The 223,350-nt window shown below is 39.0% G+C and overlaps 2 protein-coding genes across 2 annotated transcripts; one reads left to right on the top strand and one right to left on the bottom strand.

The window, feature by feature from the left end:
• Nucleotides 1-1,436: 1,436 nt before the first annotated feature.
• Nucleotides 1,437-188,832, bottom strand: sntg1 (syntrophin, gamma 1). The gene is made up of 18 exons (XM_055151904.1): nt 188,669-188,832; nt 186,974-187,217; nt 95,397-95,531; nt 84,029-84,085; nt 83,779-83,836; nt 83,644-83,687; nt 80,896-80,937; nt 79,539-79,641; nt 73,126-73,208; nt 68,705-68,835; nt 66,316-66,445; nt 41,115-41,153; nt 40,499-40,615; nt 32,258-32,329; nt 26,412-26,564; nt 22,940-23,032; nt 4,308-4,418; nt 1,437-1,619 (listed from the first exon to the last, which is right to left on the bottom strand). The coding sequence occupies exons 1-18, from the start codon at nt 188,830-188,832 to the stop codon at nt 1,437-1,439; spliced, it is 1,959 nt and encodes a 652-aa protein (XP_055007879.1).
• A 21,897-nt stretch (nt 188,833-210,729) lies between these two features.
• snai2 (snail family zinc finger 2) lies at nt 210,730-213,865 on the top strand. Its single transcript, XM_020922477.2, has 3 exons — nt 210,730-210,951; nt 211,053-211,556; nt 212,249-213,865. The coding sequence occupies exons 1-3, from the start codon at nt 210,873-210,875 to the stop codon at nt 212,428-212,430; spliced, it is 765 nt and encodes a 254-aa protein (XP_020778136.1). The 5' UTR covers nt 210,730-210,872; the 3' UTR covers nt 212,431-213,865.
• Nucleotides 213,866-223,350: the final 9,485 nt, after the last annotated feature.

The raw sequence follows: 223,350 nt of genomic DNA on the forward strand, positions 1-223,350 counted from the left end.
TTGACCCCAGCAATGTAGCTTTTGGATTTTAATGTACATGTTTTTCATTTTTATTAACATTGTACAAAATATTATGTAACACTTGAAAGAAAAATGTTTAAATAAATGCGCCTTATTATAGGGAAGTGAGTGGAGACTAGCCAGGCTGGCACCACCTAGTGCCTCCGCTCAATTTAATTTCTCTCCAGTGACTAGGTCAGGAATCAGAATACACTAGACAGTTCGCAAAAACCCTGGAAATGCGAGTTCAGGCATCAGCCAGTCAGCGAAGAGCAATACATTCTGTGTTGGCAACGATTCCCGAGAACAAGGGTTTAAAGCCGGAACAAACAGAATGTTTGGTGAATTTCATCAAGGGGGAAGATGTTATTGCCCTTCTTTCTATGGGATTTAGGAAAATCTTAGTTAGTCCCATTAGTGGCACATCACATGTGTCAAGATCAAATAGTAGCGACTGGTTAAATTAAAAAAGTACCTGCCTGCTGTAAAGCGAATGAATCCTAATGCTGCAAGGACAGACAGTTTCTACAAAGTGAAACCGACTCATGAATCTGGCTAGGTGGAGACAAGGGGTAGGTGAAAATTTTTTGAGCTTTTAAGCCACAGATGCAGAACAATACAAGATTATTATGTCAATCAGAATACAACTTTGAGTAATGTAAAGGTCCTGCATTACACAAAATCGATTCTTGTGATCTTAAAAATGTTATAATGTTGTTACCTCTTCAAAAACATACCCAGAGTTGTGTTTTTTTCATTCACATATATTTGAGTAACCCTTTATTATTATTCTGTCTGCATCTCCAAAGCTCAAAATGCTCTGTTCCACCTTGTGATGTCATGAAGCAGGTATGTTTGTGACGTGGAAACAACATTTTAACCTAGATCAGAAAATAGCTCAATATAAGCCCTGTAACGATGAGAGGAAACCCATTATAACGTGGTTAAAATCTCATAAAAGCTGATTTAGCATAATATGTCCCCTTTCAAATTGTACAAGTAAAATCTCACTCTGGGCCCATTCATTTTCTTTTATAGGTATCATTTGACTGCATTGAGTAGTTTACCTTGAGTACCTGAAATAATTAAACCATCTCGTAAGCATCCACACATATCCTCTGCGGTAATTCAAGTGATAAACAGCATGTGGAAAAAATAGTTTGTGAAGGTCTACATAGAAAAGCTGACAGAGGAGAGGAGAAACTGCATTGACTTGTGGTGAATGTATCAAGATAAAGTTATATTTGACTTAAAAACATGTGCACATTTGTGTCCATAGTTTCTTTTATAAGATCTAGAAGTCTTTTGCAAAAGTCTTTACAGTTTTAAAAGCGAGCTCCCATGTGTAGTCCTTCAAAGTCGTATCTCCCACGATCCTGACTTCACAGAGCCTGACTTGTTTGACTTGGTTAGAGGTCCGTACAGAGTAGCTCCTGTCAAGTGACGTATTTCAGTTTGGGAGGTTGGGAGTTGCAGGAAATCCCGGACAGCGAGGCTATCCCGGTGGCGGTGGCGTTGGCCTGGCTCTCCACGAACATGGGGTCCAGACAGGCGACTTTGGCAGCGAAGAAAGCGTGGATGCAGTGGAGCACGGCGAATAGGTTTGAGAACTCCAGCTCCTGAGAGGGGTAAGATAAAAAGTTAAAGGAGCACTGAGTAACTTTTCTGGTGGAGTGTCTGTCAAATGCGTTTCTCCATGGAGATGTTATTGCTTTGTCTGGGATGTTTCACAGTATGGCATTAAACCTTTCTATCTATGGGCGACGGTAGCTCAGTTGGTAGAGCGATTAGAATCCTGCTCTCAACATCAACATAATTGGTTGATGACTAGGGGTGTGCAAAAATATCGATATATTGTATCGTTTAATGTGACGATACAGTATCAATATCGTGGGCTGCTGTATCGATATATCACCAAGAGGATTTTTAGGTGTGTTTTACTAAATTATTTTGTTACAGTGCTACAGTTTTGTTGCTTGTGGAGTGAAAGGAAACTCATTTATGCGACACATTTGACATTTCTACTGTTTTGATGATTAAAATGTTTGTGTTTCATATGAACTTTGGACAAGAAGTGATTTAACAAAGACTTTTAGTATCACAGCCATGATTTAGCCTTTATTTTTTATTGAACCGTATCGAATTGATTTGAAATATATCGTATCGAATCGAAAGTGCACTGTATCGAGATATGTATCGTATCATGGCCTGTGTATCGAGATATGTATCGTATCGGCAACTTCTTAATGATACCCAGCCCTATTGATGACCCACAGGTTAAAGGTGTGATTCTAGCTCCCATCTCCTATAGATGAATGCCGTTGTGTCCTCGGGCAAGACACTTAACCCACGTTACCCCCATTGTCTGCGTACACTGGTATATGTTTGCTCTCTGGTCTTCCCAAAAAGTGTATTTCAGGTTTGCAATTATTACAAAATTCAGCAGCACGTGTCCTGACGAGGACCAGAGGGCGGGACCACATTACACCGGTTTTAAAATCACTGCATTGGCTCCCTGTGAGTTTCAGGATCGATTTTAAAGTTCTTTTACTGGTCTTTAAATGTCTTAATGGTCTTGGGCCCTCTTATCTTTCAGAACTGCTTGTACCCTATGAACCCTCGCGGTCCCTGCGCTCCTCCGGCAGCAGGCTCCTGCTCATTCCCAAAGTCAGGACACACACTCACGGAGAGAGGCGTCTTTTCAGTATTATGGCCCCCGTCTATGGAACTGCCTGCCGGAGGAGCTCAGGGCTGCAGAGAACGTTCATGTTTTTAAGAGCAGGCTCAAGACCCACCTTTTTAGCTTAGCTTTTGATTAAATTCTTATACTTTTACCTGTTTCTATTGTACACATTTTAGTATATTTATTTATTTTAGGCATATTTTTTAGGATTTCCAGTGTTTCCTCTGTAGGAGCCTCTGCATCGGGAGCGGAGGTCGGCTGTGGCTGCCGGGTTCTGTCCCGTGGGCTCCTGGTGGAGGGTTGGTGCTTGGGCTTCATCTCTCCCCTGGACTCCTGTGGTGGTTCCTGGTGGTGGTGGACGACTCTCTGCTCCCTGATGTAGACGGCTCCTCTGATGATGTTTTCTCAACTGGTTCGCCTGTATTCAGCCTCACATTTTACTATAGGGGATTTTATGTATTTTACTATCTTAGGGCGTGTGTGTGTGTGTGTGTGTGTGTGTGTGTGTGTGTGTGTGTGTGTGTGTGTGCGAGTGGGTGTGCGTGTCTGGGTTGTTTGGTTGTGTGGAGTTGGGCAGGTGTGGGGTTGGATAAGTGGGTGGGTGGATGGAAATGCGGGATTGTTTTTAATCACTGTAAAGCACTTTGTGTTACGTTTTTGTATGAAAAGCGCTTTATAAATAAAGTTTGATTGATTGATTGATTGAATTCTGAACTGTGTGTGGTTCTTTGGTGGAAAAGCTCTCTATAAAGATGTGACTATTTACTATCTTCATCGAGACCAAACCGGACCAAGTTACAGGTCAGATCTGTGGAAAGGCAACCCTGCTCATAGTCAGAATTAGGTATTTTTGAGCTATAAATAATAAAAAAATAACTGTAGGAACTGAAGGAAGTCTGGGAGTCCCTGCTTAGACCGCCGCCCCCGCGACCCGGCCCCGGATAAGCAGAAGAAAAAGGATGGATGGAGGTAGAGCTGTTGATCATATCATACTGTGGAACATTCCAGAGCAGAGCAATGACGTATCCATAGACACAAACAAGCAGGTGACGGATCCCCAACCCAAAGGTTTTATAGCACATTTAAAGGAAAGCTCAGAACCTCCAGAATTCACTCACTGAGCTATTCAGATTATAAAGAGAGTCATTTGGGGTTTATTTCCAACTGGTTTTAGGAACTGGCAACTCAAATGATAGAAAAGTGATCATCCTGGTATTTGACTGCATAATCCTCACGGGAACCAAAACATATTATTACATACATGTCCAATCAGGAATTCATCGGCATTGCAGTTGTTATCAGTCAGTTGGACGCTAGAGGAGAGGTGAGCTGGGTTAAAAGTCTTGCCCAAGGACACAACAAGACATCTGTGGGAGCTTGGAATGCACCTCCGACCTGTAGGCCAGTGAATCTGACCGCTCAATCAATAAAGTTTATGTTGAGAGCAGGATTCATACCGTCAACAAACGCTCTACCAACTGATCTTCTGTCACCCCTGCCTTTTGATTTGAACATGTCTCTGCGGACAGAGGTCATGTTTACAAAGTTTAAAATCGAACTCTTACATACTGTCTCTTTCAATCAATGGGAATGTAGATCTTGTTTTTTGTTGAGGTGGGTTTACCTTTGCTTCGATCGATTTGGAGTCCTGGTTTTGGAACAGAAACTTGATCTTGCTTTTGCCATCGTCCGATGAGCCTTTGAGCTGAGAGAACTTGTATCTCCAGAGTACTGCCTGAAATTATAAAAAGATCATTATTAGCTTTTCATACATACAGTCATCGTGCAAGACTTTACTACAGAGAACCAAGACTGCAGAGAGACTGACACACAGACACATACAGTAGCAGCCAGCCTCACTAAACCAGAACTAAACCAAAAGTAAACCAGGACTAAACCAGGTGTAAACAAGGACTAAACCAGAACTAAACCAGGACGAAACCAGGATTAAACCAAGACTAAAGCAGGGCAGCCAGCATCAGGACTAAACCAAGACTAAACTAGAACTAAACCAGGAGTAAACAAGGACTAAACCAGAACGAAACCAGGATTTAACCAGGACTAAACCAGGACTTAACCAGGACTAAACTAGAATTAAACCAGGACTAAACCAGAACTAAACCAGGGCAAAACCAGGATTAAAGCAAGACTAAAGCAGGGCAGCCAGCATCAGGACTAAACCAGGACTAAACCAGAACTAAACCAGGAATAAAAGCAAAACAGGGCAGCCAGCATCAGGACTTAACCAGGACTAAACTAGAACTAAACCAGGAGTAAACAAAGACTAAACCAGAACTAAACCAGGAGGAAACCAGGATAAAAGCAAGACTAAAGCAGGGCAGCCAGCATCAGGACTAAACCAGGACTAAACCAGGACTAAACCAGGACTAAAAGCAAAGCAGGGCAGCCAGCATCAGGACTTAACCAGGACTAAACTGGAACTAAACCAGGAGTAAACAGACTAAACCAGAACTAAACCAGGACGAAACCAGGATAAAAGCAAGACTAAAGCAGGGCAGCCAGCATCAGGACTAAACCAGGACTAAACCAGGACTAAACCAGGACTAAACCAGGACTAGACCAGGACTAGACCAGGCCTAGACCAGGACTAAACAAGAACTAAACCAGGATTAAAGCAAGACTAAAGCAGGCAGCCAGCATCAGGACTAAACCAGGACTAAACCAGGACTAGACCAGGACAGACTAAACAAGAACTAAACCAGGATTAAAGCAAGACTAAAGCAGGGCAGCCAGCATCAGGACTAAACCAGGACTAAACCAGGACTAGACCAGGACTAAACAAGAACTAAACCAGGATTAAAGCAAGACTAAAGCAGGGCAGCCAGCATCAGGACTAAACCAGGACTAGACCAGGACTAAACCAGGATTAGACCAGGACTAAACCAAAACTACACCAGGACTACACCAGGACTAAACTAAAACTAAACCAGGCCTAAAGCAGGACTAAAGCAGGACTAAAGCAGGACTAAAGCAGGACTAAAGCAGGGCAGCCAGCATCAGGACTAAACTACACCGCCCGCTTCCATAGCAGCTTCTTCCACACCACAGTCAGGCTGATTGCCAAAGTGAAGTATTGATTATTACTGATAGTGTTTTTTTTTTTTTTTTTACTACTAGCCACCTCATGATTTCGTACAATATATAGTACCATGTGCGCTATACAGTATTATGATCAATATACTTATACAATATACACTGGATCTATGTTTAAATCAGTGTACTAGTTTACTATGAAAAAATATTGAAACAAATCAGCAGACGTATGCATAAGGAGACGTACAGAAATCTATGAAAAGAATGTGACAACTCAATTTCAGATTCAATACTTTCTCTCGCCTTCAAATTGCTCAATATTACACATTTCTTTATTAAAAACAAGTTGAAGTAGAGCTAACAAAGTCATCATTTTCTGAAGATACTCCCAAGGCTATCATGTCCAATATTGTTCCATCTTGCCATTAGAAAAATAAAAGTAAGCTGTACTTAAATAGCACAGAAAATACATGGCATCAGCACAGACTCTTGTAAAAGTTTATTTTGGCTGATTCGTCCTCGTGTGACAGCGGTGAATAATTCATGTTCGGGGTCCGTGTGGGTTTACTGAGAAATGGGGCACGTCAGCAGATCAAGCTCATTGTGGTCGCAAGCAAAAATACCACACGTTAAAGGGTCACTGTGTAACTTTTCTGGTGGAGGGTCCGTCACCAGCTTCTTTCTATGGACATATTGCCTGGAATGTTCCACAGTATGGCATTATGCTTACTCATTTAACACTTATTTATCTTAGGTGACACCACGGGGCCAAGTTTCATCTCAGATCTGTGGAGAGGCAAGCCCACTCATACAAAGAATCAGAGAAGGGATCAAGTTGTTGTTTTGCAAGTCTCAAGTAAGTCTCAAGTCTTTGACCTCAAGTCCAAGTCAAGTCCCAAATCAAACACATGCATGTCCCAGTCGGGTCTCGAATCACTGGCCCATAAGTCCAAGTCAAGTCTAAGTCGTCTGCTTTGAGCTTCAAGTAATTTCAAGTCTTTAGATTTTTGCAATTTATTTGAATTTTAAGCCAAATTGTACTTAAAAAGTCATGGTATATTTATATAAGAGTTGTAGAAATGCTAATTTTTCCTTTTTAAATGTCTTGTCAAGATCTTACTGTGAATTATTACAGTCAGAATAGAAAGAATTAAGATTAAAAGTGCTTAATAACAGCTGACTGAGTTGAGCACTGAAATGGAAGGATCATGTGCGGTTCTTATTGTTTCACTGTATTGTACTGTATATACTGTGTTGTACTGTATTGTTCTGAATATTACTGTAGTACATTTAAGGATACCACATCACAGTACTTCAGTTAAATCCAAAGTAACAAACATAAAAGTGGGAGGGACATGTTTCGGTTTGTTCCTGTAAAATTCAGCACCACATTTATTAACTGTAAGGAAAAAAGTATTTTCTTAAAACATATTTTTTTTAAGAAAAGCATCAAGTCTTCTCAAGTCACAGGCCCCAAGTCCGAGTCAAGTCCCAAGTCACTGACCTTCAAGTCCAAGTTGAGTCCCAAGTCTTAGTCCATTTTATCAAGTCAATTACCAAGTCCTAAAAATAGAGACTCAAGTCTGACTCGAATCCAAGTCACGACTTGCAAGTCCCCACCTCTGGTAAGAATGCAATGTTCTTGGTCAGTACAACACATGCAAATGTAAGATGGGCACGTTTAATGCCTGCATTTTACTTTATTCACTATTGGGAAATTTAGTAAAAGAACACTATGAACCCTGATGTATTAAAACTGTGGTGATTTAATTGGTGTTCAAAATGCGTACCCATATTAAAGTCTAAAAATGTGATGGATAATTTTGAGGATTAATATGATTGAATATGACAAAAATCTCAACAGTCAAAATGTATGAAAAATGTTCAGTTAAAATTTTCAGGAAGATATGTAAATTTAATTTTTGTATTTATTTATTTTTTTGCCATATTTTTGCCAATAAAATATTTATATTGATTAAAACGAAAAAATTAAAAAAATTAATTAAAATAAATCACAATGACTAAAACTTAAATAAATGAACAGTCGCCAACCGTTTTTCAGTTACACACTCTCACTTTAAATACCAAACACATAAATCTTAAATCTTGTTTGCCTGTGTTTGCTAGTGTGTCCATTGTGTCACCATGGTAACTTCTGACCATTCGGCCATAGACATCCATTCAGAACACCCTCAGCATGATGTCACTGCACAGTATCAGTAGATTTCTTGTCAGCGGCTGGGGGATATGCACAAAACCCACAGTCATACAGACTGTCTCACACAAAGAAACAGCAGACAACTATGGCAGCTGTTGTACACAAGGCTCCGACACACACCCGGTCTGTTTAGTATGACAGAAATGCAATCATGTTTTCTTACGCTTAATTACTAAGCTATGGTCTTTTGCATAACAATATAGTGTGACTGTAAAGTGGTGGATTTGAATATCCTGAAGGGACAACACTGGAATGATATAATAAGCATGGCCTCTTTATTTAATTTGATTTTCAGAGCTTTGTTCAATTATTTTTTTTAACAACTTATTTATATTGACTCGTCTTACTTTTTCACACACAACTTAAAAGTCCTGTACCTAATTTTTATACCATGTTTTGTGCAAAATGTGTCTTGCCCCAGTACAGATATATTGTATAAGTGGCTCTTGAGGTCAAAATATGTCTACTGCGTACTGTCTGCATCTAATTAGAAAGTATTTTATTTGATAATCAGGAGGTGTGTGTTGGCATGCTAGTTGTTACGCTTACTGTCGCTGCGAGAGTTGTGAAAAGAGCACATAAACTCATCACAATGAATAGTTAGGATGTTTGGAATGCATAAGGTAAGTGAGGAATAACTCTGGACCACTGCAAAACAAAATAAACTAGTTTTATTTTCACATTTTTAAAGGGACAGTCCGGAATTTTGGACATAGGACCTGTTTCCTAGTTAGCCAGAGTGTTGGAGATGTGTGGAAACACTTTTTCACCTGTTTCAACTAGAGCCCGACCGATATATCGGTTGGCCGATATTATCGGCTGATATGGGCAACTTTAGGCATATCGGCTATCGGCTGATATGCTTGCTGATAGGGGCCGATATTTCACGTGGGCATGTTATACCTCGTTATAAAGCTTAGACTCTCTACATTCTGTTCATTTAATCCAATTTACAGACAGACAAATGTCCTAATATGTGGCTCCACATCAGTATTTATCTACGGAGTCATTTGTCTGTGTGTGTCCGTACTGACCCTGAACACACCACAGAGTGGCGTCACTCACGTGTGTTTGTTTACACCTGCAGACACAGATCCAAACACTGAGATTATATTCTTTTTACGGACAATCGGTTTGAGTCTGGATTAAAAGGACATTTATTAGTGCAGATTTGTGATGTGAGGAGGAGCCTGTATGAACGGTGAGTGTTGGAAATATGTCGACTCTGAAGCTAGTTTTTTGTCATTTGTTATGGGTTAGCTGCTGTAGCTCCCGCACATAAACAGACTGTTTTCTATTGGTCTGTTCTAAAGTGACTATATTTGGCCGTATATACTGGACCTGCACTGATATGTAAATGAGCTGTGAACAGACGTGTGAATTATGACATTTGCGCATATAATTAATTACCGCGGCGCGCACGTATTTACGGCTAAAGGCTAATAGCGCTACTTTCTTTACTAGTTATGGGTCCGTCGCGAACGAAATGACTCTTAGAACCGGCTCTTTTAAAGGGAACGACGGGAGCCTGATCCTTATTGGGAGCCGTGTTTTCTCTTTCTCTCACTTTTTTTTCTCTTCACGCCGCGTGCAGATTCGTGGTTCTGACAGCGGCAGCGGCTCAAAACGAAACTTTGAGAAATTTGCGTGTACATAGGATTAAAAAAAATAAAAATAAACGAGCATATTTGACTGTAGTTTAGCATAAAATAAATAAGTCCCGGTTTAGTCCTTTTTCAGTCCTGGTTTAGACCTGGTTCAGTCCTGATTCAGTCCTGCTTTAGACGTGCTTTAGTCCTGCTTGCAACAAAACAATCTGACTTGGGAGCCAAAAGAACCAGCAGCTTTTAGTGAGCCGAGCCAAAAGAGCCGGTTCTCTAAAAAGAACTGGAATACCCATCACTATTGTCTAGAATGTGATGCAAAAATGCCATTAAGCCAACCTACTGTCTGTAAATATGATGTAAAGAGGCAGAATAACAATAAATGTTGCCTAAATAAACTCAATTTAAAATCCACCAGAGCCAAACCTAAGTTTTTTTAAACAATTCAACATTTACAGTGAATTTTTACATCACTAAATATATCGGCGATTATATCGGCTATCGGCAGCTTCAACTTCCATTATATCGGGTTCATATCGGCCAGAGCAAAATCCATATCGGTCGGGCTCTAGTTTCAACATGGCCGACAGAGCAGTGGGGCTGGTGTGAGCAAAAGTGGAAATCTCAGTCTGTATATTATAATGCACTAAATCTGCCCAACTTCTTGCATTTTTCTGTGTACTCTGTGGATCTGTTTGGCATCTGAACTCATCAAGTTTTCCATACTTCCTTTGTTGCTCAACTAACAACATGGATTCGAAGTTGGGCCAGCCTGTAATCAACAAAACCCTGTCACTCTACAGCAATTTAAAAACAACATGCTGTCCCACTTTGACTCCAAACTCGACAAAATTCTGCAAAATTGCATGAACACAATGCAAGTGTCGCTCAAGACAGTGGGAGCCAGAGTTGATAATCTTGAGGACAGGGTTAGCTCTAATCATGATAAGTCTGGAATAGCGGGTGAAAACCTTAGAGAAACAGAACTATAATATAATGTTTGAAATAAAACTAACCTTGTATCGCATGAATCGTCGCATGTTGAGGGACTATTTTCTCAGCAGCAGCGGAATTTTACTTTGCCAGTAAGATAGGTGCTAGGTGATGTCAGTCCGCGGCTGCCAGGCTTTCTATCAGGAAGTAAAACTCACTCATTGGTTTTACTAAAATTATTCTATCAACACAGACATTCATATCGACAGTCTGGCATTAAAATTGTTTTGCTTCTGGTGTTTTGTGGAGTGGGTAAGACTGGTTTTAGTGGCAGGCTAACTATGGCCATTGACGTGCACTAGCCTAGCACCAGCGACCTCTGCAAATACAAGGACTGGATGGAATATTTAAAAAAGTGTCTCCACACGTGTCAAACACTCTGGCTCACTAGGAAATGAGGTCCTCTGTCCAAAATTCCGTATTGTCCCAGCAAAAATCTGATGCACCTTTTTAAAATCATCATTCAAGATCCAAGATGGTCCAGTCCAGTCTCTTTCTGTGTGTGTATGTGAAGTATTTAAAGGTCCACTGTGTAACTATTCTGGTGGAGGGTCCATCACCTGCTCGTTTCTATTGAGATGTTATTGGTATTAATGATATTATTATTTGACTGGACGTTCCACACTTAAGGAGACAAGCAGGTGACGCCAGCAGGCCAATGTACAGGTCAGATCTGTGGAGAGGTGACAATGCACATTTTTTCCTCTAAAAAAATATCTAAGTTTATTACCATACCGCGGAACATGGATAGATACAGATACAGGTGGCAAACCCCTTTACCATGAATGTTAAATAGTGGTTGCCCAATCAAACTGCGTCAAAAACCGCAATCCGACCAACCCAGGAACCAATTGGGGATTAGGATTAAAGATGATTAATGGAATACTTTACCTACCTACTTTACACAGCGCCGATAATTTTCTGATTTATTTTGTCGCCCTAAATCGAACCATAAAATGATCGACTCGTAACACTAGCTGAAGCAGTAATAAGTTTAGCTAGTTTAAAGCAGCCATAAGCCCTGTCAGCCTGAACTCCTTTCCACCCCTCACTCGGAGCTGTGGGAATGCGCGCAGATATGTTTTTCCTAAATCCCTTAAATCCTCCAGTTTTTCTCTTACAACACTGTATTTCCACGGATATACAGAAACAACTCCTCCGACCCGCTGACCTTTCTGTCTTCAACTCATTCTAATCTCCACCAATTATGTGCTTCCACAGACAGTTACCACGGCAACCACATATTCACTATCAACCTCCATATCGTCACGTTGTGTTGATGGTTGAAGTGTATTCTCTGACAAGTTGATGAGAAGATAATGCAAAGTCTGTGGTGTAATAAAGAATGGGGTTGTCAAAAATATCGAAAATCAAAACAAATCAATACTAAAACCAGTGCTGGGAAGTAAATAAATACATGTACTGAAAATATATAATCTGTGCCTGTTTTCTGGTATAGTGACTTTTTCAAGGAATACATGTTTGTGGTTCTTAATTTTGGCTTTGAACTGCACAGTATTACTGATAAAAAATTGAAAACACAGCTCTTACAGTACGCACATATGTGATTTTTCGTCTCCAGTTAGACATAAATTAATGCATAACAAATAATGCAACAAAAATCAAGCTGTATATTGCAGCTTGGTATAAAAGTAGTCCAAGTATTCAGAATAAAGTACTCTGACTGGACCGTGTATCAGAATATGTTACAAAATACATTTTAATGCAGGTATTGAGTAGGCATGTAACAATAACCAAAATATTGTGATATCGTATCATCAAAGTTCTCACAATAATATCGGGGACCATCACAATATATCGAATTACAAGTGTCTTTGCTTAAATTAAGACTTATGGTGCAGCAATCGCTAAAAAAAGACAGAGAACTACATAGACCATGATCCTTTGCTCCATTTCAGTGCAGACTACAAGAAAAAATAACAGTTCTAAGCCCTTTTAAGTCTTAGGTCTTGTCAAGGCATTTTAAGAGGAAAAAGTAAATTAACAGTTTTGTTCGCCTCCCCAAAATATCGCAATAAATATCGTACCGTGAGATGTATATCGTGAAAATACTGTACAGAGAGATTTGGATACTGTTACATCCCTAATCATGAGCCTCCCCACCACATCGTGAGCTTTTCCACGATATCGCAATAAATATCATACCATGAGGTTCATACCGTGACAATATCGTATCGTGAGACTTGGACATTAGATGTTACACCCCTAGTATTTAGTATTCTGTAAGCACACTGGTGAAAACTAGTATAGAAACTAGATATTCATTTGAGGTATCTCTCAGGTATTGATTCTAAAGTCACATTCACAGGAGAAATGAACCTTTCTTGACTATCTTTAGAATCATGAGATGTATCAAACAAAACTACACAGACTAGTATACGCCTCCATGGACCACTATAGCAGTGTTTCCCAAACTTTTTTTCTGGGGACCCATATTTTAAAAGTCACAAACTTTCGCAACCCAAGTCAACAGACATTATTCGTAAATCACAAAATAAAGGTGGATTTGAACATTAATGAACATTAATGAGGATATTTTACTGTTGACTGAGTGATCGTGTCTCTCTGAACAATTAGTATTACTCAAGTTTTAAGGCAGGCGTTGCAGAATTGCAACAGCTAAATGCCAATTACCTACTTACTCCACATCCATATTTTATGAGCCTTTTTTACTCAGGAGCCTTTTCTCCCATCCATGCTGATAAACATGGACGATGCAGATTGTGCAAGAACGGCTACATGCAAACGGCCTGCCAGAAGTCCAAAGTACTTTTGTGCATTACAAAGGATAAAAATTGTTTCTTGGAGTACCACACGAAAAAGTGACGTTTTGTTTTCATTGTTATGAAAAGTGATATACAAATAAAGTTAGTGTTCCTATCATTTTCAGTCTTGCAGTGTTAATTTACCACACTGGGTCAATGTTGCAAATCTGCAACATCCCAGAACGCATTGGATGTGAAGATCTCTGTCAAAAAAAAAGGTCAGGATTGTATATTATTACCCTATATGATAATTTTCCCCAAATATCAGATTTTTCCTGTTACTAAAACTTAATTTGAGCCTGAGAGGGTTAAACAATGAGAAACAGTATTTGAAGCAGCAATAAAAGGATCCATAAGTCGCCTATTTGAACATTAAATGTAGCCCATTTCTTTTTCTTTTCAGCATTCAATTCAAAACATGTCTTAACATTTCAACATTTCTAATGAGATAGTTCTGCCTGTCTGCGTTTTTGTAGTGTGTTCCAGTCTGGGTGCAGGAGGAGAACACAACACACAGATCAGGCGCAGCATTCAGTCTGTTTCTGTGCTTTATCTTCATTTTTGTGAGCACAGAAAATCTCAATTCACGCATATATGTCGTAGTGAAAGGAATAAACATAGAAACACTGGCCCTACTGAGGACAGGAGAGTCACTCGCTCTCTCATGTGTCAGAACTGTATACTGCAGACCTACATGCAGATCGTGGAACTACTGAGAAATAACACAGATGTAAGACCGCTTCATAATATTAAAAAAAGTTCTATGATTTGATGTTGAAACTGACATGTCTAAAAAAAGAGTGTTTTTATTATTATCATAGTGTCGGAAACAGTATTGCAAGTGTCATGCCAAAACTAATAATGAATAAGCTGTATTCATTCAGTATCGCACATTTGTAAGTAGTAACTATCAAGTGGTGTCAAAATATATTGCATAAAAGTTTCAAATTATCTCTCTAAAGCATCTCGTGAATGACGTTTTCATTTTGTGGTGTCAAAGTAAATTACATTCTGCGTGAACTTTCAGTGAGAATTGTGTTGACAAGCAATATAGCTGTCAATATAAAGACCTACCTTGTACCTTGTCATTACCAAAGTTATAGGTTTGCTAAGAAAATAGTAAATTAAAAATATGAAGATTTTTGAGAGAGTTGCCTGTATCATTTTAATAGAAGTCAATGTCTGTAAACCTGTCTGGAAAAATATCATTTTAACTGACAGAATACATTTACATTTTTCCAATAATACCATGCTGAAAAAGGATTAAACTCGTCGATTAAAGCTTCTATATTACACAAAATGCATCTATTCCTTTGTGTCAAAATCAAGTTTGATATTTCAGTATCGTGGCATCACTACAAAGAATAAAATTTTGATTCCTAATTCCCTTTAACTTTAGAAATCTTACCTCCCCAGTCTCCAAATGACAACTCTATCCTCAATCTTGTATTTGCTCGTCTTCCAGACAAATCACAACATGCTTTTCCCATGTTTGCCAAACGCGGCTTTAATTATGTAGTAATCCGGCTTGGGGTATTGTGAATGATTGCAGTTTACATATGGCTTGTGTACTTCCCTGAGTAAACAATACGCTGGCAACATTTGAGATGGTGCTCCTCGGGGGACATTGTTACACTAGAAAAATCCCAAATCCAGCCAAAAATCTCCCAAACAATATGGCAGAATCTGGGTCTGTCTTATCTGTGCCAGTGGACTAGTGAATTTCAGAGTGGGTAAAAGTACTGCAATTCTATATAAAGAAAATATTTAGCAGTGGCAAAGAGAGGAGTGGAGGAGCTGCGGGGCTGAGATCAGTGTCAACAGACTGAGAGCTGCAGAGTTACACAGCTGAAGCCAAGAGCTGGTCTGAGCTGTTAGAAATACAGCTTAAAGTTGTTTGGCTTTTAAAGGGATCATTTCTATGAAGTGGGTATTTTTGAGTTATCTTCCTAATAGAAGCAGCACGTTTCAATTTTGGAGACCTTACTGTAGAGTTTACTGCTAGTATGTCCTGAATCCTGACTATGAAGCAGGCAATATCAAGGAGAGTCTTGCACAGAGACACAACAACAGCAACAATGGCACAGAATGGCAGCCTTGCGTAAATGAGGCTACAGTTTTTTCGAAGCCTTTTTAAGTGCTGTTATTAACGTTATTATTCATTCACATCATTAGTGGTTAATATAAGCTGGGTGAAATGTCTTGCCTTAGGATACAATGACAGAATTGGTGTGAGGAGGATTTAAATGGCCCATATTACACTATTTTCAGATGTACTATTTTTTACTCTTTGTTATTATATTATATTGTGATGTGTGAGCAACTGTGTCCAAATAATTTCCCTTGTGGATCAATACGATTTGTCGAAGGAAGTGTCTAAGATCTATGTTATAATGTTGTTTCCTTGTCAAAAACATACCTGGAGTTTTGTTTTGTTTCATTCACACATGTTTAACACACAAACTCTGTATATTTAGGCTGAGTTCTTCTCTGAAACTGAAAACATTCCATGCCATGTGGTAATACAGGACCTACTCCATTGTGTTTTTTAACTAGACACACCTCTAGAATCATTTGGCTAATTTCAGCCCTGCAATTGCCCATCTGACCAAAAGGTTGTGTAGTAGAGACCGTTTTTCTTGCAATCTTCGTCTCATCTCGGCCTTGACCGCGTTTGGACTCGGTCTTGAAGAAGCTTGAACTCGGTCTTGTCTCGGTCTTGAAGAAGCTTGGACTCGGTCTTGTCTCGGTCTTGAAGAAGCTTGAACTCGGTCTTGTCTCGGTCTTGAAATGAACAACTCCTTTGATGTTTTCCAGTCAGGTTTTAGAGCCCACCACAGCACTGAGACTGCTCTTATCAAGGTGACAAATGACATCCGCCTGAACACTGATGCAGGCAAAGTCTCAGTCTTGATCCTGTTAGATCTGAGTGCTGCTTTTGACACTGTCGATCATGGGATCCTCTTACAGAGACTAGAGGACTGGTGGGCATTTCTGGTACTGTACTAAACTGGTTCAAGTCCTATCTAGAAGACAGGAAGTATTTTGTTGAAATTGGAAACTGTGTCTCAGATGACATGGCCCTGACCTGGGGTGCCTCAGGGGTCAATCCTGGGCCCCCTGTTGTTCAATCTCTACATGCTGCCATTAGGCCAGTTAATAAGCAGCAATAACGTGTCGTACCACAATTATGCAGACGACACTCAGATCTACGTCTCTCTGGCAGCAGGAGACTATGGACCAGTGGAGTCACTTGGTCACTGCATCCAACAGATCAGTGTGTGGATGCAAAACAACTTTCTCCAGCTAAACTCTGACAAGACTGAAGTCATAGTGTTTGGTCCACAGAAACAAAGGGACAGTGTCAGCAGTCACCTCCAGTCTCTCTCTCTAAAACCTTCAAATCAGGCAAGAAATCTAGGGGTAATAATGGACTCAGACTTGAACTTTAACAGTCACATAAAATCAATAACATCTGCAGCCTTTTACCATCTAAAAAACATAGCAAAATCAAAGGTTTACTGTCTAAATCAGACTTGGAGAAACTTATCCATGCGTTTGTCTCCAGTAGTTAGACTACTGTAATGTCTGCTCACTGGTCTCTCCAAACGAGCTGTGAGACGCTGCAGAACATCCAGAACGCTGCAGCTCGGGTCCTTACTCGAACTAGGAAGTACGAGCACATAAGTCCTGTGCTCAGGTCTCTGCACTGGCTTCCTGTGCCTCAGAGAACAGACTTTAAAGCAGCTCTGCTTGTGTACAAGTCTCTCCATGGCCGAGCACCAAAGTCATCTGTGACATGTTAGTGTCATATGAACATCTCGCACTCTGAGGAGCTCAGGGACCGGCCTCCTGCTGGTGCCCAGAGTCAGACTAAACAAGGGGAGTCAGCGTTTCAGGTTCATGCAGCTAAAACCTGGAACAGTCTTCCTGAACATGTGAGACAGACTCTTCTGTGACGCTGTTTAAATCCAGACTCAAAACATTTCTGTTTAACTGTGCATATAACTGAAAGGTTTTCATTCCGCACTCTTCTCTCTTTTTTAATTTTAATCTCATGATTATTTATGTTTTGATTTGTTTTTATTATGATTTTAATGTATTTCTTATTCTGTAAAGCACTTTGAATTACTTTGTGTACGAATTGTGCTATACAAATAAACTTGCCTTGCCTTGCCTTGCCTTGAAGAAGCTTGAACTCGGTCTTGTCTCGGTCTTGAAGGCGCTCAGACTTGGTCTTGTCTCGGTCTTGAAAGTCTTGTCTCGGTCTTGAAGGAGCTTGGACTCGGTCTTGTCTCGGTCTTGAAAGCGTCTTCGGACTCGGTCTTGTCTCGGTCTTGAAGGCGCTCGAACTCGGTCTTGTCTCGGTCTTGAAAGCGCTCGGACTCGCTCTTGTCTCGGTCTTGAAGGCGCTCAGACTCGGTCTTGTCTCGGTCTTGAAAGCGCTTGGACTCGGTCTTGTCTCGGTCTTGAAAACCCTCGGACTCTGTCTTGTCTCAGTCTTGAAGGTGCTTGGACTCAGTCTTGTCATGGTCTCAAGGTCACTTGATGAGTGATAAAGTGGAGATAGTTTTTTAAAAATGACATAAATGTGCCAAAATAACAGTAAAATACAAATAAATTTAGAAAATGACAAAGGTGGTCTCGATCTGGTCTCGGTCTTGTCTCGGTCTTGAATTTTAAAAGTCTTGGTCTTGTCTCGGTCTTGACCCTCTGAGGTCTTGGCCTTGTCCTGGTCGTGGAACCCTGTAGTCTTGGACAGGTCTTGGTCTTGACTACAACACTACCAAAAGGTAAAAAGTAGTTATTTACTTGAAAACTACCACTTCTTGATATCACAAGGTGGAACAGAGCATTTTGTGAATGAAGCAAAATACAACTCCATGTATGTTTTTGAGGAGGTAACAGCATTATAACATGGCTGAAAGTTCACAAGAGTCAGTTCTGCTTAATATAGAACTTCTAAACTTCTGATCTTCAGGTTGTGGCCCCAAGACTTATACAAGACTAATGCATTGTTATCAAGCCAAACTACTTTGTCACTGCTAATACTTAAAGAGGGAGGATACTTTTAAGGATGAAGGCAACGTTATCCCAGTAAAATGCACACAAAAAAATAAAAAATAGATTACCTTATACACTGAGAAGTAAGTGTGTTTTATTTATAGATCTGTCTTGCACTTAACTCAGAGTAGCTTGGGTCTGAACCAAAATTATTTTTAAACAGCTCATATAAAGTTGAACATCCTCCATCGGCCTAATGATACAGACTATTATTTTACATACTTTAGCCTTTATAATCACATTTTACTAGCCCCATTTACGGCCGGTTTGATCTCTGTGACCTTCTGTGCTTTCCAAATCCAGAGTGTACTTAAAACTTTGCAAGGAATAAATTATCTAAGTGCAAGTATCTTACAAAATACTGCTCCCTTTGAAATAAAATGGCTGTTTGAAGTAGAGCTCCTCTCGGCAGTTATAGATTATAGATGTAAGCTCTTGTGTTTTTGCAATTGGATGATAAGAGGCATTATAGTAGTGGGCCATTACATCTTTGGGATATTTCTCTTTCTGTTATGTTTTTCTATCTAAACTTTGTCATTTTTAGTTTGACATTTTTGCTGGGGTGAGTGTGAGTGTTTGGAGCTAGCTACATAAACAAGATTTTCATCCAGCTGGTGAAAAACTTAGTTGGAAAAGGAAAAAAAAAAAGCAGATTTAGTATTGAGATTAGAGATGATTAAAGATGTTTTTTAAAGGTCTTATATTTCGCTGAACTGACTCTTGTGAGCTTTAAGCAATGTCCTCATGTTGTTATCTTATCAAAAACATGTTTGACTAATCCTTTAGTGTTCATCTGTCTACATCTCCAAAGCTCAAAATTCAGATGTACTTTGCCTACAGGTCGGCTGTAGTTTGGCTATAGTTCACCTGTAGTTTACCTGTGGTTCAGCTGTAATTTGACTGTAGTTCGGCTATAGTTTGGCTATAGTTTGCCTGTGGTCCAGCTGTAGTTCACCTGTAGTTCAGCTGTAATTTGCCTGTACGTTGACTGTAATTTGGCTGTAGTTTAGCTCTAGTTTGCCAGTAATTTGTCTGTAGTGCAGCTGTAGTTTGCCTGTGGTTCAGTGGTAGTTTGCCTGTAGTTCACCTGTAGTTCAGCTGTAATTTGCCCATAGGTCCACTGTAATTTGCCTGTAGTTTGGCTCTAGTTTGCCTGTAGTTCACCTGTAGTTTGCCTGTAGTTCAGCTGTAATTTGCCTGTAGGTCGACTGTAATTTGGCTGTAGTTTGGCTCTAGTTTGCCTGTACTTCAGTTGTAGTTTGCCTGTAGTTCAGCTGTAATTTGCCTGTAGGTCGACTGTAATTTGGTTGTAGTTTGGCTCTAGATTGGCTGTAGGTCGGTTGCAGGTTTGGCTCTAGTTTGTCTGTACTTCAGTTGTAGTTTGCCTGTAGTTCAGCTGTAATTTGCCTGTAGATTAGCTGTAATTTGCCTGTAGGTCAGCTGTAGTTCGGCTGTAGTTCAGCTGTAGTTTGCCTGTAGTTCAGCCGTACTTTCCCTGTAGGTCGGCTATAGTTTGGCTGTAGTTCACCTGAAATTTGCCTGAAGGTCAGCTGTAGTTTGACTCTAGTTTGCCTGTAGTTCAGATGTAGTTTGCCTGTAGGTTGGCTGTAGTTTAGCTCTAGTTTGCATGTAGGTCGGCTCTAGTTTGTCTGTAGTTTGCCTGTAGGTCGGCTGTAGTTTGCCTGTAGTTTGGCTCTAGTTTGCCTGTAGTTCAGATGTAGTTTGCCTGTAGGTCGGCTGTAGTTTGGCTGTAGTTTGGCTCTAGTTTGCCTGTAGTTCAGATGTAGTTTGCCTGTAGGTCGGCTGTAGTTTGGCTGTAGTTTGGCTCTAGTTTGCCTGTAGTTCAGATGTAGTTTGCCTGTAGGTCCGCTGTAGTTTGACTGCAGTTTGCATGTTTGCCTTTACCTTTTGTTTAGTAAAGATTGGCAATAACAGGTCTGAAATCACCCAAATAATTCTAGTGAAGATCTGTTTTAAGTTTTCTGTTTGAGAGAAGAAATCTAAATAAATATGTATGATTTGTGTGTTTAACATGTGTAAAAGAAACAAAACACATTCCAAGTATGTTTTTTGACGAGGAAACAACATTATAATAACAGAAAACAGCATAATATGGACCCTATAAATGTAGTCTACTTATGCATGAAGTCAATTACCAATTTATCCTATGCATTTCTTATGGCTGTCATCACATAGAAAATAGAATGCAAAACAAGTCCTGGGGCTGTTTCTACATTATATATAGTTCTGTCATTACATAAATACAAGATTAATCACAATCAAATAGAAGTTTTGATTTGACTGGACACAATTCGCAAAGGCTGCAGTTTTTGAAGTACCATAATTTCAGAAACGCTCCGGTTCTGAAGTAATTTTCCATTAATTTTCTCATAGGCTTTTCGAAAATGAAGAGTTCAGGCAAAAAGCACATTTAAAACTCAAGATTCTGCCAAATGCTTTAAAGGTGCATTATGTAACTTTGTGGTTTCTGTCACCTGCTTGTTTATATGTTCTATGTTGAATGTTTCTCAGTATGACATTAAACAGCTCTACCTTATATTTATTAAATTACAGGTTGTTTTAAAACTCAAAAATACAAGAAAAATAGGCATTGCGACTGTGTGTGGGCATGCCTCTCCGCAGATCTGACTTGTAACTTGGTCTGGTTTGGTTTCCATGAAGGTAGAAAAGTTTCCATACAGTGAAACATTCCAGACAAAACCATAACATCTCCATGAAGAAAAGTATTTGATGGATCCTTCACCATAAAAGTTACACAAAGTACTTGGTAGTTTATAAAGTTTCAGAAAAAGATTTAATAATACATCAAATTATAGGTCTTGTGGTCATTAGTTACCTGGTAGCGTATTAGCCTTGAGCAAGATTTCAAATTTTTAATATTAACTTTTTTCTGAAAGTCTAAAATTTATGAGAAATTTACTTCAGAAACCAGAATTAAATTTTTTATTAAAACAAAAACAAATCTCTATTTTGAGGGAGCTACTCTAGGATCTTTGGTTCTAAGCAGCTGGATTACATAGACAAAGCTAACCTGAAGTGAGAAACCAACACTGACAACCGTACAACTATTGTCTTTACTATTGTTCAAAGGGTTCATTAGCTGTATTCAAAGCACAGAAAGCATTAGAAGCAATATTGGGGAGTAATCTGAATGCCATCCAGTAATGCAAAAAGCCCTGTGCACTACTCTTGTTTCTTATATCAATTTAGGCTTGTGCTTTGATGTTTAAAAGCATCAAGAATTTTAAAAGAACAATGACGTAGGAAAAACAAGTCAGCTACTCCCCATAAACTAAAATACTCCATACATAAATCTGTCTCTATCGCCAATTCTCTTGTTTAAATGCCCTATATTGCGCAGTTTTACGATGTATGTTATAATGTTGTAGCCGGGCAGGCGCCACCTAGTGCCTCCACTCTATTTGATGTCTCTCCAGTGACTAGGTCAGCAATCTGAATACACTAGATGGGTTTTAAGAATCCTGGAAGTTGGAGACCGTGCACCAACCAATCAGCGAAGAGCTGTGAAGCCATGATGTCAAACTCAAGCACCTGTCTGGGTCCTTTTTGTGGTACAGCACAACAGCGACTCAACACAGAAAAGCGGTTGAGATGGATGTAGACGAAGACATACATTCTGTGATCGAGATCGAGGATTTAAAGCCTGAACAAAAAGAATGTTTGGTGAATTTTATCAAGGGAAAAGACGTTATTGCCCTTCTTTGTACGGAATTTGGCCCATTATATATGTCACGACCAAACAGCACCGATTGATTAAATAAAAAAAAGTACCCGCCTTCCATCAAGTGAAAAAATCTTAAGGTCAGGGCGAGGTCAGACGGCTGATCAATCAGTCTAATAATGTTGTTTCCTCATCACAAACATATCTGGAGTTGTTTTGTTTCATTCACGCATGTTTAACACATAAACTCTGCATGTTTAGGCTGAGTTCTTCTTTCAAACGGAAAACACTGTTCCATCTTGTGATGTCATGTGGTAATACAGGAAGTGCTCCACTGTGTTTTTAAACTTCACACCTTCACTCGAATCATTTGGATCATTTCAGCTCTGGCATTGCCAATCTCCACTGAACTAAATGTAAAATGTCATTGTTAACTTGAAAACAACATCTTCATTACATCACAAGGTGGAACAAAGCATTCTGAGTTTTGGAGATATTGACAAACTAATAATAAAGGGTCACTCAAACGCATGTGAATGAAACAAGACACAACTCCAGGTACGTTCTCCCATCTAAGTACTAACCAGGCCCGGTCTTGCTTAGCTTCTGCAATCTGACGAAATTGGCATTGACAAACAGCATTTCAACCAGAAAACAGACTCATTTCGTGTGTATAAATTCAAATTATTCATGAAAACAGATCCTCACCGCGCCACAACAATACATTCAACAATATCTAGGTATTTTATCATGTCCTGGAGAAAATTTGATGTTTTTTGCTTCCATTGTCCCGGTATTAACATGACCCAAAGTGCTCCCCTTCTCTTCACTCACCTTGGAGGCAGCGTCGAAGCACACAAAGCCCATGCTGAAGTCTATTGTGAGCCCCATCAGGTGACTCTCCATGATGCACGCGTATGTCTTACACTGGACAACACAAAGACGAAGAGACGAAGATGTTATCACAAAGTACACAGTGTTATATGGTAGTTTTGTCATAACAGAGTTTGAAGTGCCATATATAGCTACAGAAAAACATCAAGATAAAGGATCATGTTGAAAGTACTTTATACTGTTGACATGATAACTCTAAAACAGGAAAGTGGGACTAAACCAGGACTTAAAGGAACTGGTAGTTTGGAATTTTGGACATAGGACCTCATTCCCTAATGAGCCAGAGTGTTGGAGACGTGTGGAGACACTTTTTAAAATATTCCATCCAGTCCTTGTATTTGCAGAGGTCGCTGGTGCTAGGCTAGTGCATGTCAATGACCATAGTTAGCCTCACACTAAAAACAGTTGCAAATCTATTATTGCACCAGAATATTGATGTGAATACCTGTGTTGATAGAATCATTTTAGGAGTAAAACCATCCTTGCAGTTGAAGGATTTATGTCTGAGCAGCAGCAGTGGGTTGTACTTCCTGATAGAAAGCTTGGCAGCAGTGGACTGATATTTTACCGGAAAAGTAAAATTCCGCTGCAGCTGAGAAAATAGTCCCTCAACATGTGACGACTCATTCAATGTAACGTTAGTTTTATTTTAAACATTATTCTAACAACACAGACATTTACATCGAGAGTCTGGTGTAATAATAGATTTGCTTCGAGTGTTTTGTGGAGTGGGTAAAACTGTTTTTAGTGTCAGGCTAACTATGGCCATTGACATGCACTAGCCTAGCACCAGTGACCTCTGCAAATACAAGGACTGGATGAAATATTTTATTGAAGTCCTATGTCCAAAATTCTGGACCCAAAACTAAACCTGAACTAGACCAGGACTGAACAAGGACCAAAAAAGTCTCAAACCAAGTCCACATCAAGTTTTATTTTGAAATTCTGTAAAAATCTGTAAAAATGTATGTGTCTTGTGTTTTACTTCCTGTTGTATTGATTGTTTGCCATGCCCTAATGTGTCTCACCTTTTTTTTTTTTTTTAGTTCCATTTTGAATTTTGGATTTTCGTGTTTGGTTTTACTTCTGGTCTTGTTAAAGTTCTCAGGAAAAATGTTTCAGTCCTGCATTTTGGAGTAAAATGTGGGATCAATTCACACTTTTTTTTTTTTACATTCCGTATGTGTTCATGCAGAGTTGATGCCTTCAGTGAGAATCCACAATATAAATAGTAAATACAGACTTTACAACATTATATTTAGAAATTAAATTAATTTTGTCATCTTATTATATAAAAACTTTGTGTGCTTTCTTCTAACAAGATTTAGACGATTAGACGAAATGCAACAAATTTTAGTTTTTTACAATTTGTCTTAAAAGAAGAAAACACAACATTTATATTACAAACTTTTTACTTTTGAGAGTGAAAGTTCAAACTCACAGTAGACTTTCTGAACTGTCTCGTGCTGAAACGTGATTCTCTGGTCCTCACTCAGAATTGTACAACCACACTGAACCCCTCCCTGATAACGCCAGCTAACTGCGCTGTGTGTTTACATCTTTGACTGTGCCAACGCTGTAGAAAATAAGCCCAGCAGCATGAAATACCTCTTAAACAGTGCGCCTGATATGAGTCTCGCTGTGAAACGTGCTCCTCCGTGTGTTTATGGATTTAACAACATCGAGGACTACAGGAGATGAGACTGCAAAACTTCTGCCACTGTCAATAGTTTTTACTGTTACCATTTCATTGTTTTCCTCTGATGAGTAACACCAGCGCGCATGACAGAGCTCGTATACTAAAGTTATGTGTGTACAATAGATAGAAATGGATGTAGGTAATGTGCTCGCTGTTCCAGATAGGAAGTGTTCATGGGGGCGCTTCCAGCTCCATCAACTCTACATTGAAAAACTGTCACCTCTCTGTAGCTGCTGCAGTGAGCCTCGTTATTTTGGTCCTAAAATGTTCGTATTAAAGGGACAGTCCGGAATTTTTGACATAGGACCTCATTTCCTAGTGAGTCAGAGTGTTGGAGACGTGTGAAGATACTTCTTTAAATATTTCATCCAGTCCTTGTATTTGCACAGGTCGCTGGTGCTAGGATAGTGTATGTCAATGGCCATAGTTATCCTGACACTAAAAATCTATTATTACACCAGACTATCGATGTAAATGTCTGTGTCAATAGAATAATGTGTTTGAAATAAAACTAACCTTGCATCGCAGGAATTGTCGCATGTTGAGGGAATTTTACTTTGCCGGTAAGATAGGTGCTAGGTGATGTCACTCCGGTAGCCAGGCAGGCGCAACTTAGTGCCTCCTCTCAATTTCATTTCTCTCCAGTGACTAGTTCAGGAATCAGAATACGCTAGACAGTTTGCAAGAACCCAAGAAGTTGTAGACCGCACACCGGCCAATCAGCGAAGAGCTGTGAAGCCATGACGTCAAACTCAAGCGCCTGTCTGGGTCCCTTTTGTGGAACAGCACAACAGTAAATAAAGCGGTCGAGATGGATGTAGACGAAGTCAGACATTCTGTGTTGGTAGTGATTCACGAGATCGAGGATTTAAAGCCAGAACAAAGAGAATGTTTGGTGAATTTTATCAAAGGGAAAGACGTTATTGCCCTTCCTCCTACGGGATTTGGCGCATTGCATATGTCACAACCAAATAGCAGCGATTGGTTAAATAAAAAAAGTACCCGCCTACTGTCGAGACCAGTTTCCATGAAGTGAAACTGACTGATGGCTCAGGCTATCAGTCCTCCGCTGCCAAGTTTTCTATCAAGAAGTACAACTCACTGCTGCTGCTCAGACATAAATCCTTCAAATGCAAGGTTGGTTTTACTTGTAAAATTATTTTATCAACACAGACATTCACATCAACAGTCTGGCGTTATGATTGTTTTGCTTTGGGTGCTTGACTGTTTTTAGTGGCAGGCTAACTATGGCCATTAACATGCACTAGCCTAGCACGAGTGACCTCTGCAAATACAAGGACTGGATGGAATATTTTAAAAAGTGTCTCCACACGTCTCCAACACTCTGGCTCACTAGGAAATAAGTTCTTATGTCCAATATTCCGGGCTGTCACTTAACCCACCCTGCATGATCCTGGTGTTCTTATTTTGCTGCTTTATACGTAAATAAATTCCTTCTCCTTTTATGGAACTGGCTCCAAATTCGCCCTTCAGCCTCGTGAGCTTCATTTGATTGGAGCCAAATGCTATACGTGATGTCACACTTGCTTAGTCCACTTCACATGAGAAACTGTGCTGTGCTTTGGCCAACCTGCACTTTAAGAACTTTCTGTGCTTGGACACGATTCGATAGGTCTGCTCACACTAGCCCGTTGTAATTATAATTATCATGACAGGGCTTCTGTACGGGCTGGCAAGAACATAAAGAGTCACCTGTATCCTCTCCACCTCCAGGAAAGTGGCCATCTGGAAGGCCTTCTCCCAGGTGAGCAGCTCACACTCAAGCTCCACGCTGAAGAACAAGTCCTCCCCCGTCTCCGTCTGCACGCTGAAGCAGTGACGCCTCTTATCCACCAGGTCGTTATCCTGAGAGACGAGAGGGAGGGAACGACGGAGAGGTGAGAAGAGGAGAGAGAGGAGGGGAGCGAGGGAGGAGAAAGAGGGGGGATGGTTAAGGAGCGAGAGAGGGAGGGGTGAGAGGCAGAGACAGAGTGGGAGTGGAGAGAGAAGGGAGAGGGAAGAAGAGGGAGAGAGAAGGGGGAGAGAAAAAGAGAGCAAGAAGGAGGGGAGAGAGAAGGGACAGAAAGAGTGAGGGGAGAGTGAGAGAGGACATAAAGAGAGAGAGAAAGGGGAGATTAGAAAGGAAAGAAGGGGAGAGAGTGACAGGACAGAAAGAGAAAGCGAGAGAGGGGGATGATAGAGAGGAAAGGGGGGAGAGATGACAAAGAGAGAGAGATGGGAGAGAGAAAGAGGGGACAGAAAGAGAGAGGGGAGATAGAAAGGAAAGAGGGGGAGAGAGCGACAGGGGACAGAAAGAGAGAGAGGGATGATAGAGAGGAAAGAGGGGGAGAGAGGGAGAGATGACACAAAGAGAGAGAAGGGGGAGATAGAAAGGAAAGAGGCGGAGAGAGTGACGGGACAGAAAGAGAAAGCGAGAGAGAGGGATGATAGAGAGGAAAGAGGGGGAGAGATGACAGAAAGAGAGAGAGAGGGGAGAGCGAAAGAGGGGACAGAACGAGAGGGGAGATAGAAAGGAAAGATGGGGAGAGAGTGGCAGGGGACAGAAAGAGAAAGAGAGAGGGATGATAAAGAGGAGAGAGGGAAAGATGACAAAAAGAGAGAGAGAGGGGCGAGAAAAAGAGGGGACAGGAAGGAGAGAGAGGGGAGAGGAAGGAGAGAGGGGAGAGGGACAGAAAGAGAGAGGGGGGAGATGGGAGAGGAAAGGAAAAAGAGGGGGAGAGAGTGGCAGGGGACAGAAAGAGAAAGAGATAACAGAGAGGAAAGGGGGGGAGAGGGAGAGATGAGAAAAAAGAGAGAGAGGGGAGAGAGAAAGAGTGGACAGAAAGAGAGAGGAGAGGAAGGAGAGAAAGGGGGGAGAGGGGACAGAGAGAGAGAGAGAAAGGGGACATAGAAAGGAAAGAGGGGGAGAGAGCGACAGGGGACAGAAAGAGAGAGGGGAGAGAGAAACGGGACAGAAAGAAAGAACAGAAAGAGGAGAGAGAGGGGAGAAAGGGTGTAATTATAGGAAATAGAGAGAGTAGTTTGCAGATGTTGTGAGTAGACGTATAGGCGGTGGAGGAGAGTGGTCTGGAGAGCACTCACGGGATAATGCAGCAGAGTTCTGAAAGCGAGGCTGGATCTGTGATTGTTGAAAATGATTATGGAGTCGTGTGCGTTGTTAGAGTTATAAGAATGAGAGGTCATCATTCTCCATTTTGCTACAGAGACCAATGCACTATTCTATTACTACTCTGTCCTACCTAAAACTGTCACATAAAGTTGGAAAACTTTGTGGGATAGAAACACTTACGGGGAGTAGAACTGAATTTTAAAGCCTCACTGCGTAACTTTTAAGCAAAACAAAAACTCAATGTGAGATGTTTTTATGTTTTTATTGCACTGAAAAACTTCACAAACCTAACTTGTAAGTAATTAACCTGCTCCAAAATATTTTTTTTTTTACTAGGAGTGAGATGAGACACAAGATTGGGTTCAGGAGAATGAGATGAGATTTTGACATAATGAATAAATTATGCTTTCTTGTTCACAATTTTGGCCTCAGATTTTTTTCTTTCTGTATTGTAGCTCTGCTTTTTAGAACTTAAAAACTTTAATATTGTTGTCACTGTAGCTCTGCCTTTTTGGACTTAAAAACTTTAATATTTTAGTCATTGTAGCTCTGTTTTTTAGAACTTCTCCTGAGGTGTGGCAATTTTGTCTCCTGAAATCTTGTCCCATCCTTTTTGTGTACAGAAAAAAAAAAAATTGTCTGAGTAATATTTATTAACTGTAAATACTGAGTAAACTTAGGCTACGTTCAGACTGCAGGGCTTAACGCTCAATTCCAATTTTTTTCTGAAATCTGATGTTTTTGCGAGGTCGTTCACATTTCCAATTAAATGTGACTTGTATGTGACTCCAGTGTGAACATTAAACGGCCCAAAAGTGTCCCGCATGTGCACTGGAGACACGATGACGTCAACCGCAGCGAGCGTGCTCTGTGTTTACGGAAGTTGTCCAAACATGGATGCAGCATTGAGCACCTGGAGATTTTAAAAGTTCCTCTCGTTTTGTGGTGTTTCGTGGGGCAGTGGCAGCAACGTCCGTTGAAAGGAACGTGTGGATGTGGAGACGGAGCCAAGAGTGGTGAGTGGTGATGTGCTTCGCTTCAGTGACACACAGTTCATTAACAATTTTCGCCTACTTCAGTGTAGAATAGTGACGTTTGTGGCTTGTTGATAACGTGTAGGTGGGATGAATGCGCTTTGGCCGTTCACACTGAAGTCGCATGTCAAAAGATCTAATATGTATCGGTTTTAGGAGCACATATCGAAGTGGCCTGGGTCGCATTTGAAAAAATTGGATCTGTGTCGTTCAGACTGTCATTAAAAGATCAGATACAGGTCACATAGAAGCCAAAAAATCGGATTTGGGTCATTTCAGTCTGCAGTCTGAACGTAGCCTAAGTGTCCTACATTTAAAGGTGCACTATATAACTTTGAGGGTCCATCACCTGCTTGTTTCTATGGATATGTCACTGCTCTGACTAGAATGTTCCACAGTATGACATTAAACAACCTTACATTAATTTTACAAGTGGATTTTATAGCTCAAAAATACCTAGAAAAACAGGCATTCTGACTGTTAGCGGATTGCCTCTCCACAGATCTGACCTGTAACTTGGTCTAGTTTGGTCTCCATGATGATAGAAAGGTTTTATTCCATACTGTGAAACATTCCAGACAAAGCAATAATATCTCCAAGACGAAAAGCATTTGACAGACCAGAAAAAATGCACCTTGAACAACAAAAACCTGAAAATGCTCTTTTTAATTCATCTAATTTTCCTTACTGCAACAACACTGCAATGGTGTTTTGCAGCAGAGCAGAGCAGTTCACCATCTTTTTGTGTCTGCGTTTTGATTTCATAAAGGAAGTTTTCTCGAAGTTTTCAAGGACAACCCAAACAGACTTTTCCATAATTTAGTTGTGGTGTGGATGAAGACAGAGTGGAGGCCAGCTTATGCACTGCTCCTGTCTCCTCTTGGGAACCGCCAGTAACAAGGAGCAAGTGGAATAAATGTGTTTTGACTTTTGCAATTGATTTCCACCCAATTAGAACTTAAAACAGAGCAAAAACAAAACCACAAGTTAACTATTACGTGTCTTTAAATGCTCGGCTTTAACCCCTCTACATTAAGAATTCTCCGATACAGATTTTAAGATAAATAAATGGACTCCAGCGTAGCCTCAGGTCCTTAATTATTTGACTAGAATCTGACCTAAAAAACTCTTACCTAGAAGTCTGTCCTGAGGCTGCAATTAAATCCGCTCATGAAATGCAACTGATGCATAATTCACAATGTCCAACACTAGACTGGGTTATTTGAGTTGAAACTTGAAATTTCCCATCATCAGACAGCCTTGTTTTTCCTCATTTAAATGTCCTATATTAAGCAAATTTTACTTTTAAGCTTTAAGCCATGTTATAATGCTGTTACTTGATCAAAAACGTACCTGGAGTTGAGTTTGTTTCACACAGCTCTGAGTAATCCTTTTTTTACTCTCTGTTCCACCTTGTGATGTTATGAAGCAGTAGTTTTCAAGTTAACAGCTACCTTTTTACTTTTTGTTCAGTAAAGATTTGCAATTCCAAATTATTCTAGTGAAGGTGTATGGACTTTAAAAAAACAGTGGAGCTCTGTTTGCATCATAAATATGCAGAATTTGTGAGATAAACATGTGTGAATGAAACAAAACACAACTCCAGGTCTGTTTTTGATGAGGAAACAACATTATAACATACCCTATAATACCAAATGAACGCTGAGTCTAATGTGTTTAAAAAAAAAAAAATTATCAAGGAAGAAGATGTGACCACTGACGCTGCAAGTTTTTCTTTTCTCTTGTTTTGTTTTGCTTTGTTTTTACATCTTTGACCACACTGTTGATCGCCATAGCCCTGTTGCAATGAAAAAATAAAATTACGACTTAAAATTTAAACATTCTGTGGTAAAATATGCAGAGGAAAACTCGGGAGAAGCAGCCGTGAGACGTTTTTCTGTCGACCCAAAGAAAGTGAAAGATTGGCGAAAAAATAAATCTGACATTCAGTGTAGGTCTGAGGAGAACGGCGAAGGGGTAGGTTGAGGTAGGAAGAAGGATAGTGAGGGGGTTGAGCTAAACATGTGGGAATGGGTTACTAGAAAACGAGCACACCACGAGAGAGTGTCCCGCAAAATGATCAGGGACATGGCGAAACAAATGTACGCCACGGTGAGTGATAGCAAAGATGAGGAGAGATAAACAACAACAGCAACATCTTCACTTGCAGAAGACGTACAACTATTGCCCAGAAGGACGCAAGAGAATAGATGCATCAAGAATTTCGGACTTCCGGTCATTGGGCAGTGCATACTGGGAAGGATTTTCCAAAAAAGTGAGCATCAAACTGTCATGTTTGTTTTCCCAGTGGGATGCGTCTATTGACAAAGCCAGTCTTTTCTAGTCTTTTGAACCATATCGCTTTTGTTTCTGGTTCTGATATTGTCATACAAAATGTTTGCTCCAAACTCAGGATGATTTAGGTAGTCAAAGGTTACCTTTTTTGTCCTTCCTGTAGATCAATACTGCCCATCACCTTCGCCTTTCACTATTTTTCAATTCCATTGGGAAGGGAAACAGTTTGAACGGAGGTTTGCAGTCACACAGATCTGATTCCCTTTTGCATTTGTGGAGTTTGCAAACAAATCACTCGAGCCGTTTTCTGGTGTTAGGACATCCAACAACCACACAATTACGATGTCCGAATCCCAAAACTAAAATATGACAATATCAGAACCAGAAACAAAAGTGATATGGTTCAAAAGACTAGAAAAGACTGGCTTTGTCAATAGACTGCATCCCACTGGGAAAACAAACATGGTTGTTTGATGCTCACTTTTTCGGAAAATCCTTCCCAGTATGCACTGCGCAATGACCGGAAGTCTGAAATTCTTGATGCATCTATTCACCGAGAAGCTGGTGAAGTTTGAAACTTTTTCATCCCGAATCATAGACAGGGTAGCAAAGTAGTCGCCAGGCCATAGGATAACAGCGATGCCTCCTCTGAAGCATGCCGTAAAAACTGTAAATTATAGTCATACTGGCTTAAAGAATTTGAGTACCATATCTTCCCAGTGTTGCTGAGGAAGATTTTTGTGACAAAGGAATTAATCAGCTGCTCCAAACTGCCGCCTGGTCTCAAATAAATGCCTGGTCTGTTAAGTGATTGAAACAAATAAACACCCAGGCTATTATTTGGTATTTTACGATAGATCAGAATATAACGTAATATGGCCCCTTTAATAATGTTGCCTACTATTGTTAAAACATTTCCTATGTTTAAAAAAAATCCGACTGGCTGACACCACTTCCTAGCAGTTTTGTCTTTTCAATTGAGTGCCATTCGTGGTAATTTATAGCTTCGCAAATAATGAAAAAAGGACAAGAAATCAATCTGTTTTGACCCTGACCCTTCAGATAAATTGCGTTTGACCCGCGTAAAGCCCAGCCCTCACCTTTAGTATCTTGCACATAATTTCGTAGACGGTGAAGCTCTTCTCCGCTCTGGTCCAGTCCCACGTCGTCACCTGGAAGAGGCACAATTTTTATTTCATTTTTTATGGCGTGACACTGGGCAAAACTCATTATTCTTCTATTTTTATGTTTAGGGTCAGTATGCTCTCTTAAAGCGACCATGTTGTGCTATTTTTGGATCTGTGTTATAATGTTTCTTCTTCAAAAATAACCTGGAGTTGTGTTTTGTTCCATTCACATGTTTAACACACAAAGCCTGCATATTTAGGCTGAGTTCAGGAAGTGCTCCATTGTGTTTTTGAACTCCCTACACCTTCACAAGAATCATTTGGATAATTTCAGCCCTGGAACTGCTACTCTCCTCAAAACAAAGGGTAAACAGTCGCTGCTGAATTGAACACTATGACTTTATAACATCACAGGGGGGAACAGAACATTTTCAGCTTTGGAGATGTAAACAAACTAGAAATGCAAATGTGTGAATGAAACAAAACACAACTCTGGCTTTGTTTCAGAGGAGGTAACAGCATTATAACAAGACTTAAATCTCACAGGAGTCAGTTTTGCCTAATATCGGACCTTTAACAAATAAGCTTTCAACTAGAACAAAAAGGTCAGTCCAAACACATGAAGATGTTTGACTATTTCACTGAATCAACTTTCATGTATAGGAAATGACATTTGACTTTGACATTTTTTTCCACGCTCTTGCACAATTTTGAAGGATTGTACAGATTTCTTTTAAAAGATCAAATCCTGAACTGAATCAATGGGCGCGTAAAATAGCTTCGGCTGTCACTGAAAATCCACTCTCTAAAAGTTCTGTACCTAATATGGATAAAGAAAGTTGGAAATGCCTCTATTTATATTGCTGATATACATAAATAGTGAAAACATGTGCAATTTGGGGCATTTTTACACACAAAATGCCTAATTTTAACTACAAAACGTTTAAAAGTTAAAACAATTTCTCACCATACTATTAACCCAGTAATCAGTAATTTACATAACACATTTCAATTTGAAATGCACAAATGAATACAAAAGACAGTAAATCATCAACAGAACAATGAATAAAATAAAATAAATAAATAAATAAAAGACACAGAGGACCACACAACTATCGCGGTGTTAAAAGCCAGAGAATAAAAGTGGGTCTTTAGACGAGACTTAAAACACTCCACTGTGAGGGCTGTTGGGACGTGGGGGGACAGAGTGTTCCAGAGTTTGGGGCTGGCCACAGAGAAGGTCCCGTCCCCTCTGGTTTTAAGTCTGGACTTAGACACCATGAGCTGGAACTGGCCCTCGGACCTCAGAGCGAGCACGGGGGAGTAAATCTGGATGAGATCTGAGGCCTGCTGTGAGGTCAGTCCATTCAAAGCTTTAAAAACAAATAATGAAATCTTAAAATCAATTCTAAATCGAACAGGAAGCCATTGAAAAGATGAGAGGATTGGTATGATGTGCTCTTGTTTTTTTGGTTCCTGTTAAAAATCGTGGCGTGGAGTTCTGGACTAACTGCAGATGGGAAAGTGCGTTTTGAGAGATGCCTGTGTAAAGTGCATCGCAGTAGTAAAAGCATGCACAACCTGTTCAAAAAGATTAAAAGATAAACAAGGTTTGACTTTGGATAAAAGCCATAAATGATAAAACCTTGATTTTAAGATGCCGTTTATCTGCTCATCGAATTTAAAATCACTGTCTAGGGTGACGCCAAGGCTGGTGACTGTGGGACGGACGTGATCTATTAAGGATCTCAAGTCAACGAGGGAGCTACCAGATCCAAACAATGTCACATAAATTTAAGTTTTTTCCCCATTCATCTTAACTCTTTCAGACTGACGGTATCATATGATACCTGGGTATATGTTTTAAATAACCGCGCATAACTTTCCAACCATAACAAAACAGAAACCTGAAAAAGTCCCTTGAAAAGTTGCAGCTTTCCAAGCATATTTCTGGCATTATCGTACGTCATACACATGCTGTGTGAAAACAAGTGTCCAATAAGAACTTTGTTTTCCACCAAACGCATGTGCTCCATCCATTTTGATTGGTCCAAAGTTTGCCAAAGAGTGTAGTTAGTTAAAATGGTTGACTACTCTGAGTGTCTGTGTTCGTAACAATTGAAAAATCCTCTTTAAGTGCAGTTATTTCTCAAATAAATGGCAAATTATGCATGTTTGTCAGCGTGTAATTTTGCATCCCTTGCTATTTTTATTTAAAAGGGATATTTCACTCAAAATGTACAAATCCAAATAAACACCATGGAAATGTAGATAGTGATGTGGCTCTGTGCCCTGGACCTGACATGAGCCATTTCCATGACTGGCACCAGGAAAGTCATGGGGCCTCTGCACTTTAGTTTTTTGTTTTGAGGATAATAAGGATATTTTTTAGTTTACTTACAGACTTGATATTTTGCAAGTTTGTAGCTAAGGCCCTAAATTAAACATTTTTCATGTCCAAAAAGTTGTTTATACGTGTTTGCTGTGTGTTTTGTATGAAAGAGTGTGAATTTTATTTTATTTATTTCTTTTTTCATTTGTATTTCTGGTCCTATAACTTTTATTACAGCCACATGACACAACTACAGCATGCAGTTTGTGAAATAAAAGTTTGTGTTGAAAAAAGGGGGAGTTTTAATAGCAAAATTAATCCAGGAGAGGACAAATGTACTAAAATTGCCCTTAGGTCTTGAAGGATTCAATTCTGACACTGAATTACTCACAATACTGTAACAGAACAGTGCTCTCTAAAAGTCCTATTGATGTAGATCCGTGCTATGCTCTGCGATTGTGGCACATTTGAATTGAGTTTGCACATATTGATGAATGCAGCTAAAGTCCCTCCGGTATTAGCAGACGCGCCATGACATATTCCGTTAGCCTGTCGTAGCATTAGCATTTTCCATTTGTAGCAGCGGAGCGAGGCCACTGGAGCTATCCATCCATCTTTTCTCATCTCCACTGGCCCGGACAGCTTATCCCTCTTGTCATAATCACTTAAGTGGCTGGCAAAATGTAAACACTTTTAATGATCTACATCAATCTGAGACGAGATCGATGCGCCGCAAATGATTATGAGTGAGCTGCTTCCTACTTTCTCCCCTCGAGCGGAAAAGGAGAGAAGAAGAAAAATGGGTGACGGAGAGGGGATGTGCCGGTGGGCTGCTGTAAAGTCTGGGCTGTTGTTGAGCGCGTCAAGGTGGTTCACTATCTCCACTTGTATTCGTGGATGTAAACTAGCTGTTCTTTAGCATTAGCCGATCGAGCGGTTACCATGGTGGCACAACGCAAACGCCAGAAAGAAAAAACAGAGAAAAAACACAAAACTGATTTAAACAACACACTTTCAGGAACCTGTGATGAATATAAACGCTCATGGTTCTGTTTAGGAGCTTGTGACTGTGATTTCATTTGGGAGAAACTTCAAATCAGCTCTTTGTGGTCCGAGGAAATAAGGCTATGTCTGAATGACGTCTGAACAGAAGAGGCAAAAATGGAGTCGCGTCTTCACTTTTTATACCATGTTTCGACAAGCGTTTTCAGGAGGAAATCTGCGAGCATACGGTGACGCAAATGTGTGTGGAATTCGATTGGGTACGGTGTCAGGCGGCTCGGTGGTGACGCTAGGTGGTGATGTTTGTGACGTAAACGTGTACGCGACGTGAGCAGTTTGGCGTCTTGAGCAGTGTAGACGGTAGGGGTGTGCAAAAATATTGAAATATCGATATATCGTATCGTTTAATGTAATGATACAGTATCGCTATCGTGGGCTGCTGTATCGATATATCGCATATTGAGTATTATTTGTGTATTTTACTAAATTATTTTGTTACAGCGCGACAGTTTTGTTGTTTGTTTAATGGAAGGAAACTCATTCACACAGCAAAAAAGTTAGTTAAAATGAAAATTAAGAACATTTGACTTTATCTGAGTCGACTCTACCAATGGAATAAGTGTTTTTCTAAATTCAAGCGACATTCAATTTCATTTCTTAGTTTAAGGGTTGCTGTTTTTCTTTTTTTAAGTGTAGCAAGTTGTATTTTCATATTTTAAGAACAAAAAAATCGTATTCCGCTGATAGATAATTTAACTTGTCAAGTGGAATTTACTCAAATCATGATAAAACTTTCTTAATTCAAGTCATCTTAACTTGGCTAGAATTAATTTTTGGCAGTGCATGTGACACATTTGACATTTTTACAGTTTTGAGGATTAAAATGTTTTTGTTTCATATTCACTTTGTACAAGAAGTGGTTTAACAAAAACTTTTAGTAACACAGACATGATTTAGCCTTTATTTTTATTGAACGGTATCGAATCAATTTTAAATATATCATATCGAATCATAAGTTCCCTGTATCGAAATATGTATCGTATCGTGACCTATGTATCGAGGTATGTATCGTATCGGCATCTTCCCAGCCCTAGTAGACGGAAACGCTACAGAGGAGCGTATTCAACTTTTAAACGATACGATACAACGATAAAATATTTTTTCGTTTTTACCCGTGTAAACAGGCCCTAAAGCTCAAATTTTCAGACAGAGCAGGGCCTACAATTAGCATCATACTCCCAGGGAATATTGATGACGTTAGCTGCAAAGTTTGGATTACAATATTGGAGTTATCGAGAAGGAGGACACTGGGTTTGGGGCGAAAAAAATGACAATGTTTGTACTTTGTAACTGCGATTTCTTTTGGTGTTTGAATTGAATATTACAAATGTGTGATATTATGTGTAAGGATGTGCAGTTAATAGAATTTTGATCGTGATTTCGTTTTGTGAGTCAAACGATCTCCAAACTCATATAATCGAGTAGAAACAAACTTTTATTTTGGGATATTTTTAATATAGAGATTGTAGAACAGCTGGATATATAGTTTATTTTGGATACTTTTATGTTTTTCTATTTCATGTTCAAAGTATATCTAAGGTACATATTTTTAGCCTATATTTATTTTCCAGTCTGAAAGTTTTATGTAAGTTATCAATAAGAAAGTGTTTTTTGTTTTTTTTTAGCTGAATAAATGCATTGTTTAACTAAAAAATAATTGTTCGAATAATCATGATTTCAATATTGATTGATTTTTTCCATAATCGAGCAGCACGGTCAGGGGTCTGGAGTCCTCATCAGGGGAATTTTTGACAATTTACAATATTTCATTGCATATTAGAGGTCTACTAAGCCATAGCTCAATAATATAAACCAGTGTAGCCTATTATTAGCCTGTTATTTTCCTGACAGTGTCTATGTCCCCTGTCCCCTGCTTTGATAAAGCCCACTTTTCACAGGCAGTGATTCAGAGCAGGACGAACACAGACTTTAGCCTTTATCAGGACGTCTGAACACATTTTTTCCTGCATTCATCCTGTATTTATCATGAGGTACCGCTGCTGAAGGCCAGACTATTCCTGTATACCATGACCACAGCGCGGTTACGTGCGTCTGAGTTTGCGACGCTACAAACTTTTTCATCTAGGATTTATGAACGTATCTCTGCTAATATGAGGCCACTTTGTTGAGTGTTGATTTTGAGATGAGAAGAACTGCGTCATGATCTGCGTCAACCTCTCTACAGCAGCTAATGTGCCTTCGTAATAATACGCTTAATAAATGTAGGTGCATTTCCTGATCAAAGGAGCGGTCTGAGCCCTCGCTGACGGGAAGGCAGAGTTTAGACGCACGGTGCTGGAGAAGTGATTGTATCCAAGGAAGTAAGTAATAAGATCTTATTGTATGAGATTGTATCTGATCAGATGAGTAAAGATTGTTGCCAAAACTGAGATGAGTGTCCCAGCTGTCAACCAAGAGAGTCAAAATCCTGGACATTTTGGCATAATTTAAAAATTCCTCCTGGATGTTTTTGGTCCCAAAAGGAGGAGATGTCTGGTCACCCTATGCAAAGTATCAATAATGAAAGAAATTGAGCTATTTAAGTTTTGGAGTACAATGTTTTTTTTTATATTTCCATCACTCAATTTCCTGCTATCAAAATACTGTTACTTTCATTTCTTTAAATAAACCCTTCTAATCTGACTTGTCTGACTTTATCTCCCAAAGAGACTATCTGACATCAGCTGTCCCTCTGTTGTTATTACCTTCGAAGCTCTGCCAGCTCCTCCATCTTCTCTTCTTACTTTGTGCTCTTGCCTCCAAACTAAGAGGTCCTATATTATGTGCTGTTTGGAAAAGCGAACACATTCTAGTATTTTTATGAATGATTATGTGCATGTTTTAATAATAGGGTTTCACATTTTAGCACGTCAAGGAGAATTGCCAAAAAGACTGAATAATGAACTGACAAACTAAATCAAGCATGTATTTTTGGAACATGTTTGCACAGATTTAAACTACAGGGACAGCAGTTTTTAGGCAGAATAGGATTCAGGATAGTGTGTCATTTGTGGAGGAAATTACAGTTCTTCAAAAATGGTGTCCTTTGTGAGTTGCTAATTGCGTCCTTTCAAATTGATTTTCTTTTCCAATAGTAAAATGAAAGAAAATGGCATTATTTATTAATTTTTTTTGACACATTGCCCACCACTTCTCCCACGATACTTTGTAGCTGAACTCATCGACATTCCCTGAGGAGTTGAAGCTAAAAGGAGGCACTGCTCTGTCTGAAGCTCTGTTATTCAGCTTACATTTTAATCTATGCTTTGTTTAAAGACTGTGATCATAAAGAACTGAAGTACAACATGTGAGATGATTTGTGCTGTTATGAACAAGTCCTTCTCAAAGAAAATTGAAGCAACAGTTTTTAGTAACCGTATTTTTCAGACTATAGGTTGCACCTTTTTTCATGGTTTGGATGGTCCTGCAATTTATACTCCGGTGCTACTTATAGATTAAAATTTTCATACTGACAGAGGGCGCTCTAGTCTTGTGTGTCAGTATCTGCTACTACTATTACTCCTGTATTACTCTCACTTTGCTCTATTGCGCATGTCTCTTGCAGAAAGAGCAGCTGTCCTGTCTGGTATCATGTCAGTCGATCGCACTATAACTTCTGTACCACTGAAAATTTTAATTTTAAACAAAAACATAAAGACAACGAAACCATCCTGTGTGGATTCAGAAAGGCTGAAATAATTCTAACTGGAACTGATGCTGAATCTGACGACAGTTGCACAGAAGAGGAAGCGGTGCTCTGTTTACCTCTGGAGGTCGCAGAGTTGCTCAGAAGTGACACTGAGGATGAAGAATTGAATGGATTTAGTGATTTGGAGTGAGATGGAGACTTGGTAAACGTGTTCTGTTCTATTTTTTATGCTGTAGTTATCTGAAGAACTGTTCATGTTCCGTTAACAGCCTGCGCATGTCTCCTGCAGAAAAAGCCACTGTCCTGCTGCAAGTAGTGAAGTATTCAGGCGAAAACAGTAATCGAGCAGCAGGAAAAAAGGTTGGAGTGAGCAAGAAACTTGTGAGGGACTGGCGGAAAGCGTGGATGGAGAACACAGCTTCACGGCAACTGGGAGGGTCCGCTATGCAACTTTCCTGGAAGTGACTGGATGAATCGACAAAGCCTGAACTTCAGTGACAACCGAAATTATCCTGTCGGGATTCAGAAATGCCAGAATAATTCTAACTGATGCTGAGTCTGACAACAGCTACACAGAAGAGGAAGTGGTGCTCCGTTTACCTCTGGAGGTGGTGGAGTTGCTCAGAAATGACACAGAAAGTGAAGAATTCTGTGGATTTAATGATTTGGAGTGAGATGGAGAGTTTGGTAAACTTGTAATGTTCTGTTGTTTATGCTCTAGTTTATCTGTTCATATGTTACATTAACATACCAGACGCCTATTCAGCCTGTTGTTCTCTATTCTGTTATTACTATAACTTGCCTTTTGAGATGAAATGTCTGTTCCTGGTCTCTGATTTTATAAAATAAGTGTCCCCCAAAAAGTGAAACTTATAGTCGGTGTGACTTATATATGTTTTTTCTTCTTCATTATGCATTTTTTGGCTGATGTGACTTATACTCTGGAGCGACTTATAGTCTGAAAAATATGGTCGTCACTCACCTTTTTGTGTAAAATCAAACACCTAAACAGGACCATGAATGCTTGTATTGATCACAGGCTCCTGAAAATGTGTTGTTTCAATCCATTTAGTATTTTTTCTTGAGCTTACAAACTATCTTAAAACATATCAGACTGCAAAACATCAATTTATCCAATTTCATTCATAAAATAACGTTTGAATGAACTTACCGGAGGCGCCGTGAACTTGAATAGTGAAGATCCCCTCAGAGCAAGGAATTTCGGTGAATACATTCGATCTTGCACGGAGTCCTGTTCCTTCTCATCCACCCAGCCCATATAGATGATCTGCCAACACATAAACCAATGTCAGTGAAAATTCATCAAAAGTTAGACCAGCACAATAGAATAAAGATCCTACATTACTACTGCAATTCTCAGAAAACATTGCATTACAACTCTTCATCACAGTTTCTTGGTTTAGAAGCTCATTGAGGGAATAAGGGAGTGAAAGATTGGGGACATATTTCTCATTCGCTTAAATTTCCGTGGATAAATTGTCATGTTAACTTACTTCTGTGTTCTCGGGCAAATGAAAGGGCCACAAAAGAGAAGTGATGTTTAGCCTGACATAACTTATTACGCTAACGTTCCTCGCTGGATGGAGTGAAGTGATGCAAACAGCAGACTTGTGTTGCAATAGTCGGTAATAGGGGTCCTTTTTCTGACAAACTGCCGGAGCGTGTTATATTCAGCTGAGATGAGGATGAGAAAGTCGTGTTTGGAATAAAAAAAAAACAAAAAAACTTAAATGTAAGTAACAGTGGGGGTGCGCTGAGGCTCCTACCTGCTGGTTGACTGGAAAGTTTCGGTTTATCTTCTTCACCTGTGGAACAAAATAAAAACATTAAAATCATGATGGAGCAACTTTTAATTATTTTATGATTATTAAGAATTATTGACTGCTTAAAGGGTCCATATTATGCTTTTTTCTGGTTTATGTTATAATATTTCCATGTTTCCTCATCAAAAACACACCTGGAGTTGTGTTTTATTTCATTCATCCATGTTTAACACACAAACCCTGCACAGGCCTATTTAGGATGAATTCTTCTTTCAAACTGAAAAGCACTCGAATCATACAAGAATCATTTGGATGATTTCACCCCTGGATTTACCAATCTCTACTGAATTTAAGGTAAAAGGCAGTGTTGTAGTGGGGATTTTTTACGTGACATAATATTTGATGTTTTTTTTAACTCAAAATGATGCAGAATCAGGTTAGTAACATTAACGTTGTTCATAATCACATGAACCAGGACTGAACCAGGAGGACTAAACCAGGACTGAACCAGGAATAAACCAGGTCTAAACCAGGTCTAAACCAGAAGTGAACCAGGAATAAATCAGGACTAAACCAGGACTGAACCAGGAATAAACCAGGACTAAACCAGGACTGAACCAGGAGGACTAAACCAGGACTGAACCAGGAATAAACCAGGTCTAAACCAGGTCTAAACCAGAAGTGAACCAGGAATAAATCAGGACTAAACCAGGTCTAAACCAATTCTAAACCAGATCTAAACTAGGACTAAACCAGGACTAATCTTGAACTTGAGAGCAACAGAGAGAACCCCGAACCCGCGGAGCAGAATGTCCACAAAACATGATCGGGCAATGCGCTTAGCCCCATGGGGCGCGAAGCTCTGCGCCGATCCTTCCGCTTGCGGTCACCCGACAGTCTACATGGGTGCACCTCCGGGATTGTCCAGACCTGGCTTAGACCTGGTTTAGTTCTGTTTTAGTCCTGGTTCAGTCCTGGTCCCTCATGTGGCAGGTCACTATAGGACAGTACAGGAGATATCATGAACCTATGCAATTTGTTTTCACCATAACCAGTAGCTCCGGTTTGACATTTAAATTGTAAGCTATTTTATATAGATTTTTATTTTGTTTTATATATATCTCACGATGGGAAAAGTGGGTGAACGGTGTACCCCCACGTACCACACCCACTACACCTCTGGTAAAAGGTAAGGCTGTTAACTTGACAACTACTGTTTCATGACATCACAAGGTGGAACAGAGCATTTTGAGCTTTGAAGATGTAGACAGACTAAAAATAAATGTGTGAATGAAACAAAACACAACTCCAGGTATGTTTTTGATGTCATAACAACATTATAACATGGCTTAAAGGTCACAAGAGTCAACTTTGTGTAACATATGACCTTTAAGAGCTCATAGAAGTAGATTTGGCATAATATGTCCCTTTCAAATTAGAACAATACAAGATTACCTAATGGCATTGGAATAATTTAGACAGAAACAATAGTTTATGTAGCATCAGAAAAGAGCCAGTGAGTTCTAATGCAGTGGATTTGTGTTCAGGCCGACTGTTCTATACTTTTTCTAATTTATACAGAGAACTAATCTGGCCTCGGAGGATTGGAGCTGGACTTTGAAAAGATGGAATCAATGGGCTCAAATTAAACTGCCTCAGAACATACACAATTATTCCAAGAGCAATCGGCTACAATAGAAAAACTTCCTCTTCCAAACATGAAAAATCCATTTGCGATAATTGGTCAGAATTGGTCATTGTCCCTAAAGACATTGTTTTCAGTCTGAGTGATACCAGAGCCATTTCACGGTGTGTTCATTTAGGTACAAAAGATTTAGCTCATTATCGCCTAAACGAGGAGAAGCGGGGGAAGTGTCTCGGGAGGGGGAAGTCTTGGCATCTCCACTTGGACTGCTGCCTCTCCACCAGGTCTTGGAGAAGTGACAAAAGATTAAAGGTCCTGTATTACATAAAGTGGATTCGTGTGAGCTTTGTGAAAAACATACACATTTAACACACAAACCCTGCATATATAGTTTTGTTTTTTTAAACTCCATACACTTTCTCTAGAATCATTTGGATTTTTTCAGCCCTGGAATTGCCAATCTCTACTGAACTAAAAGTAAAAGGCAGCTGTTAACTTGAAAACTACTGCTTCATGACATCACAAGGTAGAACAGTGCATTTTTAGCTTTGGAAATGTAGACAAAGTAATCACAAAGGGTTACTCAAACCAGTGGTGGAGTTAGGAATTTGGGGGCCCTGGGTGAACTTGAGTTTGGGGTCTTCATTATAATGCACTGCTTTTTTTTTTATTTGTTTGTTTGTTAATATATTTATTGTCTGTTTTTCTCCATTGTTCTTGAGACATGCACATCTCTATTTGAATTATGGTGGATTGGAATCTTGTCTTATTAGTTAGGTCGCCTACTAGATAACCAGAACTGAAAGTAGTTTTATTGTTTGCTGGTACAATTACATTTTTGTTTACATCTATTACATATGATTAGTTTTTTGTTTTTTGTTTAGTTTTCTTTATTTAAAAGGGACAATGCACATTCACAAACATATACTTGTGAACACGTCAGAATTAGCCCGAAGACTACTTTTCATCTGTACTCCCTGACAGGTCAGAGAGACAGAGACATAAGAACATCAGACGCGTCACACAATAGACCACATTCAAACAACGGCCTGACATCCAAGACTTTAATCTTGTGATTTTCTACTCACTTTCTATTAAAATATTGGTAATTTGGTCTCCAGTGTCTCTGTACGTGGCCCCTCCCACTAGAGCAGCACAAATGAAGAGTCTCTTTCCAAACGCTCTTAAAGGACGACTACTACTACCCTTCAACAAAATGTCTGAGAAAAGTGGAGCCTGCAGGATTTTACAACTGACTTATTCCTGTTTACATACAAGTCAGGTTAAAACTTTGTGTTGAGAGAGGTTGTTCATAATATTATAATATTTTGTAAAAGAAAGAGTTCATCAATTTAAAAAGACTGTAATAGATTTGTGTTTCTCTGCACAGATAGAACTTATTGTTATTTTTGGGGTTTATATGACATGAGACGATCGAAATAGGTTGGTACGGCCCCAGAACAAAATGATGACACAATAGACAGACATAGAAGAAGAAACAGCACAATGAGACACAATCATGACCTACAACACTGACATTTACATAGGAGCATAAAATAAATGGTTACCAATTTGGTTTCTCTTAAGCCATCATTTCAGATAGTTTTAAATGTACTGAATGTGGTGGAGTCTCTTATTGTACTGGGATAATAATAATTGTGCTATGATTATGTTCAAATCAGGATCAAGATGACGAGTTCATTCTAACATGAAAGCGAAATCAGATACAATTTTGATAGTGTTTCTTGTTCAAAAGTAAACTACTCTCATTTATTATCATATTGAGAGAAAATCAAATTGCTCTGAGGTCTCGGCAATTAGTACAGGGTAGTCAGGGGGTCTTAAAAGTCTTAAAAAGGTCTTACATTTCATGTTCCTAAATTAAGGCCTTAAAAAGTCTTAAATTATGTTGTCCAAGTCTTATTTTTTTCACAAAGGTCTTAAATTTCATTAGCCTATTTTTTTGTGTACTCAGTTGGGCTGCAGTGCAATGTTAAATGGAGGGACAGAAAAAAAACAACAACGTCAAATCACTGTAACGTGAATGAACGTCTAATTTGGAGTATGCGCAAACAATACTTAATTTGTCTTGTTAGAATGTTATAAATGATTTTTTGGCCATTTTACAAGCAATGCATCCTACTATAAATGAGTTCTGAATGAGATTTTATTAAAGTTTTTTTTTTTTTTTTTTATTTAAAGCAATGAGTAATGATCATTATTAGAATTGGATCTGGTGTTTTTCGCCTGCATAATGGGTGCAATGTTGGTCTTAATTTTCATTTAAAGGATTTATGGAGGATTTTTTTTCAGTTTCAGATTGTCAATGAAAGGTTAAAATACCATTAGAGAGACGCAGCTTTGTAATTATGATGACCAAAAAAAAAAAAAGAATGAAAATCTATCAACTGTGAACGTAGTGAGGCCAGATAAACACCATCCAATAGAAAACGAGGCTGCCTCTTTTTCTATTGGCTGTTAGGTTGTCAATCAAACTCCCTACGTTTCTAGTGTAACTGACTCGTCGGCGCGCAGGGATTACGTGGTTTACGCAGCGGTTCTTAGAGGCTTTTTCAAATTGTCACTTCCTCACATTTCGCACAAAGTTTGTCGCGACGGCCGACGAGAATCCACGACCGGTTCGCCGCAAAAGAAAGTCCGTTTTTGAGGTCGCTGAAAGACGAAGAGAAGGGGAAAAGGAGCGAAGATAAACTGAGGTGATTCTTGGAGATTCCTTCCAGCGATGGCGCGACCGAAGCAGACAAAGGGACTAAAAACTGACGCGTCGGTCGATAAATTATTTGTAGACAGGTCACTTCAACGGTAATTCTGAACGCGCACTGGCTGGAAACAAGCGTGATTTCTAAAGTAAAGAGGCGGGAGGAGATGTTTCTAATGAGGGAGCTGTGGAGGAGGAAGGTGGTGTCACGCAGGCACGAGGACTGTCGCTGTATTTCTCTTCCCTTAAAAAAATCCTCTATACAACCTTTAAGTGGTCTTAAAAAGGTCTTAAATTTGGGGTAGTCAAACCTGGAGATACCCTGTAGTAGCACTAAGGGCAGTTGGTTGGGGGCCGTGTCAGGTTCAGGGGCTCTAGGTGGCGTCTACTGTTGCCTAATGGTAGCGCCGCCTCTGACTCAAACATGTCAATTTTGCGTAAGATAAAATCTTTAATGTTAAGATATAAAATGTGTGTTTTTGCTGCTGTTGGCCTATTCTTACAGTTGTGCTTGACAGGAGAAGTAAGTGGGGGTTTTGGGTCTTGAGTAACTAGCTGGATGATTAGCCTATTGTGCAGAGTGGTAATGGAGCGCCCTGGGGAAACTGGAGGGAGCCGCTAACCGCCAACTAGAAGATATTTCAAAATGCAAGCCTTTTGTGTGCTAAAACTAATTGGAGTCAAGTACATAACTCATCTATTGAGAGCAGCACTGACCCATAGCCTACCATTTTAAGTTTGGTTACAAATCTGTCTCTAGAAACCTAATATTCTCAGTACAATCCATTCCGAAACAAACTTAAATAGATGAAATGGCTACAGCGGGTACACTATGATAAAGTATTAATTCTAGCGTGCTCTAGTTATCCTGTGAAATGGAACTGTTGAGGGACCCTTCATTTAATCAGTGCATGCAAATTAACCAATGAGATGGATAGTCATTTCCAGCAGGTCCCCGAGCTGTTCCTAAAAAATCTATTTAAACAAATGCATTGTCTCCGCGCGTATTGAGCTAACTAGTGAGCGCGCAGTGGAGCTTTAAATGAAAATGTTCTGGCCACGATCAGGTATCCGTCCTCCCTCATTTAGACTAGACCTGTAATATACTACAACAAGACCTTGACAAAATGAAGACCCAAGCTTAAAGGTACTATATATGCAAAACTGACTCTTGTGAGCTTTAAAGGTACATTGTGTCTGTCAAATGCTTTCTCCATGAAGATGTTATTGCTTTGTATGGAATGTTTCACAGTATGGTATTGTAATAGGCCACACAGAAAGGCAAAGACAAGGTATAAAAAGAAGTTTGAATTGAATAAAGTAAAAAAAAAAAAAAAGAATTTAATGAAGGCTCAGATTAGGTAAATCATTAACAAAAAGATGGTTCCAACTGGGATAACTTAAACAAAACTAACCAAACTAGACAAAGAATAGGGCTGTTTAGAGGGCCCATCTCATGCAAAATCAACTTTTCAGAGCTTTCTACCTTCTAAGAGCGATATGTGGGCCTTGTATATGTAGCCGAAGTGGTTTTTCGATTGATTCTGCGTTTTTTTAACAAGTTACAGCGTATTTCTGCCACCCTCCCACATGACGACAAACTAAAGCCTGCTACAACGATGACGCGGCCAGATACACCTATGGCGCGTTTGACGTAGCAAAAGGCGCTTCACATCCGCCTCCCTCCACCGCTCCCTCACCTCCGCCTTCACCCTGCATTGGCTGACAATTCCAAAAGGGACAGCATAATCTAATTGTTATTTATTTACTAGCGTTTATTAATACTTTACCAATCAGTAATGTCCGATTCCGGGTCCAACACATAAGGCTGAACGCACTGTATCGCCATGATGAATAAAAGTTTATTCCTACCGCTATCAGGGTGCACGTCTGTCTCCCCCTCCCTCCTGAGATGGGCGGAGGAAGGGCGGCTCACTCAGAGCCTATGTCACGTTTGGAGGGCGGAGCCTGTGCTTTCTCAGGACGGGCAGGGGGATGAGCAATAGTCGGCCTTTCATAGTTCCTGGTCTGTGACTGTCTCCAAGAAATCAGTAAGATTTCATAACTATTGTGTAATGGATGTTCCAAAACCCAAATTGTGCTTGTATATGTGCAGAAGATACAATGTGAAAAGAGTTATTTTGCATGAGATGGGCCCTTTAAATACATGAGGGCCGACTCAAACTGAACACAAGAGCGGGGAATTACACAAAATAATTAACTAAAACTACTAACTTAATCAAAGTAACAAGAAGGCAAATAAGTATAATACAGAAAATAATAAGTGATCATAAAGTGACCTTAAACAAACTAGACAAAACTTAACCTAACCCTAACTAACTAAATTGTTCGATGTGGATGGTCTCTGTTAAGGGGCCTCTGTCTGGCCAGAACAAGACTTGTATTAACTAAAACGTGTGCACCCAAATTAGAATATAAGTCTAAATAAAGAAATTAAATTAAACTATGTGTGCTGCAATTAACTTAATGAAAATGAAATGAAATAATACTAACACTGTGGAGTGGTGGGAGAGGTATCCACCACAGGCATTAAACCTTTCTATCACCATGGAGACCAAACTAGGTCAAGTTACAGGTCAGATCTGTGGAGAGGCAACCCTGCTCCCATTCAAAATGCATGGTTTTCTAGGTATTTTTGAGCCACCTGTAATTGAATAAATGGTAAGGTAAAGCTGTTTAATGTCATACTGTGGAACATTCCAGGCGAAGCAATGGAATATCCATAAAAACAAGCAGGCGACAGACCCCCAACCAAGCTGTTATAATGCTGTTATCTCATCAGAAACATGCCTGGAGTTGTGTTCTGGTTCGTTCACATGTTTGAGTAATCCTGGTTTATTAGTCTGTCTGCATCTCCAAAGCTCAAAATTCACTTAAACATGAGTGAATGAAACAAAACACGACTCCAGCGTAATACGGGCCCTTTAAAATCCGTGTGTGGGTTTAGAGGGTGAGGAGCAGCAGAGGAAATGTCATGATGTTATGTTATGGAGAAGGGAGAGATTGTGTGGGCTGATGTCTGTGGCTATAGTCACATATTCAATACAACCCACACACAAATGACAAAATATAAGACTACAGATATTATGCAGCAGCTTCCAAAATATGTGAAAATACTAGTAATTCTGGAAGTTAAGTTTGAGTTTTCGTCTCATTCGAAGTGTGGTAGAGAGTAGGTGTATTAGACATATAATAGTTTGCTTTGGCTACAATTCTGCATATTGACAAGTAGTTTTTTTTTTGGACTATAAATCACACTTTTTCATGGTTTGGGTGATTCTGTGACTTAACTCCGGTGTGACTTATATATTAAAGTTTTCACACTGACAGCCTTGAGAGGGGCACTTTAGGCTTGTGTGTCAGTATCTGCTGCTCCTGTTACTCCTGTACCATTGTCACTTCGCCCTCCACTTAGCATGTCTCCTGCAGAAAAAGCCGCTGTTCTGTATTCAATGGTAATCAAGCAGCAGAAAGAACGTCTGGAGTGAGCGACAAACTTGTGAGAGACTGGCAGAAGGCGGGGATGGAGAACACAGCTTCACGGCAACCGGGAGGGTCCGCCATGCAACTTTCCTGGAAGTCACTGGATGTACCGACAAAGCCTGGACTTCAGTGACAACCGAAATTATCCTGTCGGGATTCAGAAATGCCACAATAATTCTAACTGGAACTGATGCTGAGTCTGATGACAGCTACACAGAAAAGAAAGTGGTGCTCTGTTTACCTCATGGATCTATGGTTTATCTCCGGAGGTCGCGAAGTTGCTCAGAAATAACATTGAGGATGAAGAATTCAATGGATTTAGTGATTTGGAGTGAGACGGAGAGTTTGGTAAACTTGTAATATTATGTTGTTTATGCTGTAGTTATCTGTTCATATGTTACATTAACATACCAGACGCCTATTCAGCCAGTTGTTCTCTGTTCTATTGTTATTACTATAACTTGCCTTTTGAGATGAAATGTCGGTTCCTGGTCTCTGATTTTATCAAATAAATTTCCCCCAAAAAGTGTGACTTATAGTGTGGTGCGACTTATATATGTTTTCTTCTTCATTACACATTTTTTGGCTTGTGTGACTTATACTCCGGAGCCAGTTATAGTCCGACATATATGGTTATTTTTTTTTCTTTTGCATTATGTTGTCTTTTAATATGCACTGTCCCTTCAATAAATAAATACAAATACAAAGATACAGGTAAAACAATAGGAACTAATCAGCAAATCTCCAAACATAATATTGCATTCTCCTCTAGTTGAGTCTAGTTCTTCAATGTGTTTCAGTCCAGGGACCCCCAAACTAATGAAGAGCTGGAGCCGCTACTATATATATGGCATACAGTTTAGTTTAGTTTAGTTTAGTTTTCTATTAAATTGAGCCTAGTGTTGTGTAGGCCTATAAACAGTTACTCTGTTATTGTATATTCAGTACTAGGGGGAGTATTCCATCAAAGTCACTTAACAAGTCCAGGCTTATCCTGAAATCCTGAGCTGAAACTAGTTCCATCTCAACTTGTTCCTTGACAGAAATAAGCCTCTGACCAAAGCTAACTCAGGCCTGAAGTTTAAGATGTGCTTTGTGCTCGCTGTGACTCTGAGAAGGCCAGAGCAACAGAGCGACGACATCAAAGAAAAATGGGCTCAAAGTGTGACTTTTTTAATGATCTGACTAAACGAGAGAGGAGCCACAGTGCGCACAGACAAGAGTTTGATTTGGGCCACAGAACTTTCCCAGTCATTCTGATCTGAGGAGCGAGAGGAAAAGACAAAACTCCCACTCCTCTCGCAGTCGCTCTGCGGGTAGAGAGAAAGTTATCTGCGGAGTATGGACTCTGGAGCCTGGTTAATACGGGCCGGGGAATGAAGTTGCCTGAGTCCTTCCCATTGCGCGGTAGTACGTGTGGAGCTTAAGTTCCGTGGTGCGTAAAAGTAAAGCTGTATTGAAACTCTTCACATGTAGCCTAGAAGAAATGATAAAATCCGGTCTGACGTGTTTGCAGTGTGACAGGAAGCGGGAGACGAAGGACTGATGATGATCAACCAAAGATTTCGTGAATCAGCAATAACTATTTTTGTTTCATCGACTGTATTATCTTCAAACCACGAAAGCTTGCGCGCTGTTAGCATTCTAGTTGTTGTAACATTGCTGTGACAAAAAAAAAACCTCTGCTCTGGCCTCTGCAAGTTCCTTCAAACACAGAATAGCCAACCACTGATCTAAACCTGACAAAAACAATTATTATAACTCATAAACTCACGCGTAATACTTGACCCCACGTTATCAAAACTTCCCTTAACCGAGAGCTAGTTACTGCATTCCGCTCGTATCTTTCTCTATTCTGCTTAGTTTCCTGTTTTGATTAATGCGCTCAATATATTTAACATTTCCAACACATTTTCACAGTCCTAATTTCCAGCTTATTTGCATATAAATGGATAATTTCTATGAATACAATTAGAGAAAATATTGACTATGCCGATAGCCTTTTTCTGTTTAAATACCCACAGTTTTCAGCTAATACTGCCTTTATTTTATGTGCTTTGAACACCATATTTAAAGGGCTCTTCTGTGACTGAGAGGAGTGGGTGTTTTTCTGTTAGACAGGTGCGTCAACAACAAATTCAAGCGAAAAACAAAATCAATATCAGTTTAAGTGGACACTAAATTTAGAGCTCACTGACAATAACAGCAATAACAGTCATTTTGGACCAGTTAAAGGACTCATAACGGGCAGAAGCAGGCAAATGGTAGCGGTGACAATACAGCAATCATTTTTCAGACATTGTGAGGGTCAAAATATACGTTTGATCATCGGGTGAATTGTTGTTTGGATTGGTGGCACTTAGAGTAATATGTGATTTATATCTGGACTATCATTTAAATTAGGGTTGTTGAAAGTTTAAAAAATCTGATATTAATCGATAAAAAACTGAATAGAAACTAGATACTTCTCTGAGCAGGTATTGATACAAAAAAGTCACATTGACAGGACAGAAATGAATGTTTCCTGAATAGTTTTGGAGTGATTTTGAGCTCTGTCAGAACAAGTATAAGAGCACATAGACTAGTATACACCCAAGGACCACTATGGAACCTACCTGGACCACTGAAGGATTTCACAAATATAAAGCCACATGGTAATATAAGAGTGAGTATTACCAATGAACACTGAAAACCACATTCTACTGTCTAAGATCACAGTATCGGAATGGTATCGAGGGTTGAGTGTTATCACGATACTATAATTTAAAACTTGATTTGGATACTAAGGAATACATCATCTACAAACAGCAGAGATGAGATCCTGTGGTCCCCAATCCGGCCCCTCTCCGGCCCCTGACTGCACCTAGAAACTCTGTCCATAAATACTAAGCCCTGGCAGAGTCCAACATGCACTGGGAACAGGTCTGACTTACTTCTGGCAATGCGAACACAGCTCCTGCTCCGGTCATATAGGGACTGGACAGCCGTTAGCAAACAGCCTCGAACCTCATACTCCTGTAGCACCCCCCACAGGACACCATTAGGGACACAGTCAAATGCCTTCTCCTGATCCACAAAGCATATGTGGACTAGTTGGGCAAACTTCCATAAACTCTCGAGCACCCAATGGAGAGTGTAGAGCTGGTCCATTGTTCTACGACCAGGATGAAAACCACACTGCTCCTCCTGGATCCGAGGTTCGACTATCGGCCGGATTCTCCTCTCCAGTACCCTGGCATAGACCTTACCGGGGAAGTTGAGGAGTGTGATTCCCCTGTAGTTGGAACACACCCTCCGGTCCCCCTTCTTATACAGAGACACCACCACCCCGGTTTGCCAGTCCCGAGGTACTGTCCCCGACCGCCACGCGATGTTGCAAAGACTTATCAGCCAAGAAGCCTTGCCAAACACCTCAGTGACTTCAGCCAGGGTGATAGACTTAAAAAGTTCATATTAATCCACTCTACATGATCCTTTTTTTCCCCGCTATTTGTAAAAAAAAAAATCCTATTCATAATATAAACCCTGGCTCCAGATTCACTCCTGTAACTGTGGGCATTGCGACGTCACACTTGCTTCGTCCACTTCTTTATACAGTCTATGGTTCTAGCTCACGACTCCATCTAGTGGTTCAAATTAGGTCTGTTACATCTTGGTCAAATGTAAAGACACAAGGTGAATAGCGCTCATGACTTCCACTAGTGGTTATAGGCAGTGTAACAAGTTTTGCACAATTGTTATCATCCTGAATGTTTCTTTATCAGATCATCAAATGTCCATACTGTCTGGGGATGGAATAAGTTATAGGTGAGCATGGGAGGGCATCGTGGGGTGTCTGCCATTTACTTTTCCCAAAGGCGATGTTATTGCCTTGCCAAGAATGTTCCTCAGTATGGCATTAAATCTATCTAGCTTCCATTTACACAATTACAGGTGTATTTATCTGACACAACAACTTGAAAACCATTCCTTCTGTGAGTGGGATATGACGTGTAACTCGGCCTGGTGGCATCCCCTGCTTGTCTCCATATATATAGGTAATTTAATGCAACACTGTGGAACATTCCAGATAGAGCAATACCATCTTTTTGTAGCAGCATATGAAGTGCACCTGTAATGGGAGTGGATTAGTTGACTTGTGCAGTTAAATCCACGTTTAGCCTGTGCTATATTAAACTGGTCATATTCAGGACTTGCAGCCTCATGCCCCAAAATATCTGGGACACGCTCCAGCCCAGTGACCCATAAAGGATATTAGCATGAGATTAATATTTTTAGCATTACTGCGTATTACATAGCAGAAATATGACTGTTCATAGAATTACTATATTAACTCCCAACACTACGGCACATGGGATTTTTAAATATACAGATTTTTTTTTTTTTGATGAATATGAAATGATACATTTTGCAATATTGATACTATGCAGCTGATGTCATCAACATTCCCTGGGAGGCTTTGTGAGTCTTTGGCCCCGTCCGCACTAGTACGTATTCGAGTCATTTTCGTTGCGGGTGCAGTGTTCGTCCACACTAATCCGATAGATAATGGTTCCAGAGACAAAACGATCTGGTGCGGCGAAGTAATTCACCACCAAAATGCTAAGAGGCTAGAATATATGTCCATTCATATATGCGGCCTATGTGTACGACCTGCAGACGTATAATCTCTGAAAAGTTTAATATGAACCATCTCCAACGCAATAGAAGCACAGAACAAACTCACCATCAGCAGAACACCCCTCTGTCACAGAAAGAACACTCATATTCCACTGAGTCGTGTCCTTTAGTCCGACAGAAGCTGAACCGCATCATTTTTTGAGCGCTCGGTTTATGCATTATCGATCCCCGGGTCGACTGGGCCTTTCTGTGTGGAGTTTACATGTTTCTCCCTGTGTCTGGATGGGTTTCCTCCGGGCACTTCGGTTTCCCCCATCAACCCAAAACATGCAACATAGGTCTGCAGTAAGAACAGTTGATAGCTAAGGTCAGTTAAATACAATCAGTCAATGAACGTGCCCAGGGACTACAGGTGGAAATTCGCACTGGTGCTACAACCTGGTACAATACATCTCTCCTTTTAAGGTTAATGTAATAATTGTGCGCTGTCCCTGCCTCAAATAAATAAATACATAAATAAATTAATGCAAATTTGCCATGTGGCTTTAAGTTTTGTTTCTCTAAAATGTAAACAAATATGCTCAAAGCTGTGTGGATAGAGAAGGCTTGCGGACACAGAAACGACGTGTCTGGACGCAGATCGTTTCCGATACAGTGATACGGTGACACGCGGATTTGTTTCAGTGTAAATGTAGTCTTTAATTCAGCGTTATTTCAGCATAATCTGACCAAAAAGAACTGACTTAATTGGAACTACAACATGTGAGCTGATTTGTGCTATTAAACAATTCCCTCTCACATATTATTACAGTAACAAGCCAGATTTTCACTTAGTCAAAACTCTTTTAATCAAACCCCTAAATGCTTTGTTTAAAACCATTTTGTATTTTTTCTGGAGGTTTTTTTTTTTTGCGCTAATGTGTGCATTGTGTCACTATGGTAATTGCTGAACACTCCGCCAAGAGATCCATGTAGAACACCCCCAGCTTGAAGGCACTACAAAGTATCAATACTATCTAACTTGGATTAAGGAAAACGCAATACACTACGTGACAACTGGATAGGATTTTGAACACATTTTTGATTTTGTTACGAAAAAATCCATCTTGTTTTCTTGGGAGTAGAACAGCCAATAAATCAGGTCATGGAAATTATATCAACAAATCCTCCACTAAAAGCCTTCAGACTATTATTATTAGTACAACGCTGGAAAATTTTGCTGCTTGTTGGAGCTGCTGAAGTGGAAATATCTGGCTCAAAGTGTGAAAAACTCATTATGAGAAAAAATGGCGTCTGAAACTGGGGTTACAAGCAGAAATCTATAAACATGGAACAAATATATAGTCTGGCATTATCTCACAACAAACAAAACTGAAATGGGTACATCATATAACTAAAGCACTAAATTATATTGGAGAGCTGAAGGGAAAACCAAACCTAAACAAAGGAATATGATTCACAGCTGACTCATTCCTCACCTAATTTGTTTATAGATATGATCGCTAGGAGACAGACTGAGTCCTGCCTACATAATGTGCCCACAGTATCATACACATAGGTTTAGGGACAGCTAGAGCTTCAACTATATCAGCCCACTTTTGTGAAGAAACTTGTTAAATATATTCCAATAGAATATATTTATATAGCAGGTTCAAATCTCGCTCCACTTGGAACACTCACATTTCCAATTATGTGAATGGTACATTGTGTAACTTTTTCAAACCGTGTATCAAATAAAGCCTAAAATAAGAAAATGAAAAAACAACAATTTCCTTCATTATTTGTTTCCAAAACCAAAATGAAAAAATGGTTAACAATTTGTTCTTTCAGTTTTAGAATTTGTGTTTAATTGAATAAATTGAATCACACTCTCGGGTGATCAGGACTGAGACCAGAATCAGACCGGGACCAGACCGGGACTGAACTAGGACTGGTCCCAGGACTAAAACAGGACTATACCAGGACAACACCAGGACTAAACCTGGACTGAATCAGGAATGAACCAGAACTAAACCAGGTCTAAATCAGGACTAAACCGGTTTCAGTCCTAGTCTCAGTCCCAGTCTGGTCCCAGTCTGGTCCTGATAGTCTATGCGGGCGCATCTCCGGACCCGTCCCGACACTCAGTCATGGCTTGGTCCTGGTTCTATCCGGCATCACAGTTTAAGTCATGGAAACGGGAAACGGCCCCGTTATTCGTTTTTTTTCCATTATTCATTTAAACACAAAATCGAAATTTCGAATAGAATCGAATTGTTTTCCGTTTTTTCATTTTGGTTTTGGAGACAAACAATGAAAAAAATTATGTTTTTTTCATTTTCTTATTTTTGGTTTTATTTTGACAAATGAATGAACGAATGATACATGGATTCCTGTAAAATGCGTTTCGCTGGGGAGATGTTATTACTTTGTCTGGAATGTTTTACAGTATGGTACTGAACCTTTCTATCTTCATGGAGACCAAATCAGACCAAGTCACAGGTCAGATCTGTGAAGAGGCAACCCCACTCACAGTCATAATGCCTGCTTTTCTAGGTATTTTTCAGCTATAAAACCACCTATATCTAAATGAATGTAAAGAACAGCTTTTTAATACTATTCCAGGCAGAGCAAAGACATATCAAGAGAAACAAGCAGGTGACGAACCCCCAACCAATAAGTTACATATTGCACCTGTTGTGGAAAAAAAATTATATATCTCTCGATGATGAATAATTAATCCATTTGCGAAGCCAGATGAGGTTTTGGAACACAGGCCAAGGTTTATTCTTGTTACAGCAGATATGGACAGGGCCTAGGCCTGTCCTGGCCACAGACCAACAGCCTCTCCTCCCCAGCAGTATTTCCCTACTGTATTTGACCCGAATGTTACAAAGCACCAAGTTTATATAGCCTGAGATGACCAGAGGACACACTGAGAAGATGACGACTCCTACTGAGGTGTCGCCAGATGTGCTTGATCTCATTTGCATCCAAATTCACAGGCATTTGTCACTTCCTGACAAGATCAGCAAGCAAAAGGGAACACAAGTGTTTACATTGAAGAGTCTTTCTAACACTGTTTTTAACTACCAATCCAAATGAGTTTTAGTTACAAGACCAAATGTGTTTCTAAAAGATAAACTAATCACTATTTTAATTTATCGATTTTCCTCTGGGGGTCTTGAGGGAAATCTTTCCACAGTATAAATGTCCATCACACAGGATGAGAAAACTGCTGTTCAACTGCCGTGGCCCCTCCAAGCATAAACAGTAGGAATTTTTAAAAGGGATGAATAAGCACAAAAATACTCAAAACTAATACGATTCCACAGCTTCCCCAAAGACCTGTTTATATTAGTCCAGATCTACAGCAGCAGAGGCCTGTGAGCTCTTTGACCCAGCACCCACTTCTGACCTGAAGCCCTCCCCTCACACTGAGCACCAGAGTGTTCCAGACGTGACAGCCCAGACTGCTACAGCTACAGCTACACCAGTGTCTGTGAATTGTGATTGTGAAATGGAGCTCCTTTCCATTTATTTATGTCAATTTAGCTGAATGTAGCTGAAGTGAACTAGAGACTTGATTCCATGCACGTACTCACTGTGTGCGCGTGGGTGTTTTCCACAAAGTTAATTGTACTTTTCTCTGTAAATCTGTGCAAAACCAACATTTTAGCTCATTGTTTCTTAGAGGTAAAAAATAAATATGGAGAACTCTTAATGACATGGAATCACTCACACGCAGCTCCAACTGTGCATATCAAAAGCATGTGAAGATATTGCTACTGTGCAGTCGATGTCATCAACATTCCTTGGGGTGTGAAGCTGTCAATTTCTGTGGTTCTCTGTTCCATCTTACAATTTTGGAAGCACCAACAATGTTTCTGTATACATTTAGAAAAACTACAAAAAAGGATTTTTAATCTGGGGCTACGTTTATATGATGACGGTCTGAACAGAAGATGCAAAAGTGGCGTCGCGTCTTCACTTTTTATTCCGCGTTTTGACGAGCATTTTTGGGGATGCATGCTAGGCATCTAGGTGGTGACGCTAGGTGGTGATGTATGTGACGTAAACGCGTACGCAACGTGAGCAGATCTGACCAGAGTTTTGCATCTTGAGCAGTGTAGACGGAAACGCCAACTTTTCAACTATGGAGGGTATTTTCCGATTTTTGTGTTTTTAAGCCCCAAGAACACCGTCACCGTCTAAATGAAAGGCACCTCCGATTAAACATTTTGTTGTTTTTAACCACATGCGTTTTCATGTAAACAGGCCCTGAGTAGAAAATATATTTTTTGAGATGTGTCTTTGCCTTTTGAAGAAAAACTGATGAGGCAAGCAAATAAGAAGCCCTTTTAAGACAAACTCAAACATAAAAGGTCAGACATTTTACCATGTGTTTTGCACTTTATACTACACTATGATTTTAGATGTATTTATTTATTTTTATTATTAAAATCATGTCTCAGGAAATCACAGTATTCACAGTTAACAGAGCCAAGCCAAAAACAACGCATGTGCTTCTCTGAATAAACGTAAACCATACAGAAGTTTGAGAGTGTGAAGTTTGCCAAATGTCAATAGTCCATTTAAAGTAAGTGTGGTGTACTGTGTTGTACTGGTGTAGTTTCTGATAAAACAAGGTCTTTTACTCAAGGTCTGCCTGCACAAGAAAAAACTCAGCTAGAACGAACACGCTCCCTCTTTTCAATTCAAAAATCCAATATGCGCACCTTATTAGGAGTTCATTTTTGCTAGCTCATTAATCCTCCTTTTTTTGGTTCTTTTTAAATCTGACTTGGAAACGCCTTGGGAACGCATGAGTGCAAACCACCCAGTGAATCGGAGCATCTAATTGTTTGTTGCTGTTTATTGTTGAGGTGGGAGCCAGGACTGTACAGTATAATCAATTAGCCAATGTGGCACTTCATTTGTCCCTTAAGGATTTGGAGGAGCAGTAAACGGAGAGGTAAATAAAACACTAAGTACTCATTAAAACACGTTTATGTAGGTTGCAACTGAGCTATACGGGGTGAGACTGTCTGATACAGTATAAGTAGTGTAGCTATTACACCTATGGACCATGTTAGAATTTGCACATTTTAACTCGCATACTGATCTAAAACACCTTAAAAAAAAGTTGAAAAAAAGTATTGATCACAGGTTCCTGAAAATGTTTTGTTTAAATCAGTTTTGTATTTTTTCTTGAGTTTTCTTTAAGCTTTTTGGCAATGTTTGTTAGTGTGTGCATTGTATCACCATATTAACTGTCATTATATATATATACATATACTTCCAGAGTGATGTCATTGGAAAGTATCAGTAGTAAATATTTCCAAAAACTGAAACTGGAGAAATCAGAATTGATAAACCATAAAACAACTACACTACATTTACCAAGCAGCAGGGAAATGTTCTTATTTTGGGATGGTCTTATCCCTCATTCGGTTTCATCTGGACAGTTTTTAAAATAAAGAGGCAATTTTCAATTTCAAATCAAGAATGACTTCTAGATGGGAGCTGAAACATTTTTATTTCAAAAACAGGGTCCAGTTCATATTCTGAATAATCTGGCATGATTTATTTCAAGCAGACTCTACTCCATCTTATTTATACATATAGTTTCCTCTGCTTAGACCTGAGGTAATGGTGCATTATGGGTAATGGCCAGTTAGTCACAGAGTTGACATCTGGTGACACAGACTGACAATAATTTGCTCCCACATTCTATATATATATATATATATATATATATATATATATATATATATATATATATATATATATATATATATATATATATATATATATATATATATATATATATATACATATAGCACAAGCCACAATTCTCTTTATTTCAAGCTTAATATTTTCCTCATTGCTTAAAAGGGCCATATTACTGTTTTCTCATCTATGTTATAATGTTGTTTCCTCATCAAAAACAGACCTGGAGTTGTGTTTTGTTTCATTCACACGTTTAACACACAAACACAATGCAGCTCTCAAACAGAAAATACTTTGTACCACCTTATGATGTCATGTGGTGATCCAGGAAGTGCTCGACTGTGATGTTAGACTCCACATACCTTCACGAGAATCATTTGGAACATTTCACAACTGGAATTGCCAATCTCTACCAAAAAAAATTTTGCTTTTCAATTCATGACATCACAAAGTGGAAAAGAGCCTTTTCAGCTTTGGAGAAGTAGACATCCTTATAAAGCAGCATTACTCAAACATATGCGAATGAAACAAAACACAACTCCAGTTATGTTTGTGATGGGGTAACTTTATAATCATACCGTATTTTTTGGACTATAAGGTGCATTTTGAAATCCTTTAGTTTTCTCAAAAATCGACAATGTGCCTTATAATCCGGTGTGCCTTATGTATTAATTCTGGTTGTGCTTACTCACCTCGAACCAATTTTATGTGGTATACGGCGCTCAGAAATCTGCCAAAATGTTGTAGTACGACTTTGGTAAAGTCGGAGCATTACAGCTACTGTAGTCAAGAGCCTTGCGGAGTAAAGCTCAATTTACGGTCCTTAATCTGACAGAAGATGAGCGCATCAGTGCACAAGGAACGAGCAGTTTTTTTCAGCACTTATAGTTTATGCAAATTAGCCATGTGGTTTTAAATTTCATTTCTATAAACACATTATTACTCAAGGTATATTCGAGTCCTCCTCATAGGAAATAGAAAAACAAACTTAAATTGTCCACCCAGAAAGACAGGGAAGCAACACCGGCTGAATTACATCTGCCAATGGATTGTGAACGCCTGGGCTAAGGGATCAGTCTCAAGTGTCGTCCGTTTGTTTCGCTTAATGCGCCTTATAACCCGCTGCGCCTTATGTATGAAAATAGACAAGAGAATTCAACATTATTGATATTGCGCTTTTATAATCTGGCGCGCCTTATAGTCCAAAAAATACGTCAATTTAAAGCTCACAATAGTCAGTTTAGCATAATATAGGACTTTTAACATGCTGTTGTAATAATTTTCCCCTTCTCTGATGTAGGATTACTGGACTATGACTTGACACATGCTGTAGTTACAATAAACGCAATAACTCCCAGATTTACGATACTTATAAAACCTGCCATAAAATACTGCTCTCATCCCCCACATGAAAACACCCTTAAACCTATGGCTACTAATAATGACAATTTATGGGCTCGCATTTCACCGTCTCCCCGTCCTCCAAAAGGCATGAATAACCCCTGTTAGCATACACTTTACCTAGCGCTAAATGTCACTGACAGAAAAGTGCTCTGAATTGCAGGAGATATTGGCGTTAGCTTTAGCTCCACTCCAATTAAACACCATTCTATTGTTCCCCAGACACTTTCATGCAGAAAGCCTGCCTCAATGCACACAACGTAATTACGAAACCCGCTCTGACCCCTCCTCTTCACTATGCAGGTCATGTGCGCGTATACTGCTCAACAGTCAAGATCTGTTAGTCCCCGGGGAGTTCTAATGTGGTGGAATTATCCTAAACATGGGAAAAATTCAACTACACATAAATTGTCACCGATGTCAAGTACAATATGGTGGGTACATTTGACGACGTTAATTGCTGAACATTCTTCCGTCGGCATGCATGCATAGGGTGACTACATTTTCAATATTCTAAACTGGGACACACCGCGGTTGGGACTGTTGGTATAAATAAAATTGTGAAAAGAGGACCACATTATTTTTTGCTTTATTGTCATTAGCAAACATGGTTTTGTGTATTTTGGTTGAACAAATGAAAATGTATGCTCCTCTTTTTGTTGGCGAGAATCTGATTACCGTATTTTTTGGACTATAAGGTGCACTTAAAATGCTTTAATTTTCTCAAAAATCAACAGTGTGCCTCATAATCTGGTATAATTCTGGTTGTGCTTACTGACCTCAGACCGATTTTATGTTGTACATGGCGCTCTGTCAAAATATTTTAGTATGACTTTGGTAAACTATGAAATAGAGATCTGTGCGGGACAGAATTTTCAGTCAGGCTCCCACCCGCACCCGCAAAGAATGTGGAAAGAAATTGTCTAAATTCGCGTGAGATTAGACCACATCCTCAAGTTTAGGCTGCTTAAAATGTTTCTATTCATGCCAAATAAAATATCCAGCACAAATGATGCATGATAGACATACATTAGTCATTTGTATATTTTACTTTACATTCATATTTAGTTTGCGGGACTGTAGTTTATCATCCCACATTCAAGCTCCCGCCCGTGCCCGCAATTAGCTTTCAAAATGTGTCCCATGCTGCACTGTTTTGCGTCGGGTCTCGCGGGAGCCGGGCTCTACTATGAAGCTGCACCGTTTGATGGATTGTCAGAGCATTACGGCTACTGTAGTCAGGAGCCTCGCGGAGTAAAGCACATTCACCAAGACAGGGAGGCAATACCAGGTGTGTTACGCCACGATCTGCCAATGGTTTATTTCGCATAATGTGCATTATAATCCAGTGCACCTTATGTATGAAAATAAATGAGAGAAATCAACATTACTGATATTGCGCCTTATAATCTGGTATGCCTTATAGTTTGAAAAATATAGTAGTGAAAGACTGTATGTGTCCTATTTTAGTCCTGGTTTAGTCCTGATGTTGTCCTGGTTTAGATCAAATTGGTCAAAAAATAGGGACATCTGGAACATTTCTTGTATAAATTTGCTGGGACAGGGGACACAGGGCTCAAAACTGTGACTGTCCCGGGTAAATAAGGACATCTGGTCACCCTGTGCATGCATAAACTCCCAGCATTACTGCAAAGATTGGCTCTGCAGTAGCGGCATGTACATATTTATAATCCGCATGATGGCACAACCTAAATTCTGTCCTGGTTTAGTCCTGGTTTAGTCCTAGACTATTAGGCTGTCGGACTAATGGGCTGACCCCGATTTATCACGGGCACAGGCCTGTAATAAAATGGGTGGAATGTCAACGGGTCCGAATGAGTGTGGATTTAATTTAGATATAATCAGTGTTGGGGAGTAACAGATTACATGTACCGGAGTTACATAATCAGAGTACAGATTATGAGTAACTGTATTCAGTTACAGTTACTGTTTCAATGTGTGGTAATTGGATTACAGTTACTTGGTTGAAATAAATGGATTACACAACGGTATTTTCCTGTTTTTACATTTTGGGCTATTCCCTTTTCTTTTCTTTTTTGTTTGTTTGTTTGTTTGGTAATTCCACTCATTTCCAGACATTAAACCAGGTCTAAACCAGGTGTAAATTAGGTCTAAACCAGGACTAAACCAGGATTAAACCAGGACTAAAACCAGGTCTAAACCACATCTAAACCAGGTCTAAACCAGGTCTAAACCAGGACTAAAACCAGGTCTAAACCACATCTAAACCAGGTCTAAACCAGGTCTAAACCAGGACTAACACCAGGTCTAAAAGCAGGTCTAAACACATCTAATCCAGGTCTAAACCAGATCTAAATCAGGACTAAACTAGGACTAAACCAGGTCGAAACCAGGTCTAAAACTGTACTAAACTAGGACTAAACCAGGTCTAAACCAGGTCTAAAACAGGATTTAACAGGACTAAACCAGGCTGCGCAGACCGTGTCTCCTTCTATCAATAATATTTTTAATATGGTTAAGTAAAGTCTGGGCTTTTCAGTTTCTTTTAGCAGACAAAACATCTTAAGTGAAGATATTCTGGTCTTTGCTTCTCTACAGCAAATCAAGTAATCCAAAGTATTCAGATTACGTTACTCACTTTAAGTAATTTAATAGATTACGTTACAAACTACATTTTGGGGTATGTAATCTGTAATCAGTAAGGGAATACATTTTAAAAGTCACCTTCCCAACACTGGATATAATCATGGATTAACAGGCGGGTGTGGTGCTGTAATGGACTCGTGCAGGATGCTGTATGACATCACAATGGGGAGTTATAATGTGGCAGAATTATCCTAAACAGGAGAAAAATCTAACTATGAGTTCTAGCTAAATTGTCATCGATGTCAAATACAATATGCTGGCTACATCTGATGCTGCTTGTTAGCCATATTCACGACTGACTTCCCTGCTGACTATAGCAAACCAAGCGGAAACCCACTTCAGCATCACTCAAAGTATGGAGGTAGAAAATATGCGCCCCATAATAGCCCTGTTACTGTTGTTTTGTTTTTCGCCGCCCGGTATCATTACTATATAATTTATTATGATGAATAGTAGCTACAATACAATGCAATGGCTGGCAGTGGTACAGAATAACCTTAGGCTTAGAGATGTGAGTGTGTGTGGGGTGTGAGAAGTCATTAGCGTGTCTCTCTAACGCTGTGAAAATAGCAGAGAGGCTGTTATACCAGGCACAAATTGAAAAATGGAGGTATTAAGGCTCAAACCGGTGTCTCATTGGTTTATATGATGGCAGTAAAAGTACAGACATACAGGACAGCGGGGCTAATGTGTCCCTGTAGGAATGTGAATCTAAAGGTATAAAGTTAATGGCAGGATAATTCCAGACTGCTGCTGACATAGGCTAAAAGCAAAGGACATGTTACAAGATAATTGTATGCAGTTGCTATCTGGAGTTAGAGAGTTCATGTTTTTAAAGAGACTGAAAGCTGGTTCAGAAGGTTGTGAAATTATCTGCAAACTGAAGGAAAAATACTAAATTGATTCAAACAGCACATTTCCAGAATCCTGAGATCAATACAAGCATTCATAGTCCTTTAGGAGTCTGATTTTCAACAAAAAAGGTGAGAGTGAAAAAAATAGTATAGTGACTAGTGTTTGACTAATGTAAACTGAAAGGGACATGCGGCACAAATCAGCCTATTGTAATTCCAGCTAATCAGCTCTTGGTCAAATTGTGTTAAAACAAAGATCAGATTAAAGTGTAATTTGAGTAACCGAGCTTCAGAGCAGAGCCTCCAGTTAACTTCACCCCTAATAGTCTTTATCTGACAATCCAAAATAGTCTTCTCTGAGCGCTCAAAAATGCTCTGCTCATATTTTGCCTGTTTAGTTGTGTCACAGATAATCTATCTCCTCCTATTTTAACACCATAAACCATCACCAGACTCTTCTGTGATCAAAGTGTGTTCACAACAATCAGATTTGTTTAGTTTTTGTTCATTCCCGTTGCTGACAGTAGAGGGAGCTCCAATGCTTAAATACCTCACTGGAAACAGGTGAGGTAGATACACAGACAGGTAAATATACACTGATAATCTATATAGCTATAGTAGTATATTTTAAGTTAGAAAATGGAAAATACTTATCCCGAGGTGACCAAAAGTATGTCTAAAAGAGTATGCCACGAGAATGCATAATATGTTTTTTTTAAGTGTTGCAAGCCAGACTCATTCACTTTATCAAGGAGTTGGGTGCTTTTCTTATTTTGATATCTTGAGCAGAGAAGAACATCTGTCAAAAATATTTACCCTAGATTTTAATGAAATGTATTTAATTTTATTGTGCAAGTAGAATTTCAAAGGTTATATTATTAACCTACATGCAAATTCATGGAGATGGGTAACCTCTTCTCAAAAGCTGTGTCTAAAATGGGACTTGCTTCATGCACTTGTTTGATGGTGAAGTTCTCACTAATGAGTGCCCCATGTTGTCTGAGGTTCAAAGACAGTCTGATCTGACTACTCTCCGGAACACATCTTGAATCACACAAACAAAAAGTGTGAGACAATTACTGTATGTTCAGTGTAAACAAGATCTTTGTTTCATTAGTGGCACATGTGTGAGCAGCTCAGGTATGGGTCATGATGCTGCAGTACTCTGGGGATATTCGTACAGTGTGCTCTCACAGACTCTGTTTGAGAGCAAGATAAAAACTAAATGTGTAAGTATTAAGACAATCCAATAGACATTATCACCATTAGGTTTAACTGAGTGGCAGCAATAGCAAAAAAGAGAGAAAAGTGCATATGAAGGTTTTTAGCACAAACCCCAAATGAGTTCTTAACAAAAATATATGGAAGATGGAAAAACAGTCTCTCTTATGTTTAGAGGCCATTTCTTAAAAATGCAAATCCAGATTCATTTTGGCTGCTTAATTAAGAGTGAGAAGTCTCTTTGTATCTTCCTAAAGTGGGAGTTGTGAACATTTTCTAAGAAAATATTCATGAATGAGGCTTCATGTTACCAACCAAGGGTCCATGGACAATGCACTTAATCTACTGAATGCCACATGTGAATAGAGCCTTGATGTGAATTGCTTTGAGTGCCTATAGAAAATCACAACATCAATACCGCCATTTGCAATTGCAACAAATAAATAAATAAAATCAATACATGAGATGTGAAATAAATGGAAATGTGACACTCACGTGGCTTGTGCTTGGAGAGTGTCACTGCCTGATTTGGATCCATACACTGTTTTTCAAACTGCGCATACCCAGATGCTTTGGCACAAGTTGCTATAGTAACCATACTTTGGACAAACCAAATTATTCAGATGAATTTTATAAAATTTACTCTTGGAGAATATAATGTTGTATTGATTAATACTTGCTCAAGGTCTGTGAAAATTAGCTGACAGACTGTCAGACTTCACAAGCTTAGAAATATGAAGGTTGGAGATGTGACACTCACATTGTGCTTGGTGAGGTTGGAGATGTGACACTCACATTGTGCTTGGTGAGGTTGGAGATGTGACACTCACATTGTGCTTGGTGAGGTTGGAGATGTGACACTCACATTGTGCTTGGTGAGGTTGGAGATGTGACACTCACATTGTGCTTGGTGAGGTTGGAGATGTTGCTGGCGATGGCCTGGAGCCAGTCCAAGCAGTCGTCTGTGGTTTGGAACTGAATGACTCCGGAGCACACCCCGTCCACGGCTATGACCTGGAAGGCATTTTTCCTAAGAAAAAGAAGCCAAAGATAGAAACTACATTTAGCCACAAGAGCTTATGAATGTTTTCATTGTAACAAATCGCTCCCAGAGGAGGCCGGTAACAATCGCTTGCTGTGTCATCTTTTCTACCACTGTTTTACGGTTTTGTGTAAGGTCAAACTACATTTCCATATAAAAGATGAGCGTTGTATTTTCAAAGTTTCAAAACTTACTTTCCTTTGAGACTCAGCTATTTTTAGAAGTTTAAAAAGACAAGCAAAGAAGCCTCTTTTGTGTGACCCAAACAAAGAAGTGTTTAATTAAACGTACCCATGGTTCAAACTCCCAACATTTTAAGATGCTATTCTCCGACACCATTGTGTTCTTCTTCAGAATTAAACCGTGTCTTTTTTTCTGCTCATCCACTTTAAGAAAATTAATGCAAAATCAGACTGCACTTTGACACAATGAATAATAAAAAAATAAGCAATACGCAATGTAACACCAACTTGCAACTATCCACAAATCTATTTTCAAGAAATTAGTGGCAATTTGGATAAAGATTGTAAATGTAAATAAAAACTGAAAAGACCTTGCTAGGTAACTTCTATAGTCCAACTATTTAAAATGTGTTGTTTTAAATATTTCCTATTCCTCCTTCTGACACAGTTTTAATAAAATTTTAATTATTCATCAGAAATGCCTTTAAGGTGAAAGAAATAATTTGCGGCACATATATTGAAAAAATCCAGTGAGGAAAAAAATAAGATTTAATTAAAAAGACACTGTTTACACTGTTCTTATGAGCCAAAGGTGCTAATAACAAACTCACAAATGCTCTTATCTAAAGTGACATTATAGTCCTCACTTCCATTATCCAGTCTGAGCATCCTAATTATTCACAATGAGTGTATAAGCAGATTTAACAACTGTCAGAGGCCACAGCGAAGTTTTGTGTCACGGTAATGATAACAACTAGCATGCTAACAGTACACTTCTTGATTCTTGGACGATAAAAACGCTTTTGTAATTAGATGAGGACAATACACAGCGGTTTTATTTTGACCTCAAGATCTGCTTTTACAATATAACGCTACGCTCAGACTGCAGCCTGAAGTGACCCAAATCCAGTTTTTTCACTCCAAACCTCTATCCGATCTTTTTAATGACAGTCTGAACGACATAGATCCGATTTTTTCAAATGCGACCCAGGCCACTTGGATATGTGCTCCTAAAACTGATACATATCCAATCTTTTGACATGTGACTTCAGTCTGAACCACCAGGTCGCATTCATTCCACCTACAAGTCAGGCTCGGAGTCTAGTCAACGGAGGGAAAGCGTTGTTAATATTTGGGGAAATCGATGTATTCAGGCCAAATTGGAGAGGTCTTATCAGAACGGGGCGGTTTTTGAAATGATTGCCAAAGAAATGTCCGAATGCTGCTACAGGTGGTTCTGGCTCCAATGTCAACAAGAAATAAAGAGCCTGTGAGCCAAATACAAGGAAGATAAAGACTCAAACAAACGAAGCAACCGTGGACTTGTAACGTGTTCATTTTACGAAGAGCTGGACCATATTTTGGGAGACAAGCCCAGCATTTAGGTGACTTCTGTAAACACTGAGCGCCCTCGCTGCGTGTGACATCGTCGTGTCATCCAATGCGCATGCGGGACACTTTTTGGGTGTTTAAAGTTCACACTGGAGATCATATACAAGTCACATTTAATTGGAAATGTGAACGACCTCGCCAAAAAACACCAAACTGAGCATTAAGCCCTGCAGTCTGAACGTAGCCGAACTGTAATGGGACAAGACAAATATTGCTCAGATATATGGAGAAAAAAATCAGGTACAGCCACTTTCGTAAACTGTCCACCTATAAACGCTGCAGTTGTTCTATCCATTTTAAACTGGAACTAAACACACATTTTCATACCATTGTCTATAGTTCCTTTTGTGCAGACTAGGTAGATTTGCAGCTTTCTGGTCAAAAATGTATAAAAATTTGTTTTTTGCTGCCTCCAGTGGCAGTGATTTCCAGTAGTTGGTGACATCATGCAGCACTGCCCTGATTACAGTCAGAGTTTGAAGTCTGTATACCTGTGAGACCAATCACAGTGCCCCTTATACCTCCAGACCCCGCCCCTCCTCCTCTCTCACTTGTACTTTTAGTCCTCCAGGCACTGCCCAGTTTAGCCGCTCTATTTGAAACTTGGGCATGCTTGAGTTTAGGTGTTTTGTCCCACTTTAAGTATGCATTTTACCCAGAATGCATTGCTCACCTGCAGACGTCTGAGCCCGGCATGTACTGGGATAAGCGTGAGTGGAGCAGGGGGATGAGGCGCAGGTCTACCCATCTCTTCTCCCAGCGCAGGCCTGGGGAGGTGGGCCACGACGAGCAAGACAGAGTGTCCTGTAGCAGACAACAGGAGATCTTAACCTGGACGATTTCACATGTCACATTTTCTACTCACCCAGGGGAGAGGTCCGAGCCTGTGGTGTAGGTGCTTCATTCATCTACATGCAGTGAAGGGTTGAAGGATGGCTTGAACTTTTTGAGCTCATTTTTAAATTCTAGCTGTAGTTTATCAAGGCATGCCATAATATTTAAGGGGAGACACTACAGGCAATACTCATCTTTTTAATTTAGTTTTTGGTCAGTTTGGTTGGTACTACCGTATTTTCCGCACTTAAAAGCCTTTAATTTCATCAAAAAACCACTGTGCGCTTTATAATCCAGAGCGCCTTATATATGAATTTATTGGGGTGTCTTAGTACGACTTTAGTAAACTACAAAGCCGCACCACTTCAGCATTATGGCTACCGTAGTCAGGAGCATCGTGGAGTAATACATACTGTGATTCCTTTTAATATCAAAATGCACCTGTCAAGAGACACAGTTACGACCCCGACTTTAAACTCAAGGCTATTATAAAATTGAACTTTTTTTTTTTTTAGTTTTATTTATTTAAAAGGGACAATGCATATTCATGAACATATACTTGTAAATACGCCAGAATTAGCACAAAGGCTACTTTTCATCTGTAGTCCCTGGCAGGTCAGAGAGATAGAGACATAAAACATAAAACAGAACATAAAACGCGTCACAATAGACAAACACACAAGCATGACATACAACACTGACATTTACATAGGACCATAACATTAGTGGTTACAGATCTGGTTTCTTTTAAGCTCTTCTCTTCTCTTAAGCAACTGCGAGTTGCGTGGGAGCAGTGGATGTAAGAAGGTGAACACACATTCACCAAGACAGGGAGACAGCGCAGAGCGACTTACGCCACGATCTGCCAACGGATCGTGGACGCCCGAGCTAAGGATCAGTATCAACTGTGGTCCGAACTTTCACCAAGACCGGGTAACAGTAACAACACTGACTCGGATAATGATGAGGGATGAGGATTTTTTTTTTGCATGTTACAACTGAACAAAGTTGACGTGTTAAATAAAGTTTGACTGACTTATCTAACTGTTGTGTTTCGTTTAATGCGCCTTATAGTCCGGTGCGGTTTATATGTGAAAAAAGTTTGAAAATAGACCATTCAGTGACAGAATGCCTTATAGTGCGTAAAATACGGTACATCATTTGTTATAACTGAAAGATGTTTTAATATTTACTTTAATCAACTCTTAATTTTAAAAGCTGTTTACTCAAAATGCATTTTTCCCCATAGGGACAAGGATCAGTATTTAAAATAGCACCTACATACACCAAACTATTTTGTATTTACACAAGATTTTGATGAAATGTGTAGAAAAATGTTTTGATATGTAATTCCAAGTCTAATTTATTGAAAAGTTTAACTAAAAAATAGAGTAAGATTAAAATTTTCAGGCATCAATACATGAGAAAAAACTTATAATACATTTTTTTTTCTTATACTTATGTAAGAGAAGTTTCAAATTAATATCTCTAATTAAGATTATTTCCTGTTCACCTACAGCAGCAGAGAATTATAATTATAAAGCAGCAATTTCTCTATCTTTCTTTTGGTTCAGTAACATTCATATTGAGAAAATATGAGATTTATAAACATGTTTCTTCTAACTTGATTAACGAATTACTATTTTTATAATGTATTAAATGAAATATTCTATTAACTGTGAGGAAATTTATTACTGTTATTATCTTAACCTCATTAACATTTATATATCGCAAAGAAAATTATGAGCACAATGACATGAATGATGCCAATTTATAATATTTGTACATGAAAAGCTGTTGACAAAGTATGAGGTATTAGCAGAATTGTGAATTACAAAAGGTGACATTAAAATAGAAGTGTTACTAGCGCTCGCAAAAGCTCTACAAATAACAATAGATAACAAGATAATAAGTTTCTCATTTTGATTTATTGCCATCTCAAAGCTCTTTTCATGGTTCCTAAAACACTTCAATTCATTCTTGTCTAGTTTTGTCAATATTCTTTTTTTGTGTCGCAGAAGAGCAATGAAAAACTGTCCATGTTTCTCACTCATAATTACATACTCAATTATTTGTTGAGCCATATCACATTTGCCTGTAAAAAGATTTCTCTCAGTGTGAACAGTAACTTTTCTGGAGGACATTCTGCCGTCTGATTGTCTCCATGGAGATGTGATTGTGTTGACAAAAAGGCTCTTCACTATGTACATTAAAGGGCCCATATTACGCTATTTAAGCAAGGCCGGGCCTGGTTAGTACTTGGATGGGAGACTGCTGGGAAAATCAGGTGCCACAGGGGGGCGCCAGTCACAAAATCTCTTGTTGTGTCATTAGGCAAGACACTTCACCCACATTGCCCAGTATGAAAGTGGAGTGTGCGTGAGTGATAGTGGTGGTCGGAGGGACCGATGGCGCCGATTGGCCTGGCAGCTGCGCTTCCATCAGTATGTCCCAGGGCAGCTGTGGCTACAATAGTATTTTACCATCACCAGGTGTGGAGAGAAAAGAATAATGAATCTATAATGCACTGTAAAGCGTCTTTGTGACATATGTCTGTGAAAAGCACTATATAAATAAAAACGTACTTACTTACTATTTTCTAATCTCTGTTATCATGTTGTTTCCTTATCAAAAACAGACCTGGAGTTGTGTGTTGTTTCATTCACACATTTAGCACACAAACCTTGCATATTTAGACTGAGTTCTCTTAAACAAAAAACACTCTGTTCCACCTTGTGATGTCATGTGGTAATACAGGAAGTGTTCCACGGTGTTTTTAAATGCCATACATCTTCACTGGAATTTCAGACCTGGAATTGTAATGGTTGTAAAATAAGACAATTTAAAAATTATATAAATTTACACTACAATATTATTATTAATAATAATAATAAATAATAATAATGCATCAGTTTATATAGTGCTTTTTTGGACACTCAAAGACACTTTACAGAGCATTATTCATTCACTCCATACCCGGTGATGGTTAGCTACTACTATAGCCACAACTGCCCTGACAGAAGCAGATTGACGGAAGTGAGGCTGTCAGTCTGCGCCATTGGTCCCTCTGACCACCACCATCACTCACACACACACCACTTTCATACTAGGCAATGAGGGTGAAGTGCCTTACCTAAGGACACAGCAACAGTTTTTGTGACTGGTGTCCCACTGTGGCTCCTGATTTTCCCAGTGTCTCCCATCACAGTACTAACCAGGCCCGGCCCTGCTGAGCTTCTGAGATCTGACGGGATCAAACTTTAGGGACGGGGCTTTATTACTGTTAAATATAGAATTCGCAATAGGATTTATTTTAAAAGGTAATTTCATTTTATTGGTGCATGATTATTATTTATATTGCATGGTTATATTATATTATACTGTTTTCTGATGTTGGAGAAAGATTTGGGTTTTTATGAAGCATATCCAGTCCTGTAAACAGCAGGGGGAGCTCCAGTTCGGTCTTGGGTCATTAAAACCACTGGCTTAAGACCTGAACAACAGCTCTTTTATTTTCTCAAGTTTTATCCTCCTTTTTCAGGTAATTATGTGCTTTAGGTGTACCAAGTGTGTAAAAAAAGTTACATTATAATTAATATTTGTCATTAAAACCACTGACCAGAGACCTGAACAACAGCTCTTTTATTTACTACCCCTTTTTCAGGGGGATAACTCGTGGTCGTAACATAATTGCCAATCTCTACAAATGAACACTATCTCTTCATGACATCATAAGGTGGAACAGAGCATTTTGAGCTTTGGAAGACTAATAATAAAGAGTTAATCAAACATGTGTGAATAAAACAAAACACAACTTCTGGAATGTTTGATTAGTACTACTGTTACTACTGCTATAAGTACTAAGTGCTATAAGTACTACTGCTACTAATAGTACTACTACTACTGCTACTACTATTACTACTACTGTTACTACTGTTACTGTTACTAAATGGTAAATGGTCACATTTTTTTATAGCTCTTTTCCAGTCTCAAGGCACTTTACATCAAGGAACCACTCACCCATTCACACACACATTTATACTCCAGTGTATACAGACACTAGGGGTGAGGTGGGTTAAGTGTCTTGCCCAAGGACACACTAACATCATTCATCTGTGGGAGCTGGAATCGCACCACCAATCTATACTACCACCACTACTGCCACTACTGCAACAGTTACTACAGTTACTACTACTATTATTGTTGCTACTAATGCTGCTACTACTACTACAACTACTACTTCTTGTATATAGGACATACCGTATTGTTGGGGTGGTAGTTCAAGTGCAGTCCGCTGTCACACAGAGGAGAGGAGGTTCCACTGCTCTGGTCACTGGGAATACCTGTAAGAACACACAGCAAACCAATCATATGAGACTCCCCCTCAGACCTCAGTATTATTACACTGCCCCATCTCTCCATCTGAGTCTCTCTGCTGCTGCCAACACTGGCCTATATTCTTCTGCTATCTATTCACTAAACCACAAGGACTCACGCCTTCTTTATTTCCATGCAAAAACACTGCTTTCTGTTCCAAATTAAGAGGCCAGTTTAATGAGTGTTTTGACAGTGTGTCCCCTCGGGTAAGAATCTCCAGGACGACCACAAAAATACAGACAGGTTCATTATTTAGCTTTCTGTGACAGCTTATTTGGGTCGGATAAAGAAAACATCGGAAAACATTTTATCAAATCATTATAATGCTTAATTATAAATCTTGTCAAAGTATAACAACGTCTAAAAGGATGACAACATCCACAAACTCTCACCAAGGCATTTTAACAAGGGATGCACCGATTCAGTCTTTTCTGTTCCGATACCGATACTGATACTTTGACTTTAAGCATCTGCTGATACCTGATATCAACTGATGCTAGGGCAGAGACTGAAAATACAATACATTTCCTTAATATAAATGGTTAAACATTACTAAATCATTTAAAGCAACTACAGAACAGCTTTGAAAAACAAAAGTTCAATAACATGATGTGTTTTGGGCCAACATCGTCCAGTAAATCATCATATTACACCAGTTTATAGACTCAAAATTGGATATTCATTGAATCGATATCTTGGAACCAATATTTGATCCATCTTATATTTCTATATCAGTATTGTATCGGTGCAGCTCTAATTCGAACTATGTTGCAGTGTTTTGGATGTAGCCTGGACAGACAAGACTATATTCCTATTATACATAAAATCAATGTGTATTCTTATCAGTCTATTAAAGGAAGCATATGTAAGATTTAGATCTTTAATTTAAAACATGACCTATCTGTGTCCCCATGTACAAAGTAAACACGTTCAAATCAAATACAGCGTTTACTGATAATGTTTGTAATGCTGATTTATAATTACAAAATCGTTGGGGATGATGGCCATGTTGTTTATGTTGTTCAAAATGATTATCCAAACAGGAAGCAGAATGAACCTCGTATGAGTTTCAATGCTGAAATCCACTTGGTTTAAAGCAGGGGTCTCCAACCTGTAGCTCTAACCCCTTTACAAGTAGCTCACCAAGGGATTTATTTATTTATTTATTTTGCACATATAACATGACAATAAAAAGAAATACACTAGATAAAAAGTAGGTGCCGGAAGAGGCAAAAAACCCAATAGGGCTTATATTAAAGCCTCAACCTTATGAATACATAAAACATTTTACATTATCATTGTGCATAAAAATGTTTTCTAGAAAAGTAACATTTAAACATCATGGATTAAATTCTTTTGATTCAAACATGGATTAAAACACAATGAAACATCCACAATTGAAAGATTATCAAACATTAGCATGAAATATCAAACATTTCCTCAAACTCTTTTTAAACAACGCCTCTGATCTGCGTCACTAACCAGATGTGAAAACTGGCTCCAGAATTTACAGCCTCTGTATCGTAGCAAAACTGAGCTCTTGATGTGACACATTTTGGAACATGAAAATTATGAATTTGATGAGTTTTGTATCTATGAATCTCTGCATTGGTTTTAAAATAAAATGTGAAATGTTCGGGGATCGTTGTTGAATTGTAAAGAATTTAATACATAAAAATACAAATTTGATAAATATTAATCCTGTAAGTATTAAGAATGTTAAGTTTGGTGAATAAATGAGCAGACGATGTTAGTGGCATAGAATGAGTTGCAATTCAAACAAAGCGTTTTTGCACCAATAATACTTATATTTATATTTTGGATTTTGAAATGATACCACTGTGCTGAATAACAAAAATTTGGTTAATTACATGCCTATTATCATTGTAAATGTATAATTTTGAAGCCCAAATTTGAGCACTAACAAATGGATAATGGTTTATGTTTTATGGGTGTCTAACTGCACCAAAGGCTTGTGCCCTCTTTCTTATAATCTTATGTAATATAATAAGTGGCTGTCTGGCATTTTTGTTTTGTAAAGGGAGCTCACCAGAGGAAAAAGGTTGGAGACCCCTGGTTTAAACCTTAAATGTCTCTCTCTGATCTGAATGGTCACTACCTAAACTCACCTGCAGCCTATCATTAACCAGTGCTAGAGCCTCTGCAGCTCAGTGAGGGAATTCTGGAGGTTCTGAGCTGTCCACAGACTGAGCATGTCAAAACTTTATGTGTAACCCAGGTTCTCTTGTGACTGCTGTACTTGAAAGCTAGAAGATCAAAGGCTACACACAGTTTCATTAAGTTCCAATGGGCAGAATTAGTGGTATTAACCAATCCGAGTAATACATGGTGTACATTGTGTGAAACTATGATGATAATGATACCTTGCATGCATATAAAATCAGTGCCTAGACCTGTACTCCGATCAATACTTACTTCAATATTCAGCCTTCTGAGTATGTTATCATTTTCCTTTCATGAACCTACACATATTCTGACATTTTAACCAGTCCCACAGGAATTAACACGACCTTCAAAAGTCTCACACATGAAATGAAAATTCTAAGAAAGTTTACAGCTGCATGGAGACGGCTGTGTGTGTGTCCACTGTGGATACATGTGAGACCTGCGTCATCAAGCGGACCTGTGTACAACACAATATATAATAGATGAAGAAAAACACAGCAGCTATAGGAGGTACACAGAGAGATGGGGCTTAAGGTTCTTTCATGGGATCTGAAGCTTTTGTATCTGTTTGTTTCAAAGAGCATTTCTAAAGATGGGTGTTTTTCTTTATCAATATGTAGGACAAGTAACTAACTATAAATACTGGTACTCACATTTCTAGTATAGAGAAGGTTTTGGCGGAAGTTGTACTTTTTTTGAGCAGGATGTACTTGAACTTACATTGATATATTGATTATGGTTATAGAATTTTAATCAGTTATATTTAAAATAATAGGAATAACTGAGTACACGACTCACACGACTCACAGCTATCTCTTCTCCTTTCTGTAAATTAAAAGACACATATGCTTTAAATAGATCAGTTAATTTAGTTTTGTGTATAGGGCTGGTTTAAACTTGTGCAAGTACAAGTATTTGTGTAAAGTAGTAACTTCTACTTTCATTAGTATTCTTCATGTGTACTTTATACTTTTATTTTAAGGTTCTATATTATGTAAAACTCACTTTTTTTCATGTTTTGGGTGGTCCTGCGACTTACACCGCTGTGACTTATATATTATATATTTTCACACTGACAGCCTCCAGAAAGCTCTAGTCTTGTGTGTCAGTATCTGCTGCTCCTATTACTCCTGTACCACTGTCACTTCACTCTGTGCATGTCTCCAGCAGAAAGAGCCTCTGTCCTGCTGCAAGTAGTGAAATATGCAGCTGAAAATGGTAATTAATCAGCAGAAAGAAAGTTTGGAGTGAGCAAGAAACTTGTGAGGGACTGGCGAAAGGCGGGGAGAGAGAACACAGCTTCACGGTAACTGGGAGGGTGCACCATGCAACTTTCCTGCAAGTCACTGGATGGACCGACAAAGCCTGGACTTCAGTGACACCGAAACCATCCTGTCGGGATTCAGAAAGGCCGGAATAATTCTAACTGATGCTGAGTCTGACAACAGCTACACAGAGGAGGTAAAGGGACTCTGTTTACCTCTGGAGGTTGCAGAGTTGCTCAGAAGTGACCCTGAGTATGAAGAATTCAATGGATTTAGTGAGTTGGAGTGAGATGGAGAGTTTGGTAAACCTGTTCTCTTCTGTTGTTGTATACTATAGTTTTCTCAGTAACTGTTCATATGTGACGTTAACAGCCTGTTGTTCTCTGTTCCCCCAAAAAGTGCGACTTATAGTCCGGTGCGACTTATATGTTTTTTCTTCTTCATTATGCATTTTTTGGCTGGTGCGACTTATACTTTGGAGCGACTTCTAGTCTTAAAATACGGTACACATATCTAAATCTTTATTAGTCTCCTATTAGTTCCTACATCTCTAAAGCTCAAAATGCTTTGTTCTACCTCATGATGTCATGTAGTGGAAGTTTTCAGGTTAACAGATACCATTTACATTTAGTTCAGTAGAGTTTGGTAATTCCAGGGCTGAAATGATCCAAATGATGCTAGTGAAGGTGTATGCAGGATTTGTCTGTGTGACAGAAGCTCAAATTAATCACAGAGACAAATGGGGATCCATTTAACCATTCAAATTGTGTTATGTAAATACACTATTACACTAATTAAAAACAGATTGCTATTATGGTACTAAACTTTTTCATTACTTTTGTTGTTTTTTGTTTCTTGTGTTAGTTCAATCTAACTCAGGTTAAGAATCCATTGAAATGAGAAAGAAAAAGATGTGTCTCTTTTCACTTGAGTCGAACCGGAGTGTGTCTGTGAAATGTGTGAATGGATTCATTATAGATGCGACCTCCAGCACTGCACGATTCTACTATTTGTTTTAATGTGGGGTAATTTAAAGCTGATATTTTTCTCTTTACCAACGACTCCTGACCTTTCCTGTTTAATTTAATGAAAAGCACCATCTCACCGCTGCACAATTCACCCTCCAGAGTCAATAATTTTGTGCTAAGTCTATATAGTCCACCTTCAGCTTTGTCTCAATGTGACCCTGCCATTATTTTTACCTCATTAAAAGTTGCTGAAGCCCTGGGCCAATGGGGCTCGTGTTTTTACATCATGATTCCTTTAAACTTTAAGATGTTTCCAAGTTAATTTCATTCTCGCTGAATGCCTTGAAAAGTATTACTGTGAACGGGCTCACCTTTCCACAGATCTGTTCTGTGAGTAGTTCTGACGTCTAATAGCATCACCTTTATGTTTCCATGGGGATAGATAGCTTTAATGGCATACTGTGGAACATTCCAAGCACAGCAGTAATATCTCCATGGGGACAAGCAAGTGGTAGCGAGGTTGGAGCCACCTGTTACGACCCAGGAAGATGAGTCCCAACATATTTTAAAAGGACACGGAAACCAAATTAAAGTTTAGAGCTTTTTTATTTTTTCTTTCTGTGAAGATGTTTTTTAAACCCAAAAAGAAACTCTTAACCCGAACTCTTGCCCAAACCAAGAAACCAAGAAAAGTAACAACAGAAAGGTGGACCTAATGAGCTCGCCAAAAAGAACAAAAAGGGTGTGACACCAGGCCAACCCTATACAGAGCTGTAGGAGCCGGTGCAAGCATCCATAACTAAAGACCAAAAAAACCCAACAACCTAAACCCAACAGAAAAGCGAAAACAGGACAGCTGGTCCCACCAGGTCAAAACAAAAGGCTAATGGCTTACAAAAAAGTTACCCGAACGAAGGAGCAGGAGAGCCAGCAGGGCGGCTCCCGGCACGAGGCGTGCACGCTCCTGCAGTGGTGGACGAGGAGGAGGAGAGAGCCAGAGAGAGAGGCGGCGCCGGGCTCGCACATTTAAGGGCTCCTGCCGGAAATGAGTATAAAAAAAAACAACTACAAAAACATGACCAACTTACAAAAACAAAACTAGGCAGAAATGCTCCCAAAAAATATAGACAATAAAAAAAAACAGGGGAAAGTCAAAATGTGCTCAAAAGTAACACCACCTAGTGCCTCCACTCAATTTAATTTCTCTCCAGCAACTAGGCCAGGAATCAGAATACACTAGAGAACCCCCGGTACAGCACAACAGTAAACAAAGAGGTCGAGATGGATGTAGACGAAGACAGACATTCTGTGTTGGCAACGAGTCCTGAGATTGAGGATTTAAAGCCGGAACAAAGACAATGTTTGGAGAATTTTATCAAGGGGAAAGACATTATTGCCCTTCTTCCTACGGGATTTGGCACATTAAATGCATCACAGCCAAACAGCAGCAATTGGTTAAATAAGAAACGTACTCGCCTACCTTTGAGCAAACAAATACTAATGCTGTGAGGTCAGACGGTTTCTACAAAGTAAAACCGGCTAATCAGTCTAAGCAAGCGACAGACCCTCCACTAGAAAAGTTACACAGTGCACGTTTTAATTGATAGAATGAGTAATTCTTAAAATTTTGCATAACATGTGATTCCCATTAGCAAATGTAGTTTTTATTTGTTCACAAACGGTTGGTGGTCCAAATCATTCCCATCCAAACAGCCCCTACACTGTTATTTGTGATAAAGGTCAACAGGCAGAAAGAAAGAAATAAACTAGGAACTCCAACAGCTCTGGTTATGTGATCATATCAGGAGTAGTTTTCTTTTCCTTGAATCCTTTGTTACCCTAATAGTCTTTTGTATGTATATTGTATTTCACTTACAGGTACAGTCTTCGCAGAGGGGCAGTTTGAGAAAAGCTGGTGTCTTCTTCAGAAACGAAACCGTCAGAGTCACTTCTTCTCCTGCGTTCCTTAAAACCTGCACCTGGAAAACAACATGATATTAGGTATTAGGTCTGAACAATATGATGCTCTGGGGTAGACTGATGGGATTAAAATGACCAATCTTGCCAAACCTACCACTCACACACACTACACATTCATACTAGTGTGGGTGAAGTGTCTTAGCTTTTGAGACGAGACGAGATCAGGCTATGGCAAAGAGGTTTGGCCAATATGTTTTGTATTTTAATAATGAAATCATTCTAATGTTTTAATAGGCTTTTCCCACGCAATATGGTCAGTTGAATTAAACAAAAAATACAAATAACTGAATTAAAAAGCCCTCATAGGCTACAGTCAGACTGCAGCCTGAAGTGACCCAAATCTGATTTTTTGGTCCCTATGTGACCTGTACCTGATCTTTTAACGACACAGATACGATTTTTCAAATGTGACCCAGGCCACTTCGATATGTGCTCCTAAAACCGATACATATCTGATCTTTTGACGTCACTATTCTGCGCTGAAGTAGGGGAAAATTGTTAATGAACGCCGTGCCACTGAAGCGAAGCACATCACCACTCACCACTCTTGGCTACGTCTCCGCATCCACACGTTCCTTTCAACTGACTGATCCACAAAACCCCACTGCCCAAAACCTCATCCTTCTCCTTCTCAATCTCCTCCTTAAAACAAGTAAGTTGTTCATGTTCTGGCTCTGGTACGAAAGGAACTTTAAAATCTCCAGGTGCTCGATGCTGCGTCCATGTTTGGACAACTTCTGTAAACACAGAGCACGCTCGCTGCGGTTGACGTCATCGTGTCTCCAGTGCACATGCGGGACACTTTTGGGCCGTTTAATGTTCACACTGGAGTCACATACAAGTCACATTTAATTGGAAATGTGAACAACCTCGCAAAAACAAATGATTTCACAAAAAAATCGGAATTGGGCATTAAGCCCTGCAGTCTGAACGTAGCCATAGTGAAAATTATGAGTAAAAATCTCTGTTTATATTTTACCTTCCAAAAAGAGTACATGTCATTATTTTCCTATATTGATTACTGCCAATATCAATCAGTATCAACATTTTCAAAACATATTGTACAGCCTGAACACCTCCCCCAATAAACCAGACAGTAAAACCACTCTTACAGTTCTTTTGTATGAGGAAGAAAAACCTCTCCTCACATGCTCCGTACTGTATGTCACGGCCGATTCACATCACCGCTGGCCCAGATAAGGCGTCTGAGCAGTTTGTTGTGAGAAAATACTAGATACAAACTGACATCTTACCACTTCTTCATGCCGATAGCTTCGTACGTTTATTCCATTTATCTGTGAACAAAACAGCGACGCGGGTTAGTCCAAATAAGACCACTTTTTTCAATTTGAACATCCCTCCATCCCTGTGTTAGTGATTAATGAGACAGCCTAAATAACTTGTGCGGTGAGTTTATAAATGTCTCAAGTTAAATGAGGACATCTTTCTGCTATGACAGTAACGAATCACCACGACTATGACATTTTCCTTAGGCCCGAGTATATATACACTGACTATATATATGCTGTATGAATTATTTACAGGCTCTATGTTACACAGAATTGACTCCTGTGAGCTTTAAACCATATTATAATGTTGTCGCATCCATATAAACATACCTGGAGTTGTGTTTTGTTTCAGGCATACATGTTTGAGTAATCCTGCATTATTAGCCTGTCTACATCATTGTTTTCCAAAGACTGGCTCGTGATCCTCAGGTGGGCCGCAAGAGATTTTTTTGGGGTCGCCTTGTCACATATTTGAATGTAGGTCTGCACTATACAGTTGTCTACATGGATCTGTGGCCTTATCATCATTCTGGATAAGCATTTTGTCAGAATCTCCTGTCCTCAGTAGGGCCAGTGTTTTTATGCGTGTTCCTTTCACTATGACATATATGTGTGAATTGGAATTTTCTGTGCTCATTTAAGAGAAGACAAAACGCAGAAACAAACTGAATGCTGAGCCTGATATACGTGTTGCGCTCTACTTTTGCACCCCAGACTGGAATGCACTACAAAAATGCAGACAGGGCCACTTATCTCATTAGAAATGTTGAAATGTTAAGACATGTTTTGTATCATTTCTAATCTTTTTGTAATTATTTTATTAACTATTTTGTTCCAATATTGCTGGTTCAGTTGAATGTTGAAAAAAAAAAGAAATGGGCTACATTCAATGTCCAAATAAGCGACTTATGGATCCTTTTCTTGCTGCTTCAATAACTGTTTTTCAGTATTTAAAATTTGAGTAATACTAATTGTTCAGAGAGACACAATCACTCAGTCAAAATATCCTCAATAATGTTCAATAATGCTCAAATCCACCTTTATTTTGTGATTTACCAATAATGTCTATTGACTTGGGTTGTTAAAGTTTGTGACTTTTAAAATATGGGTCCCCAGACAAAAAAGTTTGGTAAACACTGGTCTACATCTCCAAAGCTGAAAATGCTTTGTTCCACCTTGCGATGTCATGATGCAGTAGTTTTCAAGTCAACAGCTACTTTTTACCTTTTGTTCAATAGAGATGGTGTATTAATGATGGTGTATTAAGTTCTGAAAACACAGTGGAGCACTTTCTGACATCACAAGGGTGAGTGTTAGGCAGGGGTGTAGTGGGCGTGGTACGCAGGGGTCCACCCACTTCTCCCGACATGAGATATAAAAAAATAACAAATATAAAATAGCTACAACTTAAATGTCAAACCGGAGCTATTGGTAAAACAACTGGCATAGACTCATGATATCTGCACTACTGACCTATAGTGACCTGAGACATGAGGCACCAGGACTGAACCACTGAACCAGGACTAAAACAGGACTAAACCAAGTCTAAACCAGGACTGAACCAGGACTAAACCAAGTCTAAACCAGGACTAAACCAGGACTAAACCAGGACTGAACCAGGACTAAACCAGGACTAAACCAGAACGGAACCAGGACTAAAACAGGACTAAACCAAGTCTAAACCAGGACTGAACCAAGACTGAACCAGGACTGAACCAGGACTGAACCAGGACTAAACCAGGACTAAACCAAGTCTAAACCAGGACTAAACCAGGACTAAACCAAGTCTAAACCAGGACTAAACCAAGTCTAAACCAGGACTAAACCAGGACCAAACAGGACTAAACCAAGTTTAAACCAGGACTAAACCAAGTCTAAACCAGGACTAAACCAGGACCAAACAGGACTAAACCAAGTTTAAACCAGTACTAAACCAAGTCTAAACCAGGACTAAACAGGACTAAACCAGAACTGAACCAGGACTAAAACAGGACTAAACCAGGACTAAACCAGGTCTAAACAAGGACTAAACCAGAACGGAACCAGGACTAAAACAAGATTGAACCAGGACTGAACCAGGACTAAAACAGAACTAAACTTGTTCTAAACCAGTTCTAAACCAGATTTAAACCAGGACTGAACCAGAACTGAACCAGGACTAAAACAGGACTAAACCAGGACTGAACCAGGATTAAACCAGAACTGAACCAGGACTAAAACAGGACTAAAACAGGACTAAACCAGGATTGAACCGGGATTAAACCAGAACTGAACCAGGACTAAAACAGGACTAAGACAGGACTAAAACAGGACTAAACTAGTTCTAAACCAGGTCTAAACCAGGTCTAAACCAGGACTGAACCAGAACTGAACCAGGACTAAAACAAGACTAAAACAGGACTAAAACAGGACTAAACTAGTTCTAAACCACTCTCGCTCTCAAGTCCAAGATTAGTCCTGATTTAGACCTAGTTTAGACCTGGTTTAGACCTGGTTTAGACCTGGTAACATCGATGACATCACAAATCGCGTACATCCACTTAAAAAATCCCAATCAGCCCAAAAATGGGTGTTAAACATGTGTGAATGAAACAAAACACAACTCCAGGTCCGTTTGTGATGAGGAAACAACATTATAACATATAATAGATCAGATGTAAGTGTAATATGAGCCCTTTAAAATACATATAGTACTTGTGGCATTTCGTATACCTGAAGGATGCCGTCGCCGATGAAAAGTAACCCGGAGAGTTCAGCTGCAAAACATAAAAGTCAAATATAGAATTCCCACATCTACGAAAAAAGAAATGATAGCTTGAAAGCAAAATCTATACCAACAAACTGTACCTTTTTGTTCCTTTGATATTTTCGAGATGACAACAGGAATCTTGTGCTCCGCTCCACCCTGGAAAGCACAGCAATTAAGCTAGAGCGGGTCCAAAGATAGAAAAATATTGGCCAGTACATCGATTCCACCATGGCGCGACTAGTGGGATGTTTGACAAGACAATGATCGATAAAGCTTGTTCAAACTTCATTTAGCAGAGTCGTTTCGTAGTGTCCGTTCGTTGTGCTAATCGTCAAAGATCTTAATTACCTTGATGCTCAGGCCAAACCCACCGATGGTCTGTCTCCGGATAGTTACTGTCCGCTCCTACAAAGAGAAACAGGGGTGTCATAATATGTTACAATGCCTATAGAAGACATCAAACCTGCAGGCAGTGTTGGGAAGGTGACTTTTAAAATGTATTCCCCTACAGATTACAGATTACACACCTCAAAATGTAGTTTGTAACGTAATCCTTTAATTTACTTAAAGTGAGTAACGTAATCTGAATACTTTGGATTACTTGATTTGCTGGTTTAGACATGGTTTAGTCCTGATTTAGTCCTGGTTTAGACCTGGTTTAGATCTGGTTTAGACATGGTTTTAGTCCTGCTTTAGTTCTGTTTTAGACCTGGTTTAGTCCTTGTTTAGACCTGGTTAGTCCTGGTTTAGTTCGGGTTTAGTCCTGGTATAGACCTGGTTTAGTCCTGGTTTAATCCTTGTTTAGACATGGATTTAGATCTGGTTTTAGACCTGGTTTAGTCCTGGTTTAGTCCTGGTTTTAGACCTGGTTTATTCCTGGTTTAGTCCTGGTTTTAGACCTGGTTTAGTCCTGGTTTAGTCCGGGTTTAGTCCTTGTTTAGACCTGGTTTAGGCCTGGTTTAGTCCTGGTTTAGTCCTTGTTTAGACCTGGTTTAGTCCTGGTTTTAGACCTGGTTTAGTCCTGGTTTAGTCCTGGTTTTAGACCTGGTTTAGTCCTGGTTTAGTCCTGGTTTTAGACCTGGTTTAGTCCTGGTTTAGTCCGGGTTTAGTCCTTGTTTAGACCTGGTTTAGACCTGGTTTAGACCTGGTTTGTCCTTGTTTAGACCTGGTTTAGTTTACCTGGTTTAGTCCTGGTTTAGTCCTGTTTAGACTGGTTTACTGGTTTAGTCTGGTTTAACTGGTTTAGACCTTTGGTTTAGACCTGGTTTAACCTGGTTTACCTGGTTTAGACCTTTTAGACTGGTTTAAGACCTGGGTTAGTTTACTGGTTTAGACTGGTTTACTGGTTTAGTCCTGGTTTAGACCTGTTAGACCTGGTTTAGACCTGGTTTAGTCCTGGTTTAGTTTAGACCTGGTTTAGTTTCCTGGTTTAGTCCTTGTTTAGACCTGGTTTAGACCTGGTTTACCTGGTTTAGACCTGGTTTAGACCTGGTGGTTTAGACCTGGTTTAGTCCTGGTTTAGTCCTGGTTTTAGACCTGTTTAGTCCTTTAGTCCGGGTTTAGTCCTTGTTTAGACCTGGTTTAGGCCTGGTTTAGTCCTGGTTTAGTCCTTGTTTAGACCTGGTTTAGTCCTGGTTTTAGACCTGGTTTAGTCCTGGTTTAGACCTGGTTTAGACCTGGTTTAGTCCTGGTTTAGTCCTGGTTTAGACCTGGTTTAGTCCTGGTTTAGTCCTGGTTTAGTCCTTGTTTAGACCTGGTTTAGACCTGGTTTAGACCTGGTTTAGTCCTTGTTTAGACCTGGTTTAGACCTGGTTTAGTCCTGGTTTAGTCCTGGTTTAGTCCTTGTTTAGACCTGGTTTAGACCTGGTTTAGTCCTGGTTTAGACCTGGTTTAGACCTGGTTTAGACCTGGTTTAGTCCTTGTTTAGACCTGGTTTAGACCTGGTTTAGTCCTTGTTTAGACCTGGTTTAGACCTGGTTTAGACCTGGTTTAGTCCTGGTTTAGACCTGGTTTAGACCTGGTTTAGACCTGGTTTAGACCTGTTTAGACCTGGTTTAGTCCTGGTTTAGTCCTGGTTTTAGACCTGGTTTAGTCCTGGTTTTAGACCTGGTTTAGTCCTGGTTTTAGACCTGGTTTAGTCCTGGTTTAGTCCGGGTTTAGTCCTTGTTTAGACCTGGTTTAGACCTGGTTTAGTCCTTGTTTAGACCTGGTTTAGACCTGGTTTAGACCTGGTTTAGTCCTTGTTTAGACCTGGTTTAGACCTGGTTTACCTGGTTTAGTCCTGGTTTAGACCTGGTTTAGACCTGGTTTAGACCTGGTTTAGACCTGGTTTAGACCTGATTTAGACCTGGTTTAGTGTCCAGCAATGAGTGGAATTACCAGAAAAAATAAAAAAAAAAGGGATATAGCCCCAAATGTGAAAAAAGGAAATTACCGCCGTGTAATCCATTTATTTCAACAAAGTAACTGTAATCCAATAACCACTCACTGAAACAGTAACTGTAACTGAATACAGTTACTCATAATTTGTACTCTGATTAAGTCACTCCGGTACATGTAATCTGTTACTCCCAACACTGCCTGCAGGGGCCCCCAAATAATTGCCCTCAGTGCCACTAATGACCGAGGCTTCAGGGCAATTAGATTTTCTCTCAATATGACAATAAATGAGAGTAGCTTACTAATAATAATCATATGTAATGGATGTAAACAAAAAAATATAATTGTACTTGCAAAAAAATAAAACTACTTTCAGTTCTGGTTACCTAGTCGGGGAACGAACTAATAAGAATAAGTTTCCAATCCACCATTATTCAAATAAATAAAGATGTGCATACGTCAAGAATAATGAGGGAAAACAAATAATAAATATATTTTTAAAAAAAAAAAAAAAAAAAAAAATGGTGCATTATAGTGAGGACCCAAAACTCAAGTTCGCCTAGGGCCTCCAAATCGCTAACTCCGCCACTGGGTTATAGAAATGTGTTTTTCTTATTTCAAGCAACATTAGATTTTGTTATTGTCGCTTTGTCTTATTTTAAGTACAGAAAGTTCCTGTTTTTCTTATCTTACGTGTAGCAAGATTAGCGTGACCAGATTTTCAAAATTAAAAACTGGGACACCACCAGTTTTGTGTTGGTTGGTAATAATAAAACTGTGAAAAGAGCACGTAATTAAGAAAACATGTTTTAAGACTAACACGTGAGTCAGCATAGTCAGATTTTTTGTGTGTTTTGGTAATTTAAGCATCCTTTTCTGTATTTTACCTAAACAAATGACAATTTATGATTCTCTTTACAGTTGGCATCGATCAAATTTGTCAAAAAAAAAAAAAAAAGAAATACCAGGGATATTTCTTATATAAAATTGGGACAAATCAGTGGTTTTGTATAAATCTGCTGGGACAGGGGACACAGCGCTCAAGACTTGGACTGTCCCGGGTAAATAGGGACATCTGCTCACCCTAAGCAAGATGTATTTTTGATTGATTGATTGATTCATTCATTTTTAATTAGAGTCTGTGCCAAGAGAGAAACAATAATCATGTATACTACATATACATTGTAAACAACAGAAGAAAAGCACATTTCTCGAAAAGGAGTGGGTAGAAGAAAAACTTATATGAACCCACCACTAGTCATGACATAGTTTAAAAATATATGTGGTTGCTTCTGTACATTGATCACACTTAACAAATATTTACATATAGCAAAATAAATTACATATAATGCAAACAAAAATATAATTTTAACCCCAAAACTTTTTTTTCCCCCCATTTTGTACTGTACACATATATATGCACATACACACATACATGCATATATACACATCTATATCTATATCTATATCTATATCTATATCTATATATATCTATATCTATTTATCTATTTTTTTTTTCTTTTCACATTTAAAGCACAAAAAATATTGTTCCATTGGTAGATCATTTTACTTGTCAAGTGAAATTTACTCAAATCATGTTAAAACTTTCTTAAACTTAGCTGGATTTTAGTTTTCGCTGTGTAGAGAAAGACAAGGTAATACTGACACTTTGCAACTGATGTCATCAACATTCCCTGGGGTTGTAATGCCAACTGTAAGCACTGCTCTGTCTGTGGCTTTATTATACCTGAATCTGAGCTTTATATTAACACAACGAAGAAGTAATTTAGCTGGAACTACAACAACAGAAGAGCTGATTTATGCTGTTAAACAAGACAATAACATTACATCAACATTAGATTTTAAACCATTTTTGCCTGTGTTTCCTAATGCGTAACATCTGAATATTTCTTCAATAGAGATGAATGTAGAGTACCCCCAGAATGATGTCACTGCAAAGTATCAATTGAATCTATCTTTGAGCCATTGTAGTGTCAAATGAATCGGAAAGACTCAAATGAAACCCATAAATTAAATCTTAAATTGAATACTTGAGCTAATGTTTAAGTCTCAAATGTCGCTCTTTTAAATTATAATTATGTCTCAGAATTTATCAAATAGCAGGTCATTCGTCAAAGTCAAAGCAATTTCATCAAAATGGTAATGAATCAAAAGGCATTTAGTCAGCCCTAAGTGGATACTTTTTCCGACCAATCAAATTCAGTTTAGTCTAATAACCATATTCATAACTTAAAATGTCAGAGGAACATATTTCTTTTTTTACATTTTAGGTTTGATTTGAGTCAAGCATTGATTTACTCGTGTCCTTCAAATTGTCAAGACATTTTCATACTACACTGATCAAACATGGAACACTTCACGGGAGCTTCATAGATACTGCAAGATAACATTAGTAAGCAAAACAACAATTTATAATCAGGAAACAAAAACATAACACATAAAAAAATTAAATGTTAGGTTAATATTATCTTTACATTCATCTGCAGGTAACTTTTTAAATTAAATCCACCACTTGCTTGATCCATGGTCATGTTTTGTTTTGCCTGGAATGTACAGTATGTAGCATTAAACTTACCGGTCTTTCATTTATTCAATTACAGGTGTCTTTATTGCTCAAAAATACCTTGAAAAGAATGTTTTCTTACTGTGAGTGAGCTTGCCTATCCACAGATCTGACTTTTAACTTTTTTGGTGTCACCTGCTTGTCTACATGGGCATAGTTTAGTGCCATACAGTGGAAAATTTCAACCGAAGCAACAGCATCTCCATGAAGACAAGCCAATACCCAACAATCCTTCAGAAAAGTTGCATAATGTACCTTTAAAGTATAGTCATAAAAGGCTCTGTACCCAATTTTTCCCCACATATTTGGGGAAACTAAGTAGCCAGGCTGGTGCTACCTAGTGCCTAGGCTCAATTTAATTTCTCTCCAGCAACTAGGTCAAGAATTGAAATACACTAGACAGTTTGCAAGAACCTCGGAAGTTGTAGACCTTGCACTGACCAATCAGCAAAGAGCTGTGAAGCCATGACGTCAAACTCAAGCGCCTGTCTGGGTCCATTTTGTGGAACAGCACAACAATAAACAAAGCGGTCGAGATGGATGTAGACGAAGACATGCATTCTGTGTTGGCAACGATTTTCGAGATCGATGATTTAAAGCCGGAACAAAGAGAATGTTTCGTGAATTTTATCAAGGGGAAAGACGTTATTGCCCTTCTTCCTACAGGATTTGGGAAAACCTGAATATACTACTTAGCCCCGTTAGCGGCGCATTACATACATCACGACCAAATAGCAGCAACTGATTAAATAAAAAAAGTACCCGCCTCCCGTCGAGCAAACGAGTCAAAGTGAAACCGGCTGATGAATCAGGCTACAAAATAAGTCCTCTCCCAGTACAAATATATTGTTGAAGTAGCTCTTAAGATCAAAATAAGTCTGCTGCGAGCTGTTTGCATCTAATTAGAAAACATTTGACATTTTCAGATAATCAGGAAGTGTGCGTTAACATGATAGTTTTATTTAGCTTTACATAGAATAACTCTGAAACACAGCAAACCTTTTAAAATCAAGTAGATCTGTTTTTCTGACCACAAAAAATCAGGTTTTGCATCTTTAAATTACACACTTTTGGTCTTTTGTTGTACTAATACTGTCTAATTTCCATCCAGTGAAGCTCTCACAGTAAAGTCCTTAGTTATTTCTGTACTGTGATGAAACCAGGCCCTTATATTCATTAGTACATTACATTTGTACATTACATTGCCTGGCACATATGTTCAAGCTCATATCGTGACACTTTGAGCACTTACAGTCTGCTCATTTTTCTGCTGGATTCGTCCCTGTAATTAGCTGATGTGTAGCGCCTGTCACTCACTAAAACCACTCTGGCATTCTCCTCTCATTAGAATTCAAGTAGAAGGACAGAACCTGGCATGTTCTGAAGGTAACATTTGCAAAGAGCTCTAGTGAAGTAGGTTTGTACCAAGTGCCATGATATAACATTATAGTATTTTTCATTTAAGAGAGCAAATTTGGACTGTTCTTGATTCGTCACTTGACTCTCCTGAGCTTCAGTTTATTTTGTAATGAACTGAACTTGTCACAAATAGACAGTATATCAAATCTGGGACCAAAGACCAAGTCAAAGGTCGAATCTGTGGAGAGACAAGCACACTCACATCAAGAATATATAACTGGATAATATCTACACTTTAAAACTACAGTATGTAACTTCTTTTGTCAAGAAATTTACTGTGGTAATTCTGTAATCCATTTTGGCGTTTTTCGTTTGCAGGTGTTTTCTTGGGTGGCATTGTTTCTCTATTTACAGTGCAGTTGAAGATGATAAATTTGTCTTTTGGCGTGTTTTTTTTAATTTTTTTATTTTTTTTGCACCTCGTTCTTTGTTTGTACCTCATTTGAACTTGTGTTTGAATTTGTGAATTTGCATCGTTTCTGTACTTGAAGCTGTTTTCTCTAACTGAGATGCATTGGGCCGTTGCAGAGCTTTTGTCCCCCTTAGTCCACCGTAAAAAACAGACTAAAATAAAGCAAGTTTTGTTGTTTTATTGCACTAAAAACTGAGAAATGCATCCTTAATGTCAGCAGGTTTTGTCTCCATGAACCTGACTCTTATTTAGTCTGAGGAGGGCCTCTTGTTTCCATAGAAATGTTGCTCTTTTGATTCATTCAAATAGTAAAGTTTATATCACAGTTGTTTGAAGTCCAAAAAGCCCTATTAAAATATTAAAATACAAGATTCTGCAAAATGCTATAATAACTTGCTGTTTATAAAGTTTCACAAACAGATATTAAGTAAAATTATAGGTCTTGAGGTCATTAATCACCACCATGTATGTCAATGGACATAGTTAACCTGCTGTTGGTGTTGTAAAAGATGTTTTGTTCGAATTGCAATTCATTCCATGTCACTAACATCGTCTGCTCATTTATTCATCAAACTTAACATTCTTAATATGTATGAGATTAATATTTATCAGATTTGTATTTTTATGTATAAAGCTCTTTATAGTTCACTGACGATCCCCAAACATTTCACATTTTACTTTGTGCAGAAATTCATAAATACAAAACTCGTCAAAATCGTAATTTTCATGTTCCAAAATGTGTCACATCAAGAGCTCAGTTTTGCTACGATACAGAGGCTGTAAATTGTGGAGCCAGTTTTCTCATCTGGTTAGTGACGGCAGATCAGAGGCGTTGTTTAAAAAGAGTTTGAGGAAATATTTCATATTTCATGATAATATTTCATAACTGATCAATTGTGAATTGTGTTTCATTGTATTTTAATCCATGTTTGAATCAAATGAATATAATCCATGGTGTTTAAATGTACTTTTCTTTACTTTTTTAATGCTCAACGATAATGTTCAATTTTTAATGTGTTCATAAGGTAGAGGCTTTAATATAAGCCTTTTTTTGTTTTGTTTTTTGGCCTCTTTCGGCACCTACTTTTTTTATCCAGTGTGTTTTTTTATTGTCATGTTATATGTGCAAATTAAATGAATAAATAAAAATAATAATAATAATAAATTAATAAAATAAAACAAAATAAAAAAAACAATTAAAACATTAAAATAAAATTAAATGAATAGGAAGTGAGCAAGGGTGTTCTTCTGGTTCCACTGACTGGTTTCAATTAATTTTGTACTGAAAAAACATCGCCCCTCTTTCTTTAACTCCTGCTGTTTTGGTTTTAAAATATTCGTATTAACCCGCTCTACATGATCCTGGTGTTTTGATTTCACTATTTTATCAGTAAATCAATTCCTAAAACGCAACTCAGCTCACTTAATACTTCCAGCTTCTGTGAGCTTCATTTGACTGGAGCCGAACGCTACTTCCCACTCCTTTAGAGTCCACTCCTTTATGATTACCACGTAGCTGATTAACCCTGAGAGAGCTTTTGAACTTTTAATATTATTTTACCAGAAAGTATGGGAAAAATGAATGAAAAATTAAGTTCCTGAAGCGTGGACTTGGAGGCCACTGCTGAGCTCCATACGCTACAATAATTATATATACGGTAGCGAGTATAGAAGTCTTTACTTGAGGTCAGTTTTAATTAATTTCTTGCTCTGTGCTTGATTATGGATTTACCTTGGACGTTTACAACCGGCTGGACGATTAAAAAATGAGTTTAGTCTGATTCTGTAGCTTTATAACGGCGCTTTATAAAGTCTTTCGAGTTTGTTTACACCACACGAGCTCGAGACACGTTCATGAACTCTTGATCTATACGTGCATCTATACATGTTGATTAACTCTTGCACTTTCTCCGATTACATACCCACTCCACTCCATAACATAGTCAATAGCGTCTCAATTAGACCTTCCCCTCTTTACTTTAGTCACACTTAAAATTCCACACCATGACGACGCTAAGGTTACATTAGCATAACAGTGTCACCGTCCTTTTGGCTAATTACCTTCTCCGCTACGAAGGACCTACTTTTTTCTACCCTTTCCCCTGTTAAGATTTTCGCCGGTAAAACCATGAATAATGCCATTTCGCCAAAGGTCGCGCTCGCCGGCATTAGCTAAGATGTATTAGCGCTAACAGTAATAACGCGGAGAGAAGTTGCGACCTCAGGATTAGTCTCTTTATACAACCTGATTAAGCAGGTCGAACGCCATTAAGCCGGCGCGTTTGATTTACGAGCGGCTGATGCAGTGCGCTCCTCGGTCGCGGCGCCGGCGTTGTGTGCGGGCGGGCGCCGTTATGAACTTCGGACAAGTTACTTACGGTGGAATAAAAGGGCTCTCCTGACACGCGGATGACATCTTGTTCTTGAATGGGCAGAATATCCTTGGCCAAATGTAGTCGGATATTATATGGCTCCTCGTTCCCTTCTTGTGCCAAATAAATCCCGTTCTCCACCAGGAAATTAAAGTATACCCATAAAAAGCCAGATTCTCTTGACTTGTATTTGAGCAAAATTTGTCTCGCCCCAGTTCAGATATTATTATTATACTGTAGGGGTGTAACGATATCCAAGTCTCACGATATGAACTAAGGTTGTCCCGGTCCGATCACGTGATCAGAAATCAGCGCCGATCACGTGGCTGCGGACTCGTGCGCACTCCGCGGTGGGTTTGTGGATGTGGGGGCGGCTGGTGGAGAGAGGCTGTGGGGCTTCTGTCGTCTCATTTTTGTTTGGTAAGATTTTCTATTATTTGGATTTCATAGACGAGCCTAAACGTTTCAAATATAATCACATGCAAACATATAATATCAAATATACAAACTCTAGATTGTGCAAAGTCTAGTCTCAGGTCTGATCTGATTCTGGTCTGGTTCTTGTTTTGTCCAGTTCATTAAGTAAACTAAGTTACACATTCCAAGACCAGACTGTGGTAAAGATTTTCAGAAAAGTTAATAAAATTTAAGTTTTGGACATTTAATTTTTCACACTAAATTCAGCCCAATACGACACATTGAAATCAATACAGTCTGATCCCCCCACACGTCCTGGATCTTATTCTTTGCTCTTAGTTCATTTCATTATGTTTTATAGAAGTATCGGATTGGGACTCGGTATCGGTAGATACTCAAAATCAAATGACTCGGACTCAGGGGCAAAAAAATGTGATCGGGACATCCCTAGTATGAACCTCACGGTACGATATTTATTGTGATATCGTGGGAAAGCTTATGATATGGTGGGGAGGCTCATGATGTAAAAATATCCAAATCTCTCAGTACGATAGTTTCATGATATACATCTCACGGTACAATATTTATAGTGATATTTTGTGGAGGCAATATGTTAATATATGTTAATATGCTACTTTTTCCTCTTAAAATGCCTTGACAAGACTTAATCCAAAGAACTAAGACTTAAAAGTGCTTAGAACTTCTTCTTGTAGTCTGGACTGAAATGGACCAAAGGATCATGGTCTATGTTTTTTTAGCTATTGCTGCACCATAACTCTTACTTTAAGCAAAGAAACTTGTAATTCGATATATTGTGATGGTCCAAGATATTATTGCGAGAACTTTGATGATACGATATGATATTTCGGTTACTGTTACATTCCTACTATATTGTATAAGAAAGTCAGAATAAGTCTGCTGTTTGCATCTAATTAGAAAGCATTTTATTGTCTCATAATCAGGAACTGCACGTAAGCATGCTATTTATTGTTAGCTTTACGTTGAATAACTTTGAACCACTGCAAACCTTTCACAACAGCCGGAAGTGTCGAGAACGTCACTTACGTTAATGCTTTTCTATGGCAAAATATCTGCGGAAATGTCTCGAGTATTTTCCACCAGTTTCATAAATCTGCCTCATCACCAAAACTTCAACCAGCAAGGTCCACAAAGAACATATTCTGTCCATGAACTATCAAGGTGATGAAAAGATGAACAATGACAACGCATAAGTGAACTACTCCTGAGCAAAACTAACATTATGGTCATTTATAAAACATACAGTAAGTAAGACTGATTCTAGAGTTAAAATTAAAAATGTATTTCATGATATAGATATTAGCACAGACACAGACAGATTTATGCAGTTCGAATGCTACAAGTGTTCACAGATTACATGTCTCACATTTAAACTCCACAAATCTCTCTGTCTATGCTAATATCTACATCATGAAATCAATTTTTCATCTTAATTGTTGAATCAGTCTGAGTTAACAAGTTACTTATGTTTTATTCATGACCATAATGTTAGTTTTGTTCGCCTTTAAGTTTTCGTGTTTTTTACCTTGATAGTTGTGGATAAATTCTTCATGGACAGAATATGTTCTTTGTGGATCTTGTTGGATGAAGATTTGGTGATGGGGCAGATTGTATGAAGCCGATGGAAAATATGCAAAACATTTCCACAGATATTTTGCCATAGAAAAGCATTAACGTAAGTGACGTTTACCCTACATCGTGGCACTTCCAGCCGTTGTGAAAAAGTTCTATGAAGTAGTTTTATTTTTTTCTGATCACAAAAATTAAGTACTGCAACTTTAACAGTGCTTTGTGTAACTTTTCATGTGGAGTTGTTATTACTTTGCCTGGAATGTTTCACAGTATGACATTAAACCTTTCAACCTTCATGGAGAAAACTAGACCAAGTTACACGTCAGATCTGTGGAGAGGCGACCCAGCTCACAGTAAAGCTGTAAAACCACCTGTAATGTAACCTAAATGTAAGGTAGAGCTGTTTAATATCATACTGTGGAACATTCAAGGCAGAGCAATGACATCTCCATAGAAACAGCAAGCAAGTGATGGACACCCAACCAAAAAATGACATAATGCACTTCCACATTATACACTTACGCTGGAATAAAAGGGCTCTCCTGACACGCAGATGACATCTTGTTCTTGAATGGTCAGAATATCCTTGGCCAAGTGTAGTCGGATATTATATGGCTCCTCATTCCCTTCTTGCATCAAATAAATCCCATTCTTTGTCTGTGAAGAGAGAGGGGGGAAAAAAATCGTTAATCAGGTCTAAATTAAGTAGATGTGCGATGAAATGTCAGTGGGGATGTACTTGTTATTGAGAGGGAAAACAATACAGCACTTAGAGATGCGATTTTTCATGCTACCTTTTTGTAAATGCTAATATTTGGACAGATTTGCACACGCTTGACATTTAGGTTGTGATTTATGGATTCGAATAATGAGTGGAAAATGTAACAAGAGGTGCGCTGGTGTTACGTGGCCCCCAAGGGTAACTGTGAAAAGGCTTACATGGAAGAGGCAGGGGTCCTACGCAGTGTATGGTGAAACTTGTTTGATGAATTTAATGTTCTAAATGAAGTTTACAATGAAGAAAACCCAATTTGCACATTTTTACTTGTATCCTGATAAATAATGTTCCATCTCATTGTCATAACACAGATTCTGTAGCTCACAAATACTGTTTGAAGTGTAGATTGAAATCCTTTATTTAAGATGTATTCCACTAGTGATGGGCAAATGAGACGGAGCTCTGGAGCACGTCTCGTTCTTTCTGAAACAAATTGCTCCGAAGCACTGCCTCGGAGCTCGTCTCACAGCAGCCGCTCACGTGACCAAAGTGTCGAAGTGTTGGTCCCTCCCCCTACTGCTTCACTCTGCGTGTCAATCGCTTCAGTGTATCGAAGCGTTTCATTGGCTCAGCGAATGTTCCGCTCTGCGATTGGTTCAGAGTGCTTCAGAGTGCACCAATATTTCTTAAAAATGTTGGGTAGTGAGGAGTATTGTGTGACGTTAGTGGTGATTTTGGCGACTTTTGGCATTTGTTTCATTTTTGATGGCTTTTACAAGTGGAAAAAAGCGATCCATGGTTTGTGTTCACTTTGATCTAATTCCATCTAACAAGGTAACACCTATTTTCTTATTTACAGCTGCTATTTATGTTGCTCTTTACATATTATTTTAAATCATCATTATTATTGTTGTTGTTGTTGAGTATGGTGTTTGCTCTGCACACAAGTATTGTCTCACACTAACAATACTTCATCATTGCTGAGACACCTGCGTGACAATGGTTAAATTTGTCCACTAGAGGTCAGTGTTTCTCCGAGGCCTCAGACACGTCGAACCATTTGAGACAATATTGCGACTGAGGTGTCAATGCTTCACGAGGCTCCATTCGCCCATCACTAATTTGCACCATTTATCTTATTATACACAGAATTTAAAGGACACATATTATGCTATGTTCCAGGGGAGTAGTGGTACATGTACTCATGCTGAACCGTATTGGTACGGGACGTTGAGTTCGGTGCAGGGCTGTGAACAAGTGAGTTGACGCAATTTGTGTGTGTCTACACTTACTGCAGACAATGTGGACAAGTTGTTTTCTCTGGCCAAAAATATGAAGATTGAGTAAAACTTGAAGCTGGAACTGTTAGTGCTGTGCTTTACTTTTTGAAAGTTTACAAGGAATTCATTTTTTATAATATTTCATACATTTGTTGCTTATTTGAGAATATTTTATTTAACTTATTAGTATTACCAAGCAGCACTTTGCATTTATTTTATTTTCCCATGTGTATAATGTTAAAACAAATTGCTGGTTTAATAAAAACACAAACAAGAAGCAAATAGTTTTGCATTTTGTTCCCATACTGTACTGAAAATGAACCGAACCGTGATCTCAAAACCAAGGTACGTACTGAACATTGATTTTTGTGAACCGTTACACCCCTACTATTTTCTGATGTTATAGTGTTTCCTCGTCACAAACAGACCTGGAGTTGTGTATTGCTTCATTCACACACATTCAACACACAAACCCTGCATATTTATATCGGAGTTCTTCCCTCAAAAAAAAAAAAAAAAAAAAAAAAAAGCTCTATACACCTTCCCCAGAATCATTTGAATGATTTCTGCCCTGGTATTGACACGACTCAACAAAAGGTTAAAAGCAGCTGTTAACTTGAAAACTACAGCTTCATGACATCACAAGGTCGACCAGAGCATTTTGAGCTTTGAAGATGTAGACAGACTAATACTGCAGGCTTATTCAAACATGTGTGAATGACACAAAACACAACTCCAGGTCTGTTTTTTATATAAAATGGATTAAAATTGAAGTGCCTGTTTCTATTCAAAGTAGGAATTCAATTGCAGACTTTCTGGTGCCCTGAAAAAAAACCTTTTTCTCGATTCAGTTTTGATGTTTTTGCTCTTTTGTATGCCTTGTTGTCTAATTAGCTTTAAATTCCTAATCTATCCTTATCTACTTCACCACACAATTAATTATCCAGCATAGTTCTCATATTACTTCTTGTTGCTCCTGTCTGCAAGCACATATTAGTACCACATCAATTAGTCCAACAAGGTTAATTTTGTCTTCAGTTTTGTTTTCAGATTCTTTTTTTCATACCTGATCGTTTCGACTGCTCACTTTTGTTGCTATGATGTTTCCGATTCGCAGCTGATTTACGCAGGTTTGGAGTTATCTTCAGGCCAAACTCACTGAGGGTACATTCAAGGTTTCAAGGGGGTGCAAATATAATATGCTTCCATTAAGTGGCATTGTTTTAGGCGCTTCAAATGAGGGTGCGAAGCATTTTAAACTGAGAATGCAATGACCAGACACATCACAGCAACGTCACTGTCAGGTTTAGGGCGACAGTATTTGGTAGAGCATTTGTCCGCTGAACTGAAGGTTGTTGATTCAAATCCCGCTCTCGACATGAACGTCACTGTTTGCGCGGTCAGATCCACTGGCCCACAGATGAATACTGCTTTTGTGTCCTTGAGCAAAACACTTAACCTGGCCCGTAGAGTGTCTGCATCTGTGAGTGGTTCCTTGATGTAAAGTTCTTTGCGTGCCTTGACAGTGGAAAAGTGCTGTATAAAAATGTCAAATTTGTATGACAAACTAAACTCTGGTCTGAAAAAATAATCAGCTAAGTCTTGGTACAGCCTTCTAACCGAAAATAACAACATGATGAATTTTGCACCTTTTTGTCAGAGTTTATACCTTCAGTAGACATTTGCTTTTGATTCGTAGGTTCAAAAGAAACTCAAACCAGGCTTTGTATCTGTATCAAAACTGTGCTGAGCTGTTTTTAAGTCTGAAAAAATACAAAATGGATTTAAGCGACACATTTTCAGGAGCCTGTGATCAATACAAGAGTTCATGGTCCTGTTTAGGTGTTTGATTTTCAACAAAAAAATGACAGTGACTGAAAAACTGTTGGCCAATGGATGTGTGTAGAATGGCTCAGTCGTCCAGGCAGAATCCATGGCAATCCAAGGAGTAATTCAAATTGTCAACTGGACAAACTCATTTATTTAGGTCGTAAATGTTTCGCAGCTCATCCAGCTGATGGACACTGTCTTAAATCTGCCTGCAGAGAGGAGCTAACTACATTTCAGAGTAGTTTCAGTGTAGTTAGCTCCTCCCTGCAGGCAGATATAAGGCAGTGTCCACCATCAGTGAAGAAGCAGCTTGGATGAGCTACAAATAAACGTTTGTCCAGTTGACAAATTGAATTTCTTCTTTGTCATGTTGACTAATAGACCTCTATAAATAAATTCATATGGATGATTTCAGACCTGGAATTAACAATCTCTACTGAACAAAAGGTAAAAGTAGTTGTTAACTTGAAAACTACAGCTTCATGACATCACAAGGTGGACCAGACCATTTTGAGCTTTGGAGATGTAAACAGACTAAACACTGCAGGGTTATTCAAACATGTGTGAATGAAACAAAACATAACTCTGGGTTTGTTTGTTTTTTTAATATAAAATGGATTAAAGCTCACAAGAGCATGACCAGAACTGAAGAAGCAGCTGGGATAGGCTGCAAAATGTTTTCAACTTAAATAAACATTTCTCCAGTTGACAAATTGAATTTCTCCTTTGCCATGTTGACTAATGGTTTTATTTAACAGCACGACTCAGCTCACCTGTTATAGTTCCAGCTAAATCAGTTCATTATGGTCAGATTGTGTTAAAATAAAGCTCAAGAGTCTAATTTGAGCAAAAGAGCTTCAGACAGATCAGTGTCCACAGTTAGCAAAGTATCAATTACCACTGGCGCACCACTGTCACACGATGAATCCCCTGTGGTCTCCCATCCATGTACTAACCAGGCCCAACCATGCTTAGCTTCTGAGATGAGACCAGATCAGACTTTAACAAGAAGGTCTGAACACTGACTGTCAATACCAAATAAAAAAAAACTTGTAAGATGAAGTAGCTGCAATAATTGAAAGCCTCTAAACGGACGTGGCGTGCTCGCTCTCCAACCAGCCATTGAAAACAGGCTAATCCGCATAAATTTGCATCTGACGAATCCTTGGCGCCCCTGGTTAATTGCAATGCCTCGCCTGTCCTTGACTTAAAAGGCTGAGAATAAAAGAGCCACCTTCACCTGATGAGACTGCTAATAAGAGAACCAAGTCACCAATGTCAGCATCTCTGTCGCCCGGGACACGCCACTCATCTCCTAACAAGAGCGTCGCGTGCTTTAGCTATTCTCGGAGACAGAGTGGGTCAGACTTGAAGCACATGCAGCCAGTTTATTGAGCATTGGACGTATGAGCGGTAATGAGGGGAGACACAGTGGCACCAGCAAGCGTAGCAACAAGAGATATTAATTTATGCACGATGATGAAATATGAAGCCGCATCCTTGGTCATTAGCAAAGGAAAATGGGGCCATAGAGTGTACATAAATGGGTCAGGCGTGCGTTTGACCCGCTGTAATATCTGTATTCTGTCTAATTGGCCTTGTCTATGAACTTATTTCATTTCAGTCCCAAAGCATCACTGGAGTTGCTACTGGCTCCAATCACTGTTTTCTGTCAACATGCACACTAATGGGGTCCAGAGCTAATATATTCACATAGCATGCAAAATTGCACAGTCCATTAAATTTGAAACGGCATGATTTCCTTTGGGTATGGGAAGGTTATAGGGTTGCACAATATATTTCAATCTATATCGCAATTAAAGGTCCTATATTGCACAAAATTGATTCTTGGGAGCTGTAAGCCATGTTATAAAACTGTTACCTCCTTAAAAACACACCCTGAGTTGTATTTTGCTTATGTAATGTAATGTTTAAGTAAAAAGTGGCAGTTTTCAAGTTAACAACTACTAGGGGTGTAACGGTGCACAAAAATCATGGTTCGGTACGTACCACAGTTTTGAGGTCATGGTTTCGGTACACAGTATGGGAACAAAATAGAAAACCATTTACTTGTTGTTTATTTGTTTTAACATTATACAAACGGGAAAATAAAATAAATGCAAAGTGCTACTTGGTAATAGTAATAAGTAAAATAAAATATTCTCAAATAAGCAAAAAAAATGTATGAAATATTATAAAGAATTAATTCCTTATAAACAGTAAACAACACTTTCAAAAAGTAAAGTGCAGCACTAACAGTTCCAGCTTGAAGTTTTACTAAATCTTCATATTTTTGGCCAGAAAAACAACTTGTCCATATTGTCTGCAGTAAGTGTAGATCTGCTGGCAGTTACAGTGTCAGTGGGTTGCAGAGATTTTGTGCCGACGAAAGGCAAAAAGTGAGGAAAGGGGAGCAATGAATGTAGTTTTGTGAGCATTCATGTGGTTCGGAGGGACATAGTCAAGGCGGGAGGGGGGGGCAATTGTTGTCACGATGGCCTCCCTAACTATAAAGCATTGTGGAAACACTGCCACCCCAATCATAAATAAGGTCCCTCGTGAATATTAAAGAGCCAAGCCTTCCGTGTAGCTGCACATGTAGTGATGGAATGTAAACACACACAAATTGCGCAAACTCACTCGTGCACGGCCCTGCACCGAACCCAACTTTTCATATCAAAATGGTTCGGCATGAATATATGTACCGTTACACCCCTAACAGCTACCTTTTACTTTTAGATCAGTAGAGATTGTTAATTCCAGGGCTGAAATGATCCAAATGATTCTAGTGAAAGTGTTTTGAGTTAAAAAAAAACACAGTGGAGCACTTCCTGTATTACCACATGAAATCACAAGGTGGAACAATGTTTTCTGTTTGAGAAAAGACCTCTAAATATGCAGGATTTGTCTTTTAAACATATTTGAATGACACAAAACACAACTCAATTTTTTGATGAGGTGTGATATGGAGTAAGAAAGCTGTCAAAAATATTCGTGCGCGTAAAACTAGAAATCCGTGCGTATTTGGGAAATCCGTGCATATTTGGCTGTAGCCGTGAATGTTTTAATCTAAACATACAGAGAACCTGATATTTGCTAATTAGCCCTGGGATAACGTTACGCCGGATGTTAGCCAACTGGCTACCACTATGTTATCTAATATATAGGTGCAATTTCCCGTTCAAAGGAGGTGTTTCTACACAATATTATACAGCAGCGTTCGGTTCCCGAATTCAAGACATTTTTACAATAGATTTTAATTAACCCACTTGTTGGTCGCTGTTGTAGCTTCTTGTGCTATTACTCTGTGTTTACCCTCTGCTACAAACTTGAGCTGCGCAGTCATGATCTTGATCGATGTTTCTTCTGCTCGATGGATAATGTCTGTGAAGTGATGACGTATTTTTGACAGTAAAGTTCCGTCTGTGAATTTGTATTCGTACTGATGAAAGCGTAATCGTAAATTTTCATTTCGTGATTGTAATTCATGACGTCGTAATTTTTCAATTCGTATTCTGATGGATAAAATACACACAATATATTTTATGTACGACTGGACTCATTTGAGAGTTTACAAATATTTATTTTATGCGCAACTACAGCCAAATATGCACGGATTTCCCAAAATACGCACGGATTTCTATTTTACGCGCACAAATATTTTTGACAGCTTTCTTACTCCATAGTGTGATATCTAACATGACTTAAAGCTCACAAAAGTCAACTTTGTGTAATATAGAAAATCTTGTAGCTTTAGTTTAGATCCCAAACATGTTCTGTAATTGACTGGATTCTTGTATTGGTTCACATTTTAGTTTACATTTCAATCTTTCTCAAATGTCATGACTTGTTTACAAAGTGCACCGAACAGAATCCTACCTACGCAAATCTAATACTTTACCAAAATTGCAATTCAAATTATTTTGAGAGAGGCTGAGAGGCAGCTCTGATGGATCTAGTTCTGCGAAGAACAAAAAAAAAAAAAAAAAAAGTTTACACGAAACTCCAGCACGGCACGCCTGCTAATGTGAATGTAAACGCCCCCATGTCAGTAGTAATTTGTTTTGTTAAGGACAATTGGATTCCTGTCAGTTCAGTTTTCTCAGAGTGCCACTTTTCTAATACTTAAGTCAGGTTAGCGTGACAAGAAAGCTCTCCAGTGCGCTTCTAGATATAGTTAATGACTTTAAGGTACCTGCTATACCTTCCATACCTTCCTCCATTAGACCTAATTAGCAATCACAATGAAGTCTCTGTACAGTTGCTTTTTAAAATGGAGATGACGTCTGCTGTCTTCCAAAGAAATGACAGTTATAAGAGGTGTTAATCATAATAAGTGTATTTGATTTGTATTCATATTGGAATAGAAGTGCTAAATGGCTTCGTCTATTTGAGGACTTTTATAACTGCTCGTGTGTAATTAGACATAGTTAGACAAATGTTACCAGTGTATATATTTACCCAGGCTTTAACGACATTGGCTTACTTTCATGCACACTGAATACTAAGCCTGCAAAAATTATTTTAATGGTCGAGTAGTCAGCACTTCTGTTTTCCAATTTGTCAACTACTTGAAATATATAGAGTGAATTCTTCTAGATAGAGAAATTGTTTATTCTCTTTTGACATTTCTTGGTGGTACGGTGGCTGAAGTTCTGGGTTGGATTCCTGGATTGCCTGAACTTTCTATTCAGAGTTTGCATGTTCTCCCCGTGCATGATTGGCTTTCCTCCAGGCACACCAGCCCAAAATACAGTACGCACAATAAGATGACACAATCCTCCAGCTATGTCCTGACCAAGCCTAGGAACAAGATCTGGAGTTGGTTCCCCGGGTGCAGCGCTAGAGCCTAATGAGGAGCCCGAGTGGCATTGAAGGATGGGTCAGATGCAGAGGACAAACTTCCTTACATGGACATTAAAGTATACTTTGAAGGGACAGTCCGGAATTTTGGACATAGGAACAGTCTTACCCACTCCACACAACACCCGAAGCAAATCTATTATTACGCCAGACTGTCCATGTCAATGTCTGTGTTGATAGAATAATGTCTGAAATAAAACTAACCTTGCATCGCATGAATCGTTGCATGTTGAGGGACTATTTTCTCAGAAGCAGCTGAATTTTACTTTGCTGGTGAGGCAGGTGCTAGGTGATATCAGTCCGCCGCTGCCAAGCTTTCTATCAGAAAATACAACTTGCTGCTGCTGCTCAGACATAAATCCGTCAAATGCAAGGTTGGTTTTACTTCTAAAATTATTCTTTCGACAAAGACATTCACATCGATAGTCTGGCATAATAATAGACTTTCTTCGGGTGTTTTGTGGAGTGGGTAAGACTGTTTTTAGTGGCAGGCTAACTATGACCATTGACATGCACTAGCCTAGCACCAGCGACCTCTGCAATACAAGGACTGGATGATTTTAAAAAGTGTCTCCACACGTCTCCAACACTGGCTAACTAGAAAATGAGGTCCTATGTCCAAAATTCCAAACTGTCCCTTTAAAGGTTGTTTTAACTTTTCTGGTGGATGCTCTGTCAAATGCTTTTCTATAATTGGAGCATGTTATTGTTTTTTCTGGAATATTTCACAGTATGATATACATTTTTTGTATCTTCATGGAGATCAAACCAGACCAAGCTACAGGTTAGATGTGTGGAGAAGCGACCCCGCTCACAGTTACATTGCCTTTTTCTAGGTCTTTTCGAGCTGTAAAACCACCTGTAATTGAACAAATGAAACGTAGAGCTGTAATGTGTAACTGTGGAACATTCCAGATAGAGCAATGGCATCTCCATAGAAACAAACAAGTGACAGACCCCCAACCAAAAAGTTACATAGTGCACCTTTAACTTAACCATAATAATGCTGCCGATTTTGAACTTGTTTTAGATTGAGTCCAGCAAATACAGCTATGCCTTTTTATTTATTTATTTATTTTTTATTTGAATAATCATTGCACCCCTTAAAGGTGCACAGTGTAACTTTTCTGGTAGGGGTCCGCTACCATGGAGATGTTATCACATTGTTGTTGTTACACACTCCTTTTTGTTTAAGGTCATACACTGGAATATTTATGGAAAAGTAATAAAATTTCCATCGTAACAAGTAGGTGGTGGGTCCTCTTTCAGAAAAAAGTTCCCCAGTGCACCTTTAACACAAACCTTTTGCAAAGCAACAAAACTTTGACTGAACCCGTGTCCTTCTCTGAACGACCCCACTTTTGTTTTGACAAACTTCCAGTAACATCCTCACATAAAGCACATTTATATTCATGGTGTGTGCCGTGTCGGGGCAGATTGCCATTGTTTCATGTTGTAAAAGATTGTGAGAAAATATCGCCCATTTCTCCAGCCTGTGTTGCTTTGATATGATGTTTTCTTTTAGGCTTTACACCGCTTTGTTTTTTTTTTATGATTTCAAACGTGTCATGGAGCCAAAGGAATAATACAGGAAACGTTTATGGAACACAGAGAGGCTTCAGTGACTCACATTGTACATAAATATTCCATTTTAATGCAAAAGAGAAACATGTATCTGTGGCCCCCATATAGAGACATGAGAGAGCGTTTGATGGATGCGGGCTATATGTTATGATTATGAATAAGAACTGTTGCATATAGATGGGTTTATTATGACTGTGGTATAACATCGTCTGTTGTGCATGTAGATGTCATCATTGTCTCCTGTGAGGCAAACAAACAGGGAAAGTAAAGAAAAAGCTGCATATTCTCATACTAAAGGAGGGGAAATAACTGCTACTTCTACTGCTTAAAGATTCTATATTACACAAAATTTACTCTAGTGAGCTTTAAAGGTACATTGCGCAACTTTTCTGGTAGAGGGTCCGCCACCAGCTTGTCTCTAGTGAGATGTTATTGCTTTGCCTGGAATGTTCCATGGCATTCGCCGTCGCAGCTTTGCACCCCCGGCTAAATGGCTGCTTGTCTACTTTGGGTTATTTCCACACCCTCCCCTACCCGGTTGTTAGTCCTGTGGAAATGTTTGTACTGTGTTTTGACTACATGCTGATGTCCTGGAGGTGTTGTTTTTTGTGTACTCATACCATACTATGCCCTGACAGGAGCATGGTCTAGGGGTGGTTCTCTTTTTTTCTCCTCCAAATATCCTCATGTTATGCTGCATTGTTTATTCCTATTTGCTACCTCTCGTTGGGTCCGGTCCATGTCTAGTCTCTCCATGTCATATTGTATCGTGTGTTTGCAGTGTATGGACGGACTTAGGGCTGAACGATCTATCTTTTTGGACTGAAAATCACGATCTCAGACAACACGATTTTGAGAGCATCAAAGCTGCATTTTTTTGCAGTGCTCCTAAAGCCCAATTTTAATGGCGACGTATGGTTCTGCGTCAACTCAATGCACACTGCCGCCGTTGCCTTGGGTCAAGGTCTATGCGCTGCGCAGTAATTCACCACTACAACGCTAGAAGGCAAGGAATTAAACCTGGCATTCGTGTAAAGTTTAACATGAACCATCTCCAGCTCAGAACAGACTCAGCATCAGCAGCACATCCTCAGAACACATATAATCCACTGAGTCGTGTTCTTTAGTTGGACAGAAGCTGAACCACATCAGGGCACAAGGAACAAGCTGTTTTTTACCGCTTATAGTTTATGCAAATTAGCCATGTGCTTTTATGTTTCGTTTCTATAAAATGTAAACAAATGTGCGCAAACGGTCCAGTGTCAAATCATCGGTGCAGGACTCTGGTATGATGTAAGTTTCTGTGATGTTTGCAAATGTTCTTGTGTACTAAAACTTAATTTGAAAACTGAAACCCAAAATCACAATATCTGCCAGAAAAGTCGAAATCCAATTTTTTCTTAAAATCGTTCAGCCCTAGACAGAGTGACAGGTCCAGTTTCGATTCTTTTGTATGTCCAGTACATGTGAAGAAACTGACAATAAAGCCATTCAATTCATTCAACATTCATGACTTTAAACATATCCACATAGCATTTATTTATTGTTTCTGTTGTTCAAAAATACAATAACTCCTTCTGTGAATAGGGATGACACTCCACAGATCTGAACTGTAATGTAATGTAATGTAGTGCTTTGTGATAGATTAGGTTTAATCTATACGGTGGAACATTCTAGACAAATCAATAACATTTCCATAGAGACAAGCAGATGGCGAACCCTTCCCTCAAACTGTTACACTGTGCACCTTTTAGCCATGTTAGAATGTTGCGTTGCACCTTGTGATGTCATGTAGTTGTAGTCTTCAAGTTAACAGCAACCTTTTATCTTTTGTTTATTTTTCAATTGGGGGTGGTCTACATGTATGCCTATGGTTTAATGTTTATCATTTAGCATGTTCAAAAAGGTTTTTAGAAAGTCTGAAAACTCAAAACTGCTCCAACCGAATCATCCCTTTCTGGTTGTATTGTGTTCAAATAAAACTCGGATTATAGTCTAACTTGTGTAACATATCTTCTGACAGAGTAGTGCTTTCAGTTAGCATCACACCCATATCAGTGTACTCCTCTACTGTACGGTAATTGTATATATTTAGAATTGCTACAACTACTGCAACCTGTCATTACTACTACTTTCATCTTCTATTAACTACAGAACTAGTTGCGCTTTTCTCCATGTGCCTGTATGCATTTTCCCTTTATAGATCGCAGGTGCATTCTGTACTCGTGACAAGGGCCCCCGCACTTCAAATAATTATTTTCTATCGCTGTCATATTGATCGGATCACACCAACCTCTTCATTTGAAGTCTTGAAATCCATGTGCTACACTGCGGTGAGGGATACTGCGAAGGGGAGGAGAGGGAGAGAGAGGGAGAGGGAGAAGAAGAGAAAAAAAAAGATTGAGTTAGACTGTGGGGGAGAAAATACATAATGACACAGCTGTCTTTCCACAGCAGAATGGCACAGAGAATTTCAACTGGCTGTTAGCGAGCCATCTATTCCCGTTACAGCACAGGCCCATCACGCAAGCTGCTTAGACAATGGACAGAAATGGACTCATATGCATTTCAATCGGGGACAGAGAGACGCAATCTACGGACGATAAACCCAGAGCATTAAGCAGAAATAAATGATTCATTAACAGAGGTGAGCGCACAGGTATCCTAATAATAAAAGTTTCAATATACAGTCCAATGTGCCAGAAATGTAGTGATAGATTTCCAGCACGGCCGAGGAAAAAAAAAAGCTCCACGGAATACAATGTAAAAGTTCAATGTGACGCCCCCTGGTTCCAACTGCAATATAAGGACTGTTCAAAAGCAGAAATCAATGTAAATTCACGAGGGAGCCATAGAATTGTAATATCTGCCATTTTTGATTTATTTTGTTGGGTTGAACTGGAATGTAATTTGGCAGATTTTACTTGGCTTTCATATACGGATGTATTTGTAATAGCGGGCAATGGAGTAAAATGTCCTTCTATGGGAATGCAACGCCAATACTCTCTCTGGTTTTATGGGACTTAATGGGCTCATTAGACGTGACTTGAACTTTTTTAATGTGCAAATACTTATCTAACCTTCGCAACCACAACTTGGAGATAAGTTTAAAGTTCCCATATTATGCAGTTGACTTTTAACATGTTATATTTGTGGATGGCTATAACATAGACGATGTATAGAAGTGGACTAAGGGAGTGTGAAGTCACCCACAGAGGCTCAGGAGATGAATTTGGAGCCGAGAAATACAATGTAAAAGTTCAATGTGTTCCGGCTGTATATCATGCAAAATAAATGATGTTTTAAACTGAAATGGAAAGGCTACAATTTGATTTTGTAGCAAAAGCCATAGTGAAGCTGTTGAATTATACGATGTGCAAGCTGTTTGTTGTAAATTTCATGTGGTATAAGTCAAAGTCTAAATCTAAGTTTAAACTAAAATGACAAAAGTGATCCAGATGTGTTATATACTGAATATTAGGGTCTGACAGATAAGGATTTTGTTGCGGCCAATATGATACTGATAAAATGGGAGTTGGAGCTGCCAATATAAAAACTGATATATTTAGTGATGTAAAAATTCACTATAAATCTTCACTTGATTATAAAACTTAGGTCTGGCTCTACTGGGTTTTAAATTGGGTTTATTTAGGCTACATTTGTTGTTATTCCTGCCTCTTTACAGTCATATTTAAAGACAGTAGGTCGGCCTAATGGCATTTTTGCATGACATTCTAGCCAGTAAAGAAATTAAGTAAACTACTGCTATTAGTCTTTAGTGGTAAATGCGAGCACGCCGTGGTGATGAATTATACGTAATTGCAGATAATTCACACCTTTATTCACAGCTCATTTACATATCAATGCAGATCCAGTAACATGTACACAGCCACTATAGTCAGAGTAGGCCAATGTAAGAGACAAAAGGCTGTTTATGTGTGGGAGATTGCAGCAGCTAAGTGCTAAAACCGACATATTTGTAATACTCACCGCTCATACAGGCACCTCTCAGATCACAAGTCTTCACAAATAAGTGTCCTTTTAATCCTGACTCAAACGATTGTCCGTAAAATAATATAATAATAATAGTATAAACCAGCATGTTGACAGCAGCTGCGTGTGTAAACAAGCACACGTGAGTGACGCAAGCCTCGGGGCTTCAAAATGGCCACTCATTCAAGTCGTTGGGCCAAGGTCAATGACGCATGATTCCAGATTAGCCTTTAGCCCGGTTAGGTAATTCCGGTGGCTGTGAGCCGACCGAGCATGTGCAGTAGTGTAGGGTGACCAAACGTCCGATTTTCCCTGGCCATGTCCGTTTTTTGCTTCCTGTCCTGGGTGTCCAGGTTTTTTTTTAAGTGATGGAAATGTCCAGGTTTTCATTTCATTTCATTGGGACCATTAAACTGAGCGTCTCTCATAGCGTCTGTGACTCAGAAGGAGCGAGACACAAACAATCGGTCAGTCTGCAACATGACAAAGCACAAATGTGCATTTAACAATGACTTGTACAAAAAATTCAAAATTTTCCGTTCCGTTCCTACCACTGTAGGAGTACATTTTTGGATTTTGAGATTATATCAAACTTTTGCACTGCCTACACCACAGACTCAACCAAAACTAACCCAGGACTAACCTAGGACTGATTCCAGGACTGAAGAGGAGGACTAATCCAGGACTGAATTATGACTAAAACAAGCGTAAACCAGAACTGAAATTGGACTCACTGTCGGGACGGGCTTGGAGGTGACCGCAGGAGAAAGGACCGGCTCAACTCCGCACCTCACGAAGGTAAGTGCCAAACTGCTCGGCGTTCTCTCTCTTAAGTCCAAGATTAGTCCTGGTTTAGACCTGGTTTAGTCCTGACCCACCTGTGTGTAATTACTACCCGCCTGTAATACACAATACGCGCTCATATGCTGTAAAAAAAAAAAAAAAAACACAAAAAAAAAGCATGCAAAATTGCACACAAAAAAAAATCCGCAAAACAGCGAGACCGCAAAAGGTGAACCGCAATATAGCGAGCTCAATGTCGAGGTCCCACCTCCCACCCCCGGTAAGGTGTCCGGGTTTTCACAAACGGAAATATGGTCACCCTACAGTAGTGCTCTTTTCTCCTGCTGCACATGTGAATGCACGCGAGCGCACGCACGGAGCACGGTCTCATGTATCACATGATCGCTTTGACCAATCAGAGCAAGAGGAGCTAGAACAGAGCAGAGCAGAGCCGGAGCTAATGATTAAAAAGTGTTTTTTTAAGACATTTTGAGCTGACAAAAAGTTCATGATCTAAAAATAGGTAAAAATCTCCAACAAATCCAACATTTTTGAAAGTTGTAGGTGCCCTGTCAGCTGAACACTAGCAGTTTGTGATTACATTGTGCTCTATGAGAAAAATCCTTTCTCAGCCCAGGGGATTTTTTCTGCTGAAATACCAATGAATGGACACTATGTTCATTGGAGACAGCTACAAGCAGCAATACCCTATCCAGTTTTTTGAATAGATCCATGGAGTCACTCTGGGGGTGTGTTTAGGGGCAGTACAGCACCATATATTAGGACATGTATCTGTGTGTAAATTGGATTAAATGGACATAATATAGAGAGTCTAAGCTTTATAATGAGGAATCACATCTCCAAAATGGACTATTAACCCATATCTGCAAGATTTAGGTCGATAGCCGATATGTCTCCAAGTGCCCATATCGGCCAATAATATCCACCAACCGATATATTGGTCAGGCCCTAATAAATATGTTATTTATCTCTCAAGTAACTACAAAACAAAGATCAATTCAAACATTATGAGACTTTCTTTACCAGCTATGACCGGTTTAAATGTCCAACCAGAATATGGACTGATCTGATATTTGGAAGCCGATATCTGACACCAGTTTCAGATCAGTCCATCTCTAATTGTGACAACACTATTACAATGTCTACTCACTTTTTCTATTGCTAGGCCCCAGAGACGGTGTTAAACTATTACACCACTTACAAATATAATTGGCTGCAAACTCATTTTAGATTGCCACATTCAGACGCTAAGTGCATCGGAGACAACAGCTGAGACGTGATGACAACTGCTAATCATGTCAGCTTGAGTTTACCTTATAAAACCATCCATACAAAACCAGACTAACTCACTGTGAAAGCACAATACGATACAGATATTAAAAATGTCTGGATCACGTCACACTGTGGGTCCAGACGTAGCCTATATACAACATTGCCACATTTAATTACATATTCTTAGAGGACGGGTAAATTGGAAGAGGGCTTTACACGTAGAACCGCTATTGGACTTTTTAACAACTCACTGTCAGCCCATACATCCAATTACACTGGTTGTCTCTGGCCTTTTGTTCTTATATTCATGTCAGTTCACTTTTAATCAGACGCGACTGCCATTTGACTTCCCAATGAAGCAGCGGTGGAGGAACTACTCTATTTCGTGAAGGTGCATTGTGAATTTTTTCTGGTGGAGCGTCCGTCAAATGTTTTTCTTCACGGAGATGTTATTGCTTCGTCCGGAATGTTTCACAGTATGATGGCAAAGCTTTTTATGTTCACGGAGACCAAACCAGACCAAGTTAGAGGTCAGATCTGTGGAGAGGCTACCCCGCTCACCTCACAGTCAGAGTGCCTGTTTGTTTAGGTATTTTTGAGATAGAAAACCACCTGTTATTGAATAAATATAAGTTACCCAGAATTTAGACCAGGAGCATCAGCAGCATGTAACGTACTGTAGGCAGAGCTGCATACGCACGTACTTTTAAAAGCTTCGATTTAAACTCTAAACTTTTTACATTGTTTATTTATTAATTGTTGATTGGGTGAATTATGTTTTAGATCACAATACAAAGGTTAACAACAAGAGAGTGCTGCTTTAATTAAGCTACTCACCATTTCACTTTGTTTCTCTTCAACCTTCAGAAGCTGTTTTTGTAAAGTTTCTGTCTGATGTTGTGAAGTGTTTTATAATTACCCTCCACGCCTATAAACTTTCTGTAGTCCATCACGAGTCATTCCCCCGAGCTCCTGGATGCGACGCACAGTGTTTACGCGAGCGTAGAAAATCTATTTTGAAAGGGCTCTGGAAGTTTATTTTGACACCGCGTGTTTATTTCCTGTCTTTCCCCTGCTGAAAAGCCTAGAGACGCTCCGTTGACGCTGCAGAATTAGAACTCCAACCTAATTTGAGCGGGGTGTAGCGTCACGACGGCTGTTGGATGCGCGTATGATGCTGTTGGTGTAGATTGACCGACCAGTTAAAATGGAAAGCCAAACCTGCCCGTGTGCTACTCGAGTGCTGTGCTGTTGTGTTTTGGTGTAAATACGGGGTGAGAGCTGTTTAATGTCATACTGTGGAACATTCTAAGCAGAGCAGAGACATATTCATTAAAAAAAGCAGGTGATGGACCCCCAACCAAAAAATTACATAATGCACCTTTAAGTAAAAGCACTGATAGCAAAAAATGGAGCAAAAAATTCTCAGTTAAAAGTAAAAGCATCACGTGGGAAATCTACACAAGAAAAAAATTTAAAAAATTTGCATAGGTTTTGAGATCTAATAAATCTTCAAACGTAGTAATTTTAATAAAGATTTGTACTGACTTTTGTTCAAAAGAAACAACAGATTATTTTCTAGCAGTTTTTATTTCTACATTTTTGTTTGCTCAGATTATGAATGTGTTAAAAATAAACCCTGCAATCTTTTCAGCAGGTCTCAAATAATAATAACTTTTAATTTTCAGTCCTGTTCAAAAATGTGGTGGAGTAGAAAGTGCACATACCTGGTCTCAAATATAGTGAACTTTAAAATGTACTTAAGAACATTAGGCTACTTTACAACAACTACTGCTACTTTTACTTTGTTACGTTTCTCCTCTGCAATAAAAAAGAGGAGCCGTATGTTCTGCTCGGTGCAGTGGAAGATCTATCAGCCCAGAGAAGAGAGGAGGATACTGAAAACAGGTCAGCCCATGGATCTCAATTGCATCACCTGTCTCCGCTCCTCTATTGTTCTTTCCTTGGACCACTTTTCTTGATACAGGCTGTACTGCAGACATTTTGGGCTTTATCAAACTCATTTTTCATACTTCTAACAGCTTCACTTTGTGGATAAAATGTGGACTCATGCAAAGTGGGACTGCAGCAAAAGGTTATTTTAGTAGTTGACTAGTCAGCGGTAATTTTTTCGCTTAGTCCATTAGTCAGATGAATAGTTCTATTGTAAATGTTGATTTTTTTTCCCACATTTAAAACCAAGATCAGAATACAGTGACTGGAGGCTTTTAAATGGAAAATTTTCACAAATAAAGTGTAGTAATGATGAAAAACATAATTTTTTGACATTTTGATTTAATAATGCCTTGAATATATAGGGTCTAGTCCCATAATACAAGTTTATTAATAAAATCTTAGTAATAAAAAGGTATTTTCGTACATGTTTTAGAGTCCAGGTATAGTACAGGTAACAATGATCAGATTATCAGAGGTGGGCAGTTCTCAGTTACACTTACTTATTTTCCGGGCTATTAGGCGCTCTGGATTATTAGGCGCGGAGTCATTGAATGGTCTATTTTCGAACGTTTTTCACAAATAAACCGTACTGGACTTTACACGAAACACAACAGTTAGATGGGTCAGTTGGAGTTTGTTTGCCGCATTCACGGTGACTCTGGGCTTTGTTCAGTTGTGGCGTGTAGGGAGGGTGCTGTCTGGGACCGCTGGATTGTTGGCGTGTTCGCAGTGACTAGAAGTGGCACATTGCACTCGCTTTTTCGGTTCGTTCCTCCATTCCGTTCCTCGTCCACGTGGAGTGATGAGTTTGGCTGTGGGTGTTTTTCGCTGTGCGGTCGCCGTCTGCTCCGTGTGTGTTTGCGTGCGCTGCGGATGGTGTGGCTTTGTAGTTTACTGAAGTCGTGCTGGGACACCCGAGTGGATTTGTGTATAGGGCGCTCTGACTTGTGGGGCGTGCACTCATTTTTTGATGAGGTTGGAGGCTTAAGAGCGCATCTAATAGCCCGGAAAATACGATAGTTGCATTTACTTGACTAACCTTTTAAAGAAACGTTACTTTTCAGACAACTTTTCTAGCTGCATACTTTTACTTCTATTTGCTTATTTTTAGTACTTTTGCTTGAGTAATAGTTTTAGTTACTCTTCCCACTATGAGTAAGTCTACATGTGACAAAATCTTTATGTTGACAATATGAAATAATTTGAATTTCAAATTATAAATCAAATGTCACAACAGTTACTCTTAAATTACCATTTCTTGAGTAGTACTAATTTTAAATACTTAATACTTTTTTACTCTTACTTGAGCAATTTGGACCACTACTTTGTACTTCACTTGACTAATATTATTTTGAAGTAGCGTTACTCTTACTTGAGTACAATTTTTGGCTACTCTACCTACTTATTATTTTTTATAACAGACTAGTCACGATTAGTTGATAAATCATTGTAGCCCTAAAAGCCATATTAAAGAAATGTATTATAATGGGGGCTTTTTGGGCTATTGAAGTTATAAGTTCCATGCTTCGTCTTCTCTTTCATTACTGGAGCTTTTAGCAAACTGCAGAGCCTCCACAGTCAGTGTTTAAGTCGCTCCAGGCTTTAGCAGCAGCAATTAGCCCCGATCTGTGTCTGCCTCCCCTCACAGCTCAGAGGAAGAGTAATATAATACAGCCCAAGCGTACACTGCAAAAACTCAAAGCTAACTAAAGTTAAGATTACACGAATTAAGAAAGTTTGAAGTTAAGAAAGTTAAGTTCAAATAAAATGATCTACCAATGGAACAAGACTTTTGAATTTAAAATATCTAAATTGTAGCAAGATGTATTTTTATAAGAAAAACTACTCTTTGTACCGTATTTTTCAGACTATAAGGCGCACTGGATTATAAAGCGACATATCAATAATGTTGAATTCTCTCATCTATTTTCATACATAAGGTGAATCAGATTGTAAGGCGCATTAAGAAAAACAACCGGACGACACTTCAGACTGATCCCTGAGCCCAGATGTCCATGATTCATTGGCAGATCGTAGCATAATTTGAACCGGTGTTGACTCCCTGTGTTGGTGAATGTGAATAATGAATGTGAATGTGGGTGGATAATTAAGGTTTGCTTTTTTTATTTCCTACAAGGAGGACTCAAATATACTTTCTGTGTTCTACAGAAACGAAACTTAAAAACACATGGCTACTTTACATAAACTATAAGCTCTGAAAGGACACGACTAAAGGACACAACTAGAGGACACGACTGAAGGACAGGACTGAAGGACACGACTAGAGGACAGGACTAAAGGACAATACTAAAGGATATGACTAAAGGACACGACTAAAAGACACGACTAAAGGATACGACTAAAGGACGTGTGACTAAAGGACGTGACTAAAGGACACGAGTAAAGGACACGAGTAAAGGACAGGACTAAAGGATGCGACTAAAGAACGTGACTGAACAACAGGACTAAAGGACAGGACTAAAGGACACGACTAAAGGACGCGACTAAAGGACGCGACTAAAGGACGCGACTAAAGGACACGACTAAAGGACGCGACTAAAAGACGGGACTAAAGGACATGACTAAAAGACGCGACTAAAGGATGTGACTAAAGGACACGACTAAAAGACACGACTAAAGGAAGCGACTAAAAGATGCGACTAAAGGACACGACTAAAGGACGCGAGTAAAGGACACAACTAAAGGACAGGACTAAAGGACAGGACTAAAGGATGGGACTAAAGGATGTAACTAAACGACATGACTAAAGGATGCGACTAAAGGATGTGACTAAAGGACGCGACTAAAGGACACAACGAAAGGATACGACTAAAGGATACGACTAAATGTCAGAATAATTTTATTATCCCATATTTGCAAAATACTTGTGTGATATTCTATGCCTATGAGTTAACCATTTATGTACTGCAATTCTTTGATTTATAATGTACCAATCACTTGTCACTTGTTGAATAACCTCTGTGTGTTTGACAACTGTGTGCAGTGTCCTATCGCTCTAGATGATTCCTCACATGAAGCCAACTCCCACTGTCACACATGCAAGAGTTATGATGGTGTCTGACCATACCTAAGGCACCCCCTGATTGTTAATCATGTTTTATGTGTTTATACTATGCATAGCTGCACCAGTTTCTTATTATGTCTTTGCTGTTTCCCCTTCCCCTTGAGAATTATCATTCTGTAACTAGGGCCTCCTAATGAAATAAAAAGAGGAGAGTGGCCTTGAGGCATCAGAACGTGTGGAGACTGTTGGTTGTGATGCCCACTCTCTGCCCGTTCTCCTCGCGAGTAAAACTGAATTAATCTCTTGTCTTTCTTCTTGTTTACAATGTTTAGATAAACCTAACACTAAAGGACAAGGCTTTTAACCAAACAAACCTGTACACATTAATCTACCCTGTATCAGCAGCAGTAGGAACTGTAAATATGTATAGGGTGTTTGGATGTGGTGACTGAGACTGAATGGGACTAGTTTTACTTACTGATTGACTGGATGAATGATTGCATCACTATATATTGTATTTTATTTTATTGGCATGTGTGCCATTTATGACATCAACCTGTCCAGGGACTGAACGTGGAAACTGACAATTTTGCATTTACCTAACACAAACATGTGACTTCTTTGTGAGGTTCAATGTTTTTATGTGTGTTGTCCCTGATAAATAAACAACTAAACTAAACTAACTAACTAAACTCAGTAGAATATGTGTGAAAATCAGTTTGAGATCAGTAAGCTCAACAAGAATTAATAAATAAGGCGCACTGGATTATAAGGCGCGCTGTTCATTTTTCAGAAGATTAAGGGATTTTAAGTGCGCCTTTTAGTCTGAAAAATATGATACTTAAAATAAGAAACAGAATCTAATGTTCCTTGAATTAAGAAAAACACACTTATTCCATTGGTAAATAATTTTACTTGTCCAAGTTGAATCAACACAAAAATGTTTTTAATTTACGTCATTTTAACTTCCATAGATATTGCTTTTTGCAGTGTAATGCCTAATTAATGCATAAATCCTATCGACTGCGATATTAGGACTAATCAAAAGCAGATATCAAAGGTCTCGCAGAGAGGGGGAGTGGGACCCTCACCTCTTGGGCGCGGCGTGGGTGGAGCTGTAGCCATGGAGGAGAGAGAGCCTCGCCAGCGGTCTCCTCACATCATGACTGTCAGGGGTGCACCGGTGTTCCCTGTGGAGCCCGCAGCAGAAGAGCAGAGTGAGGCTGTCCTACGGCAACGCTTCACTCGGCAGCAGCATCGTGGTGACGGGCTTTGAAGTCTGGCATCAACTTTGTAGTCTGCAGTGGGAGATCTGAAAAATACAAACAGTTTTTTAATGAGAGCAAAGGACATGACAAGAGAATGTTGACAGTTGGAAAGTAAGTGAGGACAGGTGCGCATGCCAAGGTTTGAATATCATACAGATTTTTGATATTTAAAAGGACACTGCGTAACATTTCTAGTGGAGGGTCTGCTGTCTGTCTGTCTCCATGGAGATATTATTGCTTTGTCTAGAATGTTTCACAGTATAGATTAAACCTATCACAGAGAGACAAGCATGTTAAAACACTATGATTACAATTCAGATCTATGGAGAGTCTCCTATTGACAGAAGGAATTATGTTGTTTTTGAGCAACAGAAACACCAATAATGAATAAATGTGAGATGGATATGTTTAATGTCATACCATGGAATATTCCGGGCAAAGTAATAAGTATCTCCATGGATATCAAGTAGATAGTGGACCCTCCACCAGAAAAGTTGCATAGTGCAGCTTTAAGAGTGGTGTATAGGCCTGTCACTATAATTACTATATTGACTTATCTTTCAATACATGGCAGATAGAACAGTAATTTTTGGGGGTTTCAATATTCATCAAGAGTACTTTTTATTAGTAGTTGTGGGTATTTTTGGTTATTTTCTTCTGCAATATGATCACATTTTGACTGTAGAAGACTGAATTATGAACTACAATTGTACAATCTAATTACTAAAATAAATTAGATTAACATTTTGCCTTTTATGTATTGGAGCCCATGTTTTTAAAATATTGTACACATTTTTGTTGATAATTGAGCTTTAAGGTTTGGTTTCATCCTCCCCTCACTCGTGAACGATTGATCTCGGTCAATCTACGTTCCATCCCTCTCCTATGAACAGGAAACTTTGGGTAATGACCGAAAGAACAAGATCACGGATACAAGCGGTCGAAATGAGTTTCCTTTGCAGGGTGGCTGGGCGCTAGAGACAGGGTGCGGAGCTCAGTCACACAGGGGGAGCTCAGAGTAGAACCGCTGCTCCTCTTTATAGAGAGGCGTCAACTGAGTTGGCTCGGGCATCTGTTCCGGATGCCTCCTGGACACCTTTCTGGGGAGATGTTCCGGGCATATCCCACTGTTAGGAGGCTCCGGGGAAGACCCAGGACACGCTGGAGGGACTATGTCTCTCATCTGGCCTGGGAACTCCTCGTGGTCAGCACAGAAGAGCTGGAGGAAGTGTGTGTGGAAAGGGAATTCTGAGAGTCCCTGCTTACACTGCTGCTTCCGCAACCCGGCCCCAAATAAAGTGGAAAAAAACTGATGGAGGTTTGGTTTCAGTACTATTGTTAATCATCAATATGTACTCCAGCAATATATTCTACTTCAAAACCTAGTGGTGTATTGAGTTAAGCCTTCGCCCAAAAACCAAATGGTGGTCCAGGCAAATCTTGTGAATCAAACATGTGTTCATATTGGGCCTAGGGATGGGTGATATGTCCAAAGAAATATGTCACAACTGCTTTCATCTTTAAATCACAATTCTCAATTATGTTTGTTTCTAACTAAAAGAAAAAAAAAAATATTCATATGATGAACAAGAGATAATACATGCGTAAGAACATGACTAATCTGTGAAACTGATTGGACACAAAACACATTTCTTTTTCTGAAGTCTGAACTTTGCTGAAAAGCAGACTGGCTGATAGACCTGTTAATTAAAAAAGCCCCAGCTGATCACTGAAAATTGAAAATACTAAATCTGAACAGAAATCCCAACACAAATCTGAAGTTGTTGATAGGATTACACGCAGGACTGGAATTGAAATGAAGAGCGTCTTCTAGGGCTTTAAGAATTTCTTCCACAAAAACTATTACGTATTATGGTCAAATGTATTGGAAATCAGATACTAAGCGGCATTAAAACTGATATTGAAAATAGATACTCATTTTTTTTTTTTAAAAAGGTGACATTCTTAGAACAGAAATCTTTCCTAAATAGCTTTAGAATGATTAGAGTGACTAGTATACGCGGAAAGACCACTATGGGACCTATGTGGATAAGTGAGGGAATAAACAGATATAAGGCCATGTGGTAATATAAAAGAACATAGCCTACTACAATTTAATGTTGAGTAAATGAGTAAATCATCCTCATGTAGGCAGATTAAACTGTCGCTCCCAAAACTCCAGCTAGCTCACTCCAAGCCCCTCTCACTTCTGGTGTGATCCATATAAATCCTTTGACTAAGACACCCTCGACTAAACATGGCAGTGGAGTGGTTGGCTGCGTTTGTGGAACCAGGCTCACATACTGAGCATTTTTTGACTGAGGAAGTAAGGGACTGTTGGACTGTCTGAAATGAACTGTTTGTTTTGCTCATATCCATGGAGACCGTGCAAGAACTTGGCTAAGGCGCTAGCTATGGACATTTGAGATGCTATAGGCTTTATAGGATCTGTTCCTCTCCTTAAACTGCTCTGACACAAGTCCACTGACACCACCTGACCAGACCTCCTGTTATGATGCACTGAGACTTTTGACTGAGACAAAAGGGCAACCGAGAAGCACAATGTAAATGTTGGTGCAGGATAACTTGAATTTCCCTCGGGATCAATAAAGTATCTCTCTCCAACTCTCTCTCTCTCTCTTTCTCTCTCTCTCTAAACGTGTAGAGGACCGCAGGCCTAGATGAGTCTTTAACACATACGTGACAGCCGCAGTAGGTTGCTGAAATAATTGAATTGAATAGTCAGTGTGATGTGGGGTTGAGTGACTGCTCGCATCAACATCTGAGTCAGGACACATAATAAGAGCCCACATCTCATTATTGTCAAGAACACAATGGTGCTACAAGCATCTTGAACCACCTACCAGTACCGAGAATCCTCCGCCTTTAGTAAGCATAATGCTCTTTTCTCTTATTACCAATCTACCGGCACTTTTGCTATTATGTTAAGTACTACCATTGTACCCTTATTACCAACATCATTTTTATTACACATCTTCATGAGTGTATTTTACAAAGCTCTGCCATGAAATCTGACCTCAAGAGCTGCTTATACAATATATCTTTACTTGAGCAAGGCAACGTTTGCTCAAATACATGGGGAAAATTCTGTTACATGGTCTTTAAAATATAACTATTTGTGTTGCCAGCTGTGGTTGTCTGTTATAAAGGGCCCATATTGCACGATGTTCTGATCTATGTTATAATGTTTTTTCCTTGTCACAAACATGTTTAAGTTCTTCTCTCAAACAGAAAACACTCTGTTCCAACTTGTGATGTCATGCGGTAATACATGTGATCAGCTATGGCCCCGTCCACACTAGTATGTATTGGAGTTGTTTTTGTTGCAGATGCAGTGTTCGTCCACACTAATCCGATGGAAAATGGCTCCAGAGACGGAACGATCTGGTGATGCCAGCTCCCACGAATTCACCTGCGTACAGATTTGACCCGGCACTGTGTGGACGCCTGAAAATGCTGATACGCTGAAACGCTGATGTAGGTCTTTGCCCTGCGAAGTAAATCACCACCAAAATGCAAAGAGGCTAGAATATATGTCCATTCATATATGCGCTCTATGCGTACAACCTGCAGACGTATAATCTCTGAAAAGTTTAATATGAACCATCTCCAACGCAACAGAAGCACAGAACAAACTCACCATGAGCAGAACACCCCTCTGTCACAGAAAGAACACTCATATTCCACTGAGTCGTGTCCTTTAGTTCGACAGAAGCTGAACCGCATTAGTGCACAATATCGCACTGTTTTTTTGAGCGCTTAGTTTATGCAAATTAGACATGCGGTTTTAAGTTTCATTTCTTTAAAACGTAAACAAATATGCTCAAAGCTGTGTGGAATAGGGAAGGCTTGCGAACACAGAAATGACGTGTCTGGATGCAGATCGTTTCCGATACGCGGATTCGTTTCAGAGTAAACGTAGCCTATGTTTTTAAACTTCATACACCTTCACTTGAATCATTTGGTTAATTTCAGCTCTGGAATTTCCAATCTCTACTGAACAAAACGTAAAAGGTAGCTGTTAACTTGAAACCTACCACTTCATGACATCATAAGGTGGAACAGACCATTTTGAGCTTTGGTTTGATTACTCAAACTTTGTGAATGAAACAAAACACAACACAAGGCATGATTTGGATGAGGTAACAACATTAAAACATGACTAAAATCTCCCAAGAGTAAATTTTGTGTAATACAGGACTCCAGAATATCGCTGAAATTGAACCAAACTGAATAGATAATAGCAAAGTTAGTTACTCCAGCTTGCACCATATGTTGGCAAGCAATTCCCAGCTCTATTTCAATGTCTCCAAAATAGATAAATAAATAACATAAATCCAACCATCCGGAAAGTGCCAAAGCTTGCTGGGAGATCACTTCTTAAACTGCACATCTGCCAAAAATGTAATTAACTCCCATTCTCCTGCCTTCTTGTTTTGCACGCCAAGCTGAAATGACTCACGACGATGCAAAAATGTTTATCAAGTTTCGTCTAGCACTCCCCTGAGATCTGCTCCTTGTTAGATGATATTGTTGAAACGCTGCCATGCCCTGATTTCTCTTTGCTCTGCGGGCATCCTACCTGCTACCTGCTATTCAGCCTATATTTTATCCATAAATCAATGACTGGTGATTGTGCATGGAGAATGGCTTTCGCGACATGAAGAACAGAGGAACCCGCGCATCAAATGATAACAGCGTCCTTTGAAATGTCACAAATCGGAAAGGCTTTGAGTCGGGAGTGATCGTAAAGCAAAGGATTGTAGCACAAGTCATTCTTTTAATGTATGTTACAAAAGCAGGAGGTACAAAGGAAGCTAGTACCTTGATAAGAGAACATGATGGGCACGGCAGAGTGAACGCAAATTCACTCCCATCTGGACCTGTTGGCTTGGAAATGATTTGTTTACAAAAGTGATAAAGAGATAATAACAGGGTGCACACAAGGGCAGCGCAACTCCACCGTAAAAAATAATTATATTTTCTTTCTGACCAGTTAGTTCAGAAGTTAGTTTCGTGATCCAATTAAAAGAATTCAGTTCATGCACATTGTAAACAACTCCAGGAGCGTTCACAATTGAGAAAAGACTGAAATATGAACCAGCTAATGCAAGAATTATTCACAACACTGTCGATGTCTAAACTACAGGTACAAGAAGATGTTTCTATAAAAAGACAGGATATTTTTTTTTTTGCAGAGGACATTCTATTCTTTCTATATCACACTGTTCACACCAAGTATCACCAAGAAACTATTTAGGCGTCCAAGAGCTACTAGACCTAAACCAGATATCCAGATAAAGGACTATAGACTACAGATTAGGGATGTTACGATATCCAATTCTCTCGATACAATATTTTCACGATATGCATCTCCCGGTAATATATTTACGGCGATATTTTATGCAGGCTAACAAAATTGTGAATATGATTCTTTTCTCTTGTCATAATCCAAACAATTAAGATCTAAAAGTGCTTAATAACGGTCATTTCATTGTTTAGATTGGACTGAAACTGAGCAAAGGATCATGGTCTATGTAGTTCCCTTTATTTTTTTAACTATTGCTGCACCATAAGAATGAATTTAAGCAAATAAACTTGTGATTCGATATGTTGTGATGGTCCTGAGACTTTTGACGATACAATATCACAATATTTCGGTTATTGTTACATCCGGACAAGAGATATGCTGATATTTGTACTTTTTAGCGGCAGATTGTTTTGGTGAATCTGCCTAAAAATACACAAAAAGCTTTAAATTTTTGGTTAAAAGAGCTGTGGATGACTTTGTAGTACATTTAAATGACATAATAAAATAGGACTACATTACCCAGATTGAAAATTTGCTGGATCAGATATCGGCTTCCAAATATCGGTTCAGTCGATTTCCTGGTTGTATATATAAACTGATTTAAAGGGACAGTCTGGAATTTTGGACATAGGACCTCAGTGTTGGAGGCGTGTGGAGACACTTTTTAAAATATTCCATCCAGTCCTTATATTTTCAGAAGTCTTTGGTGCTAGGCTAGTGCACGTCAATGGCCATAGTTAGCCTGCCACTAAAAACAGTCTTACCCACTCCACAGAACACCCGAAGAAAATCTATTATTACACCAGACTATCAATGTAAAAGTCTGTGTTGACAGAATAATGTTTGAAATAAAACTAACCTTGCATCGCATGAATTGTCGCATGTTGAGGGACTATTTTCTCAGCAGCAGCAGAATTTTACTTTGCTGGTAAGATCGGTGCTAGGTGATATCAGTCCAAAGCTGCCAAGTTTTCTATCAGGAAGTACAACATGCTGCTGCTGCTCAGACATAAATCCTTCAAGTGCAAAGTTGGTTTTACTCCAACACTCTAACTCACTAGGAAATTAGGTCCTATGTCCAAAATGTCCCTTTAAGCGTAATAGTATAGTAGTTTTTACATTCATGTTTTTATCATGTCAGTGTCCCAATCAAATAAATACATAAACAAAAGCAAACTGAGGATAAATAGCAGCTATATAACATGTTTGAATCAGTTTTGTCAGACTTCATTTTTATTTTACGGAAATAAATGCTGTTTTCATTGTGCAGAAAAAGCTGGAATAGTTCATCTCTAATGTAAATTCAGCAGTTTGAGAACTACAGATCTAAATAACTATAGTGATTTGATTTGATAACTCATACAGCACTGGTAAATCTCTGCTTTGATTGTGATATATTGTGACTCAGCAGAATGTATCTTTTGCACCATGGATTTTGGTGCTACCCTATCAGAAGCTGTTAACATTTTGAACTACACTATACAAGCCTGTTCTTGCCTTTTTTCTACTTTGCTGCTCAAGTCGCTGATTCACTTTTGTTTCTTCCTTGGACCAAAACCGACAGATCCTGACCTCTGCAAATAGGAAAAAAACGATTGTCAGACACCATAAACCATCACATCTCAATGCTCAAGTGTTTTTTTTGTGCTTCTACCACTATGAAGCTCGATTTAATCTCGATTTTTTTTTTTTTATTTGATTGATTTTGACCATCTTTGAAACCATACAAATTACAGAAAGCACAAGACACACGAGAGGCAAGAGGGAAGGAGAGACTGGACTTTTGATCAAATTGTGCATAGGCCTGTCATGATATCAAACTTTGAAGCATGATATATTTCTACAGAGATATACTGCGATAAACGATGATACTGAACTGACTTTATACCACTGATCCAAAGCAAGATTATCCAAGTAAATCATTTTAAAATAAACAGTATCATTAAAAGACCTGAATTGCAACAAATAAATAACAGAATCTACTATTATTGGTCAATAATTAGCCATTAATTGTGATTCAACTAAAATACACCAGATCTCCCCACTCCCCAGAATATATCAATATATCAAATATTGTGACAAGTCTAACTGTGCAGATTTAAGTATTTAAGTAAAGACATGAAGAGATGCACTGTGGCCCTGACAATCTACTGATCTTCCAATTTTTCGATTTCTGAACTATTCAAAATAACTTGTAAGACCACACACTACAAATGAACAGATCTGAACCACAGAGAGTGAAAAACAAATCTTCAAGCTTCTGCAAGATCTGACTGGCCAAAATGTGTTCACTCTGAAATTAACTTCAGTCAGATACATGGACAAAAACTCGCTCTGAATCTAACACTGAAAACCAAAGCAGGATAATCCAATGACCTACTTACCAGTGCTGAAATGATTCTTATAATTGCTAATCTTAAAGTTGCACGATGTAACTTTTTGGCTAGTGCTTTGTCATTGCTCTGCCTGGAATGTTCCTCAGGATAACATTAAACGACCTTACATTTATTAAATAACTGGTTTTATAGCTCAAAAATACTTACATTCCAGCAATGAAAGGGGTTGCCTCTCCACAGATCTGACCTGGTCTAGACTCCAAAGGTTTAATACCATATCGTGAAAGATTCCAGATAAAGCATTAATATCTCCAGGAAGAAAAGCATTTGACGGACCCTCCACCGAAGAAGTTACATAATGCAGCTTTAAATGTACAATCTTTGAAGTACTAACGAGTGCAAAAACCTCATTTCCTAGTGAGCCAGAGTGTTGGAGACGTGTGGAGGCTCTTTTTAAAATATTCCATCCAGTCCTTGTATTTGCAGAGGTCACTGGTGCTAAGCTTACGCATGTCAATAGCTTTACCCACTCCACAAAGCACCCAAGGTAAAACAATTATTAAACCAGACTGTTGATGCGAATGTCTGTGTTGATAGAATAATTTTACAAGTAAAACCAATCTTGCATTTGAAGGATATATGTCTGAGCAGCAGCAGCGCGTTGTACTTCCTGATAGAAAGCTTGGCAGTGGCGGACTGATATAGGAGAAAATAGTCCCTCAACATGCGACGATTCATACGATGCAAGGTTAGTTTTATTTCAAACATTTTTCTATCAACACAGACATTTACATCAACAGTCTAGTGTAATAATAGATTTACTTCGGGTGCTTTGTGGAGTGGGTAAGACTGTTTTTAATGGCAGGCTAACTATGGCCATAGAGATGCACTAGCCTAGCACCCATGACCTCTGCAAATACAAGGGCTGGATGGAATATTTTAAAAAGTGTCTCCACATGTCTCCAACACTCTGGCTCACTAGGAAATGAGGCCCTATGTCCAAAATTACAGACTGTCGCTTTAAGAGAGAAAACACACAATCAAATATGCAGTTTTCATTTTGGCATATAAAGTTTTTAATAACGGTCACTTCCTCTAAAGAAGTTTGTGAAAAGAAATTCAAATAGGATACATCTTTTCATACAGTATTTACACTTTAAATGTTCAATGTGCTGTCCCTTTACAAATAAATAAATAAGAAACTGATCAAAAATGTAATTATTTTGAGTATATTAATGAAAAAATAGCTTGATACTGTACGCATTCTGTCACTAGACCCTGGAATACTATAGTGAATCTGACACTGTTTGAAACCAACACCTCTCTAACACTAGTAGGTATAGAAAATATAAATGACACTTTTTTCACATTTTTTCCAATTCCCACTCATAGTGTTCCTTGACTTGGTGAATATTGCATATTAGAATCCCTCTTCCACTTCTCCAGCTGTTCCTCCTCTCACTCACTCACTCCCTCCTCTGAGTCCAGTCAACTCATCTGTAATGAATGGGGGGAGAAAGAGAGTGCTATCATTTGTGGACTTTTTTTTATGAATGCGCTTTTAATAATAGACATGGAGCTGAGATGAGCACTTTGTCTCTCTGCCCGCTGCCCTTGCGAGACGTGTTTTGGTGCTCCCACTTCTACGCAGATTAAATACGCACAACCTTTTGTCCCCTTTAAGTTGAGTCAGCGCTGCTCGTCCAACCACTACGCCATCAGATAGTTTCACAATTTACCCAGGCGTGTTTTTCAAATCACATCTCGGACACAATGGCTGCTCCTTCAAAGCGTTCCGGGAGTGTGGCTAGAATGTCAGCAAAATGTATGAAGCTTTAGTGCAGTGTAAATATGTGGAGAGAGAGGCTGAGGGAGGGTAAAGGGAGAAATACACATGGTTGCACAATGTTAAACAATATCTCTGTTACAAGTAAGGCCATACAAGTACTGTATTATGATGACTTAATAATGTAGTCAAAGGAGAATTCAATTTGGTGTGTTAAAGGTCCAATATTATGCACAAGCTTTAAGCCATGTTATAATATGGATTTTTTTGCGACTGATACCAATAAAATGGGAGTTGGAGGTGCAGATATAAAAGCCGATATATTTAGTGATGTAAAAATTTACTGTAAATCTTCAATTGATTATAAAACTTAGGTCTGGCTCTACTGGATTTTAAATTGGGTTTGTTTACACTACATTTATTGTTATTCTCCCTCTTTATAGTCATATATAAATAGAGTAGGTCGGCCTAATGGCATTTTTGCATGATATTCTAGCCACTAAAGAAAATAAGGCAACTCAGTTACTAGTCTTTAGCTGTAAATAATTATATGCATAAATGTGGACCGTTCACTCCTCTATTCACAGCTCATTTACATATCAATGCAGGTCCAGTAACATGTACACAGCCACTATAGTCACTTAACAGTAGGACAAACAGGCTCTTCATGTGTGGGAGATTACAGCAGCTAAGTACAAACCAACGAGAAAGAACCAAAAGTAGCTCCAAAACCGACACATGTGTAACAGTCACCGGTCACACAGGCACTTCTCAGATCATAAATCTTCAGAAATAAGTGTCCTTTTAATCCTGACTCAAAACAATCGTCCGTAAAAATAATAAATAATAATAATAATCCAGCATGTTGACAGCAGCTGTGTGTCCTCTGTGTATGGGACAGTCTGCTCTGCTCCACACTCACACTTTGATAAAAACAGCAGTAGTTTTGTTGTTGGCCTAAATTGTGTTTTTATTTATAGTCAGTATCGTGGATCGTGGAGACACAAGAGCATTTAAAGCAGCGCTTCAGTGTTGCGCACATGGATCTATGGCTGCACGAGGTGTATACAAGTGCACGTGAGTGATGTGACTCTGGGGGTGGGTTCAGGGGCAGTATGGCGTCACAAAGACAAATTACTCTGCAGATACAAGCTGATGCAGCGCCACATATTAGGACATTTATCTGTCTATAAATTGGATTAAATAAACATAATATAGAGAGTGTAAACTTTATAAGGATGTATAACATGCCCACGTGGACTATCGGCCCAGATCAGCAAGATTTAGGCCGATAATCGATATGTCTCCAAGTGCCCAAGTAATATTTCAATTAAGGATGGGCATTCAATGAAATTTTATTAATGGATCGTCGGGAGAATTAACGATACATTTTCGATGAATCATTAACGTTTTTATATAATAAGTATCACCATATTATTATTACTATTATTAATCTGCATAAATAAACTCAACTTTACGACATATAAACCATAATCACTATAGAGCCACATCAGCCTGTTCGAGATTAGAATGTTTTTAATGCAGTTAAGCGAAAAAAAATAAATAAATAAAATGCTCTTGTGTGCTGATGCGGTTCAGCTTCTGTCGGACTAAACGACACGACTCAGTGGAATACAGGTGTTCTTTCTGTGACAGAGGATGTTGATGCTGAAGGTGAGTCTGTCCCGTGAGTGTGTGTCGCGATGTTTTCAAAGATCGTATCTCTTTATGTTGCAGTAACTGGGATACTGCGTGTACATGCACCATGATGAAACCAGGATACAGATGCGCACGTAAACACACAGTCACGGAGTCGTACAGTGTCTCCAAGGAGGTGCCAGAGCCCAAACGTGGGACTGAGGCTGCAACTCCAGTATTAGTGCTGTCAGACGCAACTTCGTATCTACGCACAGCAACCTGCATTCGGTTTGTCGATTAGAAATGAATGCAATCGACGAAATTCTTAATGATCAGTTATTGATTCTTCGACTAATCACGCCCATCCCTAATTTCAATGCCTCATCGAAATCATACCTGGCGTTGTGTTTTGTTTCATCCACAAATGCTCGTTCCACCTTGTGATGTCATGTCAAGTTAACATCTACCTTTCACCTTTTGTTCAGTAGAGATTAGAAATTCCAAGTCTGAAATCATCCAGATGAGTCTAGTGAAGGTGTATGGAGTTCAAAAACACAATGGAGCACTTCCTGTATTACCACATGACATCACAAGGTGGAACAGAGTGTTATCAGATTGAAATATATAGGTTTTGTGTGGTAACATGAATAAAATAAAATGTAACTCCAGGTTTTTGAAGAGGAAACAACATGATAACATAGATCAGAACACAATGTGATGCGGGCACTTTAAGGATGCGTGTGGGCTGTACTCCATAACAGTTACTACTTTGAGCCAGTGGAGCAGGTGCACTTTTAGTACAGTTAAATGAGATAGCTCCCATTTACTGTACATGCTCTTGTTCTCTGATCTAGAACATATGGCAGCTCGCGTACCCTTTAATCTGGCAGGTGATGATGAAAGATTATACGTTACTAAAATACCAGCCCTCCCAACAGACTTCAGCCACTCAGTAGCCTAGAATCAAACCACCATCGCTATGAGTGGTATTTTTGTCCTTTATTGAGTTCTAGGGCAAAAAGTATAGCAATTATTTTTCGTATTGATTTTGTTTGCTGTGCAGCTCCAACCAGTACTTATTTCTGCCTCATCTGGGGATTAGCGATTGTGAAAGATTTCAGCGTATTTTAGATGACATTTAGACAAAGATTTCTTGAGTGAATAAAGAGTGAAAAGTGATAATCGATTGCAGTTGGAGGTCACTGTTAAAAGTTAAGCTTAGGATTTAAAATGCGTCAATAAAAACAATAAAATAAAAATAGAAAACATCACCAGAAACTTAACGCTTAACACTATGCCTCACAATAACACAGTTTGAAGTGTTATTAAGATATATTGCTGAAGTAAATTGAAACTTATTTGAATTTATTTGTTTGGGGGTCCTCATAATTGCAACAAAAGACAGATACAGTAGGCCAGACATTAGTACTACACTACTGCTACAGTACTACTACACTACTGGGCCTGGTCAAGCAGAAGTAAACAACAAGGCCAAAAATTCATACATATGTACTCTAGTTTATGAAACTGTTTACATTTTTTCTGTACCATTTTTGGTTCTAAAGTTCCATCCGTTTTAAACAGACCATGTATGAAACATGGAACAAAAATTATTTCCCAAATTTCAAAGTTGCAGGTCTTTGAATCATGTAAATAAATGGATGTATTTCATCATATCTTGTGTTATTCGGAAGAAAAATCTTTGCAAAACTGTTGATGAATTTTACAATTTGCTTTACCATAAAAAAAAGAAATTTAAGTTAATAAAAAAAAGTTTTTTCAACCTAATCTTGTACCATATGGTAGAAAACTATATGAAGCAAATATTCAAACCAGTTTGTTAAGGATATGTAAGTGAGAACCAAGAGTTATCACTGTTTGTATTTATTGCCCAAAAAGTGCTGCATATTTCATTCCCTCCGTTACCGACATGAGTTTTTAAAATTTTTTGTCAACAAGAATATCACAGGTTTAACTTGACCCTGTTGGAGTGTTAACTCTTTCCTACATTCTGATACCTTACTTATTTCAATAGTCCCTCTAAAAATCTGCCCCTGTTTCCCTCCGTTACCACTTGACCGGACCCTACTGCTACATAAATTCAAATAAGCATCTAAACAACAAAATCAACAACAACACACACACACACACACACACTCGATTGTCTGACACATAATAAATCAAATTTGAGCAAAGATAATCACAAAATACAACAAGATGAACAACAAATTCAAAAAACAATGACATGGGTTCTGTAAATATTGAACCAGAGCATTTTTAAATGAAGAGACGAAGTTAATGCACGAATCGATGAGGGAATACACTTCCAATCAAAAGGAGCTTTATATTTAAATGAGTGTTTCCATATTTGTTTTTTGACTCTTGGGACAACAAAAAATATCTGATCTGCGTGACATTAACTGTAAGAGAGGCATGTCCCAACTGGGCAAAATGCGGCCCACAGACAAATTTTTCTTGGCCCTCCGGCTTCTAGGGGAATTGGCCCAAATGACCTTGCATCAATTAAAAATTTACTTTTTACTGCAAGTTTGTTTTGAAAATCTACCTTGATAAAGCGAATGGTTAATATTTAGTGTGTGGTTTTAAGGATCTTAGCATGAATAAAGACTGATGGCTCATTCTAATGTGTTAAACATGTCCATATTTCAATTGTTCACTGTCCTGAGCTCCAGTCTACGGCCCTCGATCAGCCCTCTGCTTCATCTGTGTTTAGATATGTGGCCTTTGATGAAAAAAGTTTGGACACCCCTGCTGTAAGAGGATCTGAATGGAATTAAATACTGTTTGAGATATTCAGGATAACTGAGATGCATTTGCATTTAAAGATAAATAATAAGCAGTGAAGTTGACGTCGGGAGGACAGAGTGAGCAGGACAGTTGGTGAAACATCGTACAGTGGTGAGTTGTGAAGGGACAGCGGAGAATGAATCTGCACAGACTGTTATAAATAACGCTGAGTGGTTGGAGGATACAAGTTGTAGTATTTTGATAAATGATATCACAGTTATCTAAAATGGGAAGAATTCGTTGTGAGATCATCTTTTTCCTGACAGAAAAGCTAAAATAAATGATGGACTGATAAAGTAATTTTAAGCGGTATGAAATTTAGTTTGTAATAGTTTGTATGTGGGCGCTGAAACTAATTTATGCCGGCGTTAAACTTATCCATCTCCAGGGAGCTGAACAGGCCAAGGTATAGATAAGTTTGGTGGAGAGGAACATACTAAGCAGAGCAGTAACATTTCCCTAAAGAAAAAAAAGTGGCTTACCCTCCACCAGGAAAGTTACACAATGCATCTTAAAATCTGAGGACCTGTTTACACAAGAACGCTTGCAGGTAAAAACGATAAAATATTTGATCAGAAGTGCCTTTCGTTTAGACGGTGACAACGTTTTTGGGGCTTAAAAATGCAAAAAATCTGAAACTGTGATAGAAATTTAGATTGTGGAAAGATTTCTCTCATTCTGTCTGTGTAAATGAATGTGATTTCTACCTGAGATCAGACCCCCACAGGAAAATATTGATAATGATTGATTACATTAAAATAGTGATTAGTTTATCTTTTAGAAACACATATGGTCTTGTAACTAAAACCCATTTGGCTTGCTAGAAAGACCCTTCAATGTAAATACTTCTGTTCCCTTTTGCTTGCTAATCTGGTGAGGAAGTGATAAATGCAGGTGAATATGGAGCAAATCAGATCAAGCACATCTGACCACACCTCAGTAGGAGTCGTCACCTTCTCACTTTGAAATGTATGTCTTCTGGTCATCTCAGGCTGTATATGCTTTGTAACATTGGGAGAGATGGGCAGAGACTTGGGGAGATACAGTGAGAGATGTAGTAGGGACATACTGCTGGTGAGGAGAGGCTGTTGGGCTTTGGCCAGGACAGGCCTAGGCCCTGTCCATATCTGCTGTAACAAGAATAAACCTTGGTCTATATTCCAAAAACTCATCGGGCTTCGCAAATGAGTCCGTGTATCATTCGTTCATTCATTTTTCAATATAAAACCAAAAATAAGAAAACGAAAAAACAACAGTTTTCTTTCGTTATTTGTCTCCAAAACCAAAATGAAAAAACGGATAACGATTCGTTTTTTCAGTTTTCGATTTTGTGTTTAAATGAAGAATGGAAAATACGGATAACGGCTGTTTCCCGTTTACGTGACTTCCGTGACTGCGATGTCGGACTTTTGCACCGCATACGGACTGAATCAGGACTGATCCAGGTCCGAGACCAGACCTTATTTTTGGTTTTATATTGAAAAACGAATGAACGAATGATACATGGATTCAAATGGATTCATTATTTATCTTCAATGGATATATCATTTTTTTTCCATGAGACCACCCTACAGAGTGGAAACGCTAAATACAATCTGCCGTAGCGTTTCTGTCTACACTGCCCAAGACGCAATATATACCCAATCAAATTCCACACAATTTTGCGTCACGGTTTGCATGTAGATTTCCTCCCGAAAACGCTGGTCTAAACACAGAATTAAAAGTGAAGACGCAATGCCACTTTTGTGTCTTCTATTCAGACCTTATATATAGCCAAAAAAATACCCCAAAGTTTCCCAGTCGTGCAAAGAAAATATACACGATCCATATTTACCACCAAAATATATACAGTTCCCGTTTTCATATACTGAACAATAACTCTATATAGTAATTACTGTGACAGACCAACCCAGCCCTGATTTTTCATGACATTTACTGACAAATGTTAACAATTACAAAACGACAAACAGCTATATTGGTGAAAATATAACCTTGGCATAGCTCATAGAGAATATTTGTGCTGTTGCAGGTGATAGATGGTGTGACTGTTAGACTAATGATTCACTTTGTCTTCACTAGACAATGAAAAGGAAAAATGAAATAACTACTTACATAGCATAGCCTCTAGTGAGTACGTTGTGCAATTGTTTACAAATACAACAATGCTAAATACCAACCATGAAAACGTGTAAAATTAGTTCATGGTAAATGGTCACGTTTTTATAAACTGTAGCGCTTTTCTACCTTTAAGGCTGTGAGCTGGAGACATCTGTCACAGTGAGGGACAGGAGGACAAACTGCTCTCCATCATGGACACTCCTGTTCACCCACTGCACCAGACTATAGAGGGACAGATAATACTCCCTACAACTGTACAACAACTCACCCACTGCACCAGACTAAAGAGGAACAGAGGAGCGCATTCTCCAACAGGCTCCTACAGCTCCACTCAAACAGTGAAGAGATACAGGACTACATTCATAGTATAATACTCCCTACAACTGTATAACTCACTCTTATGTAACAGATAATACTCCCTACAACTGTACAACAACTCACCCTTATGTAACACATAATACTCCCTACAACTGTACAACAACTCACCCTTATGTAACACATAATACTCCCTACAACTGTACTACAACAACTCACCTTATGTAACAGATAATACTCCCTACAACTGTACAACAACTCACCCTTATGTAACAGATAATACTCCCTACAACTGTACAACTCACCTTATGTAACAGATAATACTCCCTACAACTGTAACAACTCACCTTATGTAAGATAATACTCCCTAAACTGTACAACAACTCACCCTTATGTAATGGATAATACTCCCTACAACTGTACAACAACTCGCCTTTATGTAACAGATAATACTCCCTACAACAGTACAAAACTCACCCTTACTTAACAGATAATAATCCCTACAACAGTACAACAACTTACCTTATGTAACAGATAATACTCCCTACAACTGTACAACAACTCGCCTTTATGTAACAGATAATACTCCCTACAACAGTACAAAAACTCACCCTTATGTAACAGATAATACTCCCTACAACAGTACAACAACTTACCTTTTTGTAACAGATAATACTCCCTACAACTGTACAACAACTCACCCTTATGTAACAGATAATACTCCCTACAACTGTACAACAACTCACCCTTATGTAACAGATAATACTCCCTACAACTGTACAACAACTCACTCTTATATAACAGATAATACTCCCTACAACAGTACAAAAACTCACCCTTACTTAACAGATAATAATCCCTACAACAGTACAACAACTCACCATTATGTAACAGATAATACTCCCTACAACTGTACAACAACTCACCCTTATGTAATGGATAATACTCCCTACAACTGTACAACAACTCACCCTTATGTAACAGATAATACTCCCTACAACAGTACAAAAACTCACCCTTACTTAACAGATAATAATCCCTACAACAGTACAATAACTTACCTTTATGTAACAGATAATACTCCCTACAACTGTACAGCAACTCGCCCTTATGTAACAGATAACCCTATGTCCTGTCAATCATCATATCATTGTTGCACTGTTTCCTGTGACCTCTTGTATAAAGCTGTGATTTTATATTTTATGACTTATCTTTCTATTTTATTTTATAACTTGTACATTTACATTTATATAATTGTGTATAATTATGTCTTATTTGTGTATAATTATGTCTTATTTGACAACTGGCTCTTGCTCTCTTTTGCTACTTTATTATTATTACCATTTATATTTCCGCTCTTTATTTTATTATATTATATGATATGATATGATATTGTGATGTGTGAGCTACTGTGTCCAAATCATTTCCTTTGTGGATTAATAAAGTTTGTCGAAGTCTTAATCTAAGTCTTAAGTGCCTTGCCCAAGGACACAACACAACAGGATTCATCTATGGGATAAATGGATCTGAATGCTCTGGGATTTGAACCACCAACCTTCAGATCAGTGGACAAATACAGATTCAATTCAAGTTCAAATTATAATACTGAGCTTTTGAATGTATTGTTTGAAATTGTTTAAAATTCTAACATGGCTTAAAGCTCACAAGAATCCATTTTGTATAATATATTGCCTTTAAAAATGTATTTCCTGGTTTAACAGAAGTTCAAAGCTACAGTTTTTATTCAACTGTATTACTTTGTGCTGCTCAAAATTGTATCTCCTTTAGGATCAATAAAGCATTTATCTGTCTACTGCCATTACTGCAGTCTCTCTCACCTGCAGATTCCTTTTTTTTTAAATTCAAGTAAGTTCCAAAACTCTCTCCAATCAAATTTCACAACAGCAGCAAAAACATATCTCCCTCCGAATCACTTCTTCTTCAACATACTTATGATTTGTCCTGGGATGATAATTTACCACCCAATCCGTTTTCTCATTTTGCCATATAATTGAGAAGTCAAAGTACAAAAATATAACTAATAATTAACTATTTGTTCATTCTCTTCTGAATTGCAGTGCCTTTTCCATTTTAGACATTTATTCTCTGGTGATTAAGTAGATTTTGGGATCTGCAGAGTCACTAGAGTAATTTTCCATCTGTTTGGGACATAAAAGCAGCTTGAGCTTTCACAGAGCACGGCAATTACAAAAAACGGATTACATTTATTTTAGATAATTTCCGATATTTAAAACTAACTATAACTATAATCATATTACCATTCAATTACTGCGTTCTAAAAATGATGGGTCAGAAGCACGGTACACATTGTGAAAAGTGGTGAAATTATCATCACGTATATGCGATGTTCAAATGCTGGGCTGTCTAAACCTGTAAAGCTCAAAATGCTGTTCCACCTTGTGATGTCATGAAGTGGTAGTATCCAAGTGAACAGCTACTTTTTACCTTTTGTTGAATAAACATAAAGCAATAAAGCAAATCGGTAACACTGTATAATAATTACACCTTATTTAGCCTTAATAAAGCATGAACAAAGACTTAATTAATAATGATTCACGCTTAGTAACTACTTAATTACTACCTTAATTAGCACTTGCACTTAATTTGCCTGTGCTGTAAATAGTTATTCATAATTATTTCATACTTAATTACTCATGGACTAACCATTTGAGCATTTATTAATGATTAATAAGCTATGAGAGAATGATTTACTAATAATGCAATGCAATGATAATTCAGGCAGCTGTTATCTGTTAGTTAAGTCTTTTTGAGAGCTTTTCTAAAGTGAAGACTAATTATGCTTTATTAAGCATTTACTAAGCATGAATCATTATTAATTAAATCTTTGTTCATTATTAATTAAGTCTTTGTTCATGCTTTATTAAGGCTAAGTAAGGTGTAGTTATTATAAAGTGTTACCAGCAATTCTAGGGCTGAAATCATCCAGATGATTCTAGTGAAGGTGGAGTTTAAAAACACACTGAAGCACTTCCTGTATTACCACATGACATCACAAGGTGGAACAGTGTTTTCTATTTGAGAGAAGAAATATGCCTAAATACGCAGGGTTTGTGTGTTTAACATGTGTGAATGAAACAAAACTCCAAGTATGTTTGTGATGAGGATACAACGTTCCAAAGATCAGAAAATACGAGCCCTTTGAAGATACAGATATGAAACTTTTCTGGTAGAGGGTTGTCTCCATGGAGATGTTATTGCTTAAGATGGAATGTTTCACTATATGGCATTAAATTTCATCCATCTCCAATAACAAAAGCAGACGATGACACCATAGATGTGATAAATAGGGTTCAACCGATACAGATTTTGTAACAGCCGATATATTTAGTGAAGTAAAAAATCACTGTAGATCTTCAACTCATTCTAAAACTTAGATTTTACTCTCTTGGATTTTAAATTGGGTTCGTTTAGGCTACATTTACTGTTATTTTGCCTCTTAACACCTAACAGCTAATGGCATTTTTGCATGACATTCTAGCCTGTCAACAATGTAGCCTAAAGTAAACTACTGCTCAGCCTAAGTTTATAAGGAGATATAACAGCCCATATCGGCTAAATTTAGACCGATAGGCAATATGTCTCCAAGTGCCCATATCAGCCCATAATATCGGCCAGCCCATATATTGTCAGGCCCTCGTGATAAATGAGAAAGCAATAACATCTCCATGGAAACAAGGTGGCAACACACCATCTGAAATGTAATATAGTGTCACTTTGATATGATATTTTTATGAGAAACATTCAAAAGAAAAATCAACACATTTTAAACCTGATGATTTCAGTAAATGATCTTCCCCCTCCAACTCCATTAAAGGTGCATTGTGTTAGCCAGGCTGGTGATCTAGTGCTTTCGCTCAATTTCATTTCTCTCCAGCGACTAGGTCAGGAATCGGAATACACTAGATGCTTTGCAAGAACCCTGGAAGTTGTAGACCATGCACCGGCCAATCGGCGAAGAGCTGAACCAACCCGAGTTGCGATAGTAGACTGCAAACGCTGTCTTCACATTTTTATTGCACTTTTGGTTCGTAAGTTCACCTCGCAAAAACGACAATGATCGTTGACAAACATGTTCACTCTCTGCTTTGTTTGCTGTTGTGCCGGCAATTACTTGAACAGTACTGGTGCATTACATACGTCATGACCAAATGGCAGTGTGATTGGTTAAATAAAAAAGTACCCGCCTACTGTCGAGCGAACCAATCCTAAAGCTGCGAGGTCAAGTGAAACCGGCTGAATCAGGCTAGCATTGTGCAACTTTTCTGGTGGAGTGTTTTCATCTTTATGGAGACCAAATCATGGATAATTATTGGTAAGATCTGTGGAGAGGCAAACCACCTGTAATGGAATAAAGGCAAGATAGATCTGTTTAATGTCATACTGTGGAACATTCGCAGAGCAATAACATCTCCACATAAACAAGAAGCGTTACATAGTGCACCTTTAAATATTATGGCCCACACAATGTTGCAATATAAAACCTAACAATTTGATATCTGAAAAATTTGAGAACAGATTTTCAATACAAACCAGAAGCGCTGTCTTGTAATGTGAACGCAAATGGACAGTACTTATTGTGTACTGCAGTTCTACGGGCTTCAAAGTCTATACTCCTCTAATGCAGTGGAGTGGAGGCACTTAGTATAAATGATATGGTGCAACTTTGAAAAGAAAATTGTCCAGGACTGACTACCCACTGTAGAAATGAGACGATAGCAAGTCTGTGAAATATCCCTTTACAAGCTTTCTCCACAGGCCTATTCATACATTATAGACACAGGCTTTGAATACTCATATTAGACTTAGACAAACGTTATTGATCCACAAGGAAATTATTTGGACACAGTTGCTCACACATCACAGTTTATTATAATAACAAAGAGCAACAATATAAATGGTAATAAGAAATTCTAAATAAGTAGCAAAAATAGCAAGAGGCCGGTGTCAAATAAGGCCTAAGTATATAAATGTAGGCCTATATGTACAAGTAAAAATAAAACATACAGAAGTATAGCAATACAAATAGATCTCTCAGCTACAGTATATCAAGAGGTTGTAAGGAGAAAAGTGGAAAGATGAAATAGTGAGTGCGTATATATGCACATCAATATCCCGGTATACGTGATCAAATGGAGTATCCCCGTTTCTTGTCACAATCTTACAAATGTGCAAGTGCAAAAATGATATACTTAATAAACCAGGAAAAATACAAACAACCATGAGCTCGTTTAGCAGAGGAAGCATAGAGAGGTTACTAACCAGCGGTGAGGAGCTATGATCCACTACGCAGATCAAAGCCAACGTTTCCAAACACACTGCAACAGATTCTTAATTAAAATCTTCTGCATAAATAAACCCAACTTTTCAACATATAAACCATAACCACTATACAGCCACTTCAGCCTGTTTGATAATATAATGCAGCTTTGCGCACATTTGTTTACGTTTTACAAAAATGAATCTTGAACCCACATGGCCGTAAGCGTTGAAAAAAACTGCTTGTTCATTGTGCCCTGATGCGGTCAGTTTCTTTTGGACTAAAGGACACGATTCAGTGGAATAATAGTGTTCTCTATGTAACAGAGCGATGTGCTGATGATGGTGAGTCTGTTCTGTGCGTATATTGTGTTGGAGTTGGTTCATGTTTAACTTTTCAGCGATCATACATGTGCAGGTTATACGAGTGCAGATTGTACTTGTGCAGGTTTAGAGCAGCTCTTTACTTAACAGTCATTTCACTCACTTTATTTATGTTGGTCACTTTATTTATGTTGGCTACTGTTGTGATGAAAAGATTGAAAAGTATGGACGCATGCGTACTCAACTTGACAGTAACAGTAACCAGGATACTGCATATACATGCCACAGTATCCCGGTCACTATCAGAATATACCAGCTACAGTATTTTACAGATAAGTAAGGTTTACAGTTTTACAGTAAGTTTACAGGTTTCTCATAACCGGGATACTGCCTTATTCGGTATACTCAAATTGGGATACTGCATATACATGCACCATGACGAAACTGGGACACTCAAAATACCTGATCATAACCCGGATACTGATGTGCATGTATACACACTCATTGATTGACAGGACATTGGGTTATCTGTTACATAAAGGTAAGTTGTTGTACAGTTGTAGGGAGTATTATCTCTTACATAAAGGAGTGTTGTTGTACAGTTGTAGGGAGTATTATCTGTTACATAAGGGTGAGTTGTTGTACAGTTGTAGGGAGTATTATATATAATAGTATGAATGTATCTGTATCGCCCACTGTTTGAGCGGAGCTGTAGGCGTCTGTTGGAGAATGAGCTCCTCTTAACTCCGCCAAGCTTTATTTTGCTCTACATAGCTAATATTGACAACCACTCCAGCTAGCATATGTCGCTATTTCTTCCCATTGTCCAGAATCAATTGTTTGGTCGATCTGCTGGAGTATCTTATGATTATTTTTCATTCTCTCAAAGCATTTGTCAAAATCTAAAATCTTTCATTACCCTGGCGGGTCGATACCTGATCCCCGGTAAAGCCCTTGGAGCCCAGGTGGTTGTGAATGATGTCGCTGGAGTAAATTAGTGATGGACACGTTTATAGGCTAGGCTCACAACCTTCCTGCATCTGATATATGGTTTTGGCAGCGTAGGGCCTCTGGGTGTCAGGTACGTGCCAAGTTAAATCTATGGGCATCATATTAAAGGTGCACTGTGTAACTTGTCCACTGGAGGGTCTGTCATCTGCTTGTCTCCATGCTTAGAAAGTTCCACAAAATAGCCATAAATTTTAAGGTGTACTGTGTAACTGTTTGGTTTGGGGTCCGTCACATGCTTATTTCTATGGATATGTAATTTCTCTCCCTGAAATGTTCCACAGTATGACATTAAAGGTTGTATAGAGGATTTTCCAAGGAACGAGAAATCCAGCGACTGTTTGTCCTTTTTCAAATGTTGCGCATGCGTGAAACCACCCCCCCCCCTACAGCTCCTACGTAGAAACGCCTTCTCCCGCCTCCTCACTACGCCAGAAACAGGTTTGTTACAGCCGGTGAGCTGCACATGACTTGTAAACAACTAACTACAGTGTTGGTTAGGCAAGGCGGAGAAGTGAGGAGCGGGGGAGCGGGTGTGCGGACATTTCGTTCGCGGACGAGAAGTGAGGAGCAGGGAGAAGAGCGGAGCAGGGAGAGAGGAGAGAGGGAGAGGAGAGGGGAGAGGGAGCGGTGCGCGGAGATTCCGTGCCCGTAGAAGTGAGGAGAAGGGGAAGAGCGGAACGGCAGCGGGGACAGGAGTAGGAAAGGGGAGCAGAGAAGGTTGCGCGGAGATTCAGTGCGAATGAACTAGCTACAACACGCAGCAGCAAGCGGACTCTTTCTTTGCCTTGAAAATTACGTTTTCAGACATAGGATATCGCTTTCGTGTCCTGAAAAACGTTTGACTAGCTCTTGGAAATAAAGTACGTTTTCATAATAAGCAGAAGTTACCTGTCCAGGAGTAATTTGGCGACCAATGCGTCAGTCTTTAGACCCTGCGTCTGCTTCAGTCGCGCCATCGCTGGAATCTACAAGAATCACCTTAGTTTGGCTTCGCTGCTTTTCCCCTTGTCTTCTTCTTTCAGCGACCTCAAAAACGGACTTTCTTTTGCGGCTAACTGCTCCTGGATTCTTGTCTGCCATTGCAACAAACTTTGTGCTAACTGCGAGGAAGATTATAGGTAAAAAAAAGCCGTAAGAACTGTTGCGTTGGTGGAGTAAACAGCGTCTGTGCGTCTTGCGTCTGTGGACTGCGTGACAGGCGTACGTAAACACGTACCGGCGGCGCGCAGGCAGGTAGTTACGCTAGAAACGTAGGGAGTTTGATTGATAGCCTGTCAGCTAACAGATAACGAGGCAATGTCGTTATCTATTGGCAAATGTTTAGCTGGCCCCACCACGTCCAGAGTTGATGAATTTTTATTCTCTTTTTTTTGGTCATCATAATTACAAGGCTACTGCACCTCTATAATGCTATCATTGACAACTTGAAACAAAAAAAACAAAAAAAAATCCTCCATACAACCTTTAAACAGCTCTTGCTTACATTTATCTTACATTTATTAAATTACAGCTCAAAAATACCTAGCAAAACAGGCATTCTGACTGTGAACAGGGTTGCCTTTCCACAGATCTGACCTGTAACTTGGTCTGGTTTGTTCTCTTAATACCACACTGTGAAACAATCCAGACAAAGCAATAAGATATCCATGGAGAAAAGTATCTGACAGGCCCTCCACCATAAAAGCTACACAATGCACTTTTAAGAGTCTCTATGGAGACTTGCAAGCCAACTTACAGATTAGATTTGTGGAGAGGCCACTCACAGTAAGACTATATGTATTTTAAGATATTTCCGAGCAATAAATAACACCTGTAGTTGAACAAATGCATGACAGATTAATTTAAAGAGACAGTCTGGAATTTTGGACATAGGACCTCATTTCCTAGTGAGCCAGAGTGTTGGAGACATGTGGAGACACTTTTTTAAATATTCCATCCAGTCCTTGTATTTGCAGAGGTCGCTGGTGCTAGGCTAGTGCATGTCAATGGCCATAGTTAGTCTGCCACTAATCTTAGTCTTAGTCTTATCTACTCCCCAAAGCACCCGAAGCAAATCTATCACTACACCAGACTATTGATGTAATTGTTTGTGTTGATAGAATAATTTTACAAGTAAAACCAACCTTGCATTTGAAGGATTTATGTCTGAGCAGCAGCAGCAAGTTGTACTTCCTGATAGAAAACTTGGCAGCGGCGGACTGACAGATGAGAAATTAGTCCCTCAACATGTGATGCGAAAGTTAGTTTTATTTCAAACATTATTCTATCAAACACAGACATTTACATCGACAGTCTGGTGTAATAATAGTTTTGCTTCGGGTGCTTTGTGGAGTGGGTAAGACAGGCAGGCTAACTATGGCCATTGACATGCACTAGCCTAGCACCAGCGACTTCTGCAAATACAAGGACTGGATGGAATATTTAAAAAAGTGTCTCCACACGTCTCCAAAACTCTGGCTAAATAGGAAATGAGGCCCTATGTCCAAAATTCCGGACTGTCCCTTTAAAACCATACTGTGAAACATTCCAGACAAAGCAATAACTTCTCCATGGAGAAAAGTATTTGACAGCCCCTCCACCATAAAAGTTACACAGTGCACCTTTAAGAGCCTCTATGGAGACTTGCAAGCCAAGTTAGATTTGTGGATTGGCCACTCAGAGTAAGACTTTATGTGTTATATTTTTGAGCAATAAATACCACATGTAGCTGAACAAATCCAAGACAGATTAGTTTAATGCCATACTGTGGACAGTTTAAACCAAAGCATTAACATCTCCATGGAGACAAACAGATTGCAGACCCCCTCCAGAAAAGTTAAAGAGGCCTGTAAGATGGCCTTTAAAGGGCTTATCTTACACTGTTTCCGGATCTATGTTTTAATGTTGTTTCTTCATCACAAACATACTTGGAGTTGTGTTTTCTTTCACTCATATTAAATACACAAACCTTGCATATTTACATTGAGTTCTTCTCTCAAACAGAAAACACTCTGTTCCACCTTATGATGTCATGTAGTAATACAGGAAGTGCTCCACTATGCTTTTAAACTCCATACACCTTCACTAGAATCATTTGGATGATTTTAGACCTGGAATTGACAATCTTTACTGAACTAAATTTAAAAGTTCAGAAGAGATTAACTTGAAAACTACTACTTGACATGACATCACAAGGTTGAACAGAGCATTTTGGGCTTTGCAGATGTAAACAGACTAATAATAAAAGGTTACTCAAACATGTATGAATGAAACAAAACACAACTTCAGGCATGTTTCTGAGGAGGTAACAACATTCTAAGAGTCAAGTTTGCATAATAAAAGACCTTTAAACAGTCCACAGCAGGCTATGCATGGGAAGTGAGTGTGATAAAGCGATGCAAAGGAAGTCCCAGATTCAACAGAACAGTGAGAAAAAAAAAATGAAAAAGAGTATAAAAATAAGCAAAAAGCAGTGACGTCGTATAGTCTATAACGGTGGATCTGAACTGCAGGATCAGAAGTGGGTCATGACGATTCCCTGCGTCTAGTGTTTTCTAGTGCCCCCGAAACATCTTCATCAGTCCCATGTCTCAGCGTGAAGCCATTTGCATATTTATTCTGACGATGATTTTGGAGATTTTACAACAGATGACCTTCCAGACCTTCTCTATTTATACATGATACAGAATACAACAGCTTAAAGAGTCCATATTACGCCATTTTCTGATCTGTTACAATGTTGTTTCCTCATCATAAACATACCCGAAGTGTGTTTTATTTCATTCACATTCTTAACAAACATAAACACTGTACTTTGTGATGTCATGTGGTAATACAAAAAGTGCTCCACTGTGTTTTTAAACTCCATATACTAGTGAAAATACATAGTATCTTCACTAGTCATTTGGATAATTTCAGTTCTGGAATTGCCAACCTCTGCCAGGCTGGTGCCACCTCGTGCCTCCGCTCAGTTTCATTTCTCTCCAGTGACTAGGTCAGGAATTGTAATACACTAAATAGTTTGCAAGAATCCTGGAAGTTTTAGACCGCGCACTGGCCAATCAGCGAAGAGCTGGGAAGCCATGACGTCAAACTCAAGCGCCTGTCTGGGTCCATTTTGCGGTACAACACAACAGTAAACAAAGCAGTCGAGATGGGAAACAAAGAGAATGTTTGGTGAATTTTATCAAGGAGAAAGACATTATCGCCCTTCTTCCTACGGGATTTGACGCATTACATACATCAGGACCAAATAGCAGCGACTGGTTAAATAAAAAAAGTACCTGCCTACCGTTGAGCGCACTAACCCTAATGGTCAGACGGTTTCCATGAAATGAAACCAGCTGATGAGTCATGCTAGCCAACCTCTACTAAAGAAAAGGTAAAAATGATCTTTTAACTTGAAAACTACCACTTCATGACATCACAAAGGGGAAAGAGCATTTTGAGTTTTGGAGGTGTAAGCAGGTCTGTAATGCAGCTTTATTTAAACATGTGTGAATGAAGCAAAACAAAACTCCAAATATATTTTTGATGATGTAACAGCATTTCAACATGACTAAAAGTTCACAAGAGTCAATTTTGCTTAATGAATAAGGATGTAACTATATCCAAATGTCTCGGTACGATATTATCACAATAAGCATCTCACGGTACGATATTTATTGCAATATTTTGGAGAGGCTAATGTCATAGTAGATAGGATGTGTTTCTGCTTTTAAAATACCTTGAAAAGATTTTGGTGTGAATTATTTCCGTCATAATCCCAAGAATTCAAGTAAAAAACATATTTCTTCATGTTGTTTGCATTGAAATGGATCATGGGATATGTAGTCCCCTATGTTTATAAGCTGTTGTTACTGTAAAACAAGGCATTTAAGCAAAGAAACTTGTAATTTGATATACTGTGACAGCCCAAGATCTTATTGTGAGACTTTTGACAATACGATATGACGATATTTCATGGCAACACAATTCAACCAATTTTAATAATCTTCAATTTCACTTTTTGAAAACGGACCTGGAGCTGTGTTTTGTTTCACTCACATATTTTCTAACAGACAAACCCTGCATATTCACAGTTCTACACTCCATTCCACCTTGTGACATCATGGAGGAAGTGCTCCACCGTGTTTTTAAACTCCATACACCTTCACTTGAATAATTTAGATAATTTCAGCCCTGTAATTGCTCATCTTTACTGAAATAAAGGTAAAAAAAATATCTTATAACAAACGTAAACAGACAACAGTCTACCTCATGATATCATGTGGTAATACAGGAAGTGCTCCACTGTGTTTTTAAAATCCATATACACTATCTTCACTCGAATCATTTGGGTAATTTCAGTTCTGGAATTGCCAATCTCTACTAAACAAAAGGTAAAAAATATCTTTTAACTTGACCAGTAACTTAACTTAACTCAACTTAATCACCACTTCATAACATCACAAAGTGTCATATTTCACATGTCGCATTTTGAGCTTTGGAGATGTAGACAGACTAATAATAAAGGATTAAAGGATTAAAGGATAAAGGACAATAAAGGATTAAAACATGTGTGAAGAAAAGAAAGTGTTTTTGATGAGATAACAACATTATATTTCTCTTATGACTTGTGTCCCGTGGCTTTGAGTAGCTATGAGGGTCATCACAGCAACACAACACAACCTACTTTTAATCGCCAGTTTCAGTCTCATCAAATCAAAACACAGGATCATATCTCCAAAAACTTGTTCGGTGTAGTGAACCGGTGACTAAAGTGAATGTAAGTCTGTTGGGAGTGAAATATGGATTTATGAAGGTAATGATTTTCAAATCTTCTGCTGGCCATAAAACTTAATTAGATGCTTAGTACTCCTCCAGTTGTTTTGATAGTGCCATTTAGTTCTACCATTAAATTCAAAATTAACCAGGTTATTGTCTGTGAAAGAGCCAGGTTTCTCTAATTTAAGTCAATAGTTGTGTCTGGACCATTCCTATAATAGATTATAGATGTCGTCGCAGTTTAATTAAGTTTAACAGTTTAATTTAGTTAAATCCTATCACATAAGTACATCGTTACTTTACATTTTGTTTATTGTGATCCTCAATATTGATCTAAAAATAATTAACAACAGAAATAAGTGCATGGACTTAAAGGGACACTCTGGAATTTTGGACAGAGGACCTAATTTCCCAGTGAGCCAGAGTGTTGGAGACGTGTGGAGACACTTTTTAAAATGTTCCATCCAGTCCTTGTATTTGCAGAGGTCACTGGTGCTAGGCTAGTGCATGTCAATGGCCATAGTTAACCTGCCACTAAAAACTTACCTACTCCACAAAACACCCGAAGCAAAACTATTATAACGCCAGACTGTCAATGTGAATGTCTGTGTCAATAGAATAATCTCAGAAGTAAAGAATGAAGAAAAGCTTGGCAGCGGCGGACTGATATGTGAGAAAATAGTCCTTCAACATGCGACGATTCATGCGATGCAAGGTTAGTTTTATTTCAAACATTATTCTATCAACACAGACATTTACATTGATAGTCTGGTGTAATAATAGTTTTGCTTCGGGTGTTTTGTGGAGTGGGTAGGACTGTTTTTAGTGTCAGGCTAACTATGGCCATTGACATGCACTAGCCTAGCACCAGCGACCTCTGCAAATACAAGGACTGGATGGAATATTTTAAAAAGTGTCTCCACACATCTCCAACACTCTGGCTCACTAGGAAATGAGGTCCTATGTCCAAAATTCCAGACTGTCCCTTTAAAAATATAATCTGTAGATTATCCGGTGCTGTTCTCTTTATAGTGGCAAAGAATGTTTTGAAGATTTACAAGTAAGTGGGCTGGGATAGGGGGTAAGTGAAAATTGACTTTTTTGAGCACTCAATCCTCAAATGCAGGATAATAGCGTATTATTCAAACATAATAGCTTTTCAATACCAATATCGGAGTGGTTCTTTTCATGTGCCTGTATTTTGTATGAGTAATTTAATAGTCAATATTTTGAAAAGAAAAAAGAAAAAAAGCAGAACTAATGAACATTATTGTTATTTTTTGGGACCACTGCTTACCGGACCTTTTCAGTAGCCAACCCTAAACATGCATGAATCAAAATTCCAATCTGAGTAGCCTGACAGTGAGTGGAAACCATTGTAACAAGATTAAAAGCTCCTTTAAAAGCTCGATTTTGCTCCAAACCCACAACCCTTTTAAAGTTTAAATAGGCCTTTTAAAAGGAATCACCCATTTCTTTACCCAATTACAAGCCCCCTAAATCTATTTTTAGTGACATATGCTTCAGCTTTGACATGGGAATTGTCAAAATGCAACAAATAATGAGTCAGTCTACTGTCTATCACGCCATCCTTCAACACAGGGATTCCTCTCATGTGCTCAACACACAGTACAAGCTGCTGCAGTCTGAGAGGAGATTCAGGGCTCCTTTATGTCAAAATAACAGGTATAAAACTCTAGTCCATAAAATGTATTAACAACATGGACTGACTGTGCAGATGTGTGGAGTCTAAGTGATTCTATATGGTCCAGTTCAACATATTTTTCTGAACCTGAACCATCCAGAAATCAGCTATACCTATCCTTATATTTAGGGCTCGACCGATACAGATTTTTTGAGACTGATATAATACAGATAAAATGGGAGTTGGAGGTGCCGATATAAAAGACGATATATTTAGTGATGTACAAATTCACTATATATCTTCAATTGATTATAAAACTTAGGTTTGACTCAACTGGATTTAAAATTGGTTTGTTTACACTACATTTATTGTTATTCTGCCTCTTTACAGTCATATTTAAAGACAGTAGTTCGGCCTAATGGCATTTTCGTATGACATTGTAGATCTAGACAGTAAAGAAAGTACGTAAGCTACTGCTATTAGCCTTTAATGATTCTCATAAATGCAAACATGCTGTGTTAATTAATTATATGTGTAAATGAGGATCATTCACACCTCTATTCACAGCTCATTTACATATCAGTGCAAGTTCAGTAGGCATGTACACAGCCACTATATTCACTTTACAGTAAACAGGCTGTTTATGTGTGGGAGCTACAGCAGCTAATCTCTGACCAATGACAAAGAACCATAAGTAGCTCCAAAACCGACATATTTGCAACACTCACCGCTCATACAGGCTCCTCTCAGATCACAGGTCTTCACAAATAAGTTTGATAAAAACAAGCTTGCACATGTGGATCTATGGCTGTGCACATGGATCTTATGAAGTATACGTGAGTGACGTGACTCTGGGGGTGTGTTCAGAGGCAGTACAGCATCATGGACACAGATAAATTACTCTGCAGATAAATATTGATGTGGCGCCACATATTAGGACATTTATCTGTCTGTAAATTGGATTAAATAAACATAATATAGAGAGTCTAAGCTTTATAACGAGGTATAACAAGCCCATGTGGACTATTGGCCTAGATTGGCAAGATTTAGGCCGATAGTCGATATGTCTCCAAGTGCCCGTATCAGCCGTTAATATCCGCCAATAAATTTATCGATCAGGCCCTACTTATATTTACCAAAAAGTCATCTAGGCGGTATTTGAAATCTGGCGTTCCTCTGTGTAGAGCTTGTTACCACTTATAATAATTATAATAAGTGTAAACCAGACAGTAGAGGCTTCAGTTTCACAGAGAGGTCAGCCATTTGTCTGTGCTCTAAAGGCTTCAGAAACAGATTCAGTTTGAAATTCAGTCATTTTCACCAGGGTTTTAGGAGAATAGATGCTCATTGTATTGGGTTAATATTAGGCCTGTCACAATAACACATTTTGAAGTGTGATATACTGCTAATCAATATATAGACAATAAATTATAATATTGAAACTAATTTGTTTTATTGATACAGTAACCCTAAAGCAGGATTATACAAAATACCACATATATACACACAGAAAATTAGCTGCAACATAAAGGAGATATGAAACACTACTGCAGTTAGTTTGTATCTATGTTAAAAAAAAAAGTTATTCATCCAGCATTTTAGCTCAAATCTGATCATAATAAAGGAAAATAACAGACAATATCATAAAATTACACAAGTACAATGGAAAATACTGACCCTAAAAATGATTGTTCCAACTCTTGTTAAAAAAAAAAAAAAAAACGCACTATAATTCAATTCATTCTTTATTTATTTTTCTTTCACATGCATCATAATCAGCATTTATTTCTAGCTTGACAACTTGTGGAAAATCCATGAACAAAATGCAGTGGCTTTGAGCACTGCCTCTAACCTCCATTCACTGGATCATAATGCAGAGGTGATAAATTAATGAACAGACATGAAAATACTTGAGGAACACATTGTAGTTGTTGCACCAGGGGGAGCGTTGGAGGTTTTGCATTAGGCATCACGCTGAGAGAGAAGTGTACATGAAAGGATTAGACAGCTCAGCACACTGCTCATGGCCACAGGCACCAACGCATCTGTTATAACTGCAAAATATCAAGACAGGAAGGATTCAACTCAACTACATTATAGCAACTCATGGAAAGAAGTGTATGGACCAAAATGGAATAACATGACTATATAAAAATGTAATCTTTAAACCACCACTGTGTACATTTTAACCAGATTTTATTATCTATTCTCTTTTCGTTTTTTCATTTTGGGTGTTTTATTGCACTGACTCTCCATAAACCTAACTCTTAGTTGTTCAAAAAAGAGGGCCTTCACCCGTTTGTCTCCAAGGAAATGTTGTCGTTTTAGGTATAGTATTCTAATAATATCTCCTCAGAGAATGTTCCAAAGAAAGGTTTTAACTTTATTTCCAACAAATCATGCAGATGACGCATCTCCAGAAAGTTACAAGATGTTGCTTTAGACAAAATCTTTTGTTTGTAGCAGAGGTGGGACCGAGTCGTTGTTTTGCGAGTCTCAAGTAAGTCTCAAGTCTTTGACCTCAAGTCCCAAGACAAAAACGGGCAAGTCCAAGTCGAGTCTCGAGTCACTGGCCCATAAGTCCCAGTCAAGTCCTACTACTCTACTTTGCGCTTCAAGTCACTTCAGGTCTTTAACCAAAGTTAGATTTTTGGAATTTATATGACATTTAAACTAAATTGTACTTAAAACTCATGGTATATTTATATATGAGTATTTATATAAGAGTTGTAGAATTTTTTCTTTTTTAAATGTTTTGTCAAGATCTTAATGTGAATTATTACAGTCAGAACTGAAAGAATTCAGATTTAACAATAAATAAACAGAATAACAATTATTTTGCCATGTAGTTCTCTGTAGTTCCCTCTGTTTTCCTGTATTCTGTACTATATTGTACTATATATTACTGTATTGTACTGCATATTACTTTAGTACATTTGAGGCTATAATATCAGAGTACTTCAGTTACATCCACAGTAACAAAAAGAAGTGACAGGGACACGTTTCAGTTTGTTCCTTTAAAATTAAGCATCACATGAATCAACTGTAAAGAGAAAAGTATTTTCTAAAAACAAATATTTTTTAGGAGAAGCATCAAGTCTTCTCATTTCACAGGCCTCAAGTCCAAGTTGAGTCCAAAGTCTTAGTCCATTTCATTAAGTCAAGTCTCAACTCCTGAAAACAGTGACTCAAGTCTAACTCGAGTCCAAGTCACGACTCGCAAGCCCCCACCTCTGGTCTGTAGTTATAATCTATGACGCACATTATATTATGTTTTATATATTTCTTATTACTACATTTCGGTGTCTTGAATGCAGGAAAATTAAGATTATTCAAACGTGTATTAATCACTCTAAATGCAATGTTGTATTTGTCAATGAAAAGGGAAAACAGTTACAACAAGGTCAAAACTTCTCTTTAAAAAGACGTTTTTGCAGCAGTTGGCACTTTTAATGAACGCCTAATGGTTTGTGTTTTGGAGAAATTACTGCTCGACAGCATTTGACCCATTCTTCTCCAGGTCTTGGTCGATATTTCCAGCTGGAGGATGAGCCTACGGAGCACTCAGAGGAGTTGGTGGTGAAATTAAAAAAAATGAATATATCCCAATAATATGCAAATATCTGAAATATTTTTGGTTTTGTGCCAATAAATTAGAAGACAATTTGAAGATATTTTAGTAAATGTCTGGTGGTTTAGATCTAAGTATCTCGCAAATAGGAAATAGAAAGAAAAAAAAATCCCTCGTGCCCATGTTTGTAAAATTACAACACTTTGCAACACCGAACATGGAAAATATTCTCAGTAATACTTTTTTTTTTATTTCTGTGACAACTGTTTTGACATTGTACAATTTTAGATCTTTTTATCTCCCACCAAGTCACAAAGAGAACATGCAAACTCCACAGGCAAACCCCATCTGGACCATTTTAACCATCCTCTGGAGACAGTCTGAGTAACAGTGTCTGAAGGAAAACTTTTGCTTAAATTCACCAAAGATGCCAGTTTTAAAACGCAGTGAAGTAATGTCAAATTCAAGACTTCTAAATGCGCTCCCGTAAGAGTTGTTTTCTTCCTTTCTTTTTTTTACTCTAAACCACAACCCCTCTCTTGTATCTGCACACTGAACCAGCAGACCCTCCCCATGTTTACACCACAACATAACGGCTTCCTGCTGCCAAACGCAAAACTACCAAATGGGCTAATCACCACTCAGGGCTACTTTACTATTCACAAGTCGAATGAATGAGAAGCTGAAGAAGGAGCAGCCATAACACAATTTTATGGTGGGTTTTCTCTCAGAGTAAACCCGCTCCTGTAGAGAGCTGTCAAGGCAACGGTGCTTAACGAACTCTGGCTCCAGGCATTCATCAAACCTGACCTGAAATTGTCCAGCAGCTCTATAGAAAGCAAAGGAGGATTATATTACCTGTACTCTACATAGATACGCACACACTTAGCCAGCACGGTTTAAATAAAGTGAATAGTGGCTTACATAAAGAGACGGGTGATATTTCGGTCCCACTATTGGTATCCACTGGTATAGATACAGATTTGTTGATATTCGATGGTGATATTCAGATTTACAGATATTTTTTGGGTGCTTCCCTATTCTGTCTGTCCCTTTTTATACATTTATTTATACATTTTGACAAATTTTGTTATTATATTAATAGAAGTGAAACATTAATTTGTGATCTTTACTAGGAATTTCATAAGATAAATATCTGTATGATTTTTTTATTAATGCTCCAGGACAGGGTTCTTGTTAAATAAACTAAGTAAACTAAACTAAATAATGCCGATATTCAATCCTGATATATTTCTGGTGCTTTCCGATTCTCTGTGTCCCCTTGAACAAACTAATGAGTAATTGAAATAGACGAGTGTTATGTGGCTGTATGTTTACCAGAGGTGTGCAAAAATATTGAAATATTGATACATTGTTTAATTTAATGTGATGATACAGTATCGATATATCGGCAAGAGTGTTTTTTGGTATATTTTACTACATTATTTAGTTACAGCACTACAGTTTTGTTGCTTGTGTAGTGGAAGGAAACTTGTTTATGCAACATATTTAACATTTTCAATGTTTTAATGATTATACAGAAAAATCCCGCACACCGTCTAACTTGCAAACTGTGAAATTTATTAGGACAAACCGTGCAACGTTTCGGCACTAGGCCTTCGTCTTTTTTTTTTTTTTTTTTTGCCTGACGTCTTTTTTTTTTTTTTTTTTGCCTGACGAAGGCCTAGTGCCGAAACGTTGCACGGTTTGTCCTAATAAATTTCACAGTTTGCAAGTAAGACGGTGTGCGGGATTTTTCTGTATGTTCTGGGGCTGTTCCCTCTCCTCCAACGCACCCCTCTCTAGTAGTTGATGTGCGAGGCTCTCATTCTCTCATTATGTTTTAATGATTAAAACGGGCATTTTTCATATGAACTTTGCACAAGAAGTGGTTTAACAAAGACTTTTAGTATCACAGTCATGATTTGAAATGTATCGTATCAAACTGAAAGCTCACTGTATCAAGATATGTGTCGTATCGTGGCCTATGTATCGTTTACACAAATATGTGGCAAATAATTTTATATCCCAGATAAATACATTTCGTTATTATTTTTACAAAAGTGAAAGGTTGATTTGTGATCTTTTCTTCAAGTTAAGGGTGCACTGTGTAACTTTTCTGGTGGAGGTTTTATCACATGCTTGTCTCCATGGAGATGTTATTGCTTTGTCTGTAGTGTTCTGCAGTATGGCCTTAAACTCCCCATCTCGCCATTACGCTATTACATGTGTTTTTATTGACTTAAAAACATGCATTCGTACTAGGGATGTAACAATATCCGAAATATCGTGATATTGTATCGTCAAATGTCTCACAATAATATCATGGACTGTCATAATATATCAAAGTTCCTTTGCTTAAATGCATTGTTTTACAGTAGCAACATCTTATGAACATAGGGAACTACATATCCCATGATTCATTTCAGTGCAGACAACATGAAGAAATATGTTTTTTACTTGAATTCTTGGGATTATGACAGAAATAATTCACACCAAAATCTTGTCAAGTTATTTTAAAAGCAAAAAATTCCCATCTACAATAATATTAGCCTCTTCAAAATATTACAATAAATATCGTACCGTGAGATGCATATCGTGATAATATCGTACCGAGAGATTTGGATATCGTTACATTCCTAATTCTTACTGTTAGTGGGCTCGCCTCTCCACAGATCTGATCCTGTAACTTGGCTCTGTGTCATGACCTGCTTGAGATAAACGAGTGTAATGCCATCCTCTAGAACACTCCAAGCAATGCAATAACATCTTTATGGAGAGAAGTGTATGAGAGACCAACCATAATAGTCCACAAACTCAGGGCTTTAAAATGAAACTTATAAAACATGTTAATATGTTGTTTTTAGTGAATATTGCATTTTCAAAACAATAAAAGGTAACATGGTGATCTAAATATGTTATGTGTTAGCAGTTAATACCCCATGGAAGTACAATACCCCCTCTTTAAGATGAAAAGAGACAACAGATCAACAGTTACTTCCAAAGTCCATTAACTGACACATGTCACCAGATATTTTCAATAATCAGATTCCTTTAGAACCTATAAACACACACCAAACATCAGATCTTGTTATTGCGTAGGTTATTCTAGTTGAGTCTGACTTTCTCGGGCCATGTAAATGTATGTAGCAGCAGATCCATAAATCATTGCGCATAAGCAGGTATCTTAAGGTTGGTGTTGCCTGGAGTGGATTGGGTCAGGTGAAGTTAGTTTAAAAGATCTCGGTGTGTTTGCATGCAGAGTGAGGGCGCCGCTCAGATAAGCCCTCACAGCGAGAAATATCACTTTATTGAGTTGGAGTTTACAGAGGAGGAAAAAGAAGCCACTGCAAAGTGTCAGCACCATGGACAGCTCCACAAAGCATTTTCATCTGCTTCTCTGTTGCGTTCACTTTAAACCACAGACTTTTTACTTATTATATTTTCTGTGTTTGATATTTTGCACCTGATGTTGTCAACAGTCCCCGGGGGTGTGATGCTAACTGTGGGCACTGCTCTGTCTGCGACCTTTGTTAGACTTCATTCGGAGCTTTGTTTTAACACAGTCTGAGGAGAGACAGTTGGTTTAGTTGGAAGTAAAACAGGTGAGTGGGTTTGTGCTGTTAAACAAGCCCTTCTCAAATAACATTACAGTCACAGGCTAGCTAGCAGAGGGGCCATACTGGCTTGTCGATGCCTGATCTCACAGGTCTCAGAAGCTAAACAGGGCTGGACCTGGTTAGTATTTGGATGGGAAACTGTTGGAAACATGAGGTGCCACAGTGGGGTGCCAGTTGCAAAAACTCGTGTCCTTAGGCAAGGCACCTACATTGCCTAATTTGAAAGTGGAGTGTGTGTGTGTTAGTGGTGGTTGGAGGGACCGATGTCACAGATTGGCAACCGCACTTATAAATAAAAACTTGCTTATTTACTTATTAGCTTTATCCAACAGTTTTTCAGTTAGTCACTCTCACCTTTTTGTTGAAAATCAAACACCTAAACAGGACAATGTACACTCGTAGTAATCGAAATTGTGTTGTTTAAATCCATTTAGTATTTTTTCTTGAGTTTCTTTAAACGTTTTGGTTGTGTTTGCTAATGTGTGCATTGTTTCACTATGGTAACTGATGAACATTTCACCAACAAAGTATCAATAGCTCCATTAAAGTTCAAATCTACCTACGTCCCTCTTATAAAATAATTAAACAATTATAAATAAACACTCAATCAATCTTTAAGGGTGTATTGTGTAACCTTTCTGGTGGAGGGTCCGTCACCTGCTTGTTTCTACGGATATGTCATTGCTCTGCTTGGAATGTTCCACAGTATGACATTAAACAGTTCCAGCTCATGTTTATTCAATTACAGGTGGTTTAATAGCTCAGAAATACCTAGAAAAACAGATATTCTAACTGTGAGCGGGGGTCCCCTCTCCACAGATCTGGCCTAGACCTGGTTTGGGCTCCATGAACATGGAAAGGTTTAATAATACAAACAGACCAAATAATATCTCCATGAAGACAAGCAATTAATGGACCCTCCACCAGAAAATTTACACAATGCACCTTTACCAGCTTGTAATTAGACACACACTGCAGTGGCAACATCACGCTCTCAAATCATTAGTCTAATTAGTATTATAGTGAATGTTTACTCATTGTAGCTCGGACTGACCTCGAGTAGCGACACCACTAAGTCCTTTCTGAACAAAAACATCTGTGTATGAAGATTGGTTTGGTGCTAGTGCGCACTGTCAGGCTCAGTTGTGATATCATAAATCATTTTGAAACGACTTTGGATATTTTGCAGACTGTACTTAAAATACTGTTGAACCTGCATGTTTACTGGTCATGTCAAAACCCAGTATTTTCACTTTTATCAGCAACTGTGTTTAATTGGGAATTTACGCAATCCTGAATATTTTTGTAAAAAAATTGGAACCAAAATTACTTTTCTGAGATTTTTGAGATTCAGAATACTCATAATTAATTTTTGCTCGCCAAATCCAAGGACAAAAACACAGCAGCAAAGTTAACTCTATTAGTGAAGTTAAACAAGAGTATAAAGCATTTGTCTCCATGGAGATGTTGTTTTGCGTGGAAATGACCTGTAACTTTGCCTTAGAAGTGTCACCTGCTTATCTCCGTGAATCTCCATAAATTAGTAGGTGAATTCTATACTGTGGAACATTGCCCGCAAAGCAATAACATCTCCATGGCAACAAGCAAGTGACTGACCTTCCACCAGAAAAGTTAGTCACGTAGTGCACCATTACATTATGAGGCAGAGATTGAAATTCTGATGAAACACATTTGTTGCATAGTATCCTTGGATCATTTGGTCACACTACACTCGAGTTGTCACAATGCTCAAATTTAACAGCAAAACAAAACTCTATTTCCATACTAAGGAATAGACGAAATATAAAATAATAGCTCTTTCTAAAGCTCATCTTAAAACTGTTCTGGAAAGGTCACATTATATTTAAGTGATATGTTTAAATACTTGCTCAAATGTGTATCTAGTTTTGACATGAGTTTTAGTATCAGTTAGTGTTACAGACCAGAGGGACAAAGGAAAGTAACACAGACAAGATGTGATGTAAAGTAAGTGGCTTTTATAAAGTGAATATAAGTTAAAACAATAACAAAATAAAAGGTGTTTTACATTCGATAAATCAAAAAATCCCAAGACAACTAAACTATAACTTTAATGGGCTAAGATAAATCAAAGAAAATACAAATGCTCAAGGGCTGAGCCAAACTGGCAATTACAAACAAACAATTCTCAACACACAATTCACAGTAGCAATGGGAGGCAACTAGAGACACGTCTAACTGTGAAGGTGGTGAACTGAAACTGAAATCCAGCCGCGAGGAGGGACTGGCAGACAGCATTTTAGTGGATGAGACGATGGATGTGCAGGAAGGGGATTGGAGGAATTGGAGGAGTGGGACGTCAATCCTCCAACCACGACAACCGCAAAGATTTGTAATTTTCATTCCCGTTCTCGGCCGCATCTGCGATAAACCTGCGATCTTTGAAAACATTGCGACACACACAGAACAGACTCACCTTCACCTTGAACATTCCTCTGTCACAGAAAGAACACTCATATTCCACTGAGTCGTGTCCTTTAGTCCCACAAAAGCTGAACCACATCAGCGCACAAGAGTGTTTTTTTTTTTTTCTCCGATTAGTTTATGCAAATTAGCCACGCGGTTTTAAGTTTCGTTTCTGTGAGACTTGCGCAAAACAGCATTAAACACATTATAATGTCAAACGGGCTGATGTGGCTCTAGAGTGATTATGGTTTATATGTTGTAAAGCTGAGTTTATTTATGCAGATTACTAATAGTAATAATAATGATACTGTGGAATGTAAGTGACTGCATCTGTTAAAGTTTGTTAAACAATAAATTACTTTATTAAGTCACTTTTTTTTGTTCTACCACAATAATGTAATAATTAATTTAAATGAAAATACCTCAAATTGAAGGCTTTTCTCAGCAATTTTTAGGTGAAATTAAAAAGAGATTAATTAGATTAATTAATTACAGATAATAATTAATTAATCTCTAAATTTTTTTTAATTGCTTGACAGCAGTACTTTCAATACTTTTGATAACCCTACACTACACCAAGAAGAAAAAGATGCATTGTGTAACTTTTCTGGTGGAGGCTCTGTCAAATGCTTTTCTCCATGAAGTTTATTGCTTTGCCTGGAATGTTTCACAGTCTGGTTTTAGACCTTTCTATGATGGAGACTAAACCAGGCCAAGTTACAGGTCAGATCTGTGGAGAGGCAACCCCACTCACAGTCAGAATACCAGTTTTTCAAGGTATTTTTGAGCTGTAAAACCACCTGTCATTGAATAAACATAAAGCAGATCTGTTTAATGTCATACTGTGGAACATTCCAGGTGAAGCAATCACATCTCCATAGAAACAAGCAAGTGATGGATGCCCAACTGAAAAGCCACACAGTGCACCTTTAAACTACCACGTCTGGCACATTCCAGCATTTACACAGCCAGCTTCTCTTAGCATGACTCATGTTCAGCTCCATGTGTTCTTCACCCTCATCCACCCCCACCCCACACCCCTCTCCTTCAATCCCCCCTCCTTTCCCCCACTCCCTAGACACTCCCCCCCCCTCCCCCTGGCCCCCGTCTCCATAGCAGGCCTGCACCTCTAAATCAGCTGGACGGCGATACTGGAAGCATATAAATGAGTTGTGTGAGTGTCTGGCCGTGCCCTTTCGGCTTCCTCATGCGTGCACTTGTTAGCCATCATCTGCACTAAAGAAGCAGCTAATGGTTTCCTCGCTCGACACAGACTGACGATGAGGAAAGATAATATTTTCTGAGCTTTGTGTCTCGTACGTCGGCGCGCGGCAAAAACGAGCTCCTTCATCGCCGCGTGAACATCTGGAATCGTCATTGTGAATGGATGATTGACCAAGCTGTTGTATTAGAGGTGTAATTCCAAATCTCCATGTATGTATGTGTGTATGTATGTATGAATGGCAATATCACAGAATATATAAAACCAACTGATGCATTGCAGCTGATGGCATTCTGCTAACTGTAGGTTCTGCTCTGTCTGAAGCTCTGTTAAGGCCGCCACACACAACAAGATTTTTTGGTCTAAAACGATTTTTAAATGTGCAACAAAAAGCGTACGCCACAGACACGAGGAGAATCTTGTGAAACTTAAAATGTCCATTCGCAAAAACTGCAGCGGGATATGTCTGCGGACCACAAGTTCTGAAGTTATGAGCAAGATCATATCAGCTCTTTCCTGTCTACAGTACAAGCACTCACTTTGAGACTCTGAAGTGTTCAAACGATCAGCTCACTGCACTTCTAGTTTAGATACAAGTCAAAACTGTGTTATTATTTGTGAAATGTGGTGCAAAACTTCAGATACATGATTTTTTAAGCGTAAAAGATTGCCGATAAAGTCCACAGGAAGTAGAGTCACAGTCACTCATCTGCTGCTTCACCTCGATCCGTGCGCTGTGTGGATGTAAACACACACGTGAGGAACTACTCTCGCCTTTTTACTTGCCTCAAACTTGCCTGAAATATGCCTCGAACTGGATTAATAGCTCGGTTTTGTGGACTGGATGTCATTATTTGTGGAGAACAATTTCTATGGATAATGTGGATGAGATGCTGCATTTTAATTTACCACTTTACGAGAAGTGAGCAATAAAGTCTTCTCAATATTATCTCGCAACTCTGTATCTGTCAATCATCTGCCCCTGACGGTCTGTTTTATTGGCTGTTACCGTAGCGTAGACAGAGCAGCTCCGAGTCACGCTGACACCACACACGAGGAGCGATTCATCAGTAGGTTTCACTTCATTGGAAACTGTCTGACCTCGCAGCATTAGAATTTGTTCGCTCAGTGGTAGGTGGGTGCTTTATTAATTTAACCAGTCTCTGCTATTTGGTCGTGACATATGTAATGCGCCAAATCCTGCAGGAAGAAGGGCAATAATGACTGACTAATGGCTTCACAGCTTTTTGCTGATTGGCTGGTGCGCGGTCTACAAGTTCTGGTGTTCTTGCAAACCGTCTAGTGCAGGGGTGTCCAAACTTTTATCATCAAGGGCCACATATCCAAACACAGACGAAGCAGAGGGCCTATCAAGGGCCGTAGACTGATGCTCAGTACTGTGAATAATTGAAATCTGTGCATATTTAACACGTTAGAATGAGCCATCAGTCTTTATTCATGCTAAGATCCTTAAAACCACACGTTAAATATTAAATATCGGCTTTATCCAGGTAGATTCTCAAAAAACTTGGAGTAAAAAAATATTTTTTAATTGACACAAGGTCATTTGGGCCAATTCACCTGGAAGTCTGAGGGCCAAGAAAAATTTGTCTGAGGGCCGCATTTGACCCCCGGGCCATAGTTTGGACATGCCTGGTCTAGTGTATTCTGATTCCTGACCTGGAAAGTCACTGGAGAGAAATGAAATTGAGTGTCACCAGTGAAATGGAGTGTTGGGTGGCGCCAGCCTGGCTAACGAAATCAGGTCACGCCTCCTGTAACTTGTGGAGAAGCAAATCGTAGCCAAAATCGGGCAAATTCTCCTGTATCCTGTAGCATGTGGCGGCCTTTACTCAAATTAGACTTTAATCTGGGTTTGTTTTAACACAATCTGGTCATAAAGAACTGACTTATCTGGAACTACAATAGGAGAGTTGATTTGTGCGCTTAAACAAGTCTCTCATACATAAAATGACAGTCTTATAGCCATAGAGATACATGGAGAACACCCCCAGCGTGATGTCACTGTAAAATATCAATATTGTGAATGCTCATAGTCGTAGTTTTAGTCTTAGCAGTATTTATTTTTCTTTTCAAGGACCAATAATCTAACATAAGAAAAGACCGTTTCTAATAAGGTTGTCGAATTTTGGGAATGAAAAGTATTTCCGATTTGTGAAAACAGAAGAGAGAAATATGAATTGACAAACTAACACAAGAATCCCATGCATTCAGAACATGTTTGCCGAGGTCTAAACTACAACAATACAACAATATTTTTCTTTAAAGAGACAGAATATTTAGTTGTTTGCAGACTACATTTCATTATCTAAATAATTGTAGCCTTTGCGACGCTGTAACAAAACAATGCAGGGATGTTTAAAGAAGACATACTGTGCTTGAGCCTGCTGTATAGTTATAATCCACGGCACCCCTGGATCATTATGTTACAAGCTGCACATTTTAAATCGTAATATTCAGCTAAAACGGCTTAATAAAAGAAGCAAACCCGCTGACTTCCACGTTAGGCGACTGCGGTGCCCAATAGGAACTGACATTGCTGTAAACGCAAACATTAAGAGAATAAAATAGGAGAACAGAGTAAGTGCAGAGCAGTGGGCGTATGGCGGTGAAAACATGGGTTGATTGGCAATATGGCGTCTTGGCTCAAACATACACGAGTCACTCCAAACACAACTTCGAGAGGGTAAATGAGAAGGGAAACAACTATAAAATGGCTAAAAGCTTTGGAAAGTCTATTTTGCATAATGGGTCTGCTTTAATGCAACTCTATGCTTAAACACAAATAAATGCTGTTGAGTTTTCAAATTCAACCAATCACAGTCAAATACGAACACAACAACGACGTAGAAAGCATCATATGGAAATGCAGTCAAGAACAATTGAGAAAATTAATGAAACTAATACAATTGTGAGGTAAATTGTAAAGGTCTTATATTAAGCGGAATTGACTCTTGTGAGCTTTAAGACATACTGGAATGTTTTTACCGCTTCAATGTAACAATAACCAAAATGTTGTGATATCGTATCATCAAAAGTCTCACAACAATATTGTGGGCTATCAAAATATATCGAATTAAAAGTTTCTCTGCTTAAATGCATGGTTTTATAGTAGAAATAGCTAATAAACATAGGGAACTACATATCCCTTGATTCATTTCAGTGCAGACAACATGAAGAAATGTGTTTTTTACTTGAATTCTTGAGATGAGTAATAATTCAAAGCAAACTCTTGTCAGGGTATTTTAAGATAAAAAAAGTGTCATATCTGCAATTATGTCTAGCCTGATTCTTTAGCCAGTTTTATTTTGTGGAATCCGTCTGACCTTTCAGCATTAGGATTTGTTCGCCCGGCGGTAGGCAGGTACTTTTTTTATTCAATCAATTGCTGCTATTTGGTCGTGACGTATGTAATGCACCAAATCCCGTAGGAAGAAGGGCATTAACGTCTTTCCCCTTGATAAAATTCACCAAACATTCTCTTTGTTCCAGCTTTAAATCCTCGATCTCAGGAATCGTTGCCAACACAGATTGTAGGGCTTCGTCTACATCCAGCTTGATCGTTTACTTTACTATTTGTTTACCAGACAGGCGCTTGAGTTTGAGGTCATGGCTTCCCAGCTCTTCGCTGATTGGCCGGTGCGAGGTCTACAACTTCCAAGGTTCTTGCAAACCGTCTGTTGTATTCCGATTCCTGACCTAGTCGCTGGAGAGAAATGAAATTGAGCAGAGGCACTAGGTGGCACAAGCATGGTTAATATATCTCAGCCTCTGCAAAATATCACAATAAATATCGTACCGTGAGATGCATATCGTAACTAGGGGTGTGCTAAAATATCGATACACCGATACGTTTCGATATTTTTTCAAATCGATACAGTATCGATTCTTTGTTTTATAGTATCGATATTCCCCTTAGGACGTTAGGGGGGCAGTATAGTCGCACCTCCACGTCTTTACTGGAGAAGAGAAGTGCGCAAGGGAAGCGAAAATAGAAAAATGGTAGGAAAGATTTTTAAACCGCCTTTCTACTCTAAAAGCAGACGTATGGGCGCATTATGGTTTTAAAGCCCAAGAAAATGGTCAGGGGATGGACAAGACCAGCGCCATATGTATGCATTGCCAAACTGCTATCAAATATTCAGGTAATACGACCAACCTCCGAGTTCACATGCAGATAAGCTAGCCTTGCCGCCCCCAAAGAAAATCATGGACCCAAAACAACCCACTTGGAGAGCCAGATAAGTAAACCATCCTCCAACTCTCCGCGTGCACTTAAGATCACAGACATTATCGTGCATTATATCTGCCCGTACAGTGTTGTGGAGAACCCAGGCTTTCATCTCATGATAAACACATTAGCTCAATGTTGTATGATTCTCACACGTAAACATTTGACGGAGGTGGTGGTCCCGCGAATGTACCAGAGGGTGAAAGACGCAGTTAAAACCAGTCTAAGTGCAGCTCCGAGAGTGGCCCTTACCTGTGATGGGTGGACGTCCCGTGCTATGGAATCGTATGTAACCATTACAAGCCATTTTGTCAACGAACACTGGGAGCTAATTTCACATGTTTTACAAACTAGAGCCATGCATGAAAGTCACACAGGGACCAACACTGCGGCGCTACTCGGCGCAGCTCTTGAGGAATGGGACATCGCTAGCAAAGACCCGACTATCGTGACAGACAACGCCGCTAATATGAGCGTTGCGGTGGAGCTCACGGGCATGTTACATTTACGTTGAACCTGGCCTCACAGCGTGCTTTAAAACTGCCGATAGTCACGCGTCTATTGGGTCGCGTGAGACGCATTTCAAACTTTTTCATGCGCAGCGCCACAGCCAGCCACGTACTCCACCACAAGCAAAAGCTGCTGCAGTTACCGGAGCACACATTGATAGTAGACGTTGTGACCAGGTGAAACAGTGTGCACGACATCCTCCAACGATTTCTTGAGCAGCAACAAGCGAAATCTGCTGCTCTTCCGTCAAGTGAGGTGAGAAAGACAGAGAAAGACAGAGAAAGAAGTGTGCACCCTCAGTGAGTCAGACTAACAGCTGCAGAGAATATCCTTTAGATCAGTTAAACTACTACTAGCTATGAATGATGATGATCAATGCAAATGTAGGTTGCAGGTTTTTGAAGTTGTATGTATTGTTCTAGTTAGAAACATGCATTAAACAAAAAACACTTTATTTTCTTTAATCTTCAATAAATGGAAGGTAAATGCACCATTAATGTTTAATTTTTTTGTAAAAATTGTGTTGATCATTAAGTAAGAGGCTGAAAGCCATTATTTTTTCTGAATCGTATCGAATCGTTTTGCAATATATCGTATCGAAAGTGCACTGTATCGAGATACGTATTGTATCGGGGCCTGCGTATCGAGGTACGTATCGTATCGGCAACTTCTTGGTGATACCCAGCCCTAATCGTAACAATATCGTATTGAGAGATTTGAATATCATTACATCCCTACTGTCTACATCTCCAAAGCTCAAAATGCTCTATTCCACTTTGTGATGTCATGAAGTGGTAGTTTTGGACTTAACAGCTACCTTTAACATTTTGCTCAGTAAAGAGAGGTAATTCCAAAACTGAAATTATCTAAATGATTCTAGTGAAGGAGTATGGAGTTTAAAAGGACAATGGAGCACTTCCTGTATTACCACATAGCATCACAAGGTGGATCAGAGTGTTTTTAGTTTGAGAGAGTAGAGTCTTTTTATCTTTTTATATTGTAAGATGATAGTATTCCCAGTGGGCATTTATAGTAGAGAGAACAAAAGTGGTAGCAGGTGTAGTGGTTTCTGGCCTGAGTCATAATGGAAGTGTCCAGTGTGGTGACATATACAGCCTGCTCTCCTGCCCTTTGGAACAATAGCTGGAAAAAGGTTAAAACTTGAACCATAGTAATTAGATCCTATGAAAAGGTGCTATGCAATTTTTGCCATTTTTACACCAAGGTCAATTTGCCTGACTCCTGGGTGAATTGTTTCGAGAAGGGAGAGGTGTGAAATCGATTTTTTTCTATTTTGCATTTGAGATATTCTTGATATAAAAAGTGAAAGCAAAAATGAAGAGTAATGCAAATTCTATACTACATTGTGAATGATAGAAACAAGGGCGTAGATTTGCATAGGGACGGTGGGGACATGTCACAACCAATATTTGGGGAAGACAAAATGGTCCCTACCAATATTTGCTAGTTTATTTTAATAAACAAAAATATACATTTATTCCAATGTTTTTCCAAGCTCAATAGTATTAATTTAACATGTTTTAGTCCACATTTTGTTTATTAGACGTTCTGAGATGTATTCAGTGATATGACGACAGGGTTACACCTGCCGCTATTTCATTGGCTGCAACAGAGTGATGTCATTAGTGGAGCCAGGAGCCTAAACTGGGGAAGCGGCAGGACAAGGCCAGCACCTGAAGATGGCGGCTTGAGCAGGCGTGAGTGAAGACACTGCACCAAACTTTGAAAAACTTTTCAAAAGGAACTTACTTGGCTTCATCTTCAATTAAACTTTCTTTATAATGAGTAGACGCAGAAAAAGAGCGACTATCACCACAAGTTCACCTCCCAAACGGAGCCTTTCTCGTGCTCTGTTTGCAGCCCGACACTACTGACAATATTCCATGGAGAAATGTTTGGACATGACCTCACAAATATCTCATCACCAACAAGCAAAGGGGAATCTGCTACAAACTTCTCCATCGCTGTTATCCGGTAAAGAATCATCTTAGAAGGACAATGGACACAAACTGTACATTTTGTGAACTGAAAAATGAAACCACCATCACTTATTTTGGACCTGCCCAGACTTATTGGAAAGAATTCATAAAACATATGGGGGGTGTTAGCTGATAATGTCCCCACCAAAGCTGAGGCCACACCAATGCCCTTGGATAGAAATGATTATTATTATGTGAAAAAAATAATGTAAAATGTGCCTTCTCAGACAATATACAAATCAATAAAGTACTTATTGATTTGAAAGACCTATATTATGAAAATGTTCTCTTGTGAGCTTTTAATCATGTTATAATGTTTCCATGTCAAAAACAGACCTGGAGTTGTGTTTTGTTTCATTCACATTTCGCATAATCCTATATTATTAGTCTACATCTACACCACTGCACCACCTCATGATGTCATACAGTGGTAGTTTTCAAGTTAACAGCTCCTTTTACTTTTAGTTCAGTAGAGATTGGCAATTCCAGGACTGAAATTGATCCAAGTGATTCTAGGGAAGGTGAATGGAGTTTAAAAACACAATGGATTCAATGTTTTCTATTTGAGAGAAGAACCAGGGATGTTCATGATGAGGAAACAAATATTATAACATAGATTAGAAAATAGCATAATATAGGCCCTTTAAAGAGATCTAAATAAGTCCACAGTTTGCATATTTTCAACTTTCTCCTGCAACTTTCCAAAAAAAATCTCAAAAATATAGTGAAAAAGCTAAGCCAACAAAGACTCTCCATTCAAATTTACTATCACCAACTCCACTGTACTGTGAGCAACCATAAATGTTTATCTTTGCTTGCATGAAATCCCCTTCTCCCTGAACACATCAAACCCACCCAGCTCCTCGCACACACTGAGCCGACAGACATGGCTGACTCCTCATGTTGAGATCTACTTCACCTATTCCCAAGGGACTATGGAGCAGAGCTATGCCTGTCACAAACCTTTAGACAGCTCTGCATATAAGTGCTTAGAGACAGCAGCTGCGTTATAGAATATCAGGTAACGTCTTACTTGGTGCTGACAAATGTACCTCATCAATATGCTACAAAAAGCACTTTAGAGAATACACTAACACTGGTTAAAGGTGCACCGCGTAACTTTATGGTGAAGGGTCTGCCATCTGCTTGTCTCCATGGAGATGTTATTGCTTTGCCGGATTGTTCAGAATGTCTGTTTCTTTCCAGCTGAGGGGTGATCTACTTATATCTCTATTGGCAGAATGTTCAGGAGTTACATGGTGACATAATGCACACATTCGCAAACACTGCCAAAAAAGGAACTCAAGTAAAGAAAATTATAAAATGATTTAAACAACACATGTTCAGGAGTCTGTGATACATTTTTAACAAAAAGGTGAGAGTGACTACCGTGTTTTCCGCACTATAGGGCGCTTTGGATTAAAAGGTGCAGTGTCATTGAATGGTCTATTTTCGAACTTTTTTCACAAATAAACCGCACCGGACTTTAAATGAAATACAACAGTTAGATGGGTCAGTGGGACTTTGTTTGTCGTGTTCACGGTGACTCTGGGCTTTGTTCAGTTGTGGCGTGTAGGGAGGGTGCTGTCTGGGACCGCTGGATTGTCGGCGTGTTCGCACTGACTCAGTTGTTCAGTTGTGTCTAGAAGTGGCACATTGCACTTGCTTTTTTTGTTCGTTCCTCCGTTCCGTTCCTCGTCGGCGTGGAGTGATGAGTGTGGCTGCAGGTGTTTTTCGCTGTGCGGTCGCTGTCTGCTCCATGCATGTTTGCGTGTGCTCCGGGTGGTGCGGCTTTGTAGTTTACTGAAGTCGTGCTGGGACGCCTGAGTAAATTTGTGTATAGGGCGCTCTGGATTGCGGGGCACACACTCGTTTTTTGATGGGGTTGGAGCCCGGATAATACGGTAACTGAAAAACTAACTGAAACTGACTAACTGAAAAACTGTTGGCTAAATCTTGTGACTGTAATGTTATTTGAGAGGGACTTGTTTAACAGAGTGACAAAAAACAGCACAAGCTCAAATGAAAGTCTAACTTGAGTAACAGAGCTTCAGGCTACTTTTATATGATGATGGTCTGAACAGAAGACGCAAAAGTGGCGTCACGTCTGTTACGTCCCCTTTTGCTAGGGGAGAAAGGAAAGTAACAAAAAAAACAGGATGTTAAAAGTTTAACAAAAAATTGTGCATTTATTATTTACAGTGTAAGGGAAGACAAAAAACACAGGCAATTAAGGTGAAAAAATAAATAGGAGTTAAACAAAATAATCGAATAAACTAAAGAGCCCTAACTAAATACAACGTACCAAATCTAACTCAAGGTTTACTGCGAACAAAAAAGGTGTCTCAACAAACTAAACGAGGCAACAGTCGGCAATATAACAAAATGAGACAACCCAACATCAAACAAAAGTGGCGAGCTGGCCGCAGTGATCCAGCCGCCTCGAGCAGGCGGAAGATGGTCCCTTTTCAATCCCCCGCTATCACAGGTGGCATCCGCGGATTGGTGGGAGCGCAGGGATGAAGGGCCAATCGCCGACGCGCTGCGACGCCAGCCTCCGTCCCACGTCGGGTACTCCCGCGCATCCGGGTCCAAGGCTCGCGGACCGGGAGCATCATGCGCAGACAAAAGCAATTACAGAAGAACGGGAGTACTTTAAACAAATATCAAAGGGACCGGGGCCCGTAACAACGTCTTTACTTTTTATTCCTCGTTTAAGCAAGCTTTTTCAGTAGGAAATCTGCATGCATATGGTGACGCAAAAGTGTGTGGAATTCGATTGGGTATTTTCATCAGCTCCTTCCACAAAGTTGTCCCACCATCGACTGGTTCTCTCAGGTCTTGTCCATAACCGTCTGACTCGCCTGCGACGACCTGGTGCATCCAGTATTTGACAGAGGTGATTGCAGATCCTTCTCTGTTCACTAATAGTATCTCTGGATATTCTGTACATTTGTTGGGATGCCTCCTGTAAGTTTATTAAAACTGAAGCTTGAAAGTCCAACACATGGAAATGATTCGACATGCTTGTTTGTGTGTACTGTATGTATGTGACATAAACGCGTACGTGACGTGAACAGATCTGACCAGAGTTTTGTGTCTTGGGCAGTGTAGACGGAAACACTTCAACAGAGCGTATTCCACTTTTAACTTTGGAGGGTGGTTTAAGATTTTTGCGTGTTTAAGCCCCAAAAACGCCATCACCGTCTAAACGAAAGCCACTTCCTGTAAAATATTTTGTCATTTTCACCCACAAGCCTTCTTGTGTAAACAGGCCCTCATAGACATAGCAGTGCTTCAAGTTAGCATCACACCTCCAGAGAATGTTGATGACATCAGCAGTGAAAATATCAATACAACCCTTGTAATTGAATAAACTTTCAAATTTTCCAGTCAACTCAGAATCAACCAGAGTCAACCAGAAAAGTTCCAAGGTGTATTTTTAAATCAAAATAAATTCAAAATCATGTTATTGTTTGTTGTTTTTTCCAATATCAAGGCAAACTTTCATAATATTTTTCCCCACTGCTCAGACAGAACATAATGGGCACTGCAATCTGCCAAATTTATTCAATTCTTATTAAATGAGATCCAAATCAATTTCATGTTGAGACGCTTAAAAATGTCCCTGCAAACTGCCAGAACCATTAGCATGTAAAACAATGTGAAAACACTGTGTGGCTACATAGAATTTTGAAACGACCCTTATTCATTTTAAAAGGCCCATATTAAGTTATTTAGTGATCTATATTGTAATGTTTCCTCATCACAAACATTCATTCACACATGTTTAATGCACAAATCCTGCATATTTAGGCTGCATTCTTCTCTCAGATGGAAAACACTCTGTTCCATCTTGGGCCCCATTCACACTAGTACGAATTCGAGTCGTTTTCGTTGCAGATGCAGTGTTCGTTCACACTAATCCGATGGAAAACGGCTCCAGAGATGGAACGACCTGGTGCCGCCAGCTCCCACGAATTTATCTGAGTATGGATCTGATCCAGCACCGTGTGGACGCCTGAAAACACTGATACGCTGAAATAGGTCTATGCACCGCAAAGTAATTCACAGCCAAAACACTAAGAGGCTTGAATATATGTCCATTCATATATATGACCATATATATGACATGCAGGCGTATAATCTCTGAAAAGTTTAACATGAACCATCTCCAACAAGATAGAACCACAGAACAGACTCACCATCAGCAGAACACCCCTCTGTCACAGAAAGAACACATATAATCCACTGAGACGTGTCCTCTAGTCTGACAGAAGCTGAACTGCATCAGTGCACAATAGTGAGCTGTTTTTGAGCTCAGTTTATGGTAATTAGCCATGTGGTTTTAAGTTTAATTTCTGTAAAACGTAAACAAATATGTGCAAAGCTGTGTGGATAGGGAAGGATTGCGGACACAGAAACAACGTGTCTGGACGCAAAAATTTATATTGTGAAAAAGCAGATTTGTGTTGTAATACAGTGAGCTGTTGACTCTAGTAAACTGTAGAAATGACCAGGTTAAACATTTTTGGATTTATCTTTTGGATGGCAAAATATAATGTAATCAAATGGGAAAACTGACCCTTGCCCCCTATTTGGGAATATGACATTGTCACATTCTAAAATCTGAAAACTACCAATACAGAAAGTGCTCCACTGTGTTTTTAAACTCCATACACCTTCACTGGAATCATTTGGATGATTTCAGCCCTGGAATAGCTCATCTCTACTGAACAAAAGGTAAACAGTAGCTGTTACTTAAAAACCCGCTTCATGACATCACAAGGTGCAGGGGCGCATTTCAAGCTTTGAAGGCAGACTAATAATAAAGGATTAGTCAAATGTGTGAATAAAACAAAACATAACTCCAAGTGTGTTTTAATGAGGTAACAGCAGTCTAGCATGTCTCACAAGAGTCAATTTGGTAATAAAGGACCATTAATACACAGAAAATTCGAGATAATTTATGGACATAGCATCTCGTCGTTGTTGTTGTTTACCATTGTTGCGACTGTACTGTGGGAGAGATTAGCCGCCTTATTAAATGCGTCAAAGGCAGAACGCACAAAGCCTGTCAGGGTGCGCTGATTAAATATTTAAACGTCTGTGAACAACACTGGAGCAGAAAGTGATATATGGAAAATTATATTCGATTATTAAAGATCCTATATTATGCAAAATTGACTCTTGTGAGCTTTTAGTCACGTTGGAATGTTGTCTCATCAAAAACACACCAGGAGTTGTGTTTTGTTTCATTCATGCATGTTTGAGTAATCCTGCATTATTAGTCTGTCCACATCTCCAAAGCCTAAAAATGCTCCGTTTCTGTTTCCTTTTTAAACATATTTTTGTTTTACCTTTTGTTCAGTTGAGATTGCTACAGAAAATGTACAGTATCCTCATGTGCAGTGAGGAGTGTAATAGCTTCATTGAGGCTAAAATAATAGATGTAGCTTCAAAATCAATTCCAAAGCAAATTATTCAAATGATTCTAGTGAAGATGTATACTATTTAAAAACTCTGTATCACCATGCAAGGGCATTACAAGATAGAAAAGAGTGTTTTCTATATTTGAGATAAGAACACAGTCGAAATATGCAGAATTTGTGTGTTAAACATGTGAATGAAATAAAACACAACTCTGAGTATGTATTTAATGAGGAAACATTATAACATTAGGTCTGGGGATTAGAGACGTAACAATAACCAAAATTAGGGGTGTCAAATTATCGCGTTAATTGCGATTAATTAATTACAGTCATATTTAGCGCGTTATGTTTTTTTAATCGCGTTAATCTCATTTTTAATCTAACTTTAACTGTTTCTGTATGTGAGTTGCTTTATTATAAAATCTGTTTTGTCCCAACAACACATAAAAACACATTTATACATTTTTTTTTATTTCGGTAATTCCACTCATTGTCGGAAACCCACACAAAACGCGCGCAGTAAGAGCGCCGTAAACGTCATGTTAACGTTGGCGGCGTCAGTTCACACAGTGGACGAGGTCGAAGAGCCAGTAGAACAGAGCAGCAGTGCACAGGTAAAAACGCATTCGTGTCTTGGAAATTATTCTCCCGATGTGAAATATAAAAGAAAATAACAAATATAATATCGCCTACAACTTAAATGTCACTGGTGAAAACAACCTGCATAGACTCATGATGTCTGCACTACTGTCCTATAGTGACCTGCCACATGAGGGGACACGCACACAAACACACACAAACACACACAAACACACACAAACACACAAACACAAACACACACCTTCATCATCATCATTAACCTGAGAAAGCGCGGACCACGTTTCCTTCCGTAGACACTGCGCGGACACCGACGTGCTCCCGTGAGCCGCGTGTGGACCGTGTTTTCTCGCGTACGCGGCGTAAACCGCGCTTCCTCCTGTGGCGCCTCTAATCCAGAACTAACACCAAGACTAAAACCAGGACTAAACCAGGTCTAAATCAGGACTAAACCAGAACTAAAACCAGAACTTAAACCAGGTCTAAATCAGGACTAAACCAGAACTAAACCAGAACTAAAATCTAAACCAGGACTAAACCAGGATTAATCCATTCCAGGACTAAACTAGGACTAAAGCAGGTCTAAACCAGGTCTAAACCAGGACTAAAACCAGTGATCTCATATATAAAGCATTTCTCTATCAATAATATTTTTAATATGGTTAAGGAAAGACTGGACTTTTTATTGTCTTTAAGTCGACAAAAGTTATTATGTTCAGATTTCCTTGTCTTTGCTACTTTACAGCAAACAGTTTTCTTATTCATGGAGACTTGGGCTCAACAGCCAATTTGGACAGATTTGTTAAACAATAAATGACTTTATCAAGTCACTTTTTTTTGTTCTATATCAGTCTTTTGATCTGCCACAATAATGTAATAATGAATTTAAATGAAAATACCTCAAATTGAAGGCTTTTCTCAGCAATTTTTAGGTGAGATTAAAATTAGATTAATTAGATTAATTAATTACAGATCATAATTAATTAATCTCTCAATTTTTTAATCGCATGACAGCACTAACCAAAATATCATCAAAGTTCTCACAATAATATCGTGGACCATCACAATATATCGAATTACAAGTCTCTTTACTTAAATCAAGAGTTATGGTGCAGCAATTGCAAAAAAAAAACAGAGGGAACTACATCGACCATGATCCTTTGCTCCATTTCAGTCCAGACTACAAGAAGAAATAACAGTTCTAAGCACTTTTAAGTCTTAACTCTTTGGATTAAGTTTTGTCAAGGCATTTTAAGAGGAAAAAGTCACATATTAACAGTTTTGTTTGCCTCCACAAAATATTGCAATAAATATTGTACCGTGAGATGTATATTGTGAAAATATCGTACCGAGACATTTGGACATTGTTATATTCCTAATCGTGAGCCTCCCCACCATATCGTGAGCTTTCCCATGATATCGCAATAAATATCGTACCGTGAGGTTCATACAATGACAATATCGTATCATGAGACCTGGATGTCATTACACCCCTACTCAGTATCATTAAGAAGTCGCCGATACAATACATACCTCGATACATAGGCCACGATACGATACATATCTCGATACAGTGAGCTTTTGATTCGATACGATATATTTCAAATCAGTTCGATATGGTTCAATAAAAATAAAGGCTAAATCATGGCTGTGATACAAAAAGTGTTTGTTAAACCACTTTTTGTGCAAAGTTCATATGAAACACAAATATTTAAATCATTAAAACAGTGAAAATGTCAAATGTGTTGTATAAATGAGTCTAGTTCCACTAAACAAGAAACAAAAAGTAGCGCTGTGAAATAGTAAAATACACCAAAAAATACTCTTGACGATATATCGATACAGCAGCCCACGATATCGATACTGTATCATCAAATTAAGCGATATGATATATTGATATTTTGGTATTTTTGCACACCCCTATATAACATAGACAGTGTTGGGAAGGTTACTTTTAAAATGTATTCCCCTACAGATTACAGATTACATACCCCAAAATGTAGTTTGTAACGGAATCCATTAAGTTACTTTAGGTGAGTAACGTAATCTGAATGCTTCAGATTACTTGATTTGCTGTAGAGGAGCAAAGACGAGGAAATCTTCACATAAAATGTTTTGTCTGCTAAAAGACAATAAAAATGCCCAGTCTTTACTCAACCAAATTAAAAATATTATTGATAGAGGAGGGGGAGACACGGTCAACATGGCATGGTTTAGTCTTGGTTTAGTCCTGGTTTAGTCCTGGTTTAGTCTTGGTTTAGTCCTGGTTTAGTCCTGGTTTAGTCCTGGTTTTAGTCTTGGTTTTAGTTCTAGTTTAGTCCTGGTTTAGTCCTGGTTTAGTCTTGGTTTAGTCCTGGTTTAGTCCTGGTTTTAGTCCTGGTTTTAGTCCTGGTTTAGTCCTGGTTTAGTCCTTGGTTTAGTCTGGTTTATTCATGGTTTAGTCTGGTTTAGTCTTGGTTTAGTCCTGGTTTATTCAGTCCTGGTTTAGTCCTGGTTTAGTCCTGGTTTTAGTCTTGGTTTAGTCCTGGTTTAGTCTTGGTTTTAGTCCTGGTTTAGTCCTGATTTAGTCCTGGTTTATTCCTGGTTTAGTCCTGGTTTAGTCCTGGTTTAGTCTTGGTTTTAGTCCTGGTTTAGCCCAGAATGTGAAAATAGGAAAATATCGCCGTGTAATCCATTTATTTTAACAAAGTAACTGTAATCCAATTACCACTCACTGAAACAGTAACTGTAACTGAACACAGTTACTCATAATTTGTACTCTGATTACATAACTCCGGTACTTGTAATCCGTTACTCCCCAACACTGAACACAGATATCAAATTTTTCAAAATATAGTCCCTTTAAAATATGTGTAGGTTTTCCCATTGGGCATTGCAGTTTTCTAACACAGAAGTAAACTTATTTCTTTTATTAAGTCATTTTTGAGGTGCACTGCGATTTAAAATGTTCAAATTGTAACGATAATTTGATATAATGATCCACGGGTGTCATAGATTATAGCTCTAGCAGACACAAGCACGGTGCATCTTCTTTAATACTTTACTCAGAATCCCTTCATATTTTATCGCTAACAAAACACAAACTCAACAGTGTGCCTGACGATTCCACAATGAAGATACAAACAATATTAACCATCACCTTTATAGTTTTCTATCAGAGTGGAGCACATCTAGAATTAATACAATACAAGATGGCGCTCTGCAGTTCATTTATCCTCACCCCCATAAGGTTTTATAACACTCAAATCTATAGCAGATTATTATTATGGCCTTTTAATGAATTTCAATTTGCCCCACAGTGAATCTAAGTCGTACAAATCCTGGCTCCATCTCCATTTCCTCTCTCTATTGTCGTACAGACTCATAGGTGCTTCAGTTCTTTTTAGCACCTAAAAATAGGACTGTAAAATACTTGAAATGCTCGAAGAATGAAGATCTCCATGACGCACAGGGCTATGTTACAACGCATGAGATGGTGTCCACTGGCTCATGGGTAAATGCTTAAATATACTCTGTTTTCTAATCTACTGTATGTTGTAATGTTGTGTGGTCATCAAAAACATATCTGGAGTTGTAATTTGTTTCATGCAGACACGTTGAACACATAAACCCTGCATATTTAGGCTTCACTGTGTTCTTAAACTCCATACACCTTCACTAGAATCATTTGGATCATTTCAGTCCTGGAACTGCCAAACTCTGCTGAACAAAACGTAAAATGTAGCTGTTAATCTATAAACTACAGCTTCGTGACATCACAAGTTGGAGCAAAGCATTTTGAGGTGTAGACAATAGGCTCTATTCACGTTACGTCACAAACCGGAAAGACGTTTGGAAAGACTTAAAAGTAAATAAAAGAATTTTAAAATCGAGGTTTAGAGACACTGGGAGCCAATGGAGAGAGACTAAAATAGTTGAGATGTTCTCGTGTTTCCAGGTTCCAATTAAAAGTCGAGCCGCTGAATGGCATGTAGATGAAGAAAACTGGGACCTTTCCTCATTTTCCTAAATTTTGTCAGACTTACTAACACGAACAGAGCTTGTAATCTTTCCAAAACATCTTCCTGGTTTGTGACGTAAGCGTGAGTAGAGCCGATAATGGGTTACTCGAATATGTGTGAAACAAAACACAACTCCAGATATTGTTTTTGATGAAGTAACAACATTGTAACATGGCTTAAAGCTCACAGGAGTAGATTTTGTGTAATAGCACCCTGATAATGTATTTGTAAATACTTGGGAGGTTGTGCAGTTAATCCAAATTTTTATCATGATTTTGATTTGTGTGTGTCAAACAATCTTCAAACTCATATAATCGAGTTGAAATAAGTTAAAGCTTAACAACATTTATTTTGGGATATTTTTGTACATATATAAGTATATATATTTTATGTTTTAAATCCAGAGATTGTAGAACAGCTGGATATATAGTTTATTTTGGATACATTTATGTTATGTTTTTCTATGCCTTATTTCTTGTTCAAAGTATATTTTATTCATTTCATGTTTTATACATACATCACCAAACTGCTCTAAGGTACATGTTTGTACCCTATATTTATTTTCAATTTGAAAGTTTTGCGTGAATGATCAATAACATTTTTTTTTCTTTGAGAGAGAAATGCTGAATAAATGCAATGTGTACCTAAAAAAATATCGTTTAAATAATTGTGATTTCAGTTTTGACCAAAATAAACGTGATAATGTTTTTTTTTCCATAATCAAGGAGCTCTACACACTGTGGACATCTAAAAGTATGTGTCCACAGTGTGTGTATGTGTAAGTATTGTGTCAACATGTGTGTGCATCCTTGTGTTGTATGTCGTATGTATATGAAGATACATGCAAAGATTGTTCTTTTGACAATTTTTTTTTTCAGTATATTTAAAGACTCCATACAACTGTACAATAACTCACCATAATAAATAACCCTGTGTCTTATGAAATCACTATTTCATGCTTGCATATTTTTCAAACTATTGTATAATTATGCTTCATTTAACGCCAGTCTCTGCTATTTTTGCTTCTTGTGTTGAATGTATTATTAGCGTTTATACTTTTGCTCTATGCTTTTATATAATATTCTAATGTGTGAAGCTACTGTGTCTAATTAATTTCACTTGCGGATCAATTTGTCAAAGTCTAAGTTACTGCCATAAACTCAAAATATAAAGCTTGTTAAAGACGTGCCCAGACTCAGAATTCCAGAGATGTTGTGGTTCAGCTGTAAATGCTAAAAAAATACTTTCTCAAAGGTTTCATTTTAAGAGTTCCAGAATCTGATGATGGCTGAGGGCCTGATGAAGACTTGTTTAATGAGAACATATTGGCATGATCTCTGCAGAAATTAGCTGTCTTCATCTTTCAAGATATGGAGCCCAGTTTCTCCAAAGAGCTCCTGTTTTGTGAGTTAAGCTTCAATGATCTGAAGCACTCTTTAAAAAGTGTCCGTTTGGCGATCAATACACTCCGGATTAAGAGTATAATAATGAAAGCAGATGCAACCTGTCTTGCTCCAGGGCAGATATCTTGCCCGATAATTAGGAAGTGCACTGTTAGCATGCTAATTGTTCTAACCATTACAGTGATGGCAAAATTCTGGCATCTGAAAGTTGTTAATGTGCTCTGAATACATAAGGTAAATGTACAAAAACTTGTGTAAATGTGGAAAATTTAAAATGACCTCATGTTTATCACTTTTTATCATTTACCAATGTGTCCATATGTTTACACTCTATATGCGAATATGGCACTATATCGCAATATTCAACTAAATTACTATCATTGTATTGTCCATGTATAGCCTTGCATACCAGACAGACAAATCCACTCTTTTTTATTGCAGTTTTTTGTTCTCATTAGGCCTGTCATGATAATTACTATATTAACTTATTGTTCAATACATGAAAGCTGGAACAATATATTTTGGGCGAGGTTTCAGCTATTTTTTATCTAATGACATAAGATTTGAGCTGTAGTGGATTGAATCAATAACTGCTATGGCTAATTATTGGTTAATTCTGCTGTTTATTTGTTGCAGTTTCTGTGTTTTAATGATAGTACATCTTAAAATAGTTTACATCAGGGGTGTCAAACTTAAATTCAGAGGGTCACAATTAAAAACTGGGACAAAGTCGTGGACCAAATTAAATATTTATTCAAAATTTCAACATCTGCATGTTTTCTCTTCTTTCAAGATATGTAATGTTAAACCTTTTCTTATTAAAATAAATGTTTAATAATAGTTTTGCTTAAACATTGAATCCAGAACAAGCATAACATAAAATAATGACAAAATTTTAAATAAATATTGTCTCTATTTCCTATCTGCAGCCGGCAAGCCAGCTCTAATACATATTTGATATGATCCTGTGGGCCAAATGTAATTATATCTTGGGCCAAATTTGGACCCCGGGCCTGAGTTTGACATGTCTGGTTTACATGGATAATCCTGTTTTACTGTTATTCTATCAGTGGCATAAATTTGTTTCCGTATTGTTGTTTATCATCTATATTTTCTTCAGCAATATGTCATACTTGAAAAAATTGTTATTGTGACAGGCCTATTTCTTATCATTTCTCTGGCATCTCTAGAGCTGGACTTGAACAACAGATTCAGTCTTTCATATTCAAAGATAAATACTCCCTCTTTTAAAGGTGCACTGCGCAACTTTTCTGGTGAACGGCCCGCTACTGACCTATCTAGATGTTATTGCTTTGCCTTGGAAGGTTCCATGGTGTGACATTAGATATAGCCACATAGCATTTCCACCGACCTGCTCAGAGACTACAGGTGTAAATCTGCATTCATACTATAACCTGGCACCAGCATCTCTCCTTTGACTTTTGTCTTGGTTATTGTATTGTTGTGCCCCTGTGTCCCTGTACAAACAGAGTATTTATTCATCACAGGCGTTTCAGTTCCTCAAAAATAATTCCTTCTGCGGACAGGATCAACTCCCCACAGATCTGTTTGTAATGCTGTAACTTGCTATTTCCCTCGTGATAGAAAGCTTTAATGCCATACTGTGGAACATTCTAGACAAAGCAATAACATTTTTATGGAGACAGGTAGCGGACATTCCACTAGAAATGGTATGCAATGCACCTTTAAAGGGACAGTTCGGAATTTTGGACATAGGGCCTCATTTCATTATGAGCCAGAGTGTTGGAGACGTGTGGAGACACTTTTAAAATATTCTGTCCAGTCCTTGTATTTGCAGAGGTCACTGCTGCTAGGCTAGTGCATGTCAATGGCCATAGTTAGCCTGCCACTAAAAACAGTCTTACCCACTCCACAAAACACCTGCAGCAAATCTGTTATTACGCCAGACTGTCGATGTAAATGTCTGTGAATAGTAATAATAGCTGAAATAAAACTAACCTTGTATCACATGAATCTTCATCGCATGTTGAGGGACTATTTTATCATATATCAGTCCACCGCTGCCAAGCTTTCTATCAGGAAGTACAACTCGCTGCTGCTGCTCAGACATAAATCCTTTGAATGCAAGTTTGTTTAAATTCCAAAATTATTCTATCGACACAGATATTTACATCGACAGACTGGCTTGATAATAGATTTACTTCGGGTGTTTTGTGGAGTGGGTAAGACTGTTTTTAGTAGCAGGCTAACTATGGCCATTGACATGCACTAGCCTAGCACCAGCGACCTCTGCAAATACAAAAGCTGGACAGAATATTTAAAAAGTGTCTCCACCCCCATGTCCAAAATTCAGGACTGTCCCTTTAAACTTGCATTCTGTAAATTTTCTGGTGAAGGGTCCGTCAAATGCGTTTCTCCATGGAAATGTTATTGCTTTGTCTGGTTTCACAATATGACATTAAACCTTCCTATCTTCATGGAGACCAAACTAAACTAAGTTACAGGTCAGATCTGTGGAGAGGTGACCCGGCTCATAGTCAGAACTTCTTATATTTTTGAGCTATAAAGCCACCTGTAGTTGAATAAATGTAAAGCAGAACGGTTGAATGTCCATAGAGCAATGATACATTCATACAAACAAGTTACTAAAAAGTTACATAGTGCACCTTTAAACTAGCTACCGTTGCTGCAGTCTCACACTAAAACACATCCCTTTGTATTTCCACGTCGACCAAGGTACAAATTAATTCTTCAGATCTGACTCGCGGTTTCATTTTACGCTAATGTTGTCGCCAAGGGAGAGGCCACACTGAAGGCACATGCATAATTGATGATAATGTGTACATCCAACAGGGCCTCCAGGAACGCCCTTGGATCCCAGCCATTAAGACGTTTAACTATTCCCTATATTCAAATGATCCAATGGGATTCATTTGCAAGCACAGGGACGAATATTGATCACTACAAGTCCAAGAGATTAAGTGTCTGAATCGGCATTGTTGTGCAGAGTAGACACTGTTTCCCCACTGTGATGGATGCCCTCCCCGCAGAAAGGCAATTCTCAGGCTGGCTGACGTACACAACTGCGCACAAGTTTTCAGTGAGGTGTGAAAAGGAATGTTAAAGGTGCACTGCGTAACTTTTCTGGTGAGGGCTTCGTCACCTGCTTGTTGTTGCTTTGTCTAGAATGTTCCACAGTAGAGATTAAACCTTTCTACATCACATTGCAGGTCAGAATTTGTGTATTTTTGAGAAATAAAAACACCTGTAATGAATACATGCTAGATAGATGCTTTTATTGTTATACCAAGGAACATTTCAGGCAAAGCAAGAACATCTCCATGGAGACAAACAGTTTAAAAAAGTTGCACAATGCACTTTTATCTTAGCCTGATTCATCGGCCGATTTCACTTTATAGAAACCGTCTGACCTCACAGCGTTAGAATTTGTAGGCGAGTACTTTTTTTCATTTAACCAATTACTGCTATTTGGTCGTGACGTATGTAATGCGCTGCAAAGGGGGCTAACTGGTATATTAAGATAAAGATGTTCATTTTGTCTTCTTATGTACTTTAACTTCTTGGGTTCTTTTTAAAGACAATACAGTAAAGTGTATTTAGCTTGTTGACATGTTTCAGCTGCTGCTGGAAGCATCTTCACAACTGTCCCGGTGTTGGTGGTGACGTGTCGTATATCAGCTGTTGTTATTTCCTGTGGGCGTGGTCAGACCTGATTGACCTAGCGGGGCGATCAGACTGACCACGCCTCCTGTTGCCCGGTGTTCTCTGGAGGAGGGTGTCCCAGGTGTATGAACGGAGGAACGCTCCGTCATCACTGTTAATGCCGTCCGTGCCTCATTTCTTGATTTCAGTGGCCTCCCTGATCCAGCGTTTGAACTTGTTGTTTTCCGATTCAATGACCTGAGCTCCATCCCATCCATAATTTGGTTATTTCTTTTACAGTAGTCTGATATGGTGGATTTTAGCAGCCAAAACATGTCAACAAGGTAAATACACTTTACAGTATTGTCTTTAAAAAGAACCCAAGTTAATGGTACATTAAGGTTTTCCCAAATCCCGTAGGAAGAAAGGGCAATAACTTCTTCCCCCTTGATAAAATTCATTGAACATTCTCTTTATTCCAGCTTTAAATCCTCGATCTCGGGAATCGTTGACAACACTGAATATATGGCTCTTCGCTGATTGGCTGGTGAACGAACTCGCACTTTCGGGGTTTTTGCGAACCGTCAAGTGTATCCCGATTCCTAACTTAGTCGCTGGTTTTGTTGCTAAAATTTGTTAAGAAATAAGTCAAGGATGCAGTGTTCTTTTTTTGTGTGTTTGTTTTGGAAGTAGCTCTCAAATTTGAAGATTAGTTAAATTGATGGAAATAACTATTGTGATTTCATGTGTGGTTTTGGCAAAAGAATATTTCAACCAGGAGATACTAGACAGATGGATGAGGGTGTAGTGGGGAAGTTCGTTGAAGAGGTAGTGGCTGTAATGAGAAGAGAGGCTGAGGAAGCTGATGGATTTGCTGAAGAGTTTCATAACATGTTTGCATATTTTTTCTTGTGAAAACCTGCAAAGGTGTGAACAATCAGAGAAGTCAGATTACTCACATGACCACGATGAATTACATAACATTTCAATAATCCAATAACTGATACTGATACCATTTGAAGTAGACAAGGTTTCTACCTCTTGCTACTTTTTTTTTTTCTTTTAGTGAGAATTTTTCAAACCTAAATAAAAAATCAGCAAGATAAGGTCATTATTTTAGCTTTTAGGTTTGAATGTCATTTTAATTTAACACTAGACACAGTAAATGTTTAGTTGTATCAAGAAAAAAAAAAAAAAAAGGATCAAAAAGCATCTTAAATTCTCACCCAAATGCAGTTTTGAATCATTGCCAATTGCAACCAGTGCCAAACACGTTAGATAGATGTGTTCATTGTCATACCAAGGAACATTCCAGGCAAAGTAATAACATCTCCATGGAGACAAGGAGTTTAAATAAAAAGTTGCACAATGCACCTTTAACTAAGAGTGCTTTGTTGGATTTAGTTTGAAGTTTTGTTGCTGAAATTTGTTAAAGGTTAGGATATAAGTCTAGGATGCAGTGTTCATTTTTCATTTTTTTCTGACTCTCAAATGTTAAGATTAGTTAAATTGACAGAAATAAATATTGTGATTTCATGTTTAACCCAGGAGAGACTAGACAGATGAATGAGTATGTAGTGGCTCGTTCATTGAAGAGGTAAGATAAGAAGAGAGGCTGAGGAGGCTGATGAATTTGCTGCCGTAGAGTTTCATAACATATTTGCATTTTTTTCCTTGTGAAAACCTGCAGACGTGTGAACAATCAAAGAAATCAGATTAAAAAAAAAAAAGTTGTTCAATGCACCTTTAACTAAGAGTGCTTCGTTGAATTTATTTTGAAGTTTTGTTGTAGAAATTTGTTAAAGATTTGGATATAAGTCAAGAATGCAGTGTTCTTTTTTTTTGTTTTGGAACTGACTCTCAAATGTGAAGACTGGTTAAATTGGCAGAAATAAATATTGTGATTTTAAATAGGAGAGACTAGACAGATGAATGAGGGCAACAAGAAGAGAGGCTGAGGAGGCTGATGGATTTGCTGCTGCAGTAGAGACTCATAACATTTTTGCATATTTTTCTTTGTGAACAATCAGAGAATTCAGATTACTCACATGAACACGACAGATTACATGACATTTCAATAATCTGATAATTCCAGAAATCAGATCATGATCAGATCTTTGGTGAGTATGTAAATATGTACAACCACGGATACCATTTCAAGTATAGACAACCTATTTTTTTTCTTTTTTTGGTGAGAATTGTTCAAACCTAAATTAAAAATAAGCAAGTTAAAGCCAATATTTTAGCTTTAAGGTTTGAATGTCATTTTAATTTAACACGAGACACAGTAAATGTTTAGTTGTAGAAGATTCAAAAGCTTATACCTAAAAGCAGTTTCGAATCATTGCCAATTGCAACAAGGAACATTCCAGGCAAAGCAATAACATCTCCATGGAGACAAGCAGTTAAAAAAAAGTTGCGCAATGCACCTTTAACTAAGAGTGCTTCGTTGGATTTATTTTGAAGTTTTGTTGCGGAAATTTGTTAAAAGTTAGAATATAAGTCAAAGATGCAGTGTTCTTTTTTCAATTTTTTCTGACTCTCAAATGCAAAGATGAGTTAAATTGACTTAAATAAATATTGTATATTGTAAATATTTCAGCCAGGAGAGACTAGAAAGATGAATGAGGGTGTAGTGGGGAAGTTTGTTGAAGAGGTAGTGGCTGTAATAAGAAGAGAGGCTGAGGAGGCTGATGGATTTGCTGCTGCAGAAGAGTTTCATAAGATTTTTTTCATAATATTTTTCTTTGTGAAAACCTGCAGAGGTGTGAACAATCAAAGAAATCAAAAAAAGTTGTTCAATGCACCTTTAACTAAGAGGGCTTCGTTGAATTTATTTTGAAGTTTTGTTGTAGAAATGTGTTAAAGATTTGGATATAAGTCAAGAATGCAGTGTTCTTTTTTTTGTTTTGGAACTGACTCTCAAATGTGAAGACTGGTTAAATTGGCAGAAATAAATATTGTGATTTCATATTTTAAATAGGAGAGACTAGACAGATGAATGAGGGCAACAAGAAGAGAGGCTGAGGCGGCTGAGGGGTTTGCTGCTGCAGTAGAGATTCGTAACACTTTTGCATATTTTTCCTTGTGAAAACCTGCAGAGGTGTGAACGATCAGAGAAGATTGCTTGACATTTCAATAATCTGATAATTCCAGAAATCAGATCATGATCAGATCTTTGGGGAGTATGTAAATATGTACAGCCACGGATACCATTTCAAGTATAAACAACCTTTTTTTGTGTGAGAATTGTTCAAACCTAAATAAAAATAAGCAAGTTAAGGCCAATATTTTAGCTTTAAGGTTTGAATGTCATTTTAATTTAACACTAGACACAGTAAATGATCCAAAAGCTTATACCTAAAAGCAGTTTCGAATCATTGCCAATTGCAACCAGTGCCTTACGAGGTCTTACGAAAATAAGCCTACTTTTTGAAATTGAGTTTCTGAACACCATCCTTTGCACTAATCCCTGGATCCTTCCCTCTTTTGCAGATACTAGGCAGACATCATAACAGAGCCTATTTCGGTCCCTGGCTCGGTTTCCCTCCCAGTTTGAGCCGTGTCACTGTACAACACAAAAAGACAACTTTGAATTAGGACATAAATCCAACAAAACGGCAGGATGGTGCGTGGGTATAAAAAAAAAAAAAAAAGTCAATGTCTCGGTGGTAGTAGAGGCGAGACCTCCGGTGCATCACACAGATTGTTCTTGACCTATGACCGAATAAAACCTCCAACCAGCACGCTTTAATTCTCCTCTCTCGCCACAGACAAGCCCTAACCATCTCCAGCTCCCCCGTATCTTAGGCGCACTCCTCCTGTCACCTTGCTCTACATAATGAGGAAAAACAACCGTTCTCCTCTTTACTTCACCGGGTCCATAAATTCTCCTCTGCACTACAGTGGATTCTTTGCTCTCTGGGCGCTTAACAAACCACACAGGAGGGGAAAAAAACAGACTTGCGACGCGTTTTGCTTGATAAAAACGCAAGACGAGTTACTTTGCTCGGTGAAATTCTTCTTTAGTTGGCGGTAAGAGGTCGCGTACTGCACCGGTTTTGTTTGGAGACACGCTTGCTGTTTGCTTTACCTGCAGTGTGGCGCGCAAAAAAAAACCCGCCACGCAATTTAGGAACTGTATTTAAAATGTTTGGGAGTTGAAATAGTGCGATGGTTTTTTTCCTGCGACGCGTCGTCAAGGCGCAAACGCAACGCACATCGATCTCACGGACTGTACGCGAAAGTAAACCGCAAAACAAAAGTGCAATCCCGCAAGACGTACGGCTCCTCAACGCGTGCCGTTTTAATGAACTCTCCAATCTGCGTTGGTCACGTCACGTTCAGAGCATCAGACGTTCCTTACCTGCTTTTCTAGTAACAGGTGGCGATGGTTTACGGGGTTTCAGTTGATTATTCTCAAGCGTGGCGATGTTGGTTTCCTCACAGTCAGGGCATGGAACGCTGGCTAAAACATCTCTGCGAATTCACAATGTATCCCTTGTGGTAGGAGCTTCGCCCACATCGCATCCTGGTCCACAACGTGTGAAAATAAAGCTTAGTATAGCAGCACACGCAAGCTGGAAATCAGTGGACTTGCAGAAGGGAAGATGTCCATAATCCTTACGAATACGCATGGTTCTAAACTGCCGACATTGCCTGGCTTTGGGTCCGGTTTCCCCCCCTCCTCCTCGCTCGCTGCTGGCTCGTAACGTCTCTCCTCTCCTCTCCTGGTTCCTCGCTTCTTTGGCACGCTCCCCTTCTCTCTCTCTCCCTCTCTCTTTCTCTCCTCTCTGCCAAAATGACTGAAGCTGGAAATCACATGCGGTTGCTGCTTTAACGCGAGCGTCAATCGGTTACGTTTACCCAAGGCTCCCGCGCGCAACTCCGCTTCTATAAATACTGCATGATACTACTTCGAGGGTTTTCAAGGAATTCGTAGTCTCACACTAGGACGTGCGCTAAAGAAAGAAAAATGCATCTTGAGTCCTCCAAACAGCGCATCCGTAACAGTTTCTGCTGCAGGGGGGGAGAGTGACAGGCAGATTGTGGAAGTGAGAGTTTTGGAAACGTTGAAGGCAACAATATGAAGAGAAATAACGTGGTTTTGACCTAGTGGGATCAGGAAAAGTTATGGCTTCAGCTACACCAATATATTGACTTTTAGGGCCTGTTTACACGAGAACGCTTGCGGGTAAAAACGACAAAATATTTTATTGGAAGTGTGTTTTTGTTTAGACCAGGGGTGTCAAACTCAAATTCACAGAGGGCCAAACTAAATATTTAATGAAAATTTTCAGCAACATCTGCGTGTTTTTTCTTCTTTTGAGATATGTAAGGTTAGGGGTGTGCAAAAATATCAATATACGATATTGTATCGTTTAATGTGATGATACAGTATCGATATCATGGGCTGCTGTATCGATATATCACCAAGAGGATTTTTAGGTGTGTTTTACTAAATTATTTTGTTACAGTGCTACAGTTTTGTTGCTTGTGGAGTGAAAGGAAACTCATTTATGCGACACATTTGACATTTTGACACTGTTTTGATGATTAAAATGTTTGTGTTTCATATGAACTTTGCACAAGAAGTAGCTTAACAAAGACTTTTAGTATCACAGCCATGATTTAGCCTTTAGTTTTTATTGAACTGCATTGAATCGATTTGAAATATATCATATCGAATCGAGAGTGCACTGTATCATATCGTGTATCGAGGTATGTATCGTATCGGCAACTTCTTAATGATACCCAGCCCTATGTAATGTTAAACCTTTTCTTATTAAAATAAATGTTTAATAATAGTTTTGCTTAAACACTGAATCCAGAAAAAGCATAATATAAAATAATAACATTTTAAATAAAAAATGTCTCTCTAGCCTATCTGTAGCCGGTGGGCCAGCTTTTATACATATCTGATGTGATCTCGGGGGCCAAATATAATTATAACGTGGCCCAAATTTGGCCCCTGCGCCTGAGTTTGACATGCGTGGTTTAGATGGTGGCAGCGTTTTTGGGGCTTAGAAACGCAAAAATCTGAAACCATCCTCCAGAGTGGAAAAGTTGATTACGCTCCACGACGCAAAACTCTGGTCAGATCTGTTCACTTCGCGTATGCGTTTACATACATCACCACTGGCCGCGTGGCATGCATACCCAGTCAAATTCCACACACTGTTGCGTCACCGTATGCACGCAGATTTCAGCCCAAAAATGCTCGTCTAAACGCGGATTAAAAAGTGAAGATGCTACGGCACTTTTGTGTCTTATGTTCAGACTGTCATCATATAAACGTAGCCTTAAAGATGCATTGGAAGGTGCATGTAACTTTTTTGGTAGAGTGTTCGCTACATACAAATGTTGTTAGTCTGTCCACATCTCCAAAGCTCAAAATGCTCAGTTCCACCTTGTGACATCATGTAGTGATAGTTTTCAAGTTGTGGACATACCAGCTTATTAAAGGCTGATCTCGTCAGACTTGAGAAGCTCAGCAGGGCCGGGCCTGGGTCGTATCTGGATGGGAAACCACTAGAAACTCCAGGTGCCACAGTGGGGCGCCAGTGGCAAAAACTGCCACCTACACCTACAAAGCCTAGTAAGATAGTAGAGTGTGCGTGAGTGATGGTGGTGGTTGGAGGTGGGTGATGGCACAGATAGGCAGCCTTGCTTCTGTCAGCTTCTCCTGGAGGCAGCCTAAACAGAGGATCTTAAGAAAGAGACTTGGAGAGTTAGAAAAAGTCTCTTTATTAGTTCAGGCAGATTCAGATCTCAAGATTCAAGTTGATTCAGCATGATTTTGCCTACGCGGCGTCTCTCTGTGCGTCGGTCGTCTCTCGACAACGCGGTCGGCGTTCCCCCACTGATGCACAGAAAAACTGGGTGCCTTTTATACCAGCATAACTGTTGAGTTAACATCTTCATGGAAAAATACACAGCAGTTTGTCCCAACACGTGTCCCATAACAGACTGGCCGATGCTAAAGGTTGGAGATACACCCCTTATCTGTCCCATATACATTCACCATTGACATCATATCCCAACCCCATTGACACTCCAAAGTCCAAAAACATACACAACATGTCAAGGAACACAGAGATTAATTACAGGGCGTATTAACATATGAATGAAACTTTAAAAACACAGGGTAGAAGCCCACACTTCCTTCAGTCTGCCCTAGAGCAGCTGTGGCTAGTGACTGAACAATGAACTTAAAGTGCTTTGGTTGTCCTGAAAGACGCTATATAAATGCAGTGATGATTATAAGTTAACTGCTAAATCTGACCTTTATTTCAAAAGAGATTGACAGTTACAGAGTTGAAATCATCCAAATGATTGTAATGAACATGTATTGGGTTTAAAAACACAGTGGAGCACTTCCTGTATTAAATCACTAGGTGGTATAGAGTGTTTTCTGTTCGAGAGAAGAAGCCAGCCTAAATCTGCAAATATATTTTTGGTGACGAAACAATATTATAACATAGATCAGAAATGAAATGTAATATGAGCCCTTTAAAAGTTAATTCATTTTGCTTTTATTCGATTACAGGTGTTTTATCGCTCAAAACCCAACATTTTGCTACCAACCAGGGCTTCATCAGGGGTTGTGTTTGTGACTGTGATTCCCACCAGATGTAGAGGTGGGTGGTGATGTTCCCTTATGCGATAATAAACCAGCGGAACAGAGGAAATGCATGTGGGATAGTTATATTTGGAGTGGGACCCGTGCTCATGTTGTTGATTCTGATTAATTATACGTTTCGACTTTTCTAATTCTGACCTTGGAGGCTTCTTTAATATCACAGAAGTGTAATTAATCAAACCGTAATCAAATCAAGATCCAATAGTTTGAAACGGTCAGAGGAAAAATGAAACGCTCGAGCCAATCCTGTGACAGTAAAGCAGGGACTAATTCAGATTTAGGAGGAGTAAATTTGACTGATCCTTCTGTCCTGTTTACGACCGAACGCCACATTTAAATCCGTTCATTTAATAAATAACTGAATCGATAATAGAACAGAAGAGATTTATTTTGTCATATCGCTCAGGCCCAGTTTCAAATCTTTTTTATATAACAATAGATATGACTGAATACTTCAAATATAAAATTGTGCACTTCTCCCCTAACAACGCTTCGTGATTTGGACTCAGCTGTGGTTCTGCCGTGTCCCAGGTGCATTCGCTCTCCTGTCACCGTCGCACCCCCCCTTCCTCCCTTCATCCCTTCCCGTCCACCCCGTCCTCCCTCCCTCCCCTCGTCCACGTCCTCCGTCAACCTGAACTGCACTGGCGTCAGAGCCCACTGAGTCATCCCACAGAGGCTTTTATTCTGAAGGGCTGCTTAATTATGGGTCAAAACGCCGTGGACCGCGGACGGGTTAACACGCAGTCCGGTGCTGATGGATAGGCGCGCAGATGCTGGCGGGCTTTGGGCGGCTCTGATCAGCGCATGATGAATGGGGCTGGGTAGAATATGGCTACACAACAGCAGCGCATAGGCTAATTTGTGATCAAGCGCCAAATAAAGCGAAGTCAGACTCAATTATAAAGAAGTAGTGGGAACAGGCAAAGGACAAATCAGGATAATGGGACTAAAGGAGGACTGGAGAGCAAAACACAACTCTGGGCTGAAGAAGAAAAGTAACTCTTATCTCCAATAGTAAAATTATTAAATGGATCAGTTTGATTTAAGTTGCGGGTTGGATTCCATTGCTGTGTGAAGTCTTTTGGTGTGGTGTAAGGTCACTCAGTTATGTTGCCATCATATTGTCCTGCGTTGAAACCACAGCAAGATGAATTCTCAGGATATTATTGCAATTGGGCCCGGGCAGCCAGTGCTTCTGAGCCTGGACCAATCACAGAGCAGCTTTGTGGTTTGGGGAGATGCCAAAGGTGAAGCGGTTAAACCAATCAAACCAAACAAAAACAAACATGGCAATATGAGCTATTTTGTTTCTGAAAAATGTGCAGAGGTAAGTGCTTTATGCATTTGTGGACAGAGAAGATGTCTGTGCTTTTTTTCTCTCAACTGGATTTAACAGAAAAATGATTTCTTGCTGTGTTCTGCTGTTGTGACACTTAAACCCATCAGCTTGAAATATTCATCTGAATATTTGTTTGCAATGGACACTTTCAGTCACTGCACGTTGATAATGTGGGGAACTCAATTCAGACAATTGCACATTTCAGTCTGATGTTAACAAGGATGTAGGTTTGCATAGGGACAGTGGGGACATGTCACAACCAAGAAGAAGACAAAATAGTATTTAAATAAAGAAAAATATACATTTATTCTGATATTTTTCCAGACTCAATAGTATTAATTTAACATGTTTTAGTCCACATTTTGTTTATTAGATGGTCTGAGATATATTCAGTGATATGACGACAGGGTTACACCTGCCGCTGTTTCATTGGCTGTTGACAGAGTGATGTCATTAGTGGAGCCAGGAGCCTAAACTGGGGAAGTGGCAGGACAGGGCCAGCACCTGAAGATGGCGGCTTGAGCAGGCATGCACACCAAACTTTAAAAAACTATTCAAAAGCAACTTACTTGGCTTTATCTTCAGTTAAACTTGTCTTATAATGAGTCGCCATGGAAAAAGTGAAACTATCACCACAAGTTCACCTCCCAAATGGAGCTCTACTCCTGCTCTGTTTGCAGCCCGACTCTACTGACAATATTCCATGGAAAAATGTCTAGACATGACCTCACAAATATCTCATCACCAACAAGCAAAGGGAAATCTGCTACAAACTTCTACATCGCTGTTATCTGGTAAAGAATCATCTTAGAAGTTCAATGGACACAAACTGTACATTTTGTGAACTGAAAAATGAAACCAACATCACTTATTTTGGACCTGCCCAGACTCTGTGTGTTTTTGGAAAGAATTCATCAAACATATACACAACTTCTTATCCCATTTTCCCCTTCCTTATAAAGATGTGCTGTTTGGTTTTTGCAGTGTGCATCATATGAAAAGTCAACAATATTATATAATGAATCTGTTAATCAAATAACCTATCAGTTGGTTTCATGGTGGGTTATCTGATAATGTCCCCACAAAAGCTGAGACCAAACCTACTCCCTTGGATGTTAGGCAGTTTGATTGAAGGATGGGTAAAATGTACACATTTTATATTATTAACAATGGTCATCTTTCTCATATAAACCACAGCTTTATTATCCTTCTCTCCTTCTCCAAGGCAGCTCTACATTTTCTTAGAAATGATGGATTGTAGTATATGGTCCATGAGTCAAAATGTCCTGGGATCATTCATTATAATCATTATACTACACATGCTCCCTAGCAACCAAGATTCACCTTTTCTCTTCTTCATAATGACATGATGGACTATGACCGTAATAGAAATAGGTACATCAATCCAAAAATAGACACATAGTAAATTAAACACCATATGTTCAGTCAGAACATATGAGTCCATGACAGTGATTTCACACGTTGTTAAGAACACTCATGAACACCTCTGAACAGGACTTGACCTTTGTGTGACAAACACATGATGCACTGAGCAGCACCACGCACATGTTCGCGTCACTGGTCGTTTACTAGAACATGCACGGGAGTGTAGTCAGTGTAGTCACTTACATTTCAAACACAAACTCAATACTGAGGCAAGTGTCATTACACAAAAAAACATTTCAGTCGTCATTCTGGAGAATATAGTCCATTCATAAAAGTATGAAATGAATCAAAATGACAGAACACAACATAAAACATAAATATGGACCATTTATGTTTTATGTGCTACTTGAACCTCAGCAAGACTATTTTTGTTCTGTTTAGGTGATATGTTGATATGTTCAGGTTAGTACTTCTGCTTGGTTCTGCTCAGTAAACGTAGAATAACATGCGTCCTTAGTGTCTCCACAAACCTGATGCTTATTTTCAGGTTTGTGTTTTCATGGAAATGTTCCTTTGGCTATAATATTCCACAGTATAGCATGGCATCAAACTTAGCTTTGTCTGTGAGTTTCCATGGTGATGTGTCACCTCCAGAAAGTTACATGATGTTGCTTTAACATACAGTTAAGTGTAGCCTTCACTCCAGAACAGCATCATCTCATCACATTTGAACTAAGCTCATAGGAGAACACCACCCAGAGTACACCACTCCCCCCTCTCTCTCTCTTTCTCTCCCTCTCTGTTTCTCTCTCCATCTCCCTCTCTCTCTCCATCTCTCTCTCTGTTTCTCTCTCCATCTCTCTCTCTGTTTCTCTCTCCATCTCCCTCTCTCTCTCCATCGCTCTCTCTCTGTTTCTCTCTCCATCACTCTCTCTCTGTTTCTCTCTCCATCTCTCTCTCTGTTTCTCTCTCCATCACTCTCTCTCTGTTTCTCTCTCCATCTCCCTCTCTCTCTCCATCGCTCTCTCTCTGTTTCTCTCTCCATCACTCTCTCTCATTCTCTCTCCATCTCTCTCCTCTCTCTCTGTTTCTCTCTCCATCTCCCCTCTCTCTCCATCGCTCTCTCTCTGTTCTCTCTCTCCATCTCACTCTCTCTCTCTTTCTCTCTCCATCTCTCTCTCTCTGTTTTCTCTCTCCATCTCCTCTCTCTCCATCTCTCTCTCTCTCTGTTTCTCTCTCCATCACTCTCTCTCTATTTCTCTCTCCATCTCTCTCTCTGTTTCTCTCTCCATCTCCCTCTCTCTCTCCATCGCTCTCTCTCTGTTTCTCTCTCCATCTCCCTCTCTCTCTCCATCTCTCTCTCTCTGTTTCTCTCTCCATCTCCCTCCCTCTCTCCATCGCTCTCTCTCTGTTTCTCTCTCCATCTCCCTCTCTCTCTTTCTCTCCCTCTCTGTTCTCTCTCTAATTCTTTCGCTCTATTTCTCTCTCCATCTCTCTCTCCCTGTTTCTCTCTCCATCTCCCTCTCTCTCTCCATCTCTCTCTCTCTGTTTCTCTCTCCATCTCCCTCTCTCTCTCCATCGCTCTCTCTCTGTTTCTCTCTCCATCTCCCTCTCTCTCTTTCTCTCCCTCTCTGTTTCTCTCTCTAATTCTTTCGCTCTATTTCTCTCTCCATCTCTCTCCGTTTCTCTCCATCTCCTCTCTCTCTCCATCGCTCTCTCTCTGTTTCTCTCTCCATCTCCCTCTCTCTCTTTCTCTCTCTCTCTGTTTCTCTCCCTATTTCTCTCTCTCTATTTTTTTCTCTGTTTCTCTCTCCATCTCACTTTCCCTATCTGTTTCTCTCTCTCTCTGTTTCTCTCTAATTCTCTCTCCATCTCCCTCCCTCTCTCTTCATCTCCCCCACTCTCTCTCCATCTCTCTCTCTCTGTTTTTCTCTCCATCTCTCTCTCTCTGTTTCTCTCCATCTCTCTCTCCATCTCCCCCACTCTCCCTCCATCTCTCTCCCTCTGTTTCTCTCTCCATCTCGCTTTCCCTCTCTATTTCTCTCTCCATCTCCCCCCCTCTCTCTCTCCATCTCTCTCCCTCTGTTTCTCTCCCTCTGTTTCTCTCTCTCTATTTCTCTCTCCATCTCTCCCCCTCTGTCTCTCTCTCCATCTCTGTTTCCCTCCCTCTGTTTCTCTCTCTTTTGTGTGCCTGGTGTGTGTGAGCTGCTGGAGGACCACAGGACCACAGTGGAGGCATTTTGTCTTCTGACACCTCTGTCCTCTCAGGGATGTCAGCCACAAAGAAGAAGAACTTTTCCATCCTGTCCTCCAAAGTCCTCCACAGAGCCGAGCTGTCCGGTGTCCCAGAGTCCAGGTGGTCGGGGGTGTTGGCCTCAGGTTCTTCTCCGCGAGGCTGCTGGAGGTCCCTGTACCGCCCCCTGTAGAGAAACACTGGAACACCTGTGGCTGTCCTTCCTCGGCTCACTCCCCTCTTTACCCTCTTGGGACACTGGCTTCACACTCTGGGCCAAACACTGATCCAGGAGCTCTTTGTGTTTTTCCCCAAGTTCTCTGTGGCCCAGCGCAGGACTGTGCCACTTGTAAACTTAGTCCTGGGTCAGGCACAAATGAGTGTGTGGCTCCGCAGGAGGAACCACATGGCCGGCTCAGGATGTACACACTCTGAACTCCTGTTGAAGAGACTGGTGGGGGCGCGACTCCAGATGGAGATGGTGTACAGTGCACTGGTGGGGCAGGTGGAGGACTTTGAGGCACTGGTGGGGCAGGTGGAGGACTTTGAGGCACTGGTGGGGCAGGTGGAGGACTTTGAAGGACTTTGAGACACTGGTGGGGCAGGTGGAGGACTTTGAGGCACTGGTGGGGCAGGTGGAGGACTTTGAGGCACTGGTGGGGCAGGTGGAGGACTTTGAGGCACTGGTGGGGCAGGTGGAGGACTTTGAGGCACTGGTGGGGCAGGTGGAGGACTTTGAGGCACTGGTGGGGCAGGTGGAGGACTTTGAGGCAGTGGTGGGGCAGGTGGAGGACTTTGAGGCACTGGTGGGGCAGGTGGAGGACTTTGAGGCAGTGGTGGGCAGGTGGAGGACTTTGAGGCAGTGGTGGGGCAGGTGGAGGACTTTGAGGCACTGGTGGGCGGTGAAGATGTGTTTGTGTTCAGTGAGGGAGGGGCAGTTGATTTGACTTTATCTGTAGGAGAGGTTGGGAAATTGAGTATTGTTTTTTTGTTTCTTTGGTTGTTTTGTAGGATTTGAAGTCATAAGTGAAATAATAAATGTATTGTTAAAAGTTGAAAAACGTTTCTCTATTTCTCTCTCTGTGTTTCTCTCTTCATCTCTCTCTCTCTGTCTTTTTCTCTTCATCTCCCTCTCTCTCTGTGTGTGTTTCTCTCTCCACCCCCTGTCTCTCTCTGTTTCTCTCTCCATCTCGCTCACTGTTTCTCTCTCCATCTTCCCCTCTCTCTGTTTCTCTCTCCACCTTCCCCTCTCTCTGTTTCTCTCTCCATTTCTTTCTCTCTGTTTCTCTCTCCATCTTCCCCTCTCTCTGTTTCTCTCTCCATTTCTTTCTCTTTGTTTCTCTCTCCATCTCCCCCCTCTCTCGCTCTGTTTCTCTATCCACCTCCCTCTCTCTCTCTGTTTCTCTCTCCAGTTCCCTCTCTTTGTTTCTCTCTCCATCTCTCACCCTCTGTTTCTCTCTCTATCTCACTTTCCCTCTCTCTGTTTCTCTATTTCCCTCTCTCTCTCTTTGTTTCTCTCTCCATCTCCCTCCCTCTCTCTGTTTCTCTCTCCCTCTCTCTGTTTCTCTCTCTCCCTGTTGCTGTCTCGCTCTGATTCTCTCTCTTGCTGTGTTTTTCTCTCTCTCTCACCGTCTCCCTCTGTCTCGCTGTTTCTCTCTCCCTCTCTTTCACTCCATCTCTCTCTCTCTCTGTATCTTAATTAATTTCTTCTTCATCTGCCTGAGCGTTTTGAACATTCCTGATATGACTCGAGTCGTCCCGTCACGTTCCCTTTAGTGTCGGTAAGTAGCTCCACATGCTTCCGGCGCGGGCCTCGCTCATGCATGAACACTACAGGGAGCCCGTTACTCACCTGCACGCTCCGCTTCTCCCCGATAAACACTCCGCGCCGCCAAACTATTATCTTTGATGCCAACGTCGTGAAGCCACCGTGCCCATTAGCGCCGTATTGAGGAGCCTGACGGGCGTGACAGCGAGCCGCTAGTCATTCTGCAAAGATAACCTCCGTTTTTTTGTGCTTTTAATCCGCGTCGGCACAAAGGGGGGCCTATTCATGATCTGCAATTAGGTTTTCGCAGATGAGATAAGTATTACAATTAACTTAAGGCCTGACCCAGACATAAGGAGATTGCCATATCTGCTGACCTAGCCAATCAAACGCCACCAGGAGCTCCTCTCGCAGTCATGGTTCTCTGTACGACGATTTGGGACTGAAAAAATGGACAAAACTGAGATGTAAAATCACGCAGGATGAACAAATCTGCAGATATTCACATGTAGAGAACGAAAATCGATTTCTCAATTTACATGAAGCCAGATCACTCGGGATGTAACAATAACTGAAATGTCTTGATATTGTATCGTCAAAAGTCTCATAATAATATCGTGAGCTGTCACAAAATATCGAATTACATGTTTCTTTGCTTAAATGCATGGTTTTATAGTAGCAACGGCTCATGAACATCGGAAACTACATATCCCATGATTCATTTCAGCGCAGACAATTTGAAGAAATATGTTTTTTACTTCAATTCTTGGAATTCGAGTATCATTCATTCATTTGTTTTATGAAAAAACAAAAACCAAACATAAGAAAATGGAAAAAAAAACAACTATTTTCTTCATTATTTTTCTCCAAAACCAAAATAAAAAAATGGAAAACGATTAATTTTTTCAGTTTTTAATTTTGTCTTTAAACGAATAATGGAAAAAACGTCTGTTTCCTGTTTCCATGACTTAAACTGCGATGTCAAACTTTTGAGCCGCATATGGACTGAACCAGGACTAAACCAGGACTGATCCAAGGACTGAACTAGAACTAAACCAGGTCTGGGACCAGACTGAAACCAGACCAGGACTGAGACTGGGACTGAGACCGGGAGCAGGACCAGGACTGAGACCGGGACTGAAACTGGGACCAAACCCAGACCGGGACCGAGACCGGGACCAAGACCGGGACCAGAGCAGAACTGAGACCAGGACTGAGACTGGGACCAGACCAGGACAGAAAACGGTTTAGTCCTGGTTTAGTCTTATTTTAGACCTGGTTTAGTCCTGGTTCAGTCCGTATGTGGCAGAAATGTTCGACATCACAGTTTAAGTCACAGAAACGGGAAACAGCCGTTTTTTAAAACAGTCTGTTTTTTCCATTATTTATTTAAACACAAAATCGAAAACTGAATTGAAAACTTATTTTTAGTTTTATATATGAACTAATGATACACGGATTTCTTGGGATTATGATTAATTCACATCAAAATCTTGTCAAGGTATTTTAAAGCAAAAAAGTGTCCCATCTACAATTATATCAGCCTCTTCAAAATATCGCAATAAATATCGTACAGTGAGATGCATATCGTGATAATATCGTACCGAGAGATTTGGATATCGTTGCATCCCTATAGATCACAATTACAGTTTTGTCACAATTCTTAGCCATAACATTTTTCCTGAGCCAAACACAGTGTACAAATCAAACTGTACAGGATCAGAAGTGCTCAGTGCTTTTCGGTATATAAAAGTTAAAATAAAAATAAATCTCACAAAGAGCAAACATAACAGCCTGCGGAGGCACATATATCTGAAGTGTATTTGACGATGTTTCTCACATAGTTACAGATTGTAAAAAATCAATAAAAGGTTGCCACACTTTCTACAGTGACAGTAGTTTATCCTTTAACAAATATCATATTCTCTCTAGATGTCAAATATTACCAAGGTCTCGTTGCCACATTTTTAGAGCTCGGTACTGACGGCCTCTTCCGTGACATTAAAAGTAGTTTCTTTGCAATAATAAGACAATAGGAAATGAACTGCTTTGGGCTGATGTCAGATTATTAAATACTTCTGATGTACCAAGGATGATTAACAAAGGTTCCGGCAATAATGTCATTTTAACAGTCTGTGATATTGTATTAAACACATCAGACCAGCAGGCGGCCACTTTTGGACACGGGACAAATGCATGGTAAAGTGTTGCATTAAAGGACTGGCATTTATCACAAGCTGAAGAGACATTGGGGAAAATATTATGGATTTTCATTTGAATAGTGAAGCCTGTGTATAATTTTGAATGGTATGAGTCAGTGTTCTGCATTATTGGAGCATGAATGTCTAGATTCAAGGCAGTCTTCCCAGATCTGAATACCCATGTCCTTCTCCCGACGTTCTTTGTATTTGTTGTTTTGTCGCAATTCTTGATGCAACTAGCTATCTGCTTCTTCTGACAGTTCAAACTAAAGTGTGATTGGTTGAATCCACCTGTCACTCACTCAGATCCTTAAAGGTGCATTGTGTAATTACCTGGTCCCCGAAGGGTTGACCAGGTTTTGTATTCACCCTGTGTGTGTGTCTGTGTCTGTCCAGCTGTGATAATTCCACCATTTATGGACCGATTGTCACCAAATTTGGTACGTGGGTCAAGCCCCCGTGCCCGATGCTGCAAAAAAAAGTTTGATGACGATGCGAGGTCATTTGAGGTCACACGGGTCAATTGAAAGGTTATTTAATTAAAGGATTGGCAATTTCGGCAATTTCTGGACCATCTGCATACTAAAATATTCACTCAATCATCACATAAGTTGGCACACATGTAACCGAGGTACACTGGATGTTACAGGTTGAAACCGGTCAAGGTCACTTGATGGTTAAGGTAACGAAGCTCAGATATGCCTTTTTGGTCATAATTCTGCGAAGGATGGAGCTAGAGCAACAGGAGTGGCTCTCAAAATCTCAGAAAATGTATTATCTATTTATAATTCTATGCATTTGTATAGTAAAATATTAATAGTTTTCGAGATAATCACTAATTATAACAGTTGGAATGAAAATAATTTCCATTTCTTGTTTTTCTGGTGATACACAACACACTGATCTACAGTCACACAACTAACAGATACACAACTCATGAAAAATGACATTTTCGTTACACACTAGTAAACACAGACATTCTCATGTGTGACCAATATCACACAAATGTTCATGGGCCTGTACAGATACACACATTGCATTGTGGATGTAATGATCATGTAATATGGGCTGGACTCCTCATAAGCTGCTTCTGTGGTGATGAACTGACCCACCGATGCCTCATGGGGACCAGGTTGCTCTGTCTCTGATTGTGGCTGATTATTGCTTTGTCTGGAATGTTTCACAGTATGGTATTCTATCACATTTCTATCTTCATGAAGACCAAAGCAGATGAAGCTACAGGTCAGATCTGTGGAGAGACGACCCCTGCTCACAGTCAGTTTTTCCAGGTATTTTTGTAATTGAATTGTAATTTTGATTGAATAAATGTAAAGTAGAGCTGTTTATAGTCATACTCTGGAATATTCCAGGCAGAGCAATGACGTCCATAGAAACAAGCAGGTGACAGACCCACAACCAAAAAGTGACACAGTGCAGCTTTAAAGACGCCAAGTGGGTGGGGAAAAGTGGCTGCATTTAACATAAACACTGGATCTCAACATGGCCAGCAGATTTCACCAAATTTGCTCACTCGCGCTTCACAGCAAGAAGGTCCAGGGTTCAATTCCTGTATCATCCTTTTTGTGTGGAGTTTACATGTTTCTCCCTGTAGCTGGCTAAGGTTTCCCTGACCAAGCCTAGCAACAAGATCACGGAGATGGGTCCCTGGGCACAGCGGCAATGAAGGATGAGTCAAATGAACAAAACTTTTCTGGTGGACGGTCCGTCAAATGCTTTTCTCCATGGAGAAGTTAGGTTTTTTTTTCTCTGGAATGTTTCACAGTGTGGTAGTAAAGCTTTCTATCTTTATGGAGACCAAATCAGACCAAGTTACAGGTCAGATCTGTGGAGAGGCGACCCCGCTCACAGTCAGAATGCATGTTTTTTTTTTAGGTATTTTTGAGCTATAAAACCACCTATATTGGAATAAATGTAAGGTAGAACTGTTTAAAGTTATATTGTGGCACATTCCAGGCAGAACAATGACATCTCCATAGAAACAAGCAGGTGATGGACCCCCAACCAAAAAGTTACATAGTGCACCTTATTAAAAAAACAACAACAAACAAACAAAAAAACAGCTCTAACCTTGCATGGTCATTGTAGTTCTGTGAGCAGTAAACAGTGTCTTCTTTGTGAGCACAAATTCATCCTATTTTTTGTTTTAATTTTACTAAACTGATTTACACATTTCATTTTACACTTGCTTTATTTCCAGTTTTACTTTTGAATAAAACTGTACAAGCCTACTAGTATCTTTTGTTGAATTTTCCACCTTTAATTTGCAAGAACTCATTTAATTAAAAAGTACAGAGCAATGGGCGTGTACCCACTGTGCGCCACTTAGTGCCTCCGCTCAATTTCATTTCTCTCCAGCAACTAGGTCAGGAATCAGAATACACTAGACGATTCGCATAAACCCCAGAAGTGCAAGTACGGGCACAAGCCAATCAGCGAAGAGTCATATATTCAGTGTTGATCGAGGATTTAAAGCTGGAACAAAGGGAACGTTTGTCGAATTTCATCAAGGGGAAAGACGTTATTACCCTTCTTCCTACGGGATTTGGGAAAAGCTTAATATACCGGTCATGACCAAGTAGCAGCGATTGTTTAAATGATAAAAAAGTACCCGTCTACTGTCAAGCGAACGAAATATATGGCTGCGAGGTCAGACTGTTTCTACGAAGTGAAATGAAGTAAAACCGGCTGATGAATCAGGCTCGTGGGCGTGTACCAGCAGTGGTGAAAACAGGTATAGATCGTACTAATGATGTCTTGAATACAGAAGAATAAAGATTACTCCAAGATGCACAAATCACTTAAAATACAACTACGAGTGTGGAAATGAGGAGCGGAGACAATTACAACGATTAAAATACGGTTAAACGCTCTAAGAAGTCAATTCATTTTCCATAATAGGTCTAAAAAAATGAAAAAGACAGTATTTTGCAGTGCTTGAAAATGTAGCAGCTCATGGGCTATGTCAGATTTCACCTTTAAGTCCCCCTGTCTCGCTTGTCTCCTCTCCTCGTGTAATGCTATTGGACAGTGATGAAGATCTATAGGAAATCAATAGCTTTGACTGCTCATATTATTTAACCTTTCAGGGTCGGACCATTTCATACAATGTCAATTTAGCCTGGACATACAGAGCCATGGACAAACCAACCAATCAGGATCCAGAAGAAAAGACTGTACAAAGGACAGCGATGTGATTTCAGAAAAAGGACCTATACTGTCAAATTGGAGAAGAAGTTATTAAATAAAAAGTTGCCAGTGTTTGAATCAATAACTTTTACGATTAATCATAGTTATAAGTAGGGGTGTGCAAAAATATTGGAATATCGATATATCGTATCGTTTAATGTGATGATACAGTATCGATATCGTGGGCTACTGTATCGAGTATTTTTAGGTGTTTTACTAAATTATTTTGTTACAGAGTTACAGTTTTGTTGCTTGTGGAGTGAAAGGAAACTCATTTATTTTGACATTATTTGACATTTTTACTGTTTTAAGGATTAAAATGTTTGTGTTTCATATGAACTTTGGACAAGAAGTGGTTTAACAAAGACTTTTAGTATCACAGCCACGATTTAGCCTTTAGTTTTTATTGAACCGTATCGAATTGATTTGAAATATATCATATCGAATCGAAAGTGCACTGTATCGAGATATGTATTGTATCGTGGCCTGTGTATCGAGATATGTATCGTATCGTGGCCTGTGTATCGAGATATGTATCGTATCGTGGCCTGTGTATCGAGGTATGTATCGTATCGTGGCCTGTGTATCGAGATATGTATCGTATCGTGGCCTGTGTATCGAGGTATGTATCGTATCGTGGCCTGTGTATCGAGGTATGTATCGTATCGTGGCCTGTGTATCGAGATATGTATCGTATCGTGGCCTGTGTATCGAGATATGTATCGTATCGTGGCCTGTGTATCGAGGTATGTATCGTATCGTGGCCTGTGTATCGAGATATGTATCGTATCGTGGCCTGTGTATCGAGATATGTATCGTATCGTGGCCTGTGTATCGAGGTATGTATCGTATCGTGGCCTGTGTGTATCGATAGGTATGTATCGTATCGTGGCCTGTGTATCGAGGTATATGTATCGTATCGTGGCCTGTGTATCGAGGTATGTATCGTATCGTGGCCTGTGTATCGAGATATGTATCGTATCGTATGGCCTGTGTATCGAGGTATGTATCGTATCGGCAACTTCTTAATGATACCCAGCCCTAGTTATAAGTAGGGATGGGCATGATTAGTCAATTAATCGATAATTGATCATTAATAATTTCATCGATTACGTTCATTTTAATCGACAAACCGAATGAAGGTTGCTGTGCGTAGCTTGACCAAACAGGTCCATACATGTAGCTCTCTGCACTTAGAAGGAGCGAGCAAACACAAAAACAGTTGTCTGGTCAGTCTGAAACTGCACTGAAGTTTGCAAATGCAAATTAGTGATGCGGTTTTAAGTTTTCGTTTCTGTGAGAGTTGCGCAAAACTGAATTAAACACATTATAATGTCAAACGGGCTGATGTGGCTCTTACGGTTTATATGTCGTAAAGTTGAATTTATTTATGCAGATTAGTAGTGCAGATAGAAATAATAATGATGATAATTTTAATATAAAAACGTTAACGATTAATCGATAATCGACCGTTAATTCTTCCGACGATCGATTAAGAAAACTTCATCGAATGCCCATCCCTAGTTATAAGTATCAGTGTTGCTGCCATTAGGCCAGTTAATAAGCAGCAATAACGTGTCCGACCACAATTATGCAGACGACACTCAGATCTACGTCTCTCTGGCAGCAGGAGACTATGGACCAGTGGACGTCACTTTGTCACTGCATCCAACAGATCAGTGTGTGGATGCAAAACAACTTTCTCCAGCTAAACTCTGACAAGACTGAAGTCATAGTGTTTGGTCCACAGAAACAAAGGGACAGTGTCAGCAGTCACCTCCAGTCTCTCTCTCTAAAACCTTCAAATCAGGCAAGAAATCTAGGGGTAATAATGGACTCAGACTTGAACTTTAACAGCCACATCAAATCAATAACATCTGCAGCCTTTTACCATCTAAAAAACATAGCAAAAAATCAAAGGTTTACTGTCTAAAGCAGACTTGGAGAAACTTATCCATGCGTTTGTCTCCAGTAGGATTAGATACTGTAATGGTTCTGCTCACTGGTCTCTCCAAACGAGCTGTGAGACGCTGCAGAACATCCAGAACGCTGCAGCTCGGGTCCTTACTCGAACTAGGAAGTACGAGCACATAAGCGTCCTGTGCTCAGGTCTCTGCACTGGCTTCCTGTGGCTCAGAGACAAGAGCTCTGCTTTGTACAAGTCTCTCCATGGCCGAGCACCAAAGTACATCTGTGACATGTTAGTGTCATATGAACCATCTCACACTCTGAGGACCTCAGGGACCGGCCTCCTGCTGGTGCCCAGAGTCAGGACTAAACAAGGGGAGTCAGAGTTTCAGGTTCATGCAGCTAAAACCTGGAACAGTCTGAACATGTGTGAGACAGACTCTTCTGTGACGCTGTTTAAATCCAGACTCAAAACATTTCTGTTTAACTGTGCAAATGACTGAAAGGTTTTCATTCCGCACTCTTCTCTCCAATTTATGTCTCTCTTTTTTAATTTTAATCTTCATGATTATTTATGTTTTGATTTGTTTTTATTGTGATTTTAATGTATTTCTTATTCTGTAAAGCACTTTGAATTACTTTGTGTACGAATTGTGCTATACAAATAAACTTGCCTTGGTTTTAAAGGTGCATTTTTTCTGGTGGATGTTCTATTTTTGCGTTGCAGGTGACACTATCAGGTAAAGTTACAGGTCAGATCTATCAAGCGAGGTATTTTTGAGCGATAAGAACATGTGTAATTGAATACATACAAAATTGCTAAGTTTAATGCCATACTGTGAAACATTCCAGGTGAAGCAATAACATCTCCAGGGAGACAAGAAGGTAACAAATCCCCCAGTCAGAAAAGTGACATAGTGCATCTTTAAGCTTAAATGTTCATGATAGAGCTGCTCGATAATTGAAAAAAAAAAAAAGAAAAACATGATTATTTTTGATCAATGTTGAAATCATGATTATTCAAAAGATTATTTTTTAGTTACACGATGCATTTATTCAGCAAGAAAACACTCTGTCACTGATAATTTACGCAGAACTTTCAAATTGAAAATAAATACAGGCTACAAATATGTGCCTTAGAGCCGTTTTGCGATTTATAAAACATAAAATGATTAAAACACACTTTGAATATGAAATAGAAAAACATAAATGTATCCAAAATAAACTGTATATCCAGCTGTTCTACAATCTCTGTATTAAAAAAATAATATAGATATACTTATTTATATAAAAAATATCCCAAAATACACTTTGTTAAGCTTTAAATCGTTTCAACTTGATTATATGAGTTTGGAGATCATTTGAAACACAAATCGAAATCGTGATCAAAATTCGAGTAATTGCACAGCCTTAGTTCATGGTGACAATTGTTAAAAATCATAATATTGTAAAGTCTCTTAGCAACTCAAAAATGTTAATATTAAAATCCTTTTTCAAACTTTCAATACTAAGGAATAGAGCAGGGGTGTCAAACTCAAATTCACAGAGGGACGAAATTAAAAACTGGAATTAAGTTGTGGGCCAAACAAATATTTAGTGAAAAATTTCAACAATATCTGCGTGTTTTCTCTTCTCTCGAGATATGTAATGTTAAACCTTTTCTTATTAAAATAAATGTTTCATAATAGTTTTGCTTAAACATTGAATCCAGAACAAGCAGAATATAAAATAATGATCAAATTTTAAATAAATATTGTTTATATAGTCTATCTGTAGCCGGCGGGCCAACTTTAATACATATTTGATATGATCTCGTGGGCCAAATATAATTATATCCCGGTCCAAAGTTTGACATGTCTGGAATAGAGCTTAAGAATTAATACCAAGATGAAAAATTATGTTCTTAGGTTCTTTTTACAGACCAAGAGTTTGCTTTTCATACCTGACAGTTTCGACTGCTCTTGGTCTGTAAAAAGAACCTTATAACATAAAACATCAGAAGGCCAAATGAATCTCATTGGACTAATATAAAAAAGCTCTTTATTACGACAGTAGTTTAAATTTGTAATGTAATTTTCATCATTAAATCATAGTACTTTTGTTCATATTACCATGTGGTCTTATATCTGTGTAATCCTTCAGTGGTCCAGGTAGGTTCCATTGTGGTTCATGGGCGTGAAATGGTCTTATACTTGTTCTGATACAGCTCAAAATCATTCTAAAGCTATTCAGAGTTCCTGTCCTGTTTAGTACTTGTGCTCAAATTAGCATTTAGTATATTAGTATCTTAGTTTTAGTATTGATTAGATCTGATTTTGGATACTTTTGACTCCCCTAGTATGAGTATATAAGCAATAACATTTCCAAAAGTACCAAAAATTCACATTAAGACTTGAGTGCACAAATTGAAGAGCAAAGTCATACCACTTAAGCAGTTTTGGCTTCTCCTCATTCCTCGATCTCCCCCGTGCACACCAGCAGCTTAGTTCATGGTGTCAGTTTTTAAAAATCATAATATTATAATGTCTCTTAGCAACTCAGAAATATTAATAATACTTCAATCATTTTTCAAACTTGATTTCAGTGTTAAGAAATAGAGCTTAATATTTAATACCAGTATAAAAGACTCTTTGTTTAGACAATAGAATGTCATTTTTCACAATAAATCATTTATTTGTTTATGTATTTAATTCATAAAGTATAAAAAGACATCAACAGTGTCACAACATCAAACATACAAGAAATGAATGAAAAGCAGCAGAAAGAAGAGTCATCTTAAGTTATCTGCCCCCTTTTCCCTTTTCAAGACAACACATCTACGCCGATGGTTTATAAACATTTCAAATCAGTACATTTCAGTCCAGGCACAATTATTAATCAACTGTAAACAGAAATCTTCACTTTTATGCACAACAACTTAGTTTTCTTTTTCATATATACACATTTCATTTGATTTTATGTATTTTTGAAATGCGTCATTGTACTTGATTCTTTTATATCTTTGTGAAGACTGTTCCATAAATTAACTCTGTTCACAGCGATGCTTCGTTCCATAACCTTGGTTCTGAATCTGGGTTTTTTAAACATGTAGATTTCTTTTAAATTGTAGTGGCTTGTTCTCAACTCAGACAATCTTTGAATATCATGCATTTTCAACACTTTAAGTTGAACAAATATTGGCTTGGATGGCTCTCTACAATGTTGGTAATAATTCTCAGGGCCCTTTTTTGTAAAATACATAAAGGTTGTAGGTAACTTTTACATGTTGACCCCCAAATTTCTACACAGTACATCAGATCTGGTGCAATTATAGAGTTACAAAGTTAATAATGGGTCCGGTCAAGTGGTAACGGAGGGAAACGGGCAGATTTTTTACATTCAAATGGCTCTTATTCAGAAACTAGAGGGACTATTGAAATAAGTAAAGTATCAGAATGTAGGAAAGAGTTACACTCCAACAGGGTCAAGTTAAACCTGTGATATTCTTTCAAGTTGTTGACAAAAAAATTAAAAAACTCATGTCGGTAACAGAGGGAATGAAATATGCAGCACTTTTTGGGCAATAAATCCAAACAGTGATAACTCTTGGTTCTCACTTACATATCCTTAACAAACTGGTTTGAATATTTGCTTCATATAGTTTTCTACCATATGGTACAAGATTAGGTTGAAAAACCTCTTACTTTTTGACTCATGAGATTTTTTATTAAGAAAGGTCATGGTAACGGAGGGAAAAGTAACAGGGAAAATTGTGCAAACAAGTAGAAGGTGAATGATTCAAAATGAAAGGAAACTATTTCTATAAAATATGTCAGTCCTTCCAAGCAAATTTTTATCATTTTAAATACTTAAAAAAAAAATAAAAAAATCATGTACCTTCATCAACAGTTCAAAGATGGAATAACACAAGATATGATGAAATACATCAGTTTATTTACATGATTTGCAGGTCTTTGAAATTTGGGAAATAATTTTTGTTCCATGTTTCATACATGGTCTGTTTAAAACGTATGGAACTTTAGAACCAAAAATGGTACAGAAAAAAGGTCAACAGTTTCATAAACTAGAGTACATATGTATCTGTTCAATCCATTTTTATATCAGATGCAATAACTTGAATTTTTGGCCTTGCTGTTTACTTCTGCTTGACCGGGCCCTAATGCTGCACTATTTAACTTTACTTTATGCAGAACAGCAATGACTTTGGAAATTTTGCCTTTCATGTCATTTATATGAGACCTCCAAATCATGGTACTTTCTTCTATATTACCATGTGATCTTCTATCTGTGTAATTCCTCAGTCGTCCAGGTAGGTTCTGTACTGGTCCATACTAGTCTATGTGCTCTTATACTTGTTCTGATACAGCTCAACATCAGTCTAAAGCAATTCAGGAAAGGTTCGTTTCTGTCCTGTTTACTATCGGTGCTCAAATTAGCATATAGTATATTAGTATTTTAGTTTTAATATTGTTTAGTATCTGATTTTGGATACTTTTGGCCACCCTAGTATGAGTATATCAGCAATAATATTTCCAAAAGTACCAAAAATTCACATTAAGACTTCAGTGCACAAATTCAAGAGCAAAGCGATACCACCTAAGCAGTTTTGGTTTCTCTTCATTCCTCGATCCCCCCCGTGCACACCAGCAGGCCACTGGCTCGCTTCACACACATCTTAAGCCCCTCTTTTCTTATTAAACTCCTGTGAAACCCGGCACACGGCCGCCATCAAAGGTGCGCACGAGCCACTGGCACTCGCAGCTAAATCTCTCCTTCCCCTCTACCCCTGCGCCTCCTCACATCTCCAAAGTGCCCCTCAGAACTTTGAACACAAGGGGGCGTAGACTGATAACTTTGCTTTTCCCCCTTCTCGCCTGCCACTCCTCCTCCTCCCTCCTCCCTCCTCCCTTCTTCCTCTTCTTCCTCCTTCACTGTGGGGCAAATCAGATTAAGGATTCACGTCTGACCTTGGAAGGAAACTACTACTTAAATTTACATTTCAAGAGAGACTGGGTTATTGCATTACTGGCGATGGCCCTCCTGCTTGCACATATTATAGTGGAATAGTCTTCCCATGCTCCTGCCCCAACAGTAGAAACATATGAAGGATATGGAAACACACTATATACGACTCCCGGTCATAACAATACTATAATAAGGGCCGGTGGAGATGGCAGTGAGCTCTGTTACACGATAATCAAGTCCCCAGAGTGTTTTGCCACCACAGTTATAGAAAACATGAGCAGTGATTGCATTAAAAATGGAATTCCAAACAGTCGGCTCCCCATACTAACTGCGATGCGCTTTAGGTTACGGTTAAGACAGAAAACAACAACAACGTTACGTAATCCGACGCAAACGGTTCATCATCAGTGAGGCTCGCTTAAAGCTTCACTGTGTAGAGTTTAAGGTAGAAGATCTGCTGCTTGCGTGTGTCCATGGAGATGTTATTTCTTTGCCGTAAATGTTTCGCAGCAAGGCATCTCCCGTTCAGTTACAAGTCTTATATAGCTAAAAAAACATGAATTTTTCCCATGTGCCGGTGTCCTGTCGATTTGAGCTACCCGTGGAGCTACTGTTGGAGTTTAAATGCCGTCGATTTGAGCTCCCGAGACAGAAACAGAGTAACAAAACAATTTAAAAGTGTATGGGTTTTATTGAATGTTTGGACCAGTTAAGCAACGGCATGTGCGTGTTAGATTTACAGCAGAATTCAGACATTAGATGATTGAATAGTTTAGATTTAATATTTGATTTTATTGTTATAATTTTCATTACGTCCTATTTTTATTTTTTTACATGTGTAGAAAACGTTGTAACTTTGTTTAAAATGCTCTGTATAAATAAAATTTCACGATATTATAATAGGAAATCCACACTGTAGCCTATATTTATTTAAGATTTATTTAAGAGTTTAGTGTTTCCAGTCATTTCTTTCTCTTATATTGTGTGAGCCTTATTTGATATAAAATATAAGCCTGTCGAAATGAGCTACCTCTACTTATATTCATATAAATGAGTGTTACAAGTCTTTTAAAGCAAAAGAAATACATGAATTTTTATTTTGTGCTGGTGTCCTGTCGATTTGAGCTACCCATTGAGCTACTGTTAGAGTTTAAATGTCATCAATTTGAGCTCCCGAGACAGAAATAGAGTAACAAGTAACATCTTAAAAGTGACCAGTTAAGCATATTATATTATATTATTGTGCATGTTAGATTTATGTTACGTTAGATGATTGAATAGTTTGGATTTAATATTTGATTTTATTGTTATAATTTTCATTACATCATATTTTATTTTGTTACATGTGTAGAAAACTTTGTAACTTTGTTTAGAGATGTTCTGTATAAAAAAATAAAATAAAAATCACTATATTATAAGAGCAAATTCACACTGTAGCTTATATTTCTGGTCGTTCCTAAAGCCCGCACAGTTTTGGGCCGTTCCTCATTTCAGTTTTCTGCAGCAAGTGACTGGAACCACCTTCAACAGACTTTAAAACTTAGTTCGTTTTTACCTCTGTCAACTTAAAAAAAAAATACTTTTATATCTTTAATCTGCAAATGTTTGTCTTATATCTCTTCACTGTTTCATGTTATAGTTGATGTGTGAGTGTTTTCTGTTTGTGCTTTTGTTTTATTCTGCCTCTTGGCCAGGTCGTCATTGTAAATGAGAAGGTGTTCTCAACTGACTTAACTGGTAAAATATTGAATAAATAAATAAATAAAAACATATTTATTTAAGATTTTAGTGTTTCCAGTCATTTCTTTCTCTTATATAGTGGGAGCCTTATTTGATAGAAGATATATTCCTGTCTAAATGAGCTACCTCTACCTAAATTCATCTAAATGAGTGATTGAATAATGGTGATTCTACAGTGGGAACATTATTCAAAGGTTAAATTGTCCTGTCGATATGTGCTACCTTTAGTCGGCGCCCTATTTGAGGATAACACGACTGTCCAAATGAACTACCTACTAGAGATGTAACAATAACCGAAATAATATGATATCGTATCATCAAAGTTCTCACAATAATATCATGGACCATCACAATATATCGAATTACAAGTCTCTTTCTGTTTAAATGAAGAGTTATGGAGCAGCAATAGCTAAAAAAAGACAGAGGGAACTACACAGACCATGATCCTTTGCTCCATTTCAGTGTAGACTACAAGAAGAAATAACAGTTCTAAACACTTTTAGTCTTAATTCTTTGGATTAAGTTTTGTCAAGGCATTTTAAGTTGAAAAAGTAGCATTTTAAAAGTTTTGTTACCTCCACAAAATATCATACCATGAGACTTGGATATCATTACACCCCTACTACATACACATATTCAAATAAATGAGTTGAAACTGTACATAACTAAAGTATAAAGTGTGATCATGTTCAATCAAACCTGCTGTTTTTAATCTAAAGAAATGTCATAAAACTGGGGAGGTTAGGGTTTGGCTTTATTGGATCTATACAACTGTAAACAGAAAAACGTAAGGCTGCTTATTTCGACGTCACTGTCAATTCATTGCGACGGGGCAGCCCATTTGGACAGAACGCCGGCTTGCTTCTCCACATTAACCCGTCTCCACCGTGACTGTAATCAAAGCAGTGATATTTCCATAGAGACAAGCAAGAAACGGGACTTTACTTGTTACTGAATCTGTTTCTTTCAGTTTTCTTCTGCTCAGATCTGTGCACTCTGAACAGGAACTTGCATAGACCTAGAGCACACCACTAGGTAGAGCCTGCACACCACTAGTTTGACTCTTAAACTTCATGAGAGTGGAAGTTCACGCTCTGCCTGTCAACATTTTCAAACACATTCACAACACTTTCTGTCATTCTCTATTTATTTATGTATTCGTGTATTTATTTAATTCAACTGCCCGATGATTATATCTGTTTGATGATACTACAGTAGCGGGTTGGGACGATGCTGTTTATACCAGAATAGTTTTCCACACAATAGAGTCTCACGTACCACCGGCTGGACCTGCACCCCGTTTGAGAACCACTAATCCTGGGTTGGTTTCAAATCATCCTCGCCCAGACCTGGTTTAAGTCCTACAGGATTATATTGGCCTCGAGGTATTTCCTAACAGACATCAACACTTGGCTCGCTCTGGAGATTTTAAACACTATTAAACATTACAATAATTACAGTTATAGCTTTACCTCCCCGCGTAATCATATTTAAACGAGTTGGTAAATGATACAGTAGCTTTTGCATAAGTAACAGCGCGTTTTATACGGTTATAGAGGCAGTCCATAACATAATAGCTCTTTTATTGTCCCATTCCTAATACATACCAGCGCTCCAGTCCGCAGGTCTGGCATCAAACACCTGTTTATTTGGACTCAGTTGGAGAGCAGCCGCCTCTGTGCTCCCAGACCTCGTGGCTCCATGCGCGCAATAAAACCCCGGCCCCAGATTGGTCCAGAGCCCGCGTCTATGCAAATCAGCGCTCCCCAAAACCCGCCCATGCACCTGATAGCCACTATTTACAGCTTTACACATGACCCACTGCACTGTTTTCTAGAGGGGACGCAGAGATGACACTTCACTGGACGTTGGCGCAATAACGGATTTACGCACGAAGTCGAAGTTTTGTTTTTGTTTACCAAAGAGGAAATTAAACAAAAGTTTGAGAGGGTTTTCAAGATGCCTCGGTCGTTTTTAGTTAAGAAGCACACAAACTCCGTGAAAAAGCCTAATTATAGTGAACTCGAAAGCCCAACAGGTAAGTTTTAAAAAGTTTTATTCAGATGTTTAACTTTTTGCGCAACTTTTTTTTCCCCCGCGTACCAAAGCGCGCCGTTAACTCTCCCGTTCTGATTCCAGTCTTCATCACGCCGCACTTCTACAAGGGCCTCCCCCTGCCTGTCATCCCGCAGCCAGAGATCTTGAGCCCGGCCGCTTACAGCCCAATCACGGTATGGACTACCAGCAGTCTCCCCCTCTCCCCTCTCCCCAGCGATCTGTCCCCCATCTCCGGCTACCCGTCCTCCCTCTCGGACACCTCTTCCAACGACCACTGCGGTTCTGAAAGCCCGCGTAGCGACGAGGACGAGCTGGTCAAACTGACTGGGGAAGCGGAGAAATTCCAATGTGGTTTGTGTAGCAAGTCCTACTCCACGTACTCCGGACTTCTCAAGCACAAGCAACTGCACTGCGACGCCCAATCGAGGAAATCCTTCAGCTGTAAATACTGCGAGAAGGAGTACGTCAGTCTGGGAGCGCTCAAAATGCACATACGGACTCATACGCTACCGTGCGTCTGCAAAATCTGCGGCAAGGCGTTCTCCAGGCCGTGGCTACTGCAGGGACACATCAGGACGCACACAGGTGAGAGGCCGAGACGCGCCACAAATCACTGCTGCGCGTTTTGGATTCAAAGAAAACATTTTTAGCTATAACCTAGAACATTTTAAAGCATCTCAGATAAAAAAAAAACATTATTACTGGATACACAACAAAGAAAAGTTGAAAGTTTCATTGTCTTACAGTTCAGTATGACGCTTTACGTAATTACGAACACTGCGTAAACAAAACCAAACTCAAAAAGTTAGCTTCAGAAACATTTTTTTTTTCTTCTATTCCTCGGTCAGTTTCAACTTCCTGTTAGATGACATGCTATTTTGAGAAGTGTTGACCATTCAAAAGATGTAGCCCTTTTGTTTTGAATTGGTAATCGCTATGGTAACGGTTCTGACTATTCTTTAGTCTGAAACGCATAATGCTCATTCATAACACAGACTAGGCCTATTTTGACATTTAGGACCGCAACAAGTTTGATTCATTTGTGATTTCTGTAGTATTTGCTGTCAATGGTTTTAAAAAAAAAAAAGAAAAGAAAATGACACTTCCTCTTCTTTGCTTGGCCAAAATTGAGCAATTGATAAAAAAAAACGTCAACACATTTGAGCACGACTGACATCAGCACAAACCCATTCGTCTCGTTGTCATATCTTTACGGGACCTTTTGACACGTATCTCACTCTCTTTTTCTTCTTCTTCTCTTTCTTTCCGTTTGACAGGAGAAAAGCCATTCTCGTGCCCACACTGCAACCGGGCGTTCGCTGACAGATCCAACCTCAGGGCCCACCTTCAAACCCACTCAGATGTGAAAAAATACCAGTGCAAGAACTGTTCCAAAACTTTCTCCAGGATGTCATTGCTGCACAAACATGAGGAATCTGGCTGTTGTGCCGCCCACTGAACTGCAAAGTGGACTCTAGCCATCTTCACAGGGAAAAAAAATCATTGACTTTTTCAGGCTTGGTTGGGTTGACTTGATATTACAACACGATAAAGAGCCCAAAGTTTAGAAAATATCGAGCTCCGGGGCAGGTTTGAAATCAACTGAGTTTGGGTTTTAGCTGTCAGATTGCAGATTTATTATTTTTTTTTGGTTTTGTATGGTCAATATCTTTGTAATTACTGCGTTTATCCACATGGAACAAAAACGAACATTAAGTTTCACGCCTTTTCTGTCAAAACACAAGTTGAAGCATCATTCAGTCCCGAAGATCGGATAGTTAAAGCTGGAGGGCAGGTTTTGAAATCAATAGAGTTTGGGTTTTAGCTTTCAGATTGCAGATTTTATTTTGAATCTGGTTTTGCGTGGTCGATATTTTTGTAATTACCTGGCTTATCCACGTGAAACATAGCTTTAAAAAGTGGCAGCATCATTCAATTCCAAAGATAGTTGGAAAGTTAGTGGGTCCAACAGTTATAGATTTTCAGCTTGGATGCTTCTTTCAAAACCTGATAGACACATTAGAACTGCCCTCCGCCGAAATCAACATCAAATTGTAGTGTAGAAGTTACGAACGCCTTCTATTCAGTTGCTTTTATTTATCTGTCAGGGAAGTTACACCAAAGACAAGCCATTTCAAAGCTCTTTTTAATGGAGTTTTTTTTTTTTTTTTTGCATCACCACCTACCTGTGCTGGCTCATGCACTTTTGGTTTTGCATGTCTACCAAAGAGGCCTGTCACGATAAATACTCAATCAGCTTCAACATATGAAACTTAGAACTGCATTTTTGGGGTCAATATTTATCATTTTATTCGCACTACTGGGACATTTTTGACTTTGATTTAAGCCGCAAAAGGTCGAAATAGTAACTACGATGACTCATTACAGATTTAGAGTTGTTTTTGTGGTTTAAATCCGTGTCAGAGGCTTAAATTAGTTTCAGTATTATGGTTTATTGTCTATTTTTACGCCAAAATTGTGTTATCGTGACAGGCCTACTACTAATGTGCCACGCTCAAATTAACAGGCCTTCATTTGGTGCATTTCTGTGGTTGTTATGGGGACTTCCACTTTGTCACATGTACCTTGCGAAACACTTTTTTTTTTTTTATAAATAGCCATTGAAACTTAGGGAACAAGTGCAAGCCTGTCAAAACGGTGGTATTATGAAAACTTTTGCACATTGATTTATATTAGAGCAATACTCTTCTCGGCTCACTTGACCATATAATGTATTTTCCAACAACTTTTCTATTTTTGTATCTTGAATGTAAGCGTGACTGAGACGATTGTATATCCGCAGTGGCAAGCTGTGATGGTGAATGATATTTGATATTTTCATATTTTCTCATGACACTTTGATGAATAAAGTTTCATGGTGTTTTTGTATAAGAGTTTGAAGTCGCTGTGTCTCTGTGTACGCCTCGGTTTAACGGGGTTTTAGAAAGTTAAAGTGCTCATATCACGCTGTTGTAATGTTGTTTCCTCGTCACAAACGTACCTAGAAAACCTCTCAGACTGAAAACACTCTGGTCCACCTTGTGATGTCATGGGTTCATACAGGAAGTGCTCCATTGTGTTTGAAACGCCACACACCTTCACTAGAATCATTTGGATGATTTCAGGTCTGGAATTGCCAATCTCAGCTGAACTAAAGGTAAAAAATAGCTGTTAAACTACTGCATCATGACATCACAAGGTGGAACAGAGCATTTTGAGCTTTAGAGATGCAGACAGACTAATAATAAGTCTTACTCAAACCTATATAAATAAAACAAAACACAAAACTATGAACGTTTTTAAAAAGGTAACAACATTATAACACGAATTAAAGTTTACTTTGGACCATTTTAGACTTTTAACAGAGTTTTAAAAACTGGTGGGGGTATATGAGGTGATAGTAGATTCATAAAAATAGGGAAAAGGTTATAAGCGTAGGTCTATAAATAATGTGTGGATAAACCAAACATCACTATTCATGTTGGAAAAAGTAGTTAACAAACAGAAGATATGGAACTGTTGTGAATTGCGCCAGTAACTCACGAGAAAATATTTTTGCTTACTGATAAAAATGAAATTAAACATTTTTTAAACTACACAAGCCAAGACAAAGAAGTGCATTGTTCAGCTACAAGACACTTCAAATATTTATAAGTACTATTGCCACTGCATGTTAGAGTTACCTCTTTTTTTAGACACTTTTTAGGAACTGAGATGTTATTTCTTTGTCTGGAATGTTCCACGAGAGGGAATTAAATATATACCCCTCAATTGAAGGTGTTTTATAGCTCAAAAAATACCTTAAAAATATGAATATTTACCATGTGCACACTTGCTTCTCCATAGATCTGATCAGTCACTTGTCTCCATTGTGATTACCAAGTTTGTTTCCATACTGTGGAATGATGAAAACAAAATGAAACAGTAATATCTCTATGAATGTAGGGAAAGGGAGCCCACTCAAAATGTTCCACAGTATGGCATTAAACTCTCCATAAAGTCAAAGATGTGACACGACCAGGCCAAGTGACATGTCAGATCTTGGGGAAAAGGAGCCCACTCACAATACAGATGCATTTGTGCAAAAGATTTTCATTAGGGATGCAACAATAACCGAAATATCGTGATATCGTATCGTCAAACTTCTCAGAATAATATCGTGGACCATCACAATATATCGAATTACAAGTCTCTTTGCTTAAATGAAGAGTTATGGTGCAGCAAATAAAAAAAGACAAAGGAAACTACATTGACCATGATCCTTTGCTCCATTTTAGTGCAGACTACAAGAAGAAATAACAGTTCTGAGCACTTTTAAGTCTTAGCTTTTACCTTCTGAATAGGAAAAAGTCCTCAAAATGGCCCCTACAATAGAAAAAAAAAAAATAAAAAAAAAAAATACATCTTTAAAAACAATGTAAATTAATTGTGTTTTTGTTCAAAGTTGTACCAAAAATCTATTAAAGGTGTGATGTGTAACTGTTCCAGTGGAGAGTCCGTCACTTATTTGTCTCATCAAAATGTTACAGCTTTGCCCAGAATGTTCCTCAGTATGGCATTAATAAAGTCATCTCTCTCTTGATCTATCATTTATTCAAGTAGAGGTGTTTTTACCGCATGAAAATCAGGGATGTAACGATATCAAAGTCTCACGATACGATATTTATTTATTTCTCACGATATGATGTGGAGGCTCACGATTAGGGATGTAACAATATCCAAATGTCTCAGTACGATATTTTCACAATATACATCTCATGGTACAATATTTATTGTGATATTTTGTGGAGGTTAAACAGCTAAAACTGTGAATATGCTACTTTTCCCCCTTAAAATGCCCTGACAAGACTTAAAGGTTGTATGGAAGATTTATTTTTAGCTTCAAATTGTCACTGAAAGTAAAAAAAATACCATTACAGAGACGCAGCAGCCTTGTAATGATGATGACCAAAAAAAAAAATAATGACAATCTATCAGCTGTGGACGTAGTGAGGGCAGATAAACATCAGCCAATAGATGACGAGGCTCCCTCATTATCTATTGGCTGTTAGGTTGTCAGTCAAACTCCCTAAGTTTCTAGTGTAACTGACTTTGAGGCTTTTTCAAACTGTCGCTTCCTTGCAATTTGCACAAAGTTTGTTGCCATGGCGGAGGACAATCCACGACCAGTTCGCCGCAAAAGAAAGTCCGTTTTTGAAGTCGCTGAAAGAAGAAGAGAAGAGCAAAAGGAGCAAACTGAGGTGATTCTTGGAGATTCCTTCCAGCTATGGTGTGACTGAAGCAGACGAGGGTCTAAAAACTGATGCGTCGGCCGCTAAAATATTTCTCGACAGGTCACTTCAACAGTCATTTTGAACGCGCACTGGATGTAAACAAGTGTGATTTCTAGAGTAAAGAGGTGGGAGGAGATGTTTCTACTGAGGCTGTGGAGGAGGAAGGTGGTGTCACGCATGCACAACATTTAAAAAAGGCCTGTCGCTGTATTTCATGTCCCTTAAAAAATCCTCTATACATTCTTTAATCCAAAGAACGAAGACTTAAAGGGATAGTTCGGATTTTTTGACATGAATCTGTATGTGTTATTTGACGATGGTTTTGTGATGCAAATGTATCACTCTTTTGAACACAGATTGCTTTGAGAAGAAAAACGCTTTATTTTACTGTCCCCAGCGAACTTGCCGGACTACTTTCGTCAGCACCGAAAACGGCCAGGATCTCGGCTCACCGGACGCTTTCGGAGGTAAGTCAGTGTGGATGCACGACACTGCTCACGGGGATGCCATACAGATTTATGTCAAAAAATCTGAACTATCCCTTTAAAAGTGCTTAGAACTGTTACTTCTTCATGTAGTCTACATTGAAATGGAGCAAAGGATCATGGTCAATGTAGTTCCCTTTGTCTTTTTTTAGCAGTTGCTGCACCATAACTCTTCATTTAAGCAAAAACACTTGTAATTCGATATATTATGATGATCCACGATATTATTGTGAGAACTTTGACGATACGATATCACGATATTTTGGATATTGTTGCATCCCTAATGAAAATCTACATGCATGCATCTTTTTTGTGAGTGGGCTCCCTTTCCCTAGATCTGACATGTAACTTATCCTGGTGGTGTCACATATTTGACTTTATGAAGACGTTTTGAAGAGTTTAATGCCATACTCTGGAACATTTTGATGGCAGACTCTCCACCAGAAAACTTACACAGAACGCAAGTACAAACATTACAACTTTCTCCCAAAGAACATTAAAACACAGAGAAATTATCTATTCGTAATATTTCCGCACACTTTCTGATTTACTAATTAGACTTGCGTCATGACATATTGCGCTCGCCAAGGCGTTTGTGGGTAGACGGGTCCCGAAGATGTAATAGCGGTAGTTAAGAAAAATGGCACCCAGAGGAGACATAAAACTCAAATACCTTTAGACAAATGAACTCATAACTTTAAGCAGGAATTTTGTTACATGTTATAAATCTGTTTTCCCAACCTCATTTAGAGCTCGGCTGGACCTGTCATTTCTGTGCGCTGCTTGCATCTTTTAACACCCCCTACAGAAGACCTCAACGTTTATTTATTAACGTCATCAGCTTTTGTCTTTTACAGAACTTGCGTTAAAAGTGTATGTTGTAGTTTTTACGGTGGGGGGTCTACTGCTTTCTTGTATTGTATTAAATTATGAGAACTGGAAAAACGACGTTGAAATCATTCGTGCAATTCTTACTGTGTGTGGGCTCGCCTCTCCAGAGATCTGACCTGTAACTTCAAACGTCCAGATGTGCTTGTCTCCAGTGGGTTTGCCTGTAAAGTTTCACAATACGGCATTAAATGTGTCTGTCTCATATCTGTTCGATAACAAATGTCGTTATGACTGAAATAATCGTGCGTTCTTACTGTGAGTGGGCTTGCCTCTCCACAGATCCGACCTGTAGCTTGGACCGGACGTGCCACCTGCTTGTTTCCATGGGTTTGCCTGTAATGTTCCACAATATGGCTTTAAAACGTGTCTGACTTGCGTTTACTCGATTACAAGTGGTGTTATTGCAAAAACAAAACAAGAGAGAGAGACAGAGAGATGAAGAAAAGGGAGAGAGAGATGAAGGAGAGAGGGACAGAAAGAGAAAGAGAGAGAGGGAAGAACACGGGAAGAACATAGAGACAGAGAGAGAGAAAGGGGGAGAAACAGAGAGAAATAGAGGGATAAAAAAGGAGGGAGAGAAAGGGGGGCAGAGATAGAGGGAGAGAGAAAGAGAGAGAGAACAGGGAGAGGGATAGAGGGATAAAGAGAATGAGGAAGAGAGAGAGAGGGGGGCACAGGCATAGAAAGAAAAGAGAGAGCAAGGGGGGAAAACAAAGATAGATAGAGAGAGAGAGAACAGAGAGAGAGAAGAGAGATAGAGAGAGAGAGAGAGAGAACAGGGAAAGAGACAAAGGGATGAAGAGAATGAGGAAGAGAGAGAGGGGGAGGGGAGGCACAGACATAGAGAGAGATAAAGAGAGAGAGGGAGAGAGAGGGGGAGAACACAGACATGGAGAGAGAGGATGAAAACAAATAGAGGAGGAGAGAGAGAAGACAGAGGGAGGGAGATAGAGGGATAAAGAGAGTGATGGAGAGAGAGAGAGATAAAGATAGTGAGGGAGACAGAGAGGTTAAAGAGAGTGACAGAGAGTGAGATGAAGAGAGTGAGGAAAACAGAGAGGAGAGGAACACAGACATGGAGGGGGGGGGCAGAGATAGAGGGAGAGAGAGAAGACAGAGGGAGAGAGATAGAGGGATAAAGAGAGTGAAGGAGAGAGAGTGAGAGAAAGAGAGGGGGTGGGACAGAGATAGACTGACAGAGGGAGAGAGAGAGAGAGAGAGCGAGAGAGATGAGAGAGAGATGGAGAGAGATGAGAGAGAGAGAGAGAGAGAGAGAGAACAGAGAGACAGAGGGAAGAAAGAGAGAGAGAGAGAGAGAGAGAGAGAGAGAGAGAAGACAGAGGGAGAGAGATAGAGGGATGAAGAGAGTGGGAGAGAGAGAGGGGGGCAGGGAGAAACAGAGAGTGCGTATACATGCACATCAGTAACCCGGTTATTAGCCATACCCCGGTTAGGTCAGTATTCGTGTTACTGCGTTTACATGCGCACTGAGAAACCGGGACACTCATATCCGCGTGTACATGATCAAATGGAGTATCCCGGTTTCTTGACATAATCTTACAAATGCGCAGGCGCAAAAATTAACTTAAATCAATTTCATAAACCAGGAAAAATACAAACCGTGAGCTCCTTTAGCATAAGAAGCTAAGGAGCTACGAGATCTCCCACAATCCACTGCGCAGATTCTTCATTAAAATCTACTGCATAAATAAACTCAACTTTACAACATATAAACCATAAACACTATAGACACATCAGCCCGTTTGATCAGATCATTCAGCTGTGATCACATTTGTTTACGTTTTACAGAAACAAAACTTAAGACCGTAGGCTAATTAGCATAAACTGTTAGCGGCGATAAAAACAACTCGCTCCTTGCGCCGCTGATGTGGTTCAGTTTCTTTTGGAGTAAATGACACGACTCTGTGGATTATGTGTGTTATTTCTGTGACAGAAGAGGCGCTAATGATGGTAAGTCTGTTCTGTGCGTGTGTTGTATAGGAGATAGTTCATGTTTTAGCTTTTCAGTGTCACACGAGTGCAGGACGTACGAGTGCAGATTGTACGTGTGCAGGTTTAGCGCAGCTCTTTATTTTACAGTCATTTCACTCGTTTGGTCACTTTATTTATGTTGGTCAATTTATTTATGTGACTACTGTTGTGGTGAAAGGCTGGAAAGTGTCTTTTGGACGCATGCGCACTCAACTTTATGTTGCAGTAACCGGGATACTGCGTTTACATGCCACAAGTAACCCGGTTACTATCGGAATAAACCAGCTACAGTAACCCGGTTTCTAATAACCGGGATATTGCCATAACCGGGTTACTGAAACCGGGTTACTGCGTTTACATGCACCATCAAGAAACCGGGATACTCAAAAAACCCGATCATAACCGGGTTACTGATGTGCATGTAAACGCATTCAGTGATAGATTGACAGAGAGAGAGAGAGAAGACACAGGGACAGAGATAGAGGGATAAGAGAGAGTGAGGCAGCGAGAGGAACAACCAGCTCTGAAAACACTCATTTTTACTGTGAACGCGCTTGCCTCTCCGCAGATCTGACCCGCAACCTCGCCCGTGCACCTTCACCACCTGCTCATCACCGGGAAAACAGTTCAATTTTTAAACCAGACTTCCAGACAAAGCACCAACATTCAGACAAAACACAGCTGACCCTCCACCTGAAAAACTACACAGTGCGTCTTTATCCTGCGCTTCAACATTATAATGGACACGGCTCGCGTTAAATAAATTAAACTAATCTTCCTCGCAGCTCTCATGTTACAGTATGTTGAAATAAAACAGGGGAGAGGTGCGTCGAAATCAAGCCAGGACCTGTTTCTTGTGAACCTGTCCGGACATCAAACAGTCTTGAAATCTAACACATGCTGGTTATATTGATCTGCACTCACTTGTTACAACCTTTGAGGAGCCAGTGCATTCTCTGCTGCAGCCAAACCAAAGCAAAAATGTGGAGGTAAGCTGTGGTTTACATGCACAACTATTACAAAGGAACACTTCAGTTTCGAGATTTTCGTGCTGCAGGTCACGCTCGGCTGAATGAACGGCAGCGAAGGATTAAAAGTGTTACCGTGAGCAAATGATGACGCTACGAATGAACTGAAATATATCGAATTACGAGTCTCTTTGCTTAAATTCAAGGTTTTGGTGCAGCAATAGTTAAAAAAACGGAGTGAACTACATCTACCATGATCCTTTGCGCCATTACAGTGCAGACTACAGGAAAAGTAATACAAATAATCACAAGAATCGTCATTTTTAAGCACGTTTAAGTCTTAATTCTGGGGTTTATGATGGAACAGAAGTCTTATCAAGGTGTTTTAAAAGTTGCATTTTCAGAATTTTGTTTGGCGGCTCCAAAATATCGCAATAAATATCGTACCGTGGGATGTATATCGTGAAATTTGAATATCGTTCCCTAGTTATGGATGAAATAGGATAGAAAACTTTGAGGTAAAAGCTCTATCTTTGAATCAAGTTTTTATTCAGTTTAAAGAAGCATTGTGTAACTTTTCTGGTGGAGGGTCGGTCATCTGTTTGTTTCTATGGATATGTCATTGCTCTGCCTGGAATGTTCCACAGTATGACTTTAAACAGCTCTGTCTTACCTTTATTACAGGTGGTTTTATAGCTTAAAAAAAACAAACAAAAAACCTGAATGTGAGCAGGGTCGCCTCTCCGCAGATCTGACCAGTAAGTTGGTCTGGTTTGGTCTTCATAAAGGTAGAAATGGTTAATACCAGAGGTGGGACCAAGTCGTTATTTTGCAAGTCTCAAGTAAGTCTCAAGCCTTTAACCTCAAGTCTGAGTCAAAGACAGGGAAGTCCAAGTTGAGTCTCGAGTCACTGGTCCATAAGTCCAAGTCAGGTCCAAATCATCTACTTTGAGCTTCAAGTCATTTCAAGATTTTAAACCAAAGTACCCAAGATAGCTTAGATTTTAGCAATTTATATGACTTTTGAACCACCGTATTTTTCGGACTATAAGGCACATTTCAAATCCTTTAATTTTCTCAAAAGTCGACAGTGCGTCTTATAATCCAATGTGCCTTATGTATTAATTCTGGTTGTGCTTACTGATCTCAAATGGAGTTTGTGTGGTACACAGCGCTCAAAAATCTTTTAGTAAACTGCGAGTCATGTCCTTTAGTCTGACAGAACCTGACCTCAGCGCACAAGAAGCAAGCTGGTTTTTTTTCAGTGTTTATAGTTTATGCAAATTCTGCCAATGGATGGTGGATGCCTGGGTTAAGAGATCAAGTCTCAAGTGTCGTCCGTTTGTTTCGCTTAATGCGCCTTATAATCTGGTGCACCTAATAGTCTGAAAAATACAGTAAACTCTACTTAAAAAGTCATGATATATGTATATATGAGTATTTATATAAGAGTTGTAGAGATGCTCATTTTCATTTTTAAATGTCTTATCAAGATCTTAGTGTGAATCATTACGGACAGAATAGAAAGTCTTATCAAGTCACAGGGCTCAAGTCCAAGTCGAGTCCCAAGTCTTAGTCTGTTTTATCAAGTCAAATCTCAAGTCCTAAAAACTTGTGACTCAAGTCTGTCTCGAGTCCAAGTAACGACCTGCAAGTCCCCACCTCTGGTTCATTCTGCCCTACAAAAGCAGGAGGCAGTAACATCATGTTTATTTGAGTTTATTACATGTTTACATGAGTTTATTTGAGACCTCCTTTATCATGAGAATAAATATCGTGAAAAATATTGAGCTCAAAATTGACCTTTTACCCTTAAGTAACTGACACAGTTTCTCCCTTTTGCCTTTGCACGACTCCTTATTTTTGACTCATGATACAAAGCAGAGGACAGGAACTGACAAATAAGGGTCAAAGGTCAATTTTGACATACAAATATTTCTTCATTATAGCAACTAGCTGTCACATTTTGGGAGCCTTGCCTATTATACTTTTGTCTAGACAAAACAGAAACTTTGAAGTCATTTTTCTCCGTTTCACACTGTGGCGAGTTAAAGTCTTTTGCCTTTGTAGGGCAGAATACCACACTGTGAAACTTTCCAGACAGCAATACATTTCCATGGAGAAAAGCATTTGACAGACCGTCCACTAGAAACGTTACACAAGCCAAGTTTAAGCTATTTTTAGATATTTAGATAAAAAAAAAATATGAGCAAAGATGAATGAAAATGAACACACACAATAACAAATATATATATGCAGTAAAAGTGTCACATTGTCCATACGTCAGAACCATTGACCACTTGGTTAACAGTTCAAATCCCGGTCTGCCCAGTATCTGTATGAATGTGCTCGTGTCATTGTATGTTTGCCGTCGGTCACAGAGCCATAACCACCAAATGGACGCCAAACTTGCCACGTGCCTGTCAGTCTGTCCCAGGGCAGCTCTGGCTACAAAGGTCATTTACCAGAATGTGCAACAGAGGAGAAAGTGAATAATGCTCCAAACTGTGATGCAAATGACAAATCCTCCATAATCCTCCATAATGTGTTTGTTATTATTATCTATGAATTGCAGCGAATAGGCGAGTTTCATTGTTGACAAAAGCGTGCGTTGCATGCTGGGAATTATTTTGGTCGGCGGCAATATAAACACTAATTCAACATGACGGACGGAGCGAGAAAGCACGTAAAGGGTATTGATCCTGGTTATTTATCCACTCTAACGGCAGAGGACCCAAGACCATTTGACCAGAAATTGGTCATAAGCATC

The sequence above is a fragment of the Boleophthalmus pectinirostris genome, unplaced genomic scaffold, assembly GCF_026225935.1.
Source record: "Boleophthalmus pectinirostris isolate CB_2022bp ecotype Guang Dong unplaced genomic scaffold, ASM2622593v1 HiC_scaffold_16, whole genome shotgun sequence".
In the NCBI taxonomy this organism is placed as follows: Eukaryota; Metazoa; Chordata; class Actinopteri; order Gobiiformes; family Gobiidae; genus Boleophthalmus; species Boleophthalmus pectinirostris.

Excerpts from the sequence above, each read along its gene's own strand:
- sntg1 (XM_055151904.1), bottom strand. The coding sequence starts at position 188,832 with ATGACTCAGTGGGCTCTGACGCCAGTGCAGTTCAGGTTGACGGAGGAC. Across the intron at positions 80,938-83,643 it reads TCGGCGACGGCATCCTTCAG|ATAAATGGAATAAACGTACG; the intron begins GTATACGAAATG and ends TTTTGTTCACAG. Across the intron at positions 26,565-32,257 it reads TTATGTGCAAGATACTAAAG|GATAACGACCTGGTGGATAA; the intron begins GTGAGGGCTGGG and ends CTCGTCTCTCAG.
- snai2 (XM_020922477.2), top strand. The coding sequence starts at position 210,873 with ATGCCTCGGTCGTTTTTAGTTAAGAAGCACACAAACTCCGTGAAAAAG. Across the intron at positions 210,952-211,052 it reads TGAACTCGAAAGCCCAACAG|TCTTCATCACGCCGCACTTC; the intron begins GTAAGTTTTAAA and ends TTCTGATTCCAG. Across the intron at positions 211,557-212,248 it reads ACACATCAGGACGCACACAG|GAGAAAAGCCATTCTCGTGC; the intron begins GTGAGAGGCCGA and ends TCCGTTTGACAG.